The sequence below is a fragment of the Fomitopsis serialis genome (genome assembly GCF_022376445.1).
Source record: "Fomitopsis serialis strain Sig1Antser10 chromosome Unknown B0H18scaffold_70, whole genome shotgun sequence".
Taxonomy (NCBI): Eukaryota; Fungi; Basidiomycota; class Agaricomycetes; order Polyporales; family Fomitopsidaceae; genus Fomitopsis; species Fomitopsis serialis.
The window spans coordinates 1-214,573 of NW_025955030.1; the positions used below are offsets into that span (position 1 = coordinate 1).

Sequence of the window (214,573 nt, forward strand, 5' to 3'; positions counted from 1 at the left end):
ACAGTCAATGTGTCCTCTGCCGCGTGTTATTGTCCTGGTGTAGATGCCTTAGCATTCAGCAATGCGCCTCCATAGTCTCCTTCGCGCCGTGCAATTATGCCATACCGTCGCTCCACGTAGGTGCCGTCCAACCGCCTTCTCTTGCGCGCGATTCAAGTCAAGCCGCAGCGTTGCAAGTTTTGGTCCGAGTTGAGGACGAGGTTCTACCTCTTTCGGGCCGCCGTCTGCTGTGAGCGAGCTGTTCGAACCTACCACCCACAGGGAAAAGTTCACTGAGAACGATGCTATTGCGGTGTTGATGTACGTGCGCCATTTGTCTGTTCAGTGATATATTCTCTTCTATCGTTCTGCACAGATCGGGGTGGCATTGATCTCGTAGCCTACGTGCCTTTCTGTGCACTTCTACCGTAGGTTGTCTGTCTTCAATTCAACATCGTCTGGGGTGCCTTCGCCCGACGAACTACTGATACCTTCAGCATCCCCTCAGATCCATTCTCTCGAGCGTCAAGTACCTGCACGACCACGACATCGTCCAGAGATCTCAAGTACGCGACGTTTCATGCACATGTATCTCCACGTCCGACTAATTGCGCGGATCTATCAACAGACCAAGGACGTCCTCTTGCGTCAAGGACTCGCGGTCGGACATCGTGGTTGCCGAGTTCGGCATGCAAGTGCTACGTACAGTATAATGCGTCATTCATGCTGGCGACGCTTTGTGGGCACTGATGGGTGTTGATGCAGTGCGAAACTTTTAGTAACGATGGTCAGGAAGCCGCGGTATAGCGTGCCGACTTTGATGTTATACCACTGACCCATCGATAGTCAGGGTGGGCGGCGCCGGTGAGACGTAGCTCTAACGTACTCTGTGTTTGGGTTTTCCGCGCGCTGACAGTCTGAAGGTTTGCCTTCGGGTTGTTGCTGATATGTACCACATTCTCGTGAGTGATATCAATCGGTGTCACAATGATCTATGCCTAAGTAACGCCCCCGCATCCCAGCTATGGAGTCCGTTCGCCGTCATTCATCTATCTACGTTGCATCGCCTCTTCAGGCTGGGTTCCTGTTGTATCTGTCTTCTTGATTGATAGATAGATGCTTGAAGAGGCCGATAGCTACACTGCCTCAGCGTTCAACGGCCAATATTTGGCGCGCTTGGCTAAAGTTCCGGGAGGAGGAGGAAGAGGAACGGGCCATCTATATGTGATGCAAACCGCCCGGAAATTCGACGGTATGTTGCATTCCAGGCGACACGATTCTTGCTGGCTTCTGCGCTGGCGTCAGCAATGGTAAACGTTGTATAACCCGTTTCCTCAAACCCAAAACGTCTCGGGCACCGCCAGGGCGCTCCTAACAACGCACTGATTTCTCGCTCCTTTTGTCAGGCTGTTGACCTCATGATGTACTGACATATGGTTCTTCATGACATCTGTCAAGCAGTCATGATGTGCTGTCTGCATACTGATGTATGCTTCTTCATGTAGATGAACAATCCACTGGCCGATTGTCGTTGCCTGACACACAACTACAGCCATCCTCCGAGCCCGAGCTTTTACGGTGTTGACTCAAAATGGATGAAGCTCTCCTTCCATCAGTTCTTCCAAAAGATGTACTGCACGCTGTCAGTCCTGGCAGATTGACGCTACTTAACGGTCAAGTAAAGGAAGCGACTGGAAAGCCCATTTCCATGTCCCGACCCTCCATTTTTTGTCTCCCTCTACGGCGCTCCCATTGGCAGATATTTGCAGATATGCGTTTGGGAACGCTGGCGCGTCCTGTCAGTATAATCCTCCATGCTCTCCTTTCCATAGCGCATGCTGTGCTCCTGTGCATTTGGGCACGTGGAGCTGAGCACTCGATCGTCCTGACTCCTGTACGAGCCCAAAGGATGCCAACGGAAACATCACTCGTGTTACAAGCCATCATCATCGTGAGTGAAGTAGCTTTGAATTGATTAGTGTTGTCTTTGATCCAGGACGCGCCGACAGCCCTACACCGCTTTCCTTGTCCTGCTAACTCAATACATGGCATTGCGGAGTTTGCTTGCGGGCAAACACACTCTTACAGCTGTGCAGGATGTCGCGAGCGCATGGACGGGACTGGGAGCTGCACTAGTGAACATGTGGAGACAATTCTCATCTCCGTCTTCTTTCCTGGGGATAATCACAGTAACCGTCTACCTCGTGTGCATCTCTACTCTGCACGTCACGACGCCCTCCCTGCTCTCCGTGCAATCATTCAATTTGACGGACGCAGACACGGTTCCAGTGACCGTTGGTATGCCTGTGGTGAATACCTCGTGAGTTATCGGTCGCTTGTCTTCGTGTGCTCTGTACATAGGAACTATCCAGGGCGTCTCCAGATTCCCAATCACTATTGTGGGAACAGGCGGCTCCGTTCCTCCAGTACGGCGACACCAAAATCCAATATTTGTCGACTATAGGACTCGCCAATAGTACGATATACGACACCATCCGCCCTGAAGGTGGCCTAGTCGAAGTCACCGTGAATGCAACTACCGCGAATGTTACCTGCGGATGCATACCAAACGCAACAGCCACACTAGTGTCGGAAAATCTAATGATGGTGGACGCTGTATACGGCCGTTATCACTTCACTGCTTACATGGACCCGTTGGGTGAGATACACAAGGTCGTGATGAATTGTATATATCGCTGATCAAAGCCTGACTTAGATCTCAATGATGGGCCCGAGACTGGTCTGGTGTACGTGACAATGCTCAACTACAACTTGACGGCACTGTTAAACGAGACAGCCTTGTCTGTACCTATGGTGCGTAGTATATTTGATATCTCCTCAGCAAAGCCGAACAATCGGGCCAGGGACGCAGTGCGCTAGTTTTTACGACTCTGGATGTGACCGATGACGAAGACCAGGCAATCTCGACTGTCAAAGGCAGGTGCTACATATCGCACGTGCGTCGTGCGGGGAGTATGAATTCTCACTGATACTATATGAAGGGAACTACAATGGATCTTCCAGCTTACCTCTTCAGTTCCTAGGGTGCACTTTAGGGTGGACGAGCGGACTCCTTGTGGTTGATGGCGCCACAAGGCAACCTGCCGCATCGCTCAGTGGCACAAATTTCGACCCAGATAACAGACCTTCGATACGTACTACATGGGAGCCTGATTTAATGACCGATTCGACGCAGGTTGATGACTCCGATTCGGTACGCACTCTGACGTTTTCACTCTGCAACTGCACTGAATTACCAAAGTGGGCTTCCATGTTGTTTTATTCTGGGCCCGAAGTATACAATGAGGGGCTAGACCCGTTACATGGCCTAATTCCGAATCCCACTGAGTCGACATCCTATCAACCGGGCAGTTTTGCTGTTCCGTAGGTTACCATGGACAATGGACACAGTGGTAAAACTCATTGTCTTGCAGATACTTAAAAGAAGTGCTCGGACTTGCAACTTCCAACGGGACGCAGGCAGTCAGATTGACGGCATTTGAGGCGTCTTTGAGTGAGTGTCTCTTTCATCATGCTGCATACACACCGAACGGGCTTCTCATGACGTGTAGGCAAGATGACAGCTGCTACATATTGGTCTGGTACGAGGCCTCAAGCTGGAGTGGAATACGAACCAACTAACGCAAGACGTTCATCCCTTACTAGCCGCACATTTGGTGGACGCAAGTAGCCAAGCAGACACCTTGACAATCTCTTCCGGCACCGCCCGGGGTTCGATAGTCATGTTTCATCTCAATGTGAGTGGCTCGATCATGTTCATAACTCTACGTGATCTGCAACATTTTGATAATCGGGCACACCAGATAAATGTCGCACAAGTCAGTCCCAATCACGATGTTACATTGTAGGATCATTCACGACGCATTCAGGTCGCAGTCGGCCTCGGAGCCTCGACCATGATGTTGATAATTGCGACGATCCTAGCTCTGAGAACTGCAAGGAGTAAACCGCTTGTCGACGAATTCGGTCCCATGCACATCATGTGGCTTGTCGCAACAAATACGACACTAAACCAAAGAATAGCCGGGGTGGAGGTACCATCCACGGACCTTCTGAGGGAAGCGGGAATGACGGATCTGGGATCCTTCAATCAGCCCGCCGTACGCACGGAGAACGACATGTCGGAGCAATGGCAGGACGGTGACTCGTATACGTTGAGTCAGAGTCAATTTGAAAGCAGAGGACGCAGGGAGGTCTGGGTGTATACAGCCCTACGGTGATACGGTGTGAAGGCCACGCCCGGGCCGGGCCCGCGTATATATGCATTTGTATAGTAGCCCCGGAGTATGGTACTTACCGTCTACACTCCTTGATTACCACTTTCCATACGGTGCGTAGTGATCTTAGAGTGGTGACAAGCATCGCCAGCAATGGTCAGACTGGGTACCATTGTCGTCGATCCTCCCGTCCTTAATTCATCCTGTCTCTGGGCTTCAGATATCGCGCAGCTCCGCGATCTGTATGCTTGTCCTCACACAGGCGCGGTCACGATTCGCACCGCGACGCTACACGGCTTCAAAGAGAACGAATCGAATGCTGTGAGTCGTGTCTCTTATTATCTATTGCAGGCTTGTACAACGGATCGTGACGGCGCCGACATGATCAGGTGGTGTTCACCGCGGACAGGCTCTCCACGCTCAACTCGTACGGATACTCCCCGTACCCGCTCTCGCAGTATCTGGAATGGGTCCGTGAGCTGTTGACCAGTCCTCCACCAGCCGGAGGGTCGCAGAGCCACGCGAAGCCAGTCATCCTGAGCATCACCGCGTCCAAGGCAGACGACCTCGCGCAGATGGTCCAGGACATCCAGAGCTTCCGCGCAGACCTACGCAGCAAGTCTCCCTCATCTACCCCCTCGACCTAGCGAACCTCATCGCCATCGAGCTCAACACCTCCTGCCCAAACATCCCCTCCGCGCCGCCGCCGTGCTACCACCTCCCCGCGCTCCGACCACACCTCGACGTGCTCGCAGCTGCAGCGCGCGCAGACCCGTCGCTCACCATCGGCCTCAAGCTCTCGCCCTACCCCGACGTCACGCGCATCCGCGACGTCGTCGACTGCCTCGCGGAGTACACCATCGCCGAGCCGGGCTCTGAGTCGGAGGACGCGCGGAGCCCATTCGCGTTCCTGACGTGCACGAACACGCTAGGCGGCAGCGTGCTCTTCGCGGGGGAGATCGACGCAGCGTCCGCCCCGCCGTCCTTGGGCGCCGACCCCGCCCCGACGGCGTTCGCGCTGCCGACCCCCCTGGGTGGAATTGGTGGCGAGCGGCTGCATGCGCTTGCGCTCGGGACGGTGTTGGGGTTTTCGCGCGCGTTGGCGGCTCATCCGACCCCTGCGATGCGCGCGATCAAGGTGATTGGGGTGGGTGGTGTGAAGGACCGGGCGTCGGCGGATAGGATGCGGGCGGCGGGGGCGAGCGCAGTGGCGTGTGCGACTGCGTTGGGGCGGGAGGGCCTGAAGGCGTTCGAGAGGATTGCGATGGATGCGTGAGGGAGGACGAGCGACCACGAGGTGGTGTAAGATGAGTGCCGCGTCTGTGCTCTAGATGATTGATTCGTGTGACTGACCGTTCTGAGACGTGTAACGATATGTTGACCGTCTATTCGGGGGCCGTGTATGTTAGCTGTAGGTGTGCGGTGTTCCCTCACTCTGTTGCGAATACCCTATCTGACGTCAGTTCCCTCGCAGGATAGCCAGTGAAGTACAATCTAGTATTGTCGCGGGCAAACTCTAGTGTTACAAGTGAATTGTGTGCGTATCGAAGATGCAGCAATGCGAACGAAGAGACGAATAGTGTATACACGCGCGGCCTACTGATAGGTCGCGGCGAGTAATGAATGCGAACGATAACGATATTCACGAAGAACGAAGAACGAAGGGAGTCCAAGCGGAGGGAAGAAGCGAGACGCAGCGTGCGGGGTCAACCCATGTAGCCCTTCAGAACGTTCTCGTTCATCAACGAGTCGTACAGCCCAAGACCTTCCATCCCGTTCTCCCCCTCGATGCCCATCCCCTGGAGCTCGGCGGGCGTCCCAAGCCACACGTCGTCACCCGCTGCTGACGGCGACGACATCGCGTTGGCGTACATGCCCTCGCTAGGGTAGAAGTGCGAGGCGCTAAGCGCGGAGGCGTCGAACGGGCTGTGAGGCTTGAACGGCGATGCGTGTATGGGCGAGGAGGCGACGGTCGGTGAGGGGATGAACGGCGGAGGAAAGTGCTGGGGCGGCGTCGAGGGGGTCGACGAGGTGGCGGGTGAGGACGCGGGGGGCGACGAGGAGGAAGACCCCGTCGGGGTGCTCGCGTCGAAGAGGCTCGGGGACGTCGGGAACCACGCCCAGTCTTCGTCCAGGCTGGACGCGTCGGCGAGGAGGGTGCTGTACGCCCAGGGGATCGGCGCGAGCCTGTCCGCAGGGATGGGCAGCGGAGTGGGGAAGGTGGGGGGAGAGGGCGTGGACGGGAGGAAGAGCGCTTCGGGCTCGGGCTGGGGGTTATGCTTGATTGAAGGGAAGTCGAGAGGCAGAGCGGGGGTGCTCTGTGGTGGAACGTGCGTTCAAGACGTGCACCGGAAAGTGATGGGTGCGATACACTTACAATTGGCTCAATCTTCGCTGACTTGTCATCTGGGTAGAAAATCAAGCACGAGGAGAAGGCCCCGATAGGCTGCTTGATCGGCGTCGGCGGGGCGCAGAAGGACTTGCTCGCAGGCGACCATTCCGCTACGTCGGGATACCGATGTGTGGCCCGGAGAGGCGGGGCGTGGAGGGCTGAGGCGTAGAGGCGTCGGTCGTGTCGCAAGGATCGCAAAGCGTGAGGTCGAAGATGCTCGTGGAGTAATTCTCTGACACGGGTATGCCGAGCTCGCTCGCGCCCTTGCCAGCCCCGCCGTCCTCGCGCATGGTCGCGTCGATGCGCTTCGCCTCGCGCTCGAGCTCGTGGATGTCCCTCCCCTGCGCGATGAGCTTGCCGAGGCGGCGGCAGCGCTCTTTGTCCTTGGGCCCGTTGCGCTTGACGTTGCGCTTGCGCGGCTTGTCCATGCGCACGACGGGGCTGAACCGGTAGTTGGGATACTTCTGCGTGTGTGCTTCCTTCAGGTCCGCGGCTTGCTTGTACCAGACCTCCTTGTCGGCCGCACCAAGCTCCGCCCAGGTCGTGGAGATGATCTGGGAGAAGAGCCGCTGGTCGTGCTCGATGGCGCCTTCCTTGAGTTGCTTGAAGAGCGTCTGGCGGAAGAGGATGAACGCGTTCGGAGGGCGTGGGATGTAGTCGGGGCCCTTGCGCCTGCGAGCGGCCGGCGAGACGAGATGAGGGGCACTGGTGGACGCGGAGGAGGTGCTCGTGTGATCCGGAGAGGGCACGACGGAGGGAGGAGACCAGAGGCGCGTCGGGATGGAGACTCTGCTGCGGGTACGCGGGGGAGAAAGGTCGGTGGTGGTCTTGTCGCGGACGGCTGGCATGGTGGAGAAGTCTGTGTACGAGTGCAATGTATGTTCGACGAAGTACACAAAGAGCACGGGCGGGGACGCACGCTAAGTGTTGCGGGCGCGCGGAGAGCGAGGCAAGAGGAGACGTCGAGGGGAGGAGCCCCGGGCGTGCTGGCTTTATAGACTTGGCGTGCATGACGGGCCTTTGTGCAGCTGGAGAGGGCACGGTTGGCTGAGCAGAGGCCTGATCCAGTGCGTCGGTGCGCCTTGGGCGGCGTAGCGCCCAGAAACTACGCGCTACAATCACACTGCTGCACACCTCTCTTCACCCCGATCCATCTGCGCTTCTAATCGCGTGGCTTCGCACCTTCGTCCGCTCGGCAGGGCCTCGGCACGGCGACCGGAGCCCCATTCGAGCAACTGGTTCCGCGAGTGTGACCCGGACGATCGATCTAGGCCGATATGGAAGGCAGACAGAGCCCATTGACCTCCGTCCAAATCCGGACGACAATGGCCCCCGCCATGCATTCTCGTCCGTCCCTGCGCGCGGCACCGCTTCCCGCGAGCCTATCTGCAGCCCTGTGTGTGTATCGATGAGTGCGACTGGTGGCGAGTGGAGGTCCTGGTTCACTCACGAGGCTGGCTGCCCGTTCTCGACGTCGCCCTGGATCCCCGGGTGCCGCTCCGAGTGGCTCGGCCCTGGCGCTTCGTCCCACGCAACTCTACGGTGAGAAGCTTCCCGCCGTGCCTTGTCGACTGCGGGGCACCTAAAAGTCAGTGTGGAGAGCCTAATGTTTGCAACATCTAACTCACCGTTCTCCTGACCCCTGCGAGCGTATACTTGAATGCGTAGAGAGACGGCGAAAGGTCAGGCCGTGCGCGACTCGGATGTCTGTCCTGCTGCTGCATTGTGCAGGCGGAGGAACCGTCATTGAATGCGGGCAGTCGCAAGAAGACATACGAGGCAGGAGCTGATCTTGCCTCATGGCTCGACAAAGTATGGAATGACGCGTTGCGCGTGACTGCAGCCAGACAGTGGCACAAAGCATTGTCAGTCTTCCTCTGCAGTGGCAAATGAATTACCTCAGCCACTGCATACCTCTGCATACGGAGTCTCTCAAAATATAACTTTTGATATACCGACTTCTTGTAAGTGAACAACATCAATCTGTCGTCGTTATGGATGCTCTGTCAGTGCGGACATCTCAGTATGACGCGCGTCGCGTCGCGCGACGCGCTACATGCGTTTCACGTGACCGCGTTCCATTGGCCCAGTCTGACCGCCCGGGCTTGCAATTCTCACTCATATACCAGCAGTCTCTGCGACACTCGTGCACAGACCCTGTGAAAAATCAAAGCACTGGATTAGAGGTGTCTCTGATGGAAAGGCTGTATCACCGCCATATTCGTCACTGGCCCCTTTCTAACACAACTGATGCCGCGGAAGCAAAAGTGCGCATATCTTGATTACGACTCGGGGTGGTATCATTGAATCTGAAAGCCTTTCGTAGCGTCTCATTCCATCAATTCAAACTCGGAGATACTTGCTGGACACTCACTCCCTGGATAACTCCAACTCGTTGGCCCAGACGTCGCGGCTGCATGCGCATACAAGTATTACTATCTGCAAAACCGTCACGTCGGGTATTCCTTGTGGGACGGTACAGGTCAGGGCTCACCGTAAGCGCGGTGCAGATCGTTATTACCGACTATCCGCACGCCCTCGGTACATCTTGAAACTGTCTGCAGACAGAAACACGATCCCGAACTGCATAAAAAGCCCCTACCGCGGAACACCCTCTCTCACTCCTTACCCCGCACCACCGCCTTCTGCACTCTCCCACACGCGACCTTCCTATACTCCCCACTCCCCGTCCATCTCCGTCATGTCTTCTACCGTGTTCACTTGGCCCGCTCTGGTCTCCCGCCCGCTCAAGAAGTCGGGGCGGAGAGCAGGCCGCCGCACGGGTAAGCAGCCGCCCGTCTCGCACATTGGCAGCCCCGACGTCGCCGCGCTCGAGTGCCCGCGTACATCTACACGCAGGGCCAGATGCTGCGCCTCGTGCCTCTGAAGGAGGCGCAGGGCGACGACACGATTCGGTGCCGTGGGTTCTGAGCGTCGGAATGGGTGTCGTTGCGCGCGCGTGATGATGGCGATGATGTCCGAGCTGTTCGAGCTGTTTGGTGGGACGTCGTATGCCGCGGACTGCCGACTAATAGGTGGGCGGGTGCGACGTCCGATACAGCGGCCGGCAAAGTTGAGGACCCCAGTAAGCGTGCGGGAGAGCTTCAGGGTTGCTGGGCGCTGGCGCGCATTGCCCTGGTGTTTCGAACCTCGTTGCTGGTCGAGACTGAAACTGGCCGTTGGCAATTGGACTGTGCGATCTACGGGGTGGTGGTCGCCAGTCAGAAAAGCCAGGATTGGGTGTTGGACTGGGGTGTGGAGCGAACCGTCGAGATAATCCTAGGCCTCGACGGGTCGCAGAAGCCTCCGAGAAAGCACTTCGTCCTGGTATTTGGGTGCGCGGAGACACCATGGTCTACCGCCGCGCTCTGGGTTTCGAGTTCGTGTTCGTGTTTCGGTTTTGGAATAGATCACAAAAGAGAAAAACAGTTCAAAATACTAAACAGAAAAAGAGTGCCCGTACCGTCTTCGTCTGCGTTGATCTTTGCGTTTCAGTTCCAGGATTCCTCTTCAACTTCAAGGCTAGGGACGGTGTGCTGCTCAAGACCAGGACGAAGACCGGACCGGGACCGGGACCAGGAGGCGGCGGTCAAGTATAGCCAACGGATCTGGCGGAGTGTTGACTCGGGAGTCATGCCCCGAGTTACCTCCTGCCTACATCCCGCGGATTTCCTTTGAATCTCATCGTAACGTACCTCTTCACAGGGCTTCGACTAACATCGAGTTCTTCGAAAGACGAGTCCGTTTCGTTCTCATTATTTGTTGTTCACTCACTGACCTCTTTGCTCTCTTTCATTTCAGGTCGTGCATGGCGAGGGGTGGCTTGAGGCCGGTCGACGGTGGATGCGGGGGAGGATGGGTCGGCGAGGCGGCCGCATGCGATTGGCCAGTCGTATTGCGTTCGCCTCCTGACTCTGATACCTGCGCATCCTCCGCCGCTCGACGGGGGAGGAGAGGAAGGGCGTCTACGAAGAAGGTGAGTCTTCTGCTTTGTACGGGGTTGAGAACACTTCACTGACTGCCTTGTGTGCTCCCTCCTAGGTTCCTCAAGTTTTCGACATCTCAAGGCGTGTTCGGTGCATGGCCAAGTACCCCTTCGTTTCATCTCGTTCAGTCCGACTACTGACCAGTGCCTGTAGACCTCAACGACCGTCTGTCAACCTCTGTCAAGACCGATGCACAACAAAGAGTAGTGGTCTCAATTTGTTTCACCTATCCTCACTGACGTTCTGCGCAGGTCTTCCGGAGCGTTTGCGGGACCGGGAGGGGATCGGGGGTGTAGGTGGCGTGGACGGGTAGGCGGCTGCCTTGCAAGCGGCCACTTGCAGTGCAATCGTTTCTCAGTCCTCGTCATCTTGGGGGAGGAGAGGGGGTGGACGGGTGAGGACTGGACGGGTGAGAGTTGGATGGGTGAGAGCTGGACGGGTGAGGGCTGGACGGGTGAAGGATGGACGGGTGAGCGCTAGCAGAAGGTAAGTGCTTTCCCTTCATCGTTACCTCGAATACTGACTTGATTTAGGCTCTCGCGCGTTGCAGGGCATTCAGGTTCAAGTCGTGGTTGGAACGGTGAGTCCACTTTGCTATTGCTTGCTTCGCTCGCTAACTTCTGTCACAGATCATCGACCGACCTGGGATACGGGCGCGTCGGAGTCCAGGAGCCGGCCGTGTTGCGAGCTGGCCACTCGCAGCACGTTCGATTCCTGGATGATGACGTCTCCAGATCCCTCGTCGGTCGATCCCCGACGGGGCCCAGAAGATGAGTGCTTTCGTTTGACCTTCCTCACAGCGCTCCGTACTGACTTTCCGTTCTCTTCCAGGTGCTCTCTCTCTCGGCTTCCATGACGGTGAGTGTTCCGAGGCTTCTCGTGTCTGCTGACTCGGACGTTACATAGGTGTCAGCCTGCCGCGCGAACGAATGCTAGGTAGTTTTTTCTCCACTGACTCTGCTAGCGCTCACTGACAATACCCCTTAGGGCGTCGCCCGGCGGAGGACGGAGGCGGGAGGGAAGGTGCCGAAAGTGGATGAGCGGCTGTGTTGCAAGGTGGCCACTTGCAACACAATCGCCCATCCTTCTGCGGCATCTGGAGCGGGTGGGTTGACGGAGGAGCTGTAGACAGAGGGTAAGCGAACCACCTTTCATTGTCACCAGCATAGGAGGACTGACCGTTCGTCCTTAGGCCTACTTTTGTCCGGAAGGTGGGTCCCGTTCGCCTCTCATGGTGACTGCGCTTTACAGGGTTATCGGCGACTGGCGTTCGGGGATGCCCGAGACCAGGAGCCGGTCGCGTTGCGAGGTGGCCACTCGCAACACGCTCGATTCCTGGGGGACGGCATCCTCGCACTGTCGGTCGATCCGAGGGTGAGACAAGGGTGAGTTTTCCTTGTTCATTTCCGCCACAGGATGCGAGACTGACTTTTGGACGTTTTCCAGGTCCCATTTCTCGGCTCTGACCATACGAGGTAAGTGCCTGATCGCTTTCTGCTTCCAACGTTGTGACACGCTGACGCTACTGACCGCCTCTTCTTGCGAGTACTGCAGGCTTATCACAGAGGATAAGGAGCTTTCCCTTATCTTCCTGTATCGTTTTCACTGACGTAGGTGTTTGTGTGACGGTGGCGGGCGGGGCCGGGGGGTGGCGGTGCCGATGACGAGCAGGCAGATGTGTTGCAAGTTGGCCACTTGTAACACAGTTGCCTGTTCGTCTTCAGACTCGGCGACGGGATAGTGGGTAAGGATAGCGGATGGTAATGGTTTGGTGTCGATTGGCTGTCCAGGTTGCGTGTCCGTGGCGGTAAAGCTCGAGAGGTAAGTATTACTAACTGGTGTGTGAGTGAATAGGTGAGCGTGCTCGGTTCGAGGACGACATCGTGCCGTCGTTTGAGGATCGTTCTCGTCGCGATCATTCTTGAGCACTTGAGTAACGGCACTTGCGCGTCCCCATAGCAAGATACCGACAACGTGACTACGGAGCTATCTGACCCGTAGTGAGTCGCGACTGAATTCTCTTCATTTCTGTAGATCTAATAATTAGCTTGCGCGAGACAACCGGGGGCTGGGTGCGTAGGAGGGTACGTGTCAAGGGCGGGTAGGCGGCGGTACTGCGAACTGGCCGCTCGCAGTGCACTCGCTTCCCCGTTCTTGAGATCTGAGGGTGAGTAGGGGGCAACGCGACGGGCGAGCAGGAGGTGAGCAACCCGTCTCCTCCGTAAGACTTCACCCGGAAACCGCCGTTGTTCGCTGGGCTGCGACGCTCCGCCAACCGGCCTATAGTACGGTAAGCCTCCACTCGCATTCCTACCACTCCCTCCGACAGGCAGCGACTCGACGAGGGACGTCCGACCGAGGGTGTGGAGACGCCGTGGCCGGGAGGCGGCCGCGATGCGGACTGGCCATTCGCAGTGCGTTCAGGACCGCTCCGTCAACGTCGACATCTCCACACCTTGAGTTGGTCGGCGGGGGCTGTGGAGAGCGTACTCCCGAGGGCGAGTGCCCTTTTTTGTTTTGCGGTTTGGGTAGGTCCGTATAGTCTTGATGCGCGTAGCACGCTGCTCGGGTGAAGCTGAGCGGGCTCCTGTGGACTCGCGGTCGTTGGCGACATTGCCGCGCTCGAATCGCCGGGCCTGATCACGTCTGTTTGTCTTGTCTTCGCCCACCGTAGTTCCTTTCCATGACAGACGCGAGCTGGCAGCCTGCGACGCTATCACGATTTCTTGGCGACAACTCAGCATCTCCACACGGTGAAGGGGGGAAGGGGGGAAGGACGTTCACTACACCGTACCGGGGAAGGCCAGTAGATGGCTTGATTACTTTTCGTCCGTTTCCGCGCATACGGTGGGCGTTGTCTGTCGGATGCTAGCGTCCGCACTTGTCAGTATTTGGACACACCTATGACGAGAGGGAGGCTTGTTTGTCGATGTCGAAAGCGGCCTATGTACAACGGCACTCAGTAGTGTCGTCGCCAGAGATCAATTGAGCAGCCTGAGTCAAGCACATCCCGTTTCATTGTGTATCGTGGCGTGCACGCTACCATACATGCGCACTGGGACGCCGCCACCCAGGAGTCACGCTCGCCCACTCCGGCCAGCGTCTCCGCAAGGCCGCACACATAAGATGCAAGTAGCCTCAGCAGTCGTCGCGCAAACACCACATAGCACACGACGTATCTCCGTCGCGGCATGCCCAAGACAGGAAGGTCATCCGTCACCGGTCACCGATCGCTCCTTGCCCCCAGCTGGACAGCAAGCCCTCTCCAGCCCGCCACGTCCTCCCGTGCACGCCCAGGTTGAGTCAACCGACGATGCGGCCCCTGTCAGATGCAGAGCCCAGAGCCCGGCTGCGCGCCCACGCTCACGTCTTGAGCGCCTCCTCGCGGTCGAGAACCGACTTTCGAGCTTGATGAGGACCGTGGTGCGGTTGGGCACTGGTCCGTGGGCGTGTTGTGCGCGGTCACGCGGGCGGGCTGCCAGCGGAGCGGAGAGTTCGACGTTTGCATGGGCTGCGGTCAGCGGCGGACGCGTGGACGGAGGGCGAGGGGCGACTCACGAAGCCCAGGCCGTCGAGGACGGCCTCGACGACGCCGGCGGTGAAGGAGGAGCAGCTGAGCTGGCTCATGTCCCGCGGGACGGAGATGTTGCGTGTGATGGCGGGGTCGTTGTCGATGATCATGTCTGCGGGTGCGTGAGTGGGGCGCGAGGGCGAGGGGAGCGGGGCGCACATTCGTCGGCGTTCTCGACGCTCTTCTCGATGGCGTCCGCGGGCTTGCCGAAGACGGCGCGCCAGACCTGGGTGTGGATGGACATGAGGGCGGGGAGGAAGCGGATCTCGCGCTTGGGGGCTTTGGCGGTGGCCTCGTTGCGCCAGGACATGAGCTCGAGGACGCGCATGCCTACCCGGTAGCCGAGCGTGTTCAGCCTGGAGCGCGCGGTTCAGAGCTTCTGTGGTCAGTCGGATGCGGCAGACACGCACCTCCGTTCGAGGTCGTTGATGCCGTTGACGCGTTTCTGGGTGTACTGCACGACCTCGGAGAAGAGGAAGGCAAACGCGCTCGCGCTGACCTCCCCTGCGCGCGTCTTGTTGAGGGGCCGGTCGTAGATTGTCTGGCGGGGCGCGGCAGGCTTGGATGCACCAGCATTGGTGCTGATGGAGGGCGCGGAGGGGAGGGAGAAGCGGGTGGACGACGCGGCGGGGGACAGGTGCTCGTTGCTCTGGAGTGCGGAGGCGGAGAGGACGGAGAAGCGGGGATGCGGTGCGGCGTGCATGGCTCGTCGCTGGCGGCGGGAGGAGGGGTCGGTGCGATCGGTGAGGCAGAGGCAGGCGCCGGCGACCAGATGGCGGGCTGGCGGGCCGGACTTCCAGATGGGGCAAGTGTGCGGTGCCGGCGGGAGACTTGGAGTCGGGCGGGGACGGCGTGGAGACGACTCGGAGGCGTGCGCACTGCGCTCAGAGCCTCTCCCGGCCAGCAAGGTGCGAGTCCGGCGCCGGTAGCATAATCGCCTCGGCTTGGCAAGCGATTGCTCAGCACTGCAGTGAGTCTACTGCCCGACTAAATACCACCCCGCCATGGACCATCCACGCTTTCCCTCGTCCTCGCACCACACCCACACCCAGGCCTCGCCCAGTCGCGGTCACGCCCCTACTTCCTCCGCCCATCCCCCGCCTACTAATACCCCGCTCTCCCGCCTCGCCATCCCCTATTCCGCCTCCCTGCCCTCACTCCGCAAACAAGCCCTGTCTCCCGCTCCCGGGGCAGACGACCAAGACATGGCTGGCAGCCTCGCCGTCGCGTCTCCGACCCGCGGCGCGTCGCCTGCCGATCTCCAAAATCATCTATACCAGTCATTCTTGACGCGCAAGACAGCAGATGTCGCGTTGCGAATCCGGGGATCGTGGCACGCGATCTATAGGCTTCATAGGGTGGTGCTCATCCAGGCTGTGAGTGTCGTGACCTGCCCGCATGGAACAGACATTGACGTATGCCGTCGCGGCAAGGGCTACTTCCAGTCCCTCTTCACTGCAGGCTTCGCAGAGAGCAAGTCCAAGCTCTGGGGGAGACACTTTGAACTGGACGTGATCGACATCGTCTTCGATGACCCGAATATTACGCGTGCAGGTGAGTCTCGCGCCCCAGTGCTCGTCTCATCCGTGGGTCTGTGACGGGTGATTGTCGGTCGTGGGTGGGTATGTGGTCATGACGGACCTCCGTGCGAGGAGCCCGGAACCTTCTGTGGGGGAACGCTTTGCGTCTGCATGTCCCACAGTCTTTCGCGTTTCAAAGTTGGAACATACTTGGTGGAAGCCCTGGTGTACAACTCGGTCATTGGTGACGGAACCGCTGATGCCTGTTTCTGACACCGACCATCACGATTTGCTTGTTCGGGCGGAGCCAATGTGCGAGCAGAGCCGGTTCGGATGTCAACGGCGTCAGGCATGACAGATGCTGCCGAAATAGAGCAGATGTCTGCGACTGGTATGTATGGAGGTGAATTACATGGTGCTGGCCGTGTGTCTGCCCGAGGACTGCTGCTCGTTTACTGTGTAGCTCATCTCTGTGCATGTAGTCTAAGACGTCAGCAATACATCCCATTTCACCATCGGCGTGTCAGATCGTCAGAATACGAGGAACTGCACCCACCCGCGACCGATATATACAAGGCGACATCAGTTTGTTGTGCATATCACTAACATATCCTGCAATTTCCACTAGCATTCGAGTAAGTGCAGTCTTAGCTCCGGCATTGGCCCCCACTGAGTCCTACGCCGGCAGAGTCTGCGTCGCCCGACTATACGGCGGCGGCCCGCCCCTCCACCTCTCCCCCGACTACATCCCCACCCCCTCCCAGCCCCTCACGTCCGCCTTCAACCTCCCCTCCCCGTCCTCCTCCACCAATCCAGCGCCCTCCACACCATCCCCAACCCCCGCAGGCCACCAGCCGGCCACCCCGCGCTTCCTCCTCTCCCTCCTCGCGACCGCGTCCTTCCTCGGCATGCCCGCCGCAGCCGCGCACGCGCTCCAGCTCGTCCTCGCGAGCGTCGGGCCCCATACCGCCGTGCGCTACCTCGACTTCGCGGTGGGCAGGGGCATCGGGCCGCCGGACGACCTAGCGGCGGGCGGGGACGGGCCGGCGGTGGGGCTGGAGGGCGTCGCGGAGAGCGTCCTGGACTCGGAGGACGAGCGGGCGCAGCCCGAGCACGAGCAGAAGGAGAAGCACGAGCAGCGGGAGCGGGAGAAGGACACGGAGACGATCGCCGCAAAGCTCTCCGCGCTGTCCGCTGACACGGAGGCGGACGTCGAGACGCCGCTGCCCTCGCCGTCGATCAAGAAGGAGGCGCCGGCGTCGCCGCGCTCCGAGCTGTCCTCCATGGACCTCGGCACGCCGGCCTCCGCGACGCCCGAGCCCGCGCCGCCGCTGGAGCCGCACTACTACTACGGCGCGGTGAGCGACAAGGTCGGCGAGGCGGCGGCGTGCTGGCTCGCGCGCTGGGGCGGGGACGTGCTCGCGTGCGAGGTCGAGGTGGTTGGTGGGAAGGACGCGGAGGCGAGAGGGCCGGTGGTGCGGTGGCAGGGCGAGGAGGGGAGGGAGGGAAGGAGCGGGGGACGAGGAAGCGGGGGCTGACGGCGCCGTCGAGGTTCGCGCCGCCTGAGGGGGCCGGGAAGGGGAAGGAGCGCGCGGGGGGCGAGGACGGGGTGGAGACGCGGTGTGCGGTGCCGGTGGTGTGGCGCCGGGGAGGGCTGAGTGCGCGGTGGGCGCGCGGGGTGCTGTCGAGCGACGCGCTGTTCGTGAAGGGCGAGCGCGAAAGGTACGACATGGCGAAGGCGGTCGTGGAGATGCGGAGGGGCGTACCGCTGGAGGAGCCGGAGGACGCGGACGTCGAGGAGCGGGAGTGGGAGGAGCTCTTCCGGACGGGGATATACTACGAGAACATGGTGCGTGTGTTATGGCTTGGGCAGGTCGGGTTGGATTCTCATGGAACGCAGAGCCTCGACGACATGATCGCAATATCCAAGGACGTGTCCCCGAGCACGGTTCAGCCGTACGTGCCGCTGTCCGTCCTCCAGTCTGCGCACTGGAACCAGGACGTCCTCCGCCATCGCATCACGTCTCGTCCGCGCGGCGGTGGCTCGTCGTCGTCGTCCCCGCCGCTTTCCCCGTCTGCGCGCGACAAGGAGCTCGGGCTCGGTGTGTCCAGCACAGACTTGCAGAAGCAGACGGAGGAGGGCGCGTGGTACCCTGTGCCTGGCGACTCTTCCGTGCGCATAGGAGATAGCACCGGCGTGGAGGGCGCGAATACGGAGCAGCACCTCCTCGAGCTCGTCAGCCCGCCGACGCTCGACGCGGGCAAGAAGGGTGCGCGGACGTGCGAGGAGAACTTCTTCGGTCTGCAGCAACAGCGCTACTCCGCCGCGTCCGCATCTGCGCACGGGGAGGGCGCGAGCAAGTTCACGCCGCATCCGCCATTCAGGTTCGGCGTCGAGTTCTGGGACGTGGACACGCTGAAGGAGAAGAGCCGTCTGCACAGCCACACGGTGTGGTATGCTGGAAGCTTGTACAATGTATACGTGCAGGTTGTGCGCAAGAAGGGCGTCCAGCTCGGGGTGTACCTCCACAGACAGAGCTCGGTGGATCCATTGCCGCCGTGCTCTGCACCTGCAATACCCACACCGGCGAGCTCGACGGGAGGGAGGACGCCAGCGCAGATGGCAGCACATTCGGGGAGACCGGCAAGCTCAAGCGTGAGTGGCAGCATCGTGTCGTCGCCGAGGCCGACTTCGATGCATTCCTCGACTGTGGGGTACTCGTCCTCCGGCCTGCCAACCCTCCCGCTCTCGCGAAGCACCACGCCTGTTTCGTCGCCCGCCTCCCCCGGGCTCGCATCGTCGCTCCCCTCGAGCAGTACCAGCAGCATCCTCGCTTCTGCGCCTGCGCAGCCACTCACGCTCCCTGCTACGGCACATGCCTCGGCGCCGCAGCAACCTTATCGCGACCCGCGCCCTGCGGTGAGCGCGTACTTCGCCATTTCGTGTGCGAGCGCGACGGGAGCCAGCCTGACGAGGTTCACGAGCGCGCCGGACGTGTTCAGCATAAGCCAGAGCTGGGGCTGGAAGAGCAGCAGTCTGCGGACGGATGAGTACCTGGAGGTGGGTCGGGACGGGATGCCGAGGAGTGCGGCGAGGCGTCTGCGCGGACGGAGGTGAGCCTGCGGGCGACGGTTGTACTTGGTGTGGTGTAGTTGGGAGTGCTGTTGTGTCGATTATCTGCAGGCTCGCTGGTATGTATTGGAGGAAGGATCCGGATCTATATGCTACCATGACACATACTACTTGCTTATCCTCACCCCTCTTACTATTCTCTGCTGCTTTCGTGCTCTGCCGGTTTTGCGTACTGTACGCGTCGTGTTATTGTACCTAGTCGAGCCTCTTTATATCACGAACTACATAATATCCCCCGCGAGTGATCGGGTTACTCGGAAGCTGAAGAGTGATCGAGCGCTGGCGCCTCGCTGTGGGCAGGCGCGAGAAAGTCTTTTGCTTCCGTGGCAAGGTTTCGACCACTCTCCTACACAGCCCGTCGCTGCCTGCTCGCTTCCTATCCACCACCACCAGCCGCAGGCCCACCCACCATGCCCGCAGCGACGACGAAGCAAGACTCGGCGGGCGAGGCTCCGCCCCCGCCGCCCCTGCCCAACCCGTCCACGGCAGCGCGAACCCTGCTGCGTCCCTGCCCGCTCTGTGGGGCTACTTGCAGCCCGCGCTCGACCACATGGTCCGTTCGCCCACGAACAACCCGTCCAAGGCCCCTGCGATCGAGGTCAGCTACCACATGGGCGTGCACACCGCCGTGTACAACTACTTCACGTCCCAGTCCGAGCAGGTGCCGCCCTCGCCCGGCCCGGTCTGGGGGCCGGGCTGCGCATACCCGCCAGGACAAGGGCAAGGCGAGCGGGACGGACTTGTACGACCAGCTCGACCGCTACTACGCAGACGCCGCGCGCGAGATCTTCCTCGGTGCGCCCACGGACGACAGCTCGCTCGTGCACTACCTCGTCCCCTGCTTCAACCGCTACTCCGCCGGCGCGCAGGCGGTCAGCCGCCTGCTCAACTACGTCAACCGTCACTACGTCAAGCGTGCCGTGGACGAGGACCGCGGCTGGCTCCGCCTCGCGGACGTCCTCGACGCCGTCGCGCGCACGATCCAGGAGGACGACACGCGCGAGAAGATCCAGCGCCGCCTGCGCGAGCGGCGCACGGAGGAGCTGAAGAAGTTTGGGTTCGTCGAGGGGGCGTCGCCCGCGGACATCGCGTGTATCGAGGAGTACGCGGAGGCGGCGAGCCCGCCCGACCGCGTCGTCCACCTTTCCGCCGTCGCCTACCGCCGCTTCCGCATCGAGGTCCTCGACCCTCTGCTCGCGGTTCCGAAGTCAAGGGGAAGGCGAAGAAGAAAAAGCCCCCACAGACGGGGGACAAACCGTCTATGCCGAAGGGCCGTCTCGCGCGGTCGGTGAAGGAGCTGCTGGAGTCGGAGGGTGGAGACGAGGAGGAGAGACGACGACTCGGGGGCGGTTTGGCCATCGCCATGAGAACATGCGGTATAAAGGTCGACCATCCACTCCGCAAGAAGCTCGATAAATACATACCGCCTGCTCAGCCTACTGCGACATAGTGAGTTTGTGTGTACTGACTGGGACTGTTGATCATCTGCCTCGGTATCGTGATTCATTGTCTGTACGCTTCTATCGTTGGATCAACTTGATGTTGTGCTTTGCTCATCGATGGCACTCGTTCGATGTTTGGTTCACGTCCATGCAGAGTCGGGCCGCGAGAAGTACAACGAAGACCTCAAAATAAGATGCACGATAGTGATGATGATAATACATTTGAGATGCATGAATACAATTCCTACACCATAACCCATCCCCGACAACCTTCTGCGCCGCACTTACACCGCGTCGCGCCTTCTGGTACCCTGGACTTGCCCTTCGATTTGCCCTGCTTGTGCGCAACCGCGTCCCGAGGGTTGTAGTCGATCGTGAGCTCCGTACGAGCGCGCACAGCCTTCGTCGTGACGAACGCGAGGTATGGCTGGTTGAGCTCGGCGACCGTGTCCCACACCACGGGATATACCTTCATGTTGGGCTCGCAGGAATGACTGCGAGCGCGGATTAGCCCTGGGCTGCATTGATCGCCGCTCCGTACTCACTTTATAAACCTCGACCAGTTGCCTACGACGAGCCTCAATCAGCTTTCGTTCTGCGTCTGAAGGGAGGACACTCACCATATTGGTAGGAGTCAACGGAATACCGCACCGTGCTCGCGTCCTCGTCACCCGACTCAAGCATGTCGAGATCGAATATGTAAGATCTGTGCTCGTCCGACAAGTTGTCGGCATCTTCGCGACGTCTACAGCTCACGTCGTCAGCGAATCCTGACAGTCCGGTCAGCTAGTAGACATCCGTACATAAGCTTCCTAGTGGCATAGACGGTGGCCGTGAGCTGAGATTTGGGCCATGATGGTGGCAGACGCACCCTGTGTATACCCCGAGGACCTTGCCTACGGGAAGATCAGTCGTCGCACGAACGCCCCAGCCGCAGTCGCCGGTGTAGAAGACCTCCATCGGAACATCCCGCGGTCGCTGTGCGACGCGGTTCTGGCACGTTTGGGGGCATGTACAGCCCTGTACGATATGAGTACGGCGCATGATACAGGGGATTTGGAACTCACCTCGTTGCATTCAATGACCACCACACCTGGGCGGAGGTTGAACTTGAATATCTCCTGCACAGCGGTCAAAGGACGAGTAGACGTACGACGCTCCAAAGGACCAACCTCGCTGTTATAGGCATACTTTCTCTCTCCGGCTTCATTGACGAGCTCTGATGCGAGCTGGCAATCACACCTTTGTGCGCTCCTGCAACCAGTTGTGCAGTCGCAAATAGCAAGGAAGGAGGGGTCCGGTGGACCAGGAACCCCCTCAGCTCTGAGCAGCAATGAGCTTCAAGGTTGCCAGGAATCTTCGACGAGCGTCAGACGTACCTCACGTAGTGCTGCTCGCAATACTCGAAACCCTCCAGCCCGGGAGGGACGTCCTGAGCATTGGACCCGGTGACGATGTACAGAGGAGCTGCGCGCGCGAATTTTATTGCACGGTTCCATTCCGCTTGGAGCTCCTTTCGCCGGTCTCTCCGCCTTACCTGATTGACCTCAGGATCAGGCTGCGACTGAGGCCGCAGCTCTGGCCTGACTGGCCTGTTCGCTGACGGGGGGTTGGGAACTGACCCGCCTTCCGACCTCACTGAAGATAGGTTTCAGCGAGTGAGGCTAGCACCTGAGCATAAGCTTACCAGATACACCATCGCTGTCGCTGTCGCTGTCAGTGACATGCTTGATGTTCTGCCAGTGCATGTAATCTCTGAGCCCTCGTCTGTCGCGCTCAGCAAGCTTTTCGATGTATGCATCCTCCCACTCGACTGTCGCGTCTTCGTGCCAGGGCTGGTCAGGCTCAATGCCGATCTTGATGGCGAGGCTTTCTTTAGCCTTCTCTGCACGCTTGTCAGTTCGGTCATTATCCCACTTCCTTTCAACCTGCGTCATGTCGTGGTTCGTTCTCTGCCAGGTCGTGTTGGTTCCTGCAGCATCCTTACGTTGCCAGCCGGGCCATTTCACCTGTAGCAAGTTCAGCAGCCACCCCGGTTGTCTCGTGCCACCCTACACACCTCGTAGCTACATATCGTCAGGAGCCGTCGATGGACACGAGAGGTCGCACGCACCATGACATGCGATATGCATCCATCTCTTGGTTCACGATTCCCCAGTACTCCCACTCTCCATCCCCCCAGTCCTCGGATGGCGGTGGCGAAGGGTTCCATATACGTCTCAAATCTTGTGCAGACATTGTTATACAGACTGAGAGCAGAAAGATGCGTATGTATGATGGGGCAGAAGGCGCAGCCAAGCAGCCTGAGAGGTGACCGCGATTGACAATGAACCCGCAATCCAGTGAACGCGCTGGTTGAGACGCGTCGCCACACGGTCACGCGGTCTACGCGCTGCAACTGCAAGTGGTTTGCCGCATCTTCATCTTGGCCGCATCCCTCTGTCGCCGCTAGCATCTGCATGTACCACCCCTCCGGAAGAAACGTATGTAACATTCCAGAGGTCGCATCAAGGCTCATCGGGACGTGATCGTAACGCGGCGGCCTCTCACTAGACCTCACTGCTCAAATGCTTGGCTCGGGGAGGATGTCTCGGGAGTCAATGTTATTCTGCATGTCCATCATCATTCTGATGACCTCCCGGCTTATCCAAGGCTGAATGCAGCCTGCGTGCAGCCAACATGCAGCCTATAGCGGCGGATATGAACACTCGCCGACGCTAGTACGAGTTAGAGCATCGCGTCTAAACGTGCTGAAACCGTCTGGCATCACGATGGGCGCCCGACCTGCGCTCGAAGAGGTCTTCAATATTCAATTGTCAAGGGCATCCAAGTACATCGTTTCCTCTGTCACCGCCTCAGCTCGCTCTAACATAGATAGGAGGATGCCGCGTGCCAATATGCTACTTCTCTTCGCAACCGGTGCGGTACCACAGTAGTACATATACCGTTATTCCACCCTGCTTGCCCTAGCACGGCTTGGTATGTCTTCCCTGAATATCGCGGCGACTTTGCACACGCACATGAAGCAGGATGTATCCTTGATGAGGTATGCATATTCTTTCGACTTCACACACGTTGTTCAACCTACGACTACGACTCATGTAGTGCCGAGACGGTCAGTACCAGCTCAGTCTCATCTGCTCTTCGCTTCTCACGTCCACGTTGATACAGGCCGTGGAGAAACTACTCACCTCATGCATCGCATTTGTTCGCGGTGTTCAGGAGAGCCCTTGTCCTATAAACCGGCTTCCACCAGAGTTGCTGAACCACGTCTTCGACTACATCCCCACTAGGCCCCAGATACCAGTTACACCCACCAGAGACGCGTCTACGGCCTTTCGGATATGGGGACCCACAGTCCTTGACACCAGGAGCTCGGTCGTTCTCTCGCAAGTCTGTTGGTATTGGCGCGATGTATGCTTGCAGTCATCTACAATGTGGGCCCATATCCTTGATTCGCAGCCTTTCGAGCTCGACACTTTGCTGGAGCGGTCCCGGGAGCTCCCTCTGAAAGTTCTGATGACATTTTCAGAGCTTCGCTCGCTGCAATTCTTGTCGGAGCAGAGCCACGGCATACAGGAGCTACACTGGATACAGCTCGACATGCAGCGCAGCGGTGCTTGTCTGAGCTTCCCCGCTCCCGCGCTGCGTACCCTGACACTCACCGGGCCGCGCTCTTCAACGAGCTACCACGGCGCGGATTCGTACCTTGACGACAGCTGTCCCATCCTCTTCAGCAATCAGACCACGGCCCTCGCACACCTCTCGCTCTGCAGCCTCCCCTGGCTCCCGCACAACCGCTTCGACAACCTCACATGCCTCTACATCGACAGCTGCCACGGACCCAATCTGCTCATCCGCCTCCTCAGCCTCCTCAGCGGCTGCCCCCTCCTAGAGCACCTCGTCCTCTCCGCGCTCTCCGACCTCGCGCCCGCCCGGGCCGACGACGTCGTCGCCCTCGGCGCGCTGCGCACCCTCGTGCTAAAGCAAGTCTCTGCAGACGACGGCGCACTGCTCCTCAGACACCTTGCGCTCCCCGCGTCGACCGCGCTCCGCCTCGCGGACATCTTCCCCTGCGCTGCGTCCCTCCCTGAAGCGCTCGCGGTGCTGCCGCCCGTCAGCGGGGTCACGCGGCTCGCGCTGGACCTGACCGCGGGGAGACCATGCGTGTGTGCGGTGGGCGAGGAGTCGGGCGTGCGCGTCGATGAGTACACGTCGTGGTTCCACTACGAGTTCTGGCTGGGGACCGCTCCCGTGCTCGTGTCCCGGGCGCAGGTCAGGGAGCTGTGGCTGAGGGCGAGCGGGCCTGTCGACAGGAAGCACGGCGCGGCATTACACAGTCTGATCAAGGCACTGCCGGAGCTCGAGCTCCTCGTCGTCAACGACGATGTTGTAGAGCTATTGAGCTCGATGCAGGGCACGGTCCCGACGTGCTCCGGTCTCACATCTATACACGTACATTGCGAGGGCCGCATCGCTGCGCGGTCGATCGTCGACGGCCTGCTCGCCAACAAGACACAGCTGGCGGGCAAGAGTGTGGTCGTGTGCTGCATGCCGGCGTTTCGGTTCGTGCGCGAGGAGTGGAAGGAGCTGGACAAATGCTTTCGTTCTGTGGAGTATAGGTTCTGCGAGAGCACCCCGGAGATGGCGATGCCTACGGTATGTAGCGTTGCTGGACATATGCTCTGGCCATCCTGGCGTGAGGCGTAGCGGGTGTCGTCTGGGCGATAGGTCAGGGTAGGCTGAGAAGTGTACATACCGCGTTAAATTGGCAGCTAAGCCGTTTCCTGGCTCTTTCTTGGGGGGAAGTAAATCATATCATGATGATTGATGTCGTCAATATGTTCTGAATCCGACCTACGGGTAGTGTTCGATATTCCTGGCGTTTACACCCGTGTGCCCGTGCACGGAGTGCGATATGACAGGTTTCCAGTGAGACGCAATCACTAGTCCTTAACCTGTTCCTCGAGCCAACCCCACAGCTTCTCGCCCAACGCATCATCATACGCTTCTGACCTGCACTGGCCTACCCTCGCCCAGGGAATGAGATACTGTCAGGGTGTGTGAGCCGCAAGCACGCCTAGTGAATGACCACCCGCCTACCTTGCCGTTGTAATCCAGCGTCTCTGGCATGGTGCCCGCCCAGAGTTGGGTGAGTGCGCCGTAAGGCGCGTCGTACAGAACGAGATTCTGCGGCTGTCAGGGATGGGATGTGTGTAGGGAGATAATTAGTGACGTACCATAATCTTACGGAGGATCGTGGGAGCGTAGCGTTGCAGCTCGGTTTGGATGTTCCCTAAGGAGCACAGAAACTGTGAGCAGTGCTCTGGCCTCGCCGTATGGCTCGTGTGTTACCTGGATTGCACGACGTAGACACGATGCCTTGGTCTGCATACCGCTTTGCAAACTCGCGAGCAACCACAACGTTGCCCTGCAACGCGGTCCGTCAGCAACACACCCGGACGCCTCGCAATGGCACGCACGAATTTGCTCTGCGAGTACAACGTGGTCGTTATCATCCGCCGTCGAGCTGGGCTGTCCCTGAACGCGTCGAAGTTGAGCGTGTAGCCGTAGGCCGCGCTTGAGGACGTGGTGACGACTCGAGCGTGGTGGTCGGGCGAGGTATCTTTGCCGGCGACGAGTGCTGGGATGAGGAGCTTTGTGAATAAGAAATGGCCTAGGCATCGTTAGGGTATGCAATGTGGATTGGAGGGTAGAAGGCTCACCGAGGACGTTCGTGCCGAATTGCAGATCGTAGCCGTCTGCGGTGAGCAGCTCACGCGGAGGCCACATAACGCCCCTGCAACCCGATATCATGGCGTGTCGTCAAAAGTCACAGTAGAGAGCACATACGCGTTATTGAAGAGAATGTGTAGCTCTTTCTCCTTGCTGCCATATTCAGACCGTATCAGTGCATGCCTCAGGGCTTCCGACTTCTGGGTAGTGGGCACCTCATAAATTCTTCTGCCGACTTTCGAACGGAAGCAAGGCTGCTCAAGTCAAGCTCGAGGAATATGGCCTCCTTGCCTGTTTGCTGCACAAGCTCCTTGATCGCAGCGTCCGCCTTTTCCTTGCTCCTGGACGCCATGTATACCTTCGCGTTGTGCTCGAGAAGGGCCTAGAGCGCATGAGTTCGCTTTCCAGACTGAACCCTGGTGGCAGACATACCTTGATCGTTTCCTTGCCGATGCCAACATTTCCTCCTGGGTCGATAGTTCGTCAGGCGTTAGCATACACAACGCGCATGCGTATACAGACCTGTGACGATTACGACCCGTCCAGTCAAGTCCGGCATCTGCTCGGGAGTAAACGCCGACTTTGGCGGGAAGGCCTGAGCCAGGGCCGCGAGCTGGTTTCCCATTCTTGTTCAGCGCAGATGGCGACAATGGCAGTGGATGAGAGACAGTGCGGTGAGTGGACGATGTCGGTAGCTATGGGAGCCTCACGGGCGACGACGGTGCTGCGCGAGGATGGGCGTGCGAATAGGGCATGGCGACAGTATTCGGATTCCCAGTGGATGTACTATTCTCGGTAGACCAGTCAAATCCGTGGCAGCCGGCCTCGATAGCAGTGGGAACAGCCAAGTTGAATGAGCGAGCAAGCGTGCGCGACGCCGAGCCTCGACGAAGCTTGACGCGCCGAGGTCGTGACCGTGAGTCGGAAAGCTTGACCGCTGGCCACCTTCAGGAGGATCCTACTGCAACTTCTCACTGCCTGGCTCGATACAAGTCCTACTGTTCCACCGACTTTCAGCTTAGGTTGTGCTCTCTGTTCCAAGAGAAATATGCATGCCATGAGTCGGACTTAGTGTGCTTGCAATGGCTGATGCTCACAATTCAGATCCAAGTTCAAGCTGCATGCTACCCAAATGCTACCGCTCAGGCTCCGCCGCGTTACTCTGACGATAATATGTACAGATGGGCCGCAAGGGAACTTGCTTGAAGTGCCTGCTGGGGACTCCCGGATCCAGGCCTGCATAGCCGTTACGAGGTACGCTACGGCCATTTGGAATGCGAGGCGTGCTAGACAAGCGCAGAATGATTGAACGATTGGGGACACAGGGCGTGGCGCCGATGTGGCCGCTTGTGTGTGCCTCAGTAGGTGCGCGCGGGTGACGGACGACATGTGTGTGTGTGACAGAATGCACACTTATAATGTGCCGTGCGGCACCCGCCTTCAACATAGCGTCCGTTACTAATTCGTAGTAGAAGAGACCGCTCCTTTCCCTTCACTACCACTGCTGCTCCTCCTGATTACTGAGTAGCCGCGTTCACTTATAGGCACTATGGGCTCATCACAATCGAGGAGCATAGTATCGGACCCAGACAAGTTCGCGCAGCGTGTTCAACACGAGTCGGGGAACTTGAAAACACCAACCCGTCAGTATGACTACATCATAGTTGGAGGAGGTACGTCGTTGTATGACACCGTAAATCGTTGTCACCGAAGTTGACTGCATCATTTCAGGCACTGCAGGATGTGTCCTTGCCTCTCGGCTATCTGAGGACCTGAACACCACTGTCTTGCTTATCGAGGCAGGCAAGAGGTGCGTGAGGGAATTGATCAAAAGTATGACCCACTCAACCTGTATTAGCCATGAAGGAGACCTACTCAGCCGCATCCCGCTTGCATATAGCAAGATGTTTCAGACATCTGTCGACTGGAGCTACCAAACCACGTGCGCAATGCTGCTGGCTCTGGGTGTGTGTGTGTGGCTAACATAGATCTAGGCCACAGCAGAAGATGTATGGTCGACGAGTGAACTGGCACAGAGGGAAGATACTGGGCGGTACGAGGTTCGCAGCAACTTGCAGTTACCTTGCATGCTTCACTCACAAACAAGTTACAACCTGTAGCGCCCTGAACTCCATGATTTGCCATCGTTGTGCACCTGAAGGTACGTTTCAACTGCCTGCGTGTTTGCGCCACACCTATGAATACAGTCTCGGATAGATTTCAACGAGTGGGAAAAACTTGGTGCGAATGGGTGGGGATATGCTGATCTTCGACCGTAATACGAAACTTTCTCCGGCAGAACTCGCACGTTAAGTGTATTTCTATTCCACAGGTACTTTGACAAAGCCGAGCGATACTGCGCCAGCTCGCTATTTCCAGGAGTCAAACGAGAAGAACACGGATTAAACGGTCCATGGCCCATGACACATAACACTCAGGCCGCGGTAGGTTGGGGGATTCTTTAAATCCAGGATATTTATTGACGCCTTCCAGCCTGTCGTGAATGCAGCCACCGACGCTTGCGTAGCGATGGGCATGCCGTACAACCCGTGAGTTCAATCGACCACAGCGACATACTCCTAAATGTCAGATATGGTCCAGAGACATGAACTCCCCCCGCGGAACAATGGGAGTTGGTCCTTTCGTGGGCCACATCGACGAGACAGGCCAACGTAAGCTAGCCTATGGGATAATTCATTCAAATTGCCTCTAGCTGTCACTTACCGACTCTCAGGGAGCTCAGCCGCGGCAGCATATCTCACACCAGATGTGCTGTCGAGACTAAATTTGACTATCGCCGTTGAGACCATGGTAGAAAAGATCATATTCTCGCAAGACCCGGGAGAAGAGCCTCGCGCGATCGCCGTGGAAGTGTCGAAAAGCCGTACCTCGCCGCGCTACCGTGCCGATGCTACGTGCGAGATAATACTATGTGGCGGGGCGATCGCCAGCCCACAACTCCTGCTCCTGTCTGGGATCGGGCCTGCAGACGACCTGCAAAGACTCGGAATTCCGGTCGTACAGGACCTCCCTCGGGTAGGGAAGAACCTCACGGACGTTCGTGTTCTCGAATCAGATCGGCGGGATTTTACTTATCATTTTTCTTGCTGCAGCATATCGCCTCAGGCCCGCTTCGTTTCCGTGCCAAACCGGCCGCGACCTGGGACCATTACAACAACCCTCTTCCCGGCGCGTTGGCCATGCTCAGATGGCTCATCACGGGAGGAGGCCCACTCGCCGCGCTCGGCACCTCGTCGGGAGCATTCTTGCGCTCCTTCGAGCCGGAGTGAGTCTTGACGTTCGTCGCAGGACCATCGTTGACGTTCACCCAGGGTCGCAGCGCTATCAGGTTCCTCGGAGAACCTTGCGATCAGGGACTTGACATCTGGACCTGGCGCACCAGACTTGGAACTGGTGTGGGCTCCCGTTAGCTTCTCGGTAGACAACGGTCTTGTCATACCCACTCCGGGGGCGTCTGGAATCACAACGGTGTGTTGGATCTACTGATTTTATGGACATCGCGTCACCCGCTGATATTATGCAAGGGCGCGGTCTGCCTCAAGCCTGAGAGCACCGGCCAAATCACACTGGCGTCCAATAGCGTTTGGGACAAACCCCTGATCGAGGCGAAGTGAGTTTATGACCCGATGGTACGCGCAGAGCCAACCCTTGACTAGCCCTGGGTAGCTACTTCCAGTCTGAGAGTGATCTGAATGTCGTGCTTCGCGGAACGAGGATACTACTACAGGTGGCACGCACTGAGCCGCTCGCTTCTCTGCTCGAGACGACCACAGTCACGGATCAGGAAGACACATTCTGGCCAGGACATGCTGACCCCGACAAGGCTGGTGGTCTTCGGCTCTGACCATGTCCGTTGATTCTGAATCCGCTATAGGTCACTGACGACGAGTTGAAGGCATGGATACGCCGTAGCGCCGAACCTACCTACCACGCGGTCAGTACGCACCCCACGTCTGTATATGCCACGCATCTCACTGTCTTCGTCGCTTTGCAGGTGTCGACCGCCCGGATTGGACGGGACCGGGGAACCAGTGTGGTCGACACTAAGCTTCGGGTGCACGGAGTCCAAGGCCTGCGGGTTGTAGATGCATCGGTCTTTCCTTCCCAAGTATCCGGTCACCCAGTCGCTATCGTTGTTGCCATTGCTGAAAAGGCGGCCGATCTTATAAAGTCTACTGGACGCTAGGCAGTCCGCGGCACGAGAATTCATTGTACCATGTCTGTATTTGGTCTGCCTCGAATATTGTTACTCGCTCCAAATGGTCTCAATGTGATCATCGATGCGCTTCTGACTCAACGACACTGTTCATTACTAGCTCCTTCGCTCGCTCCGACCGCACCCGAATGTCGCACTTGAAGGGAAGTGGGAATCTGTATTGACAGTGACGTGAGCTGAGGTTCACGAATAGAGGCAGCCATATGACTGACATCATTCCTCCATCGCTATACTCGCCGGTCGGATTCACGAGATTGCCTTGCTCATCCCTCGGGATAGCGATATTGAACGCCGCCAACGTAGTCGCGATGGCGGTGAACAACAAGGACTCGGCGAGGTGGCGGCCAGGGCATGCGCTTTTCGGCGCAGCGTCAGTACTTCGTTTTTGGCATGGTTGACATTCGACGTACCGCCGACCAAATCCAAATATAACTTCCAACGGGTCCGTGTTGTCATCCGCATCCCGTGAGAGCCAGCGTTCTGGCCTGAACTCGTCAGGCTCGTCGTACCGACTTTTGTCGTGAAGCATGGCCCTAGTTGGCGTGATCACTAGTCCATGACTGGGATTACCATCATGGCACTCACCAGAAGTTCACAATGACGATAGTCCCCTTCGGAACGAGATATCCCCGGTGGACGTCGTCTTCTGCTGGGGTCCTGACAACTACATAAGTGAGCCAACGTAAAGCAACTCAAGGATGTGACGGGGCTCACCGGCAGGTATGGGCGGACAGCAACGTAAGAGCTCTTTGAGGAGGGCCTCTACATAGGGTAGCTGCGGTCGATCGGCATACTCGGGCAGGCGTTCGTTGCCAATGACCTCATCGATCTCTTGTTGAGCTCGGCGTTGGATGTCAGGATGCATCATCATCATGAGGAAGAAAGAAGAAAGCGTCGATGTACTCTGCTTATGATCAGCTTTCGGGCTTTGAACAAAAGACGGACACGCTTACGGTGTCTGCTCCGCCTATTTGGTAGTTGTGCGTCAGCACGGCGGATTCGATCAGAGCGAATGCTGCCCTCTCACCCGTGTACAACTGCGTGGCTGTGAACATGATGATTTCCCGTTCATCCTTCAGGTCAGACACCAGGGCCGCAGACGTCAAAGACGGCTTGGCCGACCCCATAGCCTATGCGCGAGTTCAGTATCGTCTCCGCGTCACACAGTCATTGCGCGTACAATCTTCGATTCCACGTACTGATGTCCCCTTTCAGCCAGATCGGTGTATTGCTGCCGCCATCCCAGTGCGAGTTTCTTGAAATGCATGCCTGGCAGAAACGCAGGCAGCTTGGCGACTGCCTGAGAATTAGCAGTCAATCCGAGCAGATTCCCTCTACCCATGCTTACGAAACGGGATCCAGTCAACAAGGAAGCCACCGGAGACGCTAGCCTGGGCGAAATTCTGCACGGTGATATCTGCCATTTCCACATACGGGTCGTGCTCTCCCTCGACTTCGTAGCCATGCGACATGAACAGAGTGATCCCAGCCGTGAGCCTGAACGCAGCAAGTTAGTTGGGACAGACCGGACCGCGCATACAATGACGTACTTTCTGATATGCGCCATTAGCTTGTCCGGGCTACGCAAAAGGCCGTACAAAAGCATGTCGTTCTTCTTGGCTAACATAGGGTCGAACTGTCTGAGCTCTCGTGGTTGGAGGACCAGATGGAGCAGCTTCCTGGCTTTGCGGAGACGGAGAGGGTCGCCTTCAAACACGACTCCGCGATCCATACCGGCACTTAAAGAGCGTGTTACGTTTGCACTTCCTCCAAGACTGGGTCTGGCACGTACAGTGATACCATCTGGGGAATCGGGCGACCGGAGTAGAGGTGCGACTTTCCTTCCAGGATGTCTCGAGCTTCGCTGGCCGAGTTGAGTACAAGCATGTGCGTGTGCAGAACACGCAGCGAGTATACGGGACCTGATACGGACCGGTCAGCGAAACGATTTAGTAACGCGTCTACACACCACGCACCATATTGCTCGCTATACGCTGTGAGCGTGAGCCACATTCGCTTAAACGGCAAGATATTCCCGATTAGAGGTATAGCCTTCGGGCCAGGAAACAGAGGTGGGCGTGCGTGGCGTGCCTTGACGGACAGCGACCACGCTGAAATAATAAATAGCGCTATACACGAAAGCGTGAGTATCATAGTGGCAATCGTCCAGCTCGAGGCTAAGGGTGTTGTCGGGAGCCGAACGTCGCAGGTCTAGCCAGTGTGTGTTTGCTTGAGCTTCAGGAGGTCCGGGGTGAGGGGAGTTCAGCACTGTCCAAGTCGTCTGGAGTTGGTTCCTCGTGGAGGAGGGGGCCGTGGACGTAGTAGCGCCCACCAGCATCTTGCCAACATGACAGCGCTCAGTACTTGAGTTGCGACAGATGCCCTCGGGTACGGCCGCTGAAATGGAACTTTATGAACGCTGGGCCCTGTGAGGCTGCGGTCGGAGGAGGCAGGAGGTTATCGCCATTCAGCGCGAAGTAAGTTACCGACGACAAGGGCCGGCGCTGTGGCGTGTGCTATTATTTGAGTGATGGCCCGGGTCCCGAACTGCGCAACATAGTGGACTAGCTTAAAACATATTTAGCCTGTTTGCGCTGTACAGACAGCGTTGAGCCGCTGTACTACCATGACATGAGTACTTACCAGTAATAGTATGGTGGAGGAGGACATCGACGCCGACTCCGGCCGGGCCAGCGCTAACTCTAATCACAAGTACCCCCACTGAACGTTGAACGCTAGCCTGCAGTACGCGGCACGAGGAACTAGGATGATTCGTCGCAAATTGCTACCAACCATTGTTTGTATTCGTTCTGCATCAAAAATCATTCTTCGCCCCGAATGGTCTCAATGCAATCGTTGGTGTCACGGTCTGACTACTAAGCGACACTGTTCGTTACCAGCTCTTTCGCTCGCTCCGACCGCACCCGAATGTCGCACTCGAAGGGAAGTGGGAATCTGTATTGGCAGTGACGTGAGCTGAGGTTCATGATAGAGGCAGCGATGTGACTGACATCATCCCACCAACGCTATATTCGCCGGTCGGGTTCACGAGTCTGCCCTGTTCATCCCTTGGTATGGCAATATTGAAGGCCGCCAACGTGGTCACGATGGCGGTGAACAACAGCGTCTCGGCGAGGTGGCGCCCGGGACACACGCTTTCCGGTGCAGCGTCAATACATTGTCGGCATGGGTGTCATTGAACGTACTATCACTGTACCAGAAGTGCAACTTTCGCGTTTTTTCCTCTCTGCAGGCCGACCCACTCACCGGAAGCTCTCGGAGTTTGCATTGACGGATTCCTGAGGTCTGAAGATATGCTGTATGATTTTACAGGCCTTGTCCAGGGAGTATGAGGGGGATGCCGAGAGGGAGCAAGGATTGGAACAGTAATGCAACTCTTCTCCGAGGCTCGTCACAGCTCCTGTCACGCTGCCGAGTATTGCCGTGGGTTGCCGACTGTGGCTATTGTGGCTGCACGGCGATACAGCAATGCAACCAACGTGTTCATGCCACCTTGTGCTATCCCAAACACCCTGTTTAGTTTCCGGAGATGCCGTGGACGTATCTATCTTATTTAGATGATACTCATAGGACTGGCATCCCTTACAGTATCGAAAGCCATAATGTTGAGAAGCCATAAATATAATGAGTCGACTACTTCGACTCTTCTGGAGATACTAAACACCAATTTCTCCTCCGTTCACAAGTTCAAGTGTACTTCAGTGATTAACAGCTCTCCGCCTGTCAAGTTTAGGGTGGCATGGCTATCAATGCCTGCAATGCCTTGTCCAGCGGTCGAGCAACAGTAGTGCAACTGCTGCGATCGTAACCGTATATGGTAATTGATAAGGAGCGGAGTTGAGATTGCTGATCTTGGGTGGCTTTCCGTCACGCTCTGACCACCTCTCAGACGTCTTTCCTTCTCAGAAGTCGCAACAAGAGACGGAAGGCTTCGGAAAAATATGAGGAGCATACTAGATGGCAATTCAATGCACTTTTGAGACCCACAGGCGAAGCGCCCAAGAGATGCGGTCAGCCGAGATTGCACCAGTGCCATTTTGAGGCGCGGAAGGCATTCACCGATTTCTTCTCCTCGAATGTGCTACACATTCAATTCATAAAAATGTACACAAACATTGAGCACGAAGTAAAGAACATTGTACGAAAATCCCAGAATATTTGGCGTGACGGATGAAGCAGGAGTTGAGTAATTGCATTACTGTCGCGATTGCATTGCAGGGCCACTGATAGTACCGCCGACCAAACCCGAATGTAACTTCCAACGGGTCTGTGTTATCATCCGCGTCTCGTGAGAGCCAGCGTTCTGGCCTGAACTCGTCAGGCTCGTCGTACCGACTTTTGTCGTGAAGCATGGCCCTGGTTGGTGTGACCACCGATTCACCAATGGAGGCAACGTCATGGCACTCACCAGAAGTTCACAATGACGATAGTCCCTTTCGGGACGAGATACCCTCGGTGGACGTCGTCTTCTGCTGGGGTCCTGGCAACTACGTAAGTGAGCCTACGTCAGGCAACTCAAGGATATGACGGGGCTCACCGGCAGGTATGGGCGGACAGCAACGCAAGAGCTCTTTGAGAAGGGCCTCGACATAGGGTAACCGCGGTCGATCCGCGTACTCGGGCAGGCGTTCATCGCCAATGACCTCATCAATCTCTTGCTGGGCCCGGCGTTGGACGTCAGGATGCATCATCATCATGAGGAAGAAAGACGAAAGCGTCGATGTACTCTGATCATGATCAGCTTTGGCTTGTGAACAAAAGACGAACACGCCTACCGTGTCTGCTCCGCCTATTTGGTAGTTGTGCGTCAGCGCGGCGGATTCAATCAGAGCGAATCCTGCACTCACCCGTGTACACCTGCGTCGCCGTGAACATGATGATATCGCGTTCGTCTTTCAAGTATGAATCTAGGGCCGTAGACGTCAATGACGGCTTAGCCGATCCCATAGCCTTTGCACGAGGTGAGTAACATTTTGGTGTTGCAGACGATTTACGCACGCACAAAGTTTGATTCCACGTACTCTTGTCCTTTTTCCGCCATATCGGTATATTGTTGCCTCCAGCTCAGCCCAAGCCTCTTAAAGTGCATGCCAGGTAAAAATGCAGGCAGCTTGGCCACTGCTAGACGGTGAGTACCAATGCCAAATGAATGCGCTTTGAATAGGCTCACGTAAGGGGATCCAGTCAACCAGAAAACGGCCCAATGCGCTGGCCTGGGCGAAATTCTGCACGTTGATGTCTGCCATCTCTACATACGGATCGTGCTCTCCCTTGACTTCGTAGCCGTGCGACATGGAAAGCGTGATCCCCGCCGAGAGTCTGAACGCAGCAAGTCAGTCTGGCCAAGCTGGTGCAGAAGTCAACGCCGTACTTTCTGATGTGCGCCACTAGCTTATCCGGAGTGCGCAGAAGGTCGTTCAAGAAGACATTGTTTCTCTCCACCAGTATTGGATTGAAACGTCTGAGCTCCCGCGGCTGAAGAACCAGATGGAGCAGCTTCCTGGCCTTGCGGAGGCGAAGAGGGTCGCCCTCGAAAAGGACTCCGCGATCCATACCGGCACTACAGTGGTAGGGCATGAGTACTTGCACTTCCCAAAGGAAGTGGGGTTAGTACGTACAGCAGAACCATCGGAGGAATCGGACGGATAAAGTACAGATTCGATTTGCCTTCTAGGAGGTCCCGAGCTTCGGCAGCAGAGTTTAGTACAAGTATGTGCTTTTGGAGAACACGCAGTGAGTACATGGGTCCTGATGCGGAGCGGTCAACAAAGCACTGGAGCGACGCATCCACACACTACGCACCATGCTTCTCACTGTGTTCTGCGAGCGCGAGCCACATTCGCCTGGATGGCAGGATATTCCCGATGAGAGGCAGGCCCTTTGGTCCTGGGAAGCGAGGTGGACGAGCACAATACGCCCTGACGGACAGCGACCATGCTGAGATAACAAATAGCACTATGCATAGTAGCGGGAGTATCATAACGGCAATCGTCCAGTTATACCTTGAATATGTTGTCAAGAGCCAGACGTCCGAGTCAGTCGCAGAGCCGGCGTATGTGCAGTGGAACACCAGGGTGAGGTAGGTGCAGCACCGTCCGACTGGGGATCGTCTTAAGTGGGGCCGTCTGGCGTTGGTTCTTGGCGCCAGCGGAGACGTTCATCACGGCATTGGCATGTAGCTGCACAAAGATCGAAAGGTCTATCCTGGTGGCCTGTTCGGTAACGAGTTAGAGATCGAGTCAGCGGTATTTCTTGCCCTTTTTTGGTAACGAAATCGTCTATGGGCAAGAAATTGCGGTAACTCGCCTCAACTTCGTTACCGAACAGGCCTCTTAAAGTAAACATTGATGAGTCCATTTCAGATCCGAGTAAGTTACCGACGACAGGGAGCGCTCTAGTGGCGCCGCGATGGGTGCTACATACCTTTGAGTCCATGAGGATGTTCGAATACTTAGAGTCCTCCGTGGCACGCCGCAGGCCCTCATTGAGATGCAACGTGCTGGCTGCCGTACAGACAGCACTGACTCGGCGCACAGACGCCGACGCTACCACAGCACTCCAACCGCGTGCATACTTCCATCCAGGGTACGTTTCGAACCAATAGCTTGCATACACCCCACGACGGGGTCACAAGATCGGATGAACCTACTGTATCCCCCATGCGGGTCTGTCGCCTCCATCCTCTGAGCCTCGGAAGTTCCAAGAATATGCAGCGGTGCTACCTGTTGAAGTCTGTCATCTGCTATACGTTGACACTGTATGTACATACCAACACACCTGACAACGCAATCAATGCACTAGTGAACGGCACGCGTTTCATCTACTGAACGACCTTGTCGTGGACCTCAACCATGAACGGACCATCCATGAATGGCGCGAGCGCATCGATGGACTTCCTCACACCAGGATGAACAGGTATGAAATCAAAGTCACAGAGAAGTCCCGCAAAGATGGCGGTAAACTCGTATGTCATGAGTTGCATGGCGGGGCTGAATTTGTGTGTTATAGACGCTCCACGTCAGTCATCGGTGCACCGTTACGACTTGAGTACGGGTCGACGTACCACGCCCTCGGCCCACTCCCGAAACTGTGGAAGCGGGGAGTGTCGGGTTTCACGAAGCGGCCGTCTTCGCCTAGATGGCGACGCGGATTGAATTCCTTTGCATCGGGACCCCATACCTATGTTTTGCGCGGTCAGTGAAGGCTGCGCGGGCTAAGTTGCCAGGAAGACCGACATCCTCGTTACGCATCATCGCCATATCCGACCAGAGCAGGAAGTCACCCTTGTTCACTCTCACCGCGGGCAGGCCCTTCTCGGGGATCGCGGGTAGTACATCGTCCTCTGTAGCGAGACGTGCATTCTTGGGCAGGCCAGGCCAGAGGCGGAGCGTCTCGAAGAAAACGGCCAGGTGGATCGGGTAGTTCTGAACGTGAGCTTCAGCGGACATGGTGATTGAAAGAGTAACGGAGGAGGACGAGCCTGCAGTTCGCCGAATGTTATGATGCCTTCCGCGCCTTTGGGCGGCCGCGATGCCACCTCTTCCCTCATGAGTGAGATCCAACCCGGGCTGCGTGTGAGTTCGTACAGAGCCCACAAAATGACGTTCTGCGTGCTATCTCGTCCGGCGAAGAACAAGGTCATCAGCGTATCGCGTGTCGACGATAGATCTTGCTCCGCCGTGCTCGCTAACAGGGCTGTGAGATAATCCGTACTCTCCTCCGCGTCGAAGCCGCCAGGGTGAGAGCGGTCACGGATGAGATCGTCCACGATGGCGGATAATCGAGCTTTTGCTGCGTCGAACCGACTCCGCGTACCATCGAACTGTCGCCCAACATGAGCATTGCCATCCAGGCTGAAAAGTGGAGGCAACGCACCCGTTCGGTGATTCTCCAAGCCGGATTGAATAGGCGGCTAGGAAAATCTCAGTACTAGTGTTGGACACAGCATGGTTGAGCAACCGACTGACTCGGCTGTTATCACGCCCAGAGTGGTCAGCGTGTCCGATAAGACGTTTGTGAGCTTCAAACACGACAGCTCAGTGGTGAGCATATCTGTCGACACATCGAACGCCATCTTGCAGAAGATGCCTAAGGCCAGTCGTCCAGAGAGATCTTTGCACCGTGCGGTGTTGATTAATACGCTGTATACTCTCCAATCAGTCCAGACACGCACCTTTCCAATCAACAGCCACATTCTGGCGGCACGCCGCTCTCAGCAAGGTTCTGACTGTCGGAACTATCTAATGAACAAGACGGAAATCAGAGGCGGGTGAGGGTGAGACACGAATACACGTACCTCGCACATCGCCTTGGAGGCGTGAGTATTGACTGCTTTTGCGGCAAATATGGGTCTATCAAGGGCGAGCATAAACATGGACGTTCGGACTGATGGTACTTAGATTTGAGGCACGACACTCACTGCACCAATCTGCGAGCATCCTTCCAGGCGGACCCGTCCGTGGATATGGGCGTGGTTGTCCCGGCGAATTGACTGAAAACATCTCGCACGACCTTGCCTTTGGCGTATATGGTCGTATCACCTAGGATCACCCGGGCATCAGACGCAGATCGACACAGGACCTGTGAGCAGGCAATCACCCTTGCGCATGTGCTCCAGCCATTCCGGCCTATTGATGACGATATTGCGACCCAAGCTCGGGAGCGTGAATGTGAACAGCGGGCCGTACGTCGCTTCCATGTTGTCCAAGAACTTGAGCATGCCATTGCGGTTCTGGAAGACGAGCAGCAAGTTTCCTATCAGCGGTAAACCTCGCGGGCCTGGCAGGTCGGGTCGATCCACTGTGCCGATGCATCTGTTCGGATAGCTGTAGGCGAGGAGAGCGACACTCGCCAAGAGGGCGGCGAGAGATGCGCAGAAGTCGAATAAGGTGAACATCGTGTACAGACGTGTGCTTCCTGGGAAGCGGGGAGAAGACGTCTATGAAGTCGCGATGGACATAAGACGGGTAGCATATGCGGGCTAACCCTGCCTGTGTATCGCCGCAGATGCCTGCCACCGACGTGCGGTTGGGCGCTGCCTACCTTACGCACCAATGAGTTGCTCCTCCCTGACACCGACGAAGTGGCATTCAATTCGTTAGTTCTCTCCTGTCGCACATGATGTCAGTGCACCATGATATGAAAGTGTGGCACTATGCATACCAAATAGCAGCGTTGCAAATGACCGGCACAGGCTGGTCCGAGTAGGGAAGTAGGTAACACGACCTTCCTCCGCAGCGTAGTCGAAGACGTGATCATATGCTTGCCTACTTGATAACACTGATCATCCTATACAACTCAAGTGCATGTTCTGTGTTGACCCAGATCTCAAGGGCAAACGCGGGACCGGGACACGAGATCAGCAACAGCACAAGACAGCGGAAGAAGGAACGACTAGCGTAGTTTTCGTGCGACAAGGAGCGAGACGCGGCGAACAAAGATCGGCCTCCACAGCGTGTCCCTCGCATTCTCTTCACATTGTCCGGCAAGCCTGGATTAGACACGGAGATCTGAATGCTCCGCTGCAAGGACAATCAGCATTAGCAAATGCAGCGTGGGCGGGAATGGCATTGCGAGCTAGTGCATGCGCTGGGGATGCGGGAATAGACTGACAAATGAGACATCCCGGTCAAGACGAGCCTGAAGCACTTTACCTCTGTCGTACCGTCAACCCTTTCCGTCTTCGAGACTACTGTACTGGAGCCTACACGCACACCCAACTGTGGGTCTATAGGATCGGCGCGCGGACTCATGACTGCAGCGTTCTTTCGATGCGAATGCATGTCAGTACCAGTCAATGTCCAAGTACGATGACACTCACATTTCGGGAACATGACGACTGGCGCTCGCTGTGTCACACTAAAGCACCCCAAGTGAGGTGCCGCTGTCGAGTTGCTCCTTCTTGCTGTACGCTGTCAGTGTGAGCCGCAGTCGCCTGAATAGCAACTTGAAGATAGCCAGGAACAACGGCAAGAGGTGGTCCGTAGCATTCCAAGTTCCCCCTTAGCCAGAAGCCACAGCGTTGAAACGATGACTGTATGTGACTTATTTCAGATGATTGCGCGCTGGCCGACACTTGGACATCAATTCTGGTGTGTTAAGGAGCAAACCTGAGCCGCAGAATGGTGGTGGTAACTTTGAAGGAGGGACGTCGTCGTGGTAATACAGAGTCAGACGCGCGCCGACTCGGACGATCTGAACAAGATCTGAATGTCTCGCCACGCCATTGCCAGTCTCACAGCACATCCGCGCGTACTATTAGTACACCCTCGGTTGATTCATGTAATCATGTAACGAAGGATGCAGATCGCCTACTTCGTGGCCGTGCATGTCTTGAGATTGGGACGGTCAGTCAACTTGAAAGCCTTCGCGATTGCCACCAGAGGCTGACATGACTTCCAGTGTCCCGAGGTGCCCGAGCATATGTACAGGTGTCGTCGACTCCTGTATGGCAGCGAGCTAGTAGCTCAGCCTATAGCTGGCAGCATCATGTCACCGGCTGTGCGACTCAGTTCGTTAGCTGCGGCCAAGCTACGGCACGCATATTTCAATTGCAGTCCACAGAGTTTGATCTTGTCGAGGACGCGTGCCTTCTCGGAGCATCCATGCACGAAGGTGTTGGTCAAGCGTCCGGCGCGACACCGTCAGATGTCGGTGTCAGTGTCATGGTCTGCGATACGCTCCTCGCTGGCATAGCCGCCGCCTTACCGCCCTTCGGTGCCTACTGCGAACTCACCGGACTATGTCCATGGAATCCGTTGCCACCGTCCCTCGACAGTCCTCCAGTAATCCCTCGGATAATGACGCCGACTCGCCCATCGTCGATGACTCCGCTGCTGCGAGGCCGCAGGCGAGAGGATTCAAGTTCTGGATGTCGTTCTTGTCGATATGCTCCGCCCTTGGACTTTTTGCTCTTGAGCTCACTTCGGTCTCTACGGCTCTTCCCACCATCGTGAAAGAGCTCCATGCGACCGACTTCGTTTGGATTGGGGCATCGTATGCTCTGGCATCCACCGCTTTCCTACCTATGGTTGGCGGTCTGTCTCAAACATTTGGCCGAAAACCAGTTCTTGTCGGTTCTATTCTCCTCTTTGCCCTAGGAAGCGCTCTGTGTGGCGCAGCGAATAGCAACGCCATGTTGGTTGCTGGACGAACGGTCCAGGGCACTGGAGGCGGAGCCATCGTCAACCTTTCAGATATTGTCCTCGGAGACCTAGTTCCCTTACGCGATCGCGGGTTCTTCTTTGGACTTATTGGACTGTACGTACGTGGTGATCGCTCCTGGTGTTCATATTAACATGTTGGTCGCGACAGGACCTGGGCATTGTTTTGTGCCATTGGTCCTGTAGTAGGCGGTGGTCTCGCCTCGGCCGGAGCGTGGAGATGGCTCTTCTGTACGTACTTTGTAGCTTCCTCTACCCCTGGTCGCTTGAAGCCGATGTCTCGCGCAGATCTCAACCTACCAATATGCGGGTTTTGTATCTTCGTCACAGTCTTCTTCATGGAGCTCCGGGCCCCGCGGTTGACCTTCAGCGAGAAGATGGCACGTATGGACTGGGGGTGAGAGCGTAGCACTCTGACTATATCCTATTTGCTGAGATATTGCAGAGGAAACCTCATCGTTGTTGGCAGCTCCGCCGCATGCGCACTCGGCCTCACATGGGGCGGTATCGAATACTCATGGGGATCTGCACAAGTCCTGGTGCCACTATGCATCGGGTTGGCGGGCCTGTTGCTATTCTTCGTCTACGAAAGCCGTTGGGCGACAGAACCTATTGTATGTTTTCTCAGTCCGTGCGATCTCCATCCATTCAACGAAGTTTAGATCCCGTATTACCTGATGTCAGATCGGACAAGTGCTAGTGGGTGCGTCACTTTCACAGATCGCGCGTCCTTTTCCCCGACGGTGACCATGTCTAGATATTTGCAGAACTTCTTTTCGCCAGTACTCGCTCTCGCCGCAGTCTGTGAGTTGAAGATCACCCGCGTTCTCTCCGAAGATCCTCACTACGCTACGACTAGACTTCATCCCCATCTATTACCAAGCCTGCAAAGGTTCTTCTCCCCTCTTATCCGGTGTCCAGACTCTCGGACTCGCTGCCATCGCCCCGGCCGCCATAGTTGGAGGAGTGATGGTTGGAATCAGCCAGAAATACCGACCACCGCTGTGGGCCGGCTGGTGTCTGACCATCATAGGGTTTGGGCTCCTGACAACTATCACCGCCAACGACCCGAGCGCGCGCACGATCGGCTTCAGCGTAATCGCGGGATCCGGTATTGGGTGCGTCAGAAATATGAAAGACATCGAATTGATGATTGTTTTCTCATGCAGAACATACAGTGTCATCTACTCTGTCGCTCAATTCCCCGTGCAAGCGCCCCACCCGACCTCAGAGAACGCACGCTCCATGACATTCTACGCGTTCGTCCGCGCCTTCGCAAGCGTGAGTGACGTCCTCTGCCCAGCGCCCACACCCATTCGTGACGCTGACTCGCCGCAGATCTGGGGCATCACCATGGGCAACGCCATACTGCAGAACGAGCTGCGCCGGCGGCTCCCCGCCGCCTACATCGCGCAGTTCCCCAACGGCGTCGCGCTCGCGTACGCCATCATACCCGAGCTGTCGACGCTCACGCCGTCGCTGAGAGAGGAGGTGCGCCTCGCGTTCGCGGAGAGCCTCGCCATATTGTGGAAGGCGCTGACGGGCGTCGCGGGCGTTGGGCTGCTCTCGTCTTTGCTGATGCGGGAGATACCGCTCCATACTGAGACTGACAAGGACTGGGACCTGACGGCCCAGGACGAAAAGGACGTTGAAAAGATAGCTTTGAACCCTATTTAGTGGGTCGCAGGTAACTTATTGTGTGTGTACGATAGGGATGCGATGAGAATGTGTACTTCATCCTTCCTTGATCATAAGTCTCAGATCTTGAGGTGACGGCACGTGTTCAATGGTACTGGTATACAGCTATTGTGTGGTGAGGCTTCTTGAGTGGTCCGTCGCCTTATGGATGTGGTTCAGCGAACAGTCTTGATGACCATTGCAATACCAACCTATCACCGCAGGAAGAAGCGTACTGCACCCGGTACCATATGCCAAGGTTCGAAGGGGCACGCAGGCTCGAGGGTTCGTGTACACATTTAGCAAGGTTCAGCCAGTGTTTGCAGCTTCGGAACACACCCGACCGCACACACGCACCACGTAGCGCGTTATGTAGGTTTGTGCGATTGCAACCAGAAGGCTCCGAAACAGCTTGCAGAGCGGAGTCGGCGTTCTACCTGAGATAATCACCAGTTTCCATTGATGGGTATGTAGCGAGTCGCGCTCCGATTTTATCCGAGTCGGTGTCGTTTGGTGTCCGAGTCGACGTCCCTGCGACGTCGCTCTTCGTCGAGACTCGACGCGCGATGTCGATGAAGGTCTATTTCAAGTCTGTTCTGCGGCGTCCTACACGCACATGGCTGTATCTGTGACAGCTGCAGGCACGCGCCCGGATACCAATCGTGAGCGATCTTTAGGTTTGCTCAGTACGCGCTCATCCGTCAGAAGTTCAATTTCAAGTTATAGCAGCTCTCAGGCTACCACCGCACGCAATGGCAAGAGATACGAGTCGGCGCGGGCGCCAGCAACGATTGTGCCAATCTAATTACAGCATGTCAACCCAGGAACACCGTGATAGTGGCTGGTGCGATGCTTGGATTGGTATAGACGAGTTGTCAGTCCGAGACATAGAGCGTCAGGCCCTCGGAGTGGGTGCGTCTACAAGCCCACGTACTATGTCAGCGAGTAGTGGGCAATTCGACAGTGTTACCTCGGTAGCCTAGTGGCAGACATTCGCACCGAAGGATGGCGGTAGCAGTCGCAACCCACGCCGTCTTGAAGCTTGTGGCCGAACGGCAGCGTACCGCATGCATGAACAAGTGAGCATATGCCAGCTTCTCTCGACGGTGGATAGGCTTCGTCAGCCTCATCTCCGACCCGCCCGACAGTGGACCAAGCAGGTAAAGTGCTTCAGGCTCGTTCGTGACAGGACGTCTCAGTTGCTTGTCCATTCTTACATCTGGTTACTGGTGCGGCACGTCTCACATCTCACTGGTTCGCAACCATATCAGAGGAGCTCCGACGGGACCGTTTTACACGCGCCAACCCTGCGTTTGTTAAGGCGGCCAGACCTGCAGCCGGGACTGACCATCGGAGCCCATACTGATCTGACGACATGGCCTTCGAACCTTTCGCGTTCGTAGAGAATCTCTTCCTCTTCACCAAATCAGACATCAAGACCATATTGATACCAATTGTGAGTTTGACTCATCAGTATCTATTCAGGTAGCCTGCTCTGACTGAAATTCGTACAGACGGTTTTTGGCTGCCTCTCCGCGCCAAGTACAGGATTCGCTCGCCTCCTGCACACCATCGCCTGGGTGTGGCTTAACCTACTGCAATTTTGCGTGTCCAACCAAAGTTTGCCGGACAGTGTCGAGGAGGATGTGAGGAACAAGCCGTGGAGGCCGATCCCCGCTCATCGTGTTTCGCTTCTCGCTGCACGGAAATTGCGTTGGGCACTGCTTCCCCTCTGTCTTGCGATATCGTTGGGATATCATGTCGGATACCCCGGTCTCGCGCTCGCGCTTGGGATTTGGGTGAACAACGAACTCGCACTGGATTCACACTGGATAACGCGTAATTTGTGCTGTGCCTTGGGATATGCCGCATTCAATGCCGGGGCAACGTATGTTGCGTGTGGTGAGTCTGCTTTGGCTTTCCTCAATTCATACTCAAGCGAATTCAAGGACCTCGCACATGCCACCTCGGTTCTACAACTGTCGCTACGCACGTCAATGCGGCGCTCATCGTCCTGACCACGATACACGCGCAGGACTTCGAGGACATAGCTGGAGACCGGTTGAGCAAACGCAAGACTCTGCCTATCGTTTACCCGTACGCGAGCCGCGTCTCGATGGCCGTCGCCCTTCCCGCATGGTCCATAGCAATCTGCGTGATATGGGGCGCCACAGCCCTGCAAGCCATTGTGCTGACCGGGCTTGCGAGCTATCTTGGGTGGCGGTTCCATTTCTTGCGCTCGCCGACCGCCGACCGCCGGTCTTACATTATCTACAACGTGCGTGCATGTGTTACGTTACGACGGAGATGAGGAACTGACACCTTGTTCGTAGCTCTGGCTCTGTTTTGCCCAGGGGTTCCCGTTCCTAGTGCAGCATCACGCCAGCGTATAGGACATCACCTCAGACAGTGTGCTGCATCTCGTGTAGGAACTACTAGTAGAGAGACCGATCGTAGTGAGTTGAGGCATCCTTCGTGTTGACTACATATATAACTTTACCTTCCTAACCGCAGATGATATATTGTATCTCGGCCGCCATGGACAGGGAAGCTGTTGTCTGAACGCAGAATCGTGATGATATGGAGTGTGATTATGTTCATGTTTCACAAGTGTCACAACAATGATACGTTGATGACTCCGAGCACACGCCGTCGGAGGCAGGCCATATCCCCTGCCCGGATGCACATCTGTGCGGTTCCAAGTGCTTCGCCGCGTGATAATTGAATATGTGGCATGTCAAACCTAATACAGCCGCGGGCCGTCAATTATGGTTCGTCAACGTCTTCGATAATATGAATAACAAATGATGTAACTTACCACTCCGTCGGTTTTAGTGAACGCTAACTCGCGGGTGCGCTTGTGTACTACGACAGCGTTCAACCGCATGTCGACGGCAGGCACCTGCGCTGATGCACTGACGGGGTCAAATCACATTTCCTAGTACTTCCCCTGCGCAGTGCGAATTCGTCGTACGCGTCCTCCCCCCACTCCCCAGGGAGCACACAGTTGTGAACAATGATCTCTCTGCTCGACCTCTCTGCGTGTCTCGCGGCGCTGTTGGCGGTTGTTGCTCTCCTCGCATACAACTATCCTAACAGATGCATTGGCACTGTGGACAGACCCGACCTGCCAGGCCCGCGAGGCTTGCCACTGTTGGGGAACATGCTACTCGTCTTTCAGAATCGCAATGGCATGCTCAGGTTCTTGGACAACATGGAAGCGACGTACGGCCCACTGTTTACGTTCACGCTCCCGAACTGGGGCCGCAACATCGTCATCAATAGGCCGGAATGGCTGGAGCACATGAGGAAGGGTATGTCTGCTCAGCTATTCTGTGTTTTGCTGCGTCTCAATAATGCTAGGCGACACTACCATATACGCTAAGGGCGAGGTTGTGCGAGACGTGTTCAGTCAATTTCCTGGATCAACTACGCCCATATCCACCGATGGGCCAGCCTGGAAGTATGCCCGCAGAATAATGCAGTGAGTGTCGTACTCTCTCAAGTCCATCGTCAGCTCGAATGTTCAGTCGCGACGTCGACTTCGGCTGATGTGTACCTTTCTTCCAGACCCATATTTGGCGCAAAAGCAGTCAACACTCACGCTTCGAAGGCTATGTGCGAGGTACGAGGGTATTCGCGCCTTAACCTCATTCGCCTCTCAGTTCATCGCATGGATTAGATAGTTCCGACGGTCAGAAGTTTATTGAGAACGGCAAGCCTCCAGAATGTGGCGATTGATTGGAAGGGTGCGCTTCTGGGTCGATATTGACCGCATACAGTCCATTAAATACCGCACGATACGAAGATCTCTCCGGACGACTGGCTTTGAGTATCTTCTGCAAGATGGCGTTCGATATGCCAACAGACATGCTCACCACCGAGCTCTCATGTTTGAAGCAGACCAACGTCCTGTCGGACACGCTCAGCACTCTGAGCGTGATCACAGCCGAGTCAGTCGTTTGCTCAACCCAGCTGTGTCACCGCTGATCTTTCTTCAGCCGATTATTCAACCCGGCATGGAGATTGACCGAACGGGTGCGTTGCCTTACCCCTTCAGGATGACGAGGCTCATCTTTAGAGATAGTTTGACGGTACGCGGAATCGCTTCAACGCAGCAAAGGCTCGATTATCCGCCATCGTGGACGACCTCATCCGCGACCACTCTAGCTCCGGAGGCTTCAATGCGGAAGAGAGTACCGATTACCTCACCGCATTGCTGGCAAGCACGGGAGAGCAAGACCTATCTTCGACACGCGACACGCTGATGACCTTATTCTTCGCCGGACGAGACAGCACGCAGAACGCCATTCTGTGGGCGCTGTACGAACTGACACGCAGTCCGGGCTGGATTACCCTCATGAGGGAAGAACTGGCTTCGCGGCCACCTAAAGGTGCAGATGGCATCATGACATTCGGCGAGCTGCAGGTCCGTCTTTGTAATGTGTTTCATTACAATGACGACTGAAGCAGACGTTCAGAACTACCCAGTCCACCTGGCCGTTTTTTTCGAGACGCTCCGCCTTTGGCCCGGCTTGCCCAAGAATGCGCGTGTCGCTACAGAAGACGACGTACTGCCCGCGATCCCCGAGAAGGGCTTACCTGCGGTGAAGGTGAACAAGGGCGACTTCCTGCTTTGGTCGGACATGGCGATGATGCGTAATGAGGATGTCGGTCTTTCTAGCAACCTGTTCGGTTTTCGCTTCACTGACCGTTCGGCAAAACAGATATGGGGCCCCGATGCGAAGGAGTTCAATCCGCGTCGCCATCTTAGCGATGACGGTCACTTCCTGAAACCTGACACTCCCCGCTTCCACAGCTTCGGAAGCGGGCCTAGGGCATGGTGCGTCAACCCATACTGGAGTCGCGACAGAACACTTACGCTTGATCCAAATTCAGCCCTGCTATGCAACTCTCGACATACGAGTTCACAGCCATCTTTGCAGGACTGATCTGTGACTTCGATTTCATTCCTGTTCACCCGGGGTGAGGAAATCCGTGGATGCATTCGCGCCATTCATGGACGGTCCTTTCATGTTGGAAGTCCGCGAGAGGGTGGTTTAGTAGAGGATATGTTAAGTTTGTTTTTCACGTTCAGATCTTTTATTGTACTGTCACGACAATCGCCTCAGTATCCAAGGTAATACTCGTCACGGATCGAACATCTCTGAGAAGATCATACAAGCCGAATCATCCCTTGCACGCACCCATCAAATTCCTTGTGTCTGTGCCTCGAGCCAATCCCACAGCTTCCCCCAGCGGACGGATCCAACAGATCCTTCCGCGCTGAACCGACCCTCGCGAATGGGATGAGATACTGCGCAAAATGACGGTCTCTAAGTAACACTCGTCTGTTTGAACTATGAATGATTACGTACCTTTCCGTTTAAGTCTTCGGCCTCCGGGGCTGTTCCGGCGAAGAGTTGTGTGAGCACTCCAACCGCTTTGTCATAGAGAACGTAGTCCTACAAAACGGAGCTACTTATCAGTGTGTCACTTCGCCATATTCTTTATATCCTACCAGAATTTTCGCCTGAAGGCCAACAACGTAACGTTGGATACCAGTGCGGATATTACCTAAAAATATTCGCTTCTCATGAGGGGTGCGCGGGGATGATATGGAGGAGCGTACACACCAGGATTCAACGATATCGACACTATCCCACGGTCGCCGTAACGTCTCGCGAGCTCAGTAGAGAATATCACAGTACCCTACGCACAGGGCACTCCATCACTGCGGAATCAAACAACTGAAGTCTCGGGGCGTACCGCCTTGGCCTGTTGATACAGCTTGACGTTATCGAACTTCCGTCGCGCGGGTCCATCGACGAGCGTGTCGTAGTTGATACCTCCAGAGGGCGCCAGCAGCATTGCTGACGAGCTCGTATTCACGACGCGCGCCTTGCCGCCTGTCTCATTGGACACCGTCGCGAGCATGGCTGGCAGGAGCAGTTTGGTGAGGTAGTAGTGGCCGATCACGTTCACCCGAATTGCAGGTCTTGTCCTTGCTTCGTCAATTCGCTCATCGGGGGAAACATGATACCGCTGGTTCCGAGTCAGCGATTGCACCCGAGTTCGAACAGCCGGACTGACGCATTGTTGAACAGTATGTGGAGCTGCGTCTCTTTGCTGTACATGTGCCGCAGTCAAGCTCCATCGATCTAGGCGCACGGATGCGCGACGGATGAGCTCACCTGAGGAAGTTCTCCGCCGCCGCCTTGACTGACCGAAGGTCAGAGAGATCACACTGAATCAAAAACACCTCCGCATTGTTTGACGTCCGCTTCAGCTCATCTATCGCGTCTGACCCACGCTGTTCATCCCGGCTCGTGATGTAGACCTTCGCGTTCTTTGCGACGAGAGCCTGCAAACGGTTAGCGCACTGAGAGGGTGTAAGTATGATCGTGAAGATATACTTTTGCCGTCTCGAGCCCTGCGCTCGGTCAGTCATGCGACGACTTGAGGCTGAGGGACGAAGCCATACCTAGTCCCGTGTTGCCTCCTGTGATGAGGACAACCTTTCCTGTTTGGTCCGGAATATCTTTCACCGACCACCGTGGCTTGGGAGGGAATGACTGCTGGTATAGGCTGAAGACGGTGCCCATCGTTGTGCCTAGCGGAGGACCTGCAGCAAGAACCGTTCACGGGAAAAAGGCAAGCACCGCAAGGGGAATGGCCTCGGCCTGTCAAGCACGGTGCATCAAAGTCTATTCTGGGAAGCGAAGTAATGTGTGTGGTTGCATCGCGCCCGGGTGTGTAGGGCATTCCTTCGGAGATAGCTGCATACTAGAATCAGTACTGAAACGTTGTGACACTGCGCCTGTGCTTCTATCGGTGAGGCACAGGCCACAATGGATGACTGATGTGATTGAGAAGACCGTCAGCGCCGCTGTATCATTCACGGAAGCTCGGAAGATGACCAGCTGTCGACCTGCCTGTTAGGAGCCGCGAAAGGGCACGAAGTTAGCTGCAGACCACTTGGACCCTCGAACGTTGCAAGGTACGCACAGTCACTGGCCAACTTTGCTTGAAGTTCGGACTTCACTGCATCCGACTGCACGCGCGCACTATAAAGATCATCAGCAGTACAGCCTGCAGTGATCGCATTTGAAGTGGAGCAAAGGCCCTCAGCTACGAAGATGGTTTCTGAATGTTGAAAACGTTTCAGTTTAACCAGGTCCAGTGTCGGGCGTCGACGTTTGGTCACCGACGTCGACGTCGACGTTCGAGCGAATGGCCGACACGCGCGCTTAAGACATGCTGTGCCACGGTGGCGCGCGCTAGACCTCCTGCAAGCCTCCTCGGACGACGCACTTGACACGGAGTCCGGGATATCATCGACTCAGTACTGCTAGTGGCATGATGGTATGTTCCAAATGCCACTGACGTTTCAATTGAATCAGCAACATGAGCTCATGCAGGCTGCCAATGCAGAGCCGCAGTCGATTGTACTACACGGTCAACCCGGGACTCATTGCAAATGATTGGACAGCTCTCCGGATCCATGGCGGCCATGACAGTCTAAGTGTATACGATGTTGATTGTGTGCACTGGCATGTGTACGAGCTGTGGCACCTGCCACTGGATAAGTATACGTATCATTCTTCCCAACGAAGTCATCTCGCCGTGCTACGTCTGTGGACAGTCCAGCTGAGTCGTCAGATTCCGAAGCGCACTTCCTGGATAGAGGCCGCTAGGTTGCTCAACTAGACATTCTTGCCCATGTCGTCCGTGCTTCTGAGTGCCGAGCAGTATGTGGTAGCCACCCGATACCTGTCAGGTACGCAGTGGACACAATCTTGACTACTCTCGCATAGTGTGCTAACACGTAGTTCTCTAGCTGCGGCTCTCAGCTGCTCCTTGTATGACCACGCAATCAACGCTGCAAGAGAAATTGAATTGGTCTGGCGCCAACAGTGGTCTCGCCTTCAGATCATTGTCATGCTGAACACGTACTTGATGGAAGCCAGCCTTATAATTATTGCCTACGGTACGTTCAGCGTTCTGCCAACTCACTGCTGGCGTACCTACCGATCATCATCACACCTCAAGCCTTCGGAGATCTACGCCCTGCCCTGGATTCAAAGGTGCGTATTTGTTCCGTCTCATTCTTACAACGGCTAACACCTTGGCATGGCAGACGTGAGTTGACCAAAGGTATCCTGAGATCACAGGATGTCACTCATCGAGACAGATGCGAGGCCTTCGTCATCTTTATAGGAACCTTTTCAACTCTGAGCAGTGGCTGCCAGGAATGTGAGTCGCCAGAGCATGTGTGATATAGGCGCATTGAATGTTTGGCCAGTCGCGCTTTTACTGCATGTATATGCGCTATGGGATAGCAGGAAACAAGCGAAATATGCGCTCATCGCCGGGTTCATCGTATGTTATGGAGCGTCCGTAGCATTCACTCTGGTCACTATGATTCAACTCTCGGGTGAGCGAATCCGTGGACGCTATGCCGATTGCTTCTGAGCCTTCCACAGGCAAGATGCAATACAATTCGGACCTACAGTCTTGTGTTGTTCCCGAAAAACCCACCTTTTTGTCTGGTGCTTGGGCAGGGATGGTGAGTGTGGCACACTCCAGAACGGCGACTGAAGAGGTTTGCTGATATCGTTCAGGTGGCATACGATGTATATGTCTTCGTCCTGACGGTGTTAAATGCCCTCAATCGACCACGCAAGAAGAATGTCGAGATCGTGAGTCGTCTCAAGCGCGACGGCGTGGTGACATTCCTGGTTCGTGAACTCCGCCTTGCCATGTCTATCGGCCGTTGACCTCTCTTTGCACCTCAGGGGCTATTTGGTATGTGGACGCTTCGTCGATGCCTTCGGCGACAGCAGTAACCCGATTACCCTTAGTACTTCGCATGGCCAAACTTCTCCCAAGTATCTTCGTCGGTGTACGTACCCACATAGTCCGGGCTTCCTTTCTGAGGCCTGAGGGCTCATTCGTTCTAGGCTTCAGGAACATTTCTCATGCCTGTGTACGAACCCGAATCTGACTCGTCTTGCGGGTCTGACGTGCTAACGTTGTACACAGCATCACATGGGCGTTCGATACGAGGCTGATGTACAGACTCTTCCTCAAGATACAGAAAGCAGAGCTGCGTGCGCCTCGTAGTTGGAGGCCCGGGTGTGGACCACAAACGGTCCTCGTGTCAGAAGAGGTCGAGATGATATACATATGATGCTCGACATCTTGCACGTATCATGGTAGCATACTTATCCTTATTATCTGCCAGAGGCTGTCCTCCGACCGGCATATTGTAATAATTAATCACTGGGAAGACGGAGTTCAGCTCGTCACAGGCTGAATCAGATCTTAGTTATATAACAGCGTGTCCAACAATTCAGCAAGGCGCGGTACAGAATGATGTTTGGGAGAGACCTTCCATGTGATCGAAGGGTGCTTCATTCTGCTAGCATGCAGTCTCCCAGGCATGGTTCAACCAGCGATCAATGAGGCTCACTCACCTGTTGCCCCAAAGGAACCGCGTCCCAGCACAGGATCAGACAAGGACATCCTGAGGCATGAAGGTTTAAGGAATCGTCTGCGTCTGCCTGGGAGGGCTAAGCACAGGTACGCATACGCTATCGCGCGTCTGGGCTGCCGCCTGCATGTCGTACCACAATCAGCGTTAACCTAAATTGACGAATGGCTCCGTGAATAGCCCGGGCCCACCGTAATCTGTCTCAGGTCAAACGTCCGAGTCAACGTTCAGCGTTTGCGACCGACTTGAATCGATGTGTATAGCGTCTGTGAAGAGGGCATGGAGGTGAATCGTCACGACTTCTGAAGCCGGGACAAGCTCAGTGTTGCTCGAAACCATCTTACTGCCAGTGGTGCATCACAAGCTGAGATACGGGGTCGTACTGAGGCGGTGACGAGGATGATATATCAGTACAGTTACAAAGTTCCTGCAATACGTACTGCCTTATCAATGGATGTTGGGAAAGAAGATGTACACAGCATTGGCCTTGCGCGCCGTATGTTGATGAGCAACGACATCCTGGCAGAGTGTGGTCCCTAGTCAAAGGAGGACAGCCTGAGCCTGAGCCTGAGAGTATCGCGCGGGGGCGGCTCGGGGACGCACCAATATCCACTGTATCTGCACAATTGCAAGCGCCATTCCTGTGCAAACGTACCAGTCAGTGGCGATGTCCTCCGTCTCAGAAGCACTGGCGAATGAATGGTGACACTGTTCTAGTAGATCGTGGCAATGAGCGTCAGTAGGAGGACTGGCGGACTTGTTGGGGGGGGGCGGCCCGGGCAAGATTCCGCCACTAAATTTCCCTCCCAAGCCTCCTCCATCGAGCGTACACATCGAACAATGAAACATCGACGCTTCAACACTCTGAAGTGATCCATTGTTCTATGAATTCTCGCTCATTCAGTCCATCGTGACACCGGAAGCCCTTCGCACCTGACACGCGCAAGGTCATCACCACGACTAATCCAAACCTACAGTCCCTCAAAGTCATAAGCTTCAACTTCTGCTCCGAGCCTTTGTCGCTTGTCATCAAAGCCTTGCGTGTGCGGGGATTCGCGATGCCTAGCCCAGGTGCTAAGTTAGATGGCGCGCATCGGCTTCAAATAGGGGGACCCGTGGTCAGAATGCATCTACGTCGGATCTATCATCGTGCGTGGTGCGCCGGTCGCTGCCATTGTGAGACTTATGTCCAACTCTTTGATTATGATGACCATCTGTCCATAAATGAACGTTTGAACCGTCCCAAGTCAAGCGTTAGCTGGAAAAAGTGAGTTGCATTGTTGGTCTTTCGAGCTCAGGTATTGACGGATCATGCGTCTTCAGTAAGTCGTTGATATTTGACGTGCATGGTACCTGCGGGTTCCGTGGCGTGGTACTCGTGAGCGAGTCGCAATCGTGCAGCGGACCCGGGACAAGTAATGCTGTGCCAGGTCTACCAAATCCATCCGGTGAACAGCCCCTTGTTGGCATAACATGTTAAATACTCGTGCTATCCCGCGGCTGACCGCGCTGACCGTTCTGTCCTACTCTAGGTGAGGTTGCATACCGTGCCCGTAGCACCGCGACATCGGGTACGTAGCGACAGAGTACTGTCTCCCGGTTCAACACTTCGGAAGCAAATGACGACTCAAGTAATTCGTGCGGTATATGACTATGTACTCGCGACTCGATACCTATCAGGTTAGCAGTGGCCAACTCCCACAATCTGCACTCAAAGCAGTTGTTCTGAGAATGCTCTTCGACTAGGTGCCGCCATCACTTGCTCCTTATATGATCACGCGCTATGCATTGGAGCGGAAATCAGAGTATTTTGGCAGCAAAAACGGTCCTTCCTTCCGATACTCGTCGTCCTGAGCACATATCTCATGGAGGCATCCACAATAGTCATTGCATATAGTGTGTACCGTTGACCCCAGCTACCGTCGGTGCGCCTCAATTTCTGGTTTCTCCGCAGCTTTTGGCGATCTACGGCCGCCTCTTGGAACCAAGGTATGTAGTGCCATCTCGGTTCAGTCTGCAACAACTGATGAGATTGCGCAGTCGTGAGCTCAAGTCGTCCGAGAAGTCGCCCTGTCGTCTGGCGATGCTGAACGGCGCTGACAATCCTAGGTGTGAAGCGCTCATTATCGTCATAGGGGTTTCCACAACTATGGTCGCCGGCTGTCAGGAACGTGAGTCGTCGATGCCTTGCCTCCATACACACACAAGATGTCAATCGTCGCTTATGCTCCAGTCGTACTTTTCTTGCGCGTACATACAATCTGGGACAACCGCAAGGAAGTAAAATATGCCTTGCTCTTCGGCTTCGTGGTGTGCTATGGGGTCTCCATCGCATTTGCTCTTGTCACCATGCTTGACCTGGCAGGTAAGGCCACTGTTCAGTGTGCCGTGTCGTCTTTCTGATTTGTCACAGGCAAATTGCAGTACAATGGACAGCTCAAGTCTTGTACACTCCCCGAAAAACCGAAGTACATGCCAGGAGTCTGGGGGGCAATGGTAAAGTCAACTCTCCATTTTGGCAGAAAGGGCCAAATAGGATCGCTCACGATTTGAGGCCAGATAGCATACGACATATATGTGTTCGCCCTGATAGTGTTGAATGCGCTAAACCAGCCGCGCAAGCGAAATATCGAGATTTTAGACAATCTCCGGCGTGACGGTCTGATGGTGCTTACGGTTTGTGGCTCATGCCTCATCCAACAGTCGCGCGGACGTTAATTTTCTGTGCTACAGGCAATCTTCTGTACGTAGCAGGCTTCTGCTTTCGCGCAACCCAGTGACGCCTATTCGTCTTTAGTCCTGCGCATTAGTAAACTATCTGTGAGCATTGTCGGTAATGTAAGTAGCGTCACTAGATATCCACAGAATTTGCTAGCTGATTAGTGCTATATAGGCTTCAGAAACGTTTCTCCTGCCTGTGTATGAATTCACTTCTGAATCAATTGATGCTCATGAAGCACTGACACCGCATGCAGAATTAGCTGGGCCTTCGAGACGAGGATGATGTATAGGCTCTTTCTCAAGGTCAGGGAAGCTGAGCTGAGCCTACCCCATGGATGGAAACCGGTGATGAACCACCGGTCGGTCTTTGTTTCGGAAGAAGTAGAGATGATTTACATATGACACTGCCTTGGTACGTCCTTGCGCCGTCTGTGTCCTGTGTTTTACAAATACTAATAACCTTGTCCATAGAGGCTCGCACTAGCGTCAATTATGAATATCTAACATATGGTCCTTGGACCAAGGTTCTTGATATATATGAAGGAACGATCAGACCCACTTTACCTTGACTCACAACATCGACATACCGGCAACGAACTCGTAGGCAGACTCCAAAAGCGACTTTCTTGAGTGCGGGAGGGCTCAGTCCAAGACCGTCCACGCAACATTGAACCGTACAAGCGTATTGCTTTCCGTGTCGTACACAGGGCTTTGCGTAGTACTGTCGCCGTGAAACTGGCAGGGGAGCAACCCATCACCATCATCAGAGTTACTATCCTGAGATACTTGCAAGCATTAATCGATGACTTCTGAGTATACGCTGTTTTGTGTGGTGTATAGGGCCGCCTTGCATGGGGCAAGAATACGTGAAGTTGGGAGTCCCTTTGAGCCCCGTGGTATGTACGATCAAATTCACATTCAAATAGATCGGGTGGTTGATCTCCACCTCCGATCGTAGTGTGTTCACACCGTGACACTAGTCCTCTCAGTCGCCATTGGCACTCTACCACCTGGTCCGTTGAACATTGGAACTTGAGTCTATTTTCTCTCGCGCAAGAAACACTGAAACACCTTTACGCACGCAATGTCCGACGTATACGAGAGTCTTCTGCCAAAGCTAGTTGCAATCCTCGAGGCCACGCAGCAGGCTGCAGTGGGTGCACCTACGCAGCAGGGAAAGCAAGCGTTGGTACATGCGGTGCGTCTCTTGCGATAAGTCCCTGAGCTCGCCATGTTGACTGGACTCTACCCAGACAAACGATTTCAAAGACACTCTCAAACAGGCGAAGGAACTGGCGAGTACACTCCCTGGAGGCGAATTGTCGGTGGAAGAACAGGACGAAGTGATTGCGATGCTTGAGAGGCTGAAAGAAAGGAAACAGTGCGTCTCAGTTCTGACTGACCGGTGGCAGAACTTGACCTCTTGGGGCAACTCAGGCAACAACTGGCGAAGTTCTCCGCAGACGTAGATGCCATTTCCACGACCACGACGCAGCTGAGGATGGAAGTTGATTCCACTGCATCTACTCCTGCTATGTGATTATAAGGTCTCTATCCCGTCGTTTGAGCTACTCTGAGGTATACTGTGACGACTCGGACCTGCGTTCTACCAGAAGAGTGGTCAAAATCACAATCATCCTCGCAAACCGACTGGTCGTCAGCCGCGGTATTTCTTTCTGCCTCCTTCCAGCCCGTCGCTGAACGAAGCCTGGACAGCGTCAAATCCCCTCAGGCTGGCCCTGCTACTGTTCATTCACCTCTCAACATGCGCAGGCGTATCCCTGTCGACCAGTTCCTGGGCCCACTTCCTCTGATAGTGAACTTGGCTTACCGGGTCCAAGCCGGCGCCGTCACTTGGATCAGTCCCTCCGCAGGCGACGCACACAAGTCTGGCGATACTATCGTGGCACAGTGGACTGCAGATGGCTCTTTCTCTTCACCTTCTTTTAGTTTGTGTACCTCCGGGAGCAATGATAGCGACGACGAGACTTCCGCCGACTGCGGGAGCGCGGTGTGGCCAACTATTGAACAGAATGGCAAAGCTAATCTGACTCGTCTGTACGTCGAAGTCATCGAATCGCTGTCTGCTCATACTCAGACGTATTGCCTAACATAGGTCTCTTCCAACCACGCCGTCTGCCGCGACCTTTTTCATCCAGATGTCCGACTCAGAGTCAGGCGAGAGTGCCAACTCACCGTCATTCTCACTCAATCGTAAGTTTTAGCTCCCTCGCGTCTGACTCGTACTCACCATCGTTCCTCAGCTGCATCGCTTGTACCTGTATCCTCCGCTCACTTCCCTGTGGACGTCCCGGCAACCGCAGTTTCCCAATCTGCGCCGCATCAGACCTCCGTCTCGTCGTCTATCCAGCCTCTTCCAGACTACAACGAGGTTTCTAGGCCGACCCCAACAGCAGCGTATGCTGTCCCCCTCTCGTTGGTGGCCGTCGTACTCCTCGTAGCGGGTGCGCTTGGTGTACATCACCGGCGAAAGCTGCGCCAGGAGCTATCATCAGAAGACAAGAGACCTGGAAGACCTGGGTATGCACGAGCCTCTGGCAGCTATACCCGCTTTCCTGAGCGGCGTACCAAGGGGTACGAAAGTAGCCTCGGGTCTCGAGCGTCCACGCCTACGGCGAGTGTGGTGGGGTCGCATCACGGTTCGAAGCATTATGAAGACGATCAGCGTACTGACGACGATGACCGTCGGTCGCTGTACTCCGCCGCCTCGCTCAAGAGACAGCCGATGGTGCGGCGAATGACACGAGAGCCGTACTACCGCGGGTCTCGCCCAACGGGCGGTACCTATGGTCGGGGACGGGCTACGAAGATGGCTGCCGGGGCTTTCCGAGCGGGGGTATCGCCTATACCCCCCACGCTCTCTCGGTTCTCCTCTGCACGGTCCGACGCGAGCACTATCAGGAGGGAGAAAGCCAGAGCGAGGCTGGAACGGTCTGCTCGGGAGATGGATGACGGCTTCGACTTCGTTGAACGCTATTTCCATCCGTCGCCGATACCGCCTTCACTCTCGCCTCGTCTGTCTCAGCCGGACAGGCTTCACACTCGACGGAGCGCGGCGAGCTATGCTGGCTTAGGGCATGACAAGCCTCTGCCGCGTTGCCCGAGGCAGCTGTATGACGAGGTCGTGAGACGTGTGTCGGGACAGGAGTTCACGCGTAGAAGGGCTTCGGGACGTCGATGATGCCTATCGTCAAGTACTGGCTGCCGCATACGTTGCTAGCTGTCGCTGTCCAGGACCCATCGCTATCACAATGTTTATGTCTCATAGTCCATGTGCATGAATTCTCATGTCGCCCCCTTCTTGAACCCTTCTACGCATCCGCCCTGGCTGAAGGCTGAGTGGGGTGTTGGGCGGGCACGTAATTTTGTGTCTTGCGAGGGTGCGTCCAAAGCTCCGTATGTACAGAGCAACTTCGGCAACGTGTGGCTGAATCGCACTCGTAACAGATGTTCTAGACTGGTCCATGACGGTACTCGATTGATCAAACACCGAACCACATCAGCAAAAGTGCAGGACGCCGATCTGCACAGAAAAGAACGGGCTGACTCACCACTGAATGAAAGCGAAAGACAGTCGCAGATAACGGGTTTTCTGAGCGACGAATGATTGTCTTCAATCATCCCAGCGAGATAGACTTGACATACGTACCATAGACAGATATCAACAGCTAATTGCAGCTTGTCTTGCCACTGTGTGTCAGTCGCCAGAAATTGTGAAGATCATAGAGCCAGCTGGCAGACGCGGCCACTCTGAGTCGCACGGCGACGCGACTCGGAGAGGTAGGCGCCCGGGCGTGGACTCGCGCCCGAGCGAAAGTCAATTATCCTCCTTCGTTCCTCAGCATAACTGAGCCGGAAAATTCACAATACCCATTGTATACCATCTATTGTCATAAGAAAACCTTCGGACTGAGCAGATATGTGCAAGAAAGGTGTGTGAGCTGCAGGTCCTCCGTGAGAACTTCCGAGTGAATGAGCGCCGGGACCGGGTACCGTCCTCGAAAAGCGTTCAGTGAGGCTCTTCCCGTCTGGAATGAAGGGCGGAGAGCTAGGCGAGTCGGCGGGTAGAATACTAAAACGATTTTTGAGATTTGTTCGGGCTACCCCTATGTCATGGTCATCGAGTTGGGGCTCACCTTCTACAGGGGTGCATACTCGTCCTCGTCCTCCCAGGGATCATCCGCTACATCTGGATCAACAAAATCCTGTTCTTCGTCATCTCCGCCCTCGTCCTCGCCCTCGCCCTCGTCCTCGCCCTCGCCCTCGCCCTCTCTGCCCTCGCCCTCATCGCGTGTTCCGTCCTCCTCGGCGTCTTCTAGGTCCTCAGCATAATCCCATTCATAGCCGAAATCGTCCTCGTCACTCGGAACATCTTCGCCTTCGTCTTCATTTGGTACGTCTTCATTTCCGGGGACTGGAACGTCTTCATTGCCTGTGGCCGCCTCGCCTGTAGCTGCCTTGCCATCCTGCTGTGGCTCGTCTGCATGCTGATATGGGGCGATGTCTTCGTGTGTTCATCCCTATGCCATTGAGATGTTGTGACTCACCTGTGCCCAGAGTTCGTCTAGCAAGACAGAGTTCAACGTATCTTGAGGATATCGGGGGCTCTGTGTCTGCTTGCTTCGTGAGAGATATTTTGTCACTGCAGAAAGGAGTGATTTTGCAGTGATTCTGTTCGATGGTAAGCCTTTGTGGCCTATTGCACCGCCCAGATAGCGCATGAGCATGTCGCGGTCAACAAACCTGCTCCATCTGCTCAGTGTGCAGACAGAGAACATGTGAGGAGTAGTACGCACATTCCAATGTAGTGGTATACATAGTCTTCATCGCCTTCATCGGGTTGTCGCGCGATCGACGGTGGAAGGTACTCACGAGTCCGACCATGAGCAAAGGCTGGCATGATGTGACAGGCTCGGAGTACTTGCTTTGGGTCAAGGAACCCGAACGCGTTCGGCGCCTCATAGTCAATAAAGCCAACACGATGGAGACGCGAGGTCTCAAACCCGCCAGGAGCACTGTTATCACGACCAAACCACCGGATCCAGAGTATGTCCATCCGCTGGGCGGACTTTGTTTTCGATAGGAAGCCGCTGTGCTTGACATTCACATGAAATATTCCAATGATACGTGCGTACCAGTATGGGTGTGCATTCGCATTAGCATCACCATCGTCTTCAGCAGGTGCGAGCATCATGACGTCGGACTGGGTGCGGGGATTAATGGTGTCCTGTGCGCGTCGCATGTCGTATGTCGTGTAGTTGATACGAAGGGCCTTGTGAAGGTAGATGCGGTCGTTCACGAACTTGATTGTGTCATGTTCGTCAAGGCCAAAGCTGTCTTCGTCGCCATCGTACTCCCGGTCCGTGAGTCGTGAGAGCAGGTGATCCTTGAGCATGGGGATAAAGTCCTGTGCAATATTGGCAACCATCGGGAAGCAAATCATACGTACTTACTTTGAATGCAGGATCGTTCTTGTGGCTCGGAGTATTGACCCACTGGAGTATGTTGTGATGGTGCCGTTCCGAGTCGGACATGTGATAGCGTTCTCTCGGTGACGTATGAGATGGAAGTGGGTCCTGCTCTGATAAATCAAGAGCTGCTCCTCGCCGTCGTAGGGTGCCTGTATCGTCAAGAGCATGTAATGTACCATTTCTAGGGCGATCTACGTTGAGATGACCTGGCTGACTTGGAGGTGCAGGTTCAGTGACCTCTCTCGCGGCTGCCAGCTCTGCACGTCGTTTGCGATCTAGAGCCAGCATCCTCTGGAGATGCTGCTCCCGGCGTTGACGTCGTGCGATCTGTCGTGCTGCCTTGTTCTTATTTGTGCGCGTGTAGAACCGCTTCACACGGCGATGCTCCATCTCGCCCTAGTTGGCCGTTCCCGACTCTTAATGAGCTGCCCTACGTCATGAGAGTTTGAAGCTCGCACCTGTTGTGTATTGACGCCATCGAGGGTACCAAACCACGGTATTGTGTAGGCATAGTGGATGAGAGAATGCCACTTGTACGTTAGAAGGTTCAGCATCTTGCGCTTAGGGCCGGCGCTTGCGGTGGCAGATGCTTGCTGTTTACGCGGCTTGCGTGAGGCCTTTGCTCCTTGTTTTGCAACCATCGCAGCTGTGCGGCGACCACGAGCTGCTTCCTCTCGAGGGAGCTCCCGGGTATCATATGCTTCACAAGTCTTCCGAAGAAACTTGCGCACGATCTTCCCAAGGTCTCGAGTTACTGCATGGAAGATCGCGACTGTTTCTTCGGAGTGCAACCTAAGCTTGGCTAGGCCATGCCAGTAGGCGATCGTGAAGACTAGGGTCTGTACAAGCTCGTCATGTGGCGGTGGGAGGAGGCCTTCGAAAACAGGTATGATACACTGATGCAACATGTTACCGTAATGTCTGCACACGGACTACAAGGTTACACACCTGCAGTATGTCCTCGAAGTCTCTACCAGCCATCTGCTTGAGGCCGGATACATTTTTTGCGAATCGGCGGATAGTACTACGTCCAAAGGTAGGGATGTGACGGAAGCTAGGTACATGAGTAAACATGACTTATCTTCGTGAGTGTATTATATATCACTGAGACGTACCGTTCATTCATTATCTGAATGCGGTCCTTTCCCTCGGCATGCAGTATCCTAAGGAGGTGGATGAAGATCGCTTTCCACACTCCTAACTCGACTTCATGCAAGATGTCGGGCACAAAGAGGGAGTAGAAGTTGAACCCGGTATCCGCAAGCCGCGTTGAGAAGGCACTCTGTTTCGGAGTCCATAAACAAAGCTGCACATAAAGGGAGGATGGACATGACGTACCCGGGTAGGTAGGACGGAAATAGGGTCCATTACCTGTCCAATTATCTTGCTTGTCAGGGAATATCCAGACTTGAATATCCATCGTCGTACGCGAGCAATGATCGACCGGAGGCGTGAGCTGTCGACACGAATGCTTTCCCATGTTTTCGAGAAGCCCGTTTTGAGTATGTCAGCTTTCTGAACAAGGCATCGCGGACATGGACAACGTCCGAGGAAGCGGATGCAGGCAAGTAAGGCCCTGTACAGCTTGGTCAGCTTGGTTGGAGAATTACAGGAGAAATGGTACTGTACTTCTCGGGATAGTCTGCAGAGTAGGTGAAGAAGCGAGGGAATATTCGGCGCAGTATACCGTCCCCACACTTCACAAGCATACCCTCATGATACGCCTTCATGAACTCGTCATCCATGATATAGCACCAGATAACATGCATGAGCTCCTTCTTGCAGAAGCGAAGGACGTCGGCAGTCGCAGATATGCCATATACCTTTTGATACCAGTCCTGTATTGATTCCGGAAGCTGAGAATGTGCAAATTAGTCAACCAGACTCGATAGACGGTCTGTTCTAACTTCTCAGCTGACTCACTGATGGTAAATATGCCAGGTGGTGAGCAGCAAAGGACGTAGGACAGCCCCGGACATACTTCGAGAGCCATCCAAAGTAGAGGTAGATTGGCCATAGGTGTGCACCGCCGAAATTCGTCAAGTGCGTAGAGTCCGACCAGACCATGAGAGGCGCCATGACGTACTCGACCTCCGGTCCATCTGCAGCGTTGCGGGGCAGTGCGCGGATCCGTGCATCCTCCTCCAGCATCGCGTCACTATTCGGAAGATCGGAAAAGAGGCGAATGTTCTCAAATTGATGTTCATTGTGACCGGCATCAGACGTCTCTGAACTGTCGGACCCAGAGTTGGATCCAGGAGCCTCGTACTTGCGACGTCGCCAGTACTGCCGGAAAGGTAGCCAGTTGAAACGGTCTGCGTCGACTGCCTCTGCTGCCGAGCGGACAAGCTCCGTGAGTTTTCGGACGTATACTTCAGGGACCTCGAACATAGGGGCATCTGCCTCTGATGCGAACTTCGTGCGTTCCTTCGGAACACTGATCTTGACTGACACTTCATGCCATCCATCTGTGCTTGCGAAGACATTGCCCGGCTTGTCAAGGCTGTCAAGGCGCTCGAGTTCCTTCGTAACGCGGAAGCGGCGCAGGTCCTCACGGTCGAAGTCCTCAGCGAGGAGGACCTCGTCAACAAGGCGTTGCACCTCGGCATCAGACTTAAGGTTCGAGCCCGTGTTGGCCCATGCCATGAGCCGGAAGACGGTCACATTGAGGAATGGGAAAAACCACTCCTTGGCTTTCTCGATGCCATCCTGAAGTGTCTGCACAACACTTGGACCGAATCCGCTCACGGCTGGTGATTCGGTAGTAGTTGCAAGTGGAGGACGGAGAGTAGAGGCGTCAGAGAGGTCGGAAAGGGTGTGCGCCTCCTGTGGCTGGGCATGGGGACGAGTAGTATAGCAGCGAAAGACTCCGAATTCATCTGGTTCAGTTTGGAAGAACGCAGGACGGTCAGTCACAGGAATAACATCCTGGTGGCTGCCTGAGGCAGCAGCGGAGTCCGCGCCAGATTGTGTATCACACACAGCCTGAGGAGAGCCCGGCGGAGGGACCGGATCGTCTTCAAAGACTAGGGGAGTCGGTATATGGGCTGGGATACCGATAGACGTCGTGGGCAGGAAGTCTTTCAGACGTTGTGGCGCCTTTCGCTGTCGTCCAGCACGACTTCGGGATTCAATGGGAGCGGGATGCTGTACTATTTCTGGGTGCTGTCCTAGATTATTCTCCATAGCTGACATCTCATGAATCTGTTGATTGTCGGTGAACATGTGGATGCGAACTGAGCGAATGACGCTACGCACCTCATTTGCCTCCTCTCGGATGTGCTCCTTCTCTCTCCGACTAACTGCCTCATCATCAACCCTTGCGACCTTTGCTTTTCCGGGTCCAGCCACTCCATCGTCCAACTTGCGCTTTTGAAGCGAACTTGCAGTGAATGTTGCGTTTTTCTTGCAGCGACGCTGATGGCCCTTCAGTGCGCGAGAGTCGTCGAAACCTTCATTGCATCCTAGGCACCGTGTCGACAGAGAGGACATAAGAGCGAACAGTGAAGCAAAGCAAAGCAATACAAGCAGCAAGCGCATAGCATGACACGGCCCAGGAAGATGTACAGGGCTTGAAGAGACAATGAAGAGGCCAAGGATCGCTCCAAGTGTCTCGGTCACATGACATGAAGCTGTCGCGTCGCTGCAAGTCGCGTCAAGTCGCGTCATGGACGTTGGCTTTCTACCTCTTACCTTCATTACCTCCTACCTCGCCTCTAACCTCCATCACATACCTCATCTCTCTGCACCAAATGGGAAAGTCCAAGAAATCGGACAAGTCCAGTCGCTCCAGGTCCAGGTCCAGATCACTGAGTCCAGAGAAGGAGAAGACGAAGAAATCGAGTTCCAAACGCAAGGAGGCTCCAACGTCAAGCTCTAGCCACCGAAACAATTCCGGGAAATCTAGCTCGGATTCCAGCTCAGAAAGCGAGCCTGAGACCGAGCCTGAGAAGGAGCCTCCACGCAAGAAACGGATAAGCCGCCGCAACCAGGAGTCCGACTCGGAGCAGCCTGTCCAGACTAACGCTATACAGGCAACAGTCAGCCTCCCCGAGACCGCGCCTGTGGCAGCACAAGATGCACGAGAAGAAGGAAATATGGCGCTCACCATTGCCGTCCGACCGAGCCACATCAGGAAAATCCAGATTCGCAAATGAGAACACATGATGCGAAATGAGGCATAATCGTGCAAAATGTCACCTAATTAGCCGCATTAGAGATTAGATCACTTTACGTTGCCCCCTTCCTAATTAGATCTAAACGACACTCATGGCGAACGAATTTTCACTACTTCATGGAAGATATGGTCTCAGCGAGGCCATGTTATCTCACAAAATTGCACACTATTTCATACTATAAGCACGATATATACTTCTCACAAATCGTGGTGTAGCAGCTGTAGTGACGTCGCATCACAAGGTTTAGGATCATACTAATCAATTGGGTGCTAAAGTACTGATAGTAATCAAGTTCGGTATTCAACGTGTAGGTATGTGTAGCTCCCGCCGCCAACACTGCCAGTGGTAGCGCCTGTGCGTACCCACCATCGACTCGCGCGTCGCAGCGAGCCTTTCGCCCATGCGTCTTCCCGTCTTCCCGCCCTGCGTCCCGTCTGCACGCGCAGCCCGCGAGCCCTCCCGTTTGCTCGTTGGTGTGCCTACACCCACCCTTCGCTTGACGCTCATCAGCCATGCCTGCGCTCGTGGTCGATATGCGTGCGGTGCTGACTCACCTGCGCGTACGTTCGTCAAGCGGTGTTCTGCGCGCAGTTGCCGTGCGCGTCACTGCCTGCTGACCGCCCGCCCGCCTATCGGCCATGACTGCGCAGGGCATCCACCCTCCTCTGTTCCCGCTTGCCTACTTCCCTGCCCAACGTCCCATCCGCCCGCGAGCTCTCCAGTCCGCCTGCCTGACCATCTACTCGTTCACTTTCCCGCTCGTCCGTTCGGTCGCTCGTCCGCCCGTCCGCGCGCTCGCAATCCCACTTGTCCGCCCGCTGTCCCGCTCGCCTGCCTGTGCGCTCGTGTTCCCACTGGCCCGCCCGCCTGCATGTGCGTTCGCCGGCCGTGTCTGCATGCTGGGCATTCACCCAGCACGCTCATGGTTGACGTGCTTGTGTTGTTAGTCCGCGCCAGTCGCCGCCCGTTGTTGCTAACGCTCATCCGCCCGCCGACACACTCGCTCGCTCGCCGTCCCGCTCGCTTGCCGTTCTGTTCGCACGCCCGCCCGTCCACCCGTCCGCCCGATGGCTCCTGACTGTTTGTCGGCCTTGTATGCATGCTCGCGGTCGTCGTACGTGTCGCGCAGCACGTCGACGCGTCCTGCGCCTGCCGTTAGTGAGCCCACGCGTGTATGCCTGTACTCACCTGCAGACCCTCGCCCTCGCCCTCATCGCGCCCGCGCCCTTGTCGCGCCCTCGCCCTCGCCTCGCTCTCGCCCGTCCCCGCACTCCGCTCGTCCATGCCAGCCGTTCGGTCGTCGCTGCGCCCAGGCCCATGGTGTGTTCGTGTGATCATGCCTGGTAGCACGGTCACGATGCAGGCGTCGTTTTGTGCCCCCAGGCCCGAGGAGATTGTCCTCGTGCACCAATAGGATGTGAACACGACGCAGAGCACATCCTTCCCGAGCACTTCCCGGAGCAACTTCCACTCGGCTAAGAAACAGTGCGTGAGTACGGGTGGGTGGACAAGAACAGGCGGGCAGTCGAGAAGCTGCGAGCGAGTGTACAGGCAAGAGGCAGGCTCTGAACCGAGGGTGGGCGCGAGAAGTCGAGGGCGCGGGCACGAGAAGGACGGTGTGCTACAGGTTACCTAGTATGAGGGTGATGACAAGCAGTTAAGAACAGGTGGATGTGTGAGATAGCAAGATGGCGAAGAAGGGCGGGTAGTAGGCGAGGCGAGGGAGGGCAACGAGTGCGGGCGGACTGGCAAGCTGGCAGATGAGCCGGCAGATGAGCGAACAAGCAGGGGAGTATGCCGGTGGGCAAGACGGCGGCGGACGGCGGCGGACAGGCAAGAGAGTGGACGAGCGAGTTGGCGAGAAGGCGAGCCTGAGCAGATGAGAGCGGGCAACCGAGTGGGCGAGCGAGCAGGCGTGTGAGAGCAACGGCGAGTAGGCAAGGACGAGTAATCGGGCGAGAGCGGGAGGGAGGGTGAACGAGCATGAAGGCGAGGGCAGCAGGCGAGACAGTCGGCGAGGACAGGCAAGCAAAAACGCTAGTTAGGGCAGGCAGGCATGAACGGGCGGGCGTGAGAGGGCCAACGGATGGGAAGCACAAATACGCGGGATGCGCAGACGAGCAGGCAAGTAGGCACCGCGAGCTCGTTGCTCATTGATGCACCTACTCACACAGCGAAGAGTTGGGAACAAGAATCATCAGTGAGTGCGCTGAAGACTCACCTTCAAGTATTTTTCGTGCCTCCGCATTCCTTTTGTTCACCACTCCAACCCCTCGTCCTCCGCTTCCTTTGTCTGCGCTCATTGCGGCGTGTCGTCTCGGGGCCGTTAAATCTTCAGCTTCAGCTTTTGAATGCTGTGGCGAAGGTTAGGATGAGAGGATGGGCGCAAACGTCGTCGCGCCGTGAGAGCACAAAGTCCCAAGCGCCGGTTCCGGCCTTTCCCGCGCATACGTGGCTCGCGCTAGCAGCAAGCGCCGGCGCAAGTTCTGAGCCAGCCACGACGCCTCACGACGCCTGCCCAACCGCACCTCAAGAGACTTGTGGTCTATCTCAGCAGATCTACTGCGCGCTCGACCGCCTCTTCTCGAACCTGCGTGTCTCTGGGGCATGCAACTTGGCCAGGCGAACTCGGGCTCGCGCGATGCGCATCTAACGTGACGAGCGTGGGATGGAAGGGACAGCAAGACGAAGGACGAGGAGGGGCGGCAGATTGAATGACGAATACGAGGAGAGGGATGACCATAGCAAGGGTGCGCACAACAGCTTGTAAGTCAGAGGTACGTACGCCTTTGTTGACTCCTGACTCGGACTCTAATACTCCCCGCCCTACTTGTCACAGTTCCCTAGTGCTGCCCGTGCGCCCGTGCGACCCGGCATATCGACGAACAGTCAATTCATCGCGCCTACTCGCCACCGGCCAGTGTGCCTGCTCGTCTGGTTACCCGCAGCCTTTTGATGGTCTGCTCACTCGTTCGCCGGCATTTACCCACTCGCTCGCTCTGCCTATCTACCTACTCGCCTGCCCCTTCCTCACTCATATGGATGCCTTTTTGCCTGCCGCATTGTTTGCCCTCCCGCCTGCCTCTTCGTTCGACTAGTACCCGGCACTTGTTGACCTCCTGATCATAGTTCTACTCTGTCTGCACAACCATCTTCCCCCCCGTCACGTCCCCGCCACACTCCTCACGTCCAAATCTACTCGTCCGCGCCCGCCTCCTGTCATATCCGATACAACACTGCCTAATCCGGTCCGTCTCGCCATCCCGAAAATGGATGGCGACCGCTCGCCACCCTCCGCCCTCGACACTCTCCCTACCTCCCTCACGCCATCTTCGACCGTCTACTCGCTCCCGAGTCCTGGCTTCTACCTGGCGTCTCTTCTCACTCCGTTCGTCGTCCCGTCGCAGTCTCACGTCCCCGCGCCCTGCCCACCAGCAGCCACGATGCGCGACTGCATCCCCGTCTCACACCGTCCGCCGCCTCATCAGAGTTTGGACCCACACACGGCCACATCGCACAGGTCTCCTGTCGCCCTCCCTGCCAACATCTCACGTCCCCGCACCCCATCCGCCAGCAGCCACAGTGCGCCACTCACTCGCCCGCCCGCCTGCTGCCTGTCCAGTCGTGCGTCTGTCTACGCATCTACTCATCCACAACTTGCTCATCGTAGTATCACTCCACTTACTTCCCTGGCTTGCCCGTCCATTCTCCGGCCTACTCATGCACTTGCCTATCCACCTGCCCACATATTTGCACGCCCGCCTGCATGCTTGCCTACCCTACCCACCTGCGTATTGACCTGACCACGCGCCGGAATATCCGCTACCGCCCGCGCGCCCGCATACTCATTTGTGCATCCCCCATGTGTACGAACCTGGCGCCCATTAACCCCACTCGTGGTTTGCATGACCCGCACTCGTGTGTGATCTGTATGGTTACCGTCACGAGTAATGGCTTGGGTGTGAGATGCTATGGGGATTCGTAGAATAGCTAACACATAGGAGTTGTCGTTATTATGTTGAAGATGGCCTTGTCGACCATTGACTGTTGCGTTGCTTAGTGTAGCATACAGCATTTGTATTCAGTCATACCACACAGCAATAGAATCATTGTTGAACTACTCGTAACAAGCATCGTGCACGTTGTATGATGTACCACTTTAGCAACAATTAGGGAACAACCTCGTCGCTGTGTCTAATAGGATCATACATGTACTAATACTGTATCCAGTAGATGTTATTATCACAGAATTAGCTCGCAGAGTTCGGTGAGTACTCATGAGACGTGTTAGCAACAATTTGACACAATTTATTACACATTGTGGAATCTGGATTTTCCTGATGGCCAGGCCATGGCTGTCCGAACTGTGACTCCAAGTCTCAGGCCTATGAATGAAGCGGAGTATGCGAAGTACATGCCAGAGCTTCGCTTGAGCATAGGTGGCAAGGCAAAACCCATTGTGTGAGTGTTTGAAATCCCACAACGACTCTTCCTCATCCGTATATGCTACATAGTAAGCCTTTCTGGGACGCTGCTCGCTTCATTCCACGGGCCTTTGGGCCTTTCGTAAACATGGAGCACATTCTCCGCCTTGGTCTCATCATCTCCAACAACCCAGATATCGACTTAGACGACAACGGCCCGCCTATATGTGACGCAGAGTTACAGCAAATGTAAGTCCATATGCATATACACCGCGCAAAGTGCATATATGCATGTCATGCCGCATATACGCACTCTGTGCTGGTGTACTATCTTCGCCACACAATGGTGCTGCGACACTGCTCACGCATCACATACCTATCCGTACAGCGAGAAATGTGAACTGCGAGATGCATTCACTACATACAACAAGCTGCTTACCCTCTGTCCGACTCTCAAGCAACTCTTGCCCCATGCTCAAATGAATGCGGAGGACTTCAAATCAGTTGGCGAGTTTGTACGTAGCCGTGCACAGCTCAGTACTACATATGCTTACTAATACAACATCACAGTTGGACCAGGCGAACCGTAATGCGCGCACAGATGACATATCTCGTCTCCGAGATAATGTCATGAAATACATTTATGAAGTGAAGGGGATACAGATCCCCGACAGCGGACTCGACAAAGTCAAACGTGGCTGGAACTGTGAAGCCACTGCACGGATGCTCTGTCCGCGCAACCTGCGAGACGAATTTGACGCTGACCCCAAGAAGTAAGTGTTTCTGACGCCTGGTTCCGACACTCACATACTTTGTAGGTTTTGCCAAGAAGTTCGGAATGATCGGCGTCTGGTGGATCATGATGAGTGGCCAACACTCGCGTACAGCGAGACTGAGTATGACCCGGACAATCTTGACTGGGGATTGCTCAAGTCACCGTTTTTGGTGAAGGTAAGTTCAATCTCGCTGTCGTAAAAATCACTCGCTCACCCCACCGGACATTGAATCCCAGTGCTGGAAGGCCACCTTCAAGGGACCGAGCAGTGTGAACGCCGAGGCAGGGCCCACCAGCGGAAGGAAAGGCGGCCGGAAAACACTCTCAAAGGCATATGGGATCACAACGGTCAACGAGTACAGTATAATGTATGTTACAATCCTCGTAAGTATTTCTGTCTTTGCGCATCACTAGCAACATACTCAGTGTAGTTGGTACATGGCGTCCACACTGGCAGGCACGCTTCTCCCTCTCCGGAGTCGCGTCGTGGGTTACCAACGATCACGACGGCCCATACACCGGGTCTGAGTTCTTCAAGAATCTTCTCTTCCTCTTCGAAGACGAGGAATGGCGCAAGGACACCCTTGCATGGTGGAACACGTATGTAATATCTTTTTGTGTGCAATGTTGCGTAGTACTCAGCTCTGCCTTAGCCAAGTCTTCGGCATCAAAGCCCCTGGAAGCAGCTCAGACACAACTACCCGCGCCGGACCTTCTTCCCTTGCGCGTCTCAAGGAGCAACGCGCAGCGCGCGGCCGCCAACTTGGAGTCCAGCGTCGGAACTCAAACGTAGTGGAATGATTAAAGGTACGCAGTCACTGTGGCTGTGACATCTATTGACTACTAGTAATGCCTCGCAAGTTGAACAACACGGCGCCTCCGAGCTATTCAACAAAGCCTAGTACAGTTCCTTGTTACTTCCGGTACGTACGGTATTGACTCTGGTGGTCGGCGAGCTAGTTAGCTCACTCGCTTTCATTAGCATACCCTCATTCTCTCGACGTATCTCGCCTCTCAGAAACCCATTCATCTTGCGGCTTCGACTCTGTTAGTGGTCGTGGCTCCTGTCGCCGTCTGCTGCCAGCTGTGATCTTCCAGCACCCATGCTCTCTGGCTCGCGGACGGACTCTGTCATGGACCCCTCACTAACTCGCTTTTCTCGCCATCTCTGCCTCGCCCAACTGCAATCGTCTTACTGCTCGCCCAGCGCCCGCTCGCCTTTCCCGAGGTCACGCGGCACGCCGTCGCTCTCCAATCGCTGTCTTCAAGTTCACGCCTTTCCGATCGACTTCGAGTTGGTCTCCAGGCTGAGTACCAGAACCATTCTCTGCTCTGCTTTCGTCCACGCATGTATGAGTATACCCCAGAGTACATCGTGGCGATGTAATATTATGTGCAATGTCAAGCAAATTACCCGGTATGAAAACAAACTGACCGCCGAAATTCTGAGACGATGTGTTTAAGATTACCTCCAGTCGAGTGACTGGCTCTGGTATGTCTGACCACTGCTGACGATTGTCTGACCTTTCGACTTCATGGCATAGCCTCGCAGCAGTTGCCCCGCCGGCCGGTATGTTGGCGGCTATGAAATGCGTCGCCAATCGCAAAGTGGTCCCAGAATGGATGGATATCTGCGTGATAGGTATTGAATACTCAGACTTGTATTATAATCACAGATCGGCCGCCTGCACTTTCGGCGATGCAGAACAACGGCCGTCGAAGCTATGCGGCTGCCACTTAGGGTCAGCCTCAGATTGTTTGGCTGGTGTGTGCTGACGCCACATGGCAGGTGCGTCGTCTCGATTAGGCACCTCAGTTGAACATAGAAGATGTCAGCCGATGTCAGTAACTTTGGGTGGTCAGCCTCACCAGCCTCTATAGCATATAAGGCCGCATACACGCCCGCCATCTCCTCATCTTGTTCCATATCGTCCACAGTCATGGCGTCCGAGACGTTATTGCTCCATCTTACCTCGACTATCCTACTATGGTGCACTCTCATATACAGGCCGAATGCTCCTCGACTCTGGCTCAAAGCTCTTATCGCCCTCCACGTTCTACGGATGGTGGTGGACCTCGTGCCTGTCGTGACAGTCCTTTTTATCAACATATCCCACCACATTGTAGCATTCCCTAGCTTCGGCAACCTCATCGTCGTACTGCTTGCCATGGCTATCCTCGTGTCTCGCGGGTATGCTCTCCGCCCCAAGATCACGGTTCGCCTCCCGATCAGGACATTTGCTGGTGCCATTCTGAACGCTTTGCACACCCGTCTCAGCTTCGGCTTCCAGGTCATTCTGTCTGGGTTCTCCGCGCTCTGGTCCAGCCCAGATGGTCTCACCCTCAGTCGACTTCTTCCGTGGCCTTTCCGCGCCGTCCGTAGGTCGATCGACAAGTCTAACAGCGTTGTTTCTGCAGTCCTCGAGCTTGTACCTTCTCTCACCTTCAGCACTATGGGTCTCACGTTGGTGCCACTCAAGGGAGCGGTGACGTCTAGCCTCACCACTGGAGAGTCGCTCGTGTCCATCGTCTCGAGTGCCGTTGGAGACCTCGCATTGGTACCCTTCGAGAGTTCCGGAACCTCTACCTTGGTCAGTACGGGGTCTCTTGCTTCTCTGGCATCGTATGTCACCGAAGAGCTAGCGCTGGTTCCATACAAGGGTGCTGTCGGCTCTACCCTGGCTGCTACGAAGTCCCTCGCGTCCGCGGCATTTGATGTCGTTCACAATCTGGCGCTGGTCCCCTTCAAAGGAGCGGTCAATTCTACCATCGTTGGCGCGGATTCTCTGACATTCGTCCCGTCTGGCGCCGTCGAAGAGGTCTCCGAGTTCTGGGAAGCCGAACTGCTTGAGATTTGGTCCCTCATCACCACGGCCTGGTTTCAGGACGGTCTCTGGCTCGTCGTCCAGCACATGTACGTCCCGCACTGGCCCTGGGACATCGGCGACATGCCAGTCATCGGTACCCGAGCGGAGACGAACATCATGCGCCTCAACGCTGTGGACATCGGTTATGACTCGCAAGGCTTCTTCTGCAGTACGTTATGCGCATTTCATAACGCGTATGCGCCATTGACTTTACCCTGGCAGTGCTATGCGAGATCGTGAACTACCCGGGGAACTTTCAAACAGTCCCGTTGAGCAGTCTCTCGATAGTAGTCAACAAGGCCGCTCTTCCCGAACAATGGTTCATGTGGTTCGCTGGTCTCTTCTGGTCTGCACGCGGCGTATCTGTTCCAAACGTCGTCAAGACCTCGGACCCTCGTCTTGCTCTCGTCACCATCGGACATCGACCCGCCACCGTTCAGTTTCTGGATCGTCTGCACCGATACGTCTCCCAGCGACTCGAACAAATGCGCCTCAAGACGCGACTTCAAGTTGCGATCGAAGACGCCGAGTCTGCGATGGTCAAGCTTCCATTCCGCACCAAGTTCAGGCCCGCCCTTGCCCTTGCGATGTCCAAGGTCATGGACACTTTCGCGAGCGACGTCGGGCTCGTCATTTCGACCGCCGAGGTCCCATTCGGCACATCTAGCGATGCGCCCCTTGCCAATGTTATCGTCAAGCTGCCCCGTGCCAACGCAACTGAAGCACAGGGGCAGCAGCGCAAGGGGCGCCGCGGGTGCCCGGGACCTCGAGGGAAGCGCGAGAGCACAGTGAACATGACCCCTGCGGTCGGCGACGGTAAATTGCTATGTTTTATTTTCCTCGACGCTGTTGATGACATGGATTATCCAGACAAGGAGAACGTCCCGGTTTCTGCTGCGAGCTCGGCCAAGAAGGACGCCAAGCAGACCCGTGGCTCACCACAAATCACCGAGGGCGGTATGCGCTTGCTCAACAGGACGGTTGCCAGCGCACTCTTCCACAACCGCCGCCGTCGATGATTCACGCACGATTCGCTGCGAGTCTGCATTCAACCGACGTCCAGGGATGTGCTTCCGGGACTCACCTTCATTCCGATTCGCCAGATGTCTTGCCTATATTCGTGCTTGCGGAGTACTCCCAAATCAAAGCGGCATAGTTGCACGGCATCCCAGCAAACCCATCCAGCACCTAAGTCCCATCGTCATCGAACATTCGCATCCTAACACAAGACATACTGGCTTACACAATCATCTGCATAATTCTTAGACACTCGCAACTACCCAACATCCATCGAGTACACAGTCAATACTTTGACTGACCTCGTGCAGAGGCCGGTCGAAGCCTTGACGGTGCACTCGTATGTACATTGTACTCGACCTGATATCGGCATATCTAGCTGCGTGATATATAGAAGAACTATGTAACTGCCGTACCGTGTATTATTGATATTCATTCTGAACATATCATGCACACATACATTGATTCGATGTCGTCAACGTAAAATGCACTACACAGTCACAGCAGTGAGTGCTTGAGTGCTTGAGTAACCTGTACATGAGTAAGTTGTTTCTTGACCGCTGCTTCACGCCACAGAACCACGTGAGGCTCGCGCGAAGTGGAACGGCCCGAGTGTCCGCCAACTAACTTCAACGCAGACCACATCCTGGTGAGGGAGTCCCCCGTATCCCAGAGTGCCAGAGATCCATCTCTTGTACACACCGAGAGGAGGTAACGCCCAGCTGGCAGACAGTTTAAACGATGGATCAGCAAGCAATCCAGCTCGGGGACCACATCCTACAACGTCTATGCGCGTGAGCTACAAGCCCACTTCTCGCATCCGGAAGCGCAGCTCATCCGAGCTCGTACAGCACAGCCTCTACGGAACGCATACTCATAGGCCTCGCGGGCGTGCCTGCCTCGGGGAAGTCGACTCTCGCGCAACTCATCGTCGACCATGTCAACAAGACGACCCGGCGCGAACACGCTGGAGTGGACCATCGCGACATCGCGGTGCTGATCGGCCTGGACGGGTGGCACCTCTCGCGCGCGCAACTCGACGCGATGCCGGACCCGAAGCTCGCGAGGGATCGCCGTGGAGCCCATTGGACGTTCGATGGCGAGGCGTATGTAGACTTCGTGCGTGCGCTCCGGAAGCCGCATACCGATCCAGCGTCCGCTGTTGGGGAGTCCGACGCGGTTTACGCACCTTCGTTTGACCATGCTGTCAAGGACCCTATGCCCCGCGCTGTCGCTGTCCACCCGTACCACCGCGTCGTGCTGATCGAGGGCTTGTATGGGTTCCTCGGCGTCCCTCCATGGCGAGAAGCGGCGGAGATGCTGGACGAAAGGTGGTGGTTGGAGGTAAGTGAGGAGGAGGCGGAACAGAGACTGGTAGCGAGGCATGTGCGTAGCGGGGTTGCAAAGGACCTTGAGGAGGCTATATGGAGGTCAAGGGAGAATGACGCACCCAGTGAGTCCCTAGCGCGAAGATCGCATTCGTGGTATCGAATTTGTGACACTCTGGTAGATGGCAGGTTCATCAAGAAGAATCTTTTGGAGCCCACACGAACCATACAGAGTGTAGAGGACCCTGTGCATGCGAGCGTATGAAGGCCTCGAGCGGACCGACTCCGCGCTACAATGACAGGAGGGTAGCGAATGCTTGCTGCGAGGAGCATAGATGGCAGTCCATGTGAAGGCGCTAATGACGTTTCGAGCTGTACCGTCACCATTGGGTCGAACTGGCTGATACGGGATCCAGAGTGTGTTGCAAGCAGGCACATAGAATACAAGCACCAAGGACGGCAGGTATACACGGGGGAGTGGTATCGATACAAAACTGTGTACTTTTGAAAGCGCAGTGTCACCTCGGAGCATTGGCGTTCGCTTTGCGTTCGGCGGTGACTACAATTGAAGTCAGTAAAAGACATCATACCCGTGACTAGCGAAGCGTACCCCATGGTCGTCTGTCCATTGGACACTGTTGTTTGGATGCAGATGTTGATATCCATTGCAGTAGGCAATGCATGTGGAAGACGTGGCTGCATTCTCCCCAGACTACGAGTGCTTTGGTCAGCGAGGTGGGGAGAGTAGACGAGGGGTGACATACTCAGCGGACAGTCATCGCCAGGCATCTTGCAAGATGGACAGCATCCCTCGTACGGAACGCGACAGATACCGCACACGTCGCCCTCGCCGTCGTCATCCATGTCGGAGGCACCCGTGTCCCACCGCCACTGCGCGATAGCGTGCCAGTTCTTGACGTGCACCTTCATAGCGTGTAGAGTGGCGGCAGAGGCAAGCAAGCACACAGGACTTCAGTGTACTGGATTCCGAGGCTGCTGTGGACGGGCTACACGCGGGGTGATTGAAGACAGGTCAAGGGGAATGTTTGTGCTTATGTACGCGTCACCCGCGTCCGAAACTGGGGCGCGTTGGTCACGGGACTGCAATAGACGCGTCCCACCCGGGCCACACTGAGCGCAGTGTCCGCAGGAGGCGATGGGCAGCACTTTGTTCGTTTCCATCACGCATCCGTCTAGTCATACATTTATTTCTTGGTTAGCTGCGTTTACAGTTCTCCCAACCATGGCCCTCTCGTCTGCCGACGCTCACGGCCGGATGCTCAAACGAGCAGACCCCTCGACCATCCAGAATAAATTCATGGTTGGGTATCAGGGATGGTTCACCTGCCCTGGCGATGGCCCACCTCTGGATCCCCACCATCATGGCTGGCTGCACTGGTTCAACTACCCCATCCCCGACGGAGGTCGTCCCAACACTGACCTCTGGCCGGATCTCTCAGAGTACTCTCCGTCCGAGCTGTACCCAGCCCCTGGCGTCAAGTATCCTTCCGGCGAGCAGGCCTTCCTCTTTTCCTCACGGCATCCAAAGACCGTCGAGCGCCATTTTCACTGGATGGCGCAGCATGGCGTAGACGGTGCTTTCCTGCAGCGCTTTGCGGGTCAGACCGATCTCGAGGCGGGAAATGAGGCCATTCGAAACCAACGCGACGAAGTGGGAGACCGCGTCAGAGAGGCTGCCGAGAAAGCGGGTCGGGTCTTCGCAATCATGCAGGTGTCCTGCACCCTTGCGTCCAGCGCGAAACCTAATAGCCCCACAGGTACGACGTCTCGGGCGTGGCGCCTGAGCGCATACAGCGGGTGATTGAGCATGACTGGATGCACCTCATTCACGACAAGGGTGTCCTTGACAGCCCGAACTATCTCAGGGAACACGGCAAGGCCGTCGTGACCTTTTGGGGCTTCGGATTCGCGGACTCGCGCCACGATCCCGCTGTCGTTCGAGCCATCACGAAGTTCGTTCGAGAGAACACACCGGGCGGTGCATACATTATGGCGGGGACGCCTGCCCACTGGCGAACATCAGTGAGTGACGCGGATCCAAACCCCGACTTCGTGAACGTTTGGCTGGATGAGTTCGACGCCATCTCCCCGTGGACAATCGGGCGGTATCACAACGAGGAGTCTGCGGACTGGTTCGAGAAGGAGAAGATTGCCGGCGACGTCCAGTTGATCAATGAGAGAAACCAGCGCTGGGAGCAGACTCAAGTCGGGCGCAAAGTCGACTACATTCCTGTAGTCTTCCCAGGTGGTTCTGTGCGTACCTCGTCGACAGAGACTGTCTACGAAGAACTTGACCTTCCGTATGACAGGGCCACAATCTTTCCGAAGGCAAGTGGGGATGGAACGATGCCCCGCGCCAGGGTGGGCGGTTCCTGTGGAGGCAACTGTACAATATCCGCCGTCATGGCGTCCGCATTGCCTACGGAGCTATGTGGGATGAGTGAGTGACATATGCTCTCCCGTGGAATAGCGCTGAGTCTATTGTCAGATACGACGAAGGGACTGCATACCTTCCCGTTGTGTCCCACAAAAGCCAGCTGCCTACCCTTAGCACGCACAAATTCATGGCGCTTGATGAAGATGGATACGATCTACCTCCAGATTGGTGAGTCGAGAACCATCTTTTCATTGTGTCTGTGATCGCCGCTGACGGCGTTTACGCAGGTACATGCGGATATCTGGCTTCGCCGCCGAGGGTCTGCGAGGGGAACGGATCATCCACGATACCTTCCCTCAGAAGGAGCTGCAGGACTATTGGTCCACGCACCCCCAGTTCGAGGACAAGCGCGGAGATCCGATGGCCTCTGGTAGCCATTCGTATTCTGGCTTTGATCCGGGCAAGACGGACGTCGTGGACGATCTTCCCCCTCCTCCGCCATACACCCTGGAGGATGAGAGCGCTGGCACTGGCACTTCAGCGACGTCTTCTCAGCCCTCAGTCTCCCGCCATGCGAGCGCGGGTCCGCCGCTGCCCCCGAAATCGACTAGACCGCATGATGTGCCTGGCGACCTTTCTCTGTCAAGAGCGGCGTCTGTGGGGTCCTCATCGACCTCATCACGACCAGAAGGACCTCCTGTCAACTCAAGGTCCCGACCCCAGGCCGTGCCACCTCCTGTGCCGAGTGACGCGAGACGCCCGGTGTCCGCGCACTCCATCGATGCGCTCGCCAATCAGTTCGACAGACAGTCCTCGATACATGGACCTCATGCACCACGTCCTGCACCGCCGCCAGGGCATCCTGCCCACCCGCCGGTGCCACATCCGCACGGACCTTCTCCATCGTCGCCGTCAGCATATGCGCCGTCCTGGGCGCCCCCAAGTCCTCCACCGCCTGGAGGATGGTCACAGGCTCCGTGGCCTCCTCCTCAATGGGGTGTAGGGCCTCCCCCTCCTCAACCCCACGGCCCGCCAAGCGGATGGTCCTACCCTGGCGAGGCGTATCGGGATCAGCATGCCTATGGATACGAACAACCCCCGGGACCAGGCTACGGTACGCCGAATGCGCCCCCGCCTCTCAAGCCTCGACCAAGCGTTTCCTCGCATTCATCGGGCAAGCCTTCGGTGTCGGAAGAAGGTAGTGATTTCCCTATGCCATTCCGGCCGCCGTCGCCATACAGACCCTCTGGAGGCTTCCCACTTGGTCCTGCTCATGCTTCTTTTCCAGTCCCCGATGCTAGCCCGCCGCACAGCTTCGCGCAGCCCCAAGCGCACGCACCTTATGGGAGCTATCCGCAAGGACCAGGTACGTCTTCCCCAGGCCGCCGCTAGTGGAGCTCGAACGCATCCTAAGCTGAACTTCTTTGTGTGTCTTGTCCAGTATATTACCCTAGTTATGCCGTAGGCCATTCCCGTGAGTAGTCTTCTGGTCAGTCGGGCGAGTGAGAGACGCGGCGTACTGACGTGATCGGTCCGCTTTAGCTCCTCCGCACTTCCCATCGCCTCCTCCTGGCTCACCTGGACAGCCCGCGCTGGCATATGGTGGGCCGCCTCCCCCACGTCCGGCGCCACCGGGCTCGTATCCGTCTGCGGGCGGCTCGTCATTGTCCACGCGACCGTCCATATCATCGAACCCTATCGCGTATGCGAAGACCAAGGTCAGCGAAGGCGAGGGGCATCTGCAGCATCTGACACAAGGTCAGTCGATCGATTGCATTTCCGGTGTATCTGCGACCCTGACGATGTCTGCATCTTTGGGACATACGATGCCGGCAGCCGGATCGAAGCTGTGGAACAAGTACGCGCGATAACGATCCTACCTATTCCTTGCTTCATTTATGTAGACAACATCCGTGTATCGATGGACCATGTAGCCCTAGTACCAAATTCTCGTTTTGCAATTGGGTGGTCTGACACAGCGTGGATTGAGTGGGTATAACGCGCTGCGTGTGTGCATCGCGTGTTCTATCGCATTGTGCATGGAGTTCTCTGGATTCTGCGCAGCGAACAGACGAATAGTATTGAATAGATCGGGAGCAGTGATGAGTCGGACAAATTCGAATCACCCAAACGGTCCAACTCGGTATATAGTACCTACATAAATGAATGCAATAGTGTCACTGATGAACGTATGCCAGGGCATTAGATATACTCATGAATCCCAGCACATACGGTGGTACAACGCGATCCTTATAGACGTTACTTGAGACACGCTGGCACGTAAGTAAATACCGGCCGATATTAGGTTCTACAGAGGAGATGCTGCAACAGCCCAGTCAGTTCAAGCGGCATCGAGAGCCGCGGTACGACTCACCCATAGATTTCGCGTGTATGCAACGCAGCGAATGCTAAAATATCAACAGCCTCCCGCTACTGGCCACACTGCCGCCGGCGTCCATCAGCCCGGGGCCGGGCAGCCTGCCCATCCAGCCGCGAGGATGATACGGAGTGTCGTGGACGTCCGGGTTGTACGAGTCGCGCTCCTCGAGCACCTTCCCGTTGGAGTCGACGAACGGGCGCACAGAGGGGAGGGGGACGGGCGTCGCTTTGTTCGTGAGCGTGAGGTCGTAGAGTTTCAGGGAGTCGGGCACCCAGCGCATGGGCGATTTCTTCCGCCGTGGACGTCTCTCCTTCCGAGAGACTTCGCCAGCCTGGTCGTCTGGGCCGCCTTCCATCGGCGGAGCAGCTTTGCGTTTGCGACCTCGTGTTTGCTCTGAGGGAGCGCTTATCACTTGGAGGGCGATAGCGGAGGTCGACGCGGAGGATGGGCCTGCCGCCTCGGTTGCGAGTTCAACTGGGGCAGCTACTTCTGCATAAGTAGTTCCCTCTGCCGCCGAAGACCCGGGCACCGCGGCTTGCGCTGACGCTCCTTGATTCACCGGTCGCTGCGCGCATTTCTTGGCGTGTCTGTTCAAGTTGGACTGGACACCGAACCGACGACCGCATGTGTCACATGCAAAAGCTGAGGCGAGGATCGTCAGCCACAACTCAGTTCTAACGACGCAGAGTTGGAGGGACAAGATTACCCCACCTTTGTGCCCCGTGTGCACCAGGAGGTGCTGCGCGCGAGCCACGTTCTATTTCAAGCACTGGTGATGTTGACCAGACTGAACAACTCACCTTCCGTAACGTTGACGGCCTAGCAGTGATGGAAAGATTATGAACAGCTCTCTACATATGAAAGCAAGGATCTACCTGTCGAAGCTTTTGTGGCACATCCAACATGGATGCATCTTCTTCTCACTGCTCTTCGACCTGTCAGCGGCCTCATCTTGAGACGGAGGTGTAGTCGTGCGTTCGTTTCGCACATCCTGCTCTCCTGGTGAAACAGCTTCCTCTATGGAGGGGGGGCGACTGTAAGCCAGCGCAGGTGTTGCGGAGGGTTGTGCGAGTGGATGTTCGATAGCCATCGTGGGGATATTGCGTTCTCTCCCTGCTCTCGCATCCCGACTTTTAACTGGCGACGTCAACACCACATTGCGAGAGGGTGGTGTCTCGAGAGGGCCTGGTGGAAAGGCCGTGACTGAACGAGTATACGGATGGCTGACCGCGGAATACATCGATCCGGTGGCGTCGCTGCAGGAGGTAGGGTCGCTGAATTGCAGTGTCGCATGTGCGCCGGTGGACGATCCCATTGAGAAGAAGACAGGCGTTCCGTAAGCATTCCAGGAATGGTATTGGCCATCCTGTAGAGGCAGTGGCGCTGCTGGCGCCATCCAGGGAGGCCAGTGCGGCGCCGGATGGTGAGACTGCATCCCTGTGGCCTCCGACTGCAGGACGAGAGAGGCGCGATCGCACGCCGGCCTGGCGATATATATGAGAGTGGAGCATCAGGCGTGCACGTCTGATGACACATACGTACAAACTCGACATCGCGCCGGTCTGCGACTGCCACCGGACCAGGAACCTCAATCAGTCCAAGCGCGAGGGACGCACCTGCCATCCAGCCACACAACTCGATCTTCCGCGACGAGCTCTGCCCCCTCCTACACTTCGAAGCTCGCTGTTCCTCCGTTCGCGCGTTCATATCAGATTGCGAAGACCCGCGATCTGCTCCCACACCCTCGGCGCCTCGCCTGGTCAAGGTTTGCCGACCAGGCCATCCCGGCTCCGCCGCACACGCATGGCCCTCAACGGGAATGCGCACACCTCTGCACTTGCAGCTGGCGGCAATGCCTCAAACGTCAACTTGCACGCCTCTGCGCAACGTCCGGGGATCCGCCGTGGCGCACTCCCGGTATGGGAGCCTACGACTCGGAGAGCGCGCTGTGCTAAGGAGCACGCAGGTTGCTATCGGTGCCTTGCCCACGCCGCACAACGTCCTATTTCCGGGTGGATGTATGAGTGAGCGTCCGCGGGATGCCGCCAGACCGCCTTCGAAAGCACACTTATCAGCACGTTGATCAACGACCGTGCTTCCCTTGCAGAGAGAACCCGACAGGTCTGAGCACTGTATCGCACGCATAGGGGATAGGGCTTACCACCATCGACCGTGTCCGGCACTCATATCTCGGACCTCGAAGGAGATCTGACCCGGTCCTGTCAGGGGTTCAGCGCACCGGCGGTCCTACGCCCATATGAACTGCACTCCATCATTGCCCTAGCTGGGCAGCATCCCCTACCACACCATCGCGTGCCGCTAGTACACGACCACGCTGCATGCCTGAGCTCCGAAGCTGCGCGAAGAGGTTGCACAGCATTCTCGGGCTGCATGGCGTTGGCACGGTGAACAACGATCGTCGAGACTTAATCCAGACCTGATGATCACCCGAATAGTAGCCTGTCGTGGCTCTTCCAACACGCGAGTAGACGCAAAATTGATCGTGCTTGTGACTCGAATTGAATGTGGCGCTTTCAAGCCGGCGAGCTAAGAGGAATGGCGGCACGGCAACCAAGAAGTCAGCATTGGGGTCCGATGAGACGTACTGTGAACTCTGCCAATGATTGCCATCAGCGATGCTAGCGAGCTCACGTCTGGGTCGGAATGCATGCGGAAGGCGAGACCACTTCTGCAGTATGCCCTGATTCTGGGAAGAGCCTGACAGTGCGCAGAGTAGTGTCGATGAGATTACTGGGCAGTCGCCTCGCCTAGTCGGGGTGATCATCCTGTCAAAGCATGAGCATAGACTCGCCAAATGCCAACACGCAGTCAAGCAGCTAGGCATTCATACTGGCATGACAGTCCACCGTTATGTGAAAAGTAGAGCACGCGCATATAGTACATGCCCACCTAGCCGCAACTGCGAGTTCATGCTATAGTACGTACCATGATTAACGCGCTTCAGACGGTCACAACTGTGAGCATGTTGTCGTTAAATCCCGTCATCAACAGATTTGCTGTCGTCATGTTCATCGAACGCATCAAAGTCGGTGTTATAGGGTGAAATGACATGGGTTGTGTAGAGGAGTCGGTCATTGGCATCAAGCGTCTACCGAACTTGGTGTATCGCGAGCCCACGTGACGTGTACCCCGTTTCGCGTTCGCGGCGTCGCGGGTCCTCGCCACACTTGCCTTCCCTTCAGCTTCAGACGCTCACTATCTTGTATACCTGGACTATTGCTCTGTCGGAATAGCATCACAATATGCCCCTGTCGGCCGCGTTGAAACATGACATTGAAGAAGTCATAACGGCACTTCTGAATGCAATGAGTTCCCGCAACAAACGACGACTAGCGGACATGTTTATGGATCTTCCGGACAGGACAGCCTGGGCTGAGTACTATGAGGTATGTGCTAGTCGCTGCGTCTTGTGGTCAGCGCGTCATCAGTAACCGGCACTCTAGATCATACCACAGCCCCGCTGTATCAAAGGCATTCAAAACAACCTAGCAAAGAATAAGTACAGGGATCCGCTAGACGTCTTCACAGACCTGGACCTCGTCTTCATGAATGCACTCTACTACAACGAAGACGGAAGTCAGATTGCGAAGGATGCCAAGACTTTGAAAGTCGGTCTGCTTGCCGTCTGCCAATCTTTCACAGCTCTCACGCCTACCGCACACAGGCTATGCTCGAGACAGAATGGAAACGACGATCAGGTCTCCCAACACCCCGCGCGTCTCCGCCCGCTTCTTCAGCACAGAAGACTCACGCAGCAGCTGCGGCCTCCAAGGTGCTCAGCAACCGCCCACGACCAAGGCTACGGCGCGACCAACCGTGGTCCACCCCCACAGCCGCCGCGGCCACGCCTGCCCCTTCGACGCAAGGGAAAGCTGCTTCGCGCGCCAAAAGCCTAGAACGGCACTCTTCACCTGACATGGACGTTGACATTGGGGGGACTCCGGAACCGGAGGGCCCCTCACACGATGGGACCAGAGACGCGGAGCTGATGACATTGTGAGACAGTGAGAAGGGCTTACCGAGATGGGAGGGCTTCGGCGACATGGGATGGATGACTGAGGTTGATCCGGTGAGTAGCCACGGAATGTACAGAACAAGTGACGCTAAGGTTGTGGCAGAGTCGCCATATCGATATTGTGCAAGCCGTTTCTGGTCATCAGGATGCTAGGCGAGTAACCATACACACATGATGTCATCAATGAGCGTGAACAGTATGTTGTCAGCGGTGTACGCCTTGCTGCAAGCTTGGAAGCAATTCCTGAAGAAGTTGCGGGGTTGCCTTTCAACGTATGTATTGCTCCTACCGCACATCACCTCTTCTTGACTCGCATGATTACAGTTCCCGCTGTCGCTCTCTTTGATTGAGGTGAGTAACCATGATGCGACTACTAAGACGCAACCGCCAATTCTTCGACTGATAGAGTAGAGTACGGAGCAAGCAATATGCATCGTCGAAGGCATTTGACAAGGAGATGTCAGAGCTTTTCACTATGGGCCGTCGCATATATGAACCCGGTAGCGCAGAGTACGGACATATCCTCATTCTCCAGGTGAGTACCCAGGAAGTACGCTTTTCATCGTCGGTTGACCATTCCAACTGCAGAGGCTCTACCAAGCGTTGGCATCCTCGAACCCTCCATCGGGTCCTCCGTACACCACGACGACCAACTTTGCATCAGTGCGCGCCGGCCCAGGAACAGCGAAGCCTCTCCACACGAGCGCGGAGACGGAAGGCATCTTTGGCGTAACGACGTACCGCGTCTCCACCAAAGATAGAGAATTCGTCAATGAGGTGCATTTCAAGGGGTGGACTGTCCGTCTAGCCGATTGGTTGCACATGAGCAACCCGGATGACCCTAGTAGGCCCATTGTAGGCCAGGTCTTCCGCTGTTATGTCTGGGACGCTGCGTATGTCGTATTGAACATGCATCGTCGTTTTTGAGCTGGACTGAAACTTGGTATAGCAGTGGCAGGAAGGGACAGCCGGGTGTCACGGTCTGCTGGTATTATCGGCCCGAACAAGTAGGTTAGTTTTTCGTACACAGCTTGCTCACGTTGTCTGCTAGACATTTCATCCTGCGCACCGCCAATTCTGGGAGGGCGAAGTCTTCAAAACAAGTACGTGGGCATCCGTGTATGTGCGGAAGGCTATGTTGACAACATCTTAGGTCATTTCGCTGACCATCCACTGGAGGACATTATCGAGAAGATCGCCGTCCAATTCACTGCGCGACACATCCGAGGTCGTCCACGTCCCCCCTACTGGAATCTGGGCTGGCCTCTCTACGTGTGTGATTCGCGTACAACGATCGCGAACGCATCTTCGTCAAGATCAAGAACTGGAACTCGTGCGTTCCGGAGGAAGTCCGGAAGAGCACCGAGTTCATGCCGATATATCCCTTCGAACGGTCTGTCTTCCCTAGAAGGTTCAATAGCCCCTTCCTCACCGGGCGAGTCAAGGGCCCGGGTGGTATTGCTGAGGCTGTAGAGAAAGCGGAGGGCGAGCGGATCGAGGGCGGCGGCACTGGAAGGAAGCGTCCGAAGCGCAGCGCTGGGGCGACGTCAACACCAAGTCGCACGGAACAGACGGATCGCGCGGGTCCTAGCAAGGGGCTCTTCGTCGCAACGCCTGTCGCCCCATCAGGGCCGTCGACATCTACATACCAATATCCACAAAGCGCGCAAAATCCACGAGATCCGTCCACCCAAGAGACCACCGACAGGTCGATCCTCACATCGGTTGGGCTCAGCTCTTGGGCGGGAACGTTTGACGGAGAAGCTTCCTTCGGAAACAGGTGAGTGTCGTGTAGTAAACTGCTGCTCGCATTGACCGACACCGTGATGCAGCTAAACACTTCGATCGCGATCCGGATACGAATGAAGTACTCTGGTTCGCGGCGCCACCCGTTGATAGAGCCCACACGAAGCCACCTCAACATAGTTAGCGTATCTCACTTCCTTGCAAAGAAACGCAAGAACTCACACGACGACGGGCGGGCCATGGATGTGGACGACGCAACGTCGGAAGAGTCACCTCAGAAAAGGTTCAGAGTGCAGCCGACCGTAACTGAGACCTAGGATCGATGCTGGTCGATCTGGCTGCCGACCTTGATTCGCCTAGAGCTGGCTAACGTCTGCCCTTTGGTAGTAACGTGTAGTTACAGCCATGCCACTGCCCTACTTATGGCTATATCTGTATTGGTTGCAAGTGTAGTGTACTCAACATAATTTTCGGTGACCAATTTTGCCTGTCCTGTCTTCGAAACGAGTGTTCTGCGACACAGAACGACTCTGCACGGATATAACAGACCACTATGTCCAGAGAGGACATCAGATCGTTATCTGGCGTACTTGTTCGTGTTGACCAACACCTTCCGTTTCTAACAAGTACAAATAACAGCGGGTGGCTGTTACACCTTGCGTAAGTCGTGCATGGCACACGCCGTTCCTCCTCCATCGCGCGCGATCTACACAGGACTATCACGCACACGACTATACCAAGATGGAGCTGGGCACAACATGGCGCTAAATGAGCCCTTTCTGCTCATGTCCAAGGCTGCGAAAGGCGCGGCTGCGGCTAAGCTCATCCAGGACGCCACTTCCGCATCTGGGTCTTCGTATTCGCTGAGCTCCTCGAGCTGCCTAACATCAAGAGGTACGCTGTGCGATACTCTGCAGTGTGGAACACGAGTGAACGAATTTGGAACCCGTGCGGTAGCTAGCAAACAGCGAACAGTACGCACAGCACTATTCACTCCTGCAGCTCTTCGCGTACAAGACGTACCAGGATTATCTTCGTTGAGTGGATTCTTCGCCGCCGCCTACTGAATCCCACTCATGGAGTACTCAGAGCACAAGGATGTATTGCCCAGCCTCAATCAGGCTCAAATCACGAAGCTGAAGCACCTCTCATTGGTGTCTTTGGCAATGGAGAGCCGGGTACGTCCGACCACAATGTCATCTAACTATGTAGCTGAGGCTCCTGTGTTGACCAGAAACTACCCTACTCGCAACTGCTTCAGCAGCTGGAGATGCCAACCATCCGTGAGCTCGAGATCTCATCATCGACGCCTTCTACCTCGAGATCATCCGGGGTAAGCTCGACCAGAAGGAGCAGCAGTTCGACGTCGAGTACACTGTCGGGAGGGATGTGGAGCCGGGAAAGATAGAGTCTTTGCTGGCCTCGCTCAAGAACTGGTACGTTTCCCTTGCAGAGTCGGAGGCGCAGCCTGATTTATGCTTCCGCGCAGGGCTGAGACGACGTCTGCCGTCATGACCACTCTCGACGAGAGGCTTGCTGCGCTCACACAGGAGGCCGCGCAGACGAAGGCGAAGCAAGACGCTTACGACCAGCGGTACCAGACGACGCTCAAGGAGGTGCTGGACAAGCAGAAGGAGGCCAAGGCGAAGCAAAGGGCCGCAGCCTACCCCGGCCAGACAGGTCTTACCCCCGCAGGTATCGCGGAGAGAGACAGGCAGCGTGAGCGTGAGAGGCAAGAGAGGGAGGAACAGGAGAGGCGGCAGCGGGAGAAGGAGCAAGGCAAGGACACCGACAAAGACACCGAGGATGATGGCAAGGGTGACAGCATGGATGTGGATGACCCGCCTGAAAGTGGCAAGGGCAAGAAGAAGTGAGTCTTCTGAGGACGATCCTCTAGTGCTGGTGTCCTCATGTGCATGATTACTCTTCGCAGGGCGCCCCACTCGGATGCAGCTCAACGGCAGCAAAGGAAACGCAACAGGCCGTGAGCAGCTTCGCGGCAGCGCCGATGACCTTCATATGCTGTGCACCCCTTCATATGAAATGTACCGTGCTATCCGGTTGTGCCATTGCTTTGTACGCTCGCCTCGTGTCTGTCTGTATAGTATCAGGATGCGGCCTCGCAGATCGTATATAGACCCGACATCCTTCTGGAAGTCAATGGCAACGCATGCAAGAGAAGTTGAATGCACGCGGGATGCTCTGCCGCCTGAGTCGATGCTTCAACACACATGACGCTGTCCTTGAGCCGGGTCCTAGCTCCCTCCGACACTGCGGTGTCCGTGCTGTGCTGAATGAGCTCTGAGAGTAAAATTTGCATACATGCCCCATCGGGTACGCTACGACACGCCGCTAGCCATTCTATCAAGCAGCCTTTCCCTAAGTTGAATGAGATTCATTTGCTCGTCTTGTGCTTTGCGCAGCTCGTGCCGAGCGAGCTCGATATTCTGGAAGAGGGGTTCAACACTCCATCGGCGACTTCGGGTCTGCATGGTAGGCAATCGCGAACTCACAGGAGGAAGGCCCTGGAATGCCGCCACCTTCGCTCGTTTCTCCGCAAGTGTCTTGTCCCTGGCTTTAATTTGCTTATGGAGAGCCGCAAGCTCCGTCACAGTGACTACCGACTCTGCAGGTAGCTCCCTCTGAGACCGGTATGAGCACAGGCCACGGATGCTCATCGATGAAAGCATACCTTGAGGGTCTCCTCTTCCGCCCGGTATTCTTTGATCTTGGCTGCAAGGACAGCTCTCCGCCGTTCCATGGCTGGTACGCTAGCATCCGATGTGGCTCCCCTGTGATGGTATTCTTCCAACTGTAGACGCGTTCGATGCTCAATTCGCGCCAGGAAATGCCAACGACTCACTGTTGTATAAGCGCCTCTTCGTGGCGCATGGAGGCTAAGTGATTCACAAGCTCTGTTCTGCGTGGTGCAGGCGAAGCGACGACCGTCTCGCGGTTAGCTCCTCCATGGATAATGTGTGCATAGCGGCTGAATAGCTAGACATTGGTCAGTCCCTAGAACCTCTTTGATAGTAGCATTTCAGCGGCTTGCCTCGAGAATGACAAGTCATCTACACCAAGCGCATCTGCTATGTCTGTGAGGATTGCTAGATATTGCTGGACCTCGTCGGAGAGCGCACGGTCCTCAGGATTAACGGCGAGCTCTATGACTGTGTTACAGAAAGTCAAATCTCCAAAAATCAGAGCAATTCAATACTGAACGCTCACGTTTCTTCTTGTAGTACTGCGTCTCCTTTTCATCAACCGAGCCACCTGAGTGTTCCGTTTTGTTGAACATCGTGGGCAGAGGGCACGGGAATAATACTCGTATGTACTAGAAAAAGCGTAGGGTCAGTGCGACGCCCTGAGTTCCCAAATACTTGGTGCGAGGCGAATGTATCGTCTACTGCAGTGTTGGCTCATTGGTGTAACCAAGAGCAGGCACTGGCGACGCGTAAGGACGACGCGTTGGAATGGCGCACGTGATCGAGATGATCTCCAGATCGAGGAACGCGAGCGGGGCGCCCGGCTCGGTCGAGGCTACTGTACACTCGCAAACCGACGTCGGTCGTGGACCTCTCCTTAACGAGCGAACAAGCCCTTCTCTGTACTGCCTCTCTGTCACCCTCGCGAAAGCCCTCTAACTCCTCAGGCGTCTGTACCAGCTGGCTCTGTCTAGTCGCCCAAGAACTCAGCGCTTTGTACTATTCGTGTGAGTGTGAACTCGACCGCGCTGGCGCATCCGCAGATTCACACCGGTCCTCCCCCGTCTCCAGTGCTTGTATCCTTCCTGCTGTAGTCGTATGAACTAGACATGACAGAAACGCTCAACGTTGACGAAGCCATCCGTGTCGTAGTCGCGCCGTCGCAGGCCTCCTACTTCGCCGGCGAACCCTTCTCAGTGACAGTCACCTTCACCAACACCCGTACCCCCGATGCGGTCACTCCCCGTTCTGCTTCGCATGCGCACAAACGGAGTGCGCATTCCATTAGCTCTGTGCCTCTGGCCCGCCCTCCTACCTCCCCTGGCATGCTCCGAACCGCTCTACCGGCAGTGCCGACACGCAATGCCGAGTCCAGCGAGGCGTTGACCAGGAAAGGCTTCATAGGCAAGGGTCGCACGCTCAACGGACTGGGTGTCACTCCGGGGGTGGTGGCGGTGCCAGCCAGGAAACCATTGGTGAAGTCGCTCTCAATATCAATCACCTCACATGAACTAGAGGGCGAATCTGTAAAGGGGAAATCACCCCTCAACCCTTTCCGAACAAATGGCTCTCTCGCCGCATGTGAGTCTAGTGCCGATTATGAGAGCGTGTGCTGAATGTCCGTTAGCACCCTCCTCACCCCGCATACCGTCGCCGCTTGCGCGGTCTACCACGTTCCCCATCGCACCTTCTCACCCGCATGCTCGCAAGCAGTCAGTGTTGGACGGTCATGTCCAATTACAGGATGTCAAGCCGCCTGCTAGTCCATCACCTCTGTTTACATCGAGTAACCCATCAAGTTCTTCCCACTCACTATCTCTTGATCCCATAGCAGAGAGCAGCGGCTCTCCGACCACCCTCCCCGCGACGCCGTCGATCTCCTCTCCCGTTCTGCAGAGCGTCCCACCAACTATCCGCTCGCAGATACCTTCGACATCTGGTGCAAACGGCGTCGCGGCGAGTAGACCGCCACAGCGGCGGCCGCCACAGCTGGGGCACGGGCCTCCCCCACTATCAAATCCCTCCATCAACCTTCAACCTCCCCGAACCGCATTCTCCTCCTCATTCCCTGCAGCTAATAGAGAACTCATCCTGTACTCCTATGCACAACTCGTCGGGACGCTCTCGCTGACCCCAGCGCCGGGCGCGATTATGACACCCGAGTACGCCCGCACCCTCAATCACGTCCGGTCCAGCCTGCTCAAGCCGCAAGTGGTCGGGGGCGGGAGCATGGACATGACTCCGCTCCTCAGCCCACAGTCATTCTCGTCGGGACACCATCCATCGTCTAGCAGACCTCGACACGGGCGCAGCAATTCCGTGTCCTCGTCCATCTTCTCCCTCCTCTCGCCTACACCGGCGCCGCAAACCCCGGTGTGGAAGCCGTCGCACCGTGCGCAGGCCCCGTCCATGTTCTCGCTGTTTTCCTCCGCACAACCAGCAGCTCCCAGCGGAGTAGGTCTGGGGCTTGGGCTCGGAACAGGCGGGGCCCCGGCGGCGACGAGGACGTAGACCCGGAGACGCCGCTCCCGACATTCGACGTGCAGCCGTCCCTGCTCGCGGTCGACCTCAGCCTCGCCCCAGGCGAGTCTCGAAGCTGTGCGTGAGTTCTCTGCGCTGGGGACGTCTTTGTTTCGTGCGGCTGATGCTGACACGCGTGGCGGCGCGCAGATACATATAGCCTAGTGCTGCCAGAGAACCTCCCGCCTACGTTCAGGGGCCGGACGCTCAAGCTCTCATACCAGTTCATTCTGGGCGTGTGTCGCGCGGCGTCGAGTGGCCCGACGAGTCGCTCCGGGGCGACGAGCGCGAATAGCAGCAGCAGGGTGATGAAGGTGCCGATACGGCTGTATTGCCATGTCGCTGGTGAGGGTACTGCATAGCCGTGTGGTTCGCCTCGTGATGCTGACGTGCTACTGTATGTAGTTGGGAGGCCGCCTCGGCCATACGATCTACTCTGGCCAGTGGCATACTGGAAGTCGAAGGGGGCGCAGAGCACGGCAAAAGTCGTCGAAGAGCCAAAGCATCCATCCAAGAAACCCGACTTGGTACCTGGAGGTAATGATATTGTCTATCTAAGAGATCCCCATTTGTACCGTATTGACGATGTCCTATACAGCCCCGTCTCGGAGAGAGTGCAGAGACGGCAGCTTTGAGGAGCTGCAAGACTATGCGCAGCATCTCCTCTCATCTCTCCAAGATTCAGATCCGCGAATCAAGCTCCCTTGGAGGCGATCGAGCTTGAGCGGGACCGCGAGCGCGAGGAGGCCGGCGTACTCTCAGGTTGCAGGCAGGCGGTGGAGATCATCACGCGGAACCCCAGGAAGGGTAAGCCGCCCGTCACCATTCTTGCGCAGCGGTCATTCGTGTATTGAGTCGCTCCTGATGACCTGCCCACAGCATCTTATGACGTGAACAAGGACGGGGTGAAGGTCGCCGTATTGACATTCACGAAGTCGGCGTACCGCTTAGGGGAGACAGTGCTGGGAGTTGTGGAGCTCAATGAACGCCCGAGCCGTGCTCGCGTGCTCAAGGTTAGTGCGGTGCCGTCGAGCCACATGTTCGGAACCCTGACGAGTTGTGTCGTTGCCAGCTCTCCGCGATGCTCGAAGCGCACGAGTCGCTGCCGAGCGTGCTGTGTCCCGCGACGGCGTCGCGACAGATGCGGCGCGTGCACGCCGAGCATCACTCGTCGTTCCTGCCGTCGACGCTGCGAACAACGTTTTCGCTGGACATCCCGCCGGACGCGAGCCCCGCGTTCCAGGTCGACGTGGGCGCGGACCAGGGCGGGGGCACGCGCGCCGGCGGTCTCGAGTGGAAAGTCCGGCTGTGCCTGCTGGTGGCGGTTGCGTCTCCGACGGCGCGTGAGGGCCCAGACGGCGTGCGGCTGCGCCAGTTGGTACGCGATGGACCGGGGGGACAATGGGGCTCGTCGTGGAAGGCTGCGTCTAGTATTGCGCCCATGGAACGGCCGGATCTTCGCGCGGAGGCGGCGACGGGGGCCGGGGCGCAGAGCCCAGTCACGCCCAGCACGGCCGCGTCGTGGATATCGTACTTCACCGCGCCGCTAATGGGGCCGGCGTCGACGTTCCACGACGGGGACGAGGATGGGGATGGGAGCGACGAGGGAGGCACGGTGATCGGAGAGAGCGACGAGGGGTGGCGGGAGGTGAAGGCGGAGATGGTCGAGTGCGAGGTACCGATCAGGGTGTGGCCGGGAAACACCGCGTTCAAGGCTACGGAGGTTGTGTTCGATGTTTGACTGTGGACTCTTTTTTTTTTGTTTTTGTTTGTCTTGTTCGTCTGCCCCTGGATGGAATTCTGTGTGGTGGTGTCGTGCGAGCAGACTTGGCGAGTTAACGTTGCGCCGTGGGGAGAGCCGACATGTCGGAGACTCTGGTGTATACTCTGATGCTAGCGGTGCAGCTGCCCATTTCTGATATCCCCCGTCGCCGACACGTCATGTTAGAAGCGCAAGAAGGGGGTCAGCAGTATGGGCGTGTGAGGCCCCCGCGAACGAGCGTGTCCGTGCGCGTCGATGTGGGGGATAGCTCGGCCGTGCGTCTCACGGGCGATATGGAGTGGGTGGGCGTTGATTGAACGGGTCGGGCGAGCATGCTCTGGTGCGGTCAGCTGGTGGGCGGGGCCACGGGGGGCAAGGAGCAGCGAGCCTGACCAGCCTTCGTGCTATTGAGAATGATGCGGCCGTGGGAGCCGGTGCTGCAGCGACTGCTGGTCGAGTGCAGCCACCTGGACGCGCGAGCCTTGTGACCACCCGATGGCCCGATCGGGCTAAGGGGCGCCTGCGGGGGCAGCGACTGGTGACCCCGCCTGGTCTGCTCGCCGCCGCCCCGACATGCGCTCCTGACATTCCTATATCCTTCGCCCCCATAGACCTTGTAGCCCGACTCGCAGCTCCCGACGATTCCTGTAGCCCATCACTCAGCCCGTAGACGCGTCCCGCCACCTCGACCTCGTCTAGACTCTGCCCGGCCGCATAGACCTACCGCGCCCCGTCTCAACGTAACGTTAGAGCAAACTTTTCACGATCCCATTCCCAGTGCGAACCAGCCCGCCTGTGAGTTGCCTGAAGCGTCGTCAACGACCATCGTTCAACCATGGCTGACTCGTCTCTTGTGGACAGACGCGTTACCCCTGTACGCCTCACGAACCGAAGGGACATTGACTTGCAGGCCACTGCATACCCCCTGCATCAACCTTCCCGTTTGCACACCCGGTGACCACACAGATTGGGCACCAGCTTCCACGCTTCGGCAAAGCAGCGATGGCGTCCACGCAGGGCAATCACCAGCAGTACAGCTCAGACGACGCAGATCGCAAGAACCGCTTCCTCTCTGACCATGGCACGGACTCCCCTAACAGCCTCCGCGAGCGCGCAGCTAGTCAGCCGCCAAGAAGTACTAGTCAAGGGTTCACGTCTTCCCCTGTGCAGCCGACGAGGAACCCCTCTGGGACCGCCTGGCCTCGTCTTTCCGGTCTCAATCCTAACAGCATCAACGGTGCCCTTCCCTCCTCAGTTCCCACGCGAAGCGTATCGTTTTCTTCCTCTCCTCCCAGCCTCGCTTTCTCCTCCGCTATGCGTGACTCTCGCTTTGCCTCAACCTTCGAGGACGACGAGTCTGAGGCCCTGTCCGACATCCAGGACTACGACCCCTACGACCCGTACATCGACGATCCTTACCGCCGCGCCTCCATGTCCAACACGCGCGGGCGCACCTACGCGGCGGACTTGACGCGAAGCAGGTCGCAGTCACTCGCAACCGCGCGCCCGGGCGCATTGGGCGGCAGCCTGTCCGCCCATGGTCCGTCCGGCCTCTGGAGCCATAACTCGCTCAGCGGTGCGAAAGACATTCCCGGATCGCGGTACGGCGACTTGAAACCTCCAGGGAGCAGTCGCTACGGCTCGTTGGGAGCACTGGGTAGGTCTTCCTCCAGCGGCTACGGCTCAATAACAGACCCGTCGAACATGAGCCCCTTCCGCCGAGACGTGGGCCAGATCCTGCTGGACGACGGCTCCGCCTTTCGAGAGCTGTATTCGATGCACCCCCGCGCGACGAGAACGGCGGTGGGGGAAGCGGGACGACCAGCCGACGTCATAGTGTGAGCGTGGTCCAGCCGCGAAGGCCGACTATTGTTGGATTCAATGCGCCAGGTGGAGATGGGCCGGAGGAGATGTCCCGCCCCGGGCCTTTCCACTCTGCTTCCTTCGCAGGCGGTGGGGGCCTGCTGCTCACGGACGATGATCTCGCGAGCGACCTAAATATGCTCAACCTCCGCGACGAACCTCGCACGTCCTCGTCGATGCAGCCCCCCAGTCAACCGTCGTCGCTCCCCATATATGCGCCTCTCTCCCGCAGCCCACCCTCTGCCGACCGCCTCTCGCCGTACCAGCCGCTGCACCTCAACATCCCCGGCAACTCGTATGTGTCTCGCCAGTCGATGGGCTCCCCGAGCGAGAGCGGGCTCTCAGGCGGCAGTCCTGGCCGCGGGCATCTCGACAGCATCGGTCGGGACAGTGGGTACGCGAGCCTCTCCGGCGAGACCTCCCGCCAGGCGACGCAACTAGCACGGTTCATCCCCGGGCAAGGCATCCAGAACATCCCCGAGCAGAGCATGCTGCAGACGCCGCTCTCGCCCGTCGGCGTGCGCGCGAGCCACTACGCGGCGGCCCCGCAGATGCAGCGGCGCGGGTCGGACGCGGCGCCGGGCAAGGCGATGGCGGAGCTCGGGCGGGGCGTGCCGCTGCACGCCGTGCCGACGTCGTGGCCGCTGTACATCGTCGAGTTCAAGGCGGGGCGCACGGACCTGTTCTACAGCACGGACGTCGCGCCCGACATCCGCGCGGGCGACCTCGTCATCGTCGAGGCGGACCGCGGGAAGGACCTCGGCAAGGTCATCAACGACACGATCACCCTCGCGGAGGTGGAGGCGTTCCAGAAGCAGCAGAAGCTGATGAACTACGCGGACGTGCATGGGACCCCCACGAGCCCCACCGCGAGTGCGCCGCCCGCGGGCAAGGAGATCAACCCGAAGAGGATATACTGCAAGGCGCAGCCGCAGGATACGCAGTGAGTGTGGACTGTTCGCATGCGGAGCGTGAGGTGCTGAGTTGTCCCGCAGAGTGCTCGCGACGAAGCTACAGGACGAGAATAAGGCGCTGGAGCTCTGCAGGAACAAAGTGCGACAGAGGAAGCTGCCGATGGAGGTGGTCGACGCTGAGTACCAGTGGTATGCTCGCTTGCTTGTCTGTTGCTGGAAGAGTTGTGCTGAGGGGCATGCAGGGATCGCCGGAAGCTGACGTTCTACTTTGTCGCCGAAAAGAGGATCGACTTCCGTGAACTAGTTCGGGAGCTATTCCGGTACGTGTACGGACTCTGTCCCCTGCAAATCCTGCTGACGCGCGCTCGCAGATTGTACAAAACGCGGATCTGGATGGCCTCGCTCGGCGGTCCTGGAGGTTACGAACAGTGAGCAAGACATCCGAACGACCGTCCCGTCCGTGACGACAATATGTACGACAATCATCCATGTTCCCCCATCAAACCTATAGGCCGGCATCTAGATATGCACATATATATTGTATTGGGTTATACCTTCGCTTGCTGTCCAGTGTACACCCCTTTACCCGCTCGCCCCGCTGCGTCTCCTGCTGTGTCGTCTCGTACGCTTGCGCCTACCACACCCATTCAGACATGCCTGGACTCACCGTTTCGGGTTTCTCTTGTACAACAGTATTTATTGTCTGGTTTCCGTACATGGCGGCGGACACTGCAGAGACGTGCGGGCGGACCTGACCTGGAGTCCTACGGGCTGCCTGCAACAGAGTAAACGATGTATTTCTAGTGTACAATAAATGTCCAAATATCCTCGTCATAGTCAGTGCAGTGTGGTGTTGGCGCGAGCAGAATGGTTTGGCCTATAAGAGAATGAGAAAACATGCAGAAGGAGGCAGGTTAACAAGCCGGAGAGGGCCACCCTTCGAAAGCCGCACTTGCACAAAGATCAGGTAGCGTCATGCGGGGTTCCACCTTGCATGTTGTAGGTAACGGACTTGAAGTTCTGTTGGGGACCGGCACCGTCTTGAAGTTCGTCAGAGTGTCGTGGGTGATACGCAATGCGCACATCCATTGCAGAAAGATGGGCAGCTGAGAGCATTTCAGGACGGACGTCGCGGTCGCATGGCGCAGGATCACCTGTAGGGCTTTGGTGCGGCTGTATGAGCAGGCGTGGGCATCGCCAGATTGGTATGATGCTCAGTGAGGGACTCGGTGAGTTGATTGACACAGCCTTCGTGCACGACGAGGAGGTCCAGCGACGGCAGCTCCCCAGCAAACGACGCAGCTGCAGCGGGCCGCAAATAACCCGGTCCGTCCACCCCCCGCCTATCCATAATTCTCGTATCTGACGGTCGGAACTAGGTCGGGGAGGCTCAGCAGCGAGATGCCCTGAGGGTGCCGGGCGACATCTGGAGCCGAATGCCCGTGTGCGATCCGACCGCCATCAGAATCACGTCCCCCTCGGTGGTATAATTGATGCTCAGTTTCGACACGTCGCCGATCATGGGCAGATCGAGGAGCTTGACCGACAAGATACTCGGCCAGGACTTGTATCGAGTGATCCTGACGGCGGCTTGGGGGTTGAGCGCCACGCGCGCCAGGATCCAGTTGACGCAGGAGGCTGAGAGCCCCTCGAAGACCACCCTGCGTGCGTGATCGAGAGGTGCCCGGACGCTCGGGGGCGACGAGTTGTCGAGTTCCCCGTCCCATCTGCTCTCCTCGTACGGGTCCTCCAGACAGATGTCCACGAGAAGCGGACTGCTGCGCAGGAGGTGAACGAGGCCGTCAAGGACGGTGAGACTGAAGCAGTCGTTGATATGGAGGGAAGTCAGGAGAGGAAACTGGTTGGCGGGCATGCAGTATATCTCGTCGAGGGACAGGACGCGGAGTGTGAGGACCTCCAGGTTCGGGACAGGGAAGGTGGCGTGGAGCTTCAAATCCTCGACCGCGATGTTGTTCCAGTGCAGCTCCCGGAAGCGGGTGGAGTTGGAGGATATGAGAGTCGTCATGAAATGACTAGGCGAGTTCTCCAACGATACGTGCAGAGGAGCAGAAGCCGAGCGCTGGGAGAACATATGCCGCGTTCGTGTGCATGAATCGGAGATGCGATGCCAGAGCGTAGGCGTGTTGAGAGCGACCTCCCGCCAATGGCGGCAGACATGTGCCAACGTGATAACGCTTCTCGGCCGCAAGACCCACAGTCGAACAGATGGCAGGGGCCCGTGCGTTCGTATTCTATAATCGGGGCGTATTGGAAACCGTGGAGAGGATTTCCTCGGCAACACGTTGACGGGGCATCGTGAATTCCGGGCACGGCGGACGAGCGCACTTGACGATGCCAGGAAACGTTCCAGGTCTCCCAACTACATCGGGCATTCTAAGCGGGAACAGAGGCACTGCGCTGATATAACCTTACCGTCACATTGCTGCAGCATCTTCTAGAGTCATTCCTCAAGCTCGACGTCAGGTGCGTACCTCATAGTCCAAACGTCTTGCTCCAATCGGACCAACAGTATATTACCAACTGCTGTATCGTTACTTCGACTTCGGGACATCCTGGGAACCCAATTCGTGCTTCAGTGGCCATTTGCTGCGGCGATGATGTCAATCGACTACAACAGCGCCCCCTGGAGGGTAAGAGAACGTACCAACATATTGTTCCAACTCTTGAAAAGGCGCTGCTAAGGAGGCGATTCGCGAAGGCCAGAGGACTTCGCGGCAAGGATGGGATCAAGATTCCATCCAGGCGTCGTGATATAAGGCCTAGCGACCTACATGCTGTGAGCTCGGGCGCGGCCTTATTTGCGAAGACACAATCCGAGATTGCAAACCCTGTCTATCCACGCAGGCCCTCCTATGACCTTACCGCTGCCCTCCAAAATCACTGCCTGTTGGTCACTCCGTGAGAGGCGTCACATAGCAGGGGCAGGGATTGGAGACATCGTGGCTGATCCGCACGTCAAGATTAACACGAGTGTGGAGCACTGTTCTCAATCTTGACAGGCCGGCGACGCGCGGTCGTGCAAATCATGTCCCCGTTTGTCGGAGGCTCCAGTGGACCCGAGTGCAGTATGGTGCATCTGTCGGATGCGTCTTTGAGTAAGCCCGTTTGGCATGGATATCGCCGATGAGGCCAAGAGCATATCTGTGTTACGGCGGGTCAAGACCTGCGTCCAAGAATCTGCACGTACACTAAAGTGAATACATCAGCTGACAGGAGGCGATTGCATGCACGCACAGCTTGTGACGGGGAACACTTCGTCCACTGAGATCAATCTCATATTCACAGCGGCACAAAACCTGGATGCAGATACAATCAGAAATTACCCTGACAGAGAAAAGATATTTACGTGCAGTAAAGTCAATAGCGCTGCGCAGTGAGAACGTTCGAACAGAGAGCGGTACAGCATGGACCAGGAACTCCCGAAAGGCCTGCCAAATTCGCGTTCTCATGTCAATGTCAAGATGTCAGAGAGGCAATATACACCGGCGTGCGGCGGCGCTTAGTAGCACAACGACATACGGCTACATTCGACGAAAGACGTTCTCCAATGTGCAATGTCATGACAAGACTCGAGTGTTCTGTGGGGCAAGTTATGTATCTGTAGCCTGAGTACCGACTCACGGATGTCTCCGGCGAGTAGCTGGACTCCGCATTCCTGGAGGATCAATTGACGAATCACTTGGGACCAAGACATTCCGACGGCCACCGCTATGACTGGAAAGATCTTCGGAATCTCCCATGCACCATAATTGTCTCTGATTTGAATAGGCAAACTGAGCGCACCGGAACGCACATTACGAGTGCTGAGCTCCTAGGGCACTGAGCAGTTCATCGAGCTGGTCTCGGAGTCTCAGACCACGCTAGATACAGTTTTGTTCATACTAAGCTTAGGGCATTGTCTGTGAAGGTGCTCACCATGCACACTGCACTAGCACTAGCATTTGCACTGTTGCACAGGCACATGATCTACCTGAACGACCTGAACATTGTGACAGCCGCACGGTTGCCGGCGAAAGAGGCGCTCTTGACGCGGTCACCTGATCTATGGATGTGGCGCACTGCGCAGGCGCGTCCGTTTCCCCGTCAGCGCGCCGTACATATTGCCACCTGTTTGTAATGAAAACTGGTTGCCTCACGGTACCGATGTGAATTGCCACACAACGCTTACCCAGGCTATCAACGGCCAACATGGCACAAACACTAGTACACGACTCGGGGCCTAGAAACGCAGCTTTGGATTCCCAACGCTTCCAAACCCACTGAGTCTAAGTATGCGCACTAATCCGGGTTTCCACCCGCGTCACCGCTACTACTCCTACTACTAATATCTACTAAAGTACGACTACTCGGACAGCGGAACAAGGTATACAGCTGGCAATATTACGCGCGAAGGCAAATGAGGGTGAGAACGCTCCGCCAGGAGGAGTCGATATGGAGTCACTACTGTACACATAACAGACCGAATAACTGAAGAGAACGTGCGGATAACAGTAAGACCGCGAGAAAACGACGGTTGCGAGGTACAGTGGATGAGTGTTTGCAAAGAGAAAGAATGACAGGGAGCCCAACGGCTCCGATTTAAAGTTGCGGTAATAAGGATAACTTTGTTCGAACGACGAATTCCCTCGCGAGAAGAGATTTCGGGGAGCTGATTGCGAGGCGGTTGCAATAACGACAGAGCAGGCTCAGACGCTTTTCCGCGTCGACTCGACGCTCGATCTTGCGCTGAAGAACATGCCGGACTCGGTGCTGGACTCCGAAGTCCCCGTAGTGTGTCGGTCCCATTCGCCTTCAGCCTGCCCGATAGTGAGTGTCAGGTCAATATCTTCGAGGGGCTTCTTCCTGTGATCAACGACAGGCACGTCGACGCTCAGGAACGACCGCGTGGAGATGCTGGGCGGGGAGTAAGGGCGTCGTCGTCTGCGTCGAAGGCTCGGTGCTATACAGCAAAAAACACGCGCATTAGAATGTATCAAAACGCCGCGAACACGGAACGAACACACCTCTTCAGTAAGCAACGCCGACGCCGGGATCTGGATTCGCTCCATCTCCTCCCCCGACAGGACGAACGACTCTTCAAACGCCTCCGCATACTGCACATCGTCTTTCACGACAATTCCTGAGTACACACCGGAGTCCTCCACCGACTCGTCGCCCAGGGACGTCTCCACCGTCACCGGCCTTCGCGCCAAGCTGCCCATTCGGCGATCCGTCGCTCAACCCGCACACGAGCGGAAATGGCGACGAAGGGCGCTGAACTCTGGGAGACGGCTCGGACGCGGACGTACGCACCGACGCCTGGCGCTTGGTAGTCGCAACCGGGATGGACTCCGCGTAGCGGGCATACCGCGCGTGTGCAGACGGTGGGAGAGACGCACTCGTCGACGAGCGGAACACCGCGGCCTTTGGAGACGCGCCTACGTCCAGGGTGGCTCGTTTGCTGGGACTTCGCGGGGCGACATCGCGAGCAAGAGTGGCTCAGCGCTAGCGTCGGGCATCGGCGAACCGAATACGAACGTCGCGTCCACGTCCACATCTTTCAACCCCTGATGTTCCGCGGATTCGGTGAACGAAGAGCGTGACGATACGGACTCGGTCGACATGGAGAACCTCGATACAAGGTTAGCCCGGGTTCTTGCTGCTGGTCCGGCAAGGAGGGGAGACTGCGGGACGTCCGTTCCCCTGACAGGGTAGATCGAGCACGAAGATGGGAACTCGTATACGGGTGACCTCGGAGACGGCGACTCCATCAGAAACTCTGGGAGTCGTCTCCGTCCAATGGAGCCGCGTCCGCGAGCCCTCGAGTACACTTGAAGGACGTCTGCCTCCTCCGTCACGTCTTCCGGGCTTGCGTCCTTGAAGTCCCAGCCTTGCTGCGCGCTCCTCGCGTTCCTCGCGCTCCTATCGTCTTGCCGCGAGCCTCTGCGCGAGCCATACCTGGCAGCCGGTGAGATGGCCTTGGAGTCACGTCCGTGCTGAACCTCGCGATCGCTACATCGCCTTTGGCGAAAGGGTCCGGCTCCGGGGTCAGCACACGTCCGATCTTGGACGTATCCTCTTCGTACATGGCACCGTGTCCGTGCTCAGACGGCGTGTAGATACGCCCTACGGTCGATGAGGCGGGAAACGCAAAGCCTCCAGTAGGTGTTACAGGCGACCACGTGCGGCCGAGTCAGTCGACGACGGCGAAGAGTCGGCGGTGGCCGTCGTGATGGCGAGACTCAACTTGGAGCGGGCTCGCAACTTCGCCTTGGTCTGGAACATCGATGCGATGCGCTCGCTGAGACTCGATGTTGATCTCGTAGATGCCTGAGGATCCAAAGTCATCGTTAGAATCACGCCACGTCGGAGGTACAAAGAAATTGAAGACCATCTACATGCAGGTCAGACGCATACAGCCGGTGCTGATGCTCTGGTACCCGTCTATATGCGCCTGCACTGCCCATAGCATCCCGGGGCGACAAGAGGCAATGATCCTTGTTGTACAGTAAGAAAGCACGCAAAGGTTGTGTCAACGACAAGAAATTGCCATCTAGCCCATCTGACGGTTCAAGACACGATACCAGATGCCAAGACAGCGTGGCCGTCAGATGGCTTGACACCACCGGTCATCACGATCATAGTAAAGATGCAAACAGCATCCAACCCCAGTGTCGGTGAACACGAAGTGTCACTGTCCGGCATGCAATCGGAAACATGAGAGGTCCAAATACTCACCGTGGTACTCGTCGTGCATGTGCTCGTCGCACTGCCCCTCCTTTCGAATACGTATGCGGGGACATCCAACTCCCCGTCCTCATCCGCTCCGGAGTCTGGCCTACGGCCAGTCAGCGAACTTGGCAGCGGCGGGACGGGTGGCGGATCCCTCGGAGATGTGAAATACTCCTCCGTGTCCATCATCGTCCAGTCCAGAGCGACCTGCGGCTGGGCTCCTGCGGGGCCGTTCGCTCCCGTTGTACATCCGCCCTTGGACTTCTTCCCGCGGAAGATGCTCGTGGATGCGCTCTTCGCTTTGCGCAAAGGCGGGAGGCGCGTGTGTATGCGCGACTGCGCCTGAGCATTGGCCGGCGGGGCGGGCGTCGAGGGGCGGCTATATGCGGGTGGCAGCGGGCTCCGCTCAGAATATCCTGTCGCCTCGAAGAATGAGGGCAAGTCCTGGGTATCGGGTAGCGCGGGGGCGCTTGCCTGGGACGGACTTGCGGAAGAAGCGCCAGGTTCGCGCTTTGGTAATTTCAGAAATGAAATTGGGCCGGTGAGGCTCTTGGTGCGCGACCGGGAGCGGGAGAGAGCGAGATCTGGGAAAGGCGAACGCGTGCGTGGGGTGGGAATGGGAGTGGGCGGACGGGACAGGAACGCGTATGATGAAGCGGTCAGATTGGACTGCAGAGTGCGCTGAGAGCATATGCTGGGACGCGCAGAATGGTTGGCTCCCTCCGACGGCAGGGTGAGGTGGGTATTAGCCGGACGGAGGACAGCCGACGCGCGAGTGCGGACATGGCGCAGCACGCTGAGCGCGGAACGCGACTTGGGCGACTGCTCTGACGGCATTGGAGCCTTTGCGCTGGAACGCCTCGCCTTCCGCGGGGAACCCGCGAGGTGGCCGTCGTCCGTGTCAGCGTCGAAGCAGCTGGAGACAGGGGAGGGAGGCACGCCCGACGCGCCTTGCGAGAGGGGGAGAGACGAACCAGGCTGGAGGGCCAGGTCGGAGCGCGAGGAGGAGGGGGCGGGGACACAAGGTTAAAGGCAGTCGAAACGAGGTCAGAGAACTCCTGAATCGAGAAGTGTGACGGGCGTTCGCGCGAAGAGGGGTTTCTGGAAAGGGAGATCGAAGCCATGGTTTCAGGAAAGACTGGTGCTCTGATAACGACGGTGGGGGTGCGGACTAGTGGGATGGTGGTGGTGTAGAAGAAAGAGAGGTAGCTGGCGGCCGTCGTGCGACAGCGGCTTGATAAGTGGCGAGGGGAGGGAGGGGAGTGCCGAGCAGCGCAAGGAGCAGCGGGGGTTGGAAATGGGATGACGCCCGCCATTTCTTATGATGAAGGGAGAGCGCCGACGGATGACAGAGGCGTCCCGCCGGCATGGCCCACCGACGTCGCGCGCGGACACGGCCCATATCTGTCCACATTGCCCCTCTGCCACAGCTCGTCCCACGTCAACCCGATCTACAGCGCCTGCCATTCTCGGCGGTGGCGCACCCGTTTGCGGAAGGCGTGCTGCGACGCGAGTGGCTGCGTCACTCCCCACTCTGTGTCCCGCTGTCAATTTAGGCCCACTTCGGAGGAGAGTGCGCCGAATCCAGCCCCCGAAGCCGCCGAGTGGCGTCTTCTGCGCCGGGCTGCGAGATGTCCGGACGCCGTCCAGCGGATTCCGGCGATCGATCCTCCACCCTTGCGCGGTGCGCCATGCAGCAGAAGCGTCGCCCGCATTCCAGGCGCACCCTCCGTACAGAAGCACTCGCCCGCCTTGCTTCGCCGTCACCATACGCCTCGCAAAGCGGTCAGCAGTCAATCAATCGTCAGGCTGATACACACACACCATGAGACGACATTCTCACCGGTCGTTGGTACCATGTTTCCCTCGGCCTGGCCACCCGTCGCATGGTTTGTTTCAGCGCGCCGCGCAAGCGTTGTTACTCAGTCGTCGTCGTAATGTCGGACTAACATTGTCAAGTTCGTCAGTCGAGAGCACCGGCGGCAACGTCGATCGTTGACAGTTACATCGCCACGCGGATAATGGGGTCAAGCACAGAACAACCCCTGCATTTTGCCAGAAAAAGCGAATCAATGAACCCGCCCGTGGATCATGCATTACACCCAATATATGCGTCTTCCAGGCTGGCTTACTTACCTTGTGGTCAGTACTGTGGGTACACGTTGGACTTCGTCTGCACGAAGACCTCTTCCCTCACTTCTGATCCAGTTGCCATTACTCGCGGATCGTGAGCGGCGAGACGTCACGCGTCATGAGTCGATCTGCCAAATACTCTTCGAAAGACTGTTAACGGCTGCCAAAGCATAGCAGAGAGGAATACGTACATTGTCAGCGCTCGCTGCACACGGTTGCAACAAGCAGCGCACCACGGCCTCGGAGTGTTTGAGGACGTTGGCGCCGCAGCTACGCACAGGCAACTGAGCAGATAAGTTCCGGACGTTTGACCGCTGAACAGCCGTACATAAGTAACCGAGTCCGGCGCACAGCCAACGGAATTATGTGTCTCATCTCTCTCGTAACACCGCATTATGGATGGAAGAGCGTTGAAGCAAGTTGGGGCGACTTCGGTACGCGCAGACGTTTTCAGCGTTAGGTGTATCTTCGCTACGTTCTATGCTTACAGACAACGGATCACAGAAGCGAGTGAGAGTACCGTATAAGCGGAGGCTTCAGTGTTCGGACCGCTTTCGCGACACGGCAAATCACTTGCACAGACGACGGATCGGTAGAATGAATATCCGGATGCGAAGACTACTATACACAAGCTATACAAGATCCAGTGTACACCTGTGATGACATCAGCCACCTGCTAGCGAAGATGGAAGGGTCATACCTAGAGCGTGAGACAGGATGCGGGAGAACAGGATCATCATGAACCCATGCGAACTGGAATCAACAGCGCAAGTTAGCAAACGTATTCGAGACTCGGTCACGTGCACCACTTGAGAATGCCCGCCACCGCCTCCTCCAGCCGCAGAATGCTCATGTCGGAGGCACACCCAGCCACTCACCCTTTGCCTTCAGCGCATACATGAACGACGCGAGCGCATCCACCTCCTTCACCGTATGCTCCCTAAAATGCCTCTGCGCGACCTGCGCAAGGACACCGTGCACCTCATGCACGTCCGCCAGGACGGGCACGACAGGCTCCACGCCGCTGTCCTCGACCACCGCGCACTCCGCCTGCGCGCGGGCACCTCGCGCCGCGGACGGTTCGCAGGCGTGATGGGGAGCGACGGCGCGGGCGACGCGGTCGACGCGTGCCGCCGGGGCTGACTCCGCGGGCGAAGAAGCGCCGAGGGTGGCGAGGGGTCGTCCGGGCCCAGCGGCGAGGGCTCGACGTCGGGGACGAGGTCGTACTGCATGAGGTACTCGAATACCGCCGCCGACGGGAGCGCGAGAAGTCGATCTGCGCGAAGGGCGGTAAGCGGGCGGTCAGCGGAGACGTGGGGTGCGCACGCACCAGGTTGATTTTCCCCTCCCCGTTCGCCTGGTCCTTCTTCCCGCCGGTCAGCCCCGAGCTCCCGCTGGCACTGTGTCCCGCAGCACTCGACGCTGCGCCTGCGGTGGCGGAGGCGTCGACGCGCTTCCGCTTCGCCCGCGGCTCGCCGTCCGCCCGCTCTCCCGCCACCCGCTTCACCCCCACCGCGGACGCGGACGGTGGCGCATGATACGCTGCGTCGTCTGCGTGGAGTTCTTGCGTGACGCTTGTGGCCGAGAGCGGATGCTACGCTGACATGTTGGGGCAGCCCCAGAGGCGGGGGTCCCTGCGCCGCCGTGGGCTGCAGATGTGGGCGGTGCCATGCTTGGTTGTCTAGTGAGGCAGGCCTGTTTTTGTGAAGGCTTCGTTGTACGGGTGGGCGTGCGGTCTCGAAGTTCCCCAGATGGATATACTTGAGTGAGCGCGAGAGCATGCGGTGGGAGACGAGGCACGGGGAACTTCAAGTTGCAGCGCCGGATGTAGTCAGATCTAGATCGGGGAGCGCGTTGTGGCGCGTCTGGGCGCCAATAACTCCGATTGTCTTATTGAACGAACGGCCAGTGGTAGCCTCGTGAGGCTGCGAACGCCTGTACTCGTCTTTGGCGTAGGTTTATTACATATGTCCTCCTGTGCGACTACTCGCCGTTCCGCTCGGACGATCCGGCGGAGCTGATCCGCAGCGACTGCTGCGCGGGCTGAGTTCCACGAACGGTATTGGAGCAATATCTCAGAAGAAGGCGAGTGCTATGATGACTTCTATGGACATTCTCTCCAGAGGCATGCTGACGCGCCCTCTTTGTTGCAGCAAAGGATTTCAGTCGAGTGCTTCTCGACCCTGACCCAACTAAGCGGCCGACAGCGGAGCAGGCACGCAAGCACAAGGTAGAACCTCCATTGTCGATTATTCCCTTCATTACTCACTACACTGCCGTAGTGGCTCACATGACTCTTCGCTTCGTTCGAACACGATCTCTCTGGCCTGCGCGAGTCGTTCAACGTTCAATACTCAACCCCCGCGCGCGAGGGAAGGCCGCGATGAACAGGGCGGTTGCATTGCAGCGCCTCGGCACGCGCGCGAGCTCTGGCTCAGGCGGGTGGCGCATGACGAGCCGGGGCAGCACGCTGCTCGACAGCGACGGTGAGGACGATGTAGAAGTTCCCAGGCGACACGTCCTGCACAGTGCACTGGCCTGAGGCCTGAGCGCTGAGCCTCGAATATACGGCTCCTTTAAACGTGACAACGTCCGCCGCGCTGTTGCCCACCGGCAGTCGCTCTCCTCATAACGCATTCTCAGGCTCGGGCTTTGTCGACCTCTTGATGTACAGACGGTGCATCTCAACAACTGTCAAGCGGTCATGGTGTGCCACTGGCATGCGAGATAATTAGATGCATACCACGCATTTGCTGGAGAACTGAGTGCTGATCCCCATACGGCTCCGTCCCCAGATTGCAACCTCGTATGGTTCGGTCCAGAGAATCCCCGCTCCGAGAATGCCGGTCCGGAGATCACGTCTCCTTATGGAGGTCAAGCTGTTTTCTGATGAACAACAGCCAAAGTATCCTCCGAGTTTTCACAGTGTTGAGTCAAACCGGATGGCCGAATCGACACTACTTAAGGGTGAGGTGGAGATGCGGCTGGGAAACCTATGTCAAACCACATTCCGGCCCACTTATTTGTCTCCCCTCTGGAACTCCCGGATACTCTGACTCTCAGATATGCGTATGAGAACACTGGCTCGTCCTGCCAGTATAGTTCTCCATGCTCTCCTTGCCGTGCGCATGCTGTAACCTTGGGCATTTGGGCACTCAGGGCTGAACACTAATTGTCCTGACTCCTGTACGAGCCCAAACGATGCCAACGGACACATCGCTCGTGTTGCAAGCCATAATCATCGTGAGTAAAGAAGCTTCGAACAGACTAGTGTTGCCTTTGATCCTGGATGCACCGACAGCCTTACACTGCTTTGCTTGTCCTGCTGACTCAATACATGGCATTGCGGAGTTTGCTCACGGGCAAACACACTCTTACGGCTGTGCAGGATGTCGCGAGCGCTGGACAGGATTGGGAGCTGCGCTAGTGAACATGTGGAGACAATTCATCTCCGTCCTCTTTCCTGGGGATAATCACAGTAACCATCTACCTCGTGTGCATCTCTACTCTGCACATCACGACACCCTCCCTGCTTTCCGTGCAATCATTCAATCTTACGGACGCAGGCACGGTTCCGGTGACCGTTGGTATGCCTGTGGTAAACAACTCGTGAGTTTTCGGTCGTTCGTCTTCGTGCGCCTTGTAACTAGGACCATCCAGGGCATCTTCACAATCTCAAACACAATTATGGGGACAGGCGGCCTCGTTCCTCACGTACGGCAACACCAATATACAATATTTGTCGACTATAGGGCTCGCCAACAGTACGATATACGACACCATCCGCCCTGGAGGTGGCCTAGTCGAAGTCACCGTGAATGCAACTACCGCGAATGTTACCTGCGGATGCATACCAAACGCAACAGCCATACTAGTGTCGGACTATCTACTGATGGTGGACGCTGTATATGGCCGTTATCACTTCACTGTTTACACGGACCCTGGGGTAAGATACACAAATCGTGATGGATCGTAATTATCGCTGATGAAGCCTGGGGATTTGTTGAACAGATCTCAAGGATGGGCCCGGGGCTGGCCTGGTGTACGTGACAATGCTCAATACAACTTGACGGCACCGTGAACGAGACAGCCTTGTCTGTACCTATGTGCGTATCGTATATATAAATTTCATTGGCAAAGCCGAACATTCGGCCAGGGACGCAGTGCGCTATTTTTGACGACTCTGAATGTGACTGATGACGAAGAGCAGGCGATCTCGACTGTCAAAGGCAGGTGCTACATATCGCACGCAGGGAGTATTGAATCTCACTGATATGTAAGGGAACTACAATGGATCTTCCAGCTTACCTCTTCAGCTCCTAGGATGCACCTTAGGGTGGACAAAAGGAGTCGTTGTGGTTGATGGCGCCACAAGGCAACCTGCCGCATCGCTCAGTGGCACAAATTTCGACTTAGATAACCGACCTTCGATACGTACTACATGGGAGCCTGATTTAACGACCGATTCGACGCAGGTTGATGACTCCGATTCGGTACGCACTCTGACGTTTCACTTTGCAACTGCACTGAACCATGGAAGTGGGCTCTATGTTGTTCTATTCTGGGTCCGACTCAGTATTCATCGAGGGGCTAGGCCCGCTAGGGAGCCTAATGCCGATTTCCTCCGAGTCGATATCCTATCAAGAGGCACTTTGGCCGTTCCGTAGGTACATGGACAATGGACAGCGGCAAAACTCATGTCTCGCAGATACTTAGAAGAAGTGCTCGGACTTGCAACTTTCAACGGGACGCATGCAGTCAGATTGACGGCATTCGAGGCGGCTTTGAGTGAGTGTCTCTTTCATCGTGCAGCATACATCCGAACGGGCTGCTCATGACGTGTAGGCAAGATGACAGCTGTTACATATTGGTCTGGTACGAGGCCTCATGCTGGTGTGGATTACGAACCGACTAACGCAAGACATCTATCCCTTACTAGCCGCACATTTGGTGGACCCAAGCAGCCAAGCAGACCCTTGACGATCTCTTCGGCACCGCCAGGGGTTCATAGTATGTTCATCTCAATGTGAGTGGCTCATCGTGTTCATAGCTCTCTACGTGATATGCAACATTATGACAATCGGGCATACCAGATCAATGTCATACAAGTCAGTAACCCTCACGATGTTACATTACTGCATCATTCACGCCGCATTCAGGTCGCGGTCGGCCTCGGAGCCTCGAGCAAATGTTGATAATTACGATGATTCTAGCTCTGAGAACTGCAAGAAGTCACCGCTTGTCGACGAATTCGTCCCATGCACATCATCTGGCTCGTCACAACGAACCGACACTGAACCAAAGAATAGCGGGGATAGAGGTACCATCCACGGAGCTTCTAAGGGCAGCGGGATGACGGATCTGGGATCCTTCAGTCAGCCCGACGTACTCACGGAGACGGAGTACGACAAGTCGGAGCAATGGCAGGACGGTGACTCGCATATGTTGAGTCAGAGTCAGGGAAGGCACAGGGAGAACTGGGTGTATACAGCCGTACGTGATGCGTGAAGGTCATGGGCCGGCCGTGCACGCGCTAAATATATGCATCTGCATAGTAGCCCGGTACGGCACAGTACGGACGCGCGCGCACCGCGAATGAACTATGTTGAAGGACCTCAGGGTCGTCCATTGCGAGGTAGAAAAATCACTCGAAGGCAATATTAGACCATTGTTATGATTTCTTCTGATTTAAACGAGGAATCAGGTCCTAGCTTCCAGAACACCGTTCTCAGATGATCCCTCCACATACTCCCCATACCACCTCCGCTCGCGTCTATATCACTGCGGCCTATCTTCCTCTGCACTATGAGGCTCGGAACGACGGAGAAGCTTTCAGCTTGCCACTGAGGATGAGCCACGACAGTGCTTGATCGAGAGCCCGCGAGTATGCGAAGGGCGTGTGTCGGAGGTACAACAGCAGCCGGCGTGCACCCGTTCGTGTCAGCGCGTACGCATGAGTGCATTTCGGCGCGAAGGAAGGGTGGAGAGTGGTGCGAGAGTCGATGGGCCGGGTGAATGGTCTTTGGGGTTTGACACGGCAGGGTAGTAGCTCTCGTTCGACCAGCAATGCCCTTCGACAGATGCGGTGAGCGTGCTGTCGAAGGCAACGGTGACTTGGAAACATACCTAAGAATACGATATCCCAGTCCGTAGGCAATAGATCCCAGACTTCGCGCAGCTTCGCATGGATATCGCGCTCCATGTCAATATCATCTTCGAGTATGAGCGACACAGCGTCCACGTCCGAGGGATTTTCATGCGGCAGGACAGCCTCGTCCATTAGACGAACATCTGCGACGCGCCGTATGACTTTGAGGTGCGAATGCCAGCATGCCACCTTTGCAGGTGTCAGCAGCATATAGCCAGGGATACCAAGTTCGAACGGAGGACCATTGACGTAGTTGTTGCTGGCGCAGGTCATAGGTGCTGGGGAAGGTAAGGGCTCGCGTTGGGCCTGCGCGTTCGAAGAGACAAGAGACAGTCCAGGATAGGCAGCAGCGATACCGTCGGAGTCGGTTTCTGTCAACAGAGCAGCGCCAGTGGTATCGAGTACGGTAGACGGAGGACGAAGCGACCAGTAGTCCGAGTCGGACAGACCGAGAGGAGAAACAGAGTGTGCCATGGTGTTCACTGACGACGCGTCGGGCCACTCGAACGTGCGTCGAAGACTCCCATGGCGATGTCTTCCTCCGTCCTTGCGCGCCGCTCTTGAATGTGCGCGTATATGTTGCCGATCGTGTCCGCCTCGGATTCAATGGCACCACGTAGGTCCATCGCAGACCAAGGCTTTGTCTTAGTCGTTCCATGGATGTCCGGCGGTCAGCCCGACGCGGGAGCGACAAGACGTAGATGTTCGAGGCTATGCCCAGAGTTTCATTTCCAGGAGAAGAGTAGGAGGTATGGATAACGTCGTCTTCATCGGGTCTGACTTCGGGATGTTCTTGATGCGAATTGCCAGGATGGGTTGGAAATGTCCGCAGTTGCCCGCCGTCTTCCACAACAAATGATGCCATATCATGCAGCAGCATACTTGGGCTTAATTTGAAGCTGAGAGGACCGACCCGACGAAAGTCCAGACAGAGAGCGACAGGCCGATGAAAGCAGCACAGAGCATCAAGACGCGGCGTCGAGGGAGAGGAGCCATCATGCAAGACGTGAGCCAAAGTTTCGCGCACTGAGACTCGTAGACGTTGTGTGATCAAGCCTGCAGTCAGAGGAGTGTAAAAGGATCGACGAGGACGAGGCCGAGGAGGAGGTGGAGAAGGAGGAGGGGCGGGAGGCGAGTGTACTTCACGGTGCTGGCATACAAGGTTTGGTCAAGTCAAACCTTATTTAAATAACCTAACGGCCACCAAGCACCTGTATCCCGGGCAGTCAACACGTACGCACGTCTTTTCCAGTGCTTCAGATTACTTACGCTCTGCGGGACATGACAGGTCATGCAGAACGTTGTTCTTTCCGTCGGCAGGTCGACCTCGAGCCCCGAAACAGGCGATACCGCCGCTGCGCGCTCCTTCCCCAGGACCAAGACCACAGCGCACGACGAGAATGCTGATGGAGCTACACACGATGAAGGTGGCATTTCGCAAGGCGAAGATGATGCTGTGCGAGGCATAGGCCCGGGCGATGTTGTGCGAGACGAAGACGATGCCGCGCACGATGAAGCACGAGCACTCGCCACCGACATATCCGATCGCATTTCTATTGAAATCTACGAGAATGTCTTCGAACACATGGACCAGTCCACGCTGGCCACTGCTGCATTGGTTTCCCGGGCATGGTATCCTCGCGCCACTTCCTGCCTCTATTACACCGTCGTCATCGCATCGCGCGCGAGCTATGACTTGCTGGTCCAGCAGCTACGCACGTCGCCCCGTGTCCAGCGATGGCTACAGTCCACACATGAAGTGGCGCTCGGGTACGATCCGTACGAAATAGCCCTCGGATACGGGTTGAACGAAGTAACGTTTGGGTACGGGTCGAACCATTCCGAGGGTATCTCCTTCTGGACGCCTTCCCTCTGGTCTTCAGCCATGCATGTCCTGCCCTGCAGGTGCTCGACATCGGCCACATTCTACGCCCCAACATGCATCCGATTTTCCATCTTGCCCTGCGTCAGCTCCAGCACATCGTGTCGTTACGTCTGCATGATGTCGAACTGAGCAACAGTACCCAGCTGCAGCGGATTGTCTGTGCGTTCATGTGTTGGAGGAGCTTGTTTTGGACGATGTGCTACTCAAACCACAGCTACCCAGTGCTAGGCTGCAAGATGACCGTTTCCGGGGCCCCCAGTGCAACCTTCGGCTCAAGCGACTCCGAGTCGAAGCGTACTCCGACAACATAAAGGCGTTCGAACGGATGGCCAATTGGCTTGTATGCTCGGGGATCTGTAGCTCTCTGGTCCAACTGGTGACGGTCTTCCATGGCGAGGACACGGACCTTGCTACCGAGCATGTCAATCGGCTCCTCGAGACAACGGGTCACTCTCTGACCTCTTTCTACTGTCAAAGCTACCTGAATCTACGCCGTAAGTAGCCTCCCGATTCCGTATGCTGTGTTGATCACTGCTAAGCCCAGATCATTCACCAGATCGTTCCCCTTGCAACTTAGTGCATAACACGGCCTTACGCCACTTGACATTAAGGCTGAATGTCGACCCCTACCAGCGCCAGAGGACTCGGACTGGGCACAAGCAGCAAGCGAGCTTCGTGGGGCCTTTTCCACGATCCGAAGTTACCAGCTCAAGCATATCGCAATCCACTTCAGATTCGAGCTGACCGGCCCTCTGGACCAGGAGAACTTTAGCCAGTCTTGCAAGAAGCTCGAAGCCGACTCGCAAAGCCTGTACAATGTCGTGGTCGGGCCATACTTCGACGCATTGACGGACGTCAAGATTGAGATGCAGGTTGTGTATCATCCCGATGAGCATAGCATGGAGTTAGCGCACGACTTCGCCAGAGCGGTGGCCCCTTTGTTACGGCGAATGTTCATGCCGTGGCATGATCGTGGTTTATTAGCCAATGTCACCTACGCGACGAGTCAGTACTAGTCGGTCGTGGTCCTGAAGGGTCTTCGGTCTGAAACAGACAGCATCCGTGCGTGTTCCACTCATTTTCGGCCTTCCCACCAGACACTGACTTAATTTGCGACGACCCGGAGCAGGATCGTGCCTTGTATACACTTCATCAACTGTTGCAACCGTGAACACAATCGTGTACGAATCATTGACCTCATGCTCACCGGTGTTTAGTCGAGGTGCCTCAGATCCTTCGGACCCCTCCCCATCGGTCTTCGGCTCCCCACATATTTGATACCATGGACCACAGTTGGAGGGATAAGTGGCATGGCCATAACTATATCTAGTCGCACAGTATGTCCTTACAAGCTCTCAACCGTGTTCGTACATGGACTGTGTCGATGGATAAGTACGTTTATTATATTCGACACTCTACATCGTCGTCGGACCTCACTGGCAGACCCGAAGACAGAGTCAAGCCTGGAAGGTGGGCGAGACAGATGTGACAGGACGCATGTTCGAGATGTAGCGGAATCAAGCTCATGAGGGTGAGAGGGCAACACGACTAATAGCTGTGTACCAACTTGAATGGATTCAAGACGCGCCGCTCACAATTCGCTCACGTGATCGCGTATGTTCCTCAATCGTCGATCATCCTCAGATCTGACTTGCCGCAAATCCATTCACTTCCTGCACATGCTGTAATTGCCAGACGGCCGATTGTAGGTTTCTTCCGACGACCATTAACCTTGCAAAATAGGCCGCTTAGCGAGTCGCGTAACTAGGTGTAGCTACCATGAATGAGGCTCATTTCGAGTCTATCCTTGGAAGACTTTCAAGGGACCCGAGATCGGTGAGCATTCATATTTTCGTCCAATTTTCTTACTGTACACGCCCCTGCTTTTCTTTGTCGACGTCCGCTGACAGGGTCTTTAGGTGCTCTCTGCGGCTCGCAGGCGTTCGCCTGCAGAAAGCATAGTCATCGCCAACAGCTGGGAACCACAGCAAGGCTACATAACCGCCGACGAGGCCCTTGATCTTTTCCTTTCTTTTCTGAAGGAGGGCGAGGTTCCAAACAATGCGAGTCCCAGCACGACGTTCTGTGACACTGCCAATATAGCCTTTACCGGACTCCTGGGCATTAGCAAGGTCGCGCTAGCCCTGGACGATCCAAGGCTCCTGCGGCGCGTTGCCGACGCTTGGAGCGCGATCTTCAAGTGGAGTGTCTTCATTTTCTCGACGAGGATTGAGGGCCTTAGCAAGAACGACATGCGGAGGAAGAACGCGATCGATATTCTTTCCGCTGCGTGGTACGCACTGTGTGCCAGGGATCCGATCCGGGAGATGATGGTCGCGACGCCTATGTCAATCGAGATCGCGACGAGGTTATGGCTCGAAGAGGATGGCGGTCCGCCCACTCGTATAAACGCACCAGCCGGTACATGCCTTCTCGGTAACTTGTTGAAGAACGCGAAGAAGGAGCAATTGGATCGGGTCCTGAAGATGGCTGGGGGCAAAGCGGCCGAGATCGCGAAGCTATCGCTCTCCCGTCTCAAGACGACTCTGAAAGCGAGCCCGGTCAACGGGACCTACCTTACAATGTACCTCGACTTCATCAACTCACTATCGCGCGAGCCAGAACACCCGTTGCGCCACGCCCTCTTGGGTGCGAATGTCATATGGATCGTCACAAGCGCGCTCACCACTATCTCCATACAAGTGAACCTGGGGAGAGATCCCGCCTTCCTCGACGCTATGGTTGCCGCCTTGGGATACATAACGAACTGCCTCGACTCCACGGATGGTTTCACATGGGTCTCGCAGTCCATAGGGGCGGGCCTGCTGACGTCCTTCGTCGACTGCAGCCCGCATTTCTCTAAGCTGGATCCGGAGGACCTCGACATGGTGCTCCGCCTCGTGAAGAACATCCTTCCTCGTTACGCTGTGTATCGTTCCGTGCTGGAGGCCATGAATGCACCGATGCGCAAGATTGACAAGGGCCACAGAGGGATCGAGTGCGAAACAGCGTTGCGAAGGACGCGTGGATACCTTTCTTCGGCTTCTGCGCCGATAGGATGGAGTTGCTACATCATGCTGAAGCTATGAAAGGCAAATACATCACCTGCGATAACGTAAGGTACTGGCACATACCCATATTGCGGCTACTTACAGATGCTAATCTGTTTGTTTAGTGTCAGAAATTGGCACAAGAGAAGAGGTCCGGAGATGCTCAGCATGCCTCAATACGTTCTACTGTTCCCAGTATGTGCTAATGATGTAGCTCGGAGCTCCCTCATACGTCCACGTAGGTATGCCAAGCCGTCGCGTGGAAGAGGGCGACCACAAGAACGTCTGCAAGATGAAGCAGCGAGAGAGGACCGGTGCGTTTCTTTCCAAGGCTCTTCAACTTGCACTGACACTCCGAAGAGGGGAAAGCGAGCAGGATTGAAGCGCGACCTCGCCTTCTTCCACAACATCTCCATGTACGAGCACGCAAGAACATCGTGAAGCTCAGCAGGCAAGCAGAACAGGAGCACCCCGGAAAATACGCTCCCATCTAGTCGTCTGCATCGACTACTGCGTCTTTCCGGTCACCTACGGCCTCACCCCATCGAGCAATACGACACAGGCCCGCACTCGGGGTCCACGAACGCGCAGGCCCGGAACGAGGCCATGATAGACAAGGTCAAGATCACCCGGGGAAGTACACCTGATCGAAGCGCGGATAGCCAACGGGCAGGGCATGCAAGCCATCCTGACCCTCGCGACGGGGAAACTTTGGGAATGGGACCCGAAGGACTACCAGCGGCAGAAGCTCATTGATTCGCAGTTCATCCTGCGCCAGCTCGTATCTCGGTTCGAGGAGCACCTTCCTGATTCTCAGAAGTCGCCGATCTTGACCGACCCTATCCGGACGGATTTCCCGGACGACATGTTGATGGCGCTTCAGGACATGTCGGATACAGGGGAATTCATGGACGAAGATGATGACTTTGACTAGTGGCCGTTCCGTTGGCGGGTAAGGTGGTCTATATCTGGAAGGAATTCTGTTTACATATTTCATTGGCCTGAACAGCGTTGCGGATGGTCCTAAGTATGAACGTCGGTGGTTACGTATCCTGCAGACTCTCGGTGGCCTGTAGTAACATCACTAGGATCTTGCGGCTCTCAGATCTCAGGTCTCACCTATGCTTGTATATCCTTGAATTTCTCCCAGATTCTTTGTATCGCTAGCCTTCGTTGTCTTTCCACCCAAATTTTAATCTGCAACAAGCATCTCAGGTCCGCATTCCGGGTGTAGCCCGAATGTTTGTGCAGGGTTCGTGACAATAGCGACAGAATTCGCAGCATCACTGAGACATGCGATGGAGAGCAAAATGCGTAAGCATGCGAAGAACATGATACTATGTAACATAGTGATGTACAAGTCCGAAGGAGAGCTCCGCATCAAGCATACTGTCAATGAGTCTGTCAGCCTACGACGAACAGGATAACGAACAAGAACAATTACTCACCCTGGTAAACGTGCCCATAGTCATAATGTCTCTTTCCTGCCATTCGGCTCGTACAGCGACTTAACCGCCTGACTCATCGTCGCCTTCCGCTTCACCTCCTCCTCCGCGAGACTCTGCGTAACAGCTCTACTGGCCGCAGCGATGCTCGGGTTCGTGCTGGGCATGGGTGATGTCTGCTTCTTTTTCTTCTTCTCCACCGGCTTGTTGCCCGCACCCTCCGCGTCCTCGGCCTTCGCTTTCCGCTTCTTGCCCTTCATCTTCGGTGGCTCCGCTGCCCGCCGCCGCTCCAAGGCTTCACGCATCTTTTCCTCCTCATCTGAGGGCGGGTTGAGCATGATCACGTCGGTCGTTCGGTCGTACTTGGCTCCGCACTGGGGGCACATGTCGAGCTGCTTGCCGTCGTCGTTTGCCCTTCTCCTTGCCCTTCGCGTCGGCGTCGGCATTGCCATGGGAACAGAACCCGTGACTGCCTTCAATCCGGACAGAGAGAAGACACAGCCGCATGTAAAGAGGTAGACAAAGGGCTGCGAGCCGTTCATCTCCTTGTAGTTCAGAGGACACATGAAGGATGCCCGGTCTGCGCTGTCAGACACCGGCGACTTGCTCGTGTTACGGGTGAGCTTGAGCGCTGTCAAATCCTACAACGATGTTTAGCCAGTGTGCCACAGCGACAGCGTACCCTGCACACCTTTCTTGACCTGATATGTCCGCATATCTCTTCGCCGTCCCCATAAGCGTTCCTGTCCAATAGATACTCTATCACCGCATCTTTGTTATACAGCTTGCCTAGTGGACAGGAGGCTATCGGCTCTTCCAGCGGGCGCTGCAATTCGGTATGAGTCTGACTGTGGAACAAAGTCGAGAGTCCGTGGAGACGTGCCTTGGATATTGCACAAAAGAACCATCTCGCTCGTGTCTGGTTAGCTTTGTCTGGCTGCTCTGCCTGAGATACAGGAGTCAGAGTTGTCGTTAGCAAGCAATAACGTGAGCGACAGTACCTTAGCTTTGTTCTTGACCAGGTCTCGACGGTCAGGGATACTTCCTCCATCATTACCCATGGTAATGCAGCGATTAGGTGATGAAGAAGTGAAGCAAGTTGAACTGGAGGAGGGAGAACGGGGCGGACAGCAAGGTCGAGCTCTGGTCGACGGGGGCTGGTTTGTGAAGCCGACGGGGCAGAGACAAGGCGGCTGCTGGAGTGATCGAGTCCGAGTCGCCACCGGCGTTCAGTACGCCCTCGGCATTCGCCGGCACCGCTATGGTTGTCGCACGTGCCGCCTTGTTCCGCCGCATGGGGTTCAGCCACAGACGCGATGTGCAGGTTTCCCGTCCCCCCTCTCCCTCTCATTCACCCAGGCAGCGTCATGCTGCAGGAACTTACTCATATGGACCGCATTACTCAACTGCAAGATGAGATTCAGCAGGTGCGGCTGTAACCTTACTGTACACTCGCTCGCGCGTGGCGGAACTGCTGACTTGCGGACGGTCGTGTTGCGGCTGGTAGCTCCTTACGATCATGTCAAACAGCATCGCATACCTCACCTCCCGTGCCAACTTCTCACAAGTCAGCCAGGACGTCCCCGTCACAAAACAGCGGAAAGCCGACAAGTTCGACCCGCCCGAGGTCCTCGAAGGTTGTCCCTGAGCCCTCGCTGTGCCGCTCGCCGCACTCACGCTCGGACTGTGTTCAGCGAACAAGCGGGAACTCGTGAATGACCTTGTCGTGAAAGCTAAGCAGGTCGACTATCTGATTCAGTCCCTACCGGAACCGGAAGCCGAGGAGGTGCAGGTAAGCCGTGTGCTTGAAGTCTAGGACTTTCGACGTGCTCATGCTTGATATCTATTGTCGTACCAGGCTACTCGCCTCCAGGAACTAGAGAACGAGATGGCAGAAGCAAATGCGGAGTATGCCCAAGCCGTGGCCCGTGCCAGTGCGTCCCCTATTCAACTTCGGACCCAAACGACTGAACCGTGGTTTATGCATGCACAGAGAGCTTATATGAACAAGTCTCAACCGTTCTGCGCACAATGCTAGACGACGTCGACTTGCCCGACGACTCGGACCTCGGCTGAATATCAAGTTCCGCGTCGCATCCCTGCCTAGAGGGCAGTGCGCCAGCATGGCCCTCATACGCCGAACGTACCATCCCCACCGTGGCCAGTCATCCCATCTGACCGTACTTTGGGCGAAACTCGACCGACCGACCGACGCCAGGGTGTGTAGGGAGGAGCTTGAGGAATTGTGCTCCATATGCCCTTCATCAGAAACGGCAACTGATTGTCGTCATATATATACATCCGTGCAGGGGCAAGTGCACGTCGCACGTTGCTCCTACTTACTTACATACCAAGGGATACGACGCGACGTGGCAATTTTGGCCGCGCGATCGCCGTGCAATACAGTTGTTCGCAACAGACGCGACGAGTGCTTACGCAGACAATGAATCGTCCAGCTGGACCGCCGTGACGCGTTGGTGTTGAAGCGACACCGGCTCTCCTGCATCCTCCCATATGATTGTGCACGAATCCTTGCGGACAGACTCGGGCTACAATCACAGGCAAGCTGGATATTGCATGATTGGACTGGCCCGCATCGTCACGCTCGCCCTCCTTGCAGAAAGTCGGATCCACGGGGAGAAACGTTCCCGGAACGGGGAACGCGGAACGCGGAACATCACGCACCGTGACGACGTGTGACACCTTCGTTTATAGTGCTGCCACTCTCCTGCGGTTGCATTATAGTAATCTATAGTAATTGACCGTTCGGATCTTTATACATAGTGGTTCGTAGTAATCACAATGTCTTGTGGGCCATTGTTTGGTTGTTAGGTCACAACGCACTACGCAGTGGATGTGGTTAGCCAATTAAGGGTATTTCCTGATATGGAGAATATGCCCAATCAGGCAATGCTCGCTGGGCCACATTGGATCACGTGCTGAGTGCTGTCCCCGCCAGTGAGTATGAACCTGTATGAACGTCAAGTTATTAATAGCTTGTGATTGATCTATGGCAGTGAAAATACACCTACTGGTATTCAGTAGTCTATACTCTGCTGATGCTAGCACGATTGGGTTTTTGCAGCTTTATGTGTGACAGAGTCGGGACTCGGTGTATTAGTAAGCATTCTAGTAAGTATCTAAGTCCGTACTATTGACTTCCGGGTTTGGCAATTCGTGCTTATGACATAGGCCACTACATACGCTTTGCCCTCTGTCACTATGTGACCAGCGTTCCTAGGGGCGTTCCGCAGAGGCGTTCCCGGAACGCGTTCCGGGAACGTATCTCCCAGTCGATCGGACGTTCTCCCTCCTTGGCGCGGACCGATGGTAGTAGCGCAGTGACTTGGTCAAGTGATGCCATTGCCAATGGCTAGGCTGGGTCTGTACTCGCGCGACCGAGTCTTGAGCCCAAATATGCATGAGCACTGTACAGCGTAGTAAACACTCTGAGAGAATGTGCAGTGTATACCAGAAGTGTGCGAGACCCAGCGTGGTAGCCATACATCTCAGCCTGAGGCAGCGCGGGAAGCAGCAATGAGCAGGCGCGAAGGCAAGGTCGGGCGATGTGCGTGCAATACAGTGCCCGCGCATTCGCACATGATTTCCCATCCCGGACATGACAAGCAGCTGAGCTCGCCCGGTGCACACGGCCCTCCCATCCTTCCACTCTACTCCCACCATCCTCCGCGTTCTTGCATTGACCGTACACAATGGCCGACCGTCTTGCGCAAGTCTCTGGGCACCTCACGAACACGTACGGGCGCGGTCTCCTAGTGGGCGAGGTCGCGATCATCACGGGTGAGTTATCTGCTGAGACTCCGAGTCTTGGGAACCTTCGCTGCGCGGCTGCTTCAACGCGTTGACGTCGGTGAAACGTCTATGAGCAGTGAGCTAACAATGGATTTACTACACAGGTGCTGCACAAGTGCGTATGCAAAAAGGATAAAGCGCTCGCAGCTATCTAAGCACAGACACTTAGGGAATTGGCCGCAGCGCTGCTCTGTTGTTCGCAAAGGAGGGTGCGAAGGTCGTCGTATCAGAGTGCGTTCCAGTTCCAATCCTTCCGTGAATCTGTCGAATTCTCACAGGCGGTCGGATTGCTTTCATCCCCCATACACATCACGTGACGTCATACTTGTAGTTTGGACGAGAAGAAAGCCCAGGTCGTCGTCGACGAGATCAAGGCGGCTGGCGGGGATGCCCTCGCAGTCGGTGGGGACGTCGGTGCGGAGGACTTCCCACAGAAGGTCCTGGAAGCCACCATCAAGTACGTTCTGATTCGCATTACGGCCGCACCTCGCACGCTAACACATTGTATTCACAGGAAGTACGGCAAGCTCAACCACATCGTGAACAATGCGGGATTCACCTTCGATCGCATGCTGCACACAACTCCGGACGACGCGTTCGACATCATCATTAAGGTGCACGTCCGAGCGCCATTCAGACTCGTCCGCGCTGCTGCTCCGTACATGCGTATCAAGGTCAGTTGGCAGCGTGTCCTCAATGCCCCTCATCTCTCACCTATGCGAACGCACTCTAGGGTAACACTGAGAATCGTCTATCATCAACGTCTCGTCTGTTTCCGGTCTGCACGGGAGCGTCGGTCAAATCAACTATGCGGCTGCGAAGTCGGGCGTCATCGGCATGACAAGACCATCTGCAAGGAATGGGGGTTGTTCGGCGTCCGCGCCAACACCGTCGCCTTTGGCTTCGTCCAGACGCGGTACGCCATCGTCAGCGATGTGATTCTCCGGGCCGTGTGTACTGAGACCGGGTATGGCAGGTTGACCCAGGCGAAGGAGGAAGGCGCGAGCATCGAGATTGACGGGAAGAAAGTCGCGCTCGGTATCCCGAAGGCACAGAGCGCGGGTGCAGGGACGTCGGCAATCCCTTTGGGGCGCGCCGCGACACCGGATGAGGCTGCTGCTGCGATGCTCTTGTGAGTGTCTTGATGACCCTGTGCCCTCATCAGACATTGATCAATCATGCGTCTAGCCTTGCATCCCCGCTGGCTTCCTATGTCTCTGGCCACACGCTCGAAGTCACCGGTGGGCAGGGTATCTAAATACGACTTGTTGCAAATTTGTTGTGTTGTTAGCCGCACTGTGTACTTACTCGGACTCCAGCGCATCGTGACAATATCTACAGAGGTCTCGGAGATCTTCTCGGGAGGAGTATTGCGCTGATCGCAAACGCAACACGATCGCAGTTGGCCGAAGCACGGCCGAAAACTGAATGACGGGGGCTTCGCGTCGCTTGGGAGGAGGATGTAACTGGTCTGGGATGGACTGGAAGATCATCATCTCGCTCGAAGGGGAAATTCTCCGATGCGGACGCAGTCGGCGATTTTTCCTCCCACACAGAGGCCAGCTGGTGAGAACGCTGGTGTCGCGAAGGGCCATGCAGGGTAGCAGTGGTAAGCCCTCCAATCCCAGAACGGGCCGCAACTGTGACGAGGATCACACATTCCGTTCCGAGCGCGGATGGAAAGGTGCGGCGGAAGCTCCCCAGCTGGGGCCGCTCCCGCGGGGCAGGCTCGGCACACGACTCGGCGTGTACTGAGAGCGAGAAATATAAGACGAGATGCGGCGTTGTGGGAAGGGTTCCCCTCCTCCTCTGAACATCGATCCCCCTTTGGTCCGTCGATGCGCCCGGATCCGTACATGCCTCCGGACAGAACCTTATATCCAGCTTGTATCCTGGAAGATGATGCCGACGCGGATGCTGCTCGTTCGGCGCGCCTGCAGCGCTCCGCTCGTGTGCTTGGAGGCCGGACGCCTTGCCTTCTCGGCCGCTGTGCTTCGACGTCTTGAGATCCATGCCGGTCGAACACTCAGCGTATGTGCGTCCATGCAATAAATTCCCGAGGCTCCGTGTCCAAGGACGCAAGACACCCCGACAGCTGCTTGCAACTCAAGCCGTGCTATTCGCCCAGACGGTCCACAGGCACACTACTAGCTGCTAGTAGCGCGCTACGGGGCACTGATGCGCGACCCCGAGCTATCATCCTAGCCTCCGCGCGACGTCGATCAACTAGCGGCGGGGAATTTAACTAGACGTACGCACCCCTGGTTGAGAACCGTTTAACCCAAGTTCACCCGCTAAAATAGCTCGTTCTGCCTCTTGGGGGCGGGGCGCGGAAACCCCGCATTCCAACCGGGACGACTCTAACTCGGTCAGAAGGCCGGGTAAAACAGTACTTAAGGGACATCATGGCTCGGGCAGGAGACTCGCGCCGCACAGTGGACGGATGGTTGCACGGTAAGCATAGATTATCCTGGATATCGAATATGGCCGGGCCCTGATTAAGTGCGGTATAGGTGTAGCATAATACGGGTGACTGACGACGCAGAAAGCAAGTTAACGGTAAGTAATAACTAACGGGCACGCAGAGCACGAAAACATCGCAGCGACAGCCAACCGTGGTCTGAGCGTCCGGTTCCGACAACAACGCATCCTTCCTACCCCGCGTCGGCGTCGCTCCGACAGGCACGGCCAGAGTTGACCCCGCATTGGCGTGCCCGGCCTTGGTATACAGGCTCCGGCGCGCCAGTACCAGCTGCACGCGGGTATGATCCCGGTGAAGTGCAAGCACGGATGCTGTCACAGCATGATTTCTCGGATCTAAAGGGATAGGGGGATGACGTGAGTTGGCAGAGGGACCGCGTGTGAACGAAAAGCGCACATTGTTGCTGATGATTGTGCTGGAGGCGGGAAGGGCGGGGCGGAGCGGAGCGCGGGGGCGGACGTTGTAAGAGGGTGTGAACGCGAGCACGAGGCATCGAGCCGAAGTGCGACAGTTCGTTGGACGAGGAGTTGCCCGTTCCGTGGTGTCCACATAGCGTAGTAGCGCACGAGTGAATAGACGCGTGTGATCGAATCAATCGAGTTCCGAATTGGGTTTGCAGTTGCATGGATCCAGCAGGAAAGAGACAATGATGAGTTGACGATGACCAAAGACAGTTATGGGAGATTACCAAAAAGAAAGAGCAAGATGTATCCACGACAAAACACAGAAAGCAAACAGTTCCATGCATCCAGTGTGAGGCCATAAAGATAGGGCCGCGCAGTCGCGCATTAACGGCGGGCTGATGAGATAGGTGACGGTGGGTGCATACTAGCGACCGAACATAATGGCATGAAGAGATCCGGATATATGATGGAGGGATAAATATGCAGCGAAAGCAAAGAGACTAGATGAGAGCCGCAGTTTGCAGGCTTTGGCGAAGGATGATGCTGATGTGTCGCAGTGGGAAGGGAAGGATATTAAGCATTGGTCCAGGGAAGAGCGCACGAAAGGGGGATTTGCGGGGACGAGAACAGAACGAAACACTCACTCTGGAGGGAAAATCATGATTAGTATGGACCGGCGAAATGGCAAAAACGCACGCACCTTCTACTGCGGCCATGACTACTCTTAGCATTTCGGTGTCTGTTGCGGTCGTCGTGCTTTCATACAACGACACTCAATCAGCAAAGCGATGCCAACCAGGCGCTAGGAGTGATATATGGAATAGATGACGCACTGGATGTACACTTCGCGCTCCTTTTGGTTCGCTTTTTGTGCCAGCCGTGCGAATCGCTTCTTGAAGTATTCTCGTCCTGCAGCCGCGTCATCGGATGGTCCGTCATAGTCCTGTGAGATATGGATTGGTATTGTGCAGGAAGAATACTCCGGGTGGGGAACATACGGGAAAGAAACTCCGAATGTCTGAGTGAATAACCTTCTTCTCGAACAGATCGTTCTTGTTGAGGAACAGGATCTGCACGACACGTTGCATCAATCCACACGATCGCCAATGAAATATTGCCCATGTACTTACGATAGACGTGTTCTTGAACCATTGCGAATGGCAAATCGAGTCCCAAATCGTCATTGCGTCTTGCATTTGATTCTTGACTCTCCAATCAGCATGCGCAACACAAGACTCCGGATATATGCGGCCTCAGTACACTTACCGCATCTCTGTCTTCTACAAGACATTGATCGTACCCACTAAGACTGACCAGGAACAGAATGCTGGTGACATCCTGGAAGCAGTGGATCCACTTCCGTCGCTCGCTCTTCTGCCCACCGACGTCCACCATGAGCATCTCGTGATCCCTTAGTGAGAACATCGTCTCCGTAATACCGATCGTGCGTGCACGGGCCTGAACGATGTCCTGCTCGTTCGGTATATACGAGGGGTCGAACAGCCGATCAAGGTCGCTAAAATAGTACACCAAGCTGCACGAGAGTGGTATGCTCGTGAGAGGGTCCGCGCAGCAGGGAAGAGGGCACACGCAACTTGTCCGGCAACGCAGCCTCGTTCCCGCGCTCCCATGCTTTCTGAACGCTCGGGTCCTCCCATAGCCTCTTCAGAGGCTCGTAGTAGTCGTTCGGGAAGGGCTCGCCGTCCTTGAGGTCAGCCGCGTCAATGACCATCTGCACGTTGTCTTCATTCTCGGGGAGGACCGTGAGCTCCATCTCCTCCATGGCGTCGATGACATACTTGATGCCGTGGGTGAGGTTGTTGAAGACGAGCTGGCGGTACGACTCGACCTCCTGTGACGAGAAGGGGACGCGGTGGATGAGGCGCATCTGCTTCAGGATGGTCGACTTGCCCGAGTCTCCGGAGCCCAGCAGGAGCACCTGGGTGCGCGCATGAGTGATGACGACGTGGGCGCGAGGGCGTGACTAGCTCACCTTGACCTGCTTGGACAGCCGTGCCTTTGCCTGGAGGGACGTCAACGGGGTCAGGGACGCAGCGGGCGGGCGGAAGCGCAGCGGGCGGTACGCGCCTCTCGGAGACTCTTCTCAGCCTCTCTGTGCCGCCTCTTGTCGTCCTCGGAGACATCTACGGGACCACTGGACATGCAGGCACCCATGGCTGCGTAAATAGGATGAAGAGAAGGAAGCTAAAGGAAAGGGCTCGCTGGGCGAGGGCTGTGAGAAGAGAGAAGGACGCGAGAGCGGCCGATGACGGTTCGAAGCCAACCACCTGCTTCAGGCGCTCTGGGTGATGATGGGCGGGCGTCCCGAGTGGATCAGCGCGAGGGGTCGGGGCGGGAGAGGGGGGAGATGGACGCACAGAACAAGGAGAGAGCGGATGCAGGGACAGAAGAAGAGAGATGGTGGCGACTTGACCGCACAGGGCGGATCCCGCCCTCGAAGCGCCGGCGTCGGGCACGCTGCGCCAGTTCACTCTGCCCACGATCATGCGCGATCATGCGGCAGGCACTTCCCCTTCGCAAGGCCCCCACGCCCGCTCATCCTCTGACGACCAGCCACACTCGCAGCCGTCCCACTCAGCTCGCAGCTCGCAGCTCTCCTATATTTTCCATATGCGGCGACTCATCATGCGCGCAAGCGGAGGAACGCAGGGTCGCGCTCGTTTGAGGCTCTGCCGGTTGCCACCAGCCACAGATCACCGTGAACTGGAACAGCACCCGCAAGGTCGCCGCTGAATGAATTCATTTAGCGCACATACCATTCAGCCGTCCCCGACCATTTCGGCCAGCCAGCGGCGCCTTTCCTACTTTGTGTAGGTACATACTTGTGTTCACCGCCCTGCACTAACTAACTTACAAGAAGCACGCCTGCCTCCTATCCGGGAGTTCAGCCACGTACAGCCCCCCGCTTGAGCCGAAGATCAGTTTATAGTTTATAAATGGCTTGCGTCTCGCCAGTTGGACGGTTATGAACTACATAACGTAGAGCTTGTTCCTTTTGATGGCCGCATCAGCGTCTCTCTCCGGCTGCAGTGAACGACGTCAACTCATTCGAAACATTCAATGAAGGGATCCGTGCTTGTGCGATTTGATGCTAGGTCATAAGGATAAGTGCTTTGGCGTAAGTAAATGCATCTTGAAACGCTGTCCACACCGTTCACAGTAAGTATACACCCCTCCAGGAAGGTGCCAGAGACAATTGAAGTGAGACGAGACAACAGCAGCGCGAACTGTGATGCTGACAGAGTGAGCGACGTCGCGGACAATCAACAGAACCTACAAACAGCATGGCAAATCAGCCCCCACCGTGTCAACACGACACAAGAATTGATGCCAACGCCCACGGGCGCACGCGCGAACCGAAGCAGAGCGCGATAACCACCTCCAATTTGACACGGTCGACGTACAGGACACACGCCCGCCAGAGAAAGAACGCAGCTACGACGTCTCGAGAGTACTCAAAACAGTGCCTGCTGATGCCTGATGATAGATGGTACAAAACAGAAGATGCGAGAACTTGATAGATGCGATGCGAATACAAACAGTGTGGAGCAGGGCGGGGATCGCGGAGGCACACCTAACAGACAACAGACACGGTACAGCCTCGCGCTCACACAGAGAGGGGTGTCCCCGCACTCATCGTGACACCTCTCAGCATGTCCACGCCGACCTTCAGGAACGACGACGGGGCGGGCAGATGCAGATGGGGCCGTCGCTGGTTGACCGACGGGCGGCGCTGACTCCTGGGGGATCCGCCGTAGTCCTCGTTCAAGGATGGCTGAGACGACGACGCCGTCACGATAGGTCTCGAAACACTCTGTGGTATCGGCACTGGGCTCGAGCTCAGCCCAAGAGCTCCTCCATAGGGGAATGCACCATTGTCGAAATCTCCCGGGGTGCGCGGACACGAGCGACGGCAGGGGACCCGAGCGCCCTCGCATTCCTGGCGCGGAGGCCTGTTGCAAGGAGGGAGGAGGCAAGATCGTCGTCGACCGGCGAAAAATCTGGTATATCGAAGAACCCATGCTCCGCGTCCGCAGAGACCGCCTTCGCGTGAAACGGTGCCTTGACAAGACGCCCGCTAGTGTCAGGCAACCGGGATGTGGACGCATTCCTTGATAGACTAGGCAACAGGGCGCCATCCTCGTCGTCCGTCTCCGCCAAAGGCACAGCCGGGAGGCGTGCACCCCTTGCCTTGCCGATCTTGTCGACCTCGTCTACTGCCAGGCCCCCGATGACGGCGTCGAACCCGGGCAAGGTATCGTAGAGCCTGCGATGCGCACTGAAGTCGCTCCTCGCGTCCGACGCGGATGCGCGCCTTCGCAAACGCAGTGCGCCGCGCGTGAAGTTTTCCTGCCAGTGCGTGCCCTGGCGAAGGCACGCCTCGGTCGATAAGATACAGTCTGGGCAGCAGGGGCGGAGGGGGACGGTGATGATCTGGGCGTTCGGGATCGGGTGCGATGAAGATGGTACAGACGCGGCTCGGAGAGGTCGGCGCCGAGTTTGAGGAAATGAGGATGGTGGAACCGTAGGGTCGGAAGTGTGATCGTGGTTGTGAACAAGGCAGGGCACAAGAGGCTGATGGGCGAGTTCAGCACGCGATGGAGAGCGCGTCCGGATGGCAATACTGTGCAGCCACGAGACGTCAACTCTTCTACACGGACCACGGAACACGCAGGGACGCGGATAAGAAGCAGAGCTCACCTTGGCACAGAGACTTTGAAGACGACGTGGCCGTCGTCGCGCATCTCAGTCTCGAGTCAGACACGGAACATGGCTCCTGGCTCTGGTTGCGCTTGCGCCAGAGCGGGACAGCATACGACTTTGTCACCAGACGGGGCATGCGGGAGACAGGGCTCGGGTCTGGGATGAGCACGCAGTCTGCCTCGAAGCGGACGCGCTGGCCGACGCATACAGGGCTGTCCTCAACCGCACTCTCGCCCGCGATGACTTCTAGCTCATGCGCCGCTGCGAGTGCGGGAGGGGTCGCGGGCGACGCGAGGGACTCGGGCGAGGACGAGAGGGACATGGTGGGGGGCGGTGCGAGGGAGGGCAGGGAGGATGAAAAGAGGGCGGGTGGATCAGTTGAGGAGCCATTTGTGCAGATGGCCGGTCACAGGAGCTTGTGTTGGAGAAGCGAGCGCGGCGGGCGAGACACAGCGCGGTCACTTTACCTTCCTTCCTTCCCTTTCTCGGCCTAGCGCCCACCTGGCTCGTTCCGCCCAGCGTCTTCCAGCCCCGTGCCGCCGGTACACCTGCCTCGAGCTCGGGTCCGACCTCCTTCCCCTTCTTCGCGCCCTGCCCCGCCAGTCTCAGACACGTCTCGGGCCCGAGCAGCAGGCCTCCGAATCCGATGGTCCCGACAAGTGTGCACGCACAATATCGCAGCGCGCTTCAGCACACAATGTCGTACGTTCACCTCTCGAATAAACAGTGCAATAGGAACGCCCCAGCACACTAAATTCGCGTACGCCCATAGCCAAGTTGACAGCACAAGCTTAAGCAACACAAGGACTGCTTCGCTTCGCTCCGCCAACGTATCTGTGGCGTCGGCGGAGGCACAGTACACACGACGGTTGATTAAGGCTACGAGCCTGACATATGAGGATGATCAATAGCAGCAGCGTCGAAAGTTCGGTTGCTTTGCATCCTCTGCTGATTGAGAGTAGTCCAATGCGACGGTGCGATTGCGCAAAGGACTGTCCTGGTCACTGGGATCTTGACGTAAGGTTAAGCAACATAAATGTACATGTTCATGTCGTCCTCGTCTCGCCGCAGGTACTCCTGCTCCACCAAGCTCGCAATCCGCTGCTTGATAACGCTCACCTCCGGCACGAAGTGGTTCTTCACCGCGTCGATCGTCGCCGCCTTCAGCTGCTCGTAGTGCAGCTCCTTGCGCGCCTTCATCACGCGCACGATCGCCGCATCCAGCGCGTGCTTCCGGTCGCCCTCGATGGCCGTCTGCGTCCGTTTGTTCTCCTCCGCCTGTGTCACACAGAGTGACGCCAAGCGCGGAGGATATGAATAGGTGAGAAGGGCTGCAGAGCAAATTGCATTTTACGTATACGCACCGTCTCCTTCACCTGGATAGAGTTGATGTGGACTTGATAGCGCGGATCACTAAAGTCCGCGTTGTAATGGAAGTCGTCGCCGTCGCCGACCTCCTTGCCCACGGGTACCTTGCGTAGCACGCGTTTCTTCCCAAGCGCAAGGCTCTGCAGGGTCCGCCGCAGTTCAGCATCATCTTTGAACCAACCGTAAGCAATGGCCTGTGTAACGCGGAAGTCGAAGTCAGGATAAACGCTCACCCATCCGTGTCTGGTCTTTGATCTCCTTGAACGACAGCTCCGCGCTCTCATTGAAGAGCAACAAGACGATGCCTTGGTACAGACTGACCGACAGCTCCTTGTCGCCGCTGTTGAACCTCGCCTTGAGCGTCGCTGTCCCAAGAGTGTGATCCCAGTCCAGTTTGCGACCCGAATGCTTGTTCTTGTAGAATGCCGTATACTTGGTGAGCTCAGCTTGCATCTAAGGATGTGGTCAGAATGCTCTCCGCCGGAGAAGCACCGGGACACTGACTGCTGGCGGAATGTCGACGTCGTACTGTCTCGCCGCGAAAGGCCAGAAGCTCCGCTGCAGCACCATCACAGAGAGCTTTTGCGTCGCTTCGCCGTAGCCAAGCCTCGTACGTTGTCCGTTGTATCCCTCATGAGGTCCCTCGACAGCGCGAGATCGTTGAACATATGATCACCCATGCCGAACTCCGGGTCGTATCCTGCGAAGAAGTCAGTGAACGGTCGTGAACCAGGTCGGAAAGGCCACTTACTCTCCTTCAACTTCTTCAGCATCGCCTTCTCAAAGTCGTCGCTCGCGCTTCGCTCCAACAGCAACCTCTTCGCCAACGCCCGATGGTAGAACGTCCTGAACACATCCTTGTCGTCCGTGAACCTGTACAGCCCCAGCGCCGCATCGAGTTCCGCCTGGAACTCCTCGTCGCGCTTGCCCTTCTGCCCCTTGCGCATCGCGCGATCGATGTACTTGGCGACCATCTCCGCAGGCTTGTTCCGCCGCGCCTTGAACCCGAGCGCGAACGCGTCGATCACTGCGTAGCTAAAGTCCTTGTTAAGATCCTTCCTCGTGGTAGGGACCGCAGCCTTGGACGAGGAGCCGGCTTTGGCGGGCGAGGCAGCTAGCTTGGAGGTGTCGGTGAATCCCTCCTTGACGATGTTCACGAAGGCGTCAGCACACAGCTTGTCGCAGAATGCCTTGAAGTCGAGCAATCTCTGGACCATCTCCTCGTCGCGCTCCTTGTCTTTCACGATACCCTTGACGGTATTCTGGGCGAGCCATCAGCGGGTGCGCAACGATCGAAAGATGATGCATCGACGAACCTGGACTGGAGCTTGAAAGCAGCACAGAGCACCTTCTGCCCCGCCACACGCGCGAAGAGCTGGTACATGACCGCTAGCCTCTGCGCGGCCTTGTCGTTCATGAGCCGACTCAGCGCTGCTGAGTGTCAACATCCTGCCCCGTTGAGTATCATAAAGCCTTACGCACCATCCTTCGCAAGCCAATCCAACCGGCCAGTCAGGAGCGCTTTGTCCGTCGTATGGACGATCTCTTGGCAACTCGACTCCGGCAGGACAGCCTTCGCGCGTTGCTCCTCTTCCTTGCGCCGCGCCTCGCAGTGCTTGAGGAAGTCCCGTGCGTCTCCACGTAGAACCTCAGCGCGCTCCGCAGACTCCGCTTCGTAATAGGGTTTCGTGATGTCGAGGAGGAAGGACTCGAATATCGGTAGGTACTGGTTGTGGCTCGAGAGGTGCCGCACGAGAGCGGGGATGTGTTCGCGCAGCTTGTGCGGCGCTCTGTGGGCTGCGTTTAGAGACATTCGCCAACAATGTTGACCTGAAGGAGTGTTACCTCTCCTTGCGTTCCCATTCAATCCACGTCCTGATACCAGTATGCAGCCGCTCGACTATGCTGGAGTTCTCGAAGATGCGCTCGGCAAAGAGGTTGGACACGAGACGTCTGCATACAATTAGCGAGAACGCACATGAACCCGCCTTCACATTTCTGCTTACTTGATGCTAGGAGTGTTCTTCTTGTGTACTATATATACCCGGTCAAGATAAGTGAGGACGGATTGCAAGATAGCCTTGGTCATGAATCAGCATCCTCCACACCGTCCAAGCGCGAGAGCCTACTGTTTGCTTGTCAAACCAAGCACAAGTCTCGTTGAAAGACAGCAACCATTCGACATCCCCTGATCTGTCCTGCAACAGCTCCTTCGCTAGACTGCCGACGCACTTCTCGAGCTCGAGCTTCACGTTCTCGTAGAGGCCCTCGCCGCGATTGTACACATCAACAGCGGAGCGACATGCCCTGTATATGTACTCGTAAGCGACGGGAAGACCGTCGCTGCTTTGCTTGTCCAGAAGGACCCGGACGCTCCGGGTGACGAGGGCGAAGTCCTTGTCGCCAGGACTGCCTGTAGACGGTTTGACTACAGAACATCAACCTCTGTGCCCCAGACAAAGCCGGTGGAAACACGCACTAGGGATCCCGAGCACCTTAATTGCGACACGCCCTCCCGCATCCGCCGCCACAGCTCGCGACCTAGATGCAGAAGCAGAGTCAGAGTCGCGGTCCAGACGGGGCACCTTGCGGAGAGGAGACGCGGACCCCTCTCGCTCGCTGATCCCGACTGCGGGAAGAGCACTGAACGCCTTGGAGGTCTTCGGGAGTGAGAGAAGGGTGAAGACGTCTGCCATTGTGGTAGAGGCAACCGACGACGATGGTCGTCGGTGAGAGCGATGTGTGAGCAGCCCACTCAGCTTCCGGGCCATGACGCAGGGTCAGGGTGATCGGTCGCGGCCCGGGACCCCCGAGGGCCGCACACACGAGGATAATCCCAGTCTGTAGCTCTCAGATGCAACAAAAATGGCTACCCAAGAGTCGGAGTATGCTGTTTCCAGATATATATAAACAACGCCGCGATATTTGCCTGCAAGCTACAAGAATCCACCGCTCTTGCCCGACCCAAACCTGTCTCCCAGACCTCTCGCCTCGCGGATGACCTTGTCGCGGGTCTTGTCGTCCACGAGCCTCCCTGACAGCGCCATATCCCTGCTGTGGTCCCAAATGACCGGAAGTTCATCGTCATCATCTTTCTCTTTACTGGTACTCGTGCGTGCATGCCGATCAACTAACGTTCCTCCACGAACTTTTTTCTGCACATAACTGTTAGCATGAGGCAATCCGTGACACAGACCCAAGACCTACCGTATGTTCCTCTACGCCTTTCCTGACCTCCTCTTCATACCTCCTCTTTTTCCTCAGCTCTCGCTCCTCTTCCGGATTCAGCGCACTGACGTCCGTGACGCGACGCCGTTTGCCTGCCACTTCGTCTGCGATGCGCTGCTGGCGTTCAGCGGGTGTCTCGGTCCACAGAGACGCATCTGCATCCCGCGGTGTCTGCGCTGTCGCTGCGAACTTGCGCGGCCGCTTGATCCGCGTAGGGTCAATCGCTGCGTACAAAGGATAAACGATGTTGCTAGGGACAGAATGCCCAAACTAGTACTCACAGCCTAAGAGGTCGGACTGTGATGGAGGGACAAGCATCCATTCTTCTCGCTGCAGTGCCTTGGGTTTGCTCGCTTCCTGTGGAATTCAGCACAGCGGTTAGTTGGCTCAGTGGTGATCGGTGCCTCAGTACGCCATATAGTACAAGCTGGGCAAGTGGCCCGAGAAGAACGCATGGAATGTGATGCGACAGTTGCATCTGGTTCGAAGATTGTACGCTGACATAGCACACGAAACATATGCCATAGCACCATGTACAAGCCCACGGCGCAGATGCTCAACCGTGCGCAAGCACTGTCCTGTCCTTGCCTTTCAGAGCGGCCCGCCGAGCATTGGCTTTACACAGCGCGAAACCAAGACTCACCTCAAGTTGCTTCTTCCTCCTCTCCTCCCTCTCCAGAAACTCCTCCACGCCGCTCTTCTCTCGCAAGGCGAATCCTGAAGGCAACGGTGTAGGACCATAGTCGTCGTCCTCGTCGTCCTCATCATATGCAGACCTCCGACTAGCTAGATGTGGTGGACGGGCAGGTCCAGCTACTCTCCTGCTTGTGGCACTTGCAGACTTGGCGCCTGAGCAGCTCCGGGTGCTTTTGCGGCTATCATGTCCGGAGGTAGCGCAGGTGCATAGTCCTCCTCTTCCTCTTCGCTGTCATCTTCCGGTGGTGGGTGCAGTCGCTTTCGTGAGGTTAGGTCAGGAGGTATCGCGGGCCCTACAGCTGCAGGCCCATGCTCTTCATTCGGCTCGGGATCGGAGTGGTCGACCTAGCAGAAGAGCCCAGGTGTGTTGGAATGGTAGGGCCTATTGTCGAGGCGTCTTGGCCCCGGTTTTCTTCTGTTTTAGCGGAGCGAGCAGAGGAAGAGGCGAGAAGGTGGGCAGGTAAGTCTGGCCCAATCATCGTTCGTGGCTGGAAGGTAAGTGCTTGAATTGGCGAATGACGAGCAGCCACCGTTGTGGAGTGCGTTGCGGATCCACGTGTTCTCAGATCTCGATGTGCGCCTCGATCAGATCGGACAGTACTGTCTCGGAGACGCCCACATGTACGTTTGTTCTCAAAATCTCTCTCAGCTTGTGCTGCTGCACTCACGAATCGACGAATACATACATCCGGCCTTCAGTCTACGAGTCATTCGGCCGAGCAACTGGTAGCGCACACACGGGCACCTAGATCCGGGATCACATCAACCTGAGCCTCAAACATACCTTGCTCGAAGTTTGCTTTCCCTCCGAATCGCATCGGACAGAAGGTAGTTCACTCACCTCCAGGCTCTGACATGTCGCAGCACAGTATTGCGGGCTTCGCGGCGGCGGCGCTCTCCAGCCTTACGCCCGGACAAGTCGATTTCCTTCGGACCCTCCCAAAGGCAGAACTTCACGCCCACCTTAATGGGTCAATCCCGCTTCCAGTTCTGCAAGATCTCTCGCGAGAATATCTCCAAGAGCACTCCTCACAAAACGATGCACGCGCTGAGGCTGTCCGCGCTGGCATCGAGCGACTCAGTCAAGGAGTCGTGCTAACGGAGATCCACGAATTCTTCGGGCTCTTCCCAGCAATATACACCCTGACTTCCACTCCCCAGTCGCTCGCCAAGGCTGCACGGGGGTTTTGCATCACTTCCTCTCCCCCTCTGACGACCGCCCACCCGAGGCAGCGTATCTCGAACTCCGATCAACTCCACGGGAGACACCTGCGATGAGCCGTCTACAATACATTGAAGCCGTGTTGGACGAGGTTGAGAAGTTCAGTGTAGAGCAAGCCGCTCTCATCGTCAGCCTGGACAGGAGGATGACTCCGGCCGTCGCTTCGGAGTGCGTGGGTTGTGCGATCAAGCTGAGAGATGCAGGAAGGAGAGTCGTCGGTGTAGACCTCTGCGGGGACGTCCAGGTCAGCCGCGACCGAAACTTAGATGCAACTGCGCTCAAAGTCAACCATTGCGTAGGCCGGAAATGTAGCCGATTTCGAAGCCCACTTCAGAAAAGCGAAGGCAGCGGGACTAGGTGTAACCTTGCACATCGCAGAGGTAGGACGACAGTTTTCGTGATCTTTGGCGAATGAGACGAGGAGATTTCGCCTTCCGCAGATACCAGAAACACCAGCAGACGAGATACAACAGCTTCTCTCCTACGAGCCCGATCGACTGGGACATGCAACCTTCTTGGACGAGACATCCAAAGAGCTCGTGCGCAATTCCAGTAGCTGCATAGAGATCTGCCTCTCGTCCAATCTGCTCTGCAAAACCGTCGACAACCTCGACGTGCATCACATCCGATACTACCTTCGTCACGACCATCCCATTGCCATCTGCGTAAGTGTTCTAGTCCGCGTACATTCGCAAGTGGAGTTCTGATCGGGACGCATTCACAGACGGACGACATACTGCCGTTCCGGAACTCCCTCCTAGGAGAGTACGCCTTGCTCATGGCAGCCCCGCCTCTAGGACTTGGCCTTTCCGAGAAAGAGATTGAGAAGGTCGCGCGAATGGGGATGGGGTGCCGATTTCCGGTGAAGTACCAGTAGCCGTCCGTGGAACGTAGACCACGCAGTACCGCAAGCACCGCTCACACAACACAGCATCTCCGCGCATTCATCGCATACTTGGTTTGCTATGCACACATACATGTCAACGGCTCTCCGCAGGCGAGTCACAGAGAATAATGAGAATGGCTGTGTAGCAGGAATGGTCAAGCATTGGCCAGCCTCGCAGACGCGCAATGCTCCCACGCTGCCTTGCTCGCCCCTGCCCTAAATCAGCGCGGTATATAAGCGGGCGTCGTGCTTATTTGCAACTCATTCTTGTGCTCGGGCACGTACTGTCGCCAGTGAGGTCTATACCGAGGCACAGTCTTTTGCTGATTGCAAATTACACATCCGAACACGTCGGTTGGCTTTGGCCTTCCGCAATTTTTGGAAAACCCTCTTCTCGAGGTGTCGATTTCATTCGTGTGGGAGGCGACGCGGGGAGGATAGGAAGTAGCATAGAAGTCGTAGTGTACTGGTGTAATGCGCGAGTTGTGTACTGAATATCATTGTTTACACTTCATGTCTACTGTGTTCTCTGTGTGGTTTTGAATGGTATGCGCAATTGAATGTTGAGAACACTGCTCGGTGTGAGCGTCGAGAAGAGGACCCTGGTCGGTTTGCCCTTGCATGAGTGATGTGGCACTCCAAGTTACTCAATGGTACATGACGACGTACACATGGAAGGTGTGCAGTCGGGAGATCTACTTCAGTCCTCCATGGTCGTAGCGTAACAGGATACACGGTATGCTAAGGTAATGGTATGCGAAAGCGTCCTGCGAACGAATGGCTACACGATGTCCGAACTCATTCAAAACCTGTCCGGCGGTGGCGGGTAGCCACGACCGCCATACAGCTGCTTGCCACTGACGCCACCAACCAAGCTGGCTGTGTTGCCACTGTGGTAGTTGCTGACGTCGTCGTCGTAGTCTCCGTTCGCGAGAAGTGGATCTTTGACCTCCCATACTGTTGCCTTGGAGCCAACAGAGAACTCGAGGTCCTCGCGCTATTGCAGCATCGGGTCAGATCGCACATTCCGGCGGCTGAGACGACACACGTACCGTGATACTGTCCCAGTACTTGTAGACCATCATTACGCTGAGGAGCATGCAGAGGGTGAAGAAGAACAGCCCATCGATGTAGTGTTTGATCGCGTTGCAGATGGTGACGCTGAACGCGAACAAGAGCACCTGCCCGATCGTGAAGAATGCGACGCCGAAGACGATGTCGCCGATAGGCCAACGATCCTCTAGTGTTTGCAGGACGAGCATGAGCTGCGAGATGGTGTAGACAATGACGCAGACCAGCGGCCAGATGATGTAGATAACCCAGAGGCCGATCGGCTTTGCGTAATTGAAACCAGCGAACTGCTTGAAGGTGGCGATGGCGATGAAGAAACAGACAGCGAAGATAACGAGCATGCATCCTCGGAGTAGCTGTGACAGGTTTATTGAATGGATCGAGTGTGCAGCACAAATATCACGACTTACCCATAACGAGATTGGAGTGCCATCTTCGGCGAATTGGAACCCGACGAAGCCGTTCACTAGGAGAGCGACGTATAGCGCAGCGACAAACCCGGTATACACCGCCGCAAACCACTAAATGTGCGAAGTCATGATATGCACCAAACTGAGTGGCGGGCGACTTACAGGATAGCTGACGTTCGACGTTGGAATGATACCGGAATCCAGGAACAGTCCCAACAACTCAATTATGGCGTAAAGGTAGAAGAAATGTAGGATCTCCTTCCGACCTGATATATTGTGAGTGCATGCACAGAGACGTCGCAACTATTGAGACGCACCGATGGCCGTGTATTTCCCCCGGATGTGGAAAATCATAATGGCAGTCATGACAATTGCTGCGACGTGGATGCAAAGGGTAGCTATGCACAAATGTGAGCTCTCCACGCTCAAGCCCGGAAACGGGGGTGTACGAGCACCACGCTCGGCAACATGTGCGATGGGAACATACCTGGCTGGAAGACGAGGGTCCCTGAGAACTCCACATTACGGCTGTAGCATGTTGGCTCTATGCCTTGGGCTGCGCCAACTAGAGGGCAGATTACGAGGGCTGCTGTTTGACATATCTCGTCGAAGGATCCGAATTGCACACCCATCTTGCAGGCGGAGGAAGGAGAGAAGGTAAGAGAGCGGACAGGTGCTTCACAATCAAAGAGACCAGGTTCCGGACGTAGTGAAGAGAGCTACTATCACGGAGTGAAAGCGTCGACAGGCGTAAAGTGGGGATTCCTGAGGATGCGAGCGACTGGATGCGCCCTGGCGGCGGCGACGACGACGAGCTCGAGTCCTGCCTCGACGACGACGGATGGAGAGGAAGCGTGACTTGTCACCATGCACGTGCGCGTGACGTCTCAACCAACAGTGACAATTCGCGCGACGCCAACGCCACGCACGCGCCTTCGCGGAACACCGAACAACACGCTGAGACGGACTGCTATGTGCTCGTACGCAGAAGCACTTACATAGTGCTGCTGGTGAGAGGGCGACAGAAGGTGCTTTGCACGTCTTGCCTCTATCCCCGCAACTGGCCCCGCATGGACGATCGAGGCCACGACCAGGAACAGCTACTACTCAAGGTCTCGAACTGGGCCGCTGTGGTGCACCGCTGCGGATCCTCCATTTGGCTGGCTTACCCCAACGCTATAGTTCGGGCTCACCTTCCTTGCCTGGGAGCCACAATCTTGTCTGCTCACGGTCTGTGGTATCTGGCTGCTACCCGAATGTTCTCAGCAGGGGAGCCGCTGTCCTTCGGCGCATAGCATCTCGACGTAAGTTTCAAACTGGTCGGAACACAGTTCTGACGATATCGATAGGCACACGAGAAGGGATGATGGACAGCAGAATGAGCGAAAACAAATGGGAGGTAGAATAGGGCAAGGTGCGACTCGTTCCTCGAACGCCCGATGATTGCGATACTAGCCTGGATCCCGCGAGGCATACTGTGGATGCCTTTCATCTGTTGCAGTTGATAGGTAAGCATGTCAATGGGTATAGCTGTAATTGGGGTGCACGCGGCCAATAGCCAAAGGCGATTGCAACCCGATCTTGGATTCCTCGGCTCTATCAGGCTGTCTCTTTAGCACCGGTCCTCAGATGCGTTGTACATCTCTTGGATCACACCTTCACCATCGACAACGTCCGGCGGTGATCAGACCATCCGCTGACAAGAACTTCTTCGCCCGAGTGTTCTAGCGGACGCTGTGGCCGTCTGCCATGCGGTCTGGCCATCCACCGTCGTTGTCCTGGCCGCACCTTTTCTTTGTTTTCATTTCACATAGTTGTGGTCACAACATGTGCCACACCGCACGGTTCATCATTCTTCCGCGCTCGTCAGAAGGTTGGTGTCTAACGTCTCTTCGTAATGACCTCCTACACTAGCCGCATGCATGATCGCTCTCAGACACTTGTTCTAACCTCGATGGTCGCCTTCATTAGATCTGAATGAGCGCGCGTGATGGTATGGTAACTTACCTGGATCCGTTTTGCTGCTAGGCTGAAGATCAAAGCAACATTTAGCTCGGCGTGGCTTGATAACGGATGGTGCTGTTCCCGAACAGGATAGCGTTTCAAGGACAATGTCCGACAAGCCCAAGTCAAGAGACTCAATGAAGGTAAGACTTGTGTAGTCCTCTCTCCCGCCGAATGACTCCGAACGTCGCCCACCATCCTGTCAGGTTATGTAGGTAAGTAGGCAGTATGTGCCGTGTTTGGCTAACTCGCGCACGGTGAGATATCTCGAAGATACTTACCGCTTCCCATGATAATCGCCCAATATAGAGCCCCATCGGGGCCTTGCTGAACAATCAACTATGTACCTTCCCGTGCGATGCCAACACGCAAGACACGGATGCGCACGCGACGTGATCAGAGAGATAGCCGCCGGAGAACACATCCTACACACCGACTCTCCGCGGCCGTTCATCGCTTGCAATAAACAGGTACGTGTATTTGTTGCACCTCGACTCCGAGCCGGCGCGGGCTCGGACAGCTTTGATCAGCAAACTCAACTGTGGCACGGTCGAGAATCGTAAGGTCCGTTACAAGGTTCGTGCACTTTCTCTATTGATAATTCACTTGTTCAACGTAAGAGCGGCTATCCCCGGCGCACCGAGTCGCGATTCGTTTTAACCGGTTATGGACGTTCTCCGTCGGAAGCGGCCTCCGCGACCGAGAGGGGTTGCTGAGCATCCGCAGCATAGCTATAGGCGACGGTTCCATCCATGGACGCGCGTCGATGAGTTGCGAGGAACGCTTCAATGAGGAACTCCGAAGGAATATCTGCATTGGAGCTACAATTGACACGATGACATTGTTCTCGGATGAACGGCATCGACATTAGGGCGGTGGCTAAGGTTAAGTACTTAAGTACTAATCGGAAGCACCTGAACACGAGGCGATGCTTATATCAAACCTTCAAGAAGCCGCATCCGCGCAAATTCGCCAGGGTTCTGTGCAGCTGCTCTCCATCGGTTTCTGCATGAAGGAAATCTTCCACCGCCGCCTGTAGTTTATGGCCGCAGCAACGCATATTGAAATTGCCACCGTCTGCGTAGCGTGTGTGCCTCCGGCCATCTCGTGCGCCCGCTTGTCCAAGGGGCCACCTACACTACGCGGATATGACACGTATGCGGCCCCTCCTTTAGGCCGTACAATTCGAGAGAGGCAAGCCTATTAGGATCCTTGGAAACCAGGGCGCCACACTGCTTCCGCCTGCCGGCAAGCAACGTCCCAGTAGTCTGGTGGGCCAAGGAGTTTCACTAATGAACGGAGTTGCGTGAGCGGCTGAGCTCACGTCATGGAGTCACCATTTGGTTGGTCCATTCTCACCAGATTGACTGTATTGGGATCCTGTACGGTCCGTCGTGGCGATTCGGAATCAAGTGTGTATCTGCGCTGTGTTCTCAGTTCCACGGTTGCGTATGGAACGATGAATCCTTCGGGCAACCTTCGGCGTTCACAGCAGTACGAACCGCTCACGACAGCTCGATAAACAAACATCAGTAAACGGCCGCAAATCAAACGACGCTGGAAGCGTAGAACAGCATGCGGTCATCATTTGTAAACTTTCCGAAAGCGGCGAGATGCTCGAGCGGCTCTGCTGCCTCCGTGCCAACAAGATGCGAGACACGCCCTTGCGGGAGATCCGAACAATCATACCGAAATGACAACCTGGGCTGGTGCCACTGATTTGACCTCTTCTGCGATGCGCCTAAGCCGTGTGGTGCAAGTTCTGTCGACCCTGCTTGGACGGAGCAACCAGAGTGGAACGCAAGGAGCCTACCTGCAAGAAGGCTCTGCCGAAACTCAGTCAATTATGACAAGGGAGCAATTGCATAGCTCTCGAAAGAGGAAGGGCCTGGCGACGTCAGACGGCCGTGGCGAGATTCGAACATTGCAGTCTGAACGTCTTATCCGCGCATGCCGTACTCGTGTAGGGCGGTCGCTTCAAGTTCAGTCCAGACTGCGCCGAGTGGCACAGGCGGAATGCAATGGCAGCTCGCGACGTCAGGCAGACGGCGACGGGGCGGCAGACCCCTGTTTCCAGCGCGCGCAGGTTCCGTAACGGCGAATCAGAACGACGGGCCGCAGGTGATAGGGAGGCCAAAGCGTTGGCGGGCGGATAGACCTGCAGCCGCTGCTCATTTGGGTGTAAGACCGCTTGGGAGACATGCTGGCATGCCGTTTCAGGACACGTCCTCTGGGAGACGTCTCATGAATCCGAACGGCGAACACCCACGGGCCGCGTGCACCTCCCCAAAGCGGCCAGCCGCCAAACAGCGCCCAAACAGCGAGGGGGTGTGTCCCTGACGGCCGATCTAGCCTCGCCAGCACGCCTGTCTGGATATGGCAACTCACCACACGCATTAGGCAAGTGTACTAAGAACGCAGCTTAGATCCTTTCAGGCACGTGCGCCCCGCCACCCGCCACGATCCACTCCTGCACGCTGCCCGGATGCGGACGACACTCGCCGATGCAATTTGCTTGACTGGAAAGGGGGCTCTGCGGCCCATCTGGTACGGTGACGGGAAAGCGTTCACGTCAAGATCGGTTCGCAAACGCGGGATACCCGGTGCTGGTTCTTGCTGGCGAGCGGACGCCACAGAAATGGGCACATGCCCGACGGACCAGGGGACGGAGGGCGAGATGAATACAACACGCCTGTGCAGAAACCGCTGGCACGGATCCACTCTGAAAGCCATCACGAAGAGGCAAGCGAGTGGCACGATAGGAGGCAGACGAGCTTGTGCTCAGCTTGTGCTCGAACCGCGTTGATGGCCCCCGATGGCCACCGAAAATTACCTTTGCGCGCCGGCCTCCTTTGCACAAAAGCCAATCTCGGGAGCGGCTCAGATCTGATCGCACGCCACAATAGGAGCGAGATCGGCGAGGACGAGGCCGTGACCTGCCGTCTTTGGCAGTCCCATCAGAGAACGTGACCGCGCCTGGCCAGATGGGGAGCGTGGGACGAAGACAAGGCTATGGGGAATCCCCCCGCCGAGGTGCCGCTGCTGAGTCAGAGGGGACGCGGGCGGCGGAGCGTAAAAAATAAGGAAAATGGCGTGGAAAAGGGCGGGGTGCGGCTGGGAGCCCTGGCCGGTTGTGGCGGCGGATGTGGGCGCAAGACGGTTAGGACGCGTTGAGGGCGGATGATGGCTTCTCGTTCGCGACACAACAGAATTGCCCGGTTTGTCTTTTCCGGTTATTTTCAACCCTGGCCGCTATTTTGCCCTACCGACCCCGGCCTGATCTTCACAACTGCACTATAATATGTCATCGCTACGCGAACATATTCCTCTCCTTTACACTCGCCTTTTTCGACGCCTGCCCTCCTCGTCTGCATGGCCCTTTATACACCACCGCCCTCTCTCCCTCGCACACCGCACTCGCATACCATGAACGCTCCCTTACCTCCTCTCCCCGTCGAACTCCTCTCCACCTGGTCCGACTGGCGCACGACCAAGCCCGAGCCACCCCTCACGCCTCCCTCTCCAATGTCTTCGCCAGACGCGTTCTGCCTCCGCACACTCAGCCAAAGCCTGTCTTGCCATCCATCTCGCACTTCGATCACGCGGCGGCTCGCGTTTCTCCAGGTATGTCGCGTCGCGCACGGCTGCACTACCATGCATGTACTGAGTGAGCCACCGCAGTGACGCCGCCACAGTTGGATGACTCGTACCAGTGGCAGAGCTATGGATCGCCTACACAGCGATCGCCTCGCGCGCACGCGCATACATCGACTACGCGCGTGGACGCGTCGCACGGCGCGCAGTATCTACCTTCGCCGCCTTTCGCTCTTGACTGGTTCACAATATCGTCGGACCGTCCGTCACAGTTCATTGCGGAGAAGACTTGCGAGATGATCTGTTACCTCTGGTTCTCGAGCTACTCGCAGTCGTCCTCCCCCTCAAAACGGAATCGTACCGCTCCGCAGGAGCACTCGCCTTATATTCCTCCTAGTAATTCCGCGACCGCGTCGCTCCAATTCACAGTATCTCCCGCGTTCGTCCGCTTCATGCAGAAAGTTCTCGACACTACGCAAGTTAGTCAGTCCGTCATCGTCCTCGCATTACACTACATCTATCGTATGAAAGCACGTAATCGTTTCACTACTGGTCACCCTGGCAGTGAATACCGCGTCGCCATTGCCGCACTCATGATGGCGAACAAATTCGTGGATGAGTGAGTACCCCGTCCTGACTGTTGTTGTATGCGCGTGACTTACGTTTTGAACAGCAACACGTACACGAACAAAACATGGTCAGAAGTCTCCGGGATCGAGTTGACCGAAGTAAACAAGATGGAGAAAGAGTTCCTGTTGGGCATCGACTTTGGCCTCTACGTCGACAAGTCGACCTACGAATCATGGTTAAACCTCCTGCAAGGTCTAGTCATGGCGAAGGAACGGGAATCGCAGCATTGGCGTCGATCTCGGCGGCCCGCGCGATCACTGCATCGTGTGCATCCAATTCGGCACTCTGCTTCCAGTCTTTCACGGTCGCAGGCGACTCCGTCACACCGCGCACGGTCCTCTTCCCCACGTCGGTGTCCCGCCGGCTTGCAACCCGGTTATCCGCAGCCTTCTCATGCAGCATACTCCAGTTACAGGGTTGACCAGCCCATCGCGCATGCTCATAGCGCGAAGCGTACCGCCTCCGAAGCCTTTGCTAGCGACACGCCGCCTTACGTGCCCTCTGCACCTGCCAGCGAGCCGCCGAGGCGGTCTATGGGTCTCACGTTGCAGATTCCGGAACTCGAGTACTCGAGTAGCCACTCCAGCGAGAGCTCGGCGTCTCCGCTGGAGCCGTTGCAAGGTTTCTCCAAGCTGTCACTGGGTGCATCGCCTGTTGACGTGGGGAACTCCTCGCCTTGGGCTTCGAGTATCGGTCAGAACGAAGTACCGCAAACGCTGGTGTCAGCGTATCGTCGGGATGATAGGCAGACGTATGCGACGCCCCAGGTATGTCGTTTGTCACTTGACATCTCGTCCAACGATCTGACGTACGATACTACAGCAACTGTACTTCTACACCCTGTCTTGCTCGCCCGCGCAGGAAGAGGATAGCATCTCGCGCAAAGGCCGACTCCGGTACCACCAGCCGCGGCCAGCGTATCCTGCGCCTGTCTCGCACATTCAGCCGCAGGTACCTATGGTCGTGCAGTCCGCCTCCGCGAGTCCCTACGACATGCACATGCCACTGCGCTCCGGTCCCACGCTGCCGCCTTTGTCCGAGCTCTCACGGAATTGGCCACGCACAGGCGCAGCCGTGACTCACTGCCATTCTGAATCGCCCGGTGGAAGCGAGCGGCCCGCGCAGGATCCCGTTCCTTCTGCGACCTTCGCAAACGCTGGCCCACCGGGGTACCAGTTTTACGCTACGTCCGCCCCGGCCCCTTCGCCTTACTATTACACCGCGCGGGGTCGGCGGCTTTAATGAACCTTCGTTTCAGTGTAATTGCGTTAATCGGCGCAGCTTTTCTGTGCCTTGTACATTCTTGTCATACATTGGGTCCACGTCCACCACGTCCACGTCCGCCGCAGTTCCACGGGCTTCTTATGCTGTTATGATTATAGCGTTCACGTTCGCATACATCCGCATCCACATCTGCATTCATCCATCATACCCTGCATACAGCTCGGACTATCCATTCAGCGCACGTCAACGTAGAAATACATCATCCTTCATCAGATAGTCGCAGCATTGAAATCACCTGTATATGTTTCTCTGTCGGGTACGCCGATGTATGTATCAAGTAGGCATAGCGGTTGTTGGGCGCCGGTGGCTGCCATATGAACAGAGCAGTCAGACGACGCGTCTAACACGAGCTTCCTGACCCTAGTCTCGCGTTTGAATGGTTCAAATCGGTGCTTATCCGCGTTCTGATGGGGGATAACAAAAGCCATAGCGAATCGACAATAGACGGATCAGGGCGCCGCTGTATGGGTAAAAAGCACACTGAATGACGGCGTAGGCTCGGAGTCGGAAGTAGCCCCGCTACGGCATCCATCATATAATTGAGGTGGGCCTGATCCAGGGGCAGATGCGCAACGCCCTTATATGATCCAGCTTCCAGGGCAGAGATCGTCACCACGGCCCTGCCAGTGGCCAGAAGGTTCGCTCACTTGCTCGCCCGGCGGGAAAAAGCAAGTCCAGTTGGGCTCGCAAGTCGCGGGCCACGTTTCGCCCTGTCGTGTTCAATTACGCTTGCGTGGCGGTTGCCAATACTTACTTACGTGGTGGCCCCTACCGCCCGGCGCTGCGCGGAAACCGATCGACGGGCTCCGGTTCAGCAAGCCTCTTATCACTCCGAGACCGGCGGTGAACCACGGAGTGCATGGAGAAGGGAATGGAGACCGCGTCGCAAACCACCTTCGCTTCGCCGACACGTACTTGATGCAATTAACTAAGTTAGGTCATGTCATAGATCCTTGCGTTGGTAGATCCTTCTCCTCAGCCATCTGTCAACCACACAGTGGCGGGGAGGCGCGACCATAGACGCACCTAGTTTACATAGAAGACATTTCACGAACATCTCACGACCGTGCAAGTTCCAGGGCCAGCCGAAGAGCGGCTCGAATCGACAACTCGTGAGTTGCAGCGCAGCAGTTGAGCCGGGCGCGATGGCCTCAGGCCTGCTTAGGCTTCCATCTCTCCGACGATCACTAGTGTGGTGTCATGTAAGCCGAGGCCATGCAGAAACTCACCTTTTTTGAGTCTCAGCCAGCCCGCCGCTCAAGGGCCGGAACGCCCTGTGTATTGACGAGGAAGTCCCGAGGCTCACCTTGGCCAGCGTCTGCTCAGCGTTCACGGCATGCTGAGCAATCCACAGCTTCAGCTTCAGCCCGCATTCCGGCATCTGCCATAGCTGAAATCAGACACCGCGCAGCGTATCAAAGTTATCGCATAGCAGTTCGTCATGGCATGCCAGACACCTAGCGGAGTGTCCCCGCCATACTACACATGTGGGCCGGATCATGCATCTTACCCGAGTTGGCACTGCACCGGGATCTTGCACGTCAACACCGAAGGTCGGAAATGGATGTATCTTACAGTAATTGTAAGTTTTGACGGGTGTCCACTTGGTCGCCCCATCCATCAACTGCTGTTTTCATTTGGTCGAGAGACCGTGGTGGTGAGACTCCCCAGCTCTGATTGTCGCCGCAATGCTAGCTCGGCGCGCAGACGAGCAAGATTGGAAGCGGTGAAGGCCTGGGTGAACTGCCAGCCGGAGAGCGCCCCCGTCACTGTGTTGGGTGGCAAGCGGTCAGCATCTTCGCAGGACGGTGAGAGGCCATCACTCACATACGCCGCAAATTATGGATGTGTTCCTATTGAACCTGAACAGCTTCGAACCTAGTATAGCTGGAAGATGCAAGGCCAACGCGGCTATGAGACTCATGACACCAAAGAATGGCGACCGGATATGGAGACCCACAGCCTACCAGACCAGCAGAAAGACCAGCGAAGATGCCGTCTTTCCTTGCTTCCTGAAGCACTCCAGCATCGTTGTGAGAAATGCTGCGTACAGAGTGGCTAGAAGTCGTTACCTTGGTGCATCTCGCTACCGCATCTGCGGGCAGGCCTGACGTATGGGCAGAGTCCGACATGGGGCGCCGTCCAGAGATACGACTCCAGGACACCCGGCGGATGGCCTGCGAGGCACGTGATGTCGACGCGCGTGTCACAGTGTGACAGGACGCGTCTTCCGCCTGCGCGTCTCGCGGCTCGCAGCGAATTCAGTCTCTGCTCCACGACTTACACGTCCCCGCCCGCACCAGCATGTCCCCAAACAAAAGGAAACTAACGTCCGGCCTCGCGGATACCTTCGAGACGATCAAAGGCAGGCTATATGCGGTCAATCTAGCACATTCAGACTCGTAACGGACCAATCTGCCCTCTGTAGGCTTGCTCATCACCATCAAACCTAAGCTGATCGATCCCTCCGCGAAACAACCCGGGTGGTCGACTATACACGCCGAGCTCCTCCACCTGTCTTCGCTTGCGGAATCATTCACAAAGCAACGCCCGCGCTCGAACAAGGAATGGATCTCAGTCGCTGATACCTTGGATCGCGAAGGTACGCGAATCTATTGTCCAGAAGGCCGTCCATCGTGGTTCACCCACCATCCATCCCTCATCTGTCATGTACAGGAGTGTGGCTCTGGAATGTAGCTGCCTCGATACCACCGGCACGCGATGACCACGCCGGACAGATCACTGCCGCCGGTAAGAGTTTCATTCTAATTCATGAGGTTGTACGACATGCCCCATACGGTGATGCAGCAAAATTGGCCGGCTTTCGCCTCGTAGAAGCAGGACTTGAACAGAAGCCGTCAGCTGAAAGTAACTGTGCATTAACTATGAATGGCCGTAACATCTTCTGAGCCAACGATCAGCTCTGATTCACGTTCTACATCTCGCAAGTAAAGCTGGTGCAAGTCTCTCAGGTAGGAAGCACATGACGCACGTGCCTCATTTTGTAGTATCTGGCTGAACTGAGGTTTCCCGTTGAACCATAGCGTCTGGGAACCATGATGCTGCCGGTAGCGTGCTGGGAAGCGCGGCCAAGGTATAGCTTTGACCACTAACATCTGTATCAAAGTTCACGCCACCGCAGTACGAAGATGCCCTAAAGAATGCCGAGGATCTCGAGCATTCCCAAGGACAAGCTCGAGCGCGCGTGGTTCTGCTGTATTACTCCAGCAGGATGGAAGCTGTAAGTACTCACATTGAGATCACCCGTTATGGTCCGTTTCAATACGCGCATGGGACGTTTCAGGCGTGGAGGGAGGGTAATGACGGCATCGCAGATTTTATGCTGTCGAAGATCGGTGTGCATCTCTTTACTGTATAGCTTCCAGTCTCTCACGTGGTACTTCCCGCAGATAGCGACCAGCTAAATTCCGTGATGCCACGCGACGTGAGATACCTCTGGATTCATATATCCCTCTTCAGCTCACTACTCGTATTCAAGAGGGAATTACTCGTTGCCAAGATGCTAGAGATAGGGAAGTCAGTCCTGAAAGCAGGATCTCAAGAGGGCAATCCTGCCGTTCGTGGGGCACGTGGACGTGACGCAGTGAAATGGTTGCAGAAAGCCTTCACCCTTTCGGAGCCATTGGAGGCCGCGGACAGCGGCTCAGCACGGCATTTAAAGGTTTGTCATGTCCAACCTTACTCCTTTGCCGCCCTGGCGTTGACATTCCATGCGACCCTGCGTTCGGTAGAGGTCCATTTTGCGAAGTCTCGGTGCGCACCAGCCGCATTGCCATCTAGTGTTTGAATTGTTCGGACTGACCGCTGACTAACCAGCGCGAGCGTATTTCCTGTCTTCTTCCGAAGAGCCGGAGAATCTGGTCCGCGCCGAGGCTTCGCTGAACGAGCTGATCTCGTCAATCGACTCTTCTGAGCATGTGCGTACGCCGACAGCCTGACCAGCCCGCAATCACCCTACCATATTACTGATATGAGTCGTATCTTTCAAGACGTCCGCTGAGTATCAGCAACTCCGATGGATGAGGATAGCCGTGCTGAAGAAGCGGAAGGCAGGACACGTACTTCTGCTCGAGGGTGGGTCACGACTTTCCCGTTGAAATCGAACATGATTTACCAACAGATATACCTAGCGTTTCAATCCATAATTGATCATATGGCCCCAACTGATAGCAGCATTACGGAGTACGTGTTAATCAACTCAGCGTTCACTCAGCTCTGTTGATATTGGATTTTCCGAGTATTCTCCAAGAGCTGAGAGGTCTGGGCGACGAACGGTCAGTTGTATTTCGTCACTCACCGGGCCGAAGGGATCTAAGTACCTTAATGGATGTTTTGCAGCACTCTCGTCGTTGCTGTTCATCAACGTTGCCTACAACGCGTGTTGGACACCGAAGGCGGTTCTCATGAAACCCATCTGGATCGTGTCATTTTGTCCCTGCTATTTCACTGCTCCAAAGGCATAGACCATGCCCAGTCCATGCGAGACATCTCCGCTGCATTCAAGGGTACCCTTCGCACATACCTCAATCAGACTGACTCTGACTTGGTTGCAGCTCTGACAGATGCCCGATTTGAATTGTCTAAGATTTCAGCAACCGCTTGTCTTACAGTAAGCACGGTATCACGGACTCGTTAGGATTTGATGCTCACAGTACTGCCCCTTTCAGCTACTCTGGCAATCTGGCGATCGACTGTACCAGAACAAGCGCTGGCAGGAGGCAGCCGACTGGTATCTGGCTGGGACTCACAAGGCTTTGGCTTCAATTTCCGGATTGGGCGACTCCAAGTGCCTTCGCAAGGCAGCACTTTGTTACATACAGCAAGGCGATTTCTCTCGAGCCTCCGTAACCATCCGCCGTTGCGCCGGTCAGGAAGCAGCAACGTATTACATTAAGCTCCTGATAGCTGTACGCCAAGGTAACGTGTTCCAGGCCCTGCATAACCCGTTGACTGCAATTTTCAGGATTAGGTTTCGAAGACGAAGGTAAGTTTCATTCAGTGTCTTCATAGCCGCTCTCATGTCCTTTGTGCCGTCTCAGCAATTGGCTTGGTTCGAGCGATGGTGAACGCGAGTGGATTCGACCGCAAAACCCTGATGTTAGCCACACAGCTAGCGAACGAATCGGACATGAAGAACCTGTTGCTTTCTGTGTTGGAAGCTCTGTTAGAGACTATGGGAACAAGTGGCGACGCACACAGTGACGCCGAGGCTCTCACGTTGTCGCGATGCATAATTAGGCTTATCTTGAAGCTCATGGGAGAGCCCGGCTCGAATCGGTGCGGCTGATGAGACTGACTTCATGACTATCAACGTACTGATATGCTGATTCCCTGTTCAGATCACCCTGGGTACGGGTACTCATCGGGCATTTTCGAACAGGTATGGCAGGTCGGATGAAATCCGACGATTCAATCCTCAACTGTACACAGCTATACTGCTCATCAAAAAGCTGGGAGAGTCTGCCAGCCTTGCACTGGTTACGAGAGACATCTCGTGGCTATGGCGCGCCGCCTACAATTGCGCGATTCAAGGATGCTCCGAGTGGGAGCACGCTGAAGCCAGTGTGTCTGACATATTTGATATCGCGAGGCAGGTCAGAGTTTTCCTGAACACATGTACACCTTTCATCCTGAGTATCGCCGCCACGTAGCTCCTAGAGTCATACCGCGACGCCTCGCTCACGGAGACGGGTGTGGAGATCTACCTTCACATTATTGACGCCTCGTTTGCTACGGTGGCGGGAAGAGGTACGAAGGTCAGTCACGTCACAAGCATATCGCAATAACCAAAGCGTCTGCAGTTTTCGAACTTCGGAAGCAGTTATCTAACGGGCATCAAATCGAGGTATTTGAGCACAGCTGTTCCGTGTTCACAATTGATAAGCAATTCATTCTATTCAGATCCGTAAAGAGGAGTCCTTGCGATCCTTGCTTCTGGACATCACTTCTTGCAGGGAGCGGATACGTGCGGTGACGGACTCCGCAAAACTGCTGGACGCTGAAGACATCTCCCGCTCGCAATCCTACGTGCATGTTCTGCGCGTCTTCGAGGTCGAGATGCTCTGTCATTTGAGAGATTGGGAACAACTTCTACAGGTCATCAATGTAGGTTCTCTACGGGCATGAACTCTGACATGTCGCATTGAGGGAATGGTCAGGAGACAATTCAATCAAAGCCAGGCGCGATGGATACATACGAAGCTATTACAGATGTCCTCGTGAGTTATCTTCTATCCTTTCTCCCTTATGTCCAGACGTAGACACAAAACAGTGGGTAGAGAAGGACTGTCCGGTCAACGGTAGGTTCGCTACATTCACCTATCCGGTACTAGCGGACTCAGGCGGTACTTTGCAGTGCTCTTCACTGCATTGGAGGTACGGAGTGCCTCGCCGCGGCCCGCCGACTACTTACCGGCCTGCTATAGGCTATCCTCCATGCAAGCCTCGACCGCGGCTCTCTATCGATAGAGAAATTCTCGAGATGGCTACGTGCGATATGTACAATGCTTCTCTCCCGCAATACAGCCGAGGACAGAACCAAAGCCATCGGATACGTCGAACAAGCTGTTAATGTTCTCGAAGATCACACAGACGGCGATGCACAGGTATGTCTCGAATTTGTTCACCGCAGGCCGGTCATCTGACGCTTCGAACTGCGTTAGGCTTATCCGATTGACGAGCGGCAGTGGTTGCTCGGGACCTCATACAATACAGGAATCGAGTGTTTACAGCGCGTGCCGTTCGCATTGGATATATGCTTGGTTGCTCACTGCTCTGATAGTGCGTCATTACTGGACGAGGCGAAGAGATGGTTCGAGGCCTCCACCACTATCTGTCGGTTCGTGCCGGATGGGGAAAGTCGAGCAAACAAGGTGAGCAGCTATGTTGCATCCGCAAAGCTTCTCGTTAGTCATTGGAGAAGATTTCGGAGACGTACACGCGTCTATTGGAACGATATGCAACTTATTCTGCGGCTTGACCCACGAAGACGTGACTTTTCCATTTTGTCTATTAGATGCCTCCATGGTCCACCGTCATGTTGTATGTCTGCTGATGCTCACGGGGACGGACCAGAGGCTTTGCCTGGATGTATTGCTGTGCCTGCTATGTGTCATATATGTAAATCTATCATGCATTGTTCCACCGGAGGTTAAGCGGCATGCACTTGTGAACGATGTCAACGACTGCAGCCGCTATTTTATGGCAGTACCGGACGGAGCAACATCCAAGACGTGATGTGCAACACACTGTGACAATGTTTGTTCGAGGCAACCCTAGCATGGATAAGCGCGAGCAAATGCTACTGGTCACTCCCGAATCACCTCACCGGTGCCGGCGATTACTTAACGAATGATACTCGAGGTCATAGTGCTAGTGTTACATGGTCTGATGGCTTTCAGCAATGTTTAGGCTGCATTACTACGCCGCAATCAGGTCCTGACCTCAAGGTGACTTTGACGAACAGCATCGTGGGCCGCTCGTATCCCGGTTCGCTCAGAGAAATTTACGGCAAGCGGGAAGCAGGCTGTTAGGCTCCAGTGGATAGTACTGAGTGGTCAGTCCACTTAGAGGCTGGGAAGCTCCAGTGTAATCGATAGGAGTCCTCGTGCTCTCAAAATAATCGCGCCAGGTCTGACGTCGACTGAAATTGAGACCGCTCAGCGATTTACTTGCCGTGTACATATGTTTAGTGACCCATTCTATGACTGATCTTCAGCGCGGTGTGGCGCAAATTCTATGACCACTCCAAGGTGAGTTGAATCGGGACCGAGACACCATCATACATTCGTCCCCTCCTCCCATGCGGAGTCTCAACAGTGCCAGTGAGGCCGACGATATAGCCGTTCAATCCCGACGACCCAGAAAATCGGAGCGGCCCTTGCAACCTGCTGTTGGAAGAGGATGCCGTAGACGCGCACGAATGAGACATCCCGCCTATCATGAATAGCATGTCTCCATAGGTCGTTGCTGTTGCTAGAGAATTTGATCTGCCCGAGGACATACATACCACGCTTTCCTGCCGCGCGGACCTTACTCTGCCCGTACAAGAGTTTTGGTTCAAATGTCGATCGGGTCCTCGGACTGTATCGCGGCTCGCATCGTAGAGATGAGTTGTGGGAGGGGACGAGGAGGGGAGACGACGGCTGCGGGGGTAAGTGTCGCTAGTCACAGTGTTTGATGCTGCTGGACCTCTTGAACAAGGGTATCGGAGTGAAAGGTTCCATGGTACGTACTGCATTCACCGTCCATTCCCCTGAATGATGACATATCCTCATGTTGTACCTAATAATTGTTTCGTTGATTCGCTTCTGTCAAAAACTGAGGTTCCCATGACCGCGTTGTGGGCAACGTTCAGACGTATGCAGCTCACTATTCAACTGCTGCCGTTATGTCACTGTCTGAGAGGCACACCGTGTGAGGGCATTCAAGTTCGACATTCGGAAGGACTCAGCCCGAGTATATAAACTGGAGGACCTATGTAATCTTGTCATTATCACCACAAGTTTGAAACACAGTACTATCAGCGGACACCACACACCAATCAACCACTACTCCTTCGACCAAACACTAGTATGCCGCCTCACCACTGCGTGTTCTGCCAGAAGGCCACCGTGAAAACCGGCGGCCAGTGTAAAACAAATGCGGACGATACGTCGCATGCGCCCAGAACTGTGGCAACTTTGTGGCCAAAGCTGGGACAACGTGCCCGGCCTGTGATGCGAAGCTGCAGGTTAGTACATGTTCACCGTTGTGATTGTGTTCCTCGTTCATGTAGTCTGCGAGTATAGCTGCGCGGGCGGAGAAGGCGAAAGGGAAAGGGAAATGAGGTGCGTCCGAACGGAGCGAGTTCGCAGATGTGCCTGTATTGAACTGTGCGATTGGGATGAGCATGATGGTGGATGCGAGCGGAATACTATTATGTACTACCAGTATACATGGCAGCTTCAAGGTCTTCATGTCATCTCAATGACGTTACCGCATAAATGGAAGCACGTGGCAAACCGCCCGCCGACGCTTGAGCTTGAGCTTGAGCGCTAGCGACAGTTCTTGGGGAATCCCAAGTATGCACTACTGAGTACTTTATTCGTTAACAGCGGGAGCGAGGACTCGGAGGCCACCCTACTCTCCTCTTGCCATCATGTCGACGTCGGGAAGTGCATCCTCTCTCGACTCTGATGATGCCGCGACGCTCTCCGCCACTAATTGGGACGTCATCCAGAAACTTGTGGGCACGATCCTAGGTGGCAAACAGACATCCTGGGGGCGTACCACGTCCGGCAGCTTCAACCTCGTTCGCTTCCTGCATGTGGAGGACCAGCCGGACGTCGTCGTGCGGGTTCCACTGAACCACGTTGAAACCCCCGAAAATGCCGTACGCGACGTTGTCGCGACCATGCAGTACTTCCACGAGAAAACCAAAGTCCCTATCCCGCGCATCATCTCTTACAGCTCCTCGGCTGACGAGGTCAGCCGTCCCTACGTCGTCACTACAGAAGCGCAAGGAGTCGCCCTTTCTGGGATCTGGGATAATATGCTTGACCACAGACGCGATATGATACTGCACCAGGTCGTCGAGCTGCTGCTCGAGATGTACTCGCATCGGTTCGATAAGATCGGGGCATTATCCCGCGAAGGAGATGCCGGGGCGTGGGTGATACGAGCATCCCAGGGTTCGGAACAGCAGAGTCGAGTGTACACCAGTGGCACAGACTACTGGATCGATCACGCCACACGCAGGCTCGCGAACATAGTAGACGAAGCGAATGGTGACTCTGCCATCTACGAGTACGCTCACGTGTGGTGGATGCGGTCCCTCGTCCCCGCACTCTACGACAATGCTCTCGACGAAGACGGATTCCCGCTCATGCACGGCGACTTCCACTCCCAAAACATCTTCGTCGTCGACGCCGAGACGGATAACCCGCGAATCAGCTCCGTCATCGACTGGGACAATACGGGGACCATCTGCACGAGCTCGTTCTCACAACCGCCGTTCTTCCTCGTCGACCATCCGCTCGCCGACCCTGACGGCGAGAAGACGCAGGCCGCAGCGAAGAGGAACGCGCGTGACCGCGAGGTCTTTGCGCGCCTGCTGCGGGAAGAGGAGCTCAGGCGTTTCCCGAACCGTCCGCCGAGGCTCTCGAAGGCGCACGAGAGCTGGGAGGGCGTGTACTTGTTCGAGCAGTGCGTGGATGGTGGCGTGATGTACAGTGCCCTATGGGATCACTTCGTGGAGCATATTGTGGGCGACAAGGCCGCTCATCAGGAGTACATCTTTGGGCTGATTGAGAAAGGTGTCCTCAAATCGGTTGCAGAGCGGATGGGACGTACCGGTGATACAGTTGACGAAGAGTAATACCTACGTCGTCAATATGCTGTTCTTCGTGCGATACCATGTGACTTGTGCCTTTGTCAAAATCGCTCTCCGTTTTGTAGTCGCCGGTTGATGAGATAGCTCGACAGCCGCTGTATTCCAGCCGAGAATCGTATCGACCTACTTACCCTTATCCATCTGCAAACCTACTGGATGCCACTGGCCGGATTCCACCGGTTAGGTCCACAGTAATACATCGGTTACATAATGAAGTGACCACTCACTTTCGGATGATACAGTTAATGGCCCAGACCGCCAGCCCAAGTTGGCTGTGACCGTGAGACCACATCGAAGGCACCCTCGGTGATACTAACTTACTAGTATCGGGCTGTGGACAGCATCACGGTCGGTTCTATGCATTCAGGGCCTCAATATCTCGAGCCGTGGAAGAGGACTGGGGAACGATCCGCACTGCCTGGTACGACGATGCGATGCCCGGGCCCCGAGTAACGCCGCCATACGCCAGGTGGTTCAATATTCGCCCTATGGAACTGGCAGATCTAGACGCGAGAAATCAGTGCACATCCTAAGATTCCAGCAGTAGAAGAGACCCTATTAGGTAGAGTGTGAGCGGTACGTTCCGGACCTTGTTCGTAGGCGTTTGGAGACACGTACTCACTACGAGCGCCGTCAAAGCCTAGGTCGGGTAGCCCCGTAATCCATCAGTGTCGTGGGCGACGACCTTGACCACGGATGGACGCCTTCCTCGATGCGGTCGCTCAGCGCACGGTCCCAGGTGGTATAGCTCCGTTCCCTGAGCGCGCGGCGAACCAGCGCCACAACTTCCATTAGACCGCAATTCACAGCGGAGCCCTTCATAAAGTGCATTGAGTACATACAGCAACAGTCAACGGAGCTGTTGGCTCTGACCAATACGTTGGCGACACGATTGGACTGTACGGGAAGATATCACAACACGGTCGACCACCGTGTTAGACACGTTCATCACATGTCATGCGCCGACAATGCGGGATGAGGCTGACAGTGTCTGTGCGGTGAATGGGGAGGTAAAGTTACATACTGTGTGGCTCCGGTCATTCAATTGAGCTCGGGTCTGGGATCTGAGAGACAAGATGGTGATCACCGCGCACGAAGCACGGATAGGACGTAACTTAGAGCTAAAGCATTGGATACATCCTCACCGATTGATCCGAATCACTGGTGTCCTGCAATCTCACTGTGAGCGGCTTGGACAAGCAAGTAAACAACGCTCTTGATCAGATGGCCAAGTCATCTGCGGTTTCGAACATCGCACGCACGCATGCAACTGTCCTCTCGAGTCTTGGCTCGTAAGAGAAAGGCGATCGCGCTCGGCGTAAACCCGGGGCGTGTGTAGGTGCGCTAGGTGTCCATGTCCACGCAGTATCAAAGGGTGGGGTGCCTGTGCCGGGTAGTTGAGTAATGAGAGGAAAGAACAGAGGGAGGACACTGGACAGTGGCGGACGTTGAAGCGGGCGCCCCGGCCCGGCCCCGATGTTATGCGGCGGAGAGGGTCGCCGGCGTATTCAATCCAGCAGTGTCGTCCATGGTCCTCCTACGCTTCGCGCCTTCACCCACCGGTGCTATCCACCTCGGTGGCCTCCGAACGGCTTTGTACAACTATCTCTACGCTCGGAAGTTGGGTGGACGATGGATCCTCAGAATCGAAGACACGGACGCGGTCAGTGGATTCGTGTTCGACGCGTCTACCACGCGTCGCCGAGAACTGGCTTCTGACATGTTTTTTTTGACTGTGTGCATGTAGACGCGTGCGGTGCCAGGTGCAGTCGAAGGAATTCGTGAAGCATTGGATTGGGCTGGACTGGAGTACGACTACGGTGAGTCTCGCCGCAGAGGTGTAGCCACGGAGACATAGAATAAGATACAGGTCCGGGAAAGCAGGGACCTCATGCTCCGTATTATCAGGTGAGAGAGCAGCGAATAAACTGACGTGGACCACAGATTATTCATCTCTGTCTCAAACAGTCTGAACGCCTGGACCTCTACCACCACTATGCTACAAACTACTCGAGGTACGCCGGGTCTAAGCTGAACATCAGCAAAATATCCATATGGAGTTGACGCATTACTTCGCAAAGTCTGGGCATGCATACCGCTGCTTCTGCTCTCCGGATAACCTAGCGACAAAACGTGAAAAGCTTGCACGCTCCGGGTCAAGCTCTACCTACGACAAAGCCTGCCTCAATCTCACAGAGGAAGAAGTGGCGAGACGGATGCGTGCGGGGGAAAAGTCTATAGTGCGACTGAACGTAAAGAGAGAGTCTCTTACGACCAGTGATTGTCACTGAAGCCGAAAATGCAGGATGGTCGACTGCCAACTCGGCCTAGTCCCTCTGACTTGATCTTCAAGCACCTTCGCGACGCACATGCCTCTCTCCCGACTGACCCAGTTCTGCTCAAGTCCGATCTATTCCCAACGTACCATCTTGCATCCGTAGTGGACGACCATGAGATGGGCATCACGCACGTCCTAAGGGGAGAGGCTAGTAATGTCTGTTTCTACGACGTAGCTGCGATTGACTTGCCCTTCAGGAATGGCTGCCGTCGTTACCATTGCATCTAGATTTATACGCGGCCTTGAAATTAGAGCCGCCGCAATTCGCACACCTCCCGCTATTACTCAACCCCGATGGGTCGAAAATGTCGAAACGGAAGGGCGACGTTCAAGTAATGGACTACAAGGTCGGTGGCCTTACTTATTGTGCTACGATCTGAGACACAAGCATGCTCGAAGAGACGTGGATGGGAACCTGCCGCTATCCTGAACTGGCTAGCCCTGGCGGGGTGGGGGGCAGCACATGACTCCGCGTCCGAGGTCAACTCCTCACCCAAAAAGCAGCCGCCAGACAGCACCACCGTACTGACGCTGGACGAGATGGTTCGCGAGGTGGGTCGCGCGCATATCATCTCCTTGCGTCGGAAGGTACTCATGCCGTGTGTGTAGTTCGATCTCACTCAGCTGACGCATAGACGGTCAATACTGGACCCGGTCAAGCTCGAATACCTCAACAAGCACCATCTCATGCAGACGATAACGACCTCGGAAGGGTTAACTGAGCTCGCCGAGCGTGTCCACACGCACGTCAAGGAAGCCTACCCACACAGGTACGTGTCCACCGATCGCCGACACCCCAACTCACCGGTGCTTCCGTTCTAGTCCGCATACATCAGTGGAATACATCAAAGATGTCATTGCGGTGATGCAGGTATGGCTTCGCCACATCTTGCCGTTGTAGTACTAACATATTCCTCTGACAAAACAAGAGCCGCCTGCTTTGCTTGACTGACCTTCCGGCACAGGGGTCATACATGTTCGTAGACCCTGACTATTCAACGGACGAAGCGCGGCGCATGCAAAAGGCCTTCCCGCCCGAAGTATATGACAAGGTTTTGCTCGATCTCAAGGACGTTTTGGCGAACACGGATGACCAGTGGAGCGAGCCAGCCCTGTCGACCATCGTCCACGACCGAATGCGGAATTCTGGTCTCAAGCCGAAGCAATACATGACAATTCTTCGGCACGTATTGACTGCATCGACTGTGAGTCAAGTCATCCATGTACTCATTCACGGAGATGAACGCGTATCCCAGGCGGGCCCGGGTGTCGTGTCCGTCATGCATGTGCTCGGGCGCGAGAGGACGCTAGAACGACTGCACAAGGCGCGCTCAACTTTAGCTTCGGCTTCGACGTAACTCGAAGGGGGTACCATTAGCTACATTACTTGAGTATGATACATGCGACATGCTACACAATACAGAATGCGGTGCTTCCTCCCGGCGCCAGTCCATGGATGCGATTGTGCTGTACATACATTCACTTCACAGTGTTTCCCAGCCTCCGCAATCTACGGTGCTTTCCAGACGTCTAGCAATCAGGGTGGGTACCCCTTGATTCAACCACACCTTCCTCACTTCTTCCCATCTTGCGTGGTGCAAGTACTGCCTCCGGCCTCGCCTGTACACGGGTTAGAACGTATTCTCGTCGACATGGGATGTGAAGACGAACCTCATGGATACATCTACCTCGCCGTGGATGTCTAGATATGGCGACTGTGTGAACGCCCCGTTGTTCGCATAAATATACAACAATGAGCTTCGCTTGACCAGGAAGAAGATCCCAATAGGACCTGCGCATCTTGGCGGACGTGAGCGTCCGTCGCTAGCCATGAACAAGAAGAAACTCACTCTCGCGTATGCATGTTACATTCCCCCGAGTTCCGTTCTCGTGGTCGGCGCAACAGTGACTCTGCAGACAGCAGGTTGCACCGCATATGAGACATATCGCCGCGTCCAACGGGACTGTTTTGCAGCGTTGGCACGTCATGATCTTGTCCTGGTCGAAATACAAGTGATCGAGTACCATTGGAAGTTTTGTCAGGCGGTACACCACCGGATAGTCTAGAACGACTCCGCAGTTGAGCTGCGATGCGGCGTGTGAGGTTCCGTAATGCTGACACCACACGGACAACGCAGTTTGCAGAGTATCTTGATTGGGTAGGTCGGACAACGGGGGGATGTCCAACATCGTCAACAGCCGTCTGTATTCGCAGACATCTTCCGAGACGGCAGGCGTGGGGAACGCCGCCGGGAGCATCGCGCGGCACAGAATGGCTGCTCTGCGCAGGAAGGGGAGCGTGAACATGTAGAGCAGCTTCTCTATGCGGGCTTCGCCAAAAGCCTGGCAGACCAGGTCCCCGGCTTGCTCGAATACGGGTGAGTGCCTAACCACCGACATGAAGAACATGCGAACGTCGCCGAAGAGGTCTGAATGGCGGCGTCGGGGGATCGCTGTGACGTGGTAGCTGCGAGTTTTGTTCAGTATGTAGACCAAGCCGATGACGGTCCGGGCGAGGCAAGCGTAGTACGCGAGGATGAGGACTTGTCGGAGCATGTCTGGCGCCACGGCAGCAGTCTCAATCAGGATGGTGAAGGGATCACGGAGGAGCAAGGGATATGTGAACGACGTCAATGAACCGCGACTCCATTCTGGTAGTAGCCGCTTCATGATGGCGTGGCGCATGGAATCGCGGCCCTCGTCGGGTCTATTCCTGAAACTGAATGCAACCAGCTTGGTGAGACACGTAACTAGACCTCGTATCATGCGCAGCTGAGGCTCCGAAATAGCGTCTGGCACCATGCGGCCTGGAGTACCCAAACCTCGTTGGGCAACCTCCATCGAGGAAATGGTATAACCGACCAAGTCCTCTGGAAGGTACAGCCCGCACCTCGGTCTCCGGGCTCTGGCTCTGGACGGTCGCGTAGATGTCGGGTCTGCTGAGAGATATTTCTTGCCACGACCATGATTGTATCGACCATCTTGTGCACTTCAATGGGATCCCTCTGCTCTGGAGCCCGTTGGAAGGACTGATACGCAGGGTCTTGAGCAGCCCAGAAGACGAACTCCCCAGAGCCATTTCGGAACTGTAACTGCTCTAGCACTGGGTCCGCCTTTGACTTCAGGATGCTGATTCCGGCTGCTCTGGTCCATTCCGTGAACGGCAGACCATTAAGCTCAGTGCTAATGGGTGAGGTAGCAACGGGTAGAATGACGTTTCCCAGACTCTTGCACAGCGGGCATATGTACTCCTTCCTTGGTATGCTCTCCGGGTGGTTTCTGGTCGCTTGCGCCCGGTGTCTCTGTCTGATAGATGCGCTGTAAACGGTAAAGCACTCCAAATGCATCATATGTGTGCATATTGACGAATGCAGACCGAAGCGGGTATATTGCGAAGGGAAGGGTCGAAATTGTGGGCACGGTGTTTTGTGTTCTTCATCTCTGGAACGGGTGGTGGGAAGACAGGGTTCGCGTCGCTGGGGGCGACACGGTCTAGATCATCTGGGCAAAGGACAGCTTCATTAGTGTAGGTGTGCTGGCCGTCTGGATGGCGTCGCAAGAGTCGACTCGGCTGCATGAACGCGAGGGAACCAAATGCCTTTGCGGTATTCAACTCCTCTTGGCAGACGATGCATGTCCCGTACGAGACCGGTACATCGGGCGTCTCGCCCATATCATCGTCCTCATCGTCGCCGAGGTCTTCAAAGTTGATGGCGAAGCTTGCTTGCTGCGCCTTCATCTGTCTCATAATAGCCTCTTGCCTCGCCTTCGCCGCCCTCTTTTTCGCATTGACCGGATCCGCAGTATCGTCCGGATGGTCCTCCACCAGACGCCTATGCAGGCGCACAGATTCGCGCTCGTAATTCTCCAAGCGGTCGAGAACCCATGCCACACGCGCATGATACGGCTTGAACTTGTCGTGGTGCTCGAAGTTGCACAGCACATCGAGTAATGTCTGCCCGTCCTCAAAGGTCTTTTGTACGGCTGCCTGGCTGAAGACCTTGGGCCTCTCGGTCAGCGCCACCATGATCAAGTGGACGAGCTGGTCCAGGATGGCCTCAGAAGACGGAGGAGTCGTCCCTTCCGCGTCCGTGATCATGATGATGTTGTAGATGCCGTAGAAGATGATCTGCAGCAGGACTTCCGACTCGAAGATCGCCGGGATTCTCGAAAAGGCACCGGTCTTGAAGTCGAGAGGTCTAGGAGTGAGGACCGGGTCCTCGACACCCGTCTTCCTCTTGAGCCGGTTGCGCAAGGCGGTCTCCACGTCCTCGCGCTTGTTCCGGGTGTAATGGAAGAAGAACGGGTTGACCTCATCAAACGCTTCGTCCTTCAGCTCGTATGTTCCGATGTCCGTGGTCGAATCCGGAGGCTTGAAGTTCGCGACCCCTCGGAGGACCGTTCAAAGGATACGTCGTCCACCATGCGCTCGACAGGCGTTTAGTTAGTCGGTGAAGGTGCAGGGCCCAACCGCGAGCGCGTGGACGATCTCGCGCCGGATCGCATCCTGCATGGACATCTTTGTCGCGCTGGCGTTTCGGTGAGGATCGTGATAACGATATAGAGTAGCTCTTCAACCATGCCTGGGAGATGCGTGTTTTCGAAGACGGGATGAAGGGTGGCGCCCGAAAATAGCCCATAAGTTGGAAGCGGTCGAGCATGCTGACGAAGACCAACTCTGGGCCTAATATCACCAACGCTGCTTGCAGGATAAAGAGATCCTGATCATAACACAGTTCTCGCAGCATGAAGTCGCGGTAATGCAAGAGCTGCCCTCGGATGGCGAAGCCGTTGCGAACCCAGAGACCCGTACGGATCTGCGCGATCATGGCCAAAACTATTCGCATGGTCAGACACAATTCGACACTGTACAGATCGAACAACTTGCCTCGCAGAGGGTAGTCGATTATTGTGAGTATCGCCTGCTCGCTCACGTTACGGAGGCACGCCTCCCGCAGATTATTCAGCCCAATTTCTCGCAGCGAGTCATCGCTCAGGATGTCGACATGCTTGAAGAGCTCGGCGAGCAACCACTGTAGAGAGTGGTGGAAGCTTACCCAGCCATCCATGACGTCGAAGTCGATGACTCTGTACGTCGTATCCGCGAACGCCACATCGTGGAAGAGTACCGGCGGGAATCTGGTGATGTCGCGATGTTCGTCCGCTACCGCCGTGGTCACAAGAGTGTGGTGCATGACCGTCGTGATCGCAGCGACCAATTCCGATACGGTCGCCCGAGAGAAGGCTCCTCCGTAGACTTTGATCACCCTGGACAACGAAAGAGTGACGTTGAACACACTGATCCACGCATCCGCCTCGTACTCGACGTGGTTAGCCGACGCCCGTTTGTTCGGGTTCACGCACATGAAGATCTGGCAGGTCTTCGAGAAGTGCGCGATGAACTCCCGATTATGGGCGATGAGCTGCTGTACGGGCTCGTTGTGGCACAGATAGCGTAGGTCGCTGAACACAGGCATGAACCGCTTCGACTTGAAAGGAAAGGTGTCGACATCGATGTCGGCGTTGGGGTCGGCGGGATGGATAATGCGTTTGTCCTGTATCTGGTTGGTAAAGAAGGCGGTTATGATGGACAGTAGGCGTGAGATCATGTTATGCTGTCGGACGATATACAACGCGACAGATGGAACGGTGAAGAGCTGCAATGCGAAGTACTTGATGGAGGTCTCCGCCTCTCGGTCGATGAGTAAATAAGCATCGATGATACGATGATACACGCTAGCAAAGTGGGACGCTATAACAGATGTTTGACTCAGATGACAAGTAGTGTTTGAATATACGCGACCTACCGACTGCTAGCTTGTGCTCGTGGCTCAGACTGAGTAGAGAAGCATATACCTCCTTGAGATTGAGGCGTGGCTTCTTCCAGAGCCTGCAATGATACAGGAACAACCAATCGATGCGGCAAGGGTCATGAACCTCGGCGAGGGACTTCGAGCTTCATGAGTGGGAATCAAAGAGTAGTTCTTCCTGGGCGCAAGAAGTTCTGCAGCAACCACCTCCCGTAAGATTAGCGTATCCGACCCCAGGCGGCTGCGAGTGAGGTCGAGGAGCCATTCGATAATGACGGTCACGATCTGTTCCCGGAATGTGTCATACGCCCTGCGGACAGTGACCCCCAGGTCGATGTGGGAGATCGTTTGCGCCATCTCCATGAGACGTGTGGAGTTGACGTGCATTTCCACCACTTCGCGTCCCTGCTCATCAATCCGGTCTGCAATTGCCCTGGCTTCGTCTTTCGTGCGCGGCGTCATATCGCGTAGCAATTGAACGATTTCTTCGATGGAATGTTTGTCGTCGTTCCAAATGACTACGCTGAATTGATCCCTGAGCATAGGATCGCCCGACGGCTGTGCCCGAAGGTCTTCCTCGTTCATAGGAGGGTTGGTGTCGTCGGGGGAGTAGTCCAGGGTATCGATGATGAAATCCAACGCATACGCGACAGTCCTCGCCATCGTGTCCCTCAAATCCGGCGTGACGGGGACCCGGAAGGGGAAATCGCGCACGGGAGGGACGTCCTGGCCTATCATGACTCTTGTACTCGCCCGAGGAGTGGCCTGAAGCGTCCTAAGAGCGAACGCGCTAAGATACTCGGTCGTCTCGTCCTTCGGAGGATGGTACGGGCAGTTGATGGGCGTGCGCCAAGCTTCGACGTCACCGCAGTCGCAGCATCCGCCGGATTGTTGAGCGATGAAGAAGCTGACGTTGTGGTCTACATGGTCGGTTGCCTCGAAGCACCGCGCACAGAGTACGCAGCTGTCGTCGAGGGCACAATCCCTGCAACGCGTTCGCAGATGTCAACGAACATCCACGCACGGAGTTACTAAGCACACTTACTTGCACCTGAAGCAGGCCTCTCCTTTCTTAAAGATGTAGCCACAGGGTCTCCCTGGAATGATCGGCTGCTCCCTGTGCAGCCCGGTAGCGACCTGCACTTCGCTGAGCGTTGCGTGCGGAGGAAGGCTCGAGAGTGAACTCGGCAGGAAGAGATGGGCGTGGGGGCCCCAGAACGCGTCGTATAGTTCAGAGAGGATCTCAGCACGCGTCGCAGGCGTGAAGACGTATTTCCGTGAGCCAGGCATAGTCTCCAAAGCGAAGCGGAGGCGTGCCAGAGGATCGGACGTCCTGTCGCGAGGATGGGTATGCATGGAGCCCAACAACCTGGACGGGAATAAGGAGGACAGGCCAGACATTATCGGCAGCTCGCAGATAGCAGAAATACGGTCTTCATCCGCCTCGAGTCTGAGGCTCCGAGATTACGACGAGTACAGGCTGAGAGAGGTCGTCAGACGTCGAGGTCCGGGTCAGACTGGGGTTAAGCGCTGGTCGCCAGTGCCACTTGAGCGCGCTCACCACCGCGTCTCTGTCACATACTACACTGCCTCGCTCGCCATGTCGTCCAGAACATCAATCCAAAATCCTGCAGCGGCAATAGCCTCGAGCTCGTCTATCCCAGGGCTCGCGGCCCTCGCAGATCCCCCCACTCGCCAGATAGACGCGGCGGCCATGGACTACTTCCTCATCGAGATGGTCAGCACCCTGCGCGCATCCTCTGCCGTCGCGGCTGCGCGAGCGAAGAAGCTCGAACAAGATATGATAGAGGCCGGCCTCATGCCCGCACCTTCGCACGTTCCCCCTACGCTCAAGGACACACAGCGAGACTCAGTGGGTAGCACCACATCGAGGACTTCGGGCGGGAAGCCCGCCCTGGACGATGAGGAAGAGGCCCTTCGGTCGCGCCTGGAGGCCATTGGCATGCATGTCGGGGCAAACGTCGCTGAGAGGTTGGTGCCGGAATATACTCCGGCGTGTCGTGTCTGAAGTGTGGTCGTGCTCTCAGGCTATGCCATGACCGAGGGATGTTCTCGGACACTCTCGACGCAGTCAAGTTCGTGTGCAAGGATCTCTGGGTAGCGTGCTGGGACAAACAAGTTGACAACCTGCGTACAAATCACCGCGTAGGCGTGTTCCGTATTCAGCTATGGCATGTTGACTATGCCCTTCAGGGGTATACGTATTGCAAGACAACGCGTTCCGACCTATCACACGGCTGTCTAGTGCGAGGGGCGTGCAGATGCCATACGAAAGCAAGACTGGTAAGAAATCACGGTCCGGGCGTTGAGAACTGACAGCCCCACAGTACGTCGCGATGCCGCAGGTATCCTTCGAGGCGCTCTGGTAGGCTAGGGTACCAAGCTGCCGTGGTCCCCGAGATCCTCAATTGCCACAATGTAAGGCAATACATGGTATCACAGTCAAAAAATCGCTGATCGTTGCACCGACAGGCTCGTTTCAACTGCGGCTGCCCAAAGGGCCATGATGCGACAAGCCCAAGTCTTGTCTATCATCCGTTTACAAGATTACACCTCCAGCCATTCGCAACCAGAGTTATTGTGCGCCGAAATCCTTGAGCTGGTACAAGAGGACACGGCCCCGGTTGTTCCCAATGGCGACATACTCGCTCCGCGCCGAGAAGTCTATGCTTGTGACATGCCCAAGGGGAGTGCTCGATGTCGGCCAGTTCGAGAACGCCGTGAGGTGGGCAGATGGATCTAGACGGAGCGGAGAGTTCAGCGATGCGAACTGAGTAGGTACTCTACAATGCATACCATGCGCATCTGATCCTTCTTGGTGTTGCTGGCTATTGCGAGCAGCTGCGAGTTGTGGTTGAAGCGCAGAGACGTGATGGCGGTCGTGAGGTTGCCAAGCGTCTTCAAAGGCTTCGGGCTGTTCGATCCCAAGGCGGAGACACCTTCAGATCCGTATACGTTGACCAAGCCTGTCCGAGATCTACGCGAAGGTCAGCGTATTCGCTCGGATCTCATACCCCATTCCACATACCCAGTCGCAAGGTACCTCCCCGCCTTGTCTCCACCATGAGGCGACTGCCAAAGCCCCCGTCGTCTTTCCACCGTTTCACGCATCTCCGCTCGCCACGTCCCAGACATAGACTTCGGAATCCTCCCCAAGGCTCATCATCTGGCCGCTACCGTCAGAAGCCCACCAGACGCTCTTCACGGCAGCGTTCATTTTCACGCTTCCGACGACCTGGCCCTGACCCGCACGCCAGTCGACCAGATGGATCTGGCCGCCGCGACCCGCGACGGCCAGGACCTCCCCCGACGGCTCGAACGCGCAGATCTCCATGCTTCCGTCCTGGGCGGCGACGTTGTTGTTGGCGAACGTCGTGCCCCACAGTCCACGCGGCGAGCGCAGGGCTGTACCGGACATGAGGTCGTATGTGTAGTAATACGGGCGGGGTCCCGTCAGAAGGATGGATGTGCCGCCCGGATGGAACATGGCGGTCGTCACAGGGAGATCCGGTATATGAACGGTTTGGAGATGTGGATTTGTGTGCCCGTTGATCTACAGGTATCGTCATTGTAATGGGGAGACGGTCAGAGACGGCGAATGACATACGTTGAACAGCCGGAGACGTCGATCTGCGCCCGCAACTAGAGGACGGGCACCTCAGGAGATGGGTGAAATGGACCGCCTTGACTTCGCCCTCGGACTTCGCAGCCAAGTTGGCGTCGCGCAGGCGCTCGATAGAGAGGATGCCTTGTGGTATGACATTGGCCTTTCGTCCCTGCTGCAGGACGCCCCGCGCATCGGCCAATACATCAGGGAGCCCCTCTTCCTCGTCGCTCTCCGACGTAGAAGATGTAGAAGGTCTTCTCCGCTTTGCCTTTGTAGGATGCAGCTTTTTCCGTGCGGAGGCAGCCCAGTCCGGTGTAGGGTTTATCTTCTCAAACTGCCGTCGCAATCGTCGTTCGTACTCCCGCCCTCCGACCATGTCCTCCGAGGCAGCATCTCGAAGCTTCCGTCTCCGTTTGTCCGCAACCAAGGATACCTGCAGTGCGGGGTCATCTGGGTCTGTCCATGCAGGGCCCTTCTTTTTCGGAGCAGTTAGGGCTTCCTCTTCACTTTCTTCTTCTCCTTCACTCCGCTCTTCATCTTCCTCCGAGGGACCCGCCCCGGCACTCTGTGCGGCATCCTCGTCGTCCGTGCGAGCTTCAGCATCGTCCTCGCCGTCAGACCCGCTCGCTTGTGGTTCCGGCTGAACATCCAATTCTGGCTGTTGACCTACGGGATCATCTACAAAGAATAGCTGCCGCTTCCACTCAGCATTCGTAGACTCAACGCGAAAGCACCAGAGACGCACATCCGTGTCCAACATATTTTGCAGTTCCTTCTCCCCCCTCTGGTCGACATCCTGGTCCTCGTCGTCCGAAATAATCAGTAGTTCCTCGCCTTTACTTGACGAGGGGGTGTACGCCGTGCCGAATAGCAGGCTTTCTAGCCTTCGCTCTTCATCATCTTTGCTCGAATCGTCTAGCAGCGACACTGCAGAGCCAAGTGGTCGTACATTGACAGGGTCAGGAGCATCCACCGCGGATTTGGTTGTCCTTTGCTTCTTGCGCGGATGCTTTGCCATGTGAGCGAATCAAGATGTGCAATGACGGTAATTCGTGAGGAGAATAGCAAGGAGTTTGCGAGGAAAGCACTTGCCAGTGGCAGCATCCCGGGCCGCCTTCGATACTGAAGCAGCTTTCTGTTTCGGAAGCGCCGAAGAAATTAGAACGTCATGTGATCGCCAATGTTCCTTTGCATCTCGAATCCTGCTCGAATCACCTCACTCGTTTGAGACTCAAGACTCGAGAGGTTGGATCTGAGGACATGCAATTCGTGTACCAATATTCAGAGGAGTGTAATGAGGGCCTCGCTGTGATGCCTATGAGGCAGGCCGACGCGCGACGTCACCTGTGGCTGATCCTGCGCGCCACCGGCTTTGGTCAAATCCACCACGCACACGGCGAATACAAAGTCTACTAGCTACCTAGTAGACTGTCCTGCCAGAAAGACGGCCACATCCTTTCTATTCGACGTCGCAACACCACACAACGCATGCATTCATGCTTGCAGGCCAACGCACATTTCTCCGTCTGCACACACTGCCACTCCACCGTCCTCTGAACTCTACCAGGACATCACTCGTGCGCCCGCGGCATGTCATAACCTCCAGCGCAACACGTAGATGCCAACACAGGCTCTATTCATCCGAGCCGCCAAAATCCTCAGGTGAGGGAAGCCAACCAGGGAGCGACCGAACACCTCTACACCGTACGTGTTCTCACCTGTTAACATCACACCGATGGCGAACTGACGAAAACCGGTCAGGAAGACTCTCGGATGCCTGGACACAGACCCCGACCAAGTGGTATCCTCTCCCCGTCGCTGTGGGTGCGCTCCTCCTCATCGTCCTCCAATATCGTAGGACCCGGAGGAGCGAGAAGGAGGTGCAGCTGGATGAGCAGGGGCAGGTCGTGAAATTAAAGGGCCCTTGGCAGGTGAGTCTTCCCTCTCGGTGGGCCCTTTCGTCATCGCAAACTATCATTCCTTTTGAATACCACATGAAGCTCCGGAGCCTTGAGAGAGAAGGCTGCCTGCAGTGCAATTTGCCATGTGTCTACCTCAGCACTAACATTATTTACTTCTTTAGGTCTACGTCCTCGGTGCACTGCCCCTCAACGGCCTCTCCCGGGTCTGGGGCTACCTCAACTCGCTCCAGCTGCCCGTCTGGTTCCGACCCTTCGGCTTTAAGCTTTATTCCCGTATATTCGGCTGCAACCTCGACGAGATCGACCCGCTCGACCTCACGCAGTACGCCAGCCTCGGCGACTTCTTCTACCGGAAGCTCAAGCCCGGCGTGCGACCCGTCGCAGACAGCGCCCTCGTACGTCCCTCCGTGCCCCCATTTAGCCCATGACAGACGCACATCTCACCGACGCTGCAGGTGAGCCCCGCGGACGGGCGCGTGCTGCACTTCGGCGTCATTCGCGACGGCCGCGTCGAGCAGATCAAGGGTGCGACGTACTCGCTCGACGCGCTACTCGGCGTCGACCGCCCTGACTCGCACCCGCCCGCCGCCGTCGAGTTCCAGGCGCGCGACCAGGCGGAGGTGCTCGACCGCACCTTCGCGGACATCAACGGCATACAGTACAGCCTGCACGACTTCCTCGGCACGCCGCACCCGCCTCCGACGGTGGGCAGGGGAAGGGAGACGGGGACGGGCAGGCGCTGCAGAAGCCGGTGCCAACGAAGCACGGCGAGCAGACGGATGCGTCGGTGAGCTCGGACGCGTCCTTGCAGGACGTCGTTGCGCACGAGGCGGGCGTTGCAGCGGAGATGGGCGTCCGCCCGTTCCTGGACCGTGCGCAGGGCCGCCCCGCGGGGAGCGTAAAGCCCGGGCACGCGCTGTTCTTCGCGGTGATCTACCTCGCGCCTGGGGACTACCACCGGTTCCATAGCCCGACGGCGTGGGTCGTGGAGAAGCGGCGACATTTCTTAGGTGAGTGGATGCGCTTTGGGTGTCGAGGCGTTGATGCTCGGGCGGGGCTGACACGGATGTGCAGGAGATCTCTTCTCGGTGTCGCCGTGGATGGTGGAAAAGCTGGCGGACGTGTTCGTGCTGAACGAGCGCGTCGCCCTGCTGGGGAGGTGGAAGCATGGCTTTTTCGGGATGGTCCCCGTCGGCGCGACGAACGTCGGGAGCATCAAGATCAACTTTGACCAGGTGAGTGCTACGGAACGTCTTCTCCACACTAGGCGAGTGACCTGACTGTCCGTTCGCCGCCAGGCCCTCCGCACGAATGTCAGGACGAGCCACCGACCACCAGTGGCACGTTCGAAGAGGCCGTCTACACGTCCGCGTCGCCCGTGCTCCGCGGCCAGCCCCTCGCGAAGGCGCAGGAGATGGGCGGCTTCTGCTGGGGAGTACGATCGTGCTCGTATTCGAGGCGCCGAACGATTTGAGTTCGCGGTGAGGGCGGGGCAGAAGATCAAGGTCGGCGAGAAGATGGGCGACCTCCACTCGAGTCTTGTCGAGAAGCAGTAGACGTAACCACTAATTCGCAGTTTAATGTCGGCTCCGTGCTCGTCTGAATTGGCTGTGGTGGGGTGTGCCATGTTCGTGCTTTCTGCATTGTGCTGTGCATTGTTTGCTTGTGTGCTGTCCTGGTCAGTGTCTCTGGTGTGCATCGAGAATGAACATCGATATCACGACAACATTAAGCGGTGTTGTATGGTACAGGTGTGTATAACATGAACGCAGTCCCTTGAACGATTGCAATGATAACCTAACAGCTATATGACCCACTCCCGATCCCCTGCTCGCCTCACCAGCCCTCCTCACACGTTGGCTGTCAGCCAACCAAACCAGCACCGCGCAATCACTGATCAGTCGTATCGCTGACGTTGCTCGGCGAACCGACGAACACGCTCCCGTACTGGTGCCCCGAGCCGTTCGCGGTTTTCGGGCTGACGACGAAGTCTCTAGCCTTCGTGCCGTCCAGGAGGCGCTGTTCAACGGTGGTGGGACCGTCCGCACCCTGCGGGTTGTGCTCGACGACCCCCGCACTACCTGGGCCCGGGCCTGGGCTGAGGAGGGGCGTGCGCTCGCCGATGGTGGGGACGGTGCTCTGGGAGCCGGCTCTGCTCGTGCGGCCGCGGTATTCGATGATGCTGCGGGGTGCAAGACAATCGTGAGTGGGTATAGAAGGGGAGAGAAGATGAGCTAGACTGACCCGCGCATGGCTTTGGCGTTGAACGGGCGCTTTGCGCGACGTTTGCTGTGGTTGTCCTCGTAGCGGTCCGTCTCGTCGATGATCTCTTCGGAGATGATTTCCTGGGGTTCGACGGGTCAGCTGATGAAGTTGGGAGGGCTGTGGCTGCACTCACTTCGATGATGTCTGTGTGCCCACGGTCAGTTGAATAGGTGGGAAGTAGGAAAGACCAACCTTCGAGCGTGACGACGCCAATGGCGCCGCCTTCAATGCCTGGCGTCGTGCTCAGGAGTAGTAGATGCGCACGGCCTGTCTGGCTAAGGTGGCAGTGTCAGCAATGGTGGACACACCCAAACGAGAGTCAGCGACAAACAAATAATCGAGAGCCTGGAAGCAGTTGATCGACGGATTTGCTTCGGGCAGGATTGACAGCGGGAACTTTGATACCGGCAGCGCTTCCTTCGGATCGTACACCGACAGCTATCAACCCCGCGTCAGCGCAGCGCGTCGATGTCTAGGAGAGGTGTTGACCTTCTTGATGAGTAACAACCCGACGAAGGCCATAGGCCGCCCAGGCTGGTGCACCGGAATGCGTGAGTACCGCTCCGGAGGCTGCGCCCCGGTCAGTCCTTGCCAAGTGACGTACAAGCACTCACATTAAGTCAACAGTGTCGTGGTCCAGAATCCTGTCTGTGCTGATCGTCACAACGTCCTATACAAGCGGTTTAAGTAAGTAGTAGGTTATAGGTACTCCGGCTGTAGGTCTCACCTGCATTGGGGTCATGAGTTCCTCGACATGTTTATTGTTCAGCTCCAGTACGCCGTTCAGGATGCTGATTTCGTCGTCGCGCAGCGGCTCCTCGCCCTGCCGATGGAACGCCAAGAAGGACCTGAGTGAGAACGGTCTTCAGCTGGGCCAAGAGCGTCTAGGATGCGGCAGCTCACTTAAGCTCAGCCTTCTTGTACGTGTGCGTGTCGTTAGCACCTAGAATCCAGTCGAGCAGCTTGGCGATCGGATAGGCTATAGGTGCTGTAAAGTGCCCAGCGTGAATCGTTAGAGGCCGTACAGGCAGGCGGCTCATGTCCGACTTACCGAAGAGGTACATCATGCCCAGGACAATAGGTGCGCAGGAGGCCCCTATCGAGAGGCCATACCGTACGCTGGCCGCCTGTGGGATGATTCTGGCATGGGTTTGAGCCACGTTGTTAGACAAGTCGGATATTGCAAGCTCACTCTCTGCACATGTAATAGCACCAAAGTCGCGGTCAGGGAGGACATACTACGCCAGACGAATCACGTACCCGAATATTACTGCGGCGTTGTTGAAACGCGTGAGACGCGCTCTCGGAAGACAAACAGCGGGGGCAGTTCACACTCACCAATCATAGTAGTGGAAATCGCCACTGCAGCAATACCCCCGCCGAGCTGCACAATTCACCTCAGTCACACCAAGCGACGTACCAAGGAGATACTCACGGCACTGTCTAAAAATATTGGCAAACTCTCGTTGACGATCTACAGGTCAAGTCAGAGGAAAACTGTGTTCTTTACGCCGTCGTACATACCACATTGCCCAACAAGAGGACCTGGTATGGTCAGCACGCAGAGCTGCACTTTCCAACGAGGACATACCACAAGGACCCAGTGGCGGCGGTTGGTCAAGAGCCGAAGAACTAGTGGCATCAGAGTCAGTCGGCAACAAGAGCTGATCAGTGCGAGAGAAACCTTTCTGTGCGTTCTTGCGCTCGACAGGATCGTCCGAGGAGGCTGAGAGCACGCGAAGGTGCAGCTCGTCGAGGCCCATGAGACCGAGGGTCAGGCTAGTTTGTGATGAGTATTCGTGCACATTGTAAGGTACATAGCATCGTTGCTCACCCCGCAAAGACACCCCCGAGAAGGACGAGGCCGATGCTAATGATGAGCTTGTACCAAAAGGAAGACGACCCGGGTGGTTCGCCCTCTTCGTTTGTAGGCAGTTCGTGACAGAAAGCGCAGGGGAAGCATGAGCGAGGGTGAAGGCAAGGAGGGCAAAAGAGAGGAGGGCAGGAGGCAGACGCATCGCTGGTGAAGTTGAGAGGAGGATGGCGGTGGCTGGAAGGCAGAGAAGTGGCTGAGATCGGCGACCGTGTGACGTCGGGGACGCGCCCGTCACGTGTAGCGCGTCCCGATCGTGCTGGCCAGTCGCTGCCCGCCCATTAAATATTAAATTCGACCCGCTGCTGCCTGTCGATGCTCGCCCGCCCGCTGCTAAGGTCTCTCTCCCTCGGCCATTCCCGCCCCCATCTGCTCCTCCTCGTCCACCTTCGTACATGCACACCCGCTGGCATGTCATCCGTCCGCCACTCCTCCGCAGAACCCGCCCCCGACCGTCCCGAGAAGAGACCCCGTCTGGACGACCCCGAGCCGGCCATGCACATCTCCATAGAACCATCCGCACCGGTTCCCGTCGACTCTGACGCCGTCGACATCGACTCGGGGCCAGCCGACTATGCGCGCAATCCTTCACCAGACTCGCGCCTGCCCGCACGGCCGGCGCACGGACAGGCACCCGAGAACTTATCGAAGAGAGCGAGAGCAAAGGCTAAGCGTAGGAAGAATAGGCATCTGCTTCCCGAACCCTATACCGGAGAGTGGATAGTAGCTCACGAGGTCGACAAGCTCCTCGGCGAGGACATCATCGACCAGGCTGTAGCCGAGTCGAGCGAGTGGGACTCCCGTTCCAGGACAAGAATTCTTGTGTGCTTGACGTCACTGTCTCGCGTCTCTCATCTACTGGTATGTCTTCCGTTCGTCAACACCCGCCTCTGGACACAAGTTCAATTCTCCTTCAGTCCTGCACTAATCTCCTTGACATCCCTCACATCTGACTGCCTCGTTTACTCCAGGCGACTCCCTCTCCATTGCACCTGCGCCTCACAAGCCATGGGTCATCGTCACACCTCATGCCCTCCCTGGCGAGAAGATCCGCGTCCGCGTTTACCGCCATAGTCGCATGGTATCTTACGCCGACCTGCTCGAGGTCATCGAGCCAAACCCGGAGTGGAGAGACATGTCTCGTGTGCGGTGTAAGTATTTCGGAAAATGCAGCGGGTGTCAGTATCAGGTATGTAACGTAAATCTGAAGCCGGTATGGTCGTTTCAACCGGTGTACGATCTAGATGCTCTCCTATGAGAAACAGCTCGAGCTGAAACGCGAGGTCGTCATCCGTGCATTTGAAACCTTCTCAGGTATGGTGCTCCGCCATTCACGAGTCTGACCAAGACCTGAGATTTGTGCACCTCGGACAGGCCTACCACCCTCCGCCGTGCCAACTGTGTCACCTACTTTCGGCTCGCCCCTGCAGTATAACTACCGCACCAAAATTACGCCTCACTTCGAGGCACCACCAAAGACTGCTCGAATGTAGCACACAAACCTGAAGTTGGCCATTCCAACCCTCCTGACTGGCTGAAGATTGGTTTCAATGTCGTCGGAACGCGGAAAGTCATGGATATCGAGGTAAGAACGGACGATGCCTGTGAGCGGACGACTGCCCGACATTGACACTGTATGCAGGAATGTTCCTTGGCGACGGAAACGATCAATGCAGCCTACAAGCCGATCCGCGAACAGGTTATAGAGTGAGCCGTTTCTTAGTCGCCCATACTTGCGTGCTGAACGATGTTTGCGTAGTAACATCTACCAGTACAAGAAGGGTGTATCCCTTTGTCTGCGGGATTCTCTGGAGCGTACACCTCTCCCGAGCGGTAGTCCTATACCATCTCGTAGCCCATCGCCGAGGCTGGTACCACTTGTCGTACAGCAGAACCTCCCCTCGCCCCACCATCACCCAGGCGCTCCGCTGTCCCGCCCGACGAAAAGCACATTTGCACCACGGACCACAAAGACATGGTGCGCGAGCGCGTCGGCGACAACTCTTCGAGTTCAACGCCTCGGCCTTCTTCCAAAACAACAACTCCATCCTCGTCCCCCTCACCTCCTATGTTAACTCCTCCATCTTCGACCGTATCGCGCCCGTCCCCTCCAGCTCCTCCGCGCCCGCTTCGCCACCCCGCCGCGTGCCGACGCACTTATTGACGCTACTGCGGCAGCGGCCTCTTCGCGATCACGCTCGCGCAGCGCTTCTACAGGGTCGCGGCATCGAGCTCGCGCCCGAGTCGATCGAGGCCGCAACGCAGAACGCGGCGCTGAACCGCCTCCGCCCCGCGCAGTGCACGTTCCTCAAGGGCGACGCGGCGGACATCTTCCGCACCGTCGCAGACTTCCGCGCGAGCGCACCGCGCTCGTCATCGACCCCCCGCGCAAGGGACCGACGAGCATTCATCGAGCAGATGCTCGCGTTCGGGTGCGAGACCGTCGTGTATGTGAGCTGCAACGTGCATACGCAGGCGCGGGACATCGGCATGATCCTGAGAAAGAGTGGGCAGAAGGGCGTGGGCCCGGACAAGAGAAAGTACGTGTTGGAGTCTTTGAGGGGCTTCGATCTCTTCCCCCAGACGGCGCACGTCGAGTCGGTAGCCGTACTGCGTCTTGTATAACCGCATTTCCACTGCGATCATTTTCAAGGCCGGGGCCAAATCACTCTTTCGTATACTTATCCTGGCATGCTGCCATTCGAGTCGCATAATGCATCAGGCACCGCTAGTTTACACCACATATAATTCGGCATCTGGTACCAATCTGGCACTGCTGGTCCTCATCGCGGGGAGCGTTCCTAGTGGTATATCAATTATACAGTCATGATGTGCGTAGGCTAGAGAACAGCTGGTGGTATCTAACAGTAGTGTATGAATGACATGCATGTGCGGATGAGTGCGGCGCGACCGGGAGGAGGGAGAGAGTATAAAAAGCAAAGGAATGGCGTGGGGTCAAAGTACGAATACAAACAAAAGTCACATCCTAGAACCTCCGCGGGGCCCCCACCAGGCCTTCTATCGATTGGTGCTCGAGGTCGTTCCGCGCCTTCAAGATCGTTGCATGCATATCCTTCATCGCATTGCCCAACTTAACACCGAACCGGCTGAGGATGTCCCGCTGCCACGCGTCGTACTTGGCGTTCACCCGCGCCTGCACCTGCTCGTAGTCGATTACGCACACGCCGAACGACTTCTGCGTCTCTGATGTGTCGAAGGTAGACCGCGCCTTCTTGATCTCCGTCAGCAGCTGCTGCCAGTTCGCGAGCGAGTCCCCGAGTCGCGAGAAGACGTATTCGGCTTCGAGGTCCCATAGCGACTGGAACTGCAGCCATTTCGCGACGTACTCCCTCAGTTGCTGAACTTTCTGCTCGATGAGCAGGAACGGTCTCTCCAAGGTTGCATCGGTGAAGTGCGTCAACTGCACAGGGAGCACATCAGAGGCGTTGTGTAGATGTAAGCTGCAGTACCAACCAGAGATGTGTATGTTGCTTCTGTTGTTGTGTGTCCCTGCATTTGCAATCCAATCTCGTACCGAGAGCTTTGAATTCTCCGAAGACGACACACGACGCCTGCACAATCCCCGTAAGCAATAGAATACTCGCGATGTTCAGCAGCATCAGCTACCTAGCCAGTCATGCAATTGCCGGGTCCAGTTCTGCCGCGCGTGTTCGATCGGTGGATCCAAGAAGATGAGTTGGTTTTGGATTCGGATTTCATGCACAATCGGCTTCAGGGTCAGGATTCCCTCGACAGGCTGATGTATGGTTCAGGAAGCTGAAAGCCAGAAGCAAGGGGTTTACTCACCTTCTCTTCTTTCACGCGCTTGTCCCCACGACGCTTGTTCGTGATGTCCCTCAATACCAAGGGTTCACGACGTCCATCCGCCTCTTCGTTCCTGTCGAACTCTGAGCACCAGAGTTGAATCGTTTGGACCAAACGCTGCAATAGGATTCCCTCAATGCGTTGATCGAGCTCAGCCACCCAGTGCTCGAGGTTGGCATATCCCTCGAGATTGAGTCGGTCGATCTAACCAATCATCAGCATGCAAGTAGGCTTATGCCTACGCGGGCCGCTTACCGCAGCTTGGATCTTGCTAAGGAGCTCACTAAAGCTTCGGTCGTGTAAGGCAGTCGAAAGCTCTTCCACGGCTCGCGTTATATCTTTGTACAGATCGATGACATTGTTTGTCTTGTCCTGTGGGCTGGTTGGTGCCGTATCATTCGTCACGATATCGAGGAGCTCACCTGCAAGATGACACAACACTAGCGAATTCTCGGACAAATTGGATGTGTCGGTTGTCTGAGCGTCCGACTCGAACATACCGCGCCGTGTCGTACTGATTGACAAAGTGATCCCAGCGAATGTTCATGCCTGTACGAATCATCAGTGTGGTCGTGCATCAATATAGTTGGCTACTCACCCCGTGTGACCATCCGCTGGGCTTCATTCCGATATTCAGCAACGAGCCACTCGATACCTTGTTGTTCTCGACGAGGTCGAGGGTCTGCCCGTACGTCCGAACTGTCTCCATAAGACTGACGGCATGGGGGTACACGCGTTCGCATCCTTGGCCATGTTTGTATCGCGTGAGGTACCTGGAAGTTCTGCCACAACAGATTCCTGACTTCCTTGAACAGCGTGATGATCTGCGGGTCGAAGTTGACTGCAAGTTGGAACCCCCCCACGTAACCGGACGATCTCGAACAACCGGCCGTTGACTCCCATGTCCCGTCGGTTGATGTCGTGCATCCAAGCGTCATAGACAGGCCGGGTGTCCAGCTTCTTGCGGAATGCTGCACTTTCCGACTGCAATTTTGACCCTCAGCGTACAGCTCCCAGCCCTTGCCCAAGACTCCTCGACACGCTTCATGTACGTCTGCAGTTGTCGATCAATTGGCGGCCCAGATAATGCGCCGGATATTGGTGGCAGGTCGCGCATCTGCGACATGTGTAGCTTCTGAGAAACGATATGTGTCTTGAACTGCAGCAGAGTCAGTCTGGCAACATAATACATAAGTAGGCGCGTACCTTATCGTGCAACGCTTGATGTCCTCCTTCACGAGTCGATCAGCTGTGTCTGGTACTCTTGAATGGCACCACGGATCTGAAAATACGGTCAGCGGGTTCCTTCGCGTTAACAGGGCCACTGACCTTCGGCCGCACGAACAATGCGTTGAACTTTGAGAAGACACGGAACATCTCATTGGCATTCCGCGCGGTCCCTAGCGATCACGCAATCGCGCGATATCTGGTTCTCGACGCGTGCGACACGCTCGTTGTACGCGTTCTCCGCTGCCACCCATATCTCGCTCCCTCTGCGCACAGTCAGCACCCTGACCACAACCTGAGACGACGGAATACTACGCACCGACAGAGACATCGAGGACATCAATCCGCTTCATGACCTCGTACGCCTCCTTGACTTCCGCCTCCATATCCACTCCGCCAATCTCCATACCGACACCTCCCAGGCCCTTCGTGGGGCCGGTCATGACGGCAAGCTGCTCGTGCTGCTTGCGCCAGTCTCTGAGGTACCGGCAGCGGTCCTGCAGCTTCGCGTGGGCAGGGACGACTTTGATGGGAATGAACCGCTCCATCCGTTTCCGGGTGACTTCACGGGCGACGTTGGTGAATTCCTTGATGTTGTCGTCCCATGTCCGGAAGATCTCCATGGTCTGCGAGAGCAGGCGTTCGAACGTCTCGTAGGGCATGTACAGCAGACGGTGCGAGGTGAGACTCGAAGGAGCTGGTCGTTGAAATCGCGGGAGATAGCTTCGACGAGAGGCAGCGCACGCCGAATGGGATAGGGGACAGCTTCAGCTTGCGGTTGATGTGGCCGAAGATCATGATGAGAGCTTCGTTGATCTTGTCTAGGTCAGTGGCGGACAGCAGTTCGTTCAACGGGAAATCCTTCATAGCTGATTGTACTTGTGGACTGCGGCAAGTGAGTTTCATATTAGGACGCTCGTAGGATAGGGCTTACCGGTGTCCGTTGCGTCTTCAAGCCTGTGTCCGTCATGAAACTGACCGTTGCATGGAACCGTTTGGCGTTACGCAGACACTCCATCACTATGTTGACCTCCTCACTCCGGAGCTGATTCTCGATGCCCTCGAGAGCCCTCTCTAGACTGAGCCAGAAATTGATCTCCTGGGAGGCGGTACCAGACGAGACATCTCGTGACAGCTTCGTCACGGTCTGAATAGACTTGATCCACTGGTTTACGTGCGAGTGAAGCGTGTTGAGGAAAGTGCTGTCGTTCAGTAGTTTTGACGGAATGTCGGAAATGCTCGGTCGCCGGCCGTCCGCTCGAGCCTGCTCGACGGTCCTTTGGATGATAGGATGGATGACGAGGTGTGTTTCGGGAATCTCGACGTTCTGCTGCAAATGAAGTAGAGATAGCTCCAGTTCCGCGAACTTCTTCTTGGTCATCGGGATACCTGACCTATCATCAGCAAGGGCGACTACACACCAGACGTGTACATACCCATCTTGGAGTCTCCGCCGTCTTTCCCTCCATGTCGAGCACCAACAAAGGCCTCGAACCAGGGCTTCACCGCGTAGCTAACTACGGAGTGCAAGCTCTCATACGGCGTATCTTCTCCACCGAAAAGGTTCAGAACATGCAACTGAGTTGAAAGCGACGCTGTGGCATCCAGGATGGGGCCCCGCTTGATGATAGCAATAGTCATAACATGAGTCGAGTCGTAAGTCATCTGCAGCGTTAGCTTGTATGTGTAGGTCGGCGGGGCGTCCTCTGCAGGCAATGGTTACACGAGCGAACGGGCTGAGCAACGCAGTCAGCGCACCTTCGGCCTCGTCTTTCTTCTTCACGACGTATATCACACCGCCCCCCTCGCCGGCAAACCGGTGAACGCGCTCGTCGAACTCGTCATCGAACAGCGACTCGAGCTCTACTGGGGATGCACCAATCATGGCTGGTAACAGGGCAAGCATGTACGTCCGGAGGACAGCGGGGTCAAACGTGGAAGCAGGACCGTCTGACAAGCCATCATGAAGGATCCCGTTGCCATTTCCATTCCCGTTAACGTGTGCGACGCCGTTGGGCGTGGAATAGGGCGGTATTGGAGACTCGATTGCGGCCATCGGCTGTGGCGGTTCCTTGGGCGCAAGGGACTCGTTGGACGAACCGAAAGCAGAAGATGGCCGGGACCGCGAAGACGAGCGACTGGACCAAGAAAAGACGCGGGGCAACGGCTTGCGATGGCCCGAGAAGTAGTGCTGCAGGGGATACATGTCGGTCAACAGGTCTGAACCACGGCCTGCAGCGCTTACTTACCTGCGAGGAGGTTGAGGGACACGCGCTGAGAGTATGGTACACGCGTGGGCGGGTTCTCCGGGGCGGGTGAAGAAGAGGAAGAGGGCGGCGGGGCAGGTGCTGGCGGAGGAGCTGCGAGCTGCAGAAAGAGGCAAGTTGCCCGACGCGTAGCGCGATCACACCTGCACCGCCGGCGCTAATCCCAGACGGGTCTCTTCGGGAACAGCGCGACTCTCTTCCCCCCGCTCACCCGCCATGCCTCGCAGACTAAAAGTGCCCCTCGGGCCCTCGCGCCTCTCGAAGGTCCTCGACATCCTCAAGAAGGAGCCACGCCCACAGCTCGACACCGTAAAGAGCCTGAGGCTCACGCTGGCGTTTCGGAATGACCACTTTGGGGCGAGGTGCGTTGGTATTCTGGACAGTCCTGTCTTGCTCGTACCATTCATGCATGAGCACCGCAGGCATTTTGTGAAGGAGGACCTGCGTAGAATACGCTTCGTGAACCCCAACATGGACATCCAGGTCAACAAGGTCCCAAAGACCCCCGAAGAGCAATGGCCACCGGAACTGCAGGTCGAGTTCCGTGAGTACTATGTCCATGGCAGCTAAACAGTGTTGTCGCCCTCCATGAGGTCTCTGGACTGACTGTACGATTATGTAGACAATGGGACCACTCAAACGATCAATATGGACAAGAAGTGGTCCTCTTCCATATTCCAGGAGCTTATGGATTTGGCGGGTGGTACTCCCTGGCAGCGGTGGAAGAAGAAAAGGACAGCAGCTGGTCTACCCATTGTCGACCCTCCGACGCCGAAGGCTCCAAAGCCACCAAAGAGTATCGAGGACATCCTCTTTGATCCTAACAGGCCGAAGACCGGCGCAGCTGCCATCCTTCCATAGCACCGTTCGTAATGCTACAGTATCATTGGTAATGGAGTCCATTGCATGCAAGACCGGGGTCGCATTAGTGTGGTTCTACACTGACTGTTCGTGGGGGTCGTGATATAAACGTCGCTCATTCGGCTATCCACCCTGCAATCCATATGAACAATCCTATCCCGACCAGCAAGCCTGCTATGTCGTCAAGGAATATTCCACCAATTTGCAGGTACGCCATGCCGTTCGTGATAATAGATGGCAGCGGAGGTGGTAAGTGCGGTAGCGCAAGGGCTAGCAGCATAGGCGGCTGCGGCGTATCCTGGATGCAAACAAGTCAAGCCGGGAGAGAGGACGGGGCACGGAGATGACACTCACCACCCTAGAGAATATCCGCCACGAATGTAGAGCGAGCGTGAGAGCACTGAAAGCCCAGAAGAAAGGCTTCGGAGGGTCAGTCTTCGTACAAGGATGCGCAAACGTTACATCGACTCACTACTGGCTGTACTCCCCACCCATCACTCGGACTCTTCCATCCCAGCTCCGCCCACCGTCTCCATACACTATCGGACAGCAGACGATGTGTCCGAGTCTCGAATACATCTGGCTCTCTCCAGAGCACAAAGTAGATGAGCAGCATCCACGCCGCCGTCAGGTGTATGAACGGCAAGAGCTTCTGCAGGCGCGTTTTGGGTTTGGCGGCGGCGACTTTCTGTTGCGGTATGCCAGGCATGCCACCAGGCTGAGTCATGCTGGCCATCATGGCAGCCAGCGGGTCCTCTCCCGGAGCAGAGGACGGTAGGGAAGGGAATGCGCCCGAAGCAGTCAGGGCTTCACGAAGCTGTCTCATCTGTTCCTCCTGCGAGGGAGGCAGCGGTGCACCAGCGCGGGTACCGGACGCCTGGGGCTTTGGTGCAGGTCGGGGAGCGGCTGCTGTCGATGTCGGCGTGGGCCTTGGCATGCTGGTTTGCTCCCCGACGAAGCTCTCCAGAGTGGGTCTGTTCGTGGGCAGCGGTGCCAGCGGAGGGTCTGTACATGTGGCGGGGATGAGGTGACGCGACAGGCGGGCCAGCGATGTATACATACCATCGTGCAGATAGGCAGACGCATCCTCGCCGCGCGCGGAGGAGGTGAGCCTTGCGAGACGGTCGCCGCCGCGAGCGAGGATGGCCTGTCTGCGAGCCTGTGCCTTGCTGCCGCGGATGACATGGTGGTTTCGTGCAGTCGTACACGGAGGACGAGCCGCCACCGCGCTGCAACAGCCACAAACAGCGCCCGTCCTCGCGCTCCCGCTCGCGTGCATAGCGTCCTCCAACGTGTTCCTTCATCTCCGCTACCACCATGGGTCGCGCCAGGACAAGGCCACGACTGAACGGCATGCAAAGACCCTGAGAGAGCTTCTCAAGCGGCCCGAAAACAAGGTCTGCGCCGACTGCAAACGCAACGGTGCGTTGCGGTGAGATGTCGGACGCGTCCCCGTACTGACACTTCGCCGCCAGACCCTCGATGGGCATCTTGGAACATGTACGGTTCGCCTTGTACTCACTTCTGAGCTATCCTGATTCATGCATACGGCAGTGGGGTCTTCTTGTGCATTCGCTGTTCGGGAATCCATCGATCCATGGGAACGCACATCAGCAAGGTCAAGTCCGTGGATCTCGATGTTTGGACTCTAGAGCAGATGGCAGTACGTAACCTCCGCCTCCTTCTCTCTCTCGATACTGAGAAGCACCACAAGTCCGTCCAAAAATGGGGTAACCGTCTCGCAAACTTGTACTGGGAAGCCCACCTCAAACCGGGGCACGTTCCGGCCGATCAGTAAGTGACCCTCCATTCCATGATCCCTGGTACAAGGCCCAATACGTGCTACAGTAAAATGGAGTCCTTCATCCGCTCAAAGTACGAGTCACGGAGATGGGCGATGGACGGTCCCCCGCCCTCAGATCCGTCCACGCTCGACGGCCAGTCTACTGGCACCGCAACACCCACGACAACGACCGCGCCTCAACTGCCATCAAGGACCGCGACTCCCGTCCAATCCAACGCGATTGCCTCCGCATCGAGATCGTCTATCACCAATAGGCAGCCGCAGCCGCACCAGCTCTTGAGCACGAGCGTCGCCAACCGCGCTCAGCAGAGTGCGCCGAAGGCGGCCCTCCCTGCTCCAGTCGCCCCCCAAGCACCGGCACCGCAAGCCCCAGCCGCTCCAGCGGTCTCGAACGACCTGTTTTCTCTGGACTTTCACGTACCGGTGGGCACGCCCCCCACCACCGCGACTCCGCCACCCAGGAAGGACGTCAAGCAGGACATCCTCTCACTCTTCTCCACGCCGGCGGCAGCACCCGCGGCGCAGTCTGCGGCATTTGGACAGTTCGCTCAGGCACCGGTGCAACAGGGCTGGGCCCCCGGAGCGCAAACACATTCGCCTGTAACAAGCATGGTCGGCAACCACGGGGTTGGGATGTGGGGCGCGAGCTCGGGGTGGAACCCCGCGCAAACAGCGCCCGCTCAGTCGAACTTGTGGGGCGCTCCCGCTGGACAACCTGTCATGCATCAGCAGCAGAGCTGTTCACGACGAGCGATGTGTGGGGAGCGTCTGCCGGTGCCGGCGGCGGTCCGGCGGGTGGGGATATGTTTGGTTCGTCGTTGCCCGCGATGCAGAAGAAAGACGACGCGTTCGGGGATATCTGGGGTGGTTTCAAGTAGGGTACCGCTACTGTAGATTCCTTTGTGTGCACGTTGTGTTTTGTCAGTCTCGTTCTTATATCAGTGGGATTGGATTCCCTGTCATTTGTTTGTATATTGCTACCACACTCAACGGGAGAGGATGTCCAAGTGGGAAATGCTCTCAACTGTACTTGCGTGAATCATGCTAAACCAAGATCCTACGCAGTTTCGATTGATGAGCTAGTTCCGTGGCCAGGAAATATGTCACCGTACCTTTTCGATGAGCCGCTCGCAATGGGATGATACGAATTCTTGCTCGCCGTGAAGTATTCACGGCCAGGTCCCGGTCGACCTTGCTGACGTCCCTAACACCGGGCGGCAGAACTTCATGCGTCCCTTGACGACGCCGGTGCCGTCCTCGCCCGTGACCCACTTGGCCGCCTCGGGCGCGAGCGTCTTCGCCGCGGACGACTGGGGTCGAGGAACGCGACCTCGTAGAAGCGCAGCCGGATCTCGGCGTTCGTCGTCGTGGAGAACTTGTAGAGGCTGCCGAGGAGCGTGACATGCGTGGCGGGCAGGGCGGGGTAGCTGTGGAGGCGTTCGAGGAAGACGACTATGCAGATGGGCCGCGCGTTAGCAAGAAGTCCGGTCATGGAAGGAAAGCGACACACCGATCTGGTTGGAGCCGAAGCCCTCGAGGTCGGACTCCGTGAAGGGCAGGTTCGATACGTCGCTGGTGTGCGTGAGGCATCCCATTGGCGGCGAGCGCGTACGATTGTTCGGCGAGCGTCACGTCGTACTGCATTTTGACGGGCAGTTCTGTGCCCTCTCCGTAAAGCCAGCCCTGACGGCCATGTCAGCACGACAGATCCGCCTACTGGTGACACAGAGACCCACATCCCAGTCGATGCTGTCCAACGCCTTGATCTTGTCTTTGTTGTGGGCCTCGTAGTAGCATACAATGCGACTTCCACTCGGCAGTGGTGATGCTCTTGCCCAGTACGTCGCCGCATAGTCGTAACATACGGAAGAAACATCCAGCCCGCCCAGAGTCTGTTCTGCAGCCCCATCCAATCTCAGAACCATGCCAAATCCCAGGCCGACGTACCAGGTGCAGAATCAGGTTCGACCCCTTCTCGTACGGGACTTTGCTGTACGCGTCATCCGGGTCCTCGCCCTTCTCGAAGTCAATCACAGGCGCTGGTACTTCGGCCGGTCCTTGTACAGCTCGAGGTCGTCCTTCAAAGACTTGTACCCGATCAGGTAGTTGAAGCCGCGCTCGGCGGGCCCGTGCAGCAGCTGCAGGATCAGCCGCTCCATCCACGTCGTCCAGCCTTCGTTCAGCCAGAAGTGGGTCGAGTGCGCTTGTCTATGTAAATGTCCAGTGGGTCAGTGAGACGCGTGAGTCGGGGTGACGGGGTTGTTACGTTACACCGTTGCCGAACCATGAGTGAGAGAGCTCGTGGACCACGACATCGACCTGCCAGTCCGTCAGCAACCACATTCGACCGTTAATCAAGGTGTTAGACGTACTAGCGAACGATCGCCGACGAGGAGTGCTGTAGAAGCTCATGTGAGGATGAGGCTAGAGCTTGGTAGATGAATCTTACTTGGCGTGAGGAACGTCAAACATGCGTTTTCCTGTAACCCTTGTCTGAACAAGCCGAGTATGCTGCGGAAGCCACTGCTACCATTCCACCGTACGGGAACGAAGGGGGCAGAACGAGTACGTCGTACACACCAAATCTGTACGGCGGAAGCACGGTCTCCGCCTTCAACATGAAGCTCGTGGTGTGTCAGACAAACGCTCGTGCTGACAAGACAGACGGCGGAGCGCACTTGTTGATCGCATCGCCGAACTCCCAGTACGCAGCGTCGACGAACTCGGGCTCGGCCACACCAGCGCCACTCTGCCTCGATCGTGGCACGCGGTAGCACATTGCCTGCCGCGATGGCATAAGTAGGACGGGCACTGGCTAGAAAGAGAAGGTTAGACGTCACTGTTGGTCCAGTCAGTCCGTCGGCCCGCGCCTTCAACACATGGCGAGTCAGCGGTTGATTGGACCGCCGGACGCAGTAGACTCGACGGCCAGCTGAGCCAGGCAGCGCGACTTTGGCTACGGCGGCCAGGAGCGGCACTTGTCCGGATCACTGGTCGACGTCCTATGGCACTTTTGTGCGGGCTAACAATAGATAGTGTGGATGCGCACCTGGTTGTAGGTGTAGGTCACGACGTCCTTGCCGATCACCTTCCCGTCGTGTGCGGGGCCGTCGGAGGGCGGCGAGGCGCGGATGGCGGAGAGGAGGACGGGGATGGTGGAGCTACGTTCGCGGAGTAGGTCTTGCCATAAATATCAGACCATAGCATCGCGCTGGAAGTCGCTGGATACGCACGATCTTCACGGACGGCGTGTCCTGCAGCGGCGCGAGGCTCCGCGCGTAGATGGGCTGGCACTGGCTGAAGAGGTAGGGGAAGGTCTTGCCTTGGGTTTGCCTGGCGAGTCGCTGGTCAATGCGGCACGACTTGAGGAAATCCACGTACTCCTTGTCCAGCCACTGGAGCGCCATGCAGTCCTTGGTGGTGCTGTAGTGGATCGTGCTCTTGACTGTGTTACCTACTTTGAGGCCGGACGGCAGGGGCACATGGAGCGCTGCGCCCATAACCGGATGGCTGGGACCCAGCGTGAACTACTTACAGGAAATCGAACTCAATGAGCGCTGTTCGCGGATGGACATTGTCGGACTGACCTTGACCTCTTGTCTCAACGAACGCCTTGTGCACATCCAGAGCGAGTGCATCCAGACTCAATGAAAGCGGCGCGTCAGTTATTGATGACTCATATACGACGGGTCGACGCATACACCAGCTCGTCCACGCCGTCCTCCCTCACTGTTAGAGTGTGGGTGACGGATCCGGAGATGACCTGCTTGGCCCAGTCGATGGTCCAGTCGAAGTGGACATGTTCTGAGGCGATGCTGGTGTAGTTCGCCTGGGTTGTAGGGTCGACGTCCACTGTCATGGCTTCGTTTTGTATGTCTGCTTCACCTGTTGGGTACGAGAGTAACAAGCAGACGGAGAGGGACTGGAGATCGCACGGCGAATCGATCTCCGATCACATGCATGCATCCCTCGATCACTCGCTGCCCGAACGCCACAGGAAACTTTGTTTGTCTATTAGCTCGAGCCCATCCCGTTCAGCATCCATCCACACGCCGCCCGCATGCCCAGGCTAGCCGAAAAGATAGGTGAGCGGTAGCCTCATGCCCTCCAGGAACCGCTACAAAAATTTCCCGTCCGCTAGGCTCGCTGCTGTTCTGCCCGGACTGTGGCACGCTGCTCAATCTGCCCGAGGATGAGGTCGTCTATGTCAAGTGCGAGCAGTGCGGACACGAAGAGCCGGCAAGCTGTGCGTAGGACTGATATGAGCTGTCTGGGGGTGGTTGGCTGATGCGCGGGCAGCGTATGAGAACATCGAGATCATAACGCGCTCGCACCCGGACGCGTTCCCGTCGCCGCTAAGACAGAAGGGCAAAACGCAGACGAAGGTTCACGAGGCGAACGACGCGCTGCTGAAGGTGACTGAGAAGTGTCCGGAGTGCGGGCACATGGAGGCCTATTCGCGGGAGATGCAGGTAAGGCGCGGAACTGCTCCTCAGTAGGCACTCATGCTGAACGCGCCCTTCTAGTTGCGGAGCGCAGACGAGGGGTCCACCATATTCTACACCGTAAGATCAATGGATTTCCCGGTTGTCGACCTGATGCTGACCAGTGTGTGACGGGCAGTGTGTCAAGTGTAAATACGGCTGGCGTGTCAACAACTGAGGAGGGCATGCGAGGCAGCAGGCGAGGGGTCTGGGGAACAATGACATACATACCCGGGTGCATCACGTATCCTGCCCGGCCATCTACACGTACACGCCTGCGGTACAGAACAGAGCGACAACACCGAAGCCACCGAGGACGCTGGCGAGGGACGCGACGCCGGCTTCGCGGATGGGGAGCTTGTCTTTTGGCAGTCTGTAGGTAGAATGGATGTACCGCATGAGCGTAGACTAGGCGTCATCAGGAACAGAGACGTACGTGGAGTAGTAGAACGCCAGGACGAAAGTGGCGGTGAGGAGGACGAAGGCGAGATACGGCAGGAGGCCGACTGGGACTGAGGGGCAAACTGAGGGAGGGCGGCGTGCCTCGCCTGTGAACGCAAGAGGTTAGAGAGCAGCTGCAGCAGCGAGGGAGAGACGCACTGCGATGGCGGCGTGGTCGGACATGGCTGGACTGGGAGGGGGTGGCTGGAGTGGCTGCGGGAGCGGGACTTGACGTGCGTGGCAGGCAAACACGCGTCATCAAACCCATATCAACCCGCCGCGCCCGCTCCTCCCTCCTCTCCTCAGCCAGAACCACCATCCCTCCCCCGTCTCAGTCCTCCTAAGTAACGCAAGGTACGTTCTCTCCTGTTCGCCAGCTCGTCTCTTTCTCATTCGCTGCCCTTGCACCGCAATTCGCGCCGTTCGCATCCGCCACGTCGCCACAACAGAAGCCATGTCTGCCCAAAACTTCCAGCAGCACCCTGCCGTTCGGACGGCCCAGGACAAGGCCAACTACTACCTGCACCAGCTGGACAAGGAGGTCAGTCGCCGTGCTCGCTTCCGCGCTGGCAGCGCCTCTGACGGTTTCGTCATCACACGACACGTAGCTGTCAAAATACTCGCTCTTCACCTCGTTCGAGCAGCGCACCCAGGTCCCCAAGAGCTACGCGTTCATCGGCGCCGTCGCCATCCTCGCCGTCTTCCACTCCATCAACGTCTCCGCCGCCCCCGTGTCCAACCTCATCGGCTGGGCGCTCCCCGCCTATCTCTCCGTCAAGGCTCTCGAGACGCCCGGTCACCAGGACGACATCCAGTGGCTCACCTACTGGGTCGTCTTTGGTTTCTTCAACTTCCTCGAGAGCTTTGCCCTCCGTGTTGTCCTCTACTACTTCCCCTGGTACTTTGCCACCAAGACCCTCTTCATCCTCTGGCTCCAGCTGCCTGCCTTCCGTGTATGTCTTCTTTCCCACGTGTCCCGCAGCCAGGCTCACTCATTTGTTCGCAGGGCGCACAAGCTCTGTATGGCACCGTCGTCAAGCCTGTGTTTGTCAACGTGCACCACAAGACGAGCTCAGCGACGACAACGAGCACGGAGCACGTTGCGGTCGCAGCGGAGTGATCTGCCTCGGTGCATCGTTCGGTTCCTTTCGCTGTTAACAAGTTCGTAGAGTGCTCGCTACCATGTCTTTCCGTTTCGCCACCTGGAGGCTTTTCTGTCTGGGTGTTGCGAGGAGTTGCAGGTGTGAAGGTGTTGGACGTCCTAGCCTGATTCGTATCATATGATGGTTGTGTATCTGACTGTTTACGAGTATTCACGATGTCATGACCCTGGACCGTATAGTGACTGAGACCGGATTCGCGTTAAGGCCGGCACTGCATGATGCAGACGCTGGGCTCGTGAGTTGGAAGCGGCGCGATCACGAACTGCTCGCGCGACGTCTTGTCCTTCTCGCGCGCGCTGGGCACAGTCCCCGCTGACGTTGTACAGATGCTTCGCGCCCTCAGCCAGAGGACCTGGACGGTCGCGCCGCAGATGCCCGAGGAGCCTGGAATGATCGACACCTTATGGAGGACAATATGGAGATGGGCGCGAGAAGCGCAGAGAATTGAAGGAAGGGCGAGCTAGGCTGGAAGCGGAGGCGTATTGGAGAGATGCTGGTATGTCCACCGCCCGCTGCCACACCGTCGCGGGGTCTCAGACGGCCTATCGCCGTGCAGTGCATCGCGGAAGGGCGACCGTGGCACAGCGGGTTCATATCGCTTGTCGGGCGGGTGGGGCAGCACATGGGTGGGGGACGAGCGGGCGCGCCGTTGGTCGCGGATAAGCCTGTGACCCTCCATCAAGCATCCCTGTCGCGCACGCACTATACGCTCGCCATCATATAACATGCGCATGGCCGCCCTCCCCCCATCCTCTTCCCCTTCGCACCCGCCCGCCCCTTCTCGCGCCAGACATGTCCCTGTCCGACCACTCCGAGAAGGACGCCGCCTCTGGCAGCGGCGTAGGCTCAGACGCAGGCCCCATGCTCTACGAGCGGCCGACCGGGCTCAAGGGCCTCTACTACCACCCCGTCGTCCAGGTCTTCTTCCTCGGCTTCGTCTGCTTCATGGGCCCTGGTCTCTTCAACGCTCTCAACGGCCTTGGCGGCGGCGGTCAGATCAGCAGCACCACCAGCGCCAATTCCAACAGTGCCCTCTACGCGACCTTCGCCTTTACCGCTTTCTTCGCCGGGTGCGTGCGCCGACGCCCTGCTCGCGTCGCTGGGTGCTTACCGCGATCCTCTAGCTCGATCAACAACGTCCTTGGCCCGCGCCTCACGCTTCTCATCGGGAGCAGCGGCTACGCCCTGTACATCGGCTCTTACCTGTGCGTCCTTCCCGTGTCTCCAACTGACCGGCCAGATTGACTGTCTGCAGCGCCATCAACATCCACCCTAATGCCGGCGGCTTCGTGATCGCGGCAGGCGCGGTCCTCGGCGTCTGCGCCGGGTTGCTCTGGACGGCCCAGGGATCGCTCATGTTGGCGTACCCGACCGAGGACCAGAAGGGTATCTTCATCGGCATCTTCTGGTCCGTATTCAACTTGGGCGGTGTAGTGGGCGCGTCCGTCTCTCTCGGTCAAAATTTCCACTCCAAGGTATGTTCCGCGCCGTTAGTATGCCTTGACGTTCGCTGACATGGATGTGATAGGCCGGTGGGGGTGCGTGCATATCTGCTCTGCCGTCCTGTCTGTACTGACCAGCCCGTGCTCATCTTCGCAGTCGGCAATGGCACCTATGTAAGTGCTTGGACGCGGTCCCGAAATGAAGCCTCACCTTTCGCTAGATCGGCTTCCTCATCCTCACGCTCATCGGAGTGCTCATCCCGATGCTCATGGCGAACCCCAACAAGATGATCCGCTCCGACGGCACGCGGGTCATGACCCTCCGCCACCCGTCCTGGAAGACCGAGTTCTACGGCCTCTGGGTCACCCTCCGCACGGACCCGCTCGTGATCATGCTCTTCCCCATGTTCTTCGCGTCCAACTGGTTCTACACATGGCGTGCGTCCCCGCGTAGCCCGCGCGTCCCCGGCTGACCCGCCCCGCAGAGTTCAACGACTACAACCTGGCGCTGTTCACCATCCGTGCGCGCGCGCTGAACAACCTCGTCTACTGGATGGCGCAGATCGTCGGCTCCGTCAGCATCGGCTTCCTGCTCGACCAGAAGGGCCTCACGCGCCGGTTCCGCGCGTACGCGGGCTGGGTCGTCCTGTTCCTCATGGTCTTCGTCGTCCACATCTGGGCGTACTTCTACCAAAAGTGAGCGCCGCCGTCTCGTGCGTCTGTTGGGTGTGCTGGACGACTGACGCCCCCCGCCGCAGGCACTACACCCGCGCGACGATCGCGCAGGAGACCAAGGACGACACCAAGATCGACATCTACGACAGCCAGTACGTCGGCCGCGTGTGGCTGTACATCATCTGCGGCATGCTCGACGCGATGTGGCAGACGACCGCGTACTGGATCATGGGCGCCATGTCCAACGACCCCGCGAAGCTCGCCAACCTGACCGGCTTCTGTGAGTGCGCTCGCGCCGTGTCTGACTGAGCGCATTTGACGGATGGCGTTCGACAGACAAGTCGCTGCAGTCGGCGGGTGCTGCCGGCGTCTGGCGCGCGGACGCGGTGAACATCCCGTACATGAACATCTTCGTCTCCACATGGGCTCTCCTTGTTGGCGGTCTCGTCTGCACCCTGCCCATGATCTACATGCGGGTGAAGGACCACACGGATGAGTCCGACGAGATCGACGGCATTCTGTATGTATCCCTGCAGTGTAACCGACGAGCCTTGAGATGCTGACGCAGTCACGCAGTGCCGAGATCGAAAACACCCCCTCTCACATACCCGCAGGGAAACCCGAGGCTTCCGCCTGATTTTTTCCTCTTTCCTGTTATGACACCGATACCGATACCGCCCGCTACCTTGTTGTAGATCCCGTCGTCAAGACACCCGTACCCTCGTTAGTGTTTGTTGCACATCTATGTTCTGATGTACCGTCCGTCGGACGCCTGTAATGCTTGGTTCTAGTAGGTTACTCTGTACACGAATGCAGTGTTACAAAGTGCTCGTTCTGGTCGGTGCGTGGGGCTACAGCGGGAATCATGCGAAGGGTATATAGACGGCTTACGAAGTAACGAAAGCGCGCTACGAGAACAGATGCCAATTCCATTTCCACATGGACGAGATCAAAAGATAGTCGCGAGTTCACCGTGGTCGTCCGAGCCCTCCAGCATAAACGCCTTGGAGTTCGGCCCGTTCTTCCCAAACGTGAAGCCGACCCACACGCCCCGCGCGAAGGGCTCCTCCTTCTCCCTGACGCGATCAACGTTGCGCTGCTTCTCGCGCACCTCGGCGTACTTCGCCATGTCCTCGGCCGACGTGAAGTCGTCGTAGTACCCCGTGTCGATCTCCGAGTCGAGCGCGGGGACGAACGGCGCCTTCACCGCGCGCAGGTTCTCCCATTGCAAGCCCTCGAAGAAGGGATGGTCCGCGACCTGGGAGAGCGTGGAGTACCGCGCGCTTGCGTGTGCGATGAGCCTGGTGAATCGCGGTCAGATCGTTTTTGCTAGGGCAGGAAAGAAAGTCACGTACTGCGTCACAGCATCCCAGGCGGTGTCGGTGAGGTTGAAGATGAGATCCTCTGGCTTGTCGTACTCGGGGCGGCGGAGAACTTTGGTCCAGTTCTTAAGGTTCGTCCATGTTTCTTCGGGCGTACTGCCGCTGAACGGGGGGAAGCCGGACAGGAACTCGAAGAGGATGCAGCCTAGGGACCAGTAGTCCACGGAAAACGTGTACGGTTTGCCCCGTAGCACTTCCGGGGCCATGTAGTCCGGCGATCCGACGATCGAGTCTGCGTAACGCGGGTCTTGGTTGCGTATGGATCGATAGATCGAACGTCTCTCCATCGTTGACCTGTGGATGATCTGGTTGTCTTTGACTTTGTCGAGCTAGTCGACGGACATGAGAATGGCCCAGGGATAACGGTATGACTGACATGCTTACTTTCACCTTGAGAGACTCGATGCGTTGGGGGTTCAGCGCACCAGTGGCGAGACCAAAGTCGGTCAACTTCACATGTCCTGTTCCGTCGACCAGAAAGTTCTGTAGAGGCGTCACAATGTCAAGCGACGTCGGTCGACGCGACTAGCGATTGTAAGCTGACCTCTGGCTTAAGGTCCCGATGGATGTATCCTAGCTTGTGCAACTCGTTGACACCGGCGAACATCTCGCCGATGTAGAATCGAGCGTGTTCTTCTTTCAGGACACCCGAGTTGTTGAGCAACGTTCGGAAGTCTCCTCCTGGCACGTACTCCATGGCGAGATACACATGCGCGGGATCTTGGAAAGCATATAGCAAGCGCACAAGCCACGGTGTTTTTGTGGCGGTGAGAATGTCCCGTTCTACAAGGACGTGACGGACCTGCTTCAGACGTCAGTGTCTACGTCTGCCGAGCCGTCGTCTAGCCCACCTCGTCCATCTTAAACAACGTTCGCTTCCGCATCTTCTTCAGAGCACAAACCTCCCCGAGTCCTGCTTTCTCGCCAAGAAGACCTCACCGTACCCTCCCTGGCCGACCTGCGCGATGATATGGAACTGCTCGACCTTCAACTTCGTCCGGCGTTTGCGCAACACAACGCGTTCTCTGCCGCAGTACGACTTATACTCCTTGGCGTATTCAGCAGACGTAAGCTGTCGTGCGGCGGTGTCCTCATCGAACTTGACCCGTCGTTCCTTGCGAGCCGCTAGATATCCGAGTAATTGAAAGTAATAGTCCAGGAAGTCTGGGATGCGATGCGTCAGAACGTAATCTTTATCTTGGGTCTTACTGATTCGACGGCCGTAGATCGAGCACATCCAGCATAAGGTAGGATTTGGCATACAGGTTGTGCACAGAGACGAGCACGAAGAGGATGTTAGGGTGATGCACTCACATAGTTGAGCCACAGTAGCTTTCCGCCTCACTTCAGGGCTCTCGATGAGCTCCTTCTCCCACAGCTGGAAGCCATTCTGCTTCACGGTCGCGCCAGCTTTGGCTGTCTCCATTCGTATGTCGGAATCGAAACCTTTCGCCGTAGCCATATGGATGTCGTTTGCCGCCACTGTCAATCCCCTAGCGGTGTTCATATGAATGTCTGGTATGCCACTATACATTTTCTCCTTCTGGATCGGACGAGCCATAGTACACCAATCAATGCAACGAACCAGAGAGAAAGGAGCTAAGTAGAGAAACTGGCGTGGGCGCGGCTCGGGGAGCGAACCCTCAGTTTCGTAGCGTGTGGGTGTAGCACTTAGCGTAGCGTCCGGCAATTGCCGCGAATCGAATCGTAGTGTAGTGGGCGTGCTCAATTCTTGCCGCCCGTTCGCTCGCTCGCACCTCGCTCTCGGATATCTCCCGGCTGATAAGCTCTTGATACGGGTATCGTATCGCGTAGCTAACGAGATCAGTTAGCCCTGTCCCCGCATACCACGCAATTTACCACTGCTACCACCGTCCCCTTTCCTCGTCATCAGCAAAAGTGCCGGATGATGATCTCACAAGCGGTGAGTTGTATTGCTCACCTCGTAAGATTTAGTATTCGCTCCAGAGATAACTGGAGAGAACGCGAAGACTGCAAGAGGTGAGATTGGATATAAGCAGCTTTCCGAGATGCCATTGTAATTCGACAACTTACCAGAATTGCGAAGATATGCGCAGAGAATTGGTGCCGCTTGGTGCGGCTTTTAAGATGAGCGCAGACAACGAGAGCAGCTGCGTGATCTGTCTAGAGACTAAGAGGATCATTTCGTACAGACTCGGGCGAGGTGTGACTAGTTAGTGGTGACTGAGGTCAGCATGTCAGCGCGATCTCTGAACTAAATTCAATTAGGAATTCGTTTCAGGCAGCGCGGCGTGTACCAGTCATGTACGACACCATTCCTGAGGTATCTGCCGACCTACCAAAATAGATTTTGGTCATGGGGAAGTTCCAGGCATGTACGGGCCTATGCGGCAGCGCGGGCAGGCTCAGAGCGGCGACGAGGCACATACTACAGGCTGTTCCGAGACTCAGGCCATCCTTCGGGCACAAAAGTCGCTCTTGGGGCCTAATATGCAGACAGTTGCGAACGAGGGCATGAAAACAGCGTAAAGGATGGGGAGGTACCCTCATGGCACGGTGTAACTTAGCAGCAAATCGAAGTCCGCGTCCTGGGCCTCAGCCGCAGTGCTCGACTGTACGCGGTCACGTGTGCGCATATAGCCAGTCTTGAGCTGCGTCGTCTCTCGACTTCTTCTTCCATAACCACCATCGTCTCACTTACCCACTCTGACAATCTCCTCTTCTCGAAGTACCTCGTCCTTGCCATCCCTTCTAATATCTCCTCCATCATCACCACTCTCGCGCCCCCGCGGGTCTTGCCTGCCCGTTCTCTCGCCCGCTCTCGTCACTCTTCTTGCCCTTCTTGCTTGCTCACTTGCGCTGGGGTTGCTGCTCCTGGCGCATATACACATTGTGCTAGTTTTCAATGAAGTCGATACGGGAATATTTGTGAGTATCCGAGTCCTGTGCTCTACCCGTACTTATACCTGCTGAGGCACAAACCCGCCGCAACGGGTATGGGTGTGGCACGGGTCTGCGCGGCTTACAGCGTTGCATGGGTGGCATAGGCAAGTGGGTAAGCAAGCATGCAAGTCGGCTCGCTAGCAGAAGGACAAGGACGAGCGGGCAGGTAGGAACGGGCGAGAACTTGAAGGCTACTGACGAGTGGGTGAGAAGGCCACGGACGAGCTGGCGAGAATGCGAGTGTGGATGGGCAAATAAGAACAAGCGGCCGGGCAATGAGCGGGCGAGCAGGTGAACAGGCGATAGGTCGGGGGAGAGCGGACGAGAAGGCAGGCGAGGAGGCGGCTGGGCGGACGAGCAGGCGGGCGAGCCAGCATGAGGGTGAGCGCGGGCAGGCAACAACAGCAAGCTCACGAGTCACTGTCACTGACATCCCAGGCCCCAGCTTCAGTGACTATTGTCAAGATCCGTGACTCGTGGACTCGCGCTCCCGTGTTTCCTCTTCTCCCGGCACGCACGCATGCTCGCCACCTTTCAACCTCAAACTGTCCATAGCGGATTGTGTCCGGCGTCACTACGCTTCCCTCCCTGGAGGATCACCTTCGAGTCCCAGTCAGTCGAGGTTGCCGCGATGACGACGCTTCCCTCCGCTGACCGCGACCGCGCCCTACACTGACCTTCTGGTGAGCGTCGACTGAACAGCATTCACCCGCCGCTTAATGTTCTGTACAAGGCCCGAGACGATGAGAACTTCATCGGTGCCGCATTCTGGGCGAACATAAAGTCTCTTCGAGACAAGGCGTGGCGAGATAATATCACGCATGGTGGAATAAGTGCCATGTATACTGTGTGGTTCATACTGATGTCTGCGACAGGAACATCTTCAGTATCAAGCGGCCAGGCGTCTAGAATTCGACTGCCGCGATCTCACGGAATGGCCCCTCGACAGTCACCAAGCTGCAGGAACAGCACGCAGCCCGCCTTCAACTTCAACGCCAGAACTCTGCCGCCTCCTCTGCTTGAATCTCGGTGAGTGTATATAGTACCTTCTTCTGCTCATGTTATCATCTAGTAGTCGTGCTTATGCCATGTTGTTCAGCTGTCCGATGCACATTGTTGCGCGTCTCCATTGCTCAAGCCTTCTATTTGCAGTTCATTCGTTCTCTCGACTCAGTGTCCCTCGACTCGGACTCATTCTGTCCCCTTTACTCCGTCCGTCATTCCAACCCCAATCATCTGCTCATCTGCCTCGCACCGGTGTTGGCTCGTCACGTCTGGCGCTTGACTCGTTTCATCCCATTTCCGTCTACTCAGTTTCTCTCTCTCTCGGCTTTGACCTCGCGGTCTCGTCTCGTCAGCACGTCAGTAGCAAAGCGAGTGTGTAAGCTATTCTGCGGTGGGTAAACAGTGTATTATATTTTATGTACTTGCATATGCGGGCACGAATATCCGTCAGTGATGTACAATGTATGTAGTAAAGCCAAATACGTTGAAGGGTGAAGACAGTGACCGAAATAGACATGCAGTCCAACTGTCTGGTCGAGACAGTACGTACTTCTTGTATTGCCTACGCATTATCTTTCCTTCGCTGATGCATGTCTTTTCGGCCAATAGCACCGCTGCATGACGTGGCGAGGGAATTGAAGATGTCAAATAGAAAGAAAGCTATGGCAACCCAGGACGAAAGTTGTACCAGAAAGAGTGCAACTTAGAAAGACGTGCAAGATAAGAAAGATGAGACATACAACGCTTGATAATGTGAGATCTGCGACCTGCACTTTTGGTGATGGTTAAGGTAATCATCCCCTCCTCCTCTCCCATTGCCCAAGTCCGGTATCCCTCGAGCAGCGCACGTGCTACGTGGCTGAGGGCGCTCCCCTCAAGATCACGGATCTCTCCCGATCCCCGGGCGTCGCGCCCGACGTTCGGTAAGCTGACGCCACGCCCGCTGAGCTCGCCGCCACCGCGCACGGGCCCATCGCATCGCGCTCACCGTCGACGACCATGGCGGGCCCGTGCGGAGATCGGGTCCGCGTTGACTCTGATGCGCGGCTGGGTGGCGCGTTCCCGAGCCTCGCGGGCACTCCCACGGTCGTTGATCGGGTGATTCCCACGCGCGCTCGCCACCGCGTCGGGTGCTGTGCTCGCTGTCGGCGACGACGAGCACGAATATCTCGCTCCCCTCTCCGTTTATCGTCGCGATTTCGTGCTACATACATATAGTATCAATTTGAACGCTGCATATGGGCTTCTACTGTATATAGAATCAGTAGTTACCTCGGAATTGTATGATTTTGCATCCAATCATGCCTCTGCATTATGCATGGATAGAGCGGTCAAAAGCGAGCAGAATGTGCTCTTTTATACTCATTACTACTACTATTATGATACACAACTAGTCTCTCAGTACTATAGGCAAGTGTTAGGATCGTGCGCTCGAGACGAAGTCCGAGGTCGGAGTTACGAATTCCGGAGTTTCGGAGCGCAGTGGAATGAGGACTTGGCGAAGCTATTAACAACGCCCCTGGGAGAACTCGACGAGGTCCTCTATTTGGACTTGGACGGAGGTGGACTATGACGGAGTCCGGAGATAGAGTCGGAGGAAGGAGGAGGAGAAGACGAGAGCGAGAGAGAGAAGAGAGAAACTGGACAGAGGTCGGACGGAAGTCCGGAGTTCAGACAGGAGTTCGGAGGAAAGGAAATCGGATTGGTTAGACGAGGATAAACGAGATATTCGAACTGGAGTACAACAGTGCTACAGTTCGGTCTTTTATACTAAGAGTCCTAATTGTGAACGGAAGACAATAAGTCGGAGGAAGGGATACGGAAAACAATAACGGGAGACCGGAGATGTTAGTAACCGGAGTGAATACAATAAGCTAATTGTCCGTGCAAGATAGAGACCATGCGGTACGCTAATTGTAATGCGGGAGAAGATAGGCTAAGCGAATACAATTAGACCGGAGTTCGGAGAAACGGAGACGGAGAAAACGGAACTGGAGTTCGGAGGTGGTCTTGGTGGCACGGAACGTGACAGTGCCTCCCAACTGGATCGAACCCCTGAGATCCATAGGCGATGGCAAGTGGCCGAGATCTGAGATCTGAACGGATATAAGGCTGAAAATTTTCGGAGTCCGCATCTTCACAACTTGACCTCCACTCCCCACCATCTCCTCGCCACTCCCGTACTCCGTTGCCCCCACCATGTCCGACGCTGTCACCCACAACCCCGACCCCGCCGCCGACGACATCGAGGAGCTGGAGAAGAGGCTCAACGCAGCGAAGGCCGCAAAGGAGGCGCGACGTCGCGCGGAGGCCGAGGCGAAGGAGAAGGCGGAGGCCGAGGCAAAGGCGCGTGCGGAAGCGGAGGAGCGGGAGCGGAAGGAGGCGGAGGAGCGCGCTAAGCGCATCGAGGCGGAGCAGAGGGCGAGTGCGGCGGCGGAGGAGAAGGCCGTGGAGGAAAAGAGGGCGGAGGAGTTGAGGAAGGCGCGGGCGGAGAAGCGGAAGGCAACGGAGGAGCCGGAGTCGTCCGGAGTGATCCAGTGAGTACCCAATGCCATGGTCCGGGATTCGGGGCTAAGGGAAAATAGCACGGAGTGCGACCGGTGCCGGGTCAAGGGCCTGGAGTGCATCTTCGAGAACGTGGGACGCAAGAAGTCCTGCGTCGCATGCCAGCGCGACAAGGCGGCATGCAAGGGTTCGACGGAGAAGCCGGAGACGACCCGGAAGAGGACGAAGAAGGCCGAAGAGTCGGAGCCGAAGAAGAGGTCGGCGAAGAAGTCGAAGTCCGTGGTCGCGGACTCCGACGTGGAGATGATGCCGGAGCCGGAGGCCGGATCCTCCAAGAAGATGGCCGTGGCTCAGGAGTATGAGATGCTCCTGAGCGATGGTCGTCGGATCTGGCAGCGGGACTCGAGCTCCGGGATGACGAGCGCGGAGTTGCTCGAGGCCCTCCTGGTGGAGGTCCAGGGACTCCGTCGCGAAGTCCGGGAGGCGCGGACGGAGTGGAAGAAGGAGTCGTACCGGAGGGAGAGGGTGGTCGCCCACCACTTTGCGGGAATGGTGGAGAAGCTGGAGAAGATCGCGGAGCCGGAGAAGCTCCAGGAGATGGAGGAGGAGGAAGCGGAGTCGTCGGACTCCGACAGCGAGTACGACCCGGAGAACGAGGAGAGGTCGGGTAGTGAGGACGAGTAGAATACGGGCACAGCCCCAAAATTGTTTTTCTTTTTCCTTCAATGTAACTCCGGTGTGGTCCTGCCCGTAAGAATTGCAACGGAGTCGGAGACTACGGAAGTGAGGCTAAAGGTCCGGGTTTCGTCGGATATGCGGCGTGAAAGTCTGAGACGAGCTCCGCAGCGTTTTCGAGTTCCGTGGCGAGAATCCAGGAGGTTTCCTCGTCAGTTCCTTCGTAACCAGCCCAGCGTACATAGTATAATAACTGGCAGGCACGACGTCGACGATCAATCTTGGAGTCCAGGATTTCGGAGATCTCGAACTCCGGTTCTCCGTCGATAAGGACTGGCGGAGGTGGAGACTGAACCCGTCCTGGTATGGTGTTCGGAGTTGCGGGCTCGAGCTGTGAGACGTGGAAGACTGGGTGAACAGCACGCATAGTGTCTGGGAGTCGAAGAGTGAAGGAATGTGAACCGGCTTGGGCGATAATGGTATAAGGTCCTAGGTTCTTTTCGGAGAACTTCTTTGCGGGACGTGTGGAGCGGAAATGTTCGGCTTTGACGAAGACGGTATCTCCGACCTTAAGGTCCGGAGCCGGAAGCCGGTGTTTGTCCGCTTGGACCTGGTACCGGGCTTGGGCCTGAACGATATTCGTCCGGAGCAAGGTATGGAGTTCGTCTAAGTCGACGACAAACTCGCGTGCGCGCGCGGAAGTGAGATCGCGTTCGGGATGAACAGCGAGGGCCGGATTGTAACCCTTGTTGGCGAAGAAGGGCGAAATTCCGGTGGTTGCATTCGGAGCATTGTTGTAAGCAAACTCCGCAAGGGGCAGGAGACGCGACCAGTTGTCCTGCTGGTAGTTGCAGTAGACCCGGATGTACTGTTCCAGGGTCTGGTTGACTCGTTCGGTTTGGCCATCGCCTTCCGGATGATAACCGGAGGTGAAGTGAAGGCGCATGTCGAGGGCTTTACCGAGTGAGCGGAAGAAATGGGACACGAACTCCGAGCCCCGATCGGAGGTAACGTGCGAGGGAACTCCGTGCTTGGAGAATACATGGAGGACGAAGAGGTCCGCAAGTTCCGGAGCGGTAAGGGTGTCGTGCGTAGGTATGAAAATGGACTGCTTGGTGAGGCGGTCGACTACGACGAGGATGGCGGTGAAACCATCGGAGTCCGGAAGCTGCTCGATGAGGTCCATGGAGATGGAGTTCCAGGGTCGCTCGGGGATTGGGAGTTGTTTGAGCGTGCCATAAGGAAGATGACGGGGGACTTTGGCTCGTGCACAGACGGTACAGGACTTGCAGTAGTCTCGGACGAAGAGACGGAGTCCGGGCCAGGAATAGTCCCGGAGTATGAGGGCTTGCGTCTTGTTCTGACCGTAGTGTCCAGCGGTCGGATGGTCGTGACGGGATCGGAGTACCCGGAGACGGAGATCGTCCACGTCCGGTACGTAGATGTGACCACTAAGGCGCAGGAAGCCTTCTTCGTCGATGCGTTGTCGCCCTGAGAGGCCAGAGCGAGTCCGGCAGCGAGCTCAGAGTCAGGGAAGGAGGCGGACTGAGCAGTCCGGATGTCGGAACGGAGTAGATGTTCGTCGTGGATGAGGGATGCGCGGAGGACTGGTTCCCGGAGAATGGTTGCCCGGAGAGAGGAAGCGAGCTGTTCCTGCGTGAAAACAGGTCGGAAGTTGTGTGGGTTGACGACGGAGTAGTCACTATCCCCCTCTTTTGGGTAGACATCCCAACGGCGCGTGAGTGCGTCGGGTTTGCTTCCGAGTTTTCCGGGGCGGAATCGGATGATCATATTGAACTGCGAGAGGAACTCCGACCAACGCGCTTGACGTCGCGTCAGGAGTTTTGTGGTAGCGAAGTATTCGAGGTTCTTGTGGTCCGTGACAACGTCGACCGGAGATTCGGAGCCTTCGAGATAATGCCGCCACGTCTTGAAGGCTTCAAAAATAGCCAAGAGTTCCTTATCGTGAGTGTCGTAGTTCAGTTCCGCACCAGTCAAGGTCCGAGAGTGAAAAGCGATCGGGTGGATTTCCCCGGAGTCCGCGGTAATGGACAATATTCCGGCGATTGCGTAGTCCGACGCATCGGTCTCGACGGTGATCTGCTTGTCGGGGATCCAGTGGTGCAGGATCGGAGCGGTGGTGAAAGCCTGCTTTAGCTCGTTGAACGCCTTACGGCAGTCCTCGGAGAAATTCCAGGCAACGGATTTCCGGGTGAGTCGGGTGAGCGGTAGGACGATTTCGGAGTAATTGTGAATGAACCGGCGGTAGAAATTGGCGAAGCCGAGAAACGATTGAACGTCTCGGACTTTGCGGGGTTCCGGCCAGTCCAGAATCGCCTTGACCTTAGACTCAGCCATGGTTAGACCGTCAGCGGAGAGGATGTACCCGAGGTACTCGACGGCATCGGCGTGAAATTCGCACTTGTCCGCACGAGCGTAGAGGTGATGCTTTCGGAGCCGCCGGAGTACTTCCTTGACGTGTTTCCGGTGGTCCTCGGGGTTATCGGAATAGATGAGAATGTCGTCGAGATAAACCACGACGTGAACGTCGAGTAGGTCGGAAAAAATCTCGTTGACAAAACGCTGAAACGCCGCCGGGGCGTTGGAAAGTCCGAAGGGCATGACTTGCCATTCAAAGGATCCGTATCGAGTTCGGAACGCGGTCTTCCACTCGTCTCCCGGAGCAATCCGGACAAGGTTGTAGGCGTGCCGGAGGTCAATCTTGGTATAGATTCTGGCCTTCCGAGGACTGTCCAGGAGATCGGAGATGAGGGGAAGAGGATAGCGGTCCTTCCGGGTGATTTTATTCAAACCCCGGTAGTCGACACAGAGACGAAGCGACCCGTCTTTCTTCTTGACGAAGAGGACCGGAGCTCCGCACGGAGAATTGGAAGGGCGGATGAAACCAGAGCGGAGGTTCTCGTCAATGTACTCTCGGAGAGTGTCGAGCTCTAGCTTGGACAAGGAATAGATAGGTCCGAGGGGTGGAACAGCGCCGTCCTCAACGGTGATTTTGAGGTCGTACGGGCGGTGTTCCGGCAAGATATCCGCCTTGGTCTTGCTGAAGACATCCGCAAACTCGTGGTACTCCTCCGGTATTCCGGTGAGGTCCGGAGGCGAGTCGGAGACGGATGAGCTGCGAGCAGAGGTTGAATCGACGGCCAGATTGAGCGAATAGCTCGTGGATCCGGCAAGCTTGCAGGCCCTAGAGAACGCCACAGCGTTCACAAGAGATACCTGCGGAGCAGTACGCGGAGCAGACGGAGGATCCGGTAAAGGATCCGGAGGGATCGGAGGTGGTACCGAGTCAGATACGGGACGAGTCGGAGGTGCGGTTCGGAATTGGATGCTGCGCTTCTTCCAATCAATCAACGGATTGTAGGCGGAGAGCCAGCTGTATCCCAGGACGGCGGAGACCGACTTATCGAGCGGAGTGACGTAGAAGTCGACGGAGAGAACTTCCCCTGAGGGAAAGTGGAGCGGAATCGAGGCGGTCCGAGTGATGGTCTCGTTAGACGTGCCGTCGAAAAGCTGCAGTCGGAGCGGAGTAACAGGCGAGGTGACAAGATGGTATTTCTCCGCGAAGTCCGAATCTACAAAACAGTGCGAAGATCCGGAATCGACAAGAGCGCGAAAGGGTGATGGTACAGAGTCGGAAAATAGTTCAATTGTGAGGGACGAAGGGTCGGAAAGAGCGGACGCGTTGAGTCGGAGAACCTGTTCCGCGCGGGTATCGTCAACGCAGTCCCCACCGCGCGCGGAAGGTCGGAGGACTGCGGACTAGTTTTTTGACTCCTTCGGAGCCTCTGGAGTCGTCGCCGGAGTTGCTTCGGCAGCGCGGCCTTTGGCAGCGGACGACGTCTTCTTCGGGCAGGCATTGGCAGTATGTCCGGCACCGCCGCAGAAGAGGCAGAGGTTGTTGTTGAAACGTCGCTGACGCTCCTCCTGCGTCAACTTGCCGTCCTTGCCCAGCTTGTCGGAGTACGGCTTAGCGGGGCTTTGGACTGCGCCTTCGGAGTAGACGAAGTCGACGACTTGGACGGAGTAGAGGAGGACGTGTTCTGCGAGCCGGAGGAACCGGACTTCGCAGGCTGCGACGTTTTGGAGTCGGACTTGGAGTCGGCTGACTTCTGGCCGGACTTGTGCGAGCTGGGGGATTCCCTAGACTGCTCAGCCTTGCGCTCCCAGTAACGATGGTCGAGCGCTTGGGCCAGGTTTCGGAGCTCCTCCAGAGTGGAGGGCTTCCCGACTTCGGAGATGCGGTCCTTCAGACGCGCCGGAAGACCTTTGTAGAACTGGTAGCGGAGGGCGGAAGTGCCCCAACGAACCTGTGTCGCGAGACGGCTGAAGTTGGTGATGTACTTCGCGATCCGTTGATTCTCGGACATGGACAGGTTTACGAGGTCGTGTTCCGCTTGTCCGGTGGCGTCGTACGGACCGAAGTTGATTCGGAGTTCCTGCTGGAACTCCTCGTAGTCCGTCAGGAACAAGGGAGGGGTAGACGACACTTGCTCCAATAGGTACGGCTCGAACCATTGCAGAGCAGTACCTTTGAGATAGGAGACGGCGTACGTGACCTTCTTCTCGTCGGAGTCGAATGTCTGGGGGCGAGCTTTGAAAACGAGCTCCAGCTGGGTGAAGAACGACCGGAGTTTGGTCGAGTCCGAACCGTCGAACTGGTCCGGCTCCCGGACGTTGTTCCGCTCGCGCGAAGAGGGTTGCGTCGGAGCGGCAGACTGTCGCTGGAGGGTGGTAGCCAGGAGCGAAATAGCTCCGGCGAGCTCGTGGTTGACATCCTGACCCGTTGGAGGCGGGTCACGACGAGGTGACGAACGGATGGAAGGAGGTAGCGGAACCAACTCCGGAAGAATTGGAGAACGATCTGGAATCGGTTGTGGAGGCCAGTTGATTGGTCCGCCCGGACTATAGACCGGGTTTGCTCCTCCTTCACGGAAGGCAGGATCCTCAAACGGATTGTGGCTGGTGCGACGGGAAGAAGGAACCGGAGAACGTGAAACGGTGTCCGGTGGGAGTATTACAGCGGTACCCCTAACTGTGGGCGTAACGGGTGCAGCTCGAGTGGGTGTAACCGGAGTCGGATTGTTGACCAACGGAACATTATAACGTCGGGCGGAGAACCCGCGGAAATCGTCGGTCATGTCGAGATCCCAAGAGTCAGTTCGAATATACTGTTAGGATCGTGCGCTCGAGACGAAGTCCGAGGTCGGAGTTACGAAGTCCGGAGTTTCGGAGCGCAGTGGAATGAGGACTTGGCGAAGCTATTAACAACGCCCCTGGGAGAACTCGACGAGGTCCTCTATTTGGACTTGGACGGAGGTGGACTATGACGGAGTCCGGAGATAGAGTCGGAGGAAGGAGGAGGAGAAGACGAGAGCGAGAGAGAGAAGAGAGAAACTAGACAGAGGTCGGACGGAAGTCCGGAGTTCAGACAGGAGTTCGGAGGAAAGGAATCGGATTGGTTAGACGAGGATAAACGAGATATTCGAACTGGAGTACAACAGTGCTACAGTTCGGTCTTTTATACTAAGAGTCCTAATTGTGAACGGAAGACAATAAGTCGGAGGAAGGGATACGGAAAACAATAACGGAAGACCGGAGATGTTAGTAACCGGAGTGAATACAATAAGCTAATTGTCCGTGCAAGATAGAGACCATGCGGTACGCTAATTGTAATGCGGGAGAAGATAGGCTAAGCGAATACAATTAGACCGGAGTTCGGAGAAACGGAGACGGAGAAAACGGAACTGGAGTTCGGAGGTGGTCTTGGTGGCACGGAACGTGACAGCAAGTTGTCCTGCCCTGTAAGTGAAAACTCCGCCATAAGTGTCCATGTATAACACCTCAACCAATGTACTGGTACTCACACAAATAGTACTCATATACTCATGGAATGCATTTATGCTTTACTCACTACTTGTTGTACGGTCTCAGCAGCAACTGGGGGTGATAGAGGTCAAATGTAGGTGGGATGCCACACATATGGCTGGCTCTGTTGCACAGCAGCTAATGCACTATATACACAGATCTTTAGAGTTTTAGCATCTATAAGTTCTAACCAACAATGCTGGGGTATTAAATCATAACAGGATTGTATGCATACCATGCGATGCGATGATGTTCGCGCTGGTGGCTGACCTAGTGGCTGAGAAAAGGAGTGAGTTGGAATCGTGCACCTCGTCCTTGATTGGTGTCGGATAAAACGGAAATAGGACCCACTAATAGTACATCAATGTTAGTATTGTCCGAGGTTGTTTGGAGTCAATGGCGTGACAGCCGGGGGTCGGTATGCAGAAGTGGTCGTAGTGGCGTGAAAGCGCCCGTATGCTCGTTAAGTGTGCAATGCACTCGAGCGATGTTCACTCGGGCACCGCTTCGGGCATGTCCCCGAACTGCCCGAGACGATGTTCGTCTCGCTCTACACGACCTCCTGCTTGTCCAATCCCCAAGAGACTTCACACATAGCATTTAGATATACAACACATGTTGCATACCAAGTTTGGAGACAATCCAACCACAGGAGATGATGTGATAAGTTCTTCTCCTTCCTATAGCCCCCTATAGCCAATTGAATGAATGCCCTTGTCATCTCATCTCAGAAGCTTATTGTAAGTGTAAGTACATACACATATGATGCCAATGTAAATTCTGAGAAGTAGTCATAATGTCTGGATGCATGTAGAGGCTCCAAATGAATGAATATGCTTTTTGTACATGTGAACATTCTCATGACATTGAGGCACATATACTAGTCCTGATACTGTGAGTATACACCAAAACAGTACATGAATGTGCTTGCAACATACTGGTAGAGCTTTCATGAGCTACAGTGGAGTGGTTGTAATGTTATGCATGCCCCCTTGTGGCGAAGTTTCGCATTTTGGGGCCAGTAATCCTTCATCAAGCACTATGTGTTGCTTGTGGATAATCATAGCAGTTTTCTAGAGTTTATTAGAGTATATTATGCCCACTTCTGGCCGCTCTATTGATGGGTATTAGGTAGGCATCACTGAGGAGATAGTCATACTATTCCGAGGTAATAACACATTGTATACACTTGGTAAGCTTATATACAGTGTAAGTATCACTACTAAATGTATGACCCAAGATATTGCGAGAAGAAAAGAAGAAGGGAGCGAGATATTCGTGCTCGTCGTCACCGACAGCGAGCACAGCACCCGACGCGGTGGCGAGCGCGCGTGGGAATCACCCGATCAACGACCGTGGGAGTGCCGCGAGGCTCGGGAACGCGCCACCCAGCCGCGCATCAGAGTCAACGCGGACCCGATCTCCGCACGGGCCCGCCATGGTCGTCGACGGTGAGCGCGATGCGATGGGCCCGTGCGCGTGGCGGCGAGCTCAGCGGGCGTGGCGTCGGCTTACCAAACGTCGGGCGCGACGCCCGGGATCGGGAAGATCCGTGATCTTGAGGGGAGCGCCCTCAGCCACGTAGCACGTGCGCTGCTCGAGGGATACCGGACTTGGGCAATGGAGAGGAGGAGGGGGATGATTACCTTAACGAGGAAAGGGGACGGTGGGCAGTGGTAAATTGCGTGTATGCGGGGACAGGGCTAACTGATTCGTTAGCTACGCGATACGATACCCGTATCAAGAGCTTATCAGCCGGGAGATATCCGAGAGCGAGGTGCTCGCTCGTCGGCTACCCCGGCCCACCTGCTCCATTTGGTAGGTGGTCTCAGATTCAGATCGGTCCGATCCGATCCCGGTCCACCTGCCTAACGCGGAATGAACGCGGGGCGAGACATTGATGTCCTCCGTCTGAGTGATTGCAACCCATTCCTCGGTGCTATGCCCAGCCAGAGGCCGCAAGGCAATTGAAGCCATGATGGTTATTCACAATCTTGCCATCGATTGGGGGGATAAGCCAGAAGACATCCTCAGCTTCGATCCACGGGATGATTGGACTGCAGAGGATTTGGATGACGCGGTGATAGACCCTGACCTTGTTCATGTCATTTTCACGACCATGCAGACGTACCCAAGCATGAAACGGAGGCATGGTTGAAGAGAATGGGCCTGCAGAAACGTTTAGATCTACTTGACGAACTCTTTCCATTGTAGTAACCAGTAACGACAGATTATGTATCCAAATTAAAAGCCCTAAGTAAGTATTCCTCCGCCGCCTCCCTGAGCTTCGCAGAGACACCCTGAGAACTGTTGAGTTCGCGCCGCGATCTCGATCTCCGCCACCGGGCACGTGACGTACCGCCGGGGGCGGTTCGTCTTCTCGTCTCTCCCCCTTCCCTTCTCCTCAGTCGAATTGTACCGCGACTGAGGTGAGACCCAAACCATTACTATACGTTAGGATTGTACTGACTACCTACATAGCGTCTGACCGACGATTTAGGTAGATCAATGCTCAGTCAAATTGTACCGCGACTGAGCGTCTGACCGATGATTTAGCTTCTACAGGTTATGAGCCCCGGACGGTGTTTCTGACCCGCCCGCTTACCTGAGGCTTCTCCTCAGCTATTCAGACCTCGGAACAAGTTTGAGGCACCCATCAAAGTGTGCCTACCCCGCATATTCCCCGCATATAGCCACCTTCTCGGCCAACGACGAATACCCCGACCTCGAGTCCCAGGGTCTCGGTGCCCAAAACGCCGAGAGCTCAAACGGATCTATCTCCGGCGCCCAAGATTGATTTCAAGGCGACCGCCAAGGAGAAGATCAAGCTCCTCCACATACCATCGTCTCTACTCAACGGCGGTGTCATCCTCGATCGTAAGAAGGATAACTGGTATGACTGGAAAACATATATCGAGAACTCACTGAAGATCTGCTTCGCGTGGGGCTACCTGTCTGGCGAGGAGATCGTTCCTTCCGACGACGACGACCCCCGCTCGGTCATCAACTTCCGCAGGAACGAGCAGATGATCATCGCTCTTCTTAGCTCGAAGGCCGCGAAGGAGGAACAACACTTCATAGCTCGGTTCACCAACGCGCGCCCTCTATGGATCGCTCTCTGCGGCCGTCACAAGAAGCAGCCCGGGGCGTACGCCCAGGTTCGTCTACTCCAGGACTTCCTCTCCTGTCGCTACACAGCCGAGGAACATTTCTCGGAGACGACCACGCGACTCCAGGAGCTCGCGGAACATATCTTCCATATCGGCATCCCCAACATCGAGGTCTTCATGACCATAGGAATGCTCAACGCGATGAACGGCTACCTTAGTCACCTCCAATCGCAAGTCGGTACGTCCCTCACGACTTCAGTCACCTCGGGCGTCCCCTACACTTCCGTCGACATCGCCGAGTGCCTCAATCTCGAGCAGCGCATCATCTCAGACAACAAGGCGTCCTCGTCGCCACGGCTCTCGCCGCCTACTTGAAGCCCGGGAAGTCGATGCCGTCGCAGAAGACGTGCACCAACGCTAAGTGCCCGCGTCCGAACGGTCATACCGCCCGGAATGCTGGGCTCCGGGTGGAGGAATGGAAGGACGTCGAGAGGAGGTGCTGGTGAACAAGAAAAGGGGAAGGGACCGGGCAAGGCTAGCTCCGGTGCCGCCTCGGGGACCGACCGTGACAAGATGGGGCGGGCGTACATCGTGGATGGTAAGACCGGCCACGCTTATCTCTGAGCACGGTCCCACCGGCATCCATGTCCTCTACCTCTCAGGCTGATGACGCCACGCCGTCCGAGTCCGACTTCGCTGGGCTGACGACTGACGCGTCTCCCGAATGGCTCGTGTCTGTTGCTGTGCCAGCTGACCTCTTCGAGTACGAAGCTCTGGTGTCTGTTGAAGACGAAGAGGCTGTCTCTCTGAACTGGTCCTCACACTCTCGGGCTCCGTCTGATCCCACTGCTTTCTCGGTGGCTCCAGTGCCTGTGGCTGCTCGCCGTGTCTCTACTGCTGGGACTGAGCCTTTCGTATTCGACTCGGGCGCCTCCACGCACTTGTCTCCTCATAAGGCCGACTTCCACGACCTTCGTCCGATTGCTCCGCCGCTCGAAGTCTGGCACCGCCGCCTGGGCCACGTCAACCATCGTACCATTCACAACATGGCTCGTCTCGGGTCAGTCACAGGTATGCCCATCATCCTCTCCCCACCAGCAAAATGTGAACATTGCATTCTCGGCAAACAGATGAGAAGTGCGGTTCCGAAGGTGCGGGTGGGGGAAAAGGCAACTAGGGTCCTGGGTACAGTGTTCGTGGACGTGCAGGGGCAGCAGGACGTGCGTTCCGCCTCTGGGAACTTCATCAGGAAAAACCGCCCGCAGGGCAGGAGCTCTTAGAATTGATTTGAAGATAGCCAAACCGGTTTGAAGCGGTCAAACCGCTCAAACACGACTCAATACAAGTACCCCTGTTTAAAGGTGTCAAAATTATCAACCAGTTGCAAGATTGCCTCGTTTGCTTGAATCAGGTTGTATGGTTTGGTCTTACTATGAATACATCCATAGCAGCGCTCTCCACGGGGAACATTTGAGTTTGGTATGATTGAAATGTCTTCAGAGAATAGCAAAAATATGTTTAATGACTTTCTTGTTCTCTCTCATTTGATTCAAAGCACACGGTTTCAGGGCCGCTGTTCCCTCAGGGTTGTTATTCCTCAATTTATTTACCCGCCCGGATAACGCACATTCATGAATTAGCTGTCATAAATATATCGATTTCGTACATGGGCGTGATGGGCGACGGTACACAGCGGCAATCCTACACGACGGGTATGCGAATGCGGTGGACATGGATACAACGTGAGGGGGCTGGATATCATTGGAGGGCAGCGGAGAGCGGTACAACAACAGAGACAATAACGCCAGCGGAGATGATACGCGTGAGGATGACGCCAGCAAAGATGATGCGATGCAGCAAAGACGATGAGCAAAGATGAGGAGAGAGGAAAGACAGTATCTTACAAGCGACCCTCCAACATCAGAGCCCTGTGGATAGCTCAGTCTTGCAACCTACTGATGAGATAACCCACGCACCTAGGCCTTATCCTTGGACGCAGCATTGGACGGCCCAGCCTGAGCGTTGTCGGGAGCACCACCCCTCGACCGCCACCTCGCCTTCACCTTCCCAGCGTTGATGAGAGGGTCTAGGTCCGCATTGGACTTCTCCTCGCCTTGCCCACTCTGCGAATCCACCCGAAGCCCAGCGAACACCCTGAACAATTGTTAGAAATGTAATCAAATAAAGTCAGCCGCCTACCTGATGTTCTTGGACAGACTGGCGTTCAGGGACTCCGAGAGGTTTTCCCAGCCCTCGTCATAGTCCTTGTTGTTCGGATTGGCCAACCGACGGATCATCTCCACGCCAGACAGCAGGCGATCGTACCTATTGAGTGTCAGAACTATCCTGTGAGATGACTGTAATATGTGGCCTACGCTGGGGCGTACACCTTCTCCTGGAATTCCACCGTGTTGTTGTCGTTCATCCACTCGTCCAAGGCCACGAGAATCTGACATTCGGATCGTCAAGCTTGTTAATGGCACATCAGTAGGCATAATTACTCACCGCACTGCACGCCAGGGCAATCATGTTGCTTGGGATGGTCTTCAACGCACCGTCAAGGTCAAACCGTTCTTTGCACGCCGGGCGAAACACGTCCGGGTTCTGTCCGCGGAACCATTGGTTAGCGATGACCTCGGCCACGCACAGACCATGGAACGGCATGTCCAGGTCTGGCTCCTCCCACAGCTGAGTGGCGTCAGTTAGCAGCACACCGCGAGCTCAAGATCGAAGACTTACCGATGGGTCAACCTCGGGATCCGGTAGCACAAGCTGCCCGTAGTGAAAGGTGTTGTTGTCTTTCAAGAACTTGATGCGATTCTCCCGGGCTTTCTTCACCTTCTGGTTGCGCTCGACAGCATCCACCGGTTTACCGTCGGCCCCAACCTCGGGCAGCCTGATAGACAAGAACTCTTTCTCCACCACGCGCTTCGCCTTCTGCTTGAGCTCCTGCCGAAGCTGGGGTGCAGCCTTGTTCACCTGGAAAACGTGAATATGGTTAGTACTGAATGATGAGGGGAGCTAACACGTACGTATGCGATGATCTTGTTCTTTGTCTTCTGGAAGGCCCAGTTGGGCTCGAACTTCTTCTGGAAGTCCTCCCTCTGGTACCTGACATTGCTCGTTATGAGCCGCTCAACGATGTCGGCAGTCGCCGCATGCTTCTCGGAGACGCCTTTCTTCATACGAGGCCAAGCGTTCTCCAGAGCAAGGTACACCCTAAGCTCTTGTTGGGCTTTCCCCAGAAGACTGCGGACGTCGACGTCCTCCATGAGCTTCTCATACGCGCCAGCGGTAGGCTCATTCTTGCCCGCATCGGACTTCTTCGCGTCTGGCCTTCTTCCGCGGTTGCCTCCTCTTCTTGCCCTTCGACTCGGACTCTTCCTCCATCTTCACAATCATCTGACCGAGAAAGCTTCAGCCCACAGTTCAACTGGCGGAGATGGCTTACCTCGTTCGGAGCTTCCTCGTCTTTCGACAACAACTGGTCCGCGCTCTCATCCTCGTCCTCGCCATCCCGTCCGAGCCCTTGTACGAAGAGCCTTCCCGTCCTGTGAGTCATCCACGTCCATGGAGATGGCTCTCTCCTGCTGGAGTTGCCCTTTGCCACATGTTTGCCTGTCAAACGTCTCTCAACTGTCGACCATATGGAGACACTTCTCCGGAATGTGTTGTACTCACCTTCAGCCTTCGATGAGCGTGTCTCCTTCCTCGGGATCCCCCTCCTTGTCGCTGGTCTCCAGCTCATCCTCATCTTCGCTGCAAGAACGATGGGAGCGGCTTTCTTCTTCGCCTTCGCAGTCCTCGAGCCTGATAAAATGTTAGGCTACTGGTGCGATGTATGCTCTCTCACCAAGGTGCGCGCAGATTCTCGTCTTCGGAGCCTGCGTTTCGGCGGAGAATAATTGCGACCTCCACGATCTTACGTTGTTACCTGTTGATAGCTCTTATGAATGATTCTTACCAGCACATGCGCAATCCTGAAACTTATCTGACAAACTCACCCGCTGCTGTTGCCTGTTCCGCTGACTGATCCTGACGTTGAGTCCTGGTCTTCTTCTTCTCGGCTTCTCTGACCCAGATTCGCCATCGCTGTCCTCGTGTCGGAAGAAGAAGGGACGTTTTTCTCTTACGCGGCGTGGTAATGGGTGTGGACTTGCCCGGTGACCCTGGAGCAGCCTCAGACCATCCCTCGCCACACGAATGATACGAACTGATTTTACTTACTTGGATTCTTCCCTTTGCTCTTCGACGGTATCACTAGCTCATCCTCGTCAGACCCCCAGCCTTCGACTCTTCCTCAGCACATCGTCATCGTCCCCTCCTGTTCCATCATCGCCTTGCTCTTGGCTTGCACATCTGCATGTCTGTGTCCATTGTGTACTGTGAGAAAGTAATGTAGGGGACGTACCATCCTGATGCTCCTTCTCCCAGAGATCCCCTTTGATCCCTTGGCTAGGTTCGACCGAGCCATTGCGTCCAGCTCTTGCGCTGTCAGGTTGGGCAATAGGGATCGCAGCGACTCCTTCATAGCCTTGAGCCGAGCTGCATAGCTCAGCACCGGTACAGCATCAGCTCCGGAATCTGCTTTGCTGGACGAAGACTTGGTTGCCACCCCGGCACCAGCAGACTTTCTCGCCGCCGGGGTCTTGCCTTGCTCGCCACCGGGGTCTTGACCTTGTTCGCGGCTGCGGATGAGCGGGTGTTGCGGGGACCCATGTTGTGAGATGATGAGCGTGAAAAGAGTGAGCGCAGACGATGAAATAGAGGTTGAAAGTCTACCTTCAAAGTTTCGCCGATAACAGAAGACCTTGAGCTTCTAAAACGGAGATGCGGAGATGCGCGGAACTGAGGTCCGCACCCTCCGAAGGACCGACGAAGAGGTTATGGTCTCAAGCGATTCAAAGAGCTATGGGTAGAGGTAGAGCATGAGGGCAGCGTTCCACAACATAGTTAAAGTTCAAGGTGACGTGGTTCTATTGCAGGGTAGGTAGTCAAGGTACATCCGAGGAACATAACGTACGTACAGGGCGCTAAGGCTACCGAAAATGTGCATTGCCGGCCCAGCCGTTACGGCCTTCCTTTGTCCACCTGTCTATCTCTTTGTCCGTGTGCAGAACGATGGAGGCGCGACCCAGTAAAGTGGAGGTTAAAATGAGTAACGCGCATGAAGGAAATGCGACGAAATCGCCATTTCGAAGAGGAAGGGCCAGGCCGGGCTCGTACAGACACAGCTCGCCTCCCTCAAACTCTCCACCGCCAAGACCACACAGAGTGATTATCCTGCTTGTCTCTGTGAGCCAGAGTGGCCACATTCAGGTTGACAACGAGTGACAGGAAGGGATGGACCAGAGAACTGGCATTCCCCGGTAATACCTCCGCGTCCATGCGTAGGTCGTCATATTCCAAGCAAAGCGAGTCCTTGAGCTGTATATATATTCAGCCACTCAGTTCAGTGGGTAGATAGAGAGACGTACCTGCTCTGCCATCCATTCAAACAATTTTGGAAGACGGATTGCAGATTATTGTAGATGTCTTTGTATTTACCGGTGTCTTGCGACGGGTAGGGAAGCATTTGACCGTAGTTCGTTCGAGTGTTGTCGTCTTTCTCAATGAGTATGGGTGTGCGTCGACCGGAACATCGTGTCCCTGTGATAGCCCATTCTCAGCACGAAGTACATACCAACAGTAGAACGTTAAACGGATTCACTGACCCTTGTCCCGTGCCGGTTATACCAGGC

General features: G+C 56.3%; 78 protein-coding genes across 78 annotated transcripts; 45 read left to right on the plus strand and 33 right to left on the minus strand.

Moving 5' to 3' along the window:
* The first annotated feature begins 1,484 nt into the window (after positions 1-1,484).
* Positions 1,485-4,298, plus strand: B0H18DRAFT_1024514 (uncharacterized protein). The gene is made up of 12 exons (XM_048029702.1): positions 1,485-1,930; positions 1,989-2,299; positions 2,352-2,638; positions 2,696-2,793; positions 2,844-2,916; positions 2,982-3,193; positions 3,242-3,363; positions 3,414-3,493; positions 3,552-3,581; positions 3,646-3,737; positions 3,804-3,818; positions 3,870-4,298. Exons 1-12 carry the CDS (start codon positions 1,571-1,573, stop codon positions 4,218-4,220), a joined length of 2,031 nt encoding a protein of 676 aa, XP_047890053.1. The 5' UTR covers positions 1,485-1,570; the 3' UTR covers positions 4,221-4,298.
* Positions 4,299-4,370: 72 nt separating this feature from the next.
* Positions 4,371-5,493, plus strand: B0H18DRAFT_1086406 (FMN-linked oxidoreductase; the record flags this gene model as incomplete). Its single annotated transcript, XM_048032037.1, has 3 exons — positions 4,371-4,538; positions 4,607-4,795; positions 4,834-5,493. 3 exons carry the CDS (start codon positions 4,371-4,373, stop codon positions 5,491-5,493), a joined length of 1,017 nt encoding a protein of 338 aa, XP_047890054.1.
* A 1,226-nt stretch (positions 5,494-6,719) lies between these two features.
* B0H18DRAFT_957111 (high mobility group box domain-containing protein) lies at positions 6,720-7,457 on the minus strand (the record flags this gene model as incomplete). The annotated part of the gene is made up of 1 exon (XM_048042546.1): positions 6,720-7,457. The coding sequence occupies one exon, from the start codon at positions 7,455-7,457 to the stop codon at positions 6,720-6,722; it is 738 nt and encodes a 245-aa protein (XP_047890055.1).
* Positions 7,458-9,605: 2,148 nt separating this feature from the next.
* B0H18DRAFT_607077 (uncharacterized protein) lies at positions 9,606-10,158 on the minus strand. Its single transcript, XM_048038767.1, has one exon. It carries the CDS (start codon positions 9,959-9,961, stop codon positions 9,638-9,640), a length of 324 nt encoding a protein of 107 aa, XP_047890056.1. The 5' UTR covers positions 9,962-10,158; the 3' UTR covers positions 9,606-9,637.
* A 3,800-nt stretch (positions 10,159-13,958) lies between these two features.
* Positions 13,959-14,869, minus strand: B0H18DRAFT_1086407 (NO signaling/Golgi transport ligand-binding domain-containing protein; the record flags this gene model as incomplete). Its single annotated transcript, XM_048032038.1, has 5 exons — positions 13,959-13,994; positions 14,015-14,031; positions 14,150-14,278; positions 14,326-14,522; positions 14,577-14,869. The coding sequence occupies 5 exons, from the start codon at positions 14,867-14,869 to the stop codon at positions 13,959-13,961; spliced, it is 672 nt and encodes a 223-aa protein (XP_047890057.1).
* A 151-nt stretch (positions 14,870-15,020) lies between these two features.
* B0H18DRAFT_607131 (uncharacterized protein) lies at positions 15,021-15,844 on the plus strand. Its single transcript, XM_048038768.1, has 2 exons — positions 15,021-15,542; positions 15,612-15,844. The coding sequence occupies exons 1-2, from the start codon at positions 15,171-15,173 to the stop codon at positions 15,762-15,764; spliced, it is 525 nt and encodes a 174-aa protein (XP_047890058.1). The 5' UTR covers positions 15,021-15,170; the 3' UTR covers positions 15,765-15,844.
* An 841-nt stretch (positions 15,845-16,685) lies between these two features.
* B0H18DRAFT_1024540 (uncharacterized protein) lies at positions 16,686-19,050 on the plus strand. Its single transcript, XM_048029703.1, has 4 exons — positions 16,686-17,161; positions 17,197-17,535; positions 17,587-18,747; positions 18,783-19,050. Exons 1-4 carry the CDS (start codon positions 16,970-16,972, stop codon positions 18,837-18,839), a joined length of 1,749 nt encoding a protein of 582 aa, XP_047890059.1. The 5' UTR covers positions 16,686-16,969; the 3' UTR covers positions 18,840-19,050.
* Positions 19,051-19,148: 98 nt separating this feature from the next.
* On the plus strand, positions 19,149-20,269 carry B0H18DRAFT_1024541 (uncharacterized protein; the record flags this gene model as incomplete). Its single annotated transcript, XM_048029704.1, has 4 exons — positions 19,149-19,372; positions 19,403-19,447; positions 19,472-20,018; positions 20,039-20,269. Exons 1-4 carry the CDS (start codon positions 19,230-19,232, stop codon positions 20,267-20,269), a joined length of 966 nt encoding a protein of 321 aa, XP_047890060.1. The 5' UTR covers positions 19,149-19,229.
* A 234-nt stretch (positions 20,270-20,503) lies between these two features.
* On the minus strand, positions 20,504-22,451 carry B0H18DRAFT_1024543 (uncharacterized protein; the record flags this gene model as incomplete). The annotated part of the gene is made up of 12 exons (XM_048029705.1): positions 22,375-22,451; positions 22,321-22,327; positions 22,249-22,270; positions 21,949-22,189; positions 21,641-21,899; positions 21,434-21,584; positions 21,329-21,382; positions 21,133-21,281; positions 21,065-21,073; positions 20,882-21,006; positions 20,807-20,828; positions 20,504-20,755 (listed from the first exon to the last, which is right to left on the minus strand). Exons 4-12 carry the CDS (start codon positions 22,007-22,009, stop codon positions 20,506-20,508), a joined length of 1,080 nt encoding a protein of 359 aa, XP_047890061.1. The 5' UTR covers positions 22,010-22,189; positions 22,249-22,270; positions 22,321-22,327; positions 22,375-22,451.
* Positions 22,452-23,105: 654 nt separating this feature from the next.
* On the plus strand, positions 23,106-25,145 carry B0H18DRAFT_1024549 (uncharacterized protein). The gene is made up of 4 exons (XM_048029706.1): positions 23,106-23,307; positions 23,367-23,376; positions 23,433-25,058; positions 25,123-25,145. Exons 1-3 carry the CDS (start codon positions 23,243-23,245, stop codon positions 24,969-24,971), a joined length of 1,614 nt encoding a protein of 537 aa, XP_047890062.1. The 5' UTR covers positions 23,106-23,242; the 3' UTR covers positions 24,972-25,058; positions 25,123-25,145.
* Positions 25,056-26,922, minus strand: B0H18DRAFT_1024551 (NAD(P)-binding protein). The gene is made up of 10 exons (XM_048029707.1): positions 26,520-26,922; positions 26,430-26,464; positions 26,213-26,379; positions 26,115-26,150; positions 25,988-26,061; positions 25,745-25,938; positions 25,617-25,692; positions 25,502-25,557; positions 25,365-25,451; positions 25,056-25,312 (listed from the first exon to the last, which is right to left on the minus strand). Exons 1-10 carry the CDS (start codon positions 26,620-26,622, stop codon positions 25,208-25,210), a joined length of 933 nt encoding a protein of 310 aa, XP_047890063.1. The 5' UTR covers positions 26,623-26,922; the 3' UTR covers positions 25,056-25,207.
* Positions 26,923-27,353: 431 nt separating this feature from the next.
* Positions 27,354-30,586, plus strand: B0H18DRAFT_1024566 (GMC oxidoreductase). Its single transcript, XM_048029708.1, is given in 18 exon segments — positions 27,354-27,670; positions 27,729-27,807; positions 27,856-27,939; positions 27,992-28,057; positions 28,118-28,158; positions 28,215-28,272; positions 28,330-28,441; positions 28,491-28,546; positions 28,599-28,669; positions 28,732-29,054; positions 29,111-29,283; positions 29,330-29,486; positions 29,543-29,628; positions 29,685-29,841; positions 29,893-29,952; positions 30,013-30,208; positions 30,223-30,263; positions 30,300-30,586. The coding sequence occupies 16 exon segments, from the start codon at positions 27,547-27,549 to the stop codon at positions 30,202-30,204; spliced, it is 1,839 nt and encodes a 612-aa protein (XP_047890064.1). The 5' UTR covers positions 27,354-27,546; the 3' UTR covers positions 30,205-30,208; positions 30,223-30,263; positions 30,300-30,586.
* Positions 30,293-32,690, minus strand: B0H18DRAFT_936637 (cytochrome P450; the record flags this gene model as incomplete). Its single annotated transcript, XM_048041805.1, has 11 exons — positions 32,211-32,690; positions 32,027-32,156; positions 31,785-31,973; positions 31,583-31,731; positions 31,415-31,530; positions 31,262-31,364; positions 30,949-31,152; positions 30,820-30,898; positions 30,645-30,767; positions 30,447-30,590; positions 30,293-30,389 (listed from the first exon to the last, which is right to left on the minus strand). The coding sequence occupies exons 1-11, from the start codon at positions 32,386-32,388 to the stop codon at positions 30,293-30,295; spliced, it is 1,512 nt and encodes a 503-aa protein (XP_047890065.1). The 5' UTR covers positions 32,389-32,690.
* A 1,833-nt stretch (positions 32,691-34,523) lies between these two features.
* B0H18DRAFT_607471 (cytochrome P450) lies at positions 34,524-36,615 on the minus strand. Its single transcript, XM_048038769.1, has 10 exons — positions 36,058-36,615; positions 35,874-36,003; positions 35,627-35,815; positions 35,426-35,574; positions 35,258-35,373; positions 35,103-35,205; positions 35,031-35,044; positions 34,793-34,982; positions 34,664-34,735; positions 34,524-34,611 (listed from the first exon to the last, which is right to left on the minus strand). The coding sequence occupies exons 1-9, from the start codon at positions 36,233-36,235 to the stop codon at positions 34,671-34,673; spliced, it is 1,134 nt and encodes a 377-aa protein (XP_047890066.1). The 5' UTR covers positions 36,236-36,615; the 3' UTR covers positions 34,524-34,611; positions 34,664-34,670.
* Positions 36,616-36,764: 149 nt separating this feature from the next.
* On the minus strand, positions 36,765-39,309 carry B0H18DRAFT_1193052 (cytochrome P450). The gene is made up of 10 exons (XM_048036056.1): positions 38,854-39,309; positions 38,675-38,795; positions 38,552-38,606; positions 38,429-38,495; positions 38,223-38,367; positions 38,131-38,167; positions 37,732-38,077; positions 37,491-37,690; positions 37,319-37,434; positions 36,765-37,244 (listed from the first exon to the last, which is right to left on the minus strand). The coding sequence occupies exons 1-10, from the start codon at positions 39,149-39,151 to the stop codon at positions 37,076-37,078; spliced, it is 1,554 nt and encodes a 517-aa protein (XP_047890067.1). The 5' UTR covers positions 39,152-39,309; the 3' UTR covers positions 36,765-37,075.
* A 1,530-nt stretch (positions 39,310-40,839) lies between these two features.
* B0H18DRAFT_1024613 (MFS general substrate transporter) lies at positions 40,840-43,409 on the plus strand. Its single transcript, XM_048029709.1, has 10 exons — positions 40,840-41,514; positions 41,569-41,648; positions 41,706-41,814; positions 41,863-42,031; positions 42,080-42,120; positions 42,175-42,221; positions 42,277-42,535; positions 42,596-42,698; positions 42,756-43,255; positions 43,306-43,409. Exons 1-9 carry the CDS (start codon positions 40,997-40,999, stop codon positions 43,092-43,094), a joined length of 1,665 nt encoding a protein of 554 aa, XP_047890068.1. The 5' UTR covers positions 40,840-40,996; the 3' UTR covers positions 43,095-43,255; positions 43,306-43,409.
* An 822-nt stretch (positions 43,410-44,231) lies between these two features.
* B0H18DRAFT_1024623 (UbiA prenyltransferase family) lies at positions 44,232-45,797 on the plus strand. Its single transcript, XM_048029710.1, has 4 exons — positions 44,232-44,550; positions 44,609-44,996; positions 45,044-45,372; positions 45,428-45,797. The coding sequence occupies exons 1-4, from the start codon at positions 44,470-44,472 to the stop codon at positions 45,485-45,487; spliced, it is 858 nt and encodes a 285-aa protein (XP_047890069.1). The 5' UTR covers positions 44,232-44,469; the 3' UTR covers positions 45,488-45,797.
* A 176-nt stretch (positions 45,798-45,973) lies between these two features.
* On the plus strand, positions 45,974-48,167 carry B0H18DRAFT_1024628 (cytochrome P450). The gene is made up of 10 exons (XM_048029711.1): positions 45,974-46,408; positions 46,458-46,578; positions 46,665-46,719; positions 46,777-46,843; positions 46,903-47,047; positions 47,096-47,132; positions 47,182-47,523; positions 47,576-47,764; positions 47,822-47,937; positions 47,994-48,167. Exons 1-10 carry the CDS (start codon positions 46,111-46,113, stop codon positions 48,082-48,084), a joined length of 1,461 nt encoding a protein of 486 aa, XP_047890070.1. The 5' UTR covers positions 45,974-46,110; the 3' UTR covers positions 48,085-48,167.
* Positions 48,168-48,579: 412 nt separating this feature from the next.
* B0H18DRAFT_957123 (uncharacterized protein) lies at positions 48,580-49,699 on the minus strand (the record flags this gene model as incomplete). The annotated part of the gene is made up of 7 exons (XM_048042547.1): positions 48,580-48,671; positions 48,731-48,806; positions 48,864-49,092; positions 49,188-49,223; positions 49,289-49,458; positions 49,511-49,527; positions 49,579-49,699. 7 exons carry the CDS (start codon positions 49,697-49,699, stop codon positions 48,580-48,582), a joined length of 741 nt encoding a protein of 246 aa, XP_047890071.1.
* Positions 49,700-50,927: 1,228 nt separating this feature from the next.
* Positions 50,928-51,874, plus strand: B0H18DRAFT_881198 (uncharacterized protein; the record flags this gene model as incomplete). Its single annotated transcript, XM_048040828.1, has 5 exons — positions 50,928-51,084; positions 51,252-51,350; positions 51,400-51,531; positions 51,581-51,663; positions 51,719-51,874. Coding segments are annotated over 5 exons (627 nt in total), but the record flags the coding sequence as incomplete, so codon positions are not given.
* Positions 51,875-53,938: 2,064 nt separating this feature from the next.
* Positions 53,939-56,152, plus strand: B0H18DRAFT_1106289 (uncharacterized protein). The gene is made up of 12 exons (XM_048032680.1): positions 53,939-54,270; positions 54,337-54,486; positions 54,507-54,579; positions 54,631-54,761; positions 54,824-54,955; positions 55,004-55,086; positions 55,150-55,266; positions 55,324-55,333; positions 55,388-55,428; positions 55,484-55,509; positions 55,566-55,723; positions 55,783-56,152. The coding sequence occupies exons 1-11, from the start codon at positions 54,210-54,212 to the stop codon at positions 55,711-55,713; spliced, it is 972 nt and encodes a 323-aa protein (XP_047890073.1). The 5' UTR covers positions 53,939-54,209; the 3' UTR covers positions 55,714-55,723; positions 55,783-56,152.
* Positions 56,153-56,395: 243 nt separating this feature from the next.
* Positions 56,396-56,851, plus strand: B0H18DRAFT_1122021 (uncharacterized protein; the record flags this gene model as incomplete). Its single annotated transcript, XM_048034444.1, has 3 exons — positions 56,396-56,509; positions 56,565-56,692; positions 56,749-56,851. The coding sequence occupies 3 exons, from the start codon at positions 56,396-56,398 to the stop codon at positions 56,849-56,851; spliced, it is 345 nt and encodes a 114-aa protein (XP_047890074.1).
* A 51-nt stretch (positions 56,852-56,902) lies between these two features.
* On the plus strand, positions 56,903-58,554 carry B0H18DRAFT_608217 (uncharacterized protein). The gene is made up of 3 exons (XM_048038771.1): positions 56,903-57,369; positions 57,428-57,525; positions 57,576-58,554. Exons 1-3 carry the CDS (start codon positions 57,077-57,079, stop codon positions 58,511-58,513), a joined length of 1,329 nt encoding a protein of 442 aa, XP_047890075.1. The 5' UTR covers positions 56,903-57,076; the 3' UTR covers positions 58,514-58,554.
* Positions 58,555-59,183: 629 nt separating this feature from the next.
* B0H18DRAFT_1106291 (uncharacterized protein) lies at positions 59,184-64,349 on the minus strand. Its single transcript, XM_048032681.1, has 12 exons — positions 64,062-64,349; positions 62,727-64,007; positions 62,414-62,641; positions 62,142-62,174; positions 61,919-62,085; positions 61,752-61,857; positions 61,262-61,699; positions 60,786-61,199; positions 60,129-60,739; positions 59,880-60,075; positions 59,469-59,819; positions 59,184-59,404 (listed from the first exon to the last, which is right to left on the minus strand). Exons 1-11 carry the CDS (start codon positions 64,341-64,343, stop codon positions 59,472-59,474), a joined length of 4,104 nt encoding a protein of 1,367 aa, XP_047890076.1. The 5' UTR covers positions 64,344-64,349; the 3' UTR covers positions 59,184-59,404; positions 59,469-59,471.
* Positions 64,350-64,429: 80 nt separating this feature from the next.
* B0H18DRAFT_1122024 (uncharacterized protein) lies at positions 64,430-64,960 on the plus strand (the record flags this gene model as incomplete). Its single annotated transcript, XM_048034445.1, has 1 exon — positions 64,430-64,960. The coding sequence occupies one exon, from the start codon at positions 64,430-64,432 to the stop codon at positions 64,958-64,960; it is 531 nt and encodes a 176-aa protein (XP_047890077.1).
* Positions 64,961-65,226: 266 nt separating this feature from the next.
* B0H18DRAFT_1213425 (uncharacterized protein) lies at positions 65,227-66,059 on the plus strand (the record flags this gene model as incomplete). Its single annotated transcript, XM_048036517.1, has 3 exons — positions 65,227-65,541; positions 65,632-65,854; positions 65,929-66,059. Coding segments are annotated over exons 1-3 (513 nt in total), but the record flags the coding sequence as incomplete, so codon positions are not given.
* Positions 66,060-67,492: 1,433 nt separating this feature from the next.
* Positions 67,493-68,563, plus strand: B0H18DRAFT_1213426 (uncharacterized protein). The gene is made up of 2 exons (XM_048036518.1): positions 67,493-67,747; positions 67,821-68,563. Exons 1-2 carry the CDS (start codon positions 67,650-67,652, stop codon positions 68,077-68,079), a joined length of 357 nt encoding a protein of 118 aa, XP_047890079.1. The 5' UTR covers positions 67,493-67,649; the 3' UTR covers positions 68,080-68,563.
* B0H18DRAFT_1024711 (uncharacterized protein) lies at positions 67,841-68,841 on the plus strand. Its single transcript, XM_048029712.1, has one exon. The coding sequence runs from the start codon at positions 68,251-68,253 to the stop codon at positions 68,782-68,784; it is 534 nt and encodes a 177-aa protein (XP_047890080.1). The 5' UTR covers positions 67,841-68,250; the 3' UTR covers positions 68,785-68,841.
* A 466-nt stretch (positions 68,842-69,307) lies between these two features.
* Positions 69,308-70,973, plus strand: B0H18DRAFT_1106292 (uncharacterized protein; the record flags this gene model as incomplete). The annotated part of the gene is made up of 8 exons (XM_048032682.1): positions 69,308-69,442; positions 69,496-69,654; positions 69,794-69,920; positions 69,976-70,178; positions 70,224-70,356; positions 70,418-70,564; positions 70,638-70,780; positions 70,823-70,973. The coding sequence occupies exons 1-8, from the start codon at positions 69,333-69,335 to the stop codon at positions 70,971-70,973; spliced, it is 1,173 nt and encodes a 390-aa protein (XP_047890081.1). The 5' UTR covers positions 69,308-69,332.
* Positions 70,974-72,120: 1,147 nt separating this feature from the next.
* Positions 72,121-74,066, plus strand: B0H18DRAFT_1122027 (uncharacterized protein; the record flags this gene model as incomplete). The annotated part of the gene is made up of 2 exons (XM_048034446.1): positions 72,121-73,216; positions 73,270-74,066. The coding sequence occupies 2 exons, from the start codon at positions 72,121-72,123 to the stop codon at positions 74,064-74,066; spliced, it is 1,893 nt and encodes a 630-aa protein (XP_047890082.1).
* Positions 74,067-74,805: 739 nt separating this feature from the next.
* B0H18DRAFT_1086415 (P-loop containing nucleoside triphosphate hydrolase protein) lies at positions 74,806-75,657 on the plus strand (the record flags this gene model as incomplete). Its single annotated transcript, XM_048032039.1, has 3 exons — positions 74,806-74,858; positions 74,916-75,517; positions 75,575-75,657. 3 exons carry the CDS (start codon positions 74,806-74,808, stop codon positions 75,655-75,657), a joined length of 738 nt encoding a protein of 245 aa, XP_047890083.1.
* Positions 75,658-75,910: 253 nt separating this feature from the next.
* On the minus strand, positions 75,911-76,322 carry B0H18DRAFT_881227 (anaphase-promoting complex subunit Apc11; the record flags this gene model as incomplete). Its single annotated transcript, XM_048040830.1, has 3 exons — positions 75,911-75,951; positions 76,003-76,104; positions 76,157-76,322. The coding sequence occupies 3 exons, from the start codon at positions 76,320-76,322 to the stop codon at positions 75,911-75,913; spliced, it is 309 nt and encodes a 102-aa protein (XP_047890084.1).
* A 143-nt stretch (positions 76,323-76,465) lies between these two features.
* On the plus strand, positions 76,466-79,492 carry B0H18DRAFT_1024722 (uncharacterized protein). Its single transcript, XM_048029713.1, has 5 exons — positions 76,466-77,120; positions 77,171-77,666; positions 77,723-77,853; positions 77,902-78,018; positions 78,078-79,492. The coding sequence occupies exons 1-5, from the start codon at positions 76,549-76,551 to the stop codon at positions 79,180-79,182; spliced, it is 2,421 nt and encodes an 806-aa protein (XP_047890085.1). The 5' UTR covers positions 76,466-76,548; the 3' UTR covers positions 79,183-79,492.
* Positions 79,493-79,878: 386 nt separating this feature from the next.
* B0H18DRAFT_1213431 (uncharacterized protein) lies at positions 79,879-81,260 on the minus strand (the record flags this gene model as incomplete). The annotated part of the gene is made up of 5 exons (XM_048036519.1): positions 79,879-80,112; positions 80,165-80,812; positions 80,882-80,909; positions 80,971-80,989; positions 81,046-81,260. The coding sequence occupies 4 exons, from the start codon at positions 81,258-81,260 to the stop codon at positions 80,199-80,201; spliced, it is 876 nt and encodes a 291-aa protein (XP_047890086.1). The 3' UTR covers positions 79,879-80,112; positions 80,165-80,198.
* Positions 81,261-83,367: 2,107 nt separating this feature from the next.
* Positions 83,368-86,451, plus strand: B0H18DRAFT_1024740 (uncharacterized protein). Its single transcript, XM_048029714.1, has 16 exons — positions 83,368-83,577; positions 83,635-83,799; positions 83,856-84,187; positions 84,215-84,260; positions 84,310-84,359; positions 84,415-84,478; positions 84,531-84,557; positions 84,613-84,741; positions 84,795-85,099; positions 85,156-85,213; positions 85,258-85,309; positions 85,360-85,478; positions 85,523-85,930; positions 85,968-85,986; positions 86,039-86,097; positions 86,159-86,451. Exons 1-16 carry the CDS (start codon positions 83,434-83,436, stop codon positions 86,267-86,269), a joined length of 2,088 nt encoding a protein of 695 aa, XP_047890087.1. The 5' UTR covers positions 83,368-83,433; the 3' UTR covers positions 86,270-86,451.
* Positions 86,452-86,607: 156 nt separating this feature from the next.
* Positions 86,608-88,258, plus strand: B0H18DRAFT_1024747 (uncharacterized protein). Its single transcript, XM_048029715.1, has 6 exons — positions 86,608-86,846; positions 86,914-86,988; positions 87,042-87,130; positions 87,276-87,388; positions 87,442-87,822; positions 87,886-88,258. The coding sequence occupies exons 1-6, from the start codon at positions 86,711-86,713 to the stop codon at positions 87,938-87,940; spliced, it is 849 nt and encodes a 282-aa protein (XP_047890088.1). The 5' UTR covers positions 86,608-86,710; the 3' UTR covers positions 87,941-88,258.
* On the minus strand, positions 88,242-89,486 carry B0H18DRAFT_1024749 (uncharacterized protein). Its single transcript, XM_048029716.1, has 7 exons — positions 89,181-89,486; positions 89,005-89,122; positions 88,896-88,949; positions 88,816-88,872; positions 88,645-88,744; positions 88,466-88,594; positions 88,242-88,399 (listed from the first exon to the last, which is right to left on the minus strand). The coding sequence occupies exons 1-7, from the start codon at positions 89,248-89,250 to the stop codon at positions 88,292-88,294; spliced, it is 636 nt and encodes a 211-aa protein (XP_047890089.1). The 5' UTR covers positions 89,251-89,486; the 3' UTR covers positions 88,242-88,291.
* A 1,522-nt stretch (positions 89,487-91,008) lies between these two features.
* B0H18DRAFT_1024759 (Rgp1-domain-containing protein) lies at positions 91,009-93,322 on the plus strand. The gene is made up of 7 exons (XM_048029717.1): positions 91,009-91,111; positions 91,162-91,255; positions 91,328-91,522; positions 91,583-91,714; positions 91,776-91,939; positions 92,077-92,190; positions 92,250-93,322. Exons 1-7 carry the CDS (start codon positions 91,067-91,069, stop codon positions 92,916-92,918), a joined length of 1,413 nt encoding a protein of 470 aa, XP_047890090.1. The 5' UTR covers positions 91,009-91,066; the 3' UTR covers positions 92,919-93,322.
* Positions 93,323-93,941: 619 nt separating this feature from the next.
* On the plus strand, positions 93,942-96,148 carry B0H18DRAFT_1086421 (PSP1 C-terminal conserved region-domain-containing protein; the record flags this gene model as incomplete). Its single annotated transcript, XM_048032040.1, has 5 exons — positions 93,942-94,708; positions 94,753-95,745; positions 95,798-95,905; positions 95,959-96,036; positions 96,088-96,148. The coding sequence occupies 5 exons, from the start codon at positions 93,942-93,944 to the stop codon at positions 96,146-96,148; spliced, it is 2,007 nt and encodes a 668-aa protein (XP_047890091.1).
* A 565-nt stretch (positions 96,149-96,713) lies between these two features.
* B0H18DRAFT_608722 (uncharacterized protein) lies at positions 96,714-98,244 on the minus strand. The gene is made up of 3 exons (XM_048038772.1): positions 98,209-98,244; positions 98,150-98,159; positions 96,714-98,096 (listed from the first exon to the last, which is right to left on the minus strand). The coding sequence occupies exons 1-3, from the start codon at positions 98,211-98,213 to the stop codon at positions 97,107-97,109; spliced, it is 1,005 nt and encodes a 334-aa protein (XP_047890092.1). The 5' UTR covers positions 98,214-98,244; the 3' UTR covers positions 96,714-97,106.
* Positions 98,245-100,005: 1,761 nt separating this feature from the next.
* Positions 100,006-103,815, minus strand: B0H18DRAFT_1024774 (uncharacterized protein). Its single transcript, XM_048029718.1, has 10 exons — positions 103,471-103,815; positions 103,423-103,426; positions 102,353-103,398; positions 102,301-102,331; positions 101,719-101,872; positions 101,244-101,659; positions 100,882-101,214; positions 100,741-100,856; positions 100,619-100,676; positions 100,006-100,562 (listed from the first exon to the last, which is right to left on the minus strand). Exons 1-10 carry the CDS (start codon positions 103,762-103,764, stop codon positions 100,423-100,425), a joined length of 2,592 nt encoding a protein of 863 aa, XP_047890093.1. The 5' UTR covers positions 103,765-103,815; the 3' UTR covers positions 100,006-100,422.
* A 1,224-nt stretch (positions 103,816-105,039) lies between these two features.
* B0H18DRAFT_1024778 (uncharacterized protein) lies at positions 105,040-106,448 on the minus strand. The gene is made up of 6 exons (XM_048029719.1): positions 106,180-106,448; positions 105,908-106,144; positions 105,686-105,857; positions 105,460-105,605; positions 105,282-105,334; positions 105,040-105,235 (listed from the first exon to the last, which is right to left on the minus strand). The coding sequence occupies exons 1-5, from the start codon at positions 106,250-106,252 to the stop codon at positions 105,318-105,320; spliced, it is 645 nt and encodes a 214-aa protein (XP_047890094.1). The 5' UTR covers positions 106,253-106,448; the 3' UTR covers positions 105,040-105,235; positions 105,282-105,317.
* Positions 106,449-106,518: 70 nt separating this feature from the next.
* On the plus strand, positions 106,519-107,163 carry B0H18DRAFT_1024780 (uncharacterized protein). The gene is made up of 3 exons (XM_048029720.1): positions 106,519-106,666; positions 106,735-106,811; positions 106,864-107,163. Exon 3 carries the CDS (start codon positions 106,872-106,874, stop codon positions 107,121-107,123), a length of 252 nt encoding a protein of 83 aa, XP_047890095.1. The 5' UTR covers positions 106,519-106,666; positions 106,735-106,811; positions 106,864-106,871; the 3' UTR covers positions 107,124-107,163.
* A 707-nt stretch (positions 107,164-107,870) lies between these two features.
* B0H18DRAFT_1024786 (uncharacterized protein) lies at positions 107,871-110,089 on the plus strand (the record flags this gene model as incomplete). Its single annotated transcript, XM_048029721.1, has 16 exons — positions 107,871-107,931; positions 108,022-108,190; positions 108,242-108,527; positions 108,601-108,627; positions 108,668-108,691; positions 108,738-108,810; positions 108,863-109,074; positions 109,122-109,146; positions 109,176-109,248; positions 109,290-109,369; positions 109,427-109,456; positions 109,521-109,531; positions 109,554-109,591; positions 109,695-109,771; positions 109,795-109,901; positions 109,925-110,089. 16 exons carry the CDS (start codon positions 107,871-107,873, stop codon positions 110,087-110,089), a joined length of 1,458 nt encoding a protein of 485 aa, XP_047890096.1.
* Positions 109,987-111,248, minus strand: B0H18DRAFT_1024791 (uncharacterized protein; the record flags this gene model as incomplete). The annotated part of the gene is made up of 6 exons (XM_048029722.1): positions 109,987-110,074; positions 110,140-110,235; positions 110,282-110,292; positions 110,331-110,410; positions 110,440-110,601; positions 110,704-111,248. Coding segments are annotated over 4 exons (798 nt in total), but the record flags the coding sequence as incomplete, so codon positions are not given.
* A 772-nt stretch (positions 111,249-112,020) lies between these two features.
* B0H18DRAFT_1122042 (uncharacterized protein) lies at positions 112,021-116,598 on the plus strand (the record flags this gene model as incomplete). Its single annotated transcript, XM_048034447.1, has 11 exons — positions 112,021-112,553; positions 112,613-112,769; positions 112,829-113,108; positions 113,248-113,486; positions 114,534-115,612; positions 115,672-115,729; positions 115,796-115,859; positions 115,907-115,978; positions 116,025-116,080; positions 116,124-116,282; positions 116,338-116,598. 11 exons carry the CDS (start codon positions 112,021-112,023, stop codon positions 116,596-116,598), a joined length of 2,958 nt encoding a protein of 985 aa, XP_047890098.1.
* Positions 116,599-117,060: 462 nt separating this feature from the next.
* B0H18DRAFT_1193180 (Rtf2 RING-finger-domain-containing protein) lies at positions 117,061-118,170 on the minus strand (the record flags this gene model as incomplete). Its single annotated transcript, XM_048036058.1, has 3 exons — positions 117,061-117,750; positions 117,801-118,055; positions 118,111-118,170. 3 exons carry the CDS (start codon positions 118,168-118,170, stop codon positions 117,133-117,135), a joined length of 933 nt encoding a protein of 310 aa, XP_047890099.1. The 3' UTR covers positions 117,061-117,132.
* Positions 118,171-118,311: 141 nt separating this feature from the next.
* B0H18DRAFT_1024808 (uncharacterized protein) lies at positions 118,312-119,523 on the plus strand. The gene is made up of 6 exons (XM_048029723.1): positions 118,312-118,408; positions 118,434-118,536; positions 118,617-118,746; positions 118,804-118,901; positions 118,968-119,043; positions 119,103-119,523. Exons 1-6 carry the CDS (start codon positions 118,371-118,373, stop codon positions 119,183-119,185), a joined length of 528 nt encoding a protein of 175 aa, XP_047890100.1. The 5' UTR covers positions 118,312-118,370; the 3' UTR covers positions 119,186-119,523.
* A 1,187-nt stretch (positions 119,524-120,710) lies between these two features.
* On the plus strand, positions 120,711-122,377 carry B0H18DRAFT_1024814 (uncharacterized protein). Its single transcript, XM_048029724.1, has 8 exons — positions 120,711-120,914; positions 121,106-121,153; positions 121,254-121,379; positions 121,437-121,600; positions 121,668-121,750; positions 121,780-121,838; positions 121,899-122,054; positions 122,111-122,377. The coding sequence occupies exons 1-8, from the start codon at positions 120,823-120,825 to the stop codon at positions 122,178-122,180; spliced, it is 798 nt and encodes a 265-aa protein (XP_047890101.1). The 5' UTR covers positions 120,711-120,822; the 3' UTR covers positions 122,181-122,377.
* Positions 122,378-124,308: 1,931 nt separating this feature from the next.
* Positions 124,309-126,288, minus strand: B0H18DRAFT_936677 (heterotrimeric G protein alpha subunit 4; the record flags this gene model as incomplete). The annotated part of the gene is made up of 9 exons (XM_048041806.1): positions 126,187-126,288; positions 125,897-126,110; positions 125,802-125,831; positions 125,404-125,747; positions 125,075-125,342; positions 124,939-125,010; positions 124,807-124,878; positions 124,642-124,751; positions 124,309-124,564 (listed from the first exon to the last, which is right to left on the minus strand). Exons 2-9 carry the CDS (start codon positions 125,981-125,983, stop codon positions 124,309-124,311), a joined length of 1,239 nt encoding a protein of 412 aa, XP_047890102.1. The 5' UTR covers positions 125,984-126,110; positions 126,187-126,288.
* Positions 126,289-127,436: 1,148 nt separating this feature from the next.
* Positions 127,437-128,940, minus strand: B0H18DRAFT_609152 (uncharacterized protein). The gene is made up of 2 exons (XM_048038773.1): positions 128,531-128,940; positions 127,437-128,453 (listed from the first exon to the last, which is right to left on the minus strand). Exons 1-2 carry the CDS (start codon positions 128,572-128,574, stop codon positions 127,670-127,672), a joined length of 828 nt encoding a protein of 275 aa, XP_047890103.1. The 5' UTR covers positions 128,575-128,940; the 3' UTR covers positions 127,437-127,669.
* A 616-nt stretch (positions 128,941-129,556) lies between these two features.
* Positions 129,557-132,597, minus strand: B0H18DRAFT_1122047 (Cullin-4B; the record flags this gene model as incomplete). The annotated part of the gene is made up of 12 exons (XM_048034448.1): positions 129,557-129,811; positions 129,898-130,070; positions 130,135-130,354; positions 130,406-130,459; positions 130,516-130,601; positions 130,653-131,163; positions 131,214-131,332; positions 131,384-131,691; positions 131,747-131,854; positions 131,908-131,981; positions 132,031-132,329; positions 132,381-132,597. 12 exons carry the CDS (start codon positions 132,595-132,597, stop codon positions 129,557-129,559), a joined length of 2,424 nt encoding a protein of 807 aa, XP_047890104.1.
* A 240-nt stretch (positions 132,598-132,837) lies between these two features.
* B0H18DRAFT_881187 (uncharacterized protein) lies at positions 132,838-134,304 on the minus strand (the record flags this gene model as incomplete). Its single annotated transcript, XM_048040827.1, has 6 exons — positions 132,838-133,056; positions 133,109-133,353; positions 133,411-133,486; positions 133,773-133,942; positions 133,972-134,054; positions 134,123-134,304. 6 exons carry the CDS (start codon positions 134,302-134,304, stop codon positions 132,838-132,840), a joined length of 975 nt encoding a protein of 324 aa, XP_047890105.1.
* A 146-nt stretch (positions 134,305-134,450) lies between these two features.
* On the plus strand, positions 134,451-136,195 carry B0H18DRAFT_1024856 (Metallo-dependent hydrolase). Its single transcript, XM_048029725.1, has 5 exons — positions 134,451-135,009; positions 135,105-135,291; positions 135,347-135,427; positions 135,488-135,712; positions 135,772-136,195. Exons 1-5 carry the CDS (start codon positions 134,681-134,683, stop codon positions 135,922-135,924), a joined length of 975 nt encoding a protein of 324 aa, XP_047890106.1. The 5' UTR covers positions 134,451-134,680; the 3' UTR covers positions 135,925-136,195.
* Positions 136,196-136,735: 540 nt separating this feature from the next.
* B0H18DRAFT_1122050 (chitin synthase III catalytic subunit) lies at positions 136,736-138,046 on the minus strand (the record flags this gene model as incomplete). The annotated part of the gene is made up of 6 exons (XM_048034449.1): positions 136,736-136,930; positions 136,986-137,360; positions 137,415-137,525; positions 137,577-137,680; positions 137,732-137,812; positions 137,902-138,046. The coding sequence occupies 6 exons, from the start codon at positions 138,044-138,046 to the stop codon at positions 136,736-136,738; spliced, it is 1,011 nt and encodes a 336-aa protein (XP_047890107.1).
* Positions 138,047-141,303: 3,257 nt separating this feature from the next.
* Positions 141,304-141,626, minus strand: B0H18DRAFT_1024897 (uncharacterized protein). The gene has a single exon (XM_048029726.1). It carries the CDS (start codon positions 141,618-141,620, stop codon positions 141,456-141,458), a length of 165 nt encoding a protein of 54 aa, XP_047890108.1. The 5' UTR covers positions 141,621-141,626; the 3' UTR covers positions 141,304-141,455.
* A 1,218-nt stretch (positions 141,627-142,844) lies between these two features.
* On the plus strand, positions 142,845-144,884 carry B0H18DRAFT_1086430 (cyclin-domain-containing protein; the record flags this gene model as incomplete). The annotated part of the gene is made up of 4 exons (XM_048032041.1): positions 142,845-143,046; positions 143,100-143,631; positions 143,686-144,409; positions 144,465-144,884. The coding sequence occupies 4 exons, from the start codon at positions 142,845-142,847 to the stop codon at positions 144,882-144,884; spliced, it is 1,878 nt and encodes a 625-aa protein (XP_047890109.1).
* Positions 144,885-145,875: 991 nt separating this feature from the next.
* On the plus strand, positions 145,876-147,062 carry B0H18DRAFT_1024907 (uncharacterized protein). The gene is made up of 2 exons (XM_048029727.1): positions 145,876-146,695; positions 146,754-147,062. Exons 1-2 carry the CDS (start codon positions 146,368-146,370, stop codon positions 147,035-147,037), a joined length of 612 nt encoding a protein of 203 aa, XP_047890110.1. The 5' UTR covers positions 145,876-146,367; the 3' UTR covers positions 147,038-147,062.
* A 122-nt stretch (positions 147,063-147,184) lies between these two features.
* On the plus strand, positions 147,185-152,091 carry B0H18DRAFT_911683 (meiosis protein SPO22/ZIP4 like-domain-containing protein). The gene is made up of 29 exons (XM_048041554.1): positions 147,185-147,291; positions 147,355-147,528; positions 147,603-147,794; positions 147,848-147,898; positions 147,971-148,020; positions 148,069-148,167; positions 148,231-148,282; positions 148,337-148,371; positions 148,426-148,608; positions 148,679-148,700; positions 148,764-148,864; positions 148,937-149,021; positions 149,078-149,129; positions 149,186-149,221; positions 149,286-149,556; positions 149,615-149,864; positions 149,917-149,931; positions 149,987-150,224; positions 150,287-150,327; positions 150,378-150,541; positions 150,599-150,695; positions 150,749-150,792; positions 150,849-151,052; positions 151,106-151,165; positions 151,219-151,246; positions 151,303-151,322; positions 151,373-151,552; positions 151,610-151,819; positions 151,870-152,091. Exons 1-29 carry the CDS (start codon positions 147,231-147,233, stop codon positions 151,924-151,926), a joined length of 3,072 nt encoding a protein of 1,023 aa, XP_047890111.1. The 5' UTR covers positions 147,185-147,230; the 3' UTR covers positions 151,927-152,091.
* A 2,043-nt stretch (positions 152,092-154,134) lies between these two features.
* Positions 154,135-155,271, plus strand: B0H18DRAFT_823671 (kinase-like domain-containing protein; the record flags this gene model as incomplete). Its single annotated transcript, XM_048039325.1, has 1 exon — positions 154,135-155,271. A coding segment is annotated over one exon (1,137 nt), but the record flags the coding sequence as incomplete, so codon positions are not given.
* Positions 155,272-156,847: 1,576 nt separating this feature from the next.
* Positions 156,848-159,015, plus strand: B0H18DRAFT_1086432 (glutamyl-tRNA synthetase; the record flags this gene model as incomplete). Its single annotated transcript, XM_048032042.1, has 11 exons — positions 156,848-156,982; positions 157,067-157,139; positions 157,190-157,227; positions 157,401-157,571; positions 157,625-157,813; positions 157,855-158,004; positions 158,057-158,209; positions 158,267-158,427; positions 158,480-158,528; positions 158,587-158,862; positions 158,914-159,015. The coding sequence occupies 11 exons, from the start codon at positions 156,848-156,850 to the stop codon at positions 159,013-159,015; spliced, it is 1,497 nt and encodes a 498-aa protein (XP_047890113.1).
* Positions 159,016-159,141: 126 nt separating this feature from the next.
* On the minus strand, positions 159,142-164,868 carry B0H18DRAFT_1086433 (uncharacterized protein; the record flags this gene model as incomplete). The annotated part of the gene is made up of 15 exons (XM_048032043.1): positions 159,142-159,277; positions 159,329-159,457; positions 159,508-159,544; positions 159,568-160,527; positions 160,548-160,992; positions 161,034-161,096; positions 161,121-161,200; positions 161,225-162,029; positions 162,071-162,085; positions 162,129-162,186; positions 162,266-162,494; positions 162,546-163,409; positions 163,465-163,547; positions 163,595-164,452; positions 164,513-164,868. The coding sequence occupies 15 exons, from the start codon at positions 164,866-164,868 to the stop codon at positions 159,142-159,144; spliced, it is 5,118 nt and encodes a 1,705-aa protein (XP_047890114.1).
* Positions 164,869-165,067: 199 nt separating this feature from the next.
* B0H18DRAFT_957154 (NO signaling/Golgi transport ligand-binding domain-containing protein) lies at positions 165,068-165,797 on the plus strand (the record flags this gene model as incomplete). The annotated part of the gene is made up of 3 exons (XM_048042548.1): positions 165,068-165,459; positions 165,516-165,619; positions 165,682-165,797. The coding sequence occupies 3 exons, from the start codon at positions 165,068-165,070 to the stop codon at positions 165,795-165,797; spliced, it is 612 nt and encodes a 203-aa protein (XP_047890115.1).
* A 266-nt stretch (positions 165,798-166,063) lies between these two features.
* On the minus strand, positions 166,064-168,113 carry B0H18DRAFT_1086435 (WD40-repeat-containing domain protein; the record flags this gene model as incomplete). The annotated part of the gene is made up of 6 exons (XM_048032044.1): positions 166,064-166,227; positions 166,260-166,454; positions 166,517-166,604; positions 166,628-167,041; positions 167,169-167,786; positions 167,841-168,113. 6 exons carry the CDS (start codon positions 168,111-168,113, stop codon positions 166,064-166,066), a joined length of 1,752 nt encoding a protein of 583 aa, XP_047890116.1.
* Positions 168,114-168,591: 478 nt separating this feature from the next.
* Positions 168,592-170,573, plus strand: B0H18DRAFT_1086436 (phosphatidylserine decarboxylase-domain-containing protein; the record flags this gene model as incomplete). The annotated part of the gene is made up of 8 exons (XM_048032045.1): positions 168,592-168,757; positions 168,857-169,026; positions 169,179-169,412; positions 169,473-169,721; positions 169,781-170,027; positions 170,092-170,268; positions 170,316-170,452; positions 170,493-170,573. 8 exons carry the CDS (start codon positions 168,592-168,594, stop codon positions 170,571-170,573), a joined length of 1,461 nt encoding a protein of 486 aa, XP_047890117.1.
* A 334-nt stretch (positions 170,574-170,907) lies between these two features.
* B0H18DRAFT_1086437 (uncharacterized protein) lies at positions 170,908-173,300 on the minus strand (the record flags this gene model as incomplete). The annotated part of the gene is made up of 14 exons (XM_048032046.1): positions 170,908-171,199; positions 171,262-171,362; positions 171,488-171,557; positions 171,614-171,720; positions 171,772-171,852; positions 171,908-171,952; positions 172,010-172,130; positions 172,186-172,270; positions 172,334-172,422; positions 172,689-172,756; positions 172,874-172,914; positions 172,967-173,061; positions 173,117-173,199; positions 173,226-173,300. The coding sequence occupies 14 exons, from the start codon at positions 173,298-173,300 to the stop codon at positions 170,908-170,910; spliced, it is 1,353 nt and encodes a 450-aa protein (XP_047890118.1).
* Positions 173,301-173,566: 266 nt separating this feature from the next.
* On the plus strand, positions 173,567-175,780 carry B0H18DRAFT_1122060 (uncharacterized protein; the record flags this gene model as incomplete). The annotated part of the gene is made up of 7 exons (XM_048034450.1): positions 173,567-174,071; positions 174,127-174,344; positions 174,400-174,469; positions 174,649-174,740; positions 174,798-174,862; positions 174,915-175,026; positions 175,076-175,780. 7 exons carry the CDS (start codon positions 173,567-173,569, stop codon positions 175,778-175,780), a joined length of 1,767 nt encoding a protein of 588 aa, XP_047890119.1.
* Positions 175,781-176,141: 361 nt separating this feature from the next.
* Positions 176,142-180,263, minus strand: B0H18DRAFT_1086439 (cytoplasmic dynein heavy chain 1; the record flags this gene model as incomplete). Its single annotated transcript, XM_048032047.1, has 22 exons — positions 176,142-176,576; positions 176,630-176,727; positions 176,783-176,912; positions 176,963-177,184; positions 177,236-177,240; positions 177,265-177,359; positions 177,403-177,529; positions 177,579-177,627; positions 177,651-177,683; positions 177,712-177,821; positions 177,844-177,964; positions 177,989-178,010; positions 178,033-178,133; positions 178,171-178,186; positions 178,219-178,262; positions 178,310-178,380; positions 178,430-178,471; positions 178,527-178,894; positions 178,971-179,068; positions 179,142-179,596; positions 179,644-179,913; positions 179,966-180,263. The coding sequence occupies 22 exons, from the start codon at positions 180,261-180,263 to the stop codon at positions 176,142-176,144; spliced, it is 3,210 nt and encodes a 1,069-aa protein (XP_047890120.1).
* A 427-nt stretch (positions 180,264-180,690) lies between these two features.
* On the plus strand, positions 180,691-181,335 carry B0H18DRAFT_957159 (uncharacterized protein; the record flags this gene model as incomplete). The annotated part of the gene is made up of 3 exons (XM_048042549.1): positions 180,691-180,836; positions 180,897-181,018; positions 181,097-181,335. The coding sequence occupies 3 exons, from the start codon at positions 180,691-180,693 to the stop codon at positions 181,333-181,335; spliced, it is 507 nt and encodes a 168-aa protein (XP_047890121.1).
* A 4-nt stretch (positions 181,336-181,339) lies between these two features.
* On the minus strand, positions 181,340-182,503 carry B0H18DRAFT_1025037 (uncharacterized protein; the record flags this gene model as incomplete). The annotated part of the gene is made up of 2 exons (XM_048029728.1): positions 181,340-181,755; positions 181,808-182,503. Coding segments are annotated over 2 exons (846 nt in total), but the record flags the coding sequence as incomplete, so codon positions are not given.
* B0H18DRAFT_1025038 (uncharacterized protein) lies at positions 182,478-184,068 on the plus strand (the record flags this gene model as incomplete). The annotated part of the gene is made up of 5 exons (XM_048029729.1): positions 182,478-182,627; positions 182,667-182,757; positions 182,811-182,835; positions 182,890-183,048; positions 183,184-184,068. The coding sequence occupies 5 exons, from the start codon at positions 182,478-182,480 to the stop codon at positions 184,031-184,033; spliced, it is 1,275 nt and encodes a 424-aa protein (XP_047890123.1). The 3' UTR covers positions 184,034-184,068.
* B0H18DRAFT_1025042 (uncharacterized protein) lies at positions 184,069-187,132 on the minus strand. The gene is made up of 21 exons (XM_048029730.1): positions 186,841-187,132; positions 186,713-186,782; positions 186,521-186,666; positions 186,369-186,472; positions 186,189-186,319; positions 185,818-185,921; positions 185,670-185,763; positions 185,589-185,619; positions 185,512-185,537; positions 185,406-185,458; positions 185,186-185,347; positions 185,121-185,155; positions 185,001-185,053; positions 184,939-184,969; positions 184,876-184,910; positions 184,752-184,822; positions 184,470-184,671; positions 184,364-184,449; positions 184,313-184,343; positions 184,252-184,266; positions 184,069-184,196 (listed from the first exon to the last, which is right to left on the minus strand). The coding sequence occupies exons 1-21, from the start codon at positions 186,996-186,998 to the stop codon at positions 184,179-184,181; spliced, it is 1,656 nt and encodes a 551-aa protein (XP_047890124.1). The 5' UTR covers positions 186,999-187,132; the 3' UTR covers positions 184,069-184,178.
* A 12-nt stretch (positions 187,133-187,144) lies between these two features.
* B0H18DRAFT_1025047 (DNA-directed RNA polymerase I kDa polypeptide) lies at positions 187,145-188,082 on the plus strand. Its single transcript, XM_048029731.1, has 5 exons — positions 187,145-187,224; positions 187,281-187,385; positions 187,439-187,611; positions 187,666-187,704; positions 187,763-188,082. The coding sequence occupies exons 1-5, from the start codon at positions 187,200-187,202 to the stop codon at positions 187,799-187,801; spliced, it is 381 nt and encodes a 126-aa protein (XP_047890125.1). The 5' UTR covers positions 187,145-187,199; the 3' UTR covers positions 187,802-188,082.
* Positions 187,885-188,154, minus strand: B0H18DRAFT_881225 (uncharacterized protein; the record flags this gene model as incomplete). Its single annotated transcript, XM_048040829.1, has 2 exons — positions 187,885-187,996; positions 188,060-188,154. Coding segments are annotated over 2 exons (207 nt in total), but the record flags the coding sequence as incomplete, so codon positions are not given.
* Positions 188,155-188,349: 195 nt separating this feature from the next.
* B0H18DRAFT_1025053 (TB2/DP1, HVA22 family-domain-containing protein) lies at positions 188,350-189,403 on the plus strand. The gene is made up of 4 exons (XM_048029732.1): positions 188,350-188,418; positions 188,514-188,605; positions 188,673-189,017; positions 189,071-189,403. Exons 2-4 carry the CDS (start codon positions 188,519-188,521, stop codon positions 189,182-189,184), a joined length of 546 nt encoding a protein of 181 aa, XP_047890127.1. The 5' UTR covers positions 188,350-188,418; positions 188,514-188,518; the 3' UTR covers positions 189,185-189,403.
* Positions 189,404-190,088: 685 nt separating this feature from the next.
* B0H18DRAFT_881168 (MFS general substrate transporter) lies at positions 190,089-191,907 on the plus strand (the record flags this gene model as incomplete). The annotated part of the gene is made up of 8 exons (XM_048040826.1): positions 190,089-190,297; positions 190,352-190,432; positions 190,483-190,706; positions 190,827-190,843; positions 190,891-191,107; positions 191,155-191,365; positions 191,428-191,624; positions 191,681-191,907. The coding sequence occupies 8 exons, from the start codon at positions 190,089-190,091 to the stop codon at positions 191,905-191,907; spliced, it is 1,383 nt and encodes a 460-aa protein (XP_047890128.1).
* A 386-nt stretch (positions 191,908-192,293) lies between these two features.
* On the minus strand, positions 192,294-194,152 carry B0H18DRAFT_1086447 (kinase-like protein; the record flags this gene model as incomplete). Its single annotated transcript, XM_048032048.1, has 7 exons — positions 192,294-192,645; positions 192,700-193,055; positions 193,111-193,209; positions 193,271-193,528; positions 193,578-193,639; positions 193,666-193,890; positions 194,041-194,152. The coding sequence occupies 7 exons, from the start codon at positions 194,150-194,152 to the stop codon at positions 192,294-192,296; spliced, it is 1,464 nt and encodes a 487-aa protein (XP_047890129.1).
* Positions 194,153-210,808: 16,656 nt separating this feature from the next.
* On the minus strand, positions 210,809-214,321 carry B0H18DRAFT_1122076 (uncharacterized protein; the record flags this gene model as incomplete). The annotated part of the gene is made up of 14 exons (XM_048034451.1): positions 210,809-210,986; positions 211,032-211,157; positions 211,208-211,281; positions 211,338-211,520; positions 211,572-211,811; positions 211,865-212,098; positions 212,154-212,234; positions 212,284-212,450; positions 212,514-212,642; positions 212,837-213,001; positions 213,060-213,078; positions 213,244-213,651; positions 214,209-214,259; positions 214,310-214,321. 14 exons carry the CDS (start codon positions 214,319-214,321, stop codon positions 210,809-210,811), a joined length of 2,067 nt encoding a protein of 688 aa, XP_047890130.1.
* Between the last annotated feature and the right edge of the window lie 252 nt (positions 214,322-214,573).

Coding starts and splice junctions, on each gene's coding strand:
- B0H18DRAFT_1024514 (XM_048029702.1), top strand. CDS start 1,571: ATGGATGAAGCTCTCCTTCCATCAGTTCTTCCAAAAGATGTACTGCAC. Junction 3,494..3,551: donor GGCATTTGAGGCGTCTTTGA/GTGAGTGTCTCT, acceptor CATGACGTGTAG/GCAAGATGACAGCTGCTACA. Junction 3,582..3,645: donor AGCTGCTACATATTGGTCTG/GTACGAGGCCTC, acceptor ATCCCTTACTAG/CCGCACATTTGGTGGACGCA.
- B0H18DRAFT_607077 (XM_048038767.1), bottom strand. CDS start 9,961: ATGGTGTCTCCGCGCACCCAAATACCAGGACGAAGTGCTTTCTCGGAG.
- B0H18DRAFT_607131 (XM_048038768.1), top strand. CDS start 15,171: ATGGACCATCCACGCTTTCCCTCGTCCTCGCACCACACCCACACCCAG. Junction 15,543..15,611: donor GGGTGGTGCTCATCCAGGCT/GTGAGTGTCGTG, acceptor GGCTACTTCCAG/TCCCTCTTCACTGCAGGCTT.
- B0H18DRAFT_1024540 (XM_048029703.1), top strand. CDS start 16,970: ATGGACCTCGGCACGCCGGCCTCCGCGACGCCCGAGCCCGCGCCGCCG. Junction 17,162..17,196: donor CGGAGGCGAGAGGGCCGGTG/GTGCGGTGGCAG, acceptor GAGGGAGGGAAG/GAGCGGGGGACGAGGAAGCG. Junction 18,748..18,782: donor GGACGGATGAGTACCTGGAG/GTGGGTCGGGAC, acceptor GAGTGCGGCGAG/GCGTCTGCGCGGACGGAGGT.
- B0H18DRAFT_1024549 (XM_048029706.1), top strand. CDS start 23,243: ATGTCTTCCCTGAATATCGCGGCGACTTTGCACACGCACATGAAGCAG.
- B0H18DRAFT_1024551 (XM_048029707.1), bottom strand. CDS start 26,622: ATGGGAAACCAGCTCGCGGCCCTGGCTCAGGCCTTCCCGCCAAAGTCG. Junction 26,151..26,212: donor TCGGCAGAAGAATTTATGAG/GTGCCCACTACC, acceptor TGAATATGGCAG/CAAGGAGAAAGAGCTACACA. Junction 25,313..25,364: donor CGCTGGATTACAACGGCAAG/GTAGGCGGGTGG, acceptor ACACCCTGACAG/TATCTCATTCCCTGGGCGAG.
- B0H18DRAFT_1024566 (XM_048029708.1), top strand. CDS start 27,547: ATGGGCTCATCACAATCGAGGAGCATAGTATCGGACCCAGACAAGTTC. Junction 28,442..28,490: donor CACATAACACTCAGGCCGCG/GTAGGTTGGGGG, acceptor GACGCCTTCCAG/CCTGTCGTGAATGCAGCCAC. Junction 28,670..28,731: donor CATCGACGAGACAGGCCAAC/GTAAGCTAGCCT, acceptor ACCGACTCTCAG/GGAGCTCAGCCGCGGCAGCA.
- B0H18DRAFT_607471 (XM_048038769.1), bottom strand. CDS start 36,235: ATGATACTCCCGCTACTATGCATAGTGCTATTTGTTATCTCAGCATGG. Junction 35,374..35,425: donor GGTTGACTGGATCCCCTTAC/GTGAGCCTATTC, acceptor ACCGTCTAGCAG/TGGCCAAGCTGCCTGCATTT. Junction 34,736..34,792: donor CTGTCCGCCCATACCTGCCG/GTGAGCCCCGTC, acceptor CGTAGTTGCCAG/GACCCCAGCAGAAGACGACG.
- B0H18DRAFT_1193052 (XM_048036056.1), bottom strand. CDS start 39,151: ATGTTCACCTTATTCGACTTCTGCGCATCTCTCGCCGCCCTCTTGGCG. Junction 38,607..38,674: donor GATGCTCGCAGATTGGTGCA/GTGAGTGTCGTG, acceptor CGCCCTTGATAG/ACCCATATTTGCCGCAAAAG. Junction 38,496..38,551: donor CCTCCAAGGCGATGTGCGAG/GTACGTGTATTC, acceptor CTTGTTCATTAG/ATAGTTCCGACAGTCAGAAC.
- B0H18DRAFT_1024613 (XM_048029709.1), top strand. CDS start 40,997: ATGTCCATGGAATCCGTTGCCACCGTCCCTCGACAGTCCTCCAGTAAT. Junction 41,815..41,862: donor ATGGCACGTATGGACTGGGG/GTGAGAGCGTAG, acceptor GAGATATTGCAG/AGGAAACCTCATCGTTGTTG. Junction 42,032..42,079: donor GTTGGGCGACAGAACCTATT/GTATGTTTTCTC, acceptor AACGAAGTTTAG/ATCCCGTATTACCTGATGTC.
- B0H18DRAFT_1024623 (XM_048029710.1), top strand. CDS start 44,470: ATGGCCTTCGAACCTTTCGCGTTCGTAGAGAATCTCTTCCTCTTCACC. Junction 44,551..44,608: donor AGACCATATTGATACCAATT/GTGAGTTTGACT, acceptor AAATTCGTACAG/ACGGTTTTTGGCTGCCTCTC. Junction 44,997..45,043: donor GGCAACGTATGTTGCGTGTG/GTGAGTCTGCTT, acceptor AGCGAATTCAAG/GACCTCGCACATGCCACCTC.
- B0H18DRAFT_1024628 (XM_048029711.1), top strand. CDS start 46,111: ATGATCTCTCTGCTCGACCTCTCTGCGTGTCTCGCGGCGCTGTTGGCG. Junction 46,409..46,457: donor GCTGGAGCACATGAGGAAGG/GTATGTCTGCTC, acceptor CAATAATGCTAG/GCGACACTACCATATACGCT. Junction 47,133..47,181: donor CATGGAGATTGACCGAACGG/GTGCGTTGCCTT, acceptor CTTTAGAGATAG/TTTGACGGTACGCGGAATCG.
- B0H18DRAFT_1106289 (XM_048032680.1), top strand. CDS start 54,210: ATGACGACTCAAGTAATTCGTGCGGTATATGACTATGTACTCGCGACT. Junction 54,271..54,336: donor CGCGACTCGATACCTATCAG/GTTAGCAGTGGC, acceptor CTCTTCGACTAG/GTGCCGCCATCACTTGCTCC. Junction 54,956..55,003: donor CACCATGCTTGACCTGGCAG/GTAAGGCCACTG, acceptor GATTTGTCACAG/GCAAATTGCAGTACAATGGA.
- B0H18DRAFT_608217 (XM_048038771.1), top strand. CDS start 57,077: ATGCGCAGGCGTATCCCTGTCGACCAGTTCCTGGGCCCACTTCCTCTG. Junction 57,370..57,427: donor AAAGCTAATCTGACTCGTCT/GTACGTCGAAGT, acceptor TGCCTAACATAG/GTCTCTTCCAACCACGCCGT. Junction 57,526..57,575: donor ACCGTCATTCTCACTCAATC/GTAAGTTTTAGC, acceptor ATCGTTCCTCAG/CTGCATCGCTTGTACCTGTA.
- B0H18DRAFT_1106291 (XM_048032681.1), bottom strand. CDS start 64,343: ATGCGCTTGCTGCTTGTATTGCTTTGCTTTGCTTCACTGTTCGCTCTT. Junction 62,642..62,726: donor ACCTGGCATATTTACCATCA/GTGAGTCAGCTG, acceptor GAATCAATACAG/GACTGGTATCAAAAGGTATA. Junction 59,820..59,879: donor TAGACGAACTCTGGGCACAG/GTGAGTCACAAC, acceptor GCCCCATATCAG/CATGCAGACGAGCCACAGCA.
- B0H18DRAFT_1213426 (XM_048036518.1), top strand. CDS start 67,650: ATGGAAGGGACAGCAAGACGAAGGACGAGGAGGGGCGGCAGATTGAAT. Junction 67,748..67,820: donor AAGGGTGCGCACAACAGCTT/GTAAGTCAGAGG, acceptor TACTTGTCACAG/TTCCCTAGTGCTGCCCGTGC.
- B0H18DRAFT_1024711 (XM_048029712.1), top strand. CDS start 68,251: ATGGATGGCGACCGCTCGCCACCCTCCGCCCTCGACACTCTCCCTACC.
- B0H18DRAFT_1024722 (XM_048029713.1), top strand. CDS start 76,549: ATGGGCAGCACTTTGTTCGTTTCCATCACGCATCCGTCTAGTCATACA. Junction 77,667..77,722: donor TAGTCTTCCCAGGTGGTTCT/GTGCGTACCTCG, acceptor TCCGTATGACAG/GGCCACAATCTTTCCGAAGG. Junction 77,854..77,901: donor TACGGAGCTATGTGGGATGA/GTGAGTGACATA, acceptor GTCTATTGTCAG/ATACGACGAAGGGACTGCAT.
- B0H18DRAFT_1024740 (XM_048029714.1), top strand. CDS start 83,434: ATGCCCCTGTCGGCCGCGTTGAAACATGACATTGAAGAAGTCATAACG. Junction 83,578..83,634: donor CCTGGGCTGAGTACTATGAG/GTATGTGCTAGT, acceptor CCGGCACTCTAG/ATCATACCACAGCCCCGCTG. Junction 84,742..84,794: donor GACATATCCTCATTCTCCAG/GTGAGTACCCAG, acceptor TTCCAACTGCAG/AGGCTCTACCAAGCGTTGGC.
- B0H18DRAFT_1024747 (XM_048029715.1), top strand. CDS start 86,711: ATGGCGCTAAATGAGCCCTTTCTGCTCATGTCCAAGGCTGCGAAAGGC. Junction 87,131..87,275: donor CTTTGGCAATGGAGAGCCGG/GTACGTCCGACC, acceptor TTCTACCTCGAG/ATCATCCGGGGTAAGCTCGA. Junction 87,389..87,441: donor CTGGCCTCGCTCAAGAACTG/GTACGTTTCCCT, acceptor GCTTCCGCGCAG/GGCTGAGACGACGTCTGCCG.
- B0H18DRAFT_1024749 (XM_048029716.1), bottom strand. CDS start 89,250: ATGTTCAACAAAACGGAACACTCAGGTGGCTCGGTTGATGAAAAGGAG. Junction 89,123..89,180: donor GCAGTACTACAAGAAGAAAC/GTGAGCGTTCAG, acceptor TCTGTAACACAG/TCATAGAGCTCGCCGTTAAT. Junction 88,950..89,004: donor GATGACTTGTCATTCTCGAG/GCAAGCCGCTGA, acceptor ACCAATGTCTAG/CTATTCAGCCGCTATGCACA.
- B0H18DRAFT_1024759 (XM_048029717.1), top strand. CDS start 91,067: ATGTTCTCGCTGTTTTCCTCCGCACAACCAGCAGCTCCCAGCGGA. Junction 91,256..91,327: donor CCCAGGCGAGTCTCGAAGCT/GTGCGTGAGTTC, acceptor GGCGGCGCGCAG/ATACATATAGCCTAGTGCTG. Junction 91,715..91,775: donor ACCCGACTTGGTACCTGGAG/GTAATGATATTG, acceptor TGTCCTATACAG/CCCCGTCTCGGAGAGAGTGC.
- B0H18DRAFT_1024774 (XM_048029718.1), bottom strand. CDS start 103,764: ATGGCGGGCGTCATCCCATTTCCAACCCCCGCTGCTCCTTGCGCTGCT. Junction 101,873..102,300: donor CCACGCTGTCTTGGCATCTG/GTATCGTGTCTT, acceptor CACCTACTGGAG/GCTTTGCGTTTCCCGCCTCA. Junction 101,660..101,718: donor GGCGATGTAGCGATCGCGAG/GTTCAGCACGGA, acceptor TGGCTCGCGCAG/AGGCTCGCGGCAAGACGATA.
- B0H18DRAFT_1024778 (XM_048029719.1), bottom strand. CDS start 106,252: ATGGCACCGCCCACATCTGCAGCCCACGGCGGCGCAGGGACCCCCGCC. Junction 106,145..106,179: donor GGCTGCCCCAACATGTCAGC/GTAGCATCCGCT, acceptor GCGTCACGCAAG/AACTCCACGCAGACGACGCA. Junction 105,858..105,907: donor GGGGAAAATCAACCTGGTGC/GTGCGCACCCCA, acceptor CCCTTCGCGCAG/ATCGACTTCTCGCGCTCCCG.
- B0H18DRAFT_1024780 (XM_048029720.1), top strand. CDS start 106,872: ATGACTCTTCGCTTCGTTCGAACACGATCTCTCTGGCCTGCGCGAGTC.
- B0H18DRAFT_1024808 (XM_048029723.1), top strand. CDS start 118,371: ATGGTTGTCGCACGTGCCGCCTTGTTCCGCCGCATGGG. Junction 118,747..118,803: donor CCCGCCCGAGGTCCTCGAAG/GTTGTCCCTGAG, acceptor GACTGTGTTCAG/CGAACAAGCGGGAACTCGTG. Junction 119,044..119,102: donor CCAAGCCGTGGCCCGTGCCA/GTGCGTCCCCTA, acceptor ATGCATGCACAG/AGAGCTTATATGAACAAGTC.
- B0H18DRAFT_1024814 (XM_048029724.1), top strand. CDS start 120,823: ATGGCCGACCGTCTTGCGCAAGTCTCTGGGCACCTCACGAACACGTAC. Junction 121,380..121,436: donor GTCCTGGAAGCCACCATCAA/GTACGTTCTGAT, acceptor TTGTATTCACAG/GAAGTACGGCAAGCTCAACC. Junction 121,601..121,667: donor GTACATGCGTATCAAGGTCA/GTTGGCAGCGTG, acceptor GGTAACACTGAG/AATCGTCTATCATCAACGTC.
- B0H18DRAFT_609152 (XM_048038773.1), bottom strand. CDS start 128,574: ATGCGCGACGACGGCCACGTCGTCTTCAAAGTCTCTGTGCCAAG. Junction 128,454..128,530: donor TTCAAAGTCTCTGTGCCAAG/GTGAGCTCTGCT, acceptor GTGGCTGCACAG/TATTGCCATCCGGACGCGCT.
- B0H18DRAFT_1024856 (XM_048029725.1), top strand. CDS start 134,681: ATGTCGCAGCACAGTATTGCGGGCTTCGCGGCGGCGGCGCTCTCCAGC. Junction 135,010..135,104: donor CTCGCCAAGGCTGCACGGGG/GTTTTGCATCAC, acceptor ACCTGCGATGAG/CCGTCTACAATACATTGAAG. Junction 135,713..135,771: donor ACCATCCCATTGCCATCTGC/GTAAGTGTTCTA, acceptor ACGCATTCACAG/ACGGACGACATACTGCCGTT.
- B0H18DRAFT_1024897 (XM_048029726.1), bottom strand. CDS start 141,620: ATGTCTCCCAAGCGGTCTTACACCCAAATGAGCAGCGGCTGCAGGTCT.
- B0H18DRAFT_1024907 (XM_048029727.1), top strand. CDS start 146,368: ATGGCATGCCAGACACCTAGCGGAGTGTCCCCGCCATACTACACATGT. Junction 146,696..146,753: donor GCCGGAGAGCGCCCCCGTCA/CTGTGTTGGGTG, acceptor GCCATCACTCAC/ATACGCCGCAAATTATGGAT.
- B0H18DRAFT_911683 (XM_048041554.1), top strand. CDS start 147,231: ATGTCCCCAAACAAAAGGAAACTAACGTCCGGCCTCGCGGATACCTTC. Junction 149,222..149,285: donor AGAGGTCTGGGCGACGAACG/GTCAGTTGTATT, acceptor GATGTTTTGCAG/CACTCTCGTCGTTGCTGTTC. Junction 150,793..150,848: donor CTAACGGGCATCAAATCGAG/GTATTTGAGCAC, acceptor CATTCTATTCAG/ATCCGTAAAGAGGAGTCCTT.
- B0H18DRAFT_1025042 (XM_048029730.1), bottom strand. CDS start 186,998: ATGACAGTGGACGTCGACCCTACAACCCAGGCGAACTACACCAGCATC. Junction 185,538..185,588: donor TTTGACGTTCCTCACGCCAA/GTAAGATTCATC, acceptor GAGCTTCTACAG/CACTCCTCGTCGGCGATCGT. Junction 184,823..184,875: donor TGGACAGCATCGACTGGGAT/GTGGGTCTCTGT, acceptor CATGGCCGTCAG/GGCTGGCTTTACGGAGAGGG.
- B0H18DRAFT_1025047 (XM_048029731.1), top strand. CDS start 187,200: ATGCCCAGGCTAGCCGAAAAGATAG. Junction 187,386..187,438: donor ACACGAAGAGCCGGCAAGCT/GTGCGTAGGACT, acceptor ATGCGCGGGCAG/CGTATGAGAACATCGAGATC. Junction 187,705..187,762: donor GGTCCACCATATTCTACACC/GTAAGATCAATG, acceptor TGTGACGGGCAG/TGTGTCAAGTGTAAATACGG.
- B0H18DRAFT_1025053 (XM_048029732.1), top strand. CDS start 188,519: ATGTCTGCCCAAAACTTCCAGCAGCACCCTGCCGTTCGGACGGCCCAG. Junction 188,606..188,672: donor TGCACCAGCTGGACAAGGAG/GTCAGTCGCCGT, acceptor CACGACACGTAG/CTGTCAAAATACTCGCTCTT. Junction 189,018..189,070: donor TCCAGCTGCCTGCCTTCCGT/GTATGTCTTCTT, acceptor ATTTGTTCGCAG/GGCGCACAAGCTCTGTATGG.